General features: G+C 50.5%; 7 protein-coding genes, 1 non-coding gene and 3 pseudogenes across 8 annotated transcripts; 8 read left to right on the forward strand and 3 right to left on the reverse strand.

Annotated features, from left to right (window-relative positions):
- Nucleotides 1-9,735: 9,735 nt before the first annotated feature.
- On the forward strand, nucleotides 9,736-33,365 carry ZNF395 (zinc finger protein 395). Its single transcript, XM_049771118.1, has 10 exons — nucleotides 9,736-9,840; nucleotides 26,714-26,930; nucleotides 28,241-28,401; nucleotides 29,425-29,534; nucleotides 29,647-29,882; nucleotides 29,970-30,070; nucleotides 30,399-30,654; nucleotides 31,728-31,817; nucleotides 32,322-32,425; nucleotides 33,033-33,365. The coding sequence occupies exons 2-10, from the start codon at nucleotides 26,727-26,729 to the stop codon at nucleotides 33,142-33,144; spliced, it is 1,374 nt and encodes a 457-aa protein (XP_049627075.1). The 5' UTR covers nucleotides 9,736-9,840; nucleotides 26,714-26,726; the 3' UTR covers nucleotides 33,145-33,365.
- Nucleotides 13,298-13,396, forward strand: LOC126007375 (uncharacterized; annotated as a pseudogene).
- Nucleotides 33,366-37,525: 4,160 nt separating the features above from the next.
- Nucleotides 37,526-57,276, reverse strand: PNOC (prepronociceptin). The gene is made up of 4 exons (XM_049771153.1): nucleotides 57,206-57,276; nucleotides 47,552-47,696; nucleotides 40,085-40,505; nucleotides 37,526-37,856 (listed from the first exon to the last, which is right to left on the reverse strand). Exons 2-3 carry the CDS (start codon nucleotides 47,678-47,680, stop codon nucleotides 40,131-40,133), a joined length of 504 nt encoding a protein of 167 aa, XP_049627110.1. The 5' UTR covers nucleotides 47,681-47,696; nucleotides 57,206-57,276; the 3' UTR covers nucleotides 37,526-37,856; nucleotides 40,085-40,130.
- A 32,155-nt stretch (nucleotides 57,277-89,431) lies between these two features.
- LOC126008429 (U6 spliceosomal RNA) lies at nucleotides 89,432-89,538 on the forward strand. The gene has a single exon (XR_007495761.1). It is a non-coding gene; the product is annotated as a U6 spliceosomal RNA (small nuclear RNA).
- Nucleotides 89,539-94,524: 4,986 nt separating this feature from the next.
- Nucleotides 94,525-123,001, reverse strand: ELP3 (elongator acetyltransferase complex subunit 3). The gene is made up of 15 exons (XM_049771110.1): nucleotides 122,935-123,001; nucleotides 120,324-120,423; nucleotides 119,514-119,652; nucleotides 119,336-119,406; nucleotides 116,621-116,684; nucleotides 115,738-115,806; nucleotides 113,060-113,214; nucleotides 109,386-109,547; nucleotides 109,150-109,276; nucleotides 108,347-108,540; nucleotides 104,239-104,329; nucleotides 102,211-102,276; nucleotides 101,114-101,341; nucleotides 99,634-99,715; nucleotides 94,525-95,198 (listed from the first exon to the last, which is right to left on the reverse strand). Exons 1-15 carry the CDS (start codon nucleotides 122,951-122,953, stop codon nucleotides 95,122-95,124), a joined length of 1,644 nt encoding a protein of 547 aa, XP_049627067.1. The 5' UTR covers nucleotides 122,954-123,001; the 3' UTR covers nucleotides 94,525-95,121.
- A 19,679-nt stretch (nucleotides 123,002-142,680) lies between these two features.
- Nucleotides 142,681-190,571, forward strand: SCARA5 (scavenger receptor class A member 5). The gene is made up of 8 exons (XM_049771117.1): nucleotides 142,681-142,792; nucleotides 149,326-149,454; nucleotides 166,590-167,264; nucleotides 170,150-170,230; nucleotides 172,291-172,389; nucleotides 175,056-175,115; nucleotides 189,181-189,375; nucleotides 190,103-190,571. The coding sequence occupies exons 1-8, from the start codon at nucleotides 142,681-142,683 to the stop codon at nucleotides 190,237-190,239; spliced, it is 1,488 nt and encodes a 495-aa protein (XP_049627074.1). The 3' UTR covers nucleotides 190,240-190,571.
- LOC126008162 (uncharacterized) lies at nucleotides 187,156-187,363 on the forward strand (annotated as a pseudogene).
- LOC126008180 (uncharacterized) lies at nucleotides 187,438-187,565 on the forward strand (annotated as a pseudogene).
- A 12,905-nt stretch (nucleotides 190,572-203,476) lies between the features above and the next one.
- On the forward strand, nucleotides 203,477-212,268 carry PBK (PDZ binding kinase). The gene is made up of 7 exons (XM_049771136.1): nucleotides 203,477-203,534; nucleotides 205,188-205,281; nucleotides 206,653-206,795; nucleotides 208,245-208,414; nucleotides 209,730-209,859; nucleotides 210,854-211,027; nucleotides 212,069-212,268. The coding sequence occupies exons 1-7, from the start codon at nucleotides 203,477-203,479 to the stop codon at nucleotides 212,266-212,268; spliced, it is 969 nt and encodes a 322-aa protein (XP_049627093.1).
- Nucleotides 212,269-215,138: 2,870 nt separating this feature from the next.
- ESCO2 (establishment of sister chromatid cohesion N-acetyltransferase 2) lies at nucleotides 215,139-228,128 on the reverse strand. Its single transcript, XM_049772630.1, has 10 exons — nucleotides 228,115-228,128; nucleotides 226,694-227,483; nucleotides 225,133-225,226; nucleotides 223,049-223,106; nucleotides 221,439-221,562; nucleotides 220,072-220,203; nucleotides 218,593-218,682; nucleotides 217,019-217,162; nucleotides 216,731-216,897; nucleotides 215,139-215,277 (listed from the first exon to the last, which is right to left on the reverse strand). Exons 1-10 carry the CDS (start codon nucleotides 228,126-228,128, stop codon nucleotides 215,145-215,147), a joined length of 1,746 nt encoding a protein of 581 aa, XP_049628587.1. The 3' UTR covers nucleotides 215,139-215,144.
- Nucleotides 228,129-235,080: 6,952 nt separating this feature from the next.
- On the forward strand, nucleotides 235,081-242,902 carry CCDC25 (coiled-coil domain containing 25). The gene is made up of 9 exons (XM_049771145.1): nucleotides 235,081-235,179; nucleotides 236,869-236,916; nucleotides 239,125-239,164; nucleotides 239,691-239,742; nucleotides 240,994-241,069; nucleotides 241,841-241,944; nucleotides 242,021-242,223; nucleotides 242,496-242,541; nucleotides 242,730-242,902. Exons 1-9 carry the CDS (start codon nucleotides 235,152-235,154, stop codon nucleotides 242,757-242,759), a joined length of 627 nt encoding a protein of 208 aa, XP_049627102.1. The 5' UTR covers nucleotides 235,081-235,151; the 3' UTR covers nucleotides 242,760-242,902.
- Nucleotides 242,903-271,044: the final 28,142 nt, after the last annotated feature.

A 271,044-nucleotide genomic window follows, 5' to 3' on the forward strand; every position in this document is an offset into this window, starting at 1 on the left:
CATGCAAAGCAAATGCCCTCCCTGCTCTGCTATTGCTCCAGCCCTAATTTTCCAATTTTTTTTTTGGGTCACACCCGGCGATGCTCAGGGGTTACTCCTGGCTGTCTGCTCAGAAATAGCTCCTGGCAGGCACGGGGGACCATATGGGACACTGGGATTCGAACCAACCACCTTTGGTCCTGGATTGGCTGCTTGCAAGGCAAATGCCGCTGTGCTATCTCTCCGGGCCCTAATTTTCCAATTTTTATTATCATTAATATAATAGCAGGGTTCGAATAGTGCCAATGTTCTTTGTGCTTTTGCTAGAAAAAGTTCCTTTTCCTTTACCATCCTCAAAATGGAAGAGACCCTCTGCCACTGTTCCTGTCTTTTTTTCTATTGAACATTATTGTTATTGTTGCTATTGTTTTGGGGCCAAACCTGGCAGTGCTCAGGGCTTATTCCTGACCCTGCACTGAGGGATCACTCCTAACTGGGCTCAGGGGACCATAGGAAATGCCGGGGATTGAACACGGGTGGGCAGTATGTAAGGCAAACAGTGGCCATCGTGCTGTAGCTTGGGCTCCTTGTGAAACATTTCATCCTGACAATGATTTTTTTTTTATTTTTATTGTGACCAAAGTGCATTACAAATCTTTCACTGCATCATTTATGGTACATAGTGACAATGAATGAGGGGCATTCCCACCACCAGTGCTGTCCTCCCTCCGCTCCTGTTCCCAGTATGCATCCCATATCTCCCTCCTCTACCCCCCAGTATGCTAGTGCAACTGGTCTCCACTTTACAGCTTGTTGTAGATTGAGCATCCATTCCACCGTCATTGGAGATAAAAAGAATAAGAAAAAGGGGAGAAAAAAATTTGGTGACAACTACTGACAATGATTCTTTACAACGGCACTGCTTTTACAGTTCCACACTCGCAAGTATTGTGACGGCCGTACCTGCTTCCAGAGTGCCAGCATCCCCCATCCCCATCATTCTGAGGTCTCCTCCCTGTGTGCTTCCGAATATTATTTCAAGGTCTTTTTCCACCAGGGACCATCCTTGCTCTGTGTTTTTCTACTTTGCACTGGAGTGAGATCATTTGCAGTTTGTCTTTTTCTTTCTGTCTCACTTAGCACGACGCCTTCCAGTACATCCACGTGGCAGAGACTACGAGATTCATCTGTTCTCAGAGCTGAATCCTGTTCCATTGTGTACATATCATGACTGTTGTTGCTGTTATTTGGAGGACACACCCAGCAGTGCTCTGGGGTTATTCCTGGCAGTGCTCAGAGGATCCTCTGGGATTCTGGGAATCGAACACAAGTTGGCTGCATGCCAGGCAAATGCCTTCCCTGTATGCTATCGCTAAGCCACCTATAACAAGATTTCTTTACCTACTCATGTCTTATTTCCAGATATTGAGTGTTGTAAATAATGCAGCGATGAAGCTAAATGTGTACAGATCCTCATGAATGCTCTGTGTTAGTGCGTGTTTGTGTGCTCTTGGGAAAATGCCCAGCACTGGAATCACGGGATCACACGGAAACTGCTCTGTTTTCTAAGAAGTCTTCAGAACTTTTGAGAACTTTTCCAAAGCAGTGGAGACAGGTGGTGAGGATCCCAGAGCACAGGAGGAGAGAAGAAGGGAGAAGAGGGGAATGAAGGGGAGGGAAGGAGAAGAGAGAAAGAGGAGGGGAGGAAGGAGAGGGGGGAAAGGGAGGGAAGAAGAGAGGAGGGGAGAAGAGCACCAGGGCTGAGGGTGGGTTGGAACCTGGATCAGGATAACTTCCCATCTAATCGGATCCAGCTCGATGTGTAGACTGACAGTTGGTGTGTGCTGGGTAATACTGTGGTCCAGAAACAGAGCTCAGTGCAGTCCCCGCAAATAAAGACTCGATTTTCCTGGAGTTTAGAAGTGTTTCCATGGAGATAGGTGGTCACGGGTGAAAGGTGTTGGGACTGAGGGAGTCCAGGGCCCAGGACAGTTGGGATGTCCTGGCGGCCCTCATCGAGTGCCCGAGCAGAGGGTTGAGTCACAGGTAAAGCTATCACAGGGCATCTGGAGGAAACTGCTCTCACTGAAGGATCCCTTGGCCTTCCTCTGCCTCCTCCTGTTCTGAGGACAGAACAAGCTGGAGGGTCCCCAGTCCTGAAACTGCCCACAGGCCACCTAGCATTTGGGAGACTTGGCATTTGCTGAGCCACTCCACGCTGGCTCCCATGGCCGAAAAGGGTCTTGATAATGAGGCTCACTCAATATCCTCTGAGAGTGCTCCCCCTTGAAGGGGATAAGGACAAAGACAGAAAAGGAAGGTCTGAGCCAGAAAAGGAGGGTGGCTGAGAGTTCTCTGGGGGCACTCAGAAAATGCTGAGATGAATCCTGAGGGGTAGGGGCACCAGTCATGTCAGGGATGACCCTGTGGCCGGGAGGTGCTGGGCAGTAGAGCTCATGCCCTGTACATGCGAGTCCCTGAATTGAATCCCTGTCCTTGCAGAGGGAGAAATAAGGTGAGAGTGAAGGGTGCAGTGGGATGCTCAGTGGAGCTTTCTGTTTGGATATATTTAAAATATTTTTTGTGCCCTCTGCACTCCTATGTTCAGCTCAGCACCTTCTACAATAGCCAGGATTGGGAAACAACCCAGGTGCCCAAGGACAGATGAGGGGGCTAAAGAAACTATGGTATGTCTAGACCAGGAGTCTCAAACTCAATTTACCTGGGGGGCTGCAGGAGGCAAAGTCCGGGTGAGGCAGGGCCGCATAAGGGATTTCACACACACAAAAAAAGTCTTCAAACGTCATTAACAGTTTTAATTATTTCTTCTGAACATGAATAGAACATTGAGTTAAGATCATGAACAGTTCTTCTGAACATGGCATCCTTTGCCTATTCCTTGCTACCAGAGACTTGACAGCGCTTCTTCTCACAAATCTGAAACACATTTGACTTTAGAGAGGAAGCAGTTAAGCCTCAGTATGGCTTGATGATGATCATCATTAAGTCTAGACCTGTACTTTGACTTATTGAAGTTCAATGTGGAGAATAACTTTTCACACAAATATGTGCTCCTTTAAAGGCACATGGTGTGCTTGAACATTCAGGAAAGCTCAGGGAAGCTGGGGGGCAATTCTCTCAAAAATTGCCCATGCATGTCTGCTTTTCCACTAATCTCCCTGAACTTGGCTTTGAGATCAGAGTTGCATTGCAGGTCAGTGAGCTCCATTTGAAGCACAGGAGGGGCATCTTGCACATCAAAGGAAAAGGGGTCCACAAAAATTTGGAAAGTGGCTCTGTGCTTTTTGAAGTCTGCAAATCTGTGATCAAATTCCTTCTCTAGCTTAAAAATAGCATCAACATATTTCTCACCACTGAATGGTATGCCTGCATCCACAAGTTCCTTGCATGCTGGGGAATGGCAAAGGTTTATCTGAGAGAGCTGGGATTTCCATAACACAAGTTTTGTGGAGAATGCTCTCACGTTGTCATAGGCAGCACTGATAAGCTGCCCCGGGCCTTGTTACATCTTGTTTAGTACATTCAGCTTATGTGTGATGTCAACAAGAAAAGCTAAGTCCATGAGCCATTTGTGATCATTCAACTCAGAAAAAAGCATTCCCATCCTTCTCCATGAAGGCTTTCACTTCTTCTCTCAACTCAAAAAATCTTTTCAGGACATTTCCCCTGCTGAGCCAATGTACCTCAGTGAAATAGAGCACATCTCCATATTCTGACTCCATTTTCTCTAAAAAAGCACAGAACCTCCTGTGCTTTAAGCCCCTGGATCTGATTTGGTTGATGCATTTCACAACAGACATCACATTGTCACACGGCAGGCATTTACTGCAAAGGGCCTGCTGATGGATAATGCAGTGAAGAGCAATGGCCTTCTGTACACCCTCCTCTTCAAGTTTTTTTTTTGAACAAGTGCTACCAGTCCATTTTTCCTTCCTTTCATCGATGGAGCTCCATCGGTTATTATTCCAGCAAACCTGCATTCTCAATGGCATCACACAGATGCCGAAATATCTCATTAGCGGTGGTGGTCTGGCCATGCATTGGAATTATTGTGAGCAGCTCCTCTGTCAATTCAAAATTGCAATCAACACCATGGACATAAATTGTGAGCTGTGCAGTGTCTGTTATATCTGTGCCCTTGTCAAGAGCAACTGAGTATGCATTAAAACATTTGGCTTTCTCACACAGTTGATGATAAATGTCACTTGACATGTCAGAAATGCGCTCTGTCACAGTGTTGGCAGAAAGGCTGATTTTGCTAAACTGACCTTTCTTTTCCGGAAAGATAATACTTGCAGCCTGTAACATGCATTTTTTAACAAACTCTCCTTCTGTGAATGGTTTCCCTGCCTTAGCAATCATCTCATTAACCATGTAACTAGCTTTGACTAATGCAACATTCTCTTTGGTTGCTTTCTTGAAGAAATCTTGTTGCCTCATTAGACATGCTTTAAGACTGGCAACCCGCTTGGCTCTCTCATTTCCTTAATATTTTGCACATTCCTCAGCATGTTTAGTTGAATAATGGTGTTTCAAGTTGTATTCCTTGTGCACTGCAACTTTCTCTGAGCAAATAAGACGTGGGGATGCCCCTGTGCTCAACAAAGAAATACTGCGTCTCCCACTTTTTCTGAAATTGTGCTCGTCATCAATCTTTCTCTTCACTGCAGACTTTGATGAAGTCATGATGAAGGTATGACAAAATCTAATTCTGTAATAAACTTCTCTCCCTTCTTTCCCTTAGGCCTCTGATAATGCAAGGGACAGCGGACAGGAGCAGCGAAAATGACATCTGCGCTAGGCGCAAATTATTTGCGATTATTCGCTTACCGAATATTCGCAATAAATCGCATTAGTAAGAAAATAATCGCTAAAAATCGCATTAAACATTTGCATACCCCAAATGGAACTGCTTGGGGTATGCAAATGTTTAATGCGATTTTTTTCTTACTAATGTGATTTTTATTGCGATTATTCGGTAAGTGAATAATCGAGAATACTGCGATATTTGAAGGCTGGCTGCGGGCCACAAAATGTTGTACAGAGGGCCGCAAACGGCCCGCGGGCTGCGAGTTTAAGACCCCTGGTCTAGACAGTGAAATACTACTTAGCTGTTAGGAACAAGGAAGTTGTGCCATTTTCTTCTACCTGGATGGATATAAAGAATATTATTCTGAGCAAAATGTGTCAAAGGGAGCGAGATAAACATAGACTAATCTGACTAATTTGTGGGATATAAGAAAAATAAAAAATAACATGGAAATAATATTTAGAGAGAATAAAGATGAGGGCCAGGAGGACCAGTTCATGATAAGAAACTTGTTACAAAGAGCGGGGAGGACATTGAGGACAGAGAAGGGACCACTAGAACAGTGAGAGTTGGAAATGGTCACTTTGGACAAGAATTGGGTGTTGAAAGGGGATAAAGTCATAGGCATGGTACCTCTTCATTAACAACAGTGCAAACTACCATGTCTAAAAGAAAAAAAAAAGGCGGGGAGACAGAAGTAAAATGCCCACCCCAGAGGCAGTCGGGAGTGGGTGGGTGGGAGGGAAACTGGGAAACTGGAGGCATTGATGGTGAGAAAAGTGCCCTTGTGAAGGGTGATGGACATACTATGACAGAAAAATATGAAAAAATTTATAACCATGGTGCTAAATAATAATAAATTTTTTAAATATTTTTTGGATTTTGGGCCACACCCAGTGGTGCTCAGGGGTTATTCCTAGTTCTGTGCTCAGAAATCGTTCCAGGAAGGTTCAGGGACAATATGGGATACCAGGGATGAAACCTGGGTCTGTTCCACATGTAAGGCAAATGTCCTACCACTATACTATCGCTCTAGCCCCTAAAAAAATTAAAAAAATTTTTTTCTTTTGTTTTTTTGGGTCACACCCAGCAGTGCTTATGAGTTACTCCTGGCTTTGTGCTCAGAATTCGCTCCTGGCAGGCTCTGGGGACCATATGGGATGCCAGGATTCGAACCAGAGTCAGTTCTGTGTTGGCTGCGTGGGAGGCAAACTAAAAAATAAAGTATTTTTGAACTCCAATTTTCCTTCTGTCACTGTTGGAGGTTCCACAATGCATGGTCGTGGGGCTTCCCCTGGGCACAGGCCTGACTTGTTGTTCTCATACATTCTGGTGACCACGTTTGCAGGGTTGGCCGATGTGGACTCATGAGAGTAGGGCCTCGTCTTCCATGACAGTCACACACATTGAGTGCGGGGCACTGGGACAGGACTCTGGGCTTCAGGCTCATAAGGAGCACGTGGCCATCTGTTCACTAACTCCATTCAGGAGTGGACTGGGGAAGTCGGTACTGGGATCAATTCTGTTGCCTCAAACTCAGAGCCTGCATATGTCCATGTGGGGAACTCTGAGGCTGAGTCGTCGGGACCTGCTTGATTTCACTGGACTCATATTGGCTACCCTCTTGGTCAGGCCAATTCCTTAGGTGGAAAAGTGGTCTAAGATGCCTTTGCAGGTTGGTTTTGTTCTATTTGTGTGTGTGAGGCCACACCCAGCAGTACTTAGGGGCTACTCTTGGCTACTCTGTTGTCATTGTCAGTGGTTGCTCTCAGTGGTCTTTGGGTTGGGGAAGGGACCAGCTTCAAAGCAACTTATGCACCCTGCCATTGAGCTTTCCTTGAACCCCGAGTGCTTATTTTCTTCCAGTGCCCAAAACTTCCAGCTCCCCTTCCCCTGAGGGGACACCCAAGGGCCCAGGCTCTATTACTGAGCCACCTTCCCGATCCCACTCCAGGATGACATATTACTAGAAGGGAAGAGGGGTGAAGAAGCAGGGCCAAGATGAGGGGCCTTCCAGAAGGGCAAGCTCTAGTTCTGGTGGGCTGTGGGGAGACACCCAGATCTCTCCAGCAAGGCCTCAGGGTCTGTCTGTGGATCGTACTAGCAGGCATGTGCGCAGAGCTCAGGACTCAGCTTGGACCCTGCTAGGTTTGGGGTGTGCCTGGGACTATTGTTAGGGAGCATGTCTCTGAGTCTGGTCGGAGTGGAAAGCTCTGGAATGTGGGCCGTGCAAGTACATACCTGCAGCACCAAGGCACAGTTGTGCAGGAGCGTGCCAGAATGTCTCTGCAGCAGTCGTGAAGCTGGAGACCCTGTTTTGGGCAGAAGACCCTCGGCACCCCTCCCACTGGTGGCCCCCCTGACATGTGTCAAGGGGTGCAGACTGCTGTTTGATTTTCCTCATTTTCAGGAAGGCTGTTGGGTCAGTTGGTCAGTTGGAACTGAGTATTTTGAGAAAGCAGGACAAAGTCTAAAAGCTCAGCGCTGGCGCCACTGACACACAGGGACAGAGACCGGGGTTTCCACATGGCATTGGGGCTGCTCCTGGGACTTGGAGTTCAAGCTAGTGTCAAAAAAAAAGTCACTATTGCACTTCATAACAGCCATTTCCTGCAGGCTGAGCCTCAAGAGCCAACACCAGTGTGTGTGTGTGTGTGTGTGTGTGTGTGTGTGGGTGTGTGAACACCAGTGTTGTGTGTATGTGTGTGTGTGTCTGAACTCATTCTCCCTCCATAACCTGCATTGCAATTAAAGCCTAATTCTATGGGATGGTAATTGTGTGTTAATTGTCACCACTGGAGCTCTCTGTTCCCCCAGGGCTGGACTGGAAGCCAGGGCAAGAACTGGGCAGAAGGGTTATTGCGGGTGGGAGGGGTGTTTGAGGCCCCTACACCTTGAGGAGGAAAGTGGGGACCAGAACAGCAGCCCCTGTTAATAAACGCCGATGGTCTTTGCCTGGTCAGACAGTCCTCATTAGCCAGGGAGCCCAGGAAGAAAGAGAAGTTGGCATGTTTTTTGTTCCTCTGTGTGTGTGTGTGTGTGTGTGTGTTTCTGGTCGGGTTCACACTGAGAAGCTACTCTGGATCCCAAGTCTGGTTGCTTCTGGCAGTGCTGGGTGATCAGGTGGTGCTGGGATCTGTTCACTCTTTAGCCACCCCTCTCCCCTCCACCCTCACCCCACTCCTGCTTTATGCCCCCCAAGGATCCTCCTGTGTCTTTCCCCTGCTGTTCTTTCAACTATCTGGAATTATTTCCCACGCAAACCATAAATGTTTCTTGGAGGGTCTTTGGTGAATTATTCCGCAGCAGCTGGAGCCTGGAGCAGATTCCTCAACAGTGGTGCGTGCCTGGCCTTGGAGACCAGAACTTTCTTTGGTTTGGGCTTTAGCTTTTAACAACAGCAAAGGGACTCCACCTACTCCAGGTTCCCAGAAGCAAAGCTCCCTTGGAGGAACTGCTCAGAAAGGTCCCCAGACTTTGCTAACTGGGGGTGCAAAACCGCATCCAAACCCCAGCGGAGAATCAGAGCCCTGGAGTACTTTTGCTTCTATTCTATTTATTGTCCTATGAGAGGTGGTTGGGAGAGTGGGCAGGAATGTTTATTGCTTATTTGGTCCGAATGAGGTTTTGGCTCAAGGTGTCCTTTTTCCTCTCAGCCAGGCATTGGGGGTGGGGGACATTCAAGGACCCCTAGGAGATGATAAAACTAGCAGGATGATGATTAAATCAAGAATCCCAACGTAGGGGCCGGAGAGACAGCATAGAGGTAAGGCATTTGCCTTGCATGCAGAAGGATGATTCGAATCCTGACATCCCATATGGTCCCCCGAGCCTGCTAGGAGAGATTTCTGAACGCAGAGCCAGGAGTAACTCCTGAGCTGGGTGTGACCCCCCAAAAAAAAACATAAAACAAACAAACAAAAATTCCAACGCAGGCTGCAGGCTCTGCTTCGCAATCTGCTGGATCTTTCCAGCAAGCCCCGGCTGCGAGGAAAACACCCCCTCAAATACTCTCCTAACTGCAGGGAACTGCAACTTCAACAAGTGGGACCCCACCCCCAAGATGAAATCAGGGGAGGCCCGGAAAGGAAGGGCAAGAATTCTTCTTACCAATTACCTTGGCTTGACTATAAAACAGGTATTCAGGGGTCCCCCCTGCACCTCCCCCCCCCAAGCCTTATCTCTTAAAAAAAAAATCAGACAGCAATACAATGCAACAGTTTCGAGTGCCCTTGTTACAAATGACACCAAAGCCAGAGCCTAAACCAAAGGGACGTGCACTGTTTGCCAAAGGCTAATAGTTAACTTTCTCCCTTCTCTTTCCAGACCGGCCCTAGCGCCTAGGGCCCGGCCTCGCCTTCTAAAACTAACCCCCAAGTAGGAGAAGCGCCTCCAATCGCCTAAAATGGAGCAGGCACCGTGACGCGCGAGGGGACGGGCCGTGCCGTGCCGTGCCGTGCCCGGCCAGGTCTGATCCGCGGCTCTGCAGCGGGGGGCCCGCCCGCTGCGCCCCAACCCACCCACCGGGCCCGGGTCCCGGAGCAGAGCCAGGCCCGGACGCTGCAGCAGCAGGGCGCGAAACTTTGGCCGGGCGCGGTGGCTGGGGCGCACGGGGGGGTTCGGGGGCCAAGAGGGTCTCGGGGGTGGGTGGGTGGGTGGGTCAGCCTCGGGTCAGGTTCAAGTGCGCATGTGCGCTCGGGCCCTTCGGGAGCGCCCACGGAGTCCAGGGGGGCGGCCGGGGGGTGTGTCCCGGGGCGGCGGCTCGTGCGCACCCGCGCGCTCCCTTCCCGGCCGGGGAATCCGGACCGGGTTGTGGCCGCGGCCGCGTACGTGAGCGCCGAGGCCTGGGGAGGGAGGCTGGGCGGGCGGACGGGCGGGCAGGCGCGGGCCGGCCAGGTGGGCGCGAAGCGAGCGGAGCGGAACGGCACGGCGCTGCACGGAACGGGGCGCCGGGCCCGGTGTCTGCAGCCCGGCGCGTCCGAGCGCGCGGTGCCGGGGGTTGCTTGGAGCTGCGCGGGCCTCTGGGCGAGGTGAGCGCGCGGGGCGGGCGCTGCCTCCGGGCCAAGTCGTGGGGGGATCCCCGGGTTGTGGCCCGAGAACTTCGCAGGCCGGCGGCGGCGGCTGCAACGGGGCGCGGTGCCTCCGGAGGGAAAGGGGGTGGCCCGGGCGCACCCGCGCGCCGCCTTGTTGATGGCGCGCTCTGGGCCCCTCGCTCCAACTTGAATTCCAGCTTCTGCAACCGGGCTGGACCTGCCCCTCTTCTCCCTGACCCTTTCCGGCCCGGCTGCCGGCGCCCCGCGGGGTCCTGCCCGCTCCTTCTTTTAGTCCTCCTCCTCCTCCTTCGTCTCGGAGCGCGCTCCCCAATCCGGCACACCCTCCAGCGGGGTTGTCCCCACCCTTTCTGGCCCCCTCTGCCTGCCCACTCACCCCCCATTTCCTTCCGTGCGGTTTCACCCAGCCTCGTCTCACCGGTGGGTCCCCCCCCCCATCCCTGAGCACCCAGTGCAGTGGGGTGCCCGAGTGGGGGGGGGGAGGAGGGCTGGACAGGGAATTTGTCATGTGCAAACAATTTCAAGGCAACAGTCTCTCTCTCTCTCTCTCTCTCTCTCTCTCTCTCTCTCTCTCTCTCTCTCTCTCTCTCTCTCTCTCTCTCTCAGCTAGCTGCTGGGTTTCTTGAGTTTACATAGCACTCGCCATCTAAGCACCCCCACCTGCCTGGAAATATAGGGGCGACCCGGCCTGCTGCTGCTCCACCTCCGCCCTGGCCCGCTTCTTGGTGGCCTTGGAGAATTTCCAGTAGCGGTGGCGTTTGGCGGCAAGGCACTAACTAGTCTCCTTCCACCCAGCCAGCCCAGCCAGAAATGGCATAGCTGGTGGGACTGGCTGGCAAGTGAGTGAGTGATTGGAGACCTTGGGGGTGCGAGTGCCTTGGGGGGCGGGTGCCGGTTTGTGTGGTGTAAGTAAAGCACCGCAAGCCTGAGCCAGGAGGGAAACAAACAGGTACTTTTGTGGGACCTGGCTCGATTCTCTCTGGGGAGATAAGCGTCTTGCCCCCCCAAAAAACATCTGTGGGTGCCGTAAGCCCCTGGCCTGGTGGGAATGGTTGGAGGGAAAGTCCCTTAGACTGGAAATGCTGGAGCATTTGTGGGGGCGTGGCAAAGTTGAGGTGAACTTTGGAGGTTGAACTTCGAGCTGTAAATTCAGACTGAACCTAAGACAGAGACGCTCATTCGAGCCAGGTGGAAGGAGAGGTTGCAGGTGCAAGTGATGGCCAGTACCCCCAGCAGGTGTGAGTGTATGTGTGGAGGGGTGTCGGAAAAGACTATTGGGAGCGTTTTCTTTTTCAAATCCTATTAGGATAGGACCACAGCGATAGCACAGCCAAGAGGGCATTTTCTTGCATGCAGTTGACCCAGGTTCGATCTCCAGCATCCCATAAGATTTCTCCTTCTCCCAAGTTCACCAGGCGTGGTTTCTGAGCACAGAGCCAGGAGTAACCCCTGATCACCGCTGGATGTGGCCCCAAAACAAAATAAACAAAAACCCCAAAGTACTATAAGAGGCAGATCTGTAAGAGGCTAACACCACTCAGAAATGCCCAGTGTTGTTTTTACTGGGACAAACTGGAAATGGGAAAGAGGATGGGCTCCAAACCTGTTCGTTCCGGCTGAGATAACCTGGAGGAGGTGAGGGGATACCCCACAGGTGAAGGAGGAGTGATATGAGCGGAAATAAATTATTGGTGGAAGTTTTTGGAACCGCTGAAGTGGGAAAAGTGGAAGTGGAAAAGTATTTCGGAGAGGCGGGGCTGACACTCCAGCTGCTGAGAAGCTTCTTGGTTTTTGCCAAAACATCCTGAGCCAGGTGACCTGCAGGCAGGTGTAGCTGTGAGGTTGGTGTAGGATGGGCGAGCAAAAGCCGCTGTGGCCAGCAGGGAGGAGATTGCGCACCGATGGGTTATTGCTCTGGACCTTGAGGATTCTTCGGCGTGGGTTGGAGGATATGTCAGTCTGGCTCCGATGCCATCTGGGCAACACCGCTGAGCCTTTGACCCTCAGAGGTGGCTTATGCATCTCTGGGAAACCGAGGCACACAGGAGAATGCAGTCTTAGACTCCAGCCACTAGACAGGTTAGAGGCCAGACAGTTGTGTGGAATTACATATAGTAATATAGTACATATAGTAAAAAGTGAGATCTTCTCACTTTTTCTCATGTCAATTTTCGGGGGGGGGGGGTTTGGGACGGTGGGAGCACCAAGATGGGGAGCAGGGAAGAAATCAGGGTGCAGGGACCCCCACTATGAGCAGGCCTGTGCACTCACCCTCTGATTTCAGGATGCCTGGGCCCTGTAGATTGTTCCAGCCTCCTCAAGTCTGCTTCTCATCGCCAGAGTGACTTAGGGTGGCTTGCTGTGCAAATTCCCCGGGCCACAGTTTGCAATATCTGTAGGCCATCGGATTCTGAAGGTGGTTGCAAAAGGAGGTAGGAAGAACGTGCTTGTTGTCAGTTGCCTTGTTGGTATGATTCCAGGTTGGTAGGGCCCTGAACCTTGCTAGGGAAACTGAGGCTGTGAAAAGCCAGTGCATGGAGCCAGAGTTGAGCTTATTTATTTACTCCCGAACAGTATTTTCTTTATCATGTTTGGGACTGTGACTTGCATTAAGAAATGAAATGATGAGCCCGGAGGGATAGCACAGCGGCGTTTGCCTTGCAAGCAGCCGATCCAGAACTAAAGGTGGTTGGTTCGAATCCCGGTGTCCCATATGGCCCCCCCCCCCCCCCCGTGCCTGCCAGGAGCTATTTCTGAGCAGACAGCCAGGAGTAACCCCTGAGCACTGCCAGGTGTGGCCCAAAAACAAACAAACAAACAAAAAATGAAATTGAGGGGCCGGAGAGAAAGCATGGAGGTAAGGCATTTGCCTTTCATGCAGAAGCTCATTGGTTCGAATCCCGGCGTCCCATATGGTCCCCCATGCTTGCAAGGAGCAATTTCTGAGTATGGACCCAGGAATAACCCCTGAGCACTGCCAGGTGTGACTCAAAAACCACAAAAAAAAAAAAAAAAAAAAAAAAAGAAAAAAGAAAAGAAAAAGAAAAATGAAATCGAGGGGCCGGAGAGATAGAATGGAGGTAAGGTAAAAGCATTTGCCTTGCATGCAGAAGGTCGGTGGTTCGAATCCCAGCATCCCATATGGTCCCCCAAGCCTGCCAGCAGCGATTTCTGAGCATAGAGCCAGGAGTAACCCCTGAGCGCTGCCGGGTGTGACTCAAACACCAAGAAAAAAAAAATGAAATTGGGGCGGGGGGGGGGGGAGATAGCATGGAGATAAGGCATTTGCCTTTCATGCAGAAGGTCATTGGTTCGAATCCCGACATCCCATATGGTCCCCCGAGCCTGCCAGGAGCAATTTCTGAGCATAGAGCCAGGAGTAACCCCTGAGCGGGTGTGACCCAAAAAAACAAACACAAAACAAAGAAATGAAACTGGTGCTTGCTTTGGTACCAAAATTGGAATGATACAGAGAAGATTAGCATGACCCCTGCGCAAGGATGACACACAAATTCGTGAAGTGTTCCATATTTTAAAAAAATAAGGAAAAAAAAGAAATGAAATTGGGGCAGAGCTATAGCTCAGCAGGGAGGGTATTTGCCTTGCACGAGGCTGACTCATTTTCGATCCCCAGCATCCCATAGGGTACCCTGAGCCTACCAGTAGTGGTTCCTGAGTCTAGCCTCATTGCTTCTGTTTCATTCAAAAAATGCTTCTTGGGGGAGTTGGAGTGATAGCACAGCCATATTGATCCCCTGCATCCCATATGGTCTCCCAAGTCTGCCAGGAGCGATTTCTGAGTGCAAAGCCAGAATAACCCCTGAGCGCCGCCAGATGTGGCAGGAGCACAGAAGATTGGGGAGAAACATGTCCGGGGACCAGAGGTTGAGTGACTTGTATGGACACAGCCTCAAGGCCATCAGGGAGTATGGGGAGGGAGGCAGATGGTCCCAGAACTGCTGCTGGATTTGGGGCCCTGGAAGAACCTTGTCAGGTGTGAGCCCTCAAAGTGGTCTGGCCCAGGTATCCTCTTGCCACTGTTCACTCGTTCACTCGCTCTTTGTTCCCTGTGTGGCCCTTAGACTTTTGGGTTTGTGACCTCGGTCACTGGCCATTGCTGAGAGCCATGTGTGGGAATCGGGGCTCGGGACTTACTGTTCATGTGCACAGCCCTGGATGTTCTGGTGGTCTTGTGGTTCCTGGAATCTGAGTTTCACGGACTGCAGTTCCTTCCTCCCTCCCTCCCTTCCTTCCTTCCTTCCTTCCTCCCTCCCTTCCTTCCTTCCTTCCTTCCTTCCTTCCTTCCTTCCTTCCTTCCTTCCTTCCTCCCTCCCTCCCTCCCTTCCTTCCTTCCTCCCTCCCTCCCTCCCTCCCTCCTCCCTCCCTCCCTCCCTTCCTTCCTCCCTCCCTCCCTCCCTCTCTTCCTTCCTCCCTCCCTCCCTCCCTCTCTTCCTTCCTCCCTCCCTCCCTCCCTCTCTTCCTTCCTCCTTCCCTCCCTCCCTCCCTCCCTTCCTTCCTTCCTCCCTTCCTTCCCTCCCTCCCTCCCTCCCTTCCTTCCTCCCTCCTTCCCTCCCTCCCTCCCTCCCTTCCTCCCTCCCTCCCTCCCTCCCTCCCTTCCTTCCTTCCTCTTCTTCCTTCCTTCCTTCCCTCCCTCCTTCCCTTCCTCCCTTCCACCTTCCTTCCTTCCTCTTCTTCCTTCCTTCCTTCCCTCCCTCCTTCCCTTCCTCCCTTCCACCTTCCTTCCTTCCTCTTCTTCCTTCCTTCCTTCCCTCCCTCCTTCCCTTCCTCCCTTCCACCTTCCTTCCTTCCTCCTCTCTTCCTTTCCTCCTTCCCTTCCTCCCTTCCTCTCTTCCCTTCTTTCCACCTTCCTTCCTTCCTTTCCTCCTTCCCTTCCTCCCTTCCACCTTCCTTCCTCCCTCCTTCCCTTCCTTTCCTCCTTCCCTTCCTCCCTTCCTCTCTTCCCTTCTTTCCACCTTCCTTCCTTCCTTTCCTCCTTCCCTTCCTCCCTTCCACCTTCCTTCCTCCCTCCTTCCCTTCCTCCTTCCTTCCCTTCCTCCTTCCTTTTCTTCTTTCTACCTTCCTTCTCTCCTTCCTTCTTTTCTTTCTTCTCTCCTTCCTTTTCCTCCCTTCCTTCCTTCCTTTTCTTCCTCCCTCCCTCCCTCCTTCCTTCCTTTTTTCCCTCCCTTCCTTTTCTTCCTCCCTCCCTCCTTCCTTCCTTTTCTTCTTCCTTCCTTTTCTCCTTCCTTCCTTTTCTCCTTCCTTCCTTTTCTCCTTCCTTCCTTCCTTCCTTCCTTCCTTCCTTCCTTCCTTCCTTCCTTCCTTCCTTTTCTCCCTCCCTTTTCTCCCTCCCTCCCTCTTTCCTTTCCCTCTTCCTCTCCCCCATCCCTCCCCTCCCCTCCCTTCCTTTTGCTTCAGTTTGGGTGATGAAGAACCAGAAAGAGAGTATAGCAGGGAAGGCACTTGGCTTACTTGTGGCCTGACCCCTTTGAATCCCAGGCACTGCATTTGGCCCCTTGAGCATCACTGGGCACAGCCCCAAAAACAAAACAAAAAACCCAAATGATGTGTCTGGAGGGTTGGAGGCTCCTGCTGCTGGACCCCTGTCTCTGCAGCTCTGAGAAGGCAGCAGCCTGAGCCCAAACCAAGGATTTGCCTGGGCCTGAGATGATCATAGGCTGGGTGGGGTGTGTGTATGTGATTAATTTAATCTGACACTTATATCAAGAACTGGCCTGGGTGCTGCTGAGTCAGCCTAAAGTTGGGGTGATTTGCCAGTGAGGGCCCCCATGTATTCTTTTTTGTTTGTTTGTTTTTTGGGCCACACCATTTGATGCTCAGGGGTTATTCCTGGCTAAGCGCTCAGAAATTGCCCCTGGCTTGGGGGGACCATATGGGACGCCGGGGGATCGAACCTCGGTCCTTCCTTGGCTAGCGCTTGCAAGGCAGACACCTTACCTCTAGCGCCACCTCACTGGCCCCCCTCCCCCATGTATTCTTAGCCTTTAACTCTGAACTCCTCCCCAGGCTGGGGGAATGCAGAAGTTTGAGGTGCGGAGGTGGGAGGGATTGCTCCTTTAGAAGAAGAATTCATCAGAAACTCATCTAGGACGAGGGCCCGAATTTCGAAGTGAATTTAGTAAGGGATCAGTGTTGAACTGGATGTCATTTCTCTTTAATTTTTGGTGAGTTTTGGGCCACACCCAGCTGTACTCAGTGGCAACTGTCTCTGTGCTCAGGGATCACTCCTGGCAGGCCCCGAGGACCTGGTGCAGGGCTGGGAAAAGAATTTGGGTTAGCTAGATGCAAGGCAATCACTTTGCCCTCTGTTCTGTCTATCCAGCCCTATAGAGGGGCTTTAAACTATTATGGATACTCGATCCTTCTAAAAGTTAAGTTTCGTCTAGAATATGATTTTAAATCTGAAGAAAACAAGGCAGACAGAACCCAAAAAGAAGTAAAGGAGTTAAGGCACTGGCTTTGCGTGTGGCTAACTGTTGGTTTGAACTCCAGCATCTCGTGTGGTTGCTCCCAAGAGTTCTGCCAAGAGTGATCCCGAGGACCTCCAGGTGTGACCCTTAGTCCACTTTGTCCCCCCAAAAAGACCCCAGTACATGGATGCTAACTGGAAGGAAATAACCCTAATTCCAAGCACTCGGCACTGGTCCACTCTACACGTTTTCTGCAGTGGGCTCTGCCCCCTTCCCTTGTGGGTTGTTGGGCCATGGGGGCATTTAGCTTCTCAGTTGGTCACATCTGATTGTTCAGGTTACACTAGGGACCCTTTGTGGTTGGTGTCGCCGTGGGTTGGGCAGGTGACGGCAACAGGACCATGGATGGTTTGGCAACATCCTCCTGTCTTGTGTGTGGAGCAGGCAGGCTTCTCTCTGTCTCTCTCCTCCCTCTCTCTCCTCACTGTCTCCCCCCCCCCTTTTAGGATGCCACCCTGACATGCCACACTTGGCGAAGGTGCTCTAGACTTGCACTTGGTGTAGTTGCTGATGGCGGACCTCAGGACTCTGTAGCTGGTACCCACTGCTGGGCCACACTCATCCTGCAGGATGAGGAGCACTTAGCAGTGAGCAGAGCTAGAGCTGGGATGGGTGGCAGGTTTTTGTGTGAACGAACTTTTCAGCCCTTTGGGAGAAAACACCCTGAGTCCGACAGCTGAATTCTGGAGGGAGAGAGTTTAATTTTTTTTTTTTTTAGTTTTTGGGCCACACCTGGCAGCGCTCAGGGGGTTCCTCTTGGCTCTACACTCAGAAATCACTCCTGACAGGCTTGGGAAACCATATGGGATGCCGGGATTCGAACCACCGTCCTTCTGCATGCCAGGCAAATGCCTTACCTCCATGTTATCTCTCCGGCCCCATAATTTTCTAAGAACCTGCCAATCTGCCTTCCTGGGTGCCTGTGCTCTGTGAGCACCTCACCCCCTGCTCTGTGTCCACTTCTGCTGGTGTCCAGGATCCACACCGGCACACCGAATGTCCCATTTGAACTGGTGGCATCTGACTCTGCGTCTCTTCCTATCTGAGTGTCCCCACCAGCATCTGCCTTCCTGAATTCACTGCCACTTCATGTGGCATGAGAAAGTTCTGGATGTATTTGGGGTGCTCCTCTTGTGTTGGTCATGCTTGTTTTTGGGGGGTATAGTGCTCTCAAGCAGTGCTCAGGTGGCCCTCAGGACTCCAATTCTCAGCAAACTGGGTTGAACTGTTGGTTCAGCTGAAGGACCCGAAGGTGTGGCCGTATTGTTGGGACCTTGGGGCAGCCCTGACGGGCCTTTGTGGTGCTGGGAATTGGACCCTGGCCTGCTTTCAAAGGGCTGTCCCATCTCTTGGCCCCCAACTGCGCCTCTGACAGATCTTTTCTCTTTGTGACCTGTCTTCTCAGCAGCTGTTCTAGATCCTGCTCAGCGCTCGGCGCTCAAAGATGGGACAGGGCTTAGCTGGTTGGTCTCAGCACCTTTAGGCCTGGGAACACATGGAAGAAGGTTCCACCCTCTGTGGCCCAGCAGAGACCTAGTGGAGAGATGCAGAGGTGGCAGTGGGCAGGTGGGGACCTATCCGGGAGAGCTCTGGCAGGACCCAGAGTGGGGGAGCAGAGGAAGAACCAGGGGGTAGGTGTGACAGTTTGAGATTGTTAGTAGTGAGTCTGCAGTGTAGACCTGGGCAGGGGCAAGGCTGGCAGGTTGGTGTCACCATAGCACGTCAGCCACCTGTCCAAGGCATCTCTTTGAGGGCTCTGCGGGGTGACAGGCTGTTGGGCCTCCTACTGCCTTTATACAAGTCCATTTCCTTCTATGACAAATGCTGTATATCCAAGGGCTGGCAGGGCTTAGCATTTTTGGATTCAGTTACATGTTGGAAAGTGATGTGGGGGCCACATAATCCTGGGAATGAACCACTTTAGAAATTTGTGAATGGCTGAAGCAATAGGGGCCAGGAAGGTTGTGCAGTGGTTAGAGCGTACAGGCTGAGTTCCATCTTCAGCATTGGGAAACAAAAGTCTGGTCAGCACTTGGTGGTTTGTCATAGAAGTTGGCATTTCTGGGCTCCTGGTGGTGAAGAGCCGACTTGCTTGGATCTCAGTGCTGTGTGGATAATGCCCTCCTGCTGCTCCTGCGGAGAAGCCACTTCCAGTACACACAGTGGAGCCTGCAGTTAATTTGCACATGTGTGTCTACATTTTGATTATTTTCTATTTACTGTTGTTTTGTTTTGGGGGCCACACCTGGAGGTACTTGGGGGGGTCACTGGTGGCTCTGGAATTACTCCTGGCAGGCTCGGAGGACCTGATGGGATGCCGGGGATTGAACTTGGGTCGCTCATGTACAAGGCAAACACCTTCCCCACAGTGCTCTCACTCTGCCCCTCCTGTGGCTGTTTTTCTGAGGTTTCAGGGTAAACTGATGTGCCTGAGATCAGTTTTTTTGGCAGGGCTCAACAGGCATGGCGCAGGGTTTCATCCCCAGCACTGTGTGGTCCCAGAAGTCCCAGAGGTGACGTCACCTCTGAGCACTGAGCTGGGAGCAATTTCCCCATTAGTTCTTATTCCTGGTAGTTACATAGCTGTGACTACTCAGGAGCATTTCAGAGTGGGGCTGAGCTTGCAGCCTGGGCCCCCTGGATGTTAGGGATCCGCCTGCTGCGTGGAGAACTGACTCTGAGGCCCTGGGGGTGGGGTTGGGGGTCTGGAGAGGGGCTTTGGTGGGCAAGAGTGTCTTTGTGTCTGCAAGCAAGACCGGGATATTTCCCTGGACAGTCCTCTGCCCCCCCCCCACGCCCCCTCATGTTTTTCTCTCCCCCACACCCTCCTGCCTCTCCATGAACTACATTTCACAACTCACAGTGCTGGCTCGTGGGTTGGAAACTCGAGCTTGGCCTTGGCCACAGGCGCTATGAGGCCTTGGGCTGGAGCCTCACATGGGAAAAAAGTGCAACCAGCAGGGAGGGCATTTGCCTGGCACTTAGCTGAGCCGGGTTCCATCCCTGGCATCCCAGAGACACACAGAGAGAAAAGATAGTTCCATGGTTCTGTATGCTTTTCTTTACTAAGCCTGAAAGGAAGGAGGAAGGAAGGAAAGTTTCACAGTCCTGTGAGCTTTTCATCACACCCACTCCTGTTCTTCTGTGCTGGAGGAACTGACCTGTCTTCAGGTGGGGCAGAGCTGGCCACTGGCTTGGGAGCTGTGGGGCCCGAGGACTGACTCCCGTACTGCCCGCTCAGTGTGGAAGGGGCAAATTGAAGGCGTGTCCAGCTATCACAGGACTGTCTGAGGCATGGTGGGCATGTGACAGCTTCCCGCCTCCTGTGCCTCTTTCTTCCAGGCCCCCTTGGGTACTGCTTACACCTGGGACCCAGCTGTGCCCCCTGGGGGTTCCTCTTGCACCTGGACTGTGTCTCAGCCTAGGGCAGGATCCTGGCCCAGAGCCAGGGCCATCTTCTCAGGGCTGGGCTGTTTCAGGGTAGGACTGAGGGTCTCTTACTCGCAGTTTGGGTTCTAGTATCATGGGTGCATCTCGGTTGTGGGGCGGGAGAGGGCGCCAGAGCCTAGGCTAGCTGCTGGGACTGTCCTGGTTGCCTGTGAGGTGCCAGGGATCCAATTCACAGCCTTGGACTTGCCAGTGGCGCTTTACCCCTGAGCCATTCCTCAGGCTCTCCACCCTCTCCTGCATTATCTTTTGTTTTGTTTTTATAATTGTAAATTTTTGTTTGGTTTTTGGGGTGGCCACATCCAGCATGCTCAGGATTACTCTTGGCTCTGCACTCAGGTGTCAATTCTGGTGGTACTGGGGATCCTATGGGATGCTGGAAATCAAACCCAGGTCAGCTGGATGCAAGGCAAAGCCCTACCTGCTGTGCTAACTTTACTCTGGCTTCCAAATTGTCATTTTTTTTAAGGGCCACACATTTGCTGATCTGCACACCTCTGCTTGGGAAGCTCCAGACCCACTGGGGCCTGTTGCTCCTGTTCTGCATCACCACCTCCATCCTCAGGCTCTCTCTCCTCTGGGGGAGCCTGGGGGCAGGGAGTGTCTGATCCACATTTATCAGATCCTGACCTTGACCCAAGGCCTGAGCTATATCAGGCCTGGGTGTCAGGTGACCTGGTGGGACTAGCCCATCAGAAAGCAACTCTGGGAGTCTCCATCTGCTGATGGGCTCAGACCCTGGAGTGTGGATGAGAGTATGTGAGGGTTCGACTGGAGGCCCCCCCCCCAGTTTCCTCACTGCTATTGCTCTAGCCCCTGATGGTTGGGGTGGGTGTGGGGGGCATTTAGAAGCTGACCCCAAAACAGCCGGGGAAGAGCTTTGACCGGTTCTCCCAGCCCTGGGGACCAGCTGCTCCCCTGCTCCGTTCTTGCAGGAAGCGCTGAGTCAGCAGCCACCATCTCTTGCTACTGGGTCTGTCAAAGTTCTTTCTATAAGTTCTGATCAGGTTTAACCACTATGTCCTCAAAGGGCTAGGCTATGTGCTCTCTCCTGCCTCCCGTTCGTTTTTTATCTGGGAGCCATGTCTGGGGGTGCTGGAAGTGATTCCCAGCTCTGTGCCTGCGGATTGCTCCTAGCCTTGCTTAGAAAGCCCTGCCACATTCCAGATGGGTCCTGAACCCCAACTGCACCCCCTGTTTGGCCCTGGGGGAATCAGGCTAGAAGGGGGGTTAGGGGTGGGCGGGCATGGTGGCTGAGGGCTGACAGGCCTGTGCTAACCAGACTCACTTATTGACTGTTTTTCATAAGCCAGGAGCAGAGGATTGAGGGGAGGTATGGTGAGAAAGGTGGCAGTGTGCAGTGGGGTGTGTCCACATGGATCCCCCAGGCTGTGGAATAGGACATTGGTTCTTGGTGCAGTATTAAAAGGCATATGCTCACGTGGCCTCTACCCGTGTGGTCTTTGCTCACGTGACCTCTACTCATGTGGTCTTCTCACATGGCCTCATATGCTGTAGGAACAGGACGTTGGCTCCTTATGTGGTGTTCAGAGGTGTATGCTCATGTGGTCTCATCCATGCTGCAGGAACAGGATGTTGGTTCAGGGTTGCAAGGCTGTAGGAGCAGATCACGGTCTCTGGGCAGCAGTGTGCAGTCTGCTCACATGATGTGAGCCCAGCTGGTGTAGCCCAGTGCCACCCATTCACAGGGCAGGGCACTGGCTCCTGGCAGTTATGTGGCCATGGTCCTGCGCCCTCATGTGGTTCTGCCCATGCATCAGAGGTAGGACATCTGTTTGGGCCTAGGCCCTTTGTGAGTGGTTCTGTCCACACCAGCCCTGTCCGAGTCCCACACACTGTGATCTCCCACCACCACTGAAAGGCTGATGTGTTGTTGATCCGGTTCATTGGTTATCTGCCCGAGCAAGTTCAGGGTTGCCCCCTGGGCCCTGCCAGTTGCAGTGCCTGTTGATCATGCCCGAGTCACACCTGCTCTTCCAAACTCACTCCATGGGTGGTCTGGAGCAAGCCCAGCCCTCCATATTCCAGCAGACCCCTGAGAGTCCAGGTCCATTTCCCTAGAATAGGAGCCATCAATGCTGATCCTTCTGGGATGCCCCGAGGCTCCCAGTCCCCTTTGGAGCCCCAGAGCTGGAGTCTGCATAAGGAGGTGCGGCCAGGCCACTCGTTTGTCCCCATGTTTTGAGGACCACTTTCAAGTGAGCTGTGAAGATAAGTGTAGTAGAATTTGAATGTGGAGCTGGTGTGAGTGAGAAGTTGACTTTTAAAATAGAGATTCCAGGGGCCGGAGTGATAGCACAGCAGTAGAGCATTTGCCACGCATGCGGTTGACCCAGGACAGACCTGGTACGATCCCCCAGTATCCCATATGGTCCCCGAGCCAGGAGCAATTTCTGAGCACATAGCCAGGAGTAACTCCTGAGCATCACTCGCTGTGCCCCCCCCCCCCCCCCCAAAAAAAAAAAGAGATTCCAGAGGCTGGAGTGAAAGCACTTTCACACCACAGACCTGGGTTCAATTTCCACAATCCTGTAGGGCCCTTGAACACCACCAGAAGGGATTCCTGAGCACAGAGCCAGGGGTAACCCCTGACCACCTCTGGGTATGGCCCAAAAGGCAACAAACTCAAATAGAGATTCCACTGGGGTGGCCCTCGGGATTGACCTCTGAACCTGTGCGTCGGCCCCTTTTTTTTTTGGGTCACACCCGGCGGTGCTCAGGGGTTACTCCTGGCTGTCTGCTCAGAAATAGCTCCTGGCAGGCACGGGGGACCATATGGGACACCGGGATTCGAACCAACCACCTTTTGGTCCTGGATCGGCTGCTTGCAAGGCAAATGCCGCTGTGCTATCTCTCCGGGCCCTTTTTTTGGTTTTTGGGTCACACCTGGCAGCACTTGGGTTACTCCTGGCAGGCTCGGGGGACCATATGGGATGACAGGATTCGAACCACCGTCCTTCTGCATGCAAGGCAAACACCCTACTTTCATGCTATCTCTCTGGCCCCACCTGTGTGTCAGCCCTTTGAGCTGTCGCTACAATCCTGTTTGTCAGATATGGGCCACCCCAGGGGGACCTTGGATAGTTCCTGTGTCCCCTCCTGAACCAGTCAGTCCACCCTGGGAGATGTGTAAATGGGTGCTGGCAGCTGTGTGCCCCGCAGAGGGATTCTCTTTGGAACATTCTGGATCAAACAGTATCAAGCTGTGAGCTGTGGGGGAAGTTGGAGTGGTGAGCCTGGCTTGGCACTGGCCGACAGCCGACAGGCGGCAACTCTCCAGGGCCAGTTCAGCTTGGGGCAGCCATACCCGCCTTTGCCCTCGAGGTCCTGTTCTGTGGGTCAGAACTGTGGGTGAGCTCAGACCCCCATGGCCAGGGAACACGATGGGCCACTTGAAAGGTTTTAGGGCTGATGCGGCTGATGGGGAGGACGCTGGCCTTGCACACAGCTGCCCCTGGTTTCTATCTCTGATTACTGCATAGGGTCCCCTAAGCCCTGCCAGGAGTGATCCCTGAGCACCACGGTGTGTGGGTCTAAAAATAGGGGGAGAATTCAAGCTGAGAGCAAGCCTGGCTCACAGTGGCACCCTGGATAGCCCAGCACCTTCCATACATGTGGCCCCAACAGCTCCATTGATGGAACCCAATTGTAGCTGGGGAGACCCCCCCCCCAGTAGGAAGAGGATAAAAAGTGATTGATGGAGATTACGAGCGACTGCAAATGTGGGCTCGAGAGCCAAGCCCTGCAGCTGCGTGGAACAGGTGCGGGAGTGAAATAGAAAGTGGGGCGCTTGGCTTGGACCTGGGCGCAGCCAACTGTCCACTTTCACCCATTGGCAGGGCATCATGTGACTTAAGGAAGGGGCTGTGCAAGCCTCATGCTGCTCCTCAGCTGCACAGAGGACTGTGCCCACGTCCTGGGCATTTAGGGTCTGTGCTAGAACAGCTCAGCAGCTCCAGGCAGTTGTACTGGACACTAGCAAATACATACACGAGTTCACATGTGTATAAGATACACACATGTACACACAGACATGTACACACAGACACAGCATGAGTATATGGACACATATTCACATACACAGATGCACCATCACAGAAAGATGTACACAAGACACTCACAAATACAAGCATACAGACACACATACACACATGTCACATACATGACACGTGTACATAGACACATGTGCAAAGCCATGTGCTTGGACTCTTGTCCACACAGTCCTGCCAATGCTCTGCAGTGATTTGCATTTCAGAGCCAGAAATGGGGTTTTCGGTCTGTCTGTGTATCTTATCTGTCTATCCCTCATGGGCTGCAGGCTCCCAGGATACTGGCTAAGACGTGCATCCTGGGCTTCACATGCTTGTGGTTTTGCAGGGGTCTCAAACTCGAGGCCCGTGGGCCGTTTGCGGCCCTCCATACAACATTTTGTGGCCCTGCCCTAGAGGAATCTTTTTTTGTTTGGTTTTGTTTTAGTTGTTTGGGTCACACCCCCTAGTGTTCAAGGCTTACTACTGACTTTGCACTCAAGGATCACCCCGACTTTGCCTCCTGTGGCCCCCAGGTAAATTGAGTTTGAGACCCCTGGTTTACGGAGTCCCTGTCCCCTCACTGGCACTAGTGAAGGGAGCAGGGCATAGGGCAGGGAACAACAGGGAGGCCTGGGGGAGGGTCCTTTCAGTCGGGCCAGGCCCCCCCCCTTCTCTTCTCTTGGGGGCCTTTCCAGCCTTTCATCCTTAACCTCTGGGACAGCCCCACATGCTTGTCCTGAGCCCAGTAGGGAAAAATGCCACTTGCTCTCAGTCCCTGGACAGAACTTGACCTTGTGCCTTGCAGGCGAGGGCTCTGTGTGTGTGTGTGTGTGTGTGTGTGTGTCTGTGTCTTTATGTCTGTCAATCCATCTACCCACCCCCCCCTGAGCTGGTCCTGCTTCATTGCTAATTGTCAATTGAGTGAAGGAATTTCTGAGTGTCTGCGTGGAAAGAGCCAATGCTGTGGCCCCGTGCTCAGGCCCTGGTTGGACTCACACACCCCTTTTTGAGGGATTATGAATCACCTAGCAGTCCTCAGAGCTAACTCCTGGCTCTGTGCACAGGGCTTCCTCTGTGCTCTGAGTTCACCTGTGTGGTATAGGGGGATGGAACCGGGCTGGCTGTGTGCAGGGCCAGCACTTTTACACCCCTCCTCACCCCCAGTTCTGTCCCTGTGGCCCTTGAGGTGAGACCTGTGGCATGCATGTGGTCACCCATGGAGGACCCCTGACCTGGCTGATCACCGTATCTAGTTCCCTAAGCACCATCAAGTGTGGCCTTCAACAGGATGAAAATACACACCGAGGTTTTGAATGTTGTGCATCAGATACCCAAATACAGTTTGTGACTTTTGTGTAATATCAAGTTCAGACATAAACTCTCAAGAAAAGGATAAAAAAGTGCTTCAAGAGGGGCCTGAGGTAGCTGAGAGGCCAAGCAGGAAGAGCTCAAGGAGTGGGTGGCCAGATGTATGCAAATCCCACTCAGCAGCCAGCACGAGCAGGAAAAGAAGTTGCCTTTGGCGCAGAAGAGGCTTCTAGAAGCCTGGTCGGGTCAGTCATGGGCCACACGCTGGGCTGGACTGGACTGCAGGCCGGGACACTCCTCTTCCTCCCCTTCCAGGCCTGGAAACTCAGACTTCCTGTTTGGAAAATGGGGCTGCCTCTGGCTTGTTTTTGGTCAGAAACAAGTGGTTTCAGTCCCTGGGTGTGTGCTGCCCTCTGGTGCCTGTCAGTGCTACTGCAGCCATGCTGGGTCCCTTCCCTGCTCTTGTTTCTGCGGGCTCTAAGGGAGGGAGCCCTAAGGCCCCAGGATGCCAGGAGACGCATTCCATTTGGACCACTCACACTTCCTCCTGGTGTTTTTTGGGGGAGCTTCCAATGGCATTCTGAGACAGAAAATCTTGATAAATGAGCTTTGGGCTCCTCGGCTTATAGACTCTATCGAAACCTGTTTCTGCTTTCCAGGGATTTCCTGGAAGAGGTGTCTGTCTTCCTCATTCCAACCTATTGTGCTTATTTCAGTGACTCTTATACACACACACAAACCCAGGAAGGTGCCCGCTTAGCATCGTGTTTGAGGGTAGTTTGGCATGAGGCAGGGCCTGAGGCGCAGGCTGGTTATGGGCCCGGTGTGGTGGGAGCACTCAGCAAAGAAGCTGTGGGGGACCTTCCAAGTCTGTTTGGACCCTTCATTTCAGTATGAGGTATTGGGGTGTCTACCCCAGAGTCTGTGTGTTCGGACATCTGGCAGGAGGGAGACTTGGCTCCCAGGACAAACCCTGGCCCTGTGCCCAGGACAGTGGATTGAGCACTTCAGGGCTGATTACTGTGCACTGGGCTAAGAGTTCACTGGGCAAGAGAGGTGGCCTGTGTGTGTGATGATTCTCAGAGCTCTGCTAGCACTCCTAGCAGGGCTCGGGGCACCCTGTGGGTTGCTCAGGATGGAACCTAGGAGGGCTGCCTGCTGGAAGTGTCCTGCCCCCCATTGTGCTTGCACTACCCCCACACCTTGATTGACAGTGATTTTGTAGGAATCAAATGTGCATTGGATTTATGAACAGGGAAGTGATGGGCACTGTCATTAGCACTGCTATAAATTTACTGTAATTTTATTGCAGTAAATCCTAGGACCTCAGTGAGTGACATGAAGCTTTAAACTAAATAATTATGCTTCTAGGGTCTCTCGGGAAAAGTAGGGTCTGTCTGGGGGAGCAGGGCATTGGGTGGGCTGGGCTTGGACCCTGGGTGGCTCTCTCTGATCCCAGAACTTCCTAAGAGAGAGAAGAGCTGGTTTCCGGGCTGCCTTCATGAGTGGGGGCCCCAGCTCTATGTGATGGCCTTAGTCATGTCTCTGTCCCCACAGGACTGGCAGGAGCATGGCCAGCGTGCTTTCCCGACGCCTGGGCAAACGCTCCCTTTTGGGAGCCCGGGTGCTGGGTCCTGCTGCCTCTCTGGACCCTCAGGCTGAGCCCTCGGAGGGCCTCCCTGCAACTGTCAAGGACTCATCTTGCCATGAACCACCCAGGGAAGTCTCCAGGAGTGTGGGACCTGTCCCCCTGCTCCCCACGGGCATCCAGCAGGTAGGCAGGGTGCGGGGTCACCTGGCCTGTCTGTGAGGCCACAGTATCTGTAGCCGTTGCTGGATTCTGGTTCCCAAAGCTGAGCTGGAGCCTGAGGCTACGGTACTCCCACTGCCCTTGGAGTGCTCCCACTGCCACTTTAGAGTGAGTGTTCATGCCATGCTCTCATCTCTTCTGAGAGTGTTCCTGCCACCCCTGAGAGCCCCCAACCAGCTATGCAGAGTCTGGGGTGCACCTGGAATGCCACCTCTTTGCTCTGTACCTGTTGCCCAGGCTCATGCTCAGTTGATGAGGTTTCCCTCCTTAACTGGGCATAGCACCAGGACCAGCCTGTCCCCTGGGCGCCCTCCCCCCCACTCATCAGCATCCTGGCCGCGCTCATTTCTTGTCTTTCCCTGCAGGGAGGCCCCCACCTGCCCTGCCCAGCCAGGGTTGTGTGGTCAGGAGGGGCCTTGTCACTGCACCCTGCTATGTCAGCACAGGAGGAGTCCCCAAAGGGAGAGGCCAGAGTCGGAGGGTGCCAGGGGGAGAGCCAGGGAGGGTGGTGGATGAGCTTTTGCCCGTATTGAGGGTTTCCAGCTGCCTGGCTCTCCCATCTGGCCTCTGCTGCCCTTTTTGAGGGTTTTATTACTTTTTAAATTTGGTTTTTGGGTCGCATCTGGTGGCACTTGAGTTACTCCTGGCTGTGTGCTCAGAAATTTCTCCTGGCAGGCTCCTGTGGGATGCCAGGGATCTAACCTGAGTTGGCCAGCTGCAAAGCAAACACCCTCCCCACTGTGCTCTCATTCTGGCCCTTGTTTGCTTTTTTCTGGCTAAGCCTCCGAGCTGGTCTTGGGGCCCCTGGGACCTCTCTGGGAGATTGGAGGTGCATCAGTTTGTGGACTGAGAGATCCCGGGGACATGGAGGGCTGGATTCCCATCCATGCTAAGCACATCTATCTGTCCCATATGGTCTGTCTTTAATAATTGATTTTAATCCTGCCTGGGTTCCTGGTTCAGAGCAGAATCCTAGGAGAGGGGCCAGAGAGATAGCACAGCAGGGAGGGCCTTCACCTCATATGTGGCTGATCTGGGTTCGATTCTCAGCATCTCATAGGATCCCCCTGAGCACTGTCAGGAGAAGTTCTGAGCACAGAGCCAGGAGGAAGCCCAAGCATCACTGAGTGTGGCTCTGAGCCAAGAAAAGAAAAGAATCCCTGGAGAGGGCTGGTCTGCCTGTCTGTCTGGTGGGGGACTGGTTGTGGTGGTTCCCCCTCAGGAGGGGAGGGGAAGGGTCAGGCAGGTCCCTGACTCCAAGTCTCTGCCCCCAGGTATGGCCCGAGGGCCCAAGGCCAGTGGAGCAGGTGGCCACAAGGGAGCGGAGATGTGGGGCCGAGGAGATGTGGTCAGCAGAGACACGGGCTCCCCAGGATCTGGGCTCCCAGACCCCTGTCTACAGACCTGTGTCCAGGAACATTGATGTCCCAAAGAGGTACAGGGGCTATACAAGGTGGGGCCTGTGGGAGGGTCTGAGGGGATGTTATTGGACAGACATAAGGCAGCCTCTGTGCTGCCGGAACTCAGTTATCAGGGAGACCCTGAGGTTGGGTTGAGGACTGGTTTTATTTTTGGCTCCTGTAAAATTTTATAGCACCTGAGGTTTGCGTTGGGACTCTTCCTTCTGTGCCCCTGGCTTTCTTGCTCATGGCTTCGGACCAGGTTTTGTTGAAACTCAGAAGCTCTGTTCGGCTGACCGGACTGGGCTGGGCTATTGTTTCTGCAATGCTGGACTCACAAACAGCCCACCCAGGTTCAATCCCTGGCACCACTTAGTCCTTCAACCCTGGCCAGCAGTAAATTGCTGGTGCAGAACCAGGACTGAGTCCTGAGCACCTCTGGGTGGGATCAAAAGAAAAAGATAAGATGCTCTGATTAATGACTGCAGCCAAGCAGACACATTGTGGCTGGTGGGATGGGACTAGCATAAAGCACTCGCCTGGCATGCAGCCAACTCTGAGTGGCTGGGGTTCAGTCCCCAGCATCCCATCTGATCCCCCTAGCCCACTAAGGTACAGAGTCAGGAAGAAGTTCTGAGCATAATCGGGTGGGGACCTAAATAAAAAAACAAAAACAAAAAACTGGTATCGAAGTGATGGCACAGTGGTAGGGCGTTTGTTATGCACATGGCCAACCTGGGACAGACCCAGGTTCAATTCCTAGCATCCCATATGATCCCCTAGGCCTGCAAGGGATGATTCCTGAACGCAGAGCCAGGAGTAACCCCTGAGCACTACTGGGTGTGGCCCAAAACCAAAAGACAAGGTGGTTTCTGTGCTTTGTCCCAGTCTTGGGAAACGGGTAAATTCAGGGTAAGTGCACCGCCTTGGAAAGGGGACCTACTTTTCTCCACCTTAGCTGGAACCGGAAGGCGCAGTGGTATTATTCTGCTATGGTGCCCCTTGACATCTCAGAGCAGGGTGCGGGGAGGTGACGCATTTTCTGGGCTCTGGTGCAGGAAGTCAGATGCAGTGGACATGGATGAGATGATGGCAGCCATGGTGCTTACCTCGCTGTCCTGCAGCCCCGTGGTGCAGAGTCCGCCGGCGCCCGAGGCCAGCTTCTCAGGTGAGGAGGGGCACCCCTATGGGTTGGTGGGTCTTCAGTTTCCCCATCACTGCGGTGGGGAGCCAGAATGCTGGGTAGCGGCTGAAACCCCTGGTTGCTCCCCCTCTCCCAGTGCCCCGCACAACCTGTGACCCCTGGAAGGAGAGCGGGGACTTGTCGGATGGTGGCAGCAGTACTACAAGTGGACACTGGAGCGGGAGTAGTGGCGTCTCGACCCCGTCACCCCCACACCCACAGGCCAGTCCCAAGTACCTGGGCGATGCCTTTGGCTCCCCCCAGACTGATGCCGGCTTTGAGACAGACCCCGACGCCTTCCTGTTAGACGAGCCAGCACCCCGCAAAAGAAAGGTGTGTGTGGGGGCATAGGGTGAGGGGGGTCTCATATTTCCTGGGGTCACCTCCTCCAACAAATGGCCATATCCCTGTTTCTTCCAGAACTCTGTCCGGGTCCTGTACAAGTGCTTGTGGCCTGGCTGTGGGAAGGTTCTGCGTTCCATCGTGGGCATCAAGAGACATGTGAAGGCACTCCATCTGGGGTAGGTGCCAGCTAGGCACCCCACAGGCCCCCACCCCAGGACGTACCCCAGAAGGCCTGCTGGGAGGGAAGGAACATGCTCGTCCTCTGTAGAAGCTCAGAACTGAGTGGCTGCTGTGAGCGCTGACTCTAGAGCCCTGCTTTGGGCCAGCAGGTGGGGCCTAGGATGTCTTGGATCCTCCAGGTGTGCAGATAAGGTGTCAGGACCCTAAACAGCGTCCTGAGGGGGATCCTGACTGTTCTCTTGGCTCCTTTCCTCCTTCTCACCCCTTCATGCCTCAGTTTCCCCTTTGTGTCCCTGAAGCAGGGTCGTGTTTCACCCCTGACAGGGACACCGTGGACTCGGATCAGTTCAAGAGGGAAGAAGATTTTTACTACACGGAAGTGCAGGCGAGGGAAGGGCCTGAGCCCGCACCTGCTCCTGGGGTGGCCAGTCCACCCTTCGCTCTTCTCCCCCCACCGCCGCCCCCCATGCAGCTCTCGGCACCCGAGCACCGGAGCCTGGAGTCCTGCCTTCCCCGAGCCTCTCTCAGCAAGTCGGCCCCCGGCTCCTTCTGGCACATTCAGGCCGACCATGCCTACCAGGTACAGGGCAGGCACCAGGGCTTAGGTTTGAGCATACCCAGACACAGCAGGGGATGGGGGAATAGTCACTGAGTGTTGCCTTGTACTGTCCAGGAGGGTGCGGGGGACAGCTCAGAGGGGGCTCGAGGGCCACGTAGGCCCCCCAAGAATCACCAGGCACAGCCCCTGACCTGATGCCCCTCTCAGTGTCAGGGTGACCCCAGAGGCTCATCCTAGGTCTTTGCACGATTGGCTGAGAGTCAATGGCACCTTCCTTTCCCTGGATTCCTGAACTTTCCTTGGGAAAGTTTGCTCTCCAGAGCAAAGTGTGGAAATCCTGCTGAGCTGGTTCTAGAAAAGAAGTCCTCAAACTTTTTAAACAAGGGCCAGTTCACTGGCCCTCAGACCTTTGAAGGACTGGACAATGGTTAAAAAAAAACACTATGAGAAAATTCCTGTGTAGAGTGCACATATCTTATTTTGAAGTTAAAAAAGAAAAACCCAGAAACTAATACAATATGTATATTTTAAACATTTATTTATTTAGGTTTTTGAGCCACTCCCGGCAGCGCTCAGTGCTCAGAAATCACTCCTGGCAGGCTCAGGGGACCATGTGGAATGCCGAGAATTGATCCCGGGTTCGTCCTGGATCGGCTATGTGCAAGGCAAACACCCTACCACTGTGCTATTGCTTTGGCCCCAAGTACAATATTTAAAATGAAGAACAAGTAAAGTTAAATCAACAAAATTACCAGTGTTTCATTGAGAACAATGGTTCTGCTTTTGGCAGGCCATAGTTTGAAAACCCCTGCCTGAGGCCAAGAGGAGGAGTCGAGAGACAGAAGGAGGGAGTCAGAGAAGGCAATGAACACCCCACACATGTGCACTGTGGGCCTGGCCTGAGATGAGTCATCTGGATAGGCAACAGTGGACGAGATAAATGTCCTTAGCGGGCTGCATGTGGCTCCCAGGCCATAGTTTAAGAACTCCTGTTTTAGAATATTCCAGCTGAATGATGGGTGGTTGTATCCGGTGGAAGTAGCAAGGACTGGTCCCGTGCCCACCCCTCTACTGATGCTCTTGCACCCCTCCAGGCTGTGCCGTCTTTCCAGATCCCTGTGTCGCCCCACATCTACACCAGCATCAGCTGGGCCGCCCCGCCCACGGCTTCCTCCCTCTCTCCGGTGAGTGCTCAAGGCCCTGCCCCTCCACCCCACAGGACCCACCCTGCAGAATATTGAAGGGAGATCCTTAGGGGGATCCGCAAGCCAATGTCATGCCGTGTTTATGCCCCAGGGAGAGGAAAGGTAGGGCGTCTGGGCTGCCCCAATCCCAGAACCAAAGTGATGCATCTAAAACCCAGAGCAGCAGAGGGGACTGTTTTGTGGGGAGGACACCTCCCTGCAATTGGCTGACCCGGATTTCTTCTCTGAACACTGTCGGAAGCAAGCCCTGAGCACCATTTGGGGTGACCCCAGATCAGAAACAGTTACCTGGTGGCAAGTGTCCTCGTGGTGGCATCTGCGATGTTGATGCTATTCAATGTGACCCCCACCCCACCTCTCGTTGTCCTGAGGGTGACCACTCTTTCTACACCCCCGCTTCCATTCCCCATCCTTGTTCTCCTGTCCTGCCCTCATCCTGGGACAGAGTGACCCTCACATTCACAGTCCCCTCCCCCTGTCCAGGTCCGGAGCCGGTCGCTTAGCTTCAGCGAGCCCCAGCCCCCGCCTTCCACCATGAAATCTCACCTGATTGTCACTTCTCCACCCCGAGCCCAGAGCAGCACTAGGTAAGACGACTCTACCGTGGTCTGGTCCCGTGTCTGGTCTGAACCTGTGGTCTATATCTGTGTTCTGATCTTGTGTTCTATACCTGTGGTCTGATCCTGTGGTCTACACCATGGTCTGATCCCTTGGTCTGTACTCGTGGTCTGTACCCTTGGTCTATGCTCATGATTTGATCCTATGGTTTATACCTGTGGTCTGATCTTGTAGTCTGATCCTGGTCTGTTCCCATGGATTGATCTCATGGTTTGATCCTTTGTTTATACTCATGGTCTGATCTTATGGTCTACACCTGTGATCTCATCTTGTAGTCTATACCATGTCTATACCTATACTTATACCTAAGTCTATGTCTATATGTAGTCTATACCTATACCTATGTAGTCTGATCCTGTGGTCTACTTTTTTTGTGTGTGTGCTTGTTATCTAATCTCATGGTCTGAGCCTATGGTCTATACCTGTGGTCTGATCCCATGTTCTGCATGCAAGTTCTACCCTTGTCCTCTCCTGTCCAGCCCACCCAGTCTATGTGGGGGTTGGGCAGGGCCCCCCACTTTCACCCAGCACAAGCCTTCTGGTGACTGACTGTGCCCCCCCCAACTCTTTGCCCAGGAAAGGCCGTGGTGAGGCCAAGAAGTGCCGCAAGGTGTACGGCGTGGAGCAGCGGGCACAGTGGTGCACGGCCTGCCGCTGGAAGAAGGCATGCCAGCGTTTCCTGGACTAGCTGCACTGCACACACCCCGAAGGCTACGGCCGGACCTGGGGCCTCGGGGCTCTCGTAGCTGATGTCTGACTCCCGGATACAGCCCCTGCCACACATGAACTTTGTATTTTTGTTTTTTTAAAGAAAGGAATTATTTTTTCCCTAAAATCAGGAGCGAGCCCCAACTTACAACTTACTGGGGTGTTCTGTCGCAACTCAGAGACCAAAGAATGACCATCCCTGCTCCCCGCCTGCTCCCTGAGTCCACTGGCCCCTGACTCCCGCTGACCTCCGAGTCTGGGCGATCCAGAGACGCCTGGTTTTCTTCCACTCCTCCCAGAGGAAACATGGTGCAAGATGAATTTTTCCCCCCAAGTTTCAGGAACGCAGAGAAAAGGCTGAGGCTGGGCTGAGTGGGAAAAAGGGTGCAGGGCAGAGCATTGGAAGGCACAACCATCTCCCCACCTGATGCTGGGGGAACTGGGGACGGGGACTCCTCACTAAGCAGCTTTCATGGCGGCAGGATGCCCCTTTTTGGCATCAGCTCTTTGGAGCTCTCAGGCTGTACCCTTAATCCAGGACCCCAGCTCCAAGCCCCATGCCAATGCCATGAGGCAGGAGGAATGTGCATCACCTGCCCCCCCCCCCCCCCCATCCTCTCCCGCCAGGACCGTTTCCTCCCTGCCTCTGGCTCCCCTAGTGGCACTCAACAGTGAGGTGCTTTGAACCTGGTGGTCCCACAGGGCCTGGCTCGGGGAGAACAGGAGCATCTGGGGGGCACTTAATGGGTTCCTGGAACATCCTGGGGACATGCGGGACCAGGGGCACTGCCCTGCATTGTGGAAGCCTCAGGAAGGGCCAGGACCAGCACAGCTCCTGTCTCGGGGGGTTTGGGCAGCATCTCTGGGTGCAGCGCCCACTGTGGGTGCCCACCTTCCTCCTCCATCTGCGCTGACACCAAGACTTGCATCCCTGACACAGTTGGGCCCCTCAGTCACCTTCCCTGGAGTGAGGCAACCTCACCCGCTTGGGCTCTCATCAGAGCTTTGCTCTGCACCCAGGGGCCAGGCCAGGGTGCATGCCTGGTCCATGAACCTGGGGTGTGTGTACTCGTGTGTCACTATCGTGTATACCTGATATGCATACCTGGCATGTGCATACCTGGGGTATGTGTACCTAGGCTGTGTGTGTGCCTGACATGCATGTACCTGGCGTGTATACCTGGGGCATGTACCTGGGATGTGTGTACTTGCGGAGTGCCTGACGTGTACTCATGGCATGTATGCCTGACATGTATGCACCTAGCATGTATATACCCAATACATACTGGACATGTGTATGCCTGGCATGTGTGTACATGGGGTGTGTACCTGACATGTGTACATGGGGCTTGTGTACCTGACATGCATGATATGGAGTGTGTGCCTGGCATGCATGTATGTGGGGTATGTGTACTTGGGGCATATGTGTACCTGACATGTGTACTTGGGCTATGTGTACCTGGTATGCTTGAGCTTGTCTGTGTGTAATTTTCTGGCATGCATGTACCTGGGCCTTGTGTATCTGTCTGTTGAGTCACTATTGGCAGCTTCCCAGGATCTGAGCAACTTGATGCTGAGCTGTGGCCCCAAGACCAGCTGAGGTGAGGGTGGGCAGGTGAGGTGGCCAGGTCAGGCCCTGAGGCTGGGCCTATTGTACTTCTATCAAAGGACCCCGGGGGTTCCTGGGGACTGGCCAGACTTGGGCTGCGACTCCACTGAACCCTTCGCGGTCTGGATGTTTCTGTCACCCCTCACTGTGGCTCCATCAGACTGAGGATGGAATGTCCCACTGGGGCCCGGGCTACTCCACAGGCTGTGAGAGGAGAGAGGCGGCTGTGGGTCCTGTCCAGTAGGACCCCTGCCGTACCTGCCACCAAACTGCAACTGGCATGGAAGTACTTGTGGCTGTCCTGTCTCTGGGGAGGAGGAGGCGGCCCACACCAAGGTCAGAGGTTGGGGCTTGTGCCCTCTTGCTCCCCTACGAGCAGATCCTGGCTCAGAGAAGGGCCATTCATGCTAGAACAGTTGCTCCCAGACCCAGACTTTGGGGATCAGCTTCATTCTTGAATTGAGGCCCCGAGCTCTGTGGGTGGGTCAGCAACCTTCCGGGTTGCCCAAGTGACTATGGAGGCAGGTGTGAGGGTCTGAGATAGACCCAGAAAACCCTTTTGGGGGTAGAGATGGCCAGTGTGCAGATACCTAGCTTGTTCCGGGGCTCCTCTGGAGCTGCCTGCTGGAAATCTGGAGCTTGGAGCGGCTGGAAGGACTCGGTCTGTCCCCTTCTGGGTCTCAGGTCCCCCCATCCCCGCCAGACCCAGCACAGAAGACAGGAAACAGCAAGGAGGAAGGTGAAACCATAGTGAATTTGTCTTGTTGGAGCCCTCCTGCCCTGTCTCCCCCCCCCCCCAAGCTGTCTTCCAAGTATTATTTTTACTGTTAAGAAAATTTTTTAAAAAAAGAAATGTGAAATGTAATGTTTTTACAACAACCATATGAAATATATTTTATAAGGAATAAATGGTGCCTTGTCTGTGTGGCTGGCTGTCCTTGGCCCCAGGCTACCCCCAGGGAGGCGCTCGCTACCCCAGTGCTCATGAGTTCGTTGGAAGCCCTATGGATAGTATGAGCTTATTGCTTCATTTTGGGGTTTGTTGGTTTTTGGGTTTTGGCCACACCCAGTGGTGCTCAGGGGTTACTCCTGGCTCTGTTCTTAGAAATCTCTCCTGGCAGGCTCAGGGGACCCTATGAAATGCTGGGGATCAAATCTGGGACACTGAGTGCAAGGCAAAAGCCCTTCCTACTATTCTCTCCCCCCCTTTTGGGGGGGGCCCCTCACTCAGCAGTGCTCAGGGATCACCCCTGAGCAGGACTTGGGGGACTGGAGGTGGATCTGCCAGAAGCCAAATAAGTGCCTGAACCCCTGTACTGTCTCTGACCTGTCTGCTTGTCATGTGGCCCTCAAAGAAGTCTGGCCTAGCCTTGTTCCCCAGTCCTAGGCCTGCAGCCCGAACAAAGCTTTTTTTAAATTTGGGGGTGGGAAGAGGGAGTTGGTAGTGACAGTGGCCTTGGGAACACAGTTATGCAGGGTGAGGCTGAGATGCTGGGACCCCTTCGGGGCCCCACCCCTGCTTCCTACATGTGGGCATCTCTGCCCTGGGCCATAAAGTTCAGCACATTTGGGGTGCTTATGCTCAGCAGTCACTATCACTCCTTAGATCTAGATCTAGTCTGCCTATGACCTGCTTTGCATCTGTGGTAGGTGGGGGTCAGGGGATGGAGTTGGGGGGTAGGATTTGTGAGTTCAGATAGTTCAGTCCTGTTCTTTTTTTTTTTTTTTTTTTTTTTTGTATTTTGGGTCACAGCCCGGCAGCGCTCAGGGGTCACTCTCCTGGCTCTAACGCTCAGAAATTGCTCCTGCGGGGCCGGCAAGGTGGGCGCTAGAGGCAAAGTGTCTGCCTTGCAAACGCTAGCCAAGGGAAGGACCGTGGTATGGTCCCCCCAAGCAGGGGGGCAATTTCTAAAGCGCTTAGCCAGGAATAACCCCTGAGCATCAAATGGGTGTGGCCCGAAAACCAAAAAAAAAAAGAAAAAAGAAAATGAAAGAAATGGCTCCTGGCAGGCTCAGGTGGACCATATGGAACCAGCCTGCATGTAAGGCAAATGTCCTAAACTCCATGGCTATCTGTCCTGCCCCTCTCCTGTATCTCAGCAGCTTCCAGGCTGGAGCAACAGTCCAGCAGGCAGAGCACTGCCTTGCATGCAGCCGACCCACGTTCCATCCCTGTGCACCCCCAGGAGTGATTCCTGGGCACAGAGTCAGGAGTGAGCCCAGAGCGCAGCCGGGTGTGGCACAAAATCAGAAAAGCAACCACAGGGCTGGGGAGATGACTGAACCCATGGGGTATGGGGCCTCTGTCTCACACTTGAGGCCCAGAGTGTGACCCCTGTACCACATAACCCCTGAGCCCCATAGGGCACAGCTCCTAGATATACAACTAAAAAATTCAACCTCCAGATAGGGCAGCGGAAAAGGTGCTGATTGGACCTAGAACTGCATGTCATCACCAGGAGGGCCCCTGAGCCCAGCCAGAGTCAGCTCTGCACAGATCTCGGTGGAACCCTAAATCAGAAGGAAATCAAGAGGGGCTAGAGGTAGACGGAGGTGAGGAGTCAGCCTGGCTCACAACAGGACCAGATTATTCACTGGTACCAGTCCCTGAGCTCTGCTGGGAGTGACTCCTGAGCACTATTGGGAACGACCACTTAGTATCACTTGGAGTGACCTCTGAGCACCCTGGATTTGGCCTGTCTCTCCCCACATCTCAGTAAATTAACAAAGTCCAGCCAACCTACACGGTAACCATTTGCTCAGTGGAAGTTTAATGGGATGACATCAAAAGAACAGAACAATCAGAACTGAACAGAACAGAGTCATTTTACAAACTTCAGGGTGGCAATTGGGCCCCCAAGCGCTTTGTTGGCTGGAGCCTGAAGTAGGAGGGGGCAGTGGACGGGTCACATCATTGAGGAGGTACAAAAATACACTCTGGGGGCATCACATGGTCATCAGGGAACATGCCGTGGGCAGAGGGAGTGGGGGCCCCCAACAGCAGGGACAGGGACCCTCGAAGCGGGTCCAGTCTCTGAGCTCCTGGCAGGCTGAAGACATGCTGTGGGGGGTCATCGGGATACCTGGAGAGACAGAAAGGGTTAGATGAAATAATGGGAGAGCCCATGATTGGCCTGCTTTAGTCTGTCCCTGACATTGCGGGGAGAGGTCCAAAGTGGTCTGGGATCCCCAGCACCAAGTATGGCTCCTGAAAAAATGTGTAACTGTTTTTGTTTGGAGGCCACACCCAGCAATGCTCAGGGATTACTCCTGACTCTGCACTTACAGATCATGTCTGGCAAGGCTCGGGGGGACCCTACAGAGTGCTGGAGATTGAACCCAAGTCACTCGCATGCCAGGCCAACCTTCCTGCACTGTGTTCTCTGGCCCCTGTGAATTTTCTTTCAAAGAACAGTGTTGGGGCCAGAGTGATAGCACAACTGGTAGGGTGTTTGCCTTGCACATGGCTGATTCAGGTTCCATCCCCAACATCCCCATAGGGTCCCCCGAGCTTGCTAGGAGTGATTCCTGGGCACGGAGCCAGGAGTAACCTCTGAACAATGCAGAGTGTAGCCCCCCCTCACGACAAAACCACCTTGCCCAAACCCTAAGCTTATGAATCTCAGGCTTGCTGAGGTCCCTAGAGCAGGCAGATGGGGGGTCAGGGAAAGAGCGGGGGTCCTCCCTAGATGGACAAGACTCCCCAGATGTGGCTGGCTCTGTGAGCACCTGTGGTGGGACCCACTTTCCAGGTCAGTGTTTCTTGTCTCCTTCCTTCTAATATGCAGTGATTCCTATTACTGTGATTTTTGTGGCCTCTCTGGAATCTCCTGGAGGTTCACAGGATCATGGGGTCCCCTGATTAGGCTACTATGGGCTGTGATCAGGTATGGCTGGTGCCCACCAACGCTGGTTTTCTGCTGCATGGAACCATCTTTGGGCCAAGTGCTGCAGAATCAGAAGTGACTGTCAGGGCCCTCTCGGGCCACTGAGAAGAGCTTTATTTGTGGAAATTCAGCCCCTGTCCAGGTATTGATGGTGCTCAGGGTTTTTGCTCAGATGATTGATGGGGGAGGAGACGGCGTCTCAGGGCAGACAAGGAGCTGCCCCTTGCTTTGCATCCCTCGAGATCCAGGTATCTTGACAGGGCAAAGTGACTTAGAGGGGCTGCCAGGAACCTAGGCCAATGGGGGTTTGAGAGTGTTCTTGGCTCAGAGAGCATTGCCCAAGGCACACAATAGCTCCCTCTGGCAGGTATAGGGGCCCTGGGTGAGCATTGAGTTAGGTCCTTCCATTTGGGATAAGAGTCTACACTGAATAAAAGGGAGACTCAACATGAGCAGAATCAGGCAGGGCTGCCTAGGGGTTGGGCCGTCTGCAGTCCCCGAATCACAAACACCGCGGTGAGTGGCAGGTGCTGGGGAGACGTGAATCTGAAAGGAGGGGCTGGCCGGGCCTCACGATGCCACCCTCTGGTATGCATTCGGGGTGCCTAGGAATCCCAGCTGGGAGGCAGGAAGGACAGACAGAAGGAGCCGGAGCAGAGTTCAAGCGGTCAACAGAGAAGGGGGAGGCGATGTCCTGATCCTCAAGGTGGTGAGGGCTAACGGGCCAAGTGCCAGAGTTGTGCCCAGCAGGGACAGCGTCCAGGACACTGGGGTGCCCGAGTCACCCCAGGCCGCAGTGCACAAGTAGGAAACCAGGGAACTGGACAACTGCCAGTGGGCTGGAGCTCCGGATAGGGGTTGGGGACAGTCTACAGGGTTCTCTGGGGGTGAGGGACAGTCTACGGGGTTCTCTGGGGTTGGGACAGTTACGAGGCTCTCTGGCTCCTGTCCCCGAACATTCAGGGAGAGCCATGAGGCCGGATCCGCTCTCCCAGATGTCACAGCCTTGGAACCAGCAGCCGGGCTGGGCTGCTTCAACTGGACTCTTCGAGATAAGGAGTCCAGAAAGAGGGGGCGCTGCTGAGTGGTGGCCATGGCAACGGGGGTGCCCCCTCACCGTCCCCATAGTAACTAAGCCCCAGAGCCAGGGAATTAGTTATCGGAACCTGCCTCAGCGATCCCCATGGAAACCAGGCTCTGCCTGCGGGTGGTCTGGCCCGGTGTGAGCACCCTGGAGGAGGAGGCCCAGGAGGGGACACCTTGGGTGGGGTGTGCGTGGCTGTGCGTGTGCGAGTGGATGACTCTGTGAGTGTGCATAAGCGTGGTAGTGCGAGTGTGAGTGGGGTTGTCTAAGTGTGTGAGGGTGTCGCGTGTGCTTGTGCCGGGATCCCGGGAGGCCTCTGTGCCAGGGCGTCTGCACTCACTGGCGGGCGGTGTGGACGGTCAGCCGGCGGTTGGGGCCACCTAGGGCTAGGGGTGGCCCCTCTGGCGCAGGGTCCGGCGGCGCTGGGAGCGCAGGCTGAGCACCAGGTACTGCCGCATGAACTCGCTGAAGCGCTTCTGGCTCGCCAGTTTCCGCGCCGACTTGCGCGCGCCCGTGAAGCCTCCGAACCGCTTCTGCAGCTGCTTCTGCTCCGCATCTGGGCCGGGCTGGGGGTTCTCGGGGCCCTGGAAGAGGCTCCGGACCCGGGGCATGCGCTTCAGGTGCTGCGTCTCGGCGCTGGGGACCCCGGGCTGTGCCGGGGCGGCGGGGCCCAGTGGCCAGGAGTTCCCCGCCACGGCCGCGGCGCAAGGAGTCCAGACGGGCCCGTTGGGGCTCTTGCCCTGGCACTGGTGGACACACGCCTGCAAGGAAAGGGGTGGGGGCGGACTGCGATCAGCCTAGTGGGCCAAGATCCCACCACTCGGAAAGGTGGGGCTCATGAATCCAATCGGGTCCACTGGGCTCTGGGAACCCAGAAAGTCTGTTCTGCTCTCAGCCAGCCTTGGGTACCCTGTTTGGGGATCAGGGCAAATAGCACGGTGGTTAAGGCATTGATTGACCCGGGTTGGATTCTCAGAATCCCATATGGTCCCCTGAGCACCTCTAGGAGTATAACCCCTGAGTGTGGCCCAAAAATAAACGAACAAAAAGAATTGAGGCCTTGAAGTTTGCATTTTTACACACGCGCGCGCGTGCGCGCGAACCTGAAATTTATTGCTCTGGAAGGTGCTTTGAGGGAGGGGGCTAGCAAGGTCCCAGGCTTAGCCCTTAGCTTGTAAGATGCTGAAGAGAAGCAGCAGAAGTAGTTTGCAGACTGCTCTTTCCAGCTATGATCAGGTGAGGGTCTTATTAGGGGCCACTTTCCTCCCTCAGAGGGCATTGTCAGAGAGGGCTGAGCTGGGCACAGAGCCACAGGGTGGGGTTGCTGGTACTGTCTCGTGATAGTGGCCAGGATGCTGGTTGGTACCTTTTGTGTGTGTGTAAATTTTGGCCCATACCCAGCAGTTCTCAGAGGTTACTCCTGGCTCTGTTGTCAGGAATCACTCTTGGTGAGCTCAGGGGACCCTATGGGATGCTGGAGATTGAACCAGGATCAGCCCTCTCCACTGTCTCTGGCTCCAGTCCCTGATTGGCATATTTTATACACTAGAAGTTTCTGCCCCAACAAAGCATTATCTGATTATGGTAGGAAAATATCCTGCCAGAAATCAGAGGAAGATGGGTGTCTGGGGGGGGCACATGGGACACCCTTAGAAATGTACAAAGGTGGAGAGGAAATGGACCTTGGAGCAAACCTGGTTTAATCTCTTCCAAAGACTCAGAGAGCTCCCTCACTCCCCTGCAGGCTTGTTGTTTATGTATTTCCATATCCATGAGCAGGCAAAGGGCTGCTGGGCCCTTTGGTGGCCAGACCTTCTGTAAGCCCCAGGGTGTTTAAGCGCAGATGGAAATCAAATTGTGTGTCAGTGAGAAGCTACATTACCCTGGTGCTAACAGATGTACAGTCCATGTCGAAACCAGGCATTGGGTTGGATGAATTGAGCGCACCCCAGCTCACTCATCTTCACACTTGATTCAGAAGAGGGTTTGGGGCAAAATGAGGAAATGAGGCGAAATTGAAGGCGAAATGGGGGATAGCATTTGTAGTACCAGATGGGTACTTGAGCTTCAAGTTAGCCCTCTTGGGCGATGGGGGACCATTTTCTTGCCGTGAGCTAAGAGTAGGTTACTGCGCTGCTGTGAAGTCGCCACCCACACTGTGGGAATGACTCTCACAGGCCAGAGTCAGAGACAAAATGCCATATGGGCTCAAGAAGAATCTGAGCAAAGGAGGACTGTTTTCTTGCCTAGGGCAAGAGATTAGGGCAACAGGCTCGTTTGTCTGCTGGAAAGAAAACAAGCTCATTGGAACTGGCAAGTTTCTGGCATGAAAGACCCGAATCACTTCTGACAAGAGACATTTGGGAGCTATTTGCGGGAGGTGGTTCTGCCAGCTTATCCCAGGGCTAAGACCAAACGGCCAGCAGATAAATAGTGCAGAAGAGGAAACAGGAACCCTGCGGTAAATCAACTCTGAAAGTATCCTGGTAATAAAGATAGAACCAGAACCACCAGAGAGTAAGGCCAGATTCTTGGTGGTTGTTGCTATTAGTAGCTTCAGAAAAATGAAAACTTATCAGACCTTTATATTTGGGGGTGGTGTTTTATCTCTTTGGTCCCTAAAACAGCTCAGTAAGTCTAGTTTTTCTTTTTCCTCCTGGAGATCAGAGTATGATAATTAGGAGAGATGTTGCAGTGAATTAAGTGGTGTTGAGTCCTCTGCCCAACAAAAAACTCAGCCACACTCAAGTCATTGTCCTTAAGGGACCAATAGATTTTCGAGGAAGCCATGGGCCCAGAGAGTTCTAGAAATAGCCCAGGAGAGCCTACCTGGGGAAGAGTTTGGAGCCATAACCCTTCCTGAAATATCCATGCCTGGCTATGAATTCAAGGGCTGCAAGGCTTGGTTGGGAGGAGTGATTGCTCACTTCCTGTGCATTTCACTGAACTGTAATATGTTGGCCAACCATGAAAATAATAAATAAAATAACAAGTGGCCAGGCTCTGGGTGGGATGGAGTGTTAATGGTCATTGCCCAAGGCTTCCCCAGCTTATTATGTGACTTGTTTCAAAGCAGCCAGCAGGAGGTTTCTGGTGTTCCTGAGAAGGGAGAAAGGCTCCACATTCACGAAATCCTTTAGTGGGCATGCCTATTATAGGAAAGTCGGGACGAGCCAGGTGCCAGCTCCTAGGGAACCTGAGTACTAGGTACTGCTGCTACATGCTCCGACAGTGCAGAGGTTTCCCAGGACCACCAGAAAAGATGCTCCCCCCTTCAGGAAAGGGCAGGTGAGGGGGTTCAAGCAGCAGAGCATAGAAAAGGTAGGGAGCTTCAAAGACAGGCTGGTGGACATCCACTTGGACATCCAGGGGGATGAGGAGGGAAAAGTAGGAGAGGCATGCACAAGAGGGCCAAGAGGCGGGGCTTCTGGCAATGCCAGGCTGTGGTTGGAGCCCACAGAGAAGCTGGTAGGACCATACCTGAGGGTGCTTCCTGCAACCTGGGAGGACAAAGAGGAGGGACTTCTGACAATGCCAGGCTGTGATTGGAGCTCACTGAGAAGCATGTAGGTGCACACCTGAGGATGCTTCTGCAACCTGGGGATGCTGAGGAACTGGGTTTGATATAGGAAATGCATCTTCTGTTGGCCGAGGAGTGATGCTTTTCCTTTGGGGAAAATCAGAGTCCCCCACACATATAGATTATTTCAAGAGATAAGGGGCTGGAGTGATAGCATAGTGATAGGGTCTTTGCCTTGCAAACGGCCAACCCAGGACAGACCTGGGTTTAATCCCCAGCTTTCCATATGATTTCCTAAGCCTGCCAGGAGCAACTTCTGAGTGCAGAGCCAGGAGTAACCCCTGAGCGCCACTAGGTGTGGCTCAAAAACAAAAAAAAAAAAAAAGAGAGAAAAGAAAAGAAAAAGAAATATGAACAGAACAGAAGAGCAGATCTAGAGGAGAGGGGAAAAAAAATCAAATAAAGCAGAAAGGCCAGTTGACAGCACATGGAGAAAGATGGGGTAGGACATAGATGCAAAGCAAGTGGTCCCTGAGATTGGAGAGAAGTTTTATTTTCTTCATAGGGGCCCCAAGGTCATGGTCCTCCAGAGTGGCCCCCACCTATTGCTTCAGAATTTAGGGTGATGTCAGTTACAAAGGGATGCTCAAAATGCAGGAATCACTTGCTTGATTAAAAAATACTTGAGCCAGAGCAAGAGTAGAGGGTATGAGATTTCCTACCATACAGCCATCCTGAATTCGATCCTCTGGAGGCCAGAGTTCTGTCCCTGGCACTCACATCCCTGAGCACTGAGCCCAGAGTGGCACAAAGATCAATAAAAGCCTAAAATAGACCATGTAGATTATGTGTTTTCTACAAAGGTGTTTATAGGGTGCTTTTGTAAAATATTATAAAACCATAAAGGAGCTGGGTATTTGCCTTGCACTCGGCTGACCTGGATTAAATTCCTGGCATCCCACAGGGTCTCTTGAGCCAGCCAGAAGTGATTTCTGAGAGTAACTCCTGAGCACCATTGGGTGTGCCCCCTCCCAAAACAAACAACAAGAAAACAGGATAAGGACCTTTTCAATAGCCAGAATCTTGGAATCAACTCAAGTGCGTGAGAACAGATGAAGGGATAAAGAAACTGTGGTACATCTATACCATGGAATACTATGTTAGGAAAAATGAAGTTATGAGATTTGCTTATACATGGATGGACACAGAGAATATCATATGATGACTGACATGATTAGAGGGAGAAGGATCAACATAAAATAATCGCACTCATTTGTGGGATATAAGAAAACAAAGATGGGGCCCGGAGAGATAGCACAGCGGTGTTTGCCTTGCAAGCAGCCAATCCAGGACCAAAGGTGGTTGGTTCGAATCCCGGTGTCCCATATGGTCCCCCGTGCCTGCCAGGAGCTGTTTCTGAGCAGACAGCCAGGAGTCACCCCTGAGCAACGCTGGGTGTGACCCAAAAACTAAAAAAAAAAAAAAAAAAGAAAACAAAGATGGGGCCGGGAAGGTGGCGCTAGAGGTAAGGTGTCTGCCTTGCAAGCGCTAACCAAGGAAGGACCACGGGATCGCAGTTCGATCCCCCGACGTCCCATATGGTCCCCCCAAGCCAGGGGCGATTTCTGAGCATCAAACGGGTGTGGCCCAAAAATCAAAAAAAAAAAAAGAAAAGAAAGAAAGAAAGATAGCATGGTAATATATCTAAGGACAAGAGAAATGAAGGCCAGGAAGACTTGTCACATGGTAGGAAGCTTGTCACAAAGAGTGGAGCAGTGCAGTTAGGACAGAGAAGGGTCCACTATGATAGTTGGAACTGACCATTCTGGACAAGAACTGGGTGCTGAAAGGATATGAAGTGATATGCATGTTGGCCCTTGAAGATCTGGGAGAGGGAGGGAGAGAGAGAGGGGGGGAGAGAGAGAGAGGGAGAGAGAGAGAGGGAGAGAGAGAGAGAGAGAGAGAGAGAGAGAGAGAGAGAGAGAGAGAGAGAGAGAGAGAGAGAGAGAGAGGAGGTCTGCTCCAGAGGCAGGGGGAGGGGGAAAATAAACTGGGGACACTGGTGGCAAGGAAATGTGCCCTGGGGAAGAAGGGTGGTTGACATTTTAAGACTGAAATTCAATTCTCAACAACATTGTAACCACGGTGTTTAAAATAAAAGGGAAAAAAACAAAAACGACCTTTTCATACATTTGTCCCCTTTACAGCCACTTGGGGGGCGGGGGGACTTCAGCTCTGGCTCTCTTCAGGCTGTCTCTCTGCTCTATCCTCTTCAAACAGCCTTGTTTCTCCTCTCTGTCCTGGCCACCTGGTCATGACCTATTTCTGATGCCTATGAATTCAGCTAAGCTGGTCGTGCCTGTTGGTGATGGTGAGCAGCTTGGAGGGAATGTGAGCAATGTGCTCCAGCCTCAGTGCTCTGAGTGGGGGGATGAAGGGATGCAGAGGAAGCAGGTGAGGGCTGTGACCTCAGTTTCATGGAGCAAAATCCCCAGGGCCAGCACAGAACAGCCGGTTAACTCATCTCTATGCTGGTCTGCATAAAATCTTACTCTCAGGGGGCCGGAGTGATAGCACAGTGGTAGGACATTTGCCTTGCATGGGGCCAACTGGGGAGGGACCCGGGTTCGGTTCCCAGCATCCCATAGCCTGCCAGGAGCAATTTGGGAGCACAGAGCCAGGAGTAACCCCTGAATGCTGCTAGGTGTACCCCCTTTCTCCCCCCAAAAAAACCTCTCAGATCTGTGTGAAAGCACTTGTAACTCCACCCTGGATTTAGGTGTACCTACCTGAGACCCGCCCTTTTCTGGGAGGGGTCTTGGGAACTGGATATTAGGTATAACCTTACCTGCAAGACCCCTCCCATTCCGGGGAGTGGTCTTGGAAGGTTATATAAAGCCTTTGACCCAGGGGATTAGGGTCTTTGCCCTTTTGGCTTTAGGCTGGCTTTTGCCTCTTTTGGTCTTTGACCAGCATGGAGGTCAAAGGAAGATGGCTGAAAGGAGTTAAGATGCAGGGCCAAGAATAACTAGTGCTTGAAAGGTTATGATGTAGGCCACACACATGTGGGGGATAGGGTATGAATAAAGCTGATGCTTCCTGATGCCTGTCTCTGGATGAGTCTGATTCCACCGTTCACCTAAACCTGGGACCCGCCAGCTGAATGGGGATTGTGGAGCCACGTGGCCTGGGATGGCAGAGAAAGGCCTCCATCCATCTCCATCCAGCACCATCATTAATTATTTGATTCTACAAGCACTAATAAGGAAGGCAAAAGTTTGGACTTTGAGACTTTCCCCAGACCAGTCTACAGGGAAGTCGGGCCCAGAGCTCTGTGTCCACACCCAGCTTTTTTTTTTTTTTTTTTGTGGGGTGCCTCTGACCTCCCTGACCTCCCTTGTCCTGACTTTGCTACTGTTGTCAGCCCCAGGCTTCCATGTCAAGCTCCATTCTCTTCTCTTCCATGTCTTAGGTCTCGGCAGAGACTTCAGTTTCCCTGAGACCCTCTTTAGACAAGGCTGCAGTTCTCCACTCTGTGCCTTTCTCAGTACACAGTTCTCAGTGTCCTGGGAGGCATTAGGGGTCCCAGAAGATTTGTAAACATGGCTTGAGAGATAGTATGGGGGGTAAGGCTTATGCCTTGTAGGCAGCCAACCCAGGTTTGATCTCTTACACCACATAGGATCCCCTGAGACTTGCTAGGAACGATCCCTGTGTGCAGAGCCAGGACTAAGCCCTGAGCATCACAGGCTGTGCCCGACCCCCTCAAAATAAAACAGGGCATCCTTGCAAAGGAGTTTGACTTTAGAGCCAATGGTTGAGTTGTATGAGATCTGAAGAGAGGACCACACATGGAAGAAACCACTTTGTTCACGCAAGGCGATTTCACTGCCTTTCAGACTAGAGAGTCAGTAGGTGTTGGGGTCGCCTGATCTGTCATTTCAAACATTGGAGGGTGACAGATGGAGGAAAGGGGGGAAAGGGATCACTTACGTGCATGGGAGAAATGATTTCCTGTGACGATGAATCACATGGGGGTGGTAATGGGAGAGATGCTGGAGGAAATGAGTGGAAAAAAACGCAGATTGACAGACGAGGTGGAAGGTGATTCGGATTTTCTTTTTTTAGCCTTTCTGCAAATTTGCCAAGTTCTCTAATGTGAGTAGGCCTGAGTGTCAGAGGGACAAAACAGGTTTGAATGGGGGAAAGGACCTGCCCCCACCTGGTGACCTGGCAGCCCCTTCTTGCAGAGTGCCCCCTGGAGGGTGGAGGTGCCTGTGGACCTACCTCCAGGCTGAAACCTTCTGGCGGGGGCTGGAGCCTGTGGTGGCAGCTCAGACAGTCCCTCTGGCAGCTGCCCAACGTGTTGCCTGAGCAGAGGCTGAGCAGCAGAAGGTCACAGAGCAGGATTTTCATTGTGCAGCGCCGGAGCCTGCAAGATAGAGATGGCTCAGGTGGGCTGATTCGAGGCAGAGGACCTTCACACAGGGACCACGCTGGGGAGTGGAAGGGGACCCTCTTTGGAGGGCTGCATCTGGCCAAGAACGAGGTGGCCAGTCTTTATCTGCAGGGGTGATTCTCTGGGTCCTGCTACCCAATGCACTTGCAGCAACACTGTTGACAGCTGTCTGTCCTGTCTATACCCTGTGAGAGCCCTCAGCCTCTCTTCATGGCAAGAGGGGGTGCCTATGTGTCTCAGTATCCCAAAGTGAGGTCCTTGAGGGAAGCTTGCAACCCTGGCCTCTATTAAAATGTGGAGTCAGCGATGCCTCTGCCCCAAAATGGGCCCTTCCAGAAACTTCCTCCAGGCTCCAGGTCTCTATGCTCTGCAGACTTGTTTACCTCCTTCGCCCAACTTCTGGACCTTATGCCCTGATGTTAGGGACAAAACACAGGCCCAGTCTCGTGGGGCCACTTGTTAGAAAACAGAAGCATCCTAAGAGAAACTGCAGCCTGCATTGGTGAGCAGGAATGTCTGTTCTTTCTGCAGGATGGAGTTGGTTTCTGGGCCATTCCCCCCTTTTGCCCTGCCCCACTAGTTCCTCTCCAAATGCAGTCTCCAAGCAAAGCACCGAGCCAGGAGCTAATTCCTTGGTGCTGTACCATGTTGGATACCTGTGGGGCCAAGTCAGAGAATGAAGCAGCAAACAGGATGAGCCGAGAAACTTTTAGGGATTGTGTATGTTCCTAATTGGGAATGTATTGAGTTTTTACACTATTCAAGATCATTCTTCTTTGCATATGCTTGTCCCTCCTGGGGAGAAAGTACTTCTGGATTGGTCCCCTATCACAACCTGTTCTCCACCCTTGAGGTTGGTCCTCCTCTTCCTAATAAAGTCCTCAGGACAGAGAAACTGCTTTCATTTTCGGTCCCACAGTAAGCCTGCCTGCCTGCTGGCATCCTTTGCCTGCTTGCAGATAGCTTGTGGTGAAAGTTTCTGAACGTGCTTTATCTTCCTAACCTGTGTGAATTATTTTCTGTGTTGACGTTTGCTTTCATATCTGCTTTCTCCAATCCTCCAGGGATTGGGGTATGAAACTTCCACTATAGGAGTGCACGTGCCAGCCCATGGAGGGGAGCTCAGGAATCCTATATCTACACTGCATGCCGGCTCTCCTCGGAAAGCGAATGTCAGAAACAAAATCAATTGCTTTGCTGTGTCTCCGCTCAACCGTGACGGGCATGTGTGCGTCTGTGCTAAGGCGGCAGCCTTTCCGGCACTCGGTTAGATGCACAGTCTGACACCACCCAGTGTGGGTCTACGTTTCTAGCATGAGAAGCAGCTAATAGGATGAGGAACAGGACCCCCAAGGCTCCCCTGGGGAGACCACCCAGCTTCTAGGGGACGACATTTGGGCATTTTCCCAAAACAGGATGTGGCTAGCATTGGCTCCCTCATTGTTATATCCAGAGAGGACCTGGAAGAAGAGTTTGCCAAGGGCTAGGGTCCAGGACATGAGAGTCAGGAACACAGCCTGTCGCCTGTGGTAGGTCCTCTACAAAAGGATAGAGCATCTGACAACCAGCCAGCGTTTGCATTTTATCTGCCAAAGTCGGGGTGTCCTGAGCATGTGAATCCTGAGCCTAAATGCCTGAACTCATGAATACAACTCATGCCTGTTTCTTGCCCTTGATGAGCTGCATGGCCTGATGGACACTTCATTCACCTTATCCATCTCCCTAATGAATTGGCCTCACTCCAGCCATGATCAGACCTGCTGACGTCACTTCCTACCTGCAGTAATTGCACTGTCCCCCTCCACCCCGGGGGATGGGGCAGGGACTTGGCATTGCTTCTGCTTTGCCTCCTCATTGCCCGCCCTCGCATCCCTTCCACTCAGCTGACTCCTCCGATGACTCATAGGGTCTCCAGTTCTCTCTGGTCCTTCATGCCTTTGAATGACAAAGTGTTTAACTGTATTTGTCTTGGAGGTTGGGCCACGGCCATCAGGCCTGGAGCTAACTCCTGGCTTTGTGCTCAGGACAACTCACATGGCCCTGGGAATGAGCCCCTCTGCCTAGCCAGTTCAGGGAACTGTGTCCCTCTGTTTCGATGGCATTTTAACCTGCAGGGGAACCCAGTAGGGGGTCAACAGCTAAAAGGGAGGGCAGCCCCTGTGGCCAGGAGCTAAGAGCAAATGTTTTCTCATTTGTCCACACTGTAGACCCCGAGTTTTCCATAACTCAACTTCTGTGTCTCGTTTGCAAAGCTGAGAGTGTGTTGCCTGTGATGGCAATAGGGCTCCTACAGTCCACCCAGGAGTGGAAGAAATAGCACTAAGGGATAAAGCTGCTGCACATGGCTGACCCGGGTTCGATCCTTGGCATCACAGGTGGTTCCCTGACTGACTACCACCAGGAGTGGTTCGTGAGCTTTGATAGGTGTTGTCCAAAAATACAAAACAAAACATACAACCCAAGACACTTCAAGAGGCACTTGGCACCCTTAAACCCTCTGGAAAAGCCCTGAAACTCTCTCTCTCTCTCTCTCTCTCTCTCTCTCTCTCTCTCTCTCTCTCTCTCTCTCTCTCTCTCTTCACACACACACACACACACACACACACACACACACACACACACACCAGTTCAGGGCCCTCACTGGAATAATCTGGGCAGTTTCTTTTTCCTCCCACCTGGCTGGCACCCCACCTCCCTGCTCTGTTCCTGAAGGCTTCTCTGCTTCTCTCCAAAGGGCAAAGCCACATCCACAGTGCCCTCTGCCCAGAACCCAGCACAGGGCCTGAACTTAGATGTGTCCCAGAAAAGTTCACAAGCATAGTGGGAGCTTAGGAGCGCCAGGAAAGCTTCACTCATACAGTGGAAACTTAGGAACATTCCAGAACGGTTCACACACACACAATGGAAACTCAGGAGCATCAGGAAAGGTTCACAAATACAGTGGCACAGGGAGCCAGCAGGTCCCTTTGTATTGCAGGCAGAAGAGGCCTTTGGTTCCTGCAAACACTGCTGGTACCCCCATCCTGGGGACTGGGCTTCTGAAGCCAGAGGCGGCTTCAGACCCTGTGTGTGCAACTAGGGTGCCAGAGAATTGCTGGGTTGGGAGTGGGGGTGAAGCAGATGAACACACACACACAATCACACAGACACACAGACACAGACAGAAACAGGCATACACAGATAGAAACAGACAAACACAGACACACAGACACACACCAACACCCACACCTACACACACACCCTGGGCTGGAGGCAGGATGCTCGCTCTACTAGTGGGCTGACCCTGGGCCCCTGAGGTTTTGCTCGGCAGGGCAGTGAGCCACGTCTGCTAGGGATCAGGGTTCGTTTGGCTGCTCAGTAATTCTGACAGACCCAGTCACAGAGCAAAAGGCATCACAGAGCAAAATGGTTCAGGGACCAGCATCTCCCATCCCGGGACAGCGCACGGCTTACTGTCCATAACCACACGGTGGCGCTGTGCGGGTGCCACAGAGAGAGGCCAGGCAGGGAGGAGGGCTCAGAACCCAGGGGGATCTGCTGGGCTCACCCCTTACCAGATGTTAGGGACATGCCCTCTGCCTTTGCCCTTTGCGTAAGGCTTTTCATTTTTCAGGAATCTCATTAAAACTCCCTTCACTGGGGACTGGAGAGATAGCACAGCGGAAGGGCCTTGCACACAGTCGAAATGGGACAGACCAGGGTTCGATTCTCGGCATCCCATTTGCTTCCCTGAACCTGGCAGGGATGATTTTTGACCACAGAGCCAGGAGTAACCTCTGCGTACCACCGGATGTGGCCCCCAAACAAAACCCCCCCCAAACCAAAACTCCCTTCCCCTTCAAGGAATGTTTGGGGGATCACCTAGTGTTTGTTATCTGACTTTTTATGAGAAAGGGAATTCCGGGGACACTGAGCCCCTCCTCTCCCTGCTGCCAACAGCCCAAGGGGGTCAGCTTTGGAGGGTTCCTACCTGGAGTGCTTTTGCCAGCCTCCTTCTGCTGCTCCTCTAAATCTTGTTTCTGCCATGCAATCTTGCAGGTCTGTGGAGGGGGGACAGTACACCACAATCTCAGATGGGTGGAGACTCTTGGGACCAAATGGTGATAGCCCCAAGTTCATGGACATGCCCACCACAAATGCTTCCAGTTAGTTGGACTTTGGGCTTTTCTTTGTTGGCTTCTTTTGCTTGGAAGTGAAAAATAAAAGGTTTTGTTTTTGTTTGCTTTTAGGACTATTTTAAGATGATCTCAGGTGGGAAAGGGAGTAGGGAAGGGGGTGCCTGCTGGCGGTGCTCAGGGCCCATGTTCAGTGCTGCAGATCAAAGTAGGGTGAGGGCCAAGTGTGGTGTGGGTATGGCAAGTTCCTTAACTCTCTCCCTCTCTTCTCTCTCTCTCTTCTCTCTCTCCCCCTCTCTCCCCTCCCTCCCCCCACCCCAGGGCTTTACAATTCTGAACTTTTTGTTTTTGGGTCAGACCCAGCTTCACTCGGTTACTCCTGTCTCTGCTCAGGAATCACTCCTAACTCCTGGCAGGCTCAGGGACAGGGGTGAGGGGTATGGACCATATGGGAAGCTCCAGTTGGTTGTGTGCAAGGCAAATGCCTTTCCTGCTGTGTTATTGTTATAGCCCTGACATTTTATTTTTATGCCCGACTTTGTCTTCCACTGACCCAGATGCCCGTGGCCCTCAGAAGCTGATGTGGTGGCCCTAACTCCTTTCCTGCTCACTGTCTCTCACGACCGCCTCCTGTTTCTAATCACCGCCTCTTATTTGGGCAATGACATCCCGTGAATTGAATCGTGCCTCTGTTAGCAAGATGAAATACCACTGTGGTTATTTTTTTAGCCTTAATCAATTTGCATGTAATCTTGCTTCCAGGGGCAACAATCTAATTAGGTGCTTATCTGTTTGGAGAATTACATACAAAGCTGGAGCTGAGGGGAAAGTTAATTGAATTTGTCTTCTGACCTAGGAGAAAGCCTGTGCTTTCGGGTTCCTGAGCAGGAAAGAGGTGATGTCCCCCTGCCCAGGGATACATGCCAGTGTCCAGCCAACTCATTTCATTGACCTCATGAGTAACATGCTCTTGACAAGATTTAGACATTCCCAGATCAACCCAGAATCTCAGAATGACTTTATTGATTCACTATTGGTTTTGTTTGGGGACCCAGTAGTACTCAGGGGTTCCTCCTGGCTTTATACTCAGGAATCATTCCTGGAAGTGCTTGAGGCACCCTATGTGATGCCAAGGATTAAACCCGGGTCAGCTGTGTGCAACACAAACACCCTCCTCTCTGGCCCCTAAAGGGCCTATCTTATGGGGACTCAGTTTCCTCTGTCCAAAAAGATAGTGAAAGTGCATCGCTTTGGGGGTGTGGTGGGGACCTCCAAGCAAGCTCAGGGGGTATAGATGGCCACTTCTGGTCAAACTTGCCTAATAAGGCTGGACGACCCAATGCCTGGGTCCAGTCCAATAGTGCTGGGCAGCCAGAATTACTCTAGCGGTAATTGGGTATCTCCAGGACCACAATTTGGCGGTGCTCAAGCCAGCCACATGCGTGATGTTGGAGACTGAACTCGGGGCTTTGCTTGAGATAGAAACAGACAGAAGTGTGGAACTAGAGGTGAGATCTCTGAGCGGCCCATTTGGGGAGCCAGGTGGAGATGAGTGAGTCCCATTCACACTGTCACCCAGAGCAGGAGAACAGAGCTGGGGGACCACCAGACAGGAGCAGGACTAGTAGTAATAGGGACCATTAGGAAATGTCTCTTTGGCACTGACAGTATCAGCCACTGGTTGGACCAGATTGTCCGAGTCAGCCACGGTGTTAGAAACCTTCTTTGTGTGTGTCGGATGGAGATAGTGCCACAGAGCTGTGTCCAGCCTAGAGATACAGGATCTGGTACTTGCCACGTCGGGTCTACATGTAACATGGACTCTCCCTCCTTCTCTCTATGCCTGTGTCTTGACCAGATTTCTCTCACATACTGTGTAAAGCTCATTTGTGCAAGGCTTGTTTCCCGCAAGCTCTCTCCATGCCCTGCCAGTTAATTCCCTAGATTGCTTGAGTGGTCTCACTGCCTGCGTGGGTTATACTCTCCCAGCCAGGAGGAACAAGGAGGAAGGGCCAGAGGGCCAGAGGATGGGGCTCCAGGAGGAAAAGCCTGGACAGAAGAGGACTCAGGTGGGTACAGCAGGGCTGCGGGGGTGAGGGGCTGCAGATAGGCACTGAAGAATGGGGTGAGGGCACAAGGGGAGCAGAGCTGTTTTGGGGGCTGCCCCAAACTTGGGAAGTGGCAGTTTTTCCATTGTCCTCCCCTCAGCACACAGTCAGAAAAACTGTGAGGGAATCGTATAAAACCTGTGAGGAAACCTCTGAGCATTCTTCTCCAAGGGCTCAGAAAATGACAGATTCCTCAAAGCTGTGAATGGGAACCTGTGTGCCTTCCTACATCTTCAGCCAGTCATCTGGGAGGGGGGCTACTAGGAGGAGGGTGGGGAGGGCCAGAACATTTCAGACACAATCAAATCCATTAAGATGCAAATGAGAGGATGTATGAACAAAAAGCTAAACTAAAAACCCACCTCCATCCACTCAGTCTTGCCTAGCACTCAGGCCCCAGTTTCCTCTGGCCCAGCCCTAGGCCGGATAGGGTGGGGAGGAGGCAGGCCTGAGCCCCCAGGGACACAGCTGCATGGGGGGGGGCTCCCCTTTCTTGTCTGTGTGAGTGAGGAGCGAGCTGTCATGGGAAGAGGTGAGGCATGAGAGGGACAGATGGGAGAGCAGAGATGTATGTAAAGTGCTTCCTGGAGACCCCAAATTCCTCAAGGACAAGCTCTACTCCCACAACCCATGCTCACCCCTCAGGCATTCAGGGCCAGCAAGCCTGGGTTTGTGCACAGAAGGTTCCAGGACGAGGCAACTGGCAGCCTATGAGAAGCCGCAAACCACCTCCCTCCAAGGAACTGACCACCCTAAAAAGAAGCGCCCTGGCCCTCATCAATGCACCCCAAATCTCTGAGCTGGTCTGTGCTCTGCAGAAATCTCCCCAGTAGTCGGAGCACAAATAGTAATAGACAGCCCAGGGTTTGCAAAAGCCCATTGGGGTGAAGGCGTTATTTAGTATAAAGCACACCCAGCTTTGATGAATGGGGTGTGCAGAGCCAAGCCTGCCCCTTCCTGGCTCCCTGACCCAGCAGGGGTGAGGGGGAGGCCGGGAAGGAGTTTCCCAGATACTTTCTTGGTTAGGGTTGGGGTGTTTATGAAGCGACCAGGGGAGGCCCCTTAAACCAGGCAGACAGAAGAATCCAAGAATCTCTTCCTCCTGAGACATGAATGGGAAATGACCCAACAATTAAGTTTCTCCCAGAACCCACAAGTGCTTCTTCTCTGTCTCTCACTTCCCATCTGCCCCCACCATCTCCACTCAGACACACCCCCCTTCCAGCACTGCTCCAGTCTCCTGGAATCTCATTCCTTCAGCCCTGGCTATTCTTGGAAATTCCAGCCTGGCCTTATGCACCCCAATTATCCCTACCCACAGTGTCACACACCCCCTTTGCCCATCCAAGTAGGAATTCTATCCTGTCTCGGCTGTATCCTGAATGGCTGTATCCATTAATGGCACTTAAACAGCAATGCTCCGTTTCCTCAACAGCATCAGGCCATGAAGGCTGCTCCCTCTGGTCCCAGAGTGGTAGGGACTGGTGAGGGACAGAGGCGTGACTATCACTGGGAACAGCTCACACTTCCCAGGCCTTCCAGTGTGTGGAGAAGTCATGAAAGAGCCTGGTGACAACAGAACTGGGAGCCTAATCCTGTGTGCCCTAAATCCCTAGCACCCCTCTGCCTCCAGCTGATAAGCAGGGTCTGCAAATGGGCACGCCAGGATACTCCACAGCGCCCTCACCAGGCAGTTCTTGGTAGCACCTGGAGTGACAGAGTTCTGTCCATGGACCTACGCTGAGGCTGGGGGACCATCTTTCTCTCCTAGCAAAGCAGGGAGCTCAGTGGGCGTCAAGGGACATGCATTCTTGGAATGGAAGGTCTCAGCTCACTGGTGTGAGCAATGAGGCAGTTTTCACCGCCACACTTTGTAAGAGGAGTAGGTGCATGTGTGTGTGCGTGTATGTGTATGTGTGTGTGTGTGTGTGTGTGTGTGTGTGTGTGTGTGTGTGTGTGTGTGTGTGTGTGTGGCGCGCGCTCGGCGTGAGCCACCCACAGGCAGTGAGAAAGCGCAACGGTTTCTTTGGGAGCTTTTGAGAAGCCAAGCAGGTGACTTTTCCTCCTCCTCCCGGCAGAAAACTCGGCTCCAGGCTTGCTGGTGAATGCCAGGCGAAGCTCATCTTTTGTTCGTCTGCCGAACAATGTTACTGGTTATAATTGGGGCAATTATGGGCTGCTGTGTGAGGAAGCGAGACTGCAGATGTCTAAAACCCTAGATCAGGGTATTCAAGTCCAAAGCAGCTTGCTTTAAATAGGCTATTTCCAGAGTCATCCTGCCTCACTTGAAATTCCCCCCGAACTTGCCCTCTGTGTTCAGAGTGCGGTATGTGTGTGTGTGTGTGTGTGTGTGTGTGTGTGTGTGTGTGTTTGGGGGGGGGGACAGGATGGCGGAGGATGGAGGGGCTGGGTAATCAAGAAAGACACACAAAGGGAGGCAGAAAAAAAGAGAAGCTGAAAGAGAGTGGAGAGAGAGACAGAGAGACAGAGAGACAGAGAGAGAGACAGAGACAGAGACAGAGAGACAGAGAGGAGAAAGAGAGTTTGCATCACTTCTGAGACATATAGACCAGCAAAGTGCAAGGAACCAGCCGAGTCCCCAGTGGTGCGTGGCTGGAGACCAAGGTCAGCCCTGCAGAAACGGATGTGAAATTCACGCACAGCCTCGTGCCCTGAACCCCAATACCTGTCACGCTTCCCAGATCTGACTCTCCACACACCCCACACACACGTACACATACTTCCCCATCACGAGCCATTTCCATTTGGTGCAAACGGAAGAAGGATGCCCCGAATATAAAACCCCACATTGAGAATATTGTGGCTAGGGAAGAACAGCAAAGCAGCCTCAAAGGGAAACAGCTCCCAAGGGTGCCGGCTGCAGGGATTTCTCTGCACCCCGAGCCTCCACACCTTGCTGCCTGCATCCTCCAGAACCTTACTCCACAACCGTCTCTTCTCAGCACACAGTCACGACCAAGAAGGGGCACATCTGGGCAAGTAAAACTTTTCCTCCTTTCCAAGTTCAGCTTTTCCTGCTTCTCTTGAGGATTTGACAAAACCAGACAACTGGCCTCTTATCGCCTGCATCCCCCTGGTCAGCCCCCAACCCCATTCAAGCATTGAAAAGAAAATGGATTGGGGAAAAAAAGGCCCTCCCGGCCGCTGCCTTTCTGGACAAAGGAGAGGGATGAGAGCGAGCTTCTACCAGGAGGGCTCCAAGCCGATTGTCTAGAACCCGAGTTCGCGTGCACCTTACCTGCCTGAGAGGTGTCTGTGCCGGGCTGCTGAACTGGGTGCCGCTGCCGGCTGAGCCACTGGGCATATATATCCTCCCCACCCCCCCACGCTCAGCCCTCCCCTGCCCTGCCCACCTCAATGACACAGACGCTCGCTGACCCCCTCAGCCAACAGCAGAAACGTCTGTCCCAGTCTGCCTGGCTGGGTGCTCGGACCTGTGTGACATCGCAGCCTCTGGGCCGTGCTCCGCTTCACCATACCTGGGTTCCGGCCGGGGAGCCCACAGCTGCTGCTCTCGGCTTCTGTCGGCTTCCAGAGACTCCGAGCTCTGAGGAGCTATGACGAGCCGGTGGGAAGAAACAGGCTCCTGGGGGCAGTGGCGAGGCAGCCCCTCAATCCTGAACCACCTCTGTGCCTGAGGAGTGAAGGCACAAGAGCAGGCAAGGGAGCCCCCCCCCCCACTTCCCCTTTCTGATGTTTGATAGGCAGCCGCCACCTGCAGACCCCAGGACCGAGTGGTTGTGCCAGCCAGGCCGTGGCAGAAGGGGGGGTCTAGTGCCCACCATGTGGCATTGGGCAAGGTCCAGCCTTGAGGCTTACACAGCAGAGGTTGTAATGAATTGGGGCTCGACTGGCTGAGCTAGTTATGACCCTGCGGGCCCTGGGACCCCTTGTAAAGAGAGGGTGTCAGCCTAGCTGTAAGGAGACAAATGCTTTGTATGGGGCCTTCAGGTAATGAGACTGAGTGGTCTGTTCCCCTCTGCCTTCGTACACAAATAACACCCCACCGCACCCTCCAAAAGGCCATGCCTGGTATGACAATAGTATGTCTAGAAAAATGTGTTTGATTTTTTGTGGGTTTTTTGGGGTGTGCATATCTGGCAGTGCGCAGGTCTTAACCCCATTTCTGTACTCAGGGTTGACTCCTGGCTCTGGCTCTGTGCTCAGGGCTGACTCCTGGCAGAGTTTTGGGAGTCATGGATGATGTTAGGGATGAAATCGGGGTTAGCTGGGTGCAAGACAAATGCCTTAATTTTGGCATAATCTCTCAAACCCTTTAAAAGTTAAGTACTGGGGCTGGAGAGATAGCATGGAGGTAAAGCGTTTGCCTTTCATGCAAGAGGTCATCGGTTCGAATCCCAGCATCCCATATGGTCCCCTGTGCCTGCCAGGAGCAATTTCTGAGCATGGAGCCAGGAGTAACCCCTGAGCACTGCCGGGTGTGACCCAAAAACCACAAAAAAATAAAAAAAATAAAAAAAAAATAAAAGTTAAGTACTGGCACCTTGTGCGGGGAGCGACACTATTGAAAACAACCCCCCATCTGTCTCTCTCCTTCTCTGCAGAAGAGGGTCTGCCTCCCCCTGAGTCCCTTCTTGCCCCCAGGACACTTGAGTTTTAACCCTGCTCTTCTCTGCTTTCCCCAGGGGACCCATAAGCAGCCCTAGGGTATGTGTCTCCCTGGGATTGGGCAGAGGAAAGTGAACCCCAGTTTCACTGCTCAGGGGGCACTAGACCAGTGCTTTTTTTTGGGGGAAATTCTGAAGCTGTATCATGCTCATCATAATGAAAGCCACAGCCTGCATGCTTGAAAACTGTCACGTTCGCAGGCGTGTGAATCTAGCTCAATGAGGAAGACAGAAGTGTCAAGGAAACAAACACGTCTGTCCTCAGCCCCCAGGCCTCTGGATTTTGAGGTGAAGCCTGCTTTGGATTCTAAGCTGCCTGCCCTGGTTCTCACTGGGGTTTCTGTGGCCACAATCATAAACCCAGGCTGGTGCCACCAGGGTGAGCCCGGGGAAACTGCCACTCCCGTGCATGACAGGGGCTCTGCTGTGTCTCCTGCTGTCCCGTGGGGGACCCAGACCTTCACCCTGTGTTCACTACGGTAGACAGCTGCTATGGTAGATATTGGTGGTGCCTTGGTCAATAGTCATGACCTGAGTCTGCTATACTAAACCACATGGGTTCTATGCCAGGTGGCACTGCACGGCAGAAAGCCTCTTTTAGGTTTGGGATCTTCACAAGCTGCCACTAATGAGGTGGGCTTCTGGAAAATTATTTGAAAGGGGCCAGCTCAGCTAGAAAAAATCTGTGGCTCTCCCTGGCCTGCCTTGTGGAACACACCAGAAAGGCTGGCGCTCCAGCAGCAGTCTTGGATCACGAGGGACAATGTTAAAAATGAGAATCTTGGGGCCGTCGCGGTGGCGCTAGAGGTAAGGTGTCTGCCTTACAAGCGCTAGCATAGGACAGACCATGGTTCAATCCCCCAGCATTCCATATGGCCCCCCCAATCCAGGAGCGATTTCTGAGTGCATAGCCAGGAGTAACCCCTGAGCGTCAAACAGGTGTGGCCCCAAAACCAAAAAAATAAAAAATAAAATTAAAAAAAAAAAAGAAAATGAGAATCTTGGGGCTGGAATATTAGCACAGTAAGGAAGGCACTGCCTTGCACACAGCCATCTTGGGTTTGATCCCCAGCATCCTATATGGTCCTCTGAGCACTGTCAGGAATGACCTCTGGATGCAGAGCAAGGTATGACCCTTAAGCATCAGTTTCAAATCTCAGCCTGAGTCCAGCTCCCAGTTCTAGGTAAACTAGCAAGTCATTTATTGGGCTCGTAAAATGCTGCAAATGGGCGAGGTAGGCTGGGACTTGAGGGCAGCTCCATGCTAAGATGGGTCCTCTCTGTGTCTGCACCAGCTGCAGGCTGGCTCTGGGAGACTGGTTAGCTGGGTGTCCCGGCTCTCCCCGTGTTTGTCCCACACCCTTCCAGCAGTTCTCAGAGCTAGACTGCGATGCCAGTATAATCAGGTGCAATTAAGCAGGGGGACCCAGCAGCGGAGGGATGTTGACTTGCAGGGCAAGAGGGGTGGGGAGGGTACTGCTTCTGTTATATCTGTTGGCAAAGGACAGTTACCAGGCCATTGGGCACCAACAGGGTGGTCTTCAAAGTACCAGGACAAAGGGGGTTGTATACTGGAGATGCAGCCACTGTGGATTCCATCACCTTTGCTTTCAGCCGCTCTTCCTGCCACATGCAGTGGGACATGTTCCGACTGGCTCCTACAGGCTCACACACGCCTCTGAGCACTGAGTTGTTTCCAGCAGATTAGGAAGCCAGTTGTTTCCCTCTTCTGGTTGTCAAACAGCACAAGAGAGTTCAAAAGGCATTGAATCTTCCCTCATTTGCCAAATGAAATGAGCTGTGCCCTCTCTCTGACTCAGCAGTGCCCTTTAGCTGGCAGAAGTGACCCCAAACTTGACCCGGAAGTTCTTCATCATTGCCGCCATCTTCCCAGATTCACCGTTCAGGAACTCTCTTAGGGTGAGGAAGCTTGTGCAAGGTCATTGGCTCTCCTGGGCAGCTCTGAGAGTGCCCAGGGAGGTGTTGAAGGCTCTGCTGGTTGTTGGCAGAGAGTCTTGATGGAGAAATCGTGTACCTGGTGGCATGTTTGGTGATCCTGTTCCCCTGCATATGACAGCTCAGCTTTCAAGGGGGCTAGCAGGAAGACAGCAAACAGGGCATCCCCTGCACACTTGAACTACTCTTGCACCGTCTGCTGGGACTTTGTGTGGTCAATTCTGTCCACTCCAGCGCTTAAGCTCCCCCCTGGAAAGCTTCTTCTGTAATGCTCACCTGGGCTCCTAGAGCAGAGCTGAAATCCAACACAAACATGACTTAGCTGGACTTTCCAAGTGAGTGGTCTTGGGATCCGAACCCAGTGAGAGTTGGTGTCGTTTCATTTAGTTTTGGGTTTGGGGGTCACACCTGTTGTTTCTTGGAGAAATCACGTGGTGTCAGGTTCTACTGAGGTTTCTGCATGCAAGGTAAGTATGTCTGTCTGTTTCATCCACTCTCCCTCTCCCTCTTGTTTTAAATGCTGGGCTACAAAGATAAAGCATTAGTACAGCAGGTAGGGCACATGCCTTGTATGTTGCTGACCCTGGTTTGATCCCCAGCATTCCATAGGGTCCTCCAAGGAGTGATTCCTGAGTGCAGAGTTAGGAGTCAGCCTTGGGCACTGCCAAGGTGTGGCCCAAAACCAAAATGAGAAAATAAAATGCTGAGCTAGGCGTCCAATGTCAAGGTTAGGGTTGCAGAGGAGGGCTTTAACCACCTGGACAAGCAGATGAGCGGGGTCTGACCCTCAAGGAAAGGAGATGCCTCTTGCCAATGCATGGCTGCCAGGAGGGTGGCCCAGGCAGTGAGAGCAGAAAGCACATGATATTCTGATTGTGCCAGGAGAGAAAGGGCAGCAGGAAGGGGACTTGGTCCTTGCCACCACCTGGGGTCCCTTGAGCACTGTTCTGATATCTGCCAGATGCCCACAAGGATAGCTCATAGGCCCTGCAACTAAGCCTTGTCCCTGATTCAAGTGTCAGCAGTGGCTACTGGTCAGTCAGTTTTAGCTCTTCGGCCCTCTCTGCCTTCTGGCATTCCCTCGTCTTGGTATTGGCAAGTCAGCTAATGACTTAAATCAACATTTTGGTTTCCTTTGGGGGCCCCGCTCAGCAGTGTTCAAGGCATACTCCTACTCTGAACTCAGGAATTACTCGTGACAGTGCTTGGGGGACCCTATGGGATGCTAGAAATCAAACCCAGGTCATCACTTGCAAGGCAAACTTCCTCCCTGCTGTGATATTGTTCCAAACATTTTGTTTGCTTGTTTTTGGGCTACACCCCACAGCACTCAGGGTTACTCCTGGCTCTGTACTCAGAAATCACTCATGGCAGGTTCAGGGGACCATATAGGATGCTGGAAATTGAATTTGGGTCACTCTACCTGCTGTGCTATCACTCCAGCTCCTGTTCTGACCTTGGTCCAGCATCTGAGCCCTTTCCTTGTCTTCTGTCCTGGAGAAGTAGCGTGCCTTCTTGGCTTCATTTGTTTTTAATACCTTGCTCCAGGCTCATGAAACAGACAAGAACTGTCCAGCTGAGATGGAAGAATGAACTTGGCCTTGAAAGACCTGGGTCTCATTTTAGCCTCTGCACTGCCCTAGGACTCTGTGCAAGTCACTCCTGCTCCCAAGGTTCTTTTTTTTTTTTTTTTTTTTTTGGTTTTTGGGCCACACCCGGTGACGCTCAGGGGTTACTCCTGGCTATGCGCTCAGAAGTCGCTCCTGGCTTGGGGGACCATATGGGACGCCGGGGGATCGAACCGCGGTCCGTCTCCTAGGCTAGCGCAGGTAAGGCAGGCACCTTACCTCGAGCGCCACCGCCCGGCCCCCAAGGTTCTTTGACTGTCATTTTTCTCAAATAGGGCAGAAAGAACAGAGCGATAGCACAGTGAGGAGGTTACTTGCCTTGCACATGGCCGACCCGATTTCAATCCCCAGTATCTGATATGGTCCCTCAAACCTGCCAAGAGTGATTTCTGAGCACAGAGTCAGGAATAACCCATAAACATTATTAGGTATGGCCCAAACTAACAAGCAAAAAATGAGGCATAGGGACTAGTGGAGCAATAGCACAGCAGGAAGTTTGTCTTGCATGCGGGTAACCTGAGTTTGATTCCCAGCATTGAACAACCCAACAATCTTCTTCCCCCCAAAACAAAACAAAACGGGCCCGGAGAGATAGCACAGCAGCGTTTGCCTTGTAAGCAGCCGATCCAGGACCAAAGGTTGTTGGTTTGAATCCCAGTGTCCCATATGGTCCCCCGTGCCTGCCAGGAGCTATTTCTGAGCAGACAGCCAGGAGTGACCCCTGAGTACTGCCGGGTGTGGCCCAAAAACAAAAACAAACAAAACAAAACAAAACAAAACATGCAAACTGAAAGAACATGTGTCCAGGCAGACATGTGCATTGAAGGCAACTGGTATTTTGATTGCAGTGGTGTAGAGGCTGATGGAAAGATCTGGGTTGTATGTTTTTGTTTGGTTGTGGTTTGGGTGCCACTCCTGACAGTACTTTGGGGAACCGAGCAGTGCTCGGGTCCTCCCCAGGTTGATCTCCTACAAGGTAAGTGCTTTAAGCCCTGTGATGGCACTTGGGGCCCCTGGTATTAGAGGAGGGAGGTATGGGTAACATGGTTGGAGAGGGGCAGGGTCCAAGATGGGAGCAGAGGAGACTCAGCAGAGGGAGCTGAACACAGACTCCTGGGTACATAGAGGGTCCCAAAAGTGATTTTAGGGGTTTTGATTTCCCTGATGGTAGAAAGCTTTGGGGAGCTTTTGCTGATCGATTGGACCAAACTAAGTGCTTATTGATGGGCCGGTCATGTGCAGGCCGACAGACATTTATCATCTTCCGGGTGGCTGGTTTTGTACAAATGGCCCCAGCTTCAGAATCCGCTGAAATAGACATACACGGTGACAGGCCACCCAGCCACAAACTCTATTTTCTCAGTAAGTAATATAGTCCTGAAGTCTTTGCATCTCTTGACATTTCTTATTCTAGACCCACTCAGACCCGGAGGGGAGTCCCAAGTGAGCAGGAGCACGTTGGCTCCTCCTCCTTCCCAATCAGTTGACCCCAAAGCTCCTTGAATCTCATTTTTCAAAAACCTAAATCACGGTGGTCACGCAGGGGGATGGGCCATCTTCCTTCCCAAAGCTCAGTTTTGTAGTTCCAGAAGAGGAAAAAACAACACAAAATTTTTCCTTATTTTTTCTTTTCTTTTTTGTTTTTGTTTTTGTTTTGTTTTTGGGCCACACCTGGCAGCACTCAGGGTTTAATCCTAGCTCTGTGCTCAGAAATTATTCCTGGCAGTGCTCGGGCGACTCTATGGGATGCTGGGGATCCAATCTGGGTCAGCCAAGTGAAAGGCAAATGTCCTCCCTGCTGTGCTATCACTGTGGCCTCCTGACCCCTTTCCTTCTTTTTTTTTTTTTTTGAAGAAAGTTACTTGAATTATTTGTGAAATGAAATGCCTTTTCCACACACAGTGTTTGGACATCTATAAAAAGGCAACTGCAAAGACATGGCTGGTGCCCCCATGTCTTACGTCCTTCCCCAGCCTCTTTTGACCCCATAGTGCCTCAGATATGCTCCTTGCACTTTCCTGAGCTCCCATATGAGTTGGCACTGCGAGGCATTATTGGCACAACGTGTCTTTTTGAGCCATGGGAGCTTAACACATTCCAAATGAGGATTTAGAGAACACGTGTCTCGGAGAATAGGTGGTGGGCTTCTCATGGATCTGTCTAACAAAGCAGGGTGCAGAACTTGCCGAGAAGTGCTTCCAGAGGATGCTGTGGTGCAGCCTTTCTCTGTAGCAGGGCCCGCCGAGGAGTCTCCAGGCCGGGGCCCCAGGAACTCAGGCGCCTGATGTAATGACAGAGAAGCTGGAATGAGAATGCGGCTCCCTCCAGAGCATCACATCTGTATTCCAGGCTGCCTCGGCCTCCCGAAGTGGCTGCATCCAGGACCTGAATGTTTTATGGAACCATTAATAGTGAATTTTCTGCTTGAGTTCCCTGCTGCTTAGAGACAAAAGGCCCCAGAAGGCTGTGAGTCAGGGCTCAGGGGGGGCTGCTGTGTTCCTCTCCGCAGAGCAGATCTTGGTGCCTGTGGGTTGTTTCAGCCCAGACCCAGCAGCCTTCCTTCCCAGCAGGCCCACCCATGTTCTCACTGAGCCATTCAACAAACGTGCCCCCAGGGTTTGCTCAGTGCAGGGGTTGGGCTCCTCTACAACAATGATGATGATGATGATGATGATGATGATGATGACACGACTACAATGACAGGAGGTACTCAATGCCATCTGTGACTGCAGCTCACAGGACCTCCCAAAACTGATACATCGCTTCCCAGTGAACATGCAGCAGCAGATGCCCAAATAGGGATAAATTGATTGGAGAGGGGTTCAAGTGGCTGAGTGGGAGTGCCAGAAGGAAAGAGGAGGGGGCAGGGAGAGAGCTTCAAGGGCTAGAGTTGGCTGGAGAGACAGGACAGGACTTCAGGTTTGCATGTAGCCTGTGCTTGTTCAATCTCTGGGACCAGATATGGTGCCCTGCACCCAGAGCCAGGAGTGAGCCCTGAGTACAGAACCAAGAATGACCCCTGAGCACAGAACCAGGAGAAAGCCCTAAGCATAGGGCTAGGAATAAGCCCTGAATGCTGTTAGGTATGGCACAGTCCCTTAGCCCCAAAGAAAAAAAAATAAAGAACTCGAAACCAAAAGATGGTATTGGACCAACTGGACATTTACATGCAAATAAATACATAAATAAATAAAACCCAGCCTAAAGCTTATTGAATCCTTTACAAAAATTAAATCAAATAAAAGCACCCAAGCTTTAAATGTAAAATGCGAAACTAGACAATTCCTGAGAAGAAAAGTTAGATCATTTTGAGTATGGCTGATTGGCCCTTGAATGAAAGAACTGAGAGACTGAAACTATTTGAACCATAAATCCTATGAAAGACGATGTCATATGAATGAAGACCAATCGTTGGCTAAGAGGCACATCTCCAAGGACAGTGACAGCCCAGAAAACCACACAAGGAAACAATCAAAGTGATGGGGCCAGAGACTTGGACATGTTACGAAAGATCCCTCTATCCCCAGGAGAAAATCTACCTCCGGAACACTGATACCATCAACAGTGTATGAAGGTCTCAGAATGCTCACTGAGCTGGTGGGAAGGTAGAATAGCTCAACACCCCCTCCACCTCTGGGAGAGGCACTTAGGCAGGTTCTTACACAACAAAACTTTTTGCCCTCCCAGTTATCCAGATGCTCCTTGCAAGGCGTTGAGTTTACACAAGAGATACTCCCAACAGTTGCTGAACTGGGAAGTGACCAAGTTCCTCGTAGCTGTGCTTTTTCCAAACATGGGAATATTTTATTCAGCACTAAAAAGAAATGAATTACAAACCATGGAAAAAAAGAGAAAGTTTAAGTGTATGGCACAGAGGGAAATAAGGAAATAGACAATGACTTTACCTTCCAAAGGAAGGAAATTCTGCCTCATGATACAACATAGGTGAGCCTTGAGGACAGTTACCATATGAGCCCCTGAGCATTGCCAGAAGTATCCTAGAACACAGAGCAAGGAGTAAGCTTCAAAGTTACGTCTGGGTGAGGCCCAGAGCCAGGGGTTGTATGTAGTGGTGGTGGTGGTTTGTAGTAAGCCCAATTGGAGACATGAACATCCCCTAAGTGGAGTGACACCGTGTCTCCCTTCTAGCACACAGCACTGGCCAGATCCTGTCAGAAATGATGACATAAAGCAGTACCACTATTAACCCAGCTCCAGAAAAGAAACATTATATTCCCTTTTAGTCTAAAAGTACCTTTTCTGGGGCCAGAAGGTAGCTCTGTGGCTTCAAGTTATTGCCCAGCAAGAGCCAGGTGAGATTTTCAATCCTGGTGGGGTTCCCTGCACCAAGGCTCATGGCCCATGTTCCCAGCAAGAGGGAATAGCAGGTCTTGCATCTACCGATTCTTTTTTTTTTTTTGGTTTTTGGTTTTTGGGCCACACCCGGCAGTGCTCAGGGGCTACTCCTGGCTGTCTGCTCAGAAATAGCTCCTGGCAGGCACAGGGGACCATATGGGACACTGGGATTCGAACCAACCACCTTAGGTCCTGGATTGGCTGCTTGCAAGGCAAATGCCGTTGTGCTATCTCTCCGAGCCCGCATCTACCGATTCTTACATGTGAAATAATTGGCTCAGAAGGTGCCACCTGAGGTCGGTGGCTCGAGTTCAAAGTGTAGGATAAAGTTTTCTGTGGTGGTTGGGGCTGGAGTGATAGCACAGTGGTAAGGCGTTTGCCTTGCATGCGGCCAACAGAGGATGGACCCCAGTTCAAATCCCAGCATCCCGTATGGTCCCCTGAGCCAGGAGTAGCCCCTGAGCACCACTGGGTGTGAACCAAAAACCAAAAACAAACAAACAAACAAACAAACAAAAAAAAAAAACAAAAAAAAGTTTTCCATGGTGGGTAGAAGCTACAGGGTCTCCCCTAGTATTTCATCTTCTGGTTCATCTAATAATGAGGAATGTCTTCCTAGGCTCTCTCCTTCCTTTTGCTTTTAGGGAAGAAAATGAGGCATCTGAATTGTCACTGGGGTTCAGAGAAGGCTAAAAGCAGCCTCAGAAGATGGTGCTGCTGCCTTCTCGCACTTTCTCTGCATCCCTTTGGGCGGCAAGAAAACAGAAGCTAAGGGACTTTTCTTGAGTGCATCATCTTTCCAGGCAATTTCATTATTCTTTCTGAAAATGATATTCGTCCTCTTTTTTTTTTTTTTTTTTTTTAAGTGTAGTTGGACAGGTTGGTGAGTAATGACGAGGAACAGAGAGTAACAGTCATTCCCAGGTAATGGGAAAGTAACACGCTTCAAGCTCTGGAACAAAATAGGCTCAGTGAGAGTGACACTATGTCTTAGCTGCTGCCTCAGATCAAAGGGCCCGGTGGGCCCTACGGGGTAATAGCAAGGTGGAGGTGCTTATTTTATTAAAGATATGTAAAGTCAGCTTTTGTTCCTCAGAAGCTGTTAAGGAGGAGGTGACAAGTTGGACTTTACTGACAGAACTTGACACCACAATAGGGCGCAGGTGGTCCAGGGAATAAAGAGCCTCCCACTAAAACAGGAGGCTGAGTTTTTCTTTTTTTTTTTTTTTTTGTGGTTTTTGGGTCACACCCGGCAGTGCTCAGGGGTTACTCCTGGCTCCATGCTCAGAAATTGCTCCTGGCAGGCACGGGGGACCATATGGGACGCTGGGATTCGAACCGATGACCTCTTGCATGAAAGGCAAACGCCTTACCTCCATGCTATCTCTCCAGCCCCTGAGTTTTTCTTTATTCTTTTGACTTTATTTGTTTTGGGGAATTACTTCTGGCTCTGTGCTCAAAAATTACTCCTGGTGGACTTGGGGGAACTATAAAATGTCAGAATCAAACCCTGGGTCAGCCTTGTAGAAGGTAAATGCCCTTCCCACTGTGCTATCACTCCAGCCCCTCTTCCTTTGACTCTAAGGGCCATATCCTGTGGTGCTCAGGGGCTGTGCAGGGCCGAGTGGGGAAGCCAAGGCCTCCCTGTTTCCTGCTCACTGAGCAGCCCTCAAACTTGAGGCTATACGTTTGATCCCTGGTACCTCACACATGCTAACTATACCCACCTCCCCAGCTCTGTTCTCGATATGTGACAGGCTGGTACCACTGGGACCACACAGCTGGGTGTAAGTGAGCCCTGCAGCTATAAGTGTGTGAGGCCTGACCAGCTCCATGGAGGGTATTTGAGGGAGCACTGAGGCCAAGAGAGGGTCGCTTGGTGAGTGCAAGTATTGTGATATATTGCAGACAAATGAAAAGTTTGCATTGTGTCTTCCGTGTCCGTTGAAGCTGTACCCAGGTGAAGAAATCAAGGGTTTTGCTCATCCCTGCTTCTTCGGGAGTTGGCATCGACTCTGTGTGCCCTAACTGATCTCATGGCCACTTTGGGTTGTCAGTCCAGGAGGCAGTGACAGGAACCAGGTTTCCCAGTCTGGAAAGGGACAAGAGCCTGGGACTTTGTACTCTGAGCTGTGCATGGGGAGAAACCACCTAACTGCCCCAGCTTTGAAAATTCAGAGAAGCCAAGCCTCTGCTTTGAAAATTTGCGAAGAACTTCACGAGAAGCCAGACGAGCCTCGGTCCCAAGAGGAGGCAGGACCTGCGCCACTGATTTCAGAGATTAAGATGGATGTGGGGTGTCAGTTACAGTTAGCTGCTAAGGAACGGGCCGCTGGGCTGCCTTCCCCAGAGGCTGCAGTGAGGTCTCACACTGCAGCTGCTCAGATGCTGCCTGCAAGGTGGTTTCTGTTTCTGCTGCTTTGTTCAGAGAGCACTGCCACCTCGCTGAGAAGGAAGTCTCATGCCCCAAGAACAGGGCATTGGAGAGATACAGGTCTGGAAGCAAACGCCAATGCAGGAAATAATCCACACACTCTGAGGGGGGTATGAATGGGTTCAGAAATTCCAACATGCAAGCCTTCCGCCTCTAAGATACAGGGAGCTCAGCGGAGGAAAGCCAGAAATGCAAGAGAGCATTTTCCTAAGACCCAGGGATTTTATTAGGAAGAACCAGACCACACCCTGAGGTGGAGAACAAGTGGTCTAAACACAAACCCAAGGTGCTACATTCAAAGATGTTTCCAACCAATAAGTAACAAGGCATATACTGAGTGGGGTGACACCTGGTTAATCCAACACCTTGTCAATATTCCTATCAGAACTCTCATGAGCACTGACATCAGTGCTGCATGAGCAATTCCACCAGTACTCCCATGAGAATGTCATCAATACGCCCATGAGTACTGACATCAAAACTCCCATGAACACTCCCATGGGAACTATCATGAGTACTCCTGTTCACACTAACCGGTACTTCCATCAGAACTCCCATGAGCACTGACAACAGTACTCCCATGAGCACTCCATTAATACTCTCATAGGAGTTGTCATCAGTACTCCCATTTGACATCAGTACATCCCAACTGACAAAGTACTACCATGAACACTCCTCTTAATACCATGAGCTCTCCTTTCAGTATTCCCAGAGCACCTCCATGAGTACTCCTTTCTGTATTTCCATGAGTACTCTCCTTAGTATCCTCTGAGTACCTACATGCCCAGAGCATTCCCATGAGCACTCCTCTCAGTACTCCTATGAGCACCCCCACCATTCTCCCCCATATCCCCAGCTCTGCCCAATGGGTTCAGAAGCTCCTGGCCCTCTGCCCGCCTGTTCTGCCACAGGCTGCCCTGGAAGAGCACACTGTTGGGTGCCCCATATCTCAGGAGATGTGGCTACAGCTGGCCACAGCCCTTCCTCAAAGGGGTCTGGGTGACACCTCCTGATCCTGGCTTAGGATCTTGGTGGAGAACAGAAACGCGGGCATGGGGCCGGAGAGATAGCATGGAGGTAAGGCGTTCGCCTTTCATGCAGGAGGTCATCGGTTCGAATCCCGGCATCCCATATGGTCCCCCGTGCCTGCCAGGAACAATTTCTGAGCCTGGAGCCAGGAATAATCTCTGAGCACTGCCGGGTGTGACCCACCAAAAAAAAAAAGAAACGCGGGCATTCAGACAGGAAATGGGAGGATCTGCTTGATGCTCTGTTCCCCGGCCTGAGGGCACCATCTTCTTGGGGTCATCATCTGGGCTGTGTGTGTCACAGCTGGGCCTTTACCCCTCAGTGGGTCACAGGCAGCATTTCTGGCCTCATCACAGCTTTTGGAAGTAAACTGGGAGCCCCTGGGATGAAGCTGGAGAGAAAAGGGCCTGGACAGGGAAGTGCCCAGAGGATAGTGCCCTGGGGATGGTCTGGGGCCCCATGAGCAGGAGAGTGGGTCACATGGTGACACAGCCTTGTGGGGGCCGCATCACCCTCCCTGTCCTTCCTGTTCTGGACGCATGAGCCCCTGTTGCCTCCCTGACGCCGGAGTTCATTTTAGAAACTGTCCTACAGCTGTGATTTTCCATTTTTCTTATCTCGGCACCACCGTCCCTGGTAATGAGAGGACAGTGGAGCCATTGTGAGCCTGCCCGGCTATCTGCATGGCTAATCTGGCTCCCTGTTTCCTGCCCCCCTCCCTTTGAGACATGAGCACATCCTGCTCGAGGCGCCCCCGCAGTCACTGTAGTACTGTTATGGTTGCTGTCCTGCTGTCTCCTGAGAGGTCCGGGTCTCTAGGGGAAGTCTGGACCTGTCAAAAATGACACAAAGAGCTGATGACCCCTAATGACTCTTCAGGGGTGTCAGGGACCAAAGATGAGCACTGGAGAAGGGAGTCATTTTTCTGCAGTCAGAACTACTGGGGGAGCTTGGCTGGAGATTGTTTTTAGTTATTGTCAAAAATACTTGTTTGGGCCTGGAGAGATAGCACAGCGGCGTTTGCCTTGCAAGCAGCCGATCCAGGATTCATAAGTGATTGGTTCGAATCCCGGTGTCCCATATGGTCCCCTGTGCTTGCCAGGAGCTATTTCTGAGCAGACAGCCAGGAGTAATCCCTGAGCATCGCCGGGTGTGGCCCAAAAACCAAAACCAAAAACAAACAAACAAACAAAAACAACAAAAAATACTTGTTTGAGGGGCCGGAGAGATAGCATGGAGGTAAGGTGTTTGCCTTTCATGCAGGAGGTCATCGGTTCGAATTCCGGCGTCCCATATGGTCCCCCATGCCTGCCAGGAGCAATTTCTGAGCCTGGAGCCAGGAATAACCCTTGAGCACTGCTGGGTGTGACCCAAAAACCACAAAAAAAAAAAAAAAAGAAAGAAAGAAAAAAAAAAAAGAAAAAAAACTTGTTTGAGGAGATGGAGCCATAGCACAGCAGGGAGTGCATTTGTCATGCATGCAGCCGACCCTGGTGCAATTTCCAGCATCCTATAGGGTGCACATAAGCTTGCCAAGAGCAATTTCTGAGCACAAAGCCAGGAGTAACTCCTGAGAGTCACAGAGTGTGATCCCCAAACAAACAAAAATAGCTATTTGGACTTTGGCTCCTTGGAAACAGTGGCTTGACCCAGTGAGAGACAAGGGTGTGTTCCATGGTGCCTGGTAAAATGCCCAGCAAAATGGGATACCAAGAGCAGAGGAAGCTACCTGAGGCTAGGTCTCGGGATCAGAGGGGATCTTGTACTGGCAGGTAAGTTGGTGGCTGAACTCATAGCAGTTAGTGATGCCTCTCTGGTGCTCAGTTACTCACAGACCTTCCTTCAGATGATATAAGCAACTATGTGCTCTGATTTGGGGGTGTCTCTCCATCGTCAGGTCTCCCAGTGTTTAAAAGGACAGCCTGGACCCTCCACAGGGCCTGCCTGAAGAACCCCTAATACCTCAGTGATGATGAAAAAGAGATTGTGAGGAAGGGGGAGTAAAGGGAAACCTTGATATGGTGGTAAAGGGACATAAGACTGAGGGGTGCAGGGTATATACTGTGGTGTGCCCTCAAGTTAGTTATCACAACAGAAATTCAGTTAAATACAGAATTGGAAAAGAAATTTTGCTCATGGGACCAGAGCAATAGCACATTGGGGAGGGTTTGATTCTTGGCATCCCATAGAGTCCCCTGAACACTGTGAGGAATAAATCCTGATTGTAGAGCCAGAGAACCTGAGTATTCCCAGGTGTGGCCCCAAATGCAAAATAAAACAAAACAAAAAAACAAGAACAAAAGAAATGTGCCTGGGCCGGAGCAATAGCACGGTGGTAAGGTGTTTGCCTTGCACACAGCCAACTTAGGATAGACCCCGGTTTGATTCCTGGTATCCCATATGGTCCCCATGACTGCCAGGAGTAATTTCTGAGCACAGAGCCAGGAGTAACCCCTAAATGCCACCCAACCCCCCCAAAAAAGTATCTGAATGGCCTTTCAGGGTAACACCCACTGTAAGATGACATCCAGCTATTAACCCAATACAAAGGTGTTCCCCATCTTCCTCTTTCCTTTAAACCTCTCCCTTTGACATATAAAAGCCCACATGGGGGCTGGAGAGATAGCATGGAGGTAGGGCGTTTGCCTTTCATGCAGAAGGTCATCAGTTCGAATCCCGGCGTCCCATATGGTCTCCCGTGCCTGCCAAGAGCAATTTCTGAGCATGGAGCCAGGAGTTTCCCCTGAGCACTGCCGGGTGTGACCCAAAAACCACAAAAAAAAAAAAAAATAAAATAAAATAAAATAAAAAAAAGAAATAAAAAATAAAAGCCCACATGTGGGGCCAGGGAGGTGGCGCTAGAGGTAAGATGCCTGTCTTGCAAGCACTAGCCAAGGAAGGACCACGGTTCGATCCTCCGGCATTCCATATGGTCCCCCCCAAGCCAGGGGCAATTTCTGAGCGCTTAGCCAGGAGTAACCCCTGAGCATCAAACGGGTGTGGCCAGAAAAACCAAAAAAAAAAAAAAAAAAAGCCCACATGTATCACTTGACCTTCCCCCTCCTGGTAAATTGGGATTGGTTTAATAAAGAGCAGTTTGGGTTTGGTGCTTAGAGAAACAACAAGGTGAGAAGCAAACTGACTTCATGACTCTTCTGACTAGCTTGGTTTATTAATTCTTCACCACTACCCTGTTTCTTCAGAACCTTCTGCCTGAGGGTGGAAATATGTGTGTGGGTGATTTAACAATGTGTGGATTTATTTTACAACCCACCCTTCTCCCTCTTTGCTTCTCACACCTATTCACTGCCCTCTATCTGGGGCTGGCCAGAGTGGAGGCCGAACACACCCCCAGGCCTGCCTGCCCTTTCCTGTGGAGACCCCAGTGAAAACACTGAGTGTTCCCCTCACTCCCTCTGTCTTGTGATTAGCTCTGGTGTCCCCCTCAGTGGGAGCACATCCCCCATCCATCAGCCTCTTTCATATCTGTGAGCTACAGACCTGCAGGGCCCCAGATCTCAACACTTGTGTTTCAGGAGCCTGAGTGACAGCACAGTGAAAAGGGTGTTTGCCTTGCGCACTGCCAACCCAGATTTGATCTCCGGCACCCCATAAGGTTCCTGAGCCTACCAGGAGTAATTCCTGAGGTCAAAGCCAGGAGTAACCTCTAAGCATGTGGCCCCAAAACAAAACAAAAAAATGGCCAGAGAAGTGGCGCAGGCCATAGGGCATTTGCCTTGCATGTGCTAACCTAGGACAGACTGCTGTTCGATCTCCCAGCATCCCATATGGTCCCACAAGCCAGATGCGATTTGTCAACACATAGCAAGGAGTAACCCCAGAGCGTCATCGGGTGTGGCCCAAAAACCAAACCAAACCAAACCAAACAAACAAACAGACAAAAAACAGCTTTTCACCCATCTCCTGATCTGGACTCAGGTTCATGTAAGGAGCAAAGATAGGGATTCATAGGCACAGCATTCAAACCCCGATGGAGACAGTTCCCCTCCCATCAGAAGGAAACTTGGGGAGCACCTAGAAACAGACCTTTGTGACCCACGTAGTGTCACCAACTTCATTTCCAAGACTTTTTAGAGGGGCATGTTTCAGAGGCATGTTTCTTTTCAAACCCAGTGCCCGAGGGCCTGAAGATTATGAATTTTAATACCTAGTCTGAGATGCAGAATTTCTCACTGGGTGAATATCCCCATGGCAAAAGATTGTTGTGTATTTGTGGAATCGCTTTTTGGGAGAAAAATCGATGATGCCTTGTGGGGCATATTTCAGAAGGACCCTGGAGGGCTGTGCTGGAGCATGACAAGCTACTTGCCAAATTTTGTGTGTATATGTATGTGTATGTGTGCATGTATGTGTATCACTCAGAAATTACCTAAAATGTGGCGCATTATGTAGTCTGGCTAAGTCCAAAGTCAAAATTATGGCATCATGTACTTTTCTTGGGGGATACTGAAGGGTCAGATCACATCTGGCGGTGCTCAGGGGTTACTCTTGGCTAGTGCTCAGGGATCATTCCTGGTGGGCTTGCATCATGCATCTGGGTGCTGGGGATCAAACCCAGGTCATGCAGCTACAGGGCAAATGGCCAGTGTAAGAATTCAAACCTTTGGGGCCGGAGAGATAGCATGGAGGTAAGGCGTTTGCCTTTCATGCAGAAGGTCATCGGTTTGAATCCCGGTGTCCCATATGGTCCCCCGTGCCTGCCAGGAGCAATTTCTGAGCATGGAGCCAGGAGTAATCCCTGAGCACTGCCAGGTGTGACCCAAAAACCACACACACACACACAAAAAAAAGAATTCAAACCTTTGTGCTTCCTTCAGTACTAGGTCACCCTCATGTACTGATTTCACTAAACTTGCAAGTCTCATGAGTGAATCACATCCATCAGGGCTCAGAGGTGATGCTGAAAGCCTGCAGAGAGCACAACTTTGCACTGTGACTAAGTTTGGGCCCTGGCATCCTCTCTCATTGGTCATTTCTTCTGTGCTGTGTCTGCCAGACTCAGGCCCACAGAGATGTTCTTCCATTTCCTTCTCACAGTTTGAAGCTTTGCATTTCATGCTTAGTTCCTCATTTACATTTAGTTCATTGAGGGTCAGCAGTGCAGCAAGGACCAGAGATGGTTCAGTGAAAAGGGTGCTTGCTGGGGCCGGAGAGATAGCGTTTGCCTTGCAAGCAGCCAATCCAGGACCTAAGGTGGTTGGTTCGAGTCCCATATGGTCCCCTGTGCCTGCCAGAAGCTATTTCTGAGCAAATAGCAGGGAATAATCCCTGAGCACCGCTGGGTGTGGCCCAAAAACCAAAAACAAACAAAAAAAAAAAGGTGCTTGCCTTGCCTGTAGTCAACCCCAGGTGGATCCTAAGATTTCATAATGCCCCCAGAGTTCTGCCAGGAGTGATTTCTGAGCAGAGTCAGAAATGAGGCCTGAGCACAGAGCCAGGAGTGAGTCCTGAACACAGAACCAGGAGTGAGAGCCTTGAGCCCTAAGGCTCAAATGGTCCCAAAGAAGACTAAGAACAAATGAATATAAACAAACATAAAAAAATAAATAAATAAAGACAAAACCCAGCACATTCCTCCTCTCATTGGGACCCCTGCTTCCTCTGAGAGTGGGGCTCAGTCCCCAGCCCACCTTTCCCAGGGTCCCTCCAGGGCAGTGCTTCTCAATTATTTTCTGTCATGCCCCCCTAGGAAGAAGAAAACATTTTGCCCCCCCCCCCCGCGCGACTGTAAATAGCATCTTTATTTAAAAAACTTTAACCTGCAAAACAAAAATATATAAAATAATTTGAGCTGATTTTTTAATAAAAGTGATGTCTGGGGCCCGGAGAAATAGCACAGCGGCATTTGCCTTGCAAGCAGCTGATCCAGGACCTAGGGTGGTTGGTTCGAATCCCGGTGTCCCATATGGTCCCCGTGCCTACCAGGAGCTATTTCTGAGCAGACAGCCAGGAGTAACCCCTGAGCACCACTGGGTGTGGCCCAAAATCCAAAAAAAAAAAAGAAGCGATGTCTGGATTAATGGCTACAATCAGCTCGTTTTGCAATGCATGGCTTTTCGAAGCGGGGTTTGAAGCAGGACACAGCAACTTTCAGCTCCAGAGACATACAGAGACATAAACACCGGGCTTAGCTTGTTATGACAGTGTTTGCTGAGGTCAAACGCGCCCCCCTTTATGAAGACTCGTGCCCCCCTGGGGGGCGTGCCCCACAATTTGAGAAGCACTGCTCCAGGGGAATAGACCAGCTTTGTCTATTGCAACATGCCTCCTCTTTCTCCTGCTCTTGGTCCCTGTCCCAGTCAGTGTGAAACACTGAGCATGGAGCGCTTCCTCATTCTGGTGTTTGGGGCTCCCAACCTCCAAGGATGAGCATTTGGGGTCCCACTCCAAGCCTTACAAACATGGCTGTGAGGGACCAGAGAGATAGCATGGAGGCAAGGCGTTTGCTTTGGATGCAGTAGGATGGCGGTTCGAATCCCAGCATCCCATGTGGTCCCCTAAGCCTGCCAGGAGCAATTTCTGAGCATTGAGTCAGGAGTAACCCTTGAGCAGCACCGGGTATGATCCAAAATAAAAAACCCAAAAAAAACAAAAACAAACATGGCTGCGAAATAACTGGCTGAGTTTCATCCCGTTCATGTGACGATGTCTGGGGACAATCCCTGGAAACAGAGTGGACCCAGGGGTGCTGCTGCGTCACCAGGTGCATTTAGGAGTGTGGGGGCGAGTCACCCTCTCTCGGTCTCATGGCATGAGTCATGGAGCTCTCTGAGGAATGGATTCAGCCAAAGTGCCGAAGAGCTGGGGCTTGTGTGAGTGTCCGTACGCCTGTGGGCCTGCTCTGTGCTAGATGGAGGGGAGATCCGGGATGGGGGGGCACCCACCCATCCGGATACACACAGCAGTGCCCACAGTGAGGAAATGAGGGAATTCTACTCATGGTTTGGGTCTGGGGTGGTGCTCAGGGATCACTCTGGGGAGCTGGGGATGGAACATGGTCAGCGTCATACAAGGTGAGCACTTTACACTGTAATCTCTGTCTCTTTCCCTCTCTCTGTCTCTCTTTCCCTCTATTCCTTCTCCCCATCTCTCTATCCCATCTCTCTCCCTCTCTCTTTCTCTGTCTCTGTCTTTCATTCCTTCCCTCTCTCCCTCTTTCTGTCTCTCCCTCTCTCTGTCTCTGTCTTTCACTTTCTGTCTCTTTGTCTTTCACTTTCTCTTTTCTGTATCCCTTCTCTGAGCTAGGAAGGATCTGGGGGGCAGGGATGGGTCTCTTCTGTGGGGGGATGTAGGAGCAGATACGGGGACTGCCACAAGGGGTGTGGGCTGCTGAGATCACTCCCCAGCACCCTGGGAGTCTGTTGGGTTCCCCTATAGCGCTGGCAGCTGAAGCTGGACAAGACCCGGGACTGCCTGTTGTCCCCACCCTCCGCTGTCCCAGAACAGATCAGATTACCTTCACCCCCTTCCAAGTCACTAGTTCCTGGGTGAGCAAGGCTGGAAGAGGAGAAGAATGTCTGCCCCCCCCCCCCCCCCCCGTGTTAGCTCGAAGATGTTGGCAAGACCAAGTGAGTCCACGGGGCCCAGGGTGCTGAACTCTGAAAATTCTCCTGGGGACAGTGGGTATCCAACTCCAGCAGGCCCATCAGGGTGGGTTCAATCCTCGGCACCCCACAGGGTCTCCTAAGCACTACCAGGAGTGATTTCTGAGCGCAGAGCCAGGAGGAACCCCTGAGCATTGCTGAGTATGGCCCCAAAACACAAACATAAAAATTAAAAAAATAAATATCAGAGGCCACTTGAGTCAGCCAGAACATTTTCTGCCTTGCTGTGGGTAAGAAGCCTTGGGTTAGTTGTGGGAGGACACAGTATAGGGATTCTGGCTCTTGTCTTGAATGCGGCCCACCCAGGTTCAGGCCCTAGCACCACCTGGTCACCCAAGCACCACCAGGATTGACTCCACGAATTGGCTATTACAAAAAAAGCCAAAAATCTCCTCTTAAGAGTTTCATACCCTTGAATCAAGTCCAAGGTCCATTACTGGCTTCAGTGGGATTTCCAACACAGCAACCAACAAATGTCATTTATTCCACTGTCATGCCAAGTAACTTCTATGGTCTGCCCCCCCCACAATGAGTTTTAATGATTTCTTGAGAATATTTGTAGAAAATGACACCCTCATATTCTCTTCCTCAACAGGACCAATCCACAACCTCTGCTTAACTTAATTTCACTTGGAGTGAGAATCCATCTCATCTCTCACTTCTGATTCCAGTTGTTTCTAAAAGTTCTGTCCTAATCAGTGATATGGCTTTAGATCCACATCTACCATTCTGGCCTCCCTTCTTTGATCCCCTCGAAGCAGGCAGATGGGCTGTTCCTACCCCCAAGACAATGAATTCTTGGGGCATAATAAAAGTTCTTGGGACTTGGGCCCAGGGAGATAGCACAGCGGTGTTTGCCTTGCAAGCAGCCGATCCAGGACCAAAGGTGGTTGGTTCGAATCCCGGTGTCCCATATGGTCCCCCGTGCCTGCCAGGAGCTATTTCTGAGCAGACAGCCAGGAGTAACCCCTGAGCACTGCCAGGTGTGGCCCAAAAACCAAAAAAAAAAAAAAAAAAAAAAAAAGTTCTTGGGACTTAATAAATACAAGAGATGGGATTTAACCAAGTTGCCCTCTAACTAGCCTCAAGTTGCTCACAGCTTTCTTGCCAGGGCCCTCTGTGGACAAGGTAGCTCAGGCCTGATAAGCCGGTTACCTGGCACCATTGCAGGCCCAGAGAAGGCCTGATTACCTCTGCTCCCCCACCCCAGAGGTTCCAGCAGGATCAAAGGGAGATCAGGACTATCAACTGCCTTAATCCTTCCCCCTAGCAACCAATGGCCTCTTACCTGAGAGAAAGTCTCCCAGGGCCGGAGAGATAGCATGGAGGTAAGGTGTTTGCCTTTCATGCAGAAGGACCATGGTTCAAATTCGATGGTTCAAATTCGATGGTTCGTATCCTGGCATCCCATATGGTCCCCTGTACCTGCTAGGGGCGATTTCTGAGCATAGATCCAGGAGTAACCCATGAGAGCTGCCGGGTGTGACCCAAAAACAAGAGAGAGAGAGAGAGAGAGAGAGAGAGAGAGAGAGAGAGAGAGAGAGAGAGAGAGAGGAAGAGAGGAAGAGGAAGAGAGGAAGAGAGGAAGAGGAAGAGAGGAAGAGAGGAAGAGAGAGAGAGAGAAGAGTCCCACATGGAGCATGTTGGAGAAACCCTATAAAAGTCAATGTAGAACAAAGCAGGTGCCTATATGAGTCCCTGGTACCTGAGCACATGTCCTCGACATCTTCCTTCCTAAAATATGTTCCTTCTTTTCTACTTTAGCCCTGGGGGTTGGATTACTGGTTGTTGAATTAGTGGTCCTACCTACCTAGTATTCATACTCCATACTAGGGTGTGATCTGGTGATGGAATTACTGGATTCCATTTGGTAGTCTTTCTCCACCCTAGGATGCGGTCTGGTTCTTGCTAATAAATGCATGGGTTTCAGGGAGGCAGGAGCTTATTCTTCAGTCTTCCACTAACTAAGCTGCTTTCCTTCTTAGGAGCAAGCAAAGGCTTGCGTGGTGGGATTCCTGGCTTGAGTGTTGGAATTCCCAAACTTTCTTGCCCCCTCTCACTGTGCGGTGGTGTTTGTTTCCAGACCCCTGTCTCTCCAGGTCCTAGTTTTGAAGCCTGGGGCTATGCTTTTAGGGTGTGTGTTGGGACTCTGCCCATCTTTGGAGAAGCCTGTCTTGAGTGTACAATTCTCTCTCTCTCCCCCGCTTGCCTTTCTCAGAATTTCTAAATAAATAAAACCCATTTTAACTTCACTGTTCAGTCTCCTCCTGAAATTCTTTTCTGAGAGTAGGTATTGATTAAAGATCTGAGTGAGGAGATCAATTTCCTTCTTTCCTTTCCTGCAGAGAGCAAGACCAAAGTCCTGGACCTTACTGGCTGTTCTGATGGCAGAGGTGGAAAGAGAGAGAAGCACAGATTCCCCTTCTCCCCATACTTCACCTACATTACCAGGGGGCCCCATGGGCATTACCTTCTCCATCCCCCCAAAAGTATTAAACAGCGTAAGCTTCATGGCTTGTGGGCCCGAGAGGGCACATTTGTTTGTTGCACATGGGAGGGATGGTTTCCATAGTCCACAAAACTCTACCGGGAGTGACTTTTGAACACTGAGCCAGGACACACTACAAAAAGCTGCCCCTACATGCTTGGGCCATGTAGATTGTCCAATAACCTCCATGCACAACTTTAAACATAAACAACGCTGATTGCATTTAAAATATTGGGGCTTGGCAGAGAGATCTCAGTGCTCAGAGAACATGATATTTAACTGTGGGGTTCCCTGAGACTCTTCTTTTTTCTTTTTAGGGGGGTCATACCTGGCAGCACTTAGGGGTCACTCCTGGCTCTACGCTCAGAAATAGCTCCTGGCAGGCTTGGGGGACCATATGGGATGCCGGGATTTGAACCACCGTCCTTCTACATGCAAGGCAAATACCCTATCCATGCTATCTCTCTGGTCCCTCCCTGAGACTTTTCTGAAGTGAACCCCAAGCATGGAGAAGTCCCCAAGCACTGCTAGGCATGACCTCAAAAACTAGTTTCAGAGATAAAAATGTGTTTTAAATCTGGAGAGTGTTGATGTTAACAAGGGCTGACTTTTAAGAACCTTCAATTCTCCACGTTCCAAATGCCAGTTGGGTGCCAGCCAGGGCAAGGTGCTGAATACGAGGGCAGTGTTGGTGCCCAAAGATGAGCCAGTGCTGCTTCTCTGGTACAGATCCATGAGGATCCATTTGCCATGGGGCACCCCTGCTCTGATCCACACCCAGAAGAGCCTGGAAGGACTCAGGAGGCCGTAGTAGTAGGTCTAGTGGGTCTAGTGGGCCTTTCTGTTTGCGCCCATAAGGAAGGTGGATTTCTGGGGCCATTGAACAATTTTATTTGTTTTCTCTGAGAAGGGGCCAGTACTAGGTCCACTACATCTGGACCTGTCCACATGTATGTTTGAGAGGGGGACGAGCAACCCACAATCCATGGCTATGAACAGAGAGTTTTGGAGACTCTGCTCTGTTCCCATGTGACATGAGGTCGAGGGATGACCCAGCTCAGACCTCTTCTCGACAGGGAGACAAGTCATCCAGTGTAGTATCAAATAATTAACGATAGGGCTGGATGGAAGTGGATGGCGATGGATTTCTCTCTGCCATCCCAGGCCACGTGGCTCCGCAACCCCATCCAGCCGGCGGGTCCCAGGCCCAGGTGAAAGGCGAAATCACTCACTCACAGGCAGGCATCAGGAACCATTAGCTTTATTCATGCCCTGACCACCACAGGTGTGTTGCCTATCTCATAACCTTTCAAGCATTCGGCCATTCTTAGCCCTGCATCTTATAATTCAGCCATCTTCCTCTGGCCTCCCTCCTGGTCCAAGACCAAAAGAGGCAAAGCCCAAAAGCCAGAGCGCAGCAGGGCCGACACTAATCCCCTGGCTCCAGGGTTATCTACCTATTCCAAGAACCCTCCCAGGAATGGGCCGGGTCTTGCAGGTAAGGTCACACCTATTATCCGGTTCCCAAGACCCCTCCCAGAAATAGGTGGGTCTCAGATAGGTACACCTACAATCCAGGCCTCACACCCCACACTGTCTAGGCCTGTTCAAACTAGACAAGGAATGGGGCCATGGGACTGATAGAGCGTCTCAGCACATTCTTGGTGGCCACGGGAAAAGTGTCCCCCACATTTCCCCAAGTCTTTATACTGCTGCTCTGTGAACTCATGACAGATCCTGTGCTCAGGGATGGGGGCCCTGAGTGGAGATAGGGAAGGGAGTGTACCCCATTCTTGACAGCTGGCAGGGTTGGTGCCATGTGGGGTGAGTGGGAAAGGGTTGAAACAGGCAGGAGACCCCAGCTCTGAGACAGTGTGAGTTAATTGAGCAGGCACAATGATTTGGTTGATTGTCATTCGAGTCAGCTCATCTGTCTGCCAAGAGCCCTCAAAGCCAGGCATTGGGGCGCGAATGATTAGCCCCATTCATTATGCGTAGACACTTCAAAACCTGGAGATTACCGAGTTGCTGGGGCAGAACCGGGGAAAAGATAAAGTTATAATTGAAAGCTACTTCCGTGAGGTATTTGAAATGAACCACACTCTCACTCCAGGGCAGATTAAGAATCCGCCAATAATTGTTTCTGACCAGAGCTAAATTTAGAAGCAGAGATGGATGGGCCTGTCTGCCTGCTTCGGGGAATGAAGAGTTGCCTGTTATTTAATAAACGCGCTCCCGGCAGCCCGTTCCTCTCCTCCTTATCAGAACTCTGGAGAGACAGCCCAGTCTTCGTTAGATGCAGTCAATGAGATATCAGACAACCAATTAAATCGAAATAGCATAAAAATGATGATTCTTCACATCAAAGTAGGCCCCTCTCCCACTGTTGCATAGAACATACTTTATTTTGGGGGTAGGTGTTTGGACCATACCTGGTAATGCTCATGGGTTACTTCTGAATCTGCGCCCAGGAATTACTCCTGGCGATGCTCAGGAGACCATATTGGATGTTGAGAATCGAACTCAGGCCTGCCGCATGCAAGGCAAATACCTTCCCCCAGTACTATTGCTTGACTCCCTTCCCTAATCCCTGCATAGGACATTCTTTTTTTTTTTGGTTTTTGGTTTTTGGGTCACACCCGGCGGTGCTCAGGGGTTACTTCTGGCTGTCTGCTCAGAAATAGCTCCTGGCAGGCACGGGGGACCATATGGGATACCGGGATTCCAACCAACCACCTTAGGTCCTGGATCGGCTGCTTGCAAGGCAAACGCCGCTGTGCTATCTCTCCGGGCCCATTCTTTTTTTTTTTTTTTTTAATGTCTTTTTTTATTGGTTTGGGGGTCACACCTAGCAGCGCTCAGGGATTACTCCTGGCTCTGTAGCCAAAAATTACTTCTGGAAGGCTCTGGGGACCATATGTGATGTGGGGTTTGAACTTCGGTTTAGCTGTGTGCAAGGGAAACGCCCTCCGTGATGTGCTATCTTCACTTTGGCCCCTACCTAGGATTTTTTTTTTTTCTTTTGGTTTTATGTTTTGGGGCCACACCTGCAATGCTCAGGGCTAACTCCTGGCTCTGCACTCAAGGGTGCCCCCTGGCTAACTCAGGGGACCATATGGGGTGCTGGGAATTGAACCTGGGTCTGATATGAGTCCTGCAAGCATCTTAACCCCTGTCCTGTCTCTTCCTGGGATCAGCCTTCTCTGTTGATTCATTTTCAAGCCTCAATAATTGCTCATAGGGGGGACATCTGCCCAGGCATTTAAAGACCCGATGCTGATGATGATAATGATGGATGTTTATTCATAAGCTTCCTCTGCCCCCCTTGCCCGCACTCCCTCAGAGAGGAACCTGAGCTTTAGGGTATCTGCGTACCCCTGGGAGGTTTCTGTGCCTGAGCTGATAAGAGCAGCCTGCTTGGGGAAGGTCCCCAGGGGGCCCCAACAATGGGACAAGAGACACAATACTGCAGTGTGGGGGCGGGCAGGTGGGCAAGGACAGGCATCCTCTCCTTGGCTTGCCCTCATTCTCACCTCCTCCTAACAACCGGCACTTTCCAGCACAGCTGACACTTTCTCTTCAGCAGAAACTATCTAGCTTCTGGCTGGAGTAATAGTACAGCAGGGAGGTTCTTGGCTTGCATACGGCTGACTCGGATTCGATCCCCGGCATCCCATAGGGTACCCCCTGAGCATGGCCATGTCCCCTTGAAGAAGCCCCTTGTGGTGGTTGCTCCAGTGATTCAGGAAACCTTGAAAAGTTCCAAATTCAGGGCCCACACCTTTGGTTAGGGTTGAGCTTTAATGGAGGCAGCGTGGAGGGATCCCAGGGCCCCCCAGGAGCTGTGAGTGCAGCTGGCAGCCCCCACCATCTTCAAGAAGAGGGCAGCAGCCAGTTCTGCTTTCCAGGAAGGAGAGAATCATTTCATGGAAGATTCAAGAGTGCAAAAGAGTCCTTTCAAACCTTACCAAATGCAGGGGATTAGGAAAAGGGGGACCACAGGTTCTCTAGCCCCTGAAGCCTAAGGTCCTCAATGATTTTAGCCCTGAACAGCTCTGTTCAGGGGCTGTCAGCTCAGCCACCTTCTGGAGGAGGGAATTTCTTCAAGAGAACAAGGAGACCTGTGTTTGTGTTCATGTGTATGCATGTGCTCTCATACCTAAGGTAGTCCACGAGCTCTAGCAGGCAGTGGGTGCTGAGTTCTATCAGACAATCTCGCCCCCTTTACTGCTGGACACAGCCCATGTGTGTGTGGGGTTCTTGCCTTCTAGGGAACCTTTGAGACCCTTAATCAGCCGCACTCCCTTACAGGTGTTTCTCGTTCTTCAAAGAGGAAAAAGTGAAGTTTGTCAGGCTTGTCTTTCCCTTCTCTTTCCTTGGTTTTGGGTTTCTGAGCGAATACTAAACTCAAACGGAAACCAAACCAAAAAAATACAAGTCGGGAACTATTTCTTTTCTCTCCTTTGAAGGTTTTGGGGAAAAGCAAACTGTATTCATTATTGAGATGATGGATGGGTGAGATGATGGATGGATTTTCCCAAGAAAGCCTTAGGCCCGAGCTGAACTGCTCTGCAGAGAGGATTCGGCTCATCAGCTGGCAGGGACTGAGGCAGGTTTCCTGCAGCTTTGTAGCTGCGACTTTAGTTTACTAACAGCCACACCTGGTGGTACTGGGGGCGGGGACCACATTCCATGCCAGGATCTCAGTCATCACTTTGGTCACAGCCTCAGGTGACAGTCTTGGCCTCTGCACTCTACTTTGTATAGGAATTCATTCAGCCCAACCCATTTTTTTCATATAATAAATTTTTGTTTTGTTTTTGGACCACACTCAGTGGCTCAGGGCTTACTCCTTGCTCTGTGCTCAGAAATTACTCCTGGTGGTGTTTGGGGAACCACATGGGATGCTAGGGTTGAAACCTGGGTCAGTTACATGCAAGGTAAATGCCCTCTCTGCTGAACTATCTCTCAGCATCAGATCATAATTTTTTTTAGATCAGAATAATTTAAAACTTTATTTAGACACAGTGATTTACAGAATTGTCCATCATGCAGTTGTTTCAGGCAAAGTTCCAGCACCAATCCTACACAGGTGTGACCTTCACTAATATCCTCACTTTCCTCCCCACCCCATAAACCCACCCAAAATAATCAATGGAGTTATAAAAAGAATAACTCAGGTGCTAGAGTGACAGCACAGTGGTAGGGAGTTTGCCTTGAATGCTGTCGACCTAGATTCAATCCCCAGCATCCCATATGATCCCCAAGCCTGCCAGGAATGATTTCTTTTTGTTTTGTTTTTGAGTCACACCTGGCAGTGCTTAGGGGTTACTCCTTTTTTTACATTCAGAAATCACTCCTGGCAGGCTCAGGGGACCATATGGAATGCCGGGATTGAACCACTGTCCTTCTGCATGCAAAGCAAACGCCTTACGTCTATGCTATCTCTCCGGCCCCACCAGTAATGATTTCTGAGCGCAGAGCCAGGAGTAACCCCTGAGCACCGTTGGGTGTGAACCCAAAACAAAACAAAACTAACAAATTGAAAAGAATAGTTCCGTGTAAGTTTGTGAAACAGTTCAGTTCACACCAACGTTTATTAAAGTTGTTGTCTGCTCATTGCTAGTGGAGTTGGTGTAACTGTGAGTCTCATCGCCTTAGTGTCTCTTCAGGGCTGAGTCAGGAAGCAGTTACTTTGGGCCCCATGCATAGTAACGGCTGCTGGGTCTTCATCAGGGTGGGGACCTTGTCTGACCCCTTCCAAAGGGTACTCCAGAGTTTTCAACCTGAAGGGTGTCCTGGTGAGTTTCTGAGGCTTGGTTTGCCTCAGATGCTTAATCTTCCAAGATAAGTCTTGAAATGGTGACACTGGGCATTCTGCAGGGAGGTGTCTCAAATAAAAAATTGGCCCATCACAGGCTCTCCATATATTTTTGGTTTTTGGGCCACACCCGGTGACGCTCAAGGGTTATTCCTGGCTACGCACTCAGAAATTGCTCCTGGCTTGGGGAACCATATGGGGGATTGAACAGCGCCCTAGGTCAGCTGCATGCAAGGCAAACGCCCCACTGCTGTGCAACTGCTCTGGCCCCAGGTTCTCTATATTTTAGATATTTTTTTTACAGCTACACTGGGAGTCATGTTTCTTTTGTTAAAATTCTAATATCATCGCCTACCTTTCTCAGGAGTTTCCTTGTGGATGTTCTACAGAAAACCAGGGTGCAAAGCAGGGAAAAAAAAAAAAAAAGAACACAGGGAGATAAGATTCCAGTCCCAGAGGACAGCTTGGGGGCAGTTCTAGGCAATGAAAAGGAGAAATGTCTTTTTTGGATGGGGGAAGGTCCCCAGAACAAAGAGTGATGACTAAAAGAATGGGGGGGTGGGGGGGTGGAAACACTAAAGGTAATTCATCAAGTGAAAGGAAATGAGAAATTACCAGGGATGAAACCACACGTGGATCCCACCCCAATCAAATGTGACATAATCTTAAAGAGCTAATGGGGTGTGAAAATGGGTCTGGCTTTTCCTTGATGCGGAGCTATTGTGCTCCAGGCTGGTCTGTGGAGACGGCAGCAGGAACCTTGAGTCACACAGCCCCCTGGGAAGGGTTTGGTATAGTCACCGGGCAAGACCAAAATCAAAAAGGACAAACCAAGTTTCCATGGGGTTGGGAAATGACACAAGGAGGAACTGAAGGTCACCAAGCCTTGCTGTTGGGGGAATCTGTGAAACCACACGATGGTCACGACATAAGTAGCACTGGGGGCCCTTGGTCTCAGGGAGCCTATTTCCCGGGGCCTTCCATGGCAGTCAGCATGCAGGCGGCCATTTCTAATTAACATGATTAATTGAATTAATGAACACTTCTAGTTAATTAAGGCTAGAATCAATCCCTTTTGCAACATAGCTCCTCTAGAAAGGGGGACTGCATCTCCTCTTCTTCTCTCTCTCTCTTCTCTCTCTCTCTCTTTCTCTCTCTCTCTCTCTCTCTCTTTCTCTCTCTCTCTCTCTCTTTCTCTCTCTCAGGTCCACCTCAGGCCCTGCCTGGGACCCCTCCCCCAAAACAACCCTTGGGTAGTTTTTCTTTCAAAGGATGTTGGCATGCTGCCTGAGGGGAAGTGGGTGTCCCAGCAAGAATCTCCCCCAGATTGGCCAAACATCCAGTGTCCTCTATCCCAACTTGGAAAGGTGTCATGTGCTCACCATAGAGTTGGGGAAGTTAAGTGAACCTCAAATTCTTGGAGCTTAGCAAAAGGCTGGACGTTTTGGGTAACTGTCCTTGTGAGAATAAGCAGTTGCCAAACCCTCCATCGGGAGAAAGCACTGGAAGAAGGCAACCAGGACATAGATGTATGTGTGTGTGGGGAGAACAAGGTTCCCATCTGTCAAACAGGGGGAAACTAAAAGGGGATGCCTTAGTGAAGGAGTTTTGGGTATCCCTTGTTAGTGCTGTGCTACTGTGGCCTCATTGACTCAAACACCCTTCCTGGTGCACCCTTCCCCACCTCCGCCGAACTATTTGTTTTTTAGAATTCCATTTATTATTTCATCATCACAAGCAATATAAATTATGTTGTGCCTGCTAGGGTGGTAGGTTTATGGCAATGGCCTTAGAGTCGCCATCACTGCTTGAGGTACCCCTTACAAATACTCATTGTTAGTCTTAGAGGGAAAGTTCTCTCTACAAAGTTGTGCTATTCCTCATCTATAAGGCAGTATCCTTCATACCTGAGCAGTTAAGCGTCCACTCCTAAATGAGGTTCTGCACCCCAACGAGTCACAGCACACATCATGGCCCTGACCAGCTTACCCCACCATTGCCCCTGTGGAGTGCTCATCACAGAAAGCAACAGCAATAAAAAGCACCATTGGGAAAATAACAACAGATTCTTTTTTGTTTTGTTTTGGGGTCACACCCCGCAGTGCTCTGGGGTTACTACTGGCTCTGTGCTGTCCTGAATAGGCCGTGTGCAAGGCAAACGCCCAACTGTTGTGTTTTCTCTCCAGCCCCCACTGGTGCAACAAATACCTGCGAGGCAGGCAGGCCTGCTCACTGCTCCTTACTAGAAACATAGGGGGAAGGTTTTCCTCCTGCACTGTGGCTGCATGTTCGTTGGTGCATTTGGGAATGTTGGAGTCAGGCAGGGCCCCCACAGTTTACCTTGAGGCTGTGCCTTAAGCAAATATCTTATCTGGGGTTGGAGTTCTTGCAGCAGGCAAATATTGGTAGCTTTGTCCCAGTTCTTTTAAGATCCTCTTCCCCCTTTAAGGTTTCCTGAGAAGGGCATGTATGCCCAAGTCTGTCTAGGATCAGCCTTCAGTGAACAGGCCTCAAGCAGGAGTGTCAGAAGGATTCAGAACACAAGACAGATATAAGACAGAAAAGCAGGAGGCTCTCAGTCCATGAGAGCCCTGACTGTCCTTCACGCACAGTATTTACCAGTAACACAGGGAGAAGAGCAAATGTTAGCAGACAATTGCCTGTCTCTGCTCATCAAACCTAGTCAGGCCTTTTTTTTTTTTGGGGGGGGGGGAGGTTTGGGTCACACCCGGCAGTGCTCAGGGATTACTCTGGGGTTGGCTGTGTGCAAGGCAAACACCCTACTGCTGTGCTATCGCTCCTGCTGGGGATTCTCAAAGTGGCCTCGAGTAGCTAATGCAAAGTCTCTGGATTGTCTTCCTTGAGAGATGGAAAAACAGGACTCCACCTGGGTGTTCCCCAAGGGTGCTGACTTTCTATTTTTTGTTGTTTTTGGCCACACCCGGCGGTGCTCAGAGTTACTCCTGGCTGTCTGCTCAGAAATAGCTCCTGGCAGGCACCGGGGACACCGGGATTCGAACCAACCACCTTTGGTCCTGGATCGGCTGCTTGCAAGGCAAACGCTGCTGTGCTATCTCTCTGGGCCCGGGTACTGACTTTCTAATAATTAGTAATTAAGGGTTCCTAAATCACCTTTTCAGTCCCTCTCCTCAGACATTCATCTTTCTAGCCAAGCATATTGATTTCCTGGATGTTTCTATAACCAAAATGAATCCACTATATAAAGTTGAGCCAATATCAAGAGGCTCAACCCCCTAATAAGTTTGCTACTAACCATCACTCAATAATCCAAGTGACTTAGTAATTTTCTCCACCTCCTCCTGGCTCTGCACACGAGGCAGCTCGTACCTCTAAATGGTGCACAGGGGAATTTTTGCTGACCTTTTGGGTGTATGTGCAAAGATATTGCTGACACACCCGAACAGGCCTTTCTGTAGAAGCATCTGCTAACATGGATGATGCACTAGGTTCCATGTACTTCAGTCAAAAAGCACAAGTAGTGCTCGCTTCGGCAGCACATATACTAAAATTGGAACGATACAGAGAAGATTAGCATGGCCCCTTCGCAAGGATGACACGCAAATTCGTGAAGCGTTCCATATTAAAAAAAAAAAAAAAAAAAAAAAAAGGGGCCGGGCGGTGGCGCTAAAGGTAAGGTGCCTGCCTTGCCTGAGCTAGCCTTGGACGGACCGAGATTCGATCCCCTGGTGTCCCATATGGTCCCCCAAGCCAGGAGCAACTTCTGAGCACATAGCCAGGAGTAACCCCTGAGCGTTACCGGGTGTGGCCCAAAAAACAAAACAAAACAAAAAAAGCACAAGTAAAGAGGGTCCCCCTACTTTTACTTTTTTTTTTTTTTTTTTGGTTTTTGGGTCACACCCGGTGTTGCTCAGGGGTTACTCCTGGCTGTCTGCTCAGAAATAGCTCCTGGCAGGCACGGGGGACCATATGGGACACTGGGATTCGAACCAACCACCTTGGTCCTGGATCGGCTGCTTGCTATCTCTCCGGGCCCTACTTTTACTTCTGAGTAAATCCTCTCCTGAATCTCTTCTTTCTCCTGGTCCTGAAGGGGGATCAGCGAGCTGGGGCCCCTGTGAACCACTTCACCATCCTAGCTCCAGCATTTTCCTGCAATCCCATCTCCTCCCTTCTGCTTTCTGCTTCTGTTTCCCAATGCTGCTCACAGCCTGGCCAATCCACTTGTTAACTCAACCAAAGAATTGCCAATAAAAATAGCCCTCCTGGGACTTAGCAGTGGGAAGAAAAAGAAAAACACAAGGAGAAAAACCAATTTTTCAAGCAGAATTACTGTGTCACTCTTGGTTTGGTTTAAGAATCTAGTTGGAGACAAGCTTGGGCCCGGCATGTGCGTAGATGCATATACAGGAGCAATGAAGTTAATGGGTGCCCCACAGTTGATCTTGGGTTTTGGGGGCCAGACCTGGGGATGCTCAGGTCTGATTACTGGTTCTGTGCATGGACTCACTTCTGGTGGGGCTCAAGGGACCCTATCCTGTGCTGGGAATTGAACCTGGGTCAACCAAATGCCAGGCAAATGCCCTGCCCACTGTACTGTTTATTCTCCAGTCCCATTTATTTTCTCCCTATAATATTTTTTTAACCAGACTTTTTTTGTTGTTGTTGTGTTTATTTTGGGGCCACACCCAGAAATTACTACTGGCAGGCTGAGAGACCCTATTGGATGCCAGGGGATCGAATCCGTTTGGCTGTATGCAAGGCAAAAGTCCTCCCCCTATGCAATTGTTCCTAAACTTTTTTGGGAGGTTTTAGGGTTAGGAGTTAGGGTTTGTTACAACAAAACTGAACAGGAGGTACTAAGTGCCCCACCTTCAGCCTTTGTTCCCAGGGGTCTTGCCAGGGAATATCAAGACTATGGCCCCACCACACAATTTCCCTACCTGGGGTTCATTCTGGCACATTCCGTGGGTTTGGATTGGTGGTACCCGTTTTCCATCTGAACCACCTCCTTCCTGATTCCATCAGCCCCTGTCCATCTCTCTCCTCTCCTATCCGCCCGTGCCCACGGACACTGAGCAAACCTCCCTGTACCGCCTTGTCAGAGCTGTGTCTCCTGCCACAAGCCCTTGAAGAACCTCTTCCTGTTTCTTTCCAGTGCTGATGCCGATGACTCGGACGGGGCTGTGTATCTCATCCTGCTCACTTCCATCTGGGCAAGGAATACAGCATCTGTACCAAGGAACTGCCTTTTTAGGGGGACATCACAGACTCCCCAGCATTTAGGTCAATGCCAAGGAACATCGTTGCTGAACCACAAAAAGAAGTTGCTTTTAGATGGGTAAGAAACGGCCAAATTGCCCTCTACTGACACTGGCAAGTTCTCCCCTCTGGCACCCAGCTTCGAGTTCCCAGGGTCCACGTTCACACGGTCAACGCAGTGACCAGTCACTGATTGTTGGTATTGACAGTCTCCTTCACCTGCAATTCCCAAATGATGTGGGAAAATCTTTAACAAAATGGATTCTTTTGGGGATATATCTGGCAGTGCACAGGGGTTCCTCCTGGCTCTGTGCTCAGGGGTCACTCCTGGCAGTGCTCAGGGGCAAAGCAGGGGGCCTGTACTATTGCTGAGGACTGAACCCAGGTTAGCCACATGCAAGGCTAGGGTCTTCCCTGCTGAACTATGTCTCTGGGATATCATTTTCATGCTTATTTTTCTTCTTTGATGTACTGTCTGCTCACATCTTTTATCTTACTCCTAATTGTGTGTATGTGTTTTATGGAACTTTCAGGATTTTTTTTTCTATTTTGCGTAACAGTCCATGATGATGATAATGATGACGACAATGAGAAGAAGACAATGATGTTGAGGACAAAAATGATGACAATTGTCACATTCTGTGATTTGTCTTCTCTCCTCTCCTTGCCCCAAGCAGAAACATTTCATTTGAATGCATTATCACTTCACGGGTTGTGCTTTTTGGTGTCAGATCTAAAAAAACATCCCGTCATGTGTCCCAAGTGCCCAGAAAACCTTCTAAATTAGCTTTCTCGTGGGGGTTCCTATAAGTACTTGAGTACCACTAGGGCCATTCTTCTGGTAGTGCTTGTAAGATCATGTGGTGTGGGAAATTTAACACGGAGTCTAGTGAATCCAAATGGACCTAACAGATCTAGCCTGGATCCAACATGGGGTCTCAGGAGTCTAACCCAAATTCAGTGTGGAATCTAACAGAGCCGACAGATTGAACATGAAATCTAATGAATCTAACTGAGTCTAGCTTGGGAGCTAACAAATACCACTTGGAGCTGTCTCCCTGAGTCCTTCATGATCATTCCTAGAGTCCTGAAGTTTTATTTTTCATTTATTTTTTTTACAACTAGGTCTGTGATCCCTCTAAAATTCAGGGAAAGGGGCTGGAGTAATAGCCCAGTGGTATGGCGTTTGCCTAGCATGCTGCTGACCTAGGATGGATCTGGATTTGAACCCTGGTATCCCATATTGTCCCCCAACCTGCTGGGAGTGATTCCTAAACACAGAACTAGGAGTAACCCCTGAGCGCCGCTGAGTGTGGCCCAAAAACAAAACAAACAAAATTCAGGGTAAGGTTTATCTAGTTTCCCCCCCCCCCCCCCATGGCCTGAGGTTTTGTAAAGCAGGTTTTAGAGGGCAAAACATGAATCTTTTTTTTGGGGGGGGGGGTCATACCCGGTGGTGCTCAGAGGTCACTCCTGGCTTTAGGCTCAGAAATCACCCCTGGCAGGTTCGAGGGACCATATGGGATGCTGGGATTCGAACTGCCATCCATCCTGTGTTGGTGCTGGGATTCGAACTGCCATTCATCCTGTGTTGGTTGCGTGCAAGGCAATCGCTGTGCTATTGCTCCAGGCCCCAAAACATGAATCTTTTTTTTTTTTTTTTTTTTTTTTTTTGGTTTTTGGGCCACACCCGGCGGTGCTCAGGGGTTACTCCTGGCTGTCTGCTCAGAAATAGCTCCTGGCAGGCACGGGGGACCATATGGGACACCGGGATTCGAACCAACCACCTTTGGTCCAGGATCGGCTGTTTGCAAGGCAAACGCCGCTGTGCTATCTCTCCGGGCCCAACATGAATCTTTTTAAAAGGCCTTTCCTTCCTGCCTTTCCACAGTTAAGCAGCTGGAGGTCCTTCTGAAACGGGTTCAAACATCAGAAAGGTTTTTCAGAGACTGTCTGAGTCGTGAACTTCTGGCTTATCATTCAGAAACAGCGAGGGCCCCACCAAACTCCATCTGCTCCTGCACTGATCTTTTCTGTCTTTTCTTTGGCCTGGGCTGGTAGACGGGGAAACGAGGGCTCTTACTAGGGCCAACAGTCCTGGCTAAGTGATGCTGTGGGGCAAGATTACTTATTGACTCCAGGCTGGTCTGCGGGGCACAGTGGGATCTTAATTGAGTTTGGATGCAGCTTTCTGCTTTCAGCACCCTAACTGCTGGGAAGGTTCGAGGGCCCTTCTGACTCATCCTCGAGGCAGGGAGGGGTCAGGGCCTGAATGGGCAACTCAGCAGAGATACAAACTGAATCTACTGCAGTGTGGGAGGCCCTAGAGGCCCCATCAGGGCTGGGCTGTCCGGTGTAGGGGTACATCTGGTCACCCAGCCTGCCTGGGTCTAGACACTCCCCAATTTGCTCTAAACTTCCTAGGAAGCACCCCTTAAGGATCAGTTATTAATAGCTACTCTGTTTACTTCTTTGATTTCAGGGCCACACCTAGGGTGCTTGAGGACCATGTAGATGCGGGACTGAGCCCAGACCCTTGGCAAGCAGCTCTGGCACCGGCCCCACATGACCTGCAGTGCTGGGCCTCTAGGAAGCAGCTCAGGGTGGGCTCTCGGACACTCTGGGCCTCTGGCCTATGGTTCCCCAGACATTTTCCATGCCATGGCCAGGTTGGGGTACAACTCTCATCCCCATGAAGCCACCTCAATAGTGGCAGCCCTGAGCTGGCCCCCAAACAGGGACAACTCCCCTACCCCGTTCGAATACAATTTAAGAGGCACTCGGCTGTATTTGCCTTTTTCCTGTGGGGAGGCACGGAAATGAATTGCCTTTTTTTTTTTTTCCTGTATAGGGGTAGACTAGTAAGTTTGGGGACCTTCATGCTGGACAGATAAGAGGTGGCTGAGCTGGTGCTGGGTAACCTTCTCATTCCGAGAGCCCCCCCACCCCCAAAGTCTGTCCTCTGCTCCACACAGGACACAGGGAAATGTCTTTTTAGGAAAGATGAAAAGGCTGGTCTACGGGTTCTGCATGGGGCTGTGCTGGGATCCTTTCAGGTAAAGAGGCTGGATGAGCCGCAGGCCCCAGGGGATCCCTGAGAGTGCTGGAGGGGTGTGTGTGTGAGTGTAATTAGTTTAATGGCTTCATTTTCTCAGAAAAAAGCCTGGCCGAGAAGCAGTGCCTGGCCGAGAACGACAGGATGCCACACGACACAGGGGTGGGCAGTGGGCCAGGCAGCAGGCCAAGGCCATTTGCCTGCAACACTGTGGTGGTGACAGCCGGTGGCACCCCCAGGAAAGTGGGGGTACCATAACTCACCAGAAAATGTCACAGAGTTAACGGGGAGAAATCTGGTCCTGGAAAGGCTTTATTATTCAAACTCAGCCCCATCCATCCCAAGCCTGGGTGGGTTTGGTTTCCTCCCCACCTCTGCACAGGCCTGAGTTGGGGTGCCTGGGTCACTTGTGAGGGGCCCCTATCTCCTGAGCTCATCCCCTCTCTGTTTTCACTGGATTTTCCCCTTTCCACTGGAACAAACCAAAAATCACCTCCTAGGACCCAGATGCTGGGCAGTGTCTGCAGTCCTGACTCGGGGTGACCCCACACCCATTGCACAAGGTAGAGGCACCGAAACCGAAACCCAAATGGTCCCCTCAGTGCCTATTCCAATTCTGTTGCTTGGAATTTTCCCCTTAGGGAAGCAGAAGAGCCTGGGAACCCCAGAACTCACTTCCTCCCAGGGCTCCTGAGCACATTCAGGGTTCGGGGCCTCCGTGAGCATCCAGCCGAACCCTACAGGCCCCACCTGGCCTCCTCTGCAGGTGACACTGAGCAGGGTCAGGGTGCAGAACTGATGAGTGAGGGGGCACATGGGGGACATGGGGGACATCGGTGGCTGCCAGGATGAGAGGAGGTTCAGTGCCTGGATGACCCCGCTGCCCCCGACTGTCACTTCAGCATCTTCACCATGTAGGGCCCCTGCAGCCGGTAACCCAGTTTCCTGTAGTAATTCCGGGTGCCGACCCCTGGAAGAAACAGGGACATACAGTGAGCAGGGTTCAGGGACCCGGGAAGGTCCCTTGTGCTTTGGTCGGTCACCCTTCACAGAAACTCCGGAAAAGCCAGCTGGGCCTCCCTAATAGGCAAACAGAAAGAACAGCAGGAGCTTATTATTAGACCAGTTTCAAGGGTTTTTTTGTTTTGTTTTGTTTTGTTTTGTGTTTAGGCCACACCTAGCTCAGGGGTTACTCTTGGCTCTGCGCCCAGGGTTCACTCCTGGCAGGCTCAGGGGAACTGTATGAATAACGGAGGATTGAAGCTGGGTTGGCCGCATGCAAGGCAAATGCCCTTCCTGCTGTGCTATCGCTCTGGCCCCATCAGTTTCCATTTTATATTTGGTTTTCATTTATCCTATTTTTTAATTTCTCTTTTGGGCCACTGGTTAGTTAGTAGTATGTTACATGAACAATGAGCTGGTGACCCCTCCAGTTTTCTTGTGCTTTTTTTTGGTCTGTTTGTTTTGTTTTAGGGCTGCACTTGGCAGTGCTTGGTCTCTCTCCAGTCACAGTGAAGCATTTTTAAGGAAGAAAGCCTGGGGCCGGCACAATAGCAGGCAGGCAATTGCCTTGCATTCGGCCAACCCAGGTTCAATCCGTAGAACCACATAGGGTCCCCTGAGCACTGCCAGGAGTAATTCCATAACCCCGGATCACCGCCAGGTGGGTAACCCAATCTCCCCTCAAAAAAGGGAAGCAAAGCTAAGGGCATTTCATATTATCAAAGGAAAAGTGCTTGTTATTGACACATTATCACTGAAATTCTTCTGGTACAAAGAAACTTGTCTAAACTATCTGGATATTCATCATCAGAAAAGCGGGTCAATGCAGACTTATCTACATCACGAACAGTTGTGAAAATTAATGATACTCCTGGGTGAAAAACTCCCCACAAAGGATTGAGAGGCAAAGAATTTGGTAAATATGACAGCTGAAAACATTAAGTAGTAACTGTATGAAACAATAAAGAACCTCTTGAGGGCTTTAGAAAAATACCGCTCACGCAAACTCCAGCCATGGGTCACTGAAATAGCCTATAAACGTGAAAGAAAAGGCGCTCAGTCGTGCTTGTTCTAGGGGTGGGGGCTGCGACATGAATGACAACAAATGCCAGTGATCACCCCCCACATCCACCCCACCCCCACACACGCGCAAATCAGACTCACCCTTTCACCGCCCCCACATAGGAGAGCAGCAAATTGCAGGCACTTTAGAAACCACTTTACAGAATTACAGGCGGCTTGTGCACGTGCGCCCATCAGCGACAGAGACCTCACGGGGATGCAGGCTAAGGGGCCCTACGGTACGACATGCATAAAACACTCAGCTCTTGAGCCAGAAAAACACAGCCAGCAGGAGTAAAGCGGATCTGAAGATCTTTGCACAATCCTGTGTATCCGTGAAAGGGGTCAGACCACAGAGAATGTGGCCCAAAGGTCACTAGAGCAATGAAAAAAGCCAATGATAATGGTCCTATGTACCCCAAAGTTAAAAACAACTCACACAAGGCCGAGCAATAGCACAGTGGGTAGGGTGTTTGCCTTGCATGCAGCCAACCGGGATCGACCTGGGTTCGATCCTCGGTATCCCGTATGGTTCCCTGAGCTTGCCAGAAGCGATTTCTGAGCAGAGCCAGGAATAACACCTGAGTACCACCAGGTGTGGCCCCAAAAACAAACCAAACCAAAACAACAACTCCTGGGACTCCCTAGAGAAATATGATCAGTGGACTATAAAAATCATGGCAGAGATGATGATGATAATGAGGATGAGGTTGAGGTGAGAATGGTGGGTGGAAGGGCTGGACAGGCAGGGCAGCTGGACCAGGTCATAGCTATTATCTTTGAAAACAAAAGAGCAATTTACCTCACTGCAGCAGAAAAGAGACCCACCAATCAATCGATTGTCTTCAGAAACCAAAGGGGGCCCGGGGCCACCTACAGCCACTGGGGAATGTTACTTATTCCAGGGCAGAGTGAGGGGAAGGACCCAGAGAGGCCATGACAGTTATATCCACCCCCTCTATAAGGAAAGGCACTGGGACTGAAATGAGGAAACTGAAACCAGGTCCTGCTTTCCCAGGCAGCATGGGAGGGTCCCGAGCGCCCAATGGGCAGATCCTACTCCCCTCCAGCTTTCCCCTGGGTCACAATACGGAGGACAAAACCCTCCACCCCATGCCCTCGTCCGCCCTCTCCCCCCCCCCCCCCCCCGGAAAGAGAGATATGGAGGTTAGAACACCTAACAGCTCTTTTCTGCCCAGAATTCTGGTGGCCGGGTACTAAAGTCCAGTGAGAACAGACTGCGGGGCACATGGGCCCCTTGCTTGGACACGGCTTGTAGGTGGGGAACTCCCCTGTTCTTCCTCTACCCCCCAATCTCTGCAGCAACTTCAATCATCCGCCACTGCGGCCAGCCCCATTGCTCAGACACCTCCTGGTCCCTGTGGATTCCCAACGGCCATATTAATTTTCTACTTAAAAGGACACAAATAGGGGCCGGGCGGTGGCGCTGGAGGTAAGGTGCCTGCCTTGCCTGCGCTAGCCTAGGACGGACCGCGGTTCGATCCCCCGGCATCCCATATGGTCCCCCCAAGAAGCCAGGAGCAACTTCTGAGCGCATAGCCAGGAGTAACCCCTGAGCGGCACAGGGTGTGGCCCAAAAAAAAAAAAAAAAAAAAAGGACACAAATAGCAGATGCCGAGGATGGGGGGCAGCTGGGGGAGGGCTGAGGAGGGGAGTGGGCACGCATCTCAGTGTTTCATTAGTCTGGCACCCTGCATCCGTGACGTCAGTGCCGGTCTGGCCTGAATACTACCCAAAGCGCTCAGAGGGAGGAAAGCGCTGGGCGCGGGCGCGCGTGTGGCATTAGGTGCCTTTTCATAGAGTGGGGGGGTCGGCTGCTCAGCATGGGCAGAGTGACACGGGACCTCTAGTTTCCATGGTGATGGCAGTGATGGCATTCGAAAGGGCCCCACAGGGTGACTCGCGCGCACAGAGTGCCACTGAAGCCGTGAGATGGGTGCACCGGCCATGAAAGAAATGCTAATTGCCCGCGGATAAGCATCAGGCCTTCTAAGGAAACCGGGTTTGTGCAGCTGTAGCCAGACTCACGAGTAAGTTGGTAGATGATACCAACGCATTTGGGCTTAATAAGGACTAATTAATTGCTTAGAAATTAGCAGCGATTAAACTGTTATTTCCTGCCCACACAGTGTTTTACCAACAACAGCTCATTCTAGCTCCGCTGATGTGTGCGGAGAGAATGTTGTAGTCAGTGCGGACGGACAAGGGACTTTTCTCACTTGGACACACAACTCCGAGTGTATATGCAGGACATGTGAGGTAGCCCCTGGACGGCATGTGGGGCAGCCTGGGAGGGTGCAGTGGGCCGGGACACCGTCCAGTGAGGCCCATCCATGCATGTGGCACTCGGCCCTTCTGCCATTTCCCAGCCCCTCAGGACTCTGAGCCCATGCTCCACTCTGCACACCCAGGACTGCAGAGGGCGCCAGGGCACTTCTATTCTATGCCTGGAGTCTGAACAGCAAGTTCAGGGACAACTCGGAGTCAGAAACTGAACTTCCTGAGAGGACTGTGATGCCTTGGACCCCACAGCCTGTGTGAACACGGCTCCTGGGGCTCACTGGGGCCTGAGGCAGCGTTTCCTCCACATGGATGACGCAGAGGCCCAATCCCCTAGAGCCTCCAGCGGCTCAGAAAGACGTGTTTGCTCCCTCCGGTAAAATAGGCAGAAGGAATAGAGAAACAATTCACATTTTTGCAGGGAAAAGTAGGAGCCCCAGGTCTCTGTGAAGACCAATTACAGGCCCCACATACTCAGGCATGGGGAATCTGGGGCCCTAGGCACATAGTATCTTCGCTGCAGCAATGAGAGAGGACCTGCCTACCCACCATCTGTCTATCTGTCCCTCCGTATGTTTGTCCCACCACCATCTGTTTGCCTGTCCCACTGTCTGTCCATCTGTTCCCACCCATCTGGCTGTCCCACTGTCCACTTGTCTGTCCTACTGCTCATCTGTCTATCTGCCCCACCATCCATCTGTCTGTTTGTCCATCTCATCCGTGCCTGCGAGTACCTCCTGACACCAGTGTGTGAGGGAGGCCTTAGTCCAGTGCCCGCTTCCTCATCTCAGGGTGGGGGCGTGGGGGTCTCCCTCACGGGTCCCTGAGCCAACTTGTGGGAGCAGCCTGGACCACAGTTGTGCAGAACACTTACGTGACCCTGGTTCAGGACACGGGGTCCCATCTCTCTGGGGTCACTGCCAAGCACCTGGGAGGTACTGTGTGTGCAGGGCCAGGCAGGAAGGGGCAGGGGCACTTCCGCAAGCACCTCTATGAAGGGCCCCGTGGCCCCTCAGGTGACAGGACAGTGGCTCCCTAACCTGATATGACGGCGATCTTGCCAGAGCCATGCTCGTCCCGTGCGATCCGCTCTGCCTCCTCCATCAGCAGCATGCCGAAGCCCTGCAGGGGTCAGGGAATTGAGGGGAAGACAGCAGGAGTACACATGAGCAGCAGTCAGGGAGCACTGCCCGAGCCACCTGGGAGCACCAACCCAATCCAACTGGGGGTATAACCACCCGAGTACCGAACTGACAATCACATCTAATACCTCCCTTCTCTAAGTGAGAAAACAAAGCACCCCAACCACACCTGAACTGCTCTCACTCCCCAATAGTCCCAGTGACTCAGGGGCTGGGTGACAGTCCCCAACCCTCTCCCTAATCCCCCAGGAAAAGCCCTAAGAAGGCCCAGAAATCCAAGTTCCTGACCTTGTATGCTCATTCTCTTCTCAATGTCTGAGTCTCCGTAACCCTAATATGCCAACTTTAGAGTGTGCCCCTCTCCCCCCATAATCTACCTCTAGCATTTGACTCATTTTCTGGAAACTAAAAAGAAGCGAGTTGTGTATTTAACTTGGGGTCTAATTTTGTGGGTGCTGGCATGGGCCGGCATATCCTTGTCAGGGCTCAGAGGAGTTTGATGGTTCCTAAATATCTCTCCCCACTGTAGTGACAAGTCACTCAACACCCGCAGAGGCCTCTCTCTATGGCTACCAGAAAAAGCCATTCCAGGGCCTGGAGAAGGCTTGGAGACCAGTGCAACTGCCTGTGTGTGTGTGTGCATAAGGCACATGTATATGTGTGTTTGTCTGTATAATAAGTGTGCATGTATGCGTGTGCATGCCTCTCTGTGTGAGGTGCAACTCAGTCTGAGCACCATCTCCCATAGTGTGGTGCCACCTGGATAGCCCCAGCACACCCAAGTCCAGGCTCCAAGCAGTACTTCATGGCTGGGCCCATCATGGAGCCCTCATGCCCCAGGTTTGGGGTGGTGTGGTGTCCAAAAATCACGGAGGGGCCCTCCCCATTACAACACAAGCTGCTCAACAGACTCAGTTTCTCTCTTTCCTTCCTCTTGAGCAGTGGTCCTCAAACTATGGCCCACGGGCCACATACTGTATTTGTTCCCGTTTTGTTTCTTCACTTCAAAATAAGATATGCGGTGTGCATAGGAATTTGTTCATAGTTTTTTTTTTTTTTTTTTTTTTTTTTTACTATAGCCTGGCCCTCCAACAGTCTGAGGGACAGTGAACTAGCCCCCTGTTTAAAAAGTTTGAGGACCACTGCTCTTGAACATATCCAGAGGGTGAGATCCAGAAAGTAAGCATCTCAGAAGCACTGGCTCTGGCCCTTCCCTTTCTCTGTCCCTCCTTCCCAGTGCATTCTGGCTCCTCCTGGGGCAGTTTGTTGTTTCTGCCACAGGGTGAAGGCCGGAGCCCTGAGCACTGCTAGGAGAGCCCAACCCTGGAGCAGGGAGCACCCCCAGCCACCAGGAGCATACATGTGGGCCAGAACAGACCTGGTGCTGGAACTTGGCGGGGTCGCGGCTGCTGACGGGCACAACGCTGCCATACACATGCAGCTCCCGCACAATGGACACACCGCCCACCAGCTCGAAGCGGAAGGTCTCGTCCGAGCAGCGCCGAAGCCGCAGCAGGCCCACGAGGATGTCCTGCTCAGGGTCCTCGTAGGACAGGAAGGTCTCCCAGCCGCCACTGGCCACGTAGTCCCGGCGGACCAGCTCCACCTGCAGCGCCGCACAGGGTGCGGGTGGGTCAGGGCTGAGGCTTCCCCGGTATCCACGCAGCACCCTCTGAGGCCCTCAGAGCAGTTGGTGGCAGGGCTGAGCCTTCAGGGTGCAGAAGGCCCCATCTTTTTGACTTGTCAACTCATTTTGTTCAGGGACGAGCCCCTTCACCCCCCCCCCCTTTCGCCCAGGGCACACCCTACACAGACACAACAGAGCATGCATCCAGGCCTGCCGGCAAGTACAGAACCGGCCAGCATTTCTCATCCAAGGAATATTTGCTGCCTCCCGGTGCTGGGGTCTGTGTCTGCTCTTCCCCCTAAAAGGCCTCAGACGCAAAGGCCAACACGGGCACCATCTATTCTAATCTCCCGGGAGAATGGCCAGACAAAGCAGCTACCCCCACCAGAAAAGGCCCCTGAGTTAGAGCCTGCAGATAGGGAGAACTGGACCCCAAGGTAGCCCAGACACCTTTGGCACAGGCTGCCACCAGAGGCAAGCACACCACACCCAGCTCCAACTGGACGGTGCCCAGTGGAGAGGGACATAGGCCATCCAACACTCTGATTCAGGGTCCCCAGTGGTCAGTTCCCAGCCTCAATGTAGGACTCAGTGGGCGCCAACCGTTGGCACAGAGGGTGATGAAGGCTCCAGAGCATGTAGGATGCGGTGCCAAGTTTTGATGATCTGGATCAAGGCTCAGTCCCAGCTTTCCCAGGCCACCCGCTGGGAAACCCAGCCATGCCTTGCCTCGCCCTTTTTGGGCTCCCAGCTGACTCACTAGCTTTCAGGGTCTGGATGTTCCTGGGAAAAAAGGGGTGATTCAGGACCCCACTGAGCCCAAGAGCAGGGTCGTGTTGGCCACTGACCTGGTAGGGCCGGACTTTGTGGTGAATTTCCTGGATTCCAACCTCTCTGGTTCTCACGTCTCGACACTGCAGTGAGAGAGAGAGAGAGAGAGAGAGAGAGAGAGAGAGAGAGAGAGAGAGAGAGAGAGAGAGAGAGAGGAGAGAGAGAGAGAGAGAGAGAGAGAGAGAGAGAGAGAGAGAGAGAGAGAGAGAGAGAAGGAGGGAGGGAGGGTGGGAGGGACAGGAAAGAAAAGAGAGAGAAGAAAGAAGGGAGGGGGAGAGAGAGGAGTCAGAAGTTAAGTGTCAGCATAATTCACCTTGAGCTGAAGGGACGGAATTTTAAGGGACAAAGCTGTCTGACGTCAGAAGGCAGAATAGAAGCACGTTAGACTAACAGCATTTCTCAGAGAGAAATGCTCAAAATCATTCCGAAGGGAGGGCGCTGAGGCAGAACAGTTGGATGAAGCTTTCCCGGGGGACATAACGCTGCCCGAAAGGGTGTCTCCAGACTGGGTCCACAGGAAAGGTCAGAAGCAAATTTCTAATTTCTAAAACCTGGCACCATTTTATCAGTCAACTTTTTTTGTTTGTTTGTTTTGGGCCATACCTGGTGGCATTCAAAGGCAACTTCTAGCTCTGTGCTCAGGAATCACTCCTGGCAGGCGTGGATGCTAAGGGATGCTGGGGATGGAACCTGGGTCGGCAATGTGCATGGCAAATGCCCTTCCTGCTGTGCTATGGCTCTGGCCCCCAAATCAACATTTTTTAGAGTCTGCTGCAGGTTAGGACCCACAGAACCTCCTGATCACCACTCAGGGGTGAAGACAAAATAAAATCCTAAAGAAACTGAGCCATTATAACTCCCACCGGACGTGAGGGTCAACACAAAGTAGATTTCAGATCCTGAGATTAGACCAATTCTATGCAGTGCATGGAGGAAAAGGAGCTGAATTCTGCCAGAAATGGGCTCCCAGGTCTCCTCAGAGACCTGAAAGCCTTGGCAAAGGCAAAGACAAAAAGCAGCCACCAAAAAACCCAAAAATAAACATATGGGATACAGCAAGTCAAAAAGCTCTTTTGCATGACAAAAGAAACCCCAGGCTAAATTGGAGAGAAAACATCTGCACAACATACATCAGAGCCCCAAGATCCGGGAACTGCTCCCAAAGCTTAGCAAGAAGAAAACTGAGAAGAAACTGGGAGAGGTGAGGAACAGACAGGGTGAGGCAGGGTGCAGGAAAGGATGAGGGAGGTGGGCTTGAAGGGGTAGCTTGGGCAGGTGAGGTGGAGGGGTCAGGACCCTGGAGATTTTCACTCAATAAACATGCCACCTAAGATGCCAGGACAACATTTTTGATTTTTCAGTTGGTCACACCCAGTGGTGCTTGTTACGCTTGGCTCAGTCAGTGCTCAGGGATCACTCTTGGTAGGCTCGCGATACCCAATGTGGTGCTGGGGATCAAACTGGGGTTTGCATGTGAGTGCCCTCATGGTCCGATTCTTTTTCTGGTTCTAGTATCTCTCTCTCTGGTTCTAGTATCTCTCTCTCTCTCTCTCTCTCTCTCTCTCTCTCTCTCTCTCTCTCTCTCTCTCTCTCTCTCTTTTCTCCTCTCTCTCAGATAATTGAAGGGCCAGAGAGATTGATCCTCAGCATCCCCACGAACCTGCCAGTACTGATTTTTGAGCTCAGAGTCAGGAGCAAATCCCTTAGCAATGCCGGGTGTGGACCCCAAAATAAAACAAAATAAATGAGTTGAGGGGCTGAAGAGATTAGATTAGATTAGGAGTGAGGCCACCTACCTACCTTGTGTATGGCCCACCCTGGTTTGATCCCTGGCACCTGGGCACTGGCAGGTGTGACCCCCGCCCCAAAAGAGAGAGCTGGGTGCAATGCTGGTGCATAAGCTGGGGGCACGAGGCAGATAGGCAGGGGCAGGCTCCGGCTTCAATAGTGTCTCCTGCTGTCCCCACATGAAACAGGTGGCCTCGAGCCCAGGGTCATGCGTGATTCCCATGCTCCCTTCCCAGGGGGCTCAGTGCTTCCCCTACCTCAATCCCGAGATCCTTCATCCGTGCAAATGCCAACTCCCTCACGTTCCCGTGCTCCACTCCCGAGGTGACCAAGGGCATTGGGATGTCCCTGTAAGACAATCAAACATCACTGCTGGCAGATTGGGGCAGCTAGCATAGGGCAAAGGAAGCAGCAGGCAGACAGGCAGAGCAGAGGGACAGTTGGTCAGGCCAACAGTCAGATTAGCGCTGTGCCTGGAAGATGGCTCTGAAATTGAGCTCCCTGTCCCAAATAATCCTGATGTAGTTTTTCTGTCTTCTGTTTCTCTCCTTTCTCTCGGCTACCAGTATACAAAGTGTAAACCCATCAGAAATGGGCCTGGGCTCGAGAAAGTTTCACAAAATAAGCCTAGACTCAATTCGCAGTGGGCCCAAGGTCAGAGGCATATTCTCATCTTAATTGGTTGATTTATTTGGCTGTTTTGGCCACCCCCGACAGTGCTCAGAAATCACTCCTGATGGTGCTTGGGTGAACCATTTGGGATGCTGAGAATTGAACCCGGGTCAACTGTGTGTAAGTCAAATGCCCTCTCCGCTGGACCATCACTCCAGTCCCACTTCAGGTCTTTTTAAATGGCCAGATTGTTTCCTAAATAACTTAAATATATCGTCTATACTTTCACACCACAAAGAGTGGCTTGAAATGCTGTATGAGAACACAACTAGGCTGTTGAGACGACATTATTGCCTTCTATGCAGCTGGCCTGGGTTCGATCCCTAGCACCCCATATTGCTCTCTGTCAATGTCACTGGAATCATCTGGTGAGTGACTTGAGGTTTATCACTTTGGTCCCCGATTCTATTTCCTTGGACCAGATTGACAGCGACCACAGGTCATTCTGGTCCCCAATTCTATTTCCTTGGATTAGATTGACAGCGACCACAGGAAGATATCTTCCTTCTTGGGTAAGGACATGGCTGCACAGTGAGAGGCTGAGGCAGTGTTTGCATCCCAGTCTTGCATTGTGCCCCTTCTGAGAGGGGTCTCCAGCCCCACCCAGTGCCCTGTGGGGGTCCCCAGAACTGTGCCCCAGTTTCTCTTAATACTTCCTGGCCTTTGAGACTGAATGCAGGTAGGATAGACCCCCCTCCAGCTTGCTCTCCATGGAAACACCCACTTTTCTAAGAGACCCTACCCCAGAAAGAGACTATTGCTTTCCTATCTCAACAGGTAACTTCTTGTGCTTAGAAGTATTAATATGTGTGTGTGTGTCTTGATAGCACTGTGGTAGGGCATTTGCCTTGCATGCAGCTGACCCAAGACAAACCAGGGTTCGATCCCCGGCATCTCATATGGTCCCCCAAGCCAGGAGATATTTCTGAGCATGTAGCCAGGAGTAACCCCTGAGCATCACTGGGTGTGGCCCAAAAATCAAAAATAAAAAGAAGTATTAATACTTAAAGGGACTGGAGTGATAGCACAGTGAGGAGAACATTTGCCTTGCATGTGGCTGACCTGGGTTCAATTCCCAGCATCTTATTGGGCCCATTAAGCATGCCAAGAGTGATTCCTGGGTGCACAGTCATGAGGAGTCCCTTAGCACCAACTGGTGTGGCCCCAAAGGCAAAAAAAAAAAGAAAAGTTTTATTAGTAATTTGCCCATAAAAAGCTTTCCCGGTGATGCCAAAGCTTCTCTCATGCTGCTGACGTGTCTTGGACCCGGAGCAGCTGTGCCGGCCGACAGCTGCTGCACTGTGGGCTCCTTTCTTAATAGTCTCTGGCTCGCTCGGCAGAATCGGCTGTTTAAGTGCTGTGCGACACCCAAGGGTGGCAGTACCAGGACCAACTACAGGCAGTCACCACATAAAACAGCCGGGGAGATGGAACAGAAGTGGCTGCCACAGAATCACGAGTGTAAACAGGTTAAGACAAGAACAAAGGGGAGAAACGGTCAATTAAAAACACTGAGTAATCGCTCAGTCACACAGAACATTCAAGAAAGTGAGAAGCACTGTGGCCCGCTTGCATTCTTCAGCTTCCCATCTGTTCTCCATCCTTTGTGATGCCTGAAAATTGTTTCCTAATAGAACTAACTGGTGAGAACCAGCAGCTGTAGGTTGTGTGCAAGCTGGTGAATGTGTGCAGACATGACCTGACTTCCCAAAGCTCCCACACTAGTGCTCACTCGCCTGTCCTGAGTCCAAGCAAAACAGACTGTGTGGGTAAAAACAAATCTGCCAGAGCCCAGCACGGTTTTTTCTCCTCTCTGCCTACGTTTTTTTTTCTAGTGATACAAAATTGACTTGCTTCCCTTGAGTTCATAGGTTCTTACATGGCTCAAAGCTGAAAACAAGAGACTGGAATGACAGCACAGTGGGGAGGGCATTTGAGGGCCTTGTCTGCAACAGACCTGAGTTCGATCGCCAGCATCTCATAGGATCTCCGAGTCTACCAGGAGCACAGAGCCAGAAGTAACCTCTGAGTACTGCCAGGTGGAATCCCCCCCAAAAAAAAAACAAAACAAAAAAAACCAACCCAAACAAACAAAAAAACTGCGTGGAAGCCCTTGATCTCCAAGTCTCTGAGTGGCCAACACTCCATTATGACCACCTAGACATGCCTCCCAGCCTTCCCTGGACCACCTTGTTTATAATGTCCCCATTGGTGCAATCCAAGATACTTCCTTAAAGCAGATCAGGATGGGACAGTGGCCCTGAGGGAACTTGGTGTTAGGTGGAATATTAAACGTTGGGCCAGGCCTTAATCCCAAGGAAGTCAGATGCAACCCTCTAAACCAGGGGTCTCAAACTCGCGGGCCGCAAACGGCCCTCCGTACAACATTCTGTGGCCCTGCCCTAGAGGAATCTTTTTTTGTTTTGTTTTGTTTTAGTTGTTTGGGTCACACCCCCCAATGTTCAAGGCTTACTACTGACTTTGCACTCAAGGATCACCCCGACTTTGCCTCCTGCGGTTCGCAGGTAAATTGAGTTTGAGACCCCTGCCTAAACCAAATGCAGCATGGCAGAGAAAGCAGGGGACTAAGGCCGGGAGGATAGATTCTGCATGCTCCAGTTTGGGGTTCAATCCCTGGGCACAGCCCGGGTCCCAGACCAAAAGCAGATGGGAAGGAAAAATAAAAGGCAAATTTGAAATGGAACCTTGAGTGACAGCACCAGAGAGAAATGCGTGAACACTTAAGAATGAAATGTCGGTGCCGGAGAGATAGCATGGAGGTAAGGCATTTGCCTTTCATGCAGGAGGTCATCGGTTCAAATCCCAGCATCCCATATGGTCCCCCGTGCCTGCCAGGAACACACACACACACACACACACACACACACACACACACACACACACACACACACACACACACACACACACACACAAAGAATGAAATGTCATGAGACTTGCTCTTCCTCCTAAAGCTCAAGAGCCAGGTCTGTACCATTGAGGGCACCTGTGTCCCTGGGGAAGAAGGGAGAAGGGAGCTGAGGCATCATATACCCCACCCAAGTTTTCAAGGCTGTGGCTGAGGCATAAACCCAGCTCCGACTCAGCAGCCGTTACCTGCAAGGCCAGTCAGACTCGAATCCACTGCGATTCAGGACCAGATCGACAGGGGAAGGCCGAAGGGTTACAGCACTGGCCTTGCACATGGGCCCCACCCAGGCTCCATCCTCAGCAAGCATTGGAGTCACTGAGTCCCACCAGGAGGGCTCCCTGAGCGCAACGTCAGGTGTCAGCCCAAGTGTGGCCAGGTGTGGCCCAGGTAAGGTGCTGCTGTTTCTCTATATTTGTGGCTGAGGCTGATGATGCTGATGTGGATGTGGATGCAGATGCTGTTGGTGTCTCCAGAGCACAGGCGGCACTTTCTCCCCACACCCCCCCGCTAATGATGGAAGGAGACCTGGAGTCCAAACACTGGGGCAGGCGTGGAGAAAGGTGCCCCTGCATGGCCTCCCCATCCCATCCCAGCCCTGACTCCTGACTCCTGGCTGGAGCATGCACTCACGAGCACACATGAGCACCCTCAAGTATGCAGTGGCAGGATCTGCCAGCTCATTACGTACATCCCACCCCTGCCCTTGACAGCAGCCCCAGGATCCTGGGTGTGAAGCCGGCCAGGGCCAAGCAAGAGTGCGTCACCTCTGCACGCGGTACACGCGTGTCCATGGGGGCACGAGTGCCAGGATGCGAGCCACCAGCTCCACCAGGTCGCTGGGCGAGTAGCTCTGGTACCGGCCTGACTTCCACAGTTCGTACAGCCCTGTGCCTCGGATCACCAGTGTGGGGTAGAGCTTCAGCCCATCAGGACGAAAAGCGGGGTTCTCGAAGAATTCCTGGAGGTGCAGGAGAGGGGAAAGCCTGAGTTTACACACTCGGCCAGCTGCCCTTCATCTCTAGCACATGGGCACTGCCCAGGGGCTGCAAAACTCTGGGCATGCAGCTGACTCAGGTTCGATTCCCAGCATTCCGTATGGTTTCCTGAGCACTACTTACAGTGCTCACTGCCTGAGCAGCACCAGGAGTGATTTCTAAAGACAGAGCTAAGAGTGAGCCCTGAGCACTGCCAGGTAAAATGAGCAGGGAGAAGCTCCAGGAATCATGATCCATTACACAGGGGTGCTTGTGAGGGTAGACACGGGTCCCTCTTGGGAAAAGGAGGGCAGAACAGTATCTCAGATGAGTCACTGAACAAGTGGGGGAAGTTGGGGGAGCTGGGCAATGTTTGTGAGTGAGTGAGTGAGTGAGTGAGTGAGTGAGTGTGTGTGTGTGTGTGTGTGTGTGTGTGTGTGTGTGTGTGTGTGTGTGTGTGTGTGTGTGCGCACGCGCATTGGGGAGGGGTATTTGTGTTTGTCTCCTGCCAGACTCCACAGGGGTGCAGACAACAGTCCTAGGTAGCAGAGCAGGATGAGGGCCAGAGAGCGGGGCTGGCCAGCCACACCTACCGTAAACTGTTCCATGTCCCTCTCCAGCCCCACATTGGGCAAATCTGGCATCATGTGGGCTACCACTTTAAAGCCCGCGTCTTTGGCCAGGTGGAAAGACTCGCACACAGCCTTCACGGTGTGACCCCTGGGGGGAACAGAGAGGATAAACAGCCTGTCCTGGGCGCTGCCCGAGACAGGTATAGGAAGGGGGTGCCCGCGGACAGGGCAGAAAGAGGGGGGGCCCAGGGGCTCACCGATTGGTGTCTCTGGCCACGTCCTCGTAGACACTCTGCACCCCGATCTCCAGCCTGGTGCAGCCATAGGTGAGCATGTCGCTGAGATGCCGCTTCATGCAGTAGTCAGGCCGTGTCTCGATGGTGATGCCCACACACTTCGTGCGGCTCCTCTCCGAGTATCTGCAGGCAAACCCAGAGCAGAGCTGGGCAGCCGCAGAGGGGGCATGTTCTCGCCCTGAGCTACCTCTTCTGGGGATGAGGGACTCCCTGCACTGCCCAGAAAGCCGGTCTGACATGCCTGTAGGATCCAGAGGTGTCCAGGAGAGGCTCTGGCCCTCCTTGGCCCTTGCCCAGCCCCGCAAGGGGCCCCAAGTCTATTGAGACAGATCCCAGCAGTGATTAAAGCTTTCTCTGGGCTCTGTCCTGCAAGAGGACCCCAGTGTGGTGCTGGGCAGATGAGTGGTCATCTCCCCCAAAAAGCTATGTTTTGGGTCAGAGCGATAGCATAGCCAGTCCTGCTCATGGCTGACCCAGGTTCAATCCCAGGCATCTTAAAAAGTCTCCAGAGCCTACCAGGAAGAATTTCTGAGCACAGAATCAGGAGTAACTCCTGAGAACCATCAGGTTTGGCTCCCAAACCCACACATACCCCAAATGGATAAATCAGTTTACATTTTCAAGAGAATCTGGAGAAAGCAGAGGCAGGAAGGAAAGAGCAGGGTGCACTTGGCATGAGCCAGAGGGCCACAAGACCCTGGGATCAGCTGCTACCCAGCAGGGCCCTCAGGAGACAGTGACAGACACAAACCCAGAAGGGACCAGAGATACTGGTGGCAGACATTGAGCTGGGTATCCCTGAGGTGGTGAGCAGTGCACCCTGGAGGCCAGCTCAGGAAGCTACGCTTAGTCCACAAGAGAAACCACCTTCTCCCAGGCACTTTTCTTCTCTGAATCTGGGGGTACTTGGGTGGAATCTTAAGCAAGAGCTGGGAGAAGCCCTTGTGACCCTGACCAGCTAGTCCAGGAGGGTCAATATTGCCTGGCCCCTGTCATGCAGCCAGAGACCCCCACACCATAGGAGCTGGTTAGGAGACCTTAGTATGTGTCCTGGTCCCCTGAGGGCTCTGCAGCAGCAAACTTGGGAGCATGGGTGTTACCACCCGCATAAGGAAGCACGCACCAGACGTGGCTTTTGCCTTCCTGGTGCAGTGCCTAATTTTCCTTCCAAGAATTATCTGCCAAAAGGCCCGTTCAGAGAAGTCAATCATTGATCCTTTGCGTGGATTATTGGCTATAATTCTGACATGACTGTGACATTACATTTTCTCTTTATTTGAATTTTGTCTCTTTTCTACTACAGAAATTCGGCTTTAGCTTTTCTACACTCAAAAAGGAATTTCAGTACCAAAGCAAGATGCTAGAAGTTCCCTGCTGGCTTAGCATATTTGCAACGTAAAGTCCAGCCAGCTCTCTCTTTCTGTCAGCCTTCTCACTTCTGAAGGCCAGGTCAAAACATAACATCTTCAAGACAATGGTCTTCTCTCCCTGCCTTTGAGCATCAAAGCAGAATGATTTCTGTCTTGGAAACTCTCCCTGTCACTTTGAATACCTGCTTGCAAACAGGTTTGGTCAGTGTAGATTTAGATTATTTCACTAGGTATAATTATTGTATCCCTTTCTTTAGTGTTATTCTCTTTCTATTACCAGGTCATAGGAAGTGGGTCTTAGCCCCTAGCTAGAATACTATTTCCCTCAGGTTAAAAATATTTGTTATCAGGAGTACACCAGGATTCCTGCTATCCTTTAATTTACATCAGTAATGACACCTAGGGCCAGGAACTTCTTTGATATGTAAGAATTCAGGTCTTCCTTTTATCCTCTAACTCCTAACTGAAACCTATTCTATTCTAAGGTTACAAACCACCTAAAGCTATGTGTATTTGTTCTAAAATCAAACAATGTACATTACATTCCTTTCATGTTAGGACTGCCTCTTTATCCCTTTATATACTCCCCTGCCTGAAGATTAAATTTGTCGCATTCTTGCCAGAAAGGTGTTGATCCCACACATACTGCGTGTGGTATCATTATTTCATATTTCATATTTGTCCGCCTTGTGTACCCGCTTATTCCCAGTGAGGATTATCTGACCCACTAAGGTTTTGCTTAGGGACACAAAAACGTCCACAGCACATGGGGGCATCTCTGCTGCAGTGACAGAGAAGCGTGGAAGTCCAGCCATGATGGACATAGTGGCAGGGACAGGAGACAAGGCCAGACACACAATTCCAGCTTTGTTCACGGCGGGTGGCTGCTGCACCAGGAACAATGGCACAGAAGCCAGCAGGAAAGGTCGGGAGTCTTGCAGGGGGGACCCAGACTGGCTCAGCCTCATAGGGTGCCTCCCTGTACCCCATGCTGGGCCTGGTGCTGGGAAGGTGAGCAGGGCTCATCACCCTGTGCCCATCTTGCCCAGATTTTATGCCAATCACCCCTGTGCCTGCCTCACCCAGCCCCATGTCTCAGTGCTGACCAGCCTGGCACTGAGTGTCCCATTCCCTCCTCTGTGCGTACACAGACACCACTGCCCTACTCTACAGGAACCCAGGAAGGGCCTGAGGCTCTTTGGGGGTGGCTGCGAGCTGCCCACATGGTCATAGGAGGCTGGGGGGACCTCACCGCCAACCACATCTACCTGCCTACCTACCTACCTACCCTTGGCATTTCCAATTGTCCCTCTCAGCGGTGTTCTGTGCCCTCTGCCTGTCTCCCAGTCAGGAAACACCAGTGATCACCCCTATGGCCTCACCAGGAATCATCTTAGTCCCTCTCCTGACCCAGCCCCAATCCGAGCTCCTGACTTTTGCCCCCCACAATCCACAGCTCAGACACTCCAAACCATCCCCGTTATCGCTATACCAGTCGGGCTGGGGCAGTCCTGGAGCTGGTGTCCAGCTCTTGGGCATGCAGCCTTTGATCCACTGGTAGCAGTGGCCTGAACCGGCTAGAACCAGCCAGAACCTCCCTGCACCTCCAGACACTCTCCCTGCACGCTCATGAGGGAACCAATCAGGCCACAGTGCAAAAGAGCCACACAACCTGGTTCACACCAGCAACCCCGGGCAGAGCCTGCTGCAATATCTCTGTTCTTTCTGAGCTAGGTCTGATGCTCACTACGATCCTCAGGTCTCAACTACAGACATCGTGAGCCCTGCCAGGAGAGATTCCTGACTGCAGAACCAGGAATTACCCCCAGGCACAGAGCCGGGAGTGAGCTCCAAGCACAAGCCAGGAGTGAGTCCTGAACACAGAGCCAGGTGTGACCCCAGAGCATCACCAGGTGTGACCCAAAAACACAAACAAACAAAAAAACCATCCCCAAACTCAACTGAAAAAGAGGGTCAGAGTAGACTGCATAAAACTGACCAATGTTGAATCCCTGATACCCCCTATGATCCTAAGCCCACAGGACTGAGCTCTGAGCCCAGAGTCAAGAGTAAAACCTGAGCAACGCCAGGTGTGACCTCCCTCCTAACCAAAAGCCTAAAAAAAAAAAAAAGATTTCATTAAAATGTAATCCTTTTCCAGCAAACAGAAATGACAGTAAGAACTAGGAATGAAAACGGGACAAGAAAGTCCTGACAAGTCACTGCCAGAGAGATAAACCAAAAACAAGAAAGAGGCCTCCTTACTTGACAGCCTCATGGACGTTGTTGGATGTGTGTCCGGACAAAGCATCATGTAAGTTCCGGATGAAATGATCTCTGTATTCTTCAGGGAGAGCCATAAACGTTCCACCCATCACAATAAACTCCACTTTGTCCACGCTGTGGCCGAGCTGCGTCAGCTGAAAGACAGACAGTTGTCAGCACCATCCGTGCCCGCCCCCAGGGTGCTGCAGAATTGAATGTTTTCATCAGCATCATTGAAAAATAAGAAGTGGGCCGGAGAGATAGCATGGAGGTAAGGCGTTTGCCTTTCATGCAGGAGGTCATCGGTTCGAATCCTGGCACCCCATATGGTCCCCTGTGCCTGCCAGGAGTAATTTCTGAGCCTGGAGCCAAGAATAACCCCTGAGCACTGCTGGGTGTGATCCACAAAAAAAAAAAAAAAAAAAAAGAAGCAATTAGAAACAGTTAGTCCCATGGACTTAAAGTGAAAACAGAAAAAAGAAACCCAAAAAGTAAGAACTCAAAGGAGAAATGAAAACAATACACAATATCTCCAGAATTAAGTAAACATAACTCAAAAAAGCAGCAGAGGCTGTCGAATACGACAATGTCCAAATAAGGACTCAGGAATAGTGCATTTTAATCAACCAACTGAACTCTAGAGTAAGACTTGGAGATGAAAATGTCTCCACAAAACAACTGGAACCAAGACAAATGGAGACAAAGATCCATCCAATTCAGATTGGAAACTTCAACATTTTTGATCAAGGGTGAAGCTTAGTGAAACTCTTTTTTTTTTTTTTTTTTGGTTTTTGGGCCACACCCGGTAACGCTCAGGGGTTACTCCTGGCTATGCGCTCAGAAGTTGCTCCGGCTTGGGGGACCATATGGGACACCGGGGGATCAAACCGAAGTCCGACCAAGGCTAGCGCAGGCAAGGCAGGCACCTTACCTTTAGCGCCACCGCCCGGCCCCTTAGTGAAACTCTTAAGTGTGCTAAAGCAAAATGAGGAATGCTTCCTTCCAGGGGATAGAGCAGTACGAGGCTTCCACATTGTCGAGTACTACCCCATATCCCAGAGTTGAAAAGAGCTTCTGGGGCTGTAGTGATAGCACAGCGGGGAGGGCATCTGCCTTGCACACAGCTGACCCAAGTTCGATCCCTGGCATCCTACAGGGTCCCCCGTGCACCATCACAGGTGATTCCTGAGACAGAGCCAGAAGTAACCTCTAAATAGCTCCAGATATGGCCCAAAACCAAAATGAAAATACTTTCAGTTTTCAGAAAACAGTCTGCTGAAGTTTCTGATCTCAAATGGATGTCCTACGTAAAGGGCACCTGTGCTCAGTATGAACAAAAAGCCTCTTTTATTTTATTTTTATTTATATTTATTTATTTATTTTTGGGCCACACCTGATGATCAGGGGTTACTCCTAGCTATGTACTCAGAAATCGTTCCTGATTCGGCATCCCAATGGGATGCTGGGAGATCAAACTGCAGCTCGTTCTAGGACAGTCACGTGCAAGGCAAACGGCCTACCACTGCACTACCATTCCGGCCTCAAAAAGCGTCTTTTAAATAACCTGAGACTGACAAATGCTAATGTACATGTGTTTACGTAAGAGTACGCATGCACACCTATGCAGACACACACCTACACACACACACACACACACACACACACACGCACACACACGCACACATGCACGCACGCACACGTGCACCTAAATGTCACCATGCCCATCAACTCTGCCAGAATTCTCCCCAAAAGCTGTTTAGAAGGAATGGAAACTAGGCTGGCCTGGTACTAGACTGAACACAGGTCTGTCTACATTGTGACTTAGTGCTCCCAGTGTGCAGGTAAGGAAAGGATCCCTGCTGGTCTGCATCTTTCTCAACTTAGGGCTTTGGGGTAACATCTGACCATGTTGGAGGGACCATGTAGTACTGGGAATGGAGCCTCTCTGCCCTGCCAGTTCCAAGTCTAACAAAAATGGGCCCTTTTGGGCCAATAGAAACATCTCAGCTTACTGGAACAGTTTAAAGGAGTTAAAACATGAACAAGTGAATAGGAATGAGCTTTCACAGCTCAAGAGGGAAAGGAAGCAAAGCAGGAGATGAGAATCTGTCCGACCTGTGGGGTCCCCCATTGTGGGCTTGACCCCAGAGAGGCAGCTGGGACACACCAACACAAAGGGACCCAAGAGGCCAAACCCACAGCACCATATAATAAAATTGACGAAAAGGAAAGTCCATCCTAAGGTTATTCTTGGACAGCAAAAGTCACCGCAGCGGCACTGATGTGGATCAGCATTTCCTGTATGCCGTGGGTGAGTTCTGAGAAATGTCTAGAACTCGATTCCCAGAGTCTCCCTGTTCCACCCACCTCTTGTCTCAGCCACCCTCTCCTGGGCACTGTCAAAGGACAGACCAAGAGCAGACAGAAGTGGAGACTCACCCACCCACCTCCTATCTATCAAGCCCCAAACTACTACTATCCAAAGATGGGGAAGTTTCCAAGGTACAGAAACCCTTCAAGAAAACCGAGCAAGCTGGAAATAAAAGTGAATCTTGTCCCACAGATGCTGCCCGCCCTCCGCCAGGAACAGAGGAAGAGCTGGCCAAAGAGAAGGCTCCTCTTCCTCTGACACTTCTGGGGGATGCAACCCCCTTGCACTGGGCCTTCCGGATTTGTACCTGTTCTAGGCGGTGTCTGGTCTGCAGGAAAGGGTCGTATCGGGCACGGATTGCTCGCATGGAAGTAGGCTACGAGGAGAAGAGAAAATACCCAATATTCCCACTGCATTAAGGATACAGGTTGTTTCGAAAAGGCTGCAGTAAAAATAACCCCAGGGGCCAGAGTGATAGCACAGCAGGAAGGGCATTTGCCTTGCATGCAACTGACCCAACTTCAAACTCTTGCATCCCATAGGGTCCCCTGAGCCAGCCAGGAGTGATTTCTGAGCATAGATCATGCCAAGGTGTGGCCAAAAAATAAAACAAACGAACGAACAAAATGTTCTCAAAGGCAGCATCTCCCACCTGGGGGGCATCTGGCTGCCTTTCCCCAGAACATTCCATTCCAAGGAGACATAGGTGAAAACTAACAGTGTCAGTTTGGGGTGAGTGGTGGGGTACACAACTAGAAGAACAGGGTGAGGGTATTGCAGGGAGGGGGACAGGGCAAAAGTGAGGCGGCCAGACGCAAGGTTCTGAGGGGCCCGTGTGGGAGCAAGAAGGAGCATGTGTGGGTATGGGTCTGTGTCCACCGTTCAGTGGGTGCCTCTGCAGGGCACCCTGCAGAGCTCATGCTGAGCATAAGCTGTGGGATCCTGGCACAGAAAGTGGGGGGGGGGGGCAGGAGACAAAGAAGGAGCCTTTCACTGAGGGACCTCATCAGCAAAAAGACCCACTAGAACCAGGGAGAGGCAGGAGAGCTCTAGGGAGGATGACGAGGGGGCTTGTAGGACCAGAGTAAGGCTGACTCTCACCATACCCCTTTGGGCCTCACAGGCTGCTGTTGGGCACCTGTTGGGGCCTGATGCCCAGTCGCTGCCCTGCACCCCTGATGTGCCCGTACCTCGTAGCCAGTGTATGACTGGGTGGAATACTCGAAGTCAGAATCGGGTCCGCCGGGGCAGTACCTGGCAACAGGAATAGGAACTGGCGTCACACATAGAAGTCCAGGCTTAGCCTTGGACATGAGGCCGGGGATGTCCCAGGAAACCCTGAGCCTGAACAAGCTTCATTTTGGACCTGGACAGAAGCCGCCAAAGGAACAGCAGAGAAGAATAGAGATGGGGCAGTTCTGTAATGTGGCAGCCACTGCCTTGTTAGAGGTGATGTGGTTTGGAAGGGGTGGGGGAAGGTTGCCCGGCAGTGCTCAGGAAGCCTGGGGGCCCCTCCCAGATGCTTCAACCAATGAGGCAGTTCAATGCAGGGCCCAGAGATGAGGGGAGATTTTCCCAGGGTGCCCCCCAACAGAGCTGGGGTCGAGGGCTCCTGGACTGCACCTGTCACAGTTCAGGAGTCTAGAGGGTAGTGGCAGGGGATCAGACTGGGGCCAACTGCACACAAGGCAAACACCTTTACCCTTGGCCACCCCTGTGGTGTACCCTAAGACCCACCCATTTCTGGGAGGGGTCTTAACCGGATAATAGGTGTGACCCTACCTGCAAGACCTCCCATTCCTGGGAGGGGTTTGGAAAAAGGTAGATAAGGCTGGGACCAAGGGAATTCGGGCTTTTGGCTCTTTGCCTTTTTTGCCGTTTCTCTCTTGGCCCGGCTTGGCTTCCTGGCTTTTGGATCTTTGGGCCGCATGGAGCCCAAAGGGAAGATGGCTAACAGGAGATAAGATGCAGGGCTAGCAAAATATAGCTGAATGCTTAAAAGGTTGACATAGGCCACACACCTGTGGTGGCTAGGGCATAAATAAAGATGATTCTTCCTGAAGCCTGCGTGTGAGTGATTTCACCTGGGCCTGGAACTCGCCGGCTGCATGGAGGTTGCAGAGCCATGTGGGCTGGATGGTATCCTCCACCATCCAGCCTCATCGTTAATTATTTCATGCTACACACCCCTACAGCCCTCAGAAGTTTTAGGGGTAAATGACAGGTGTCTGGGTTTCCTGGAGTTTGGATTGTCCCTACTTCTCTCATTAAATAGGATGAAGAAAGGATTGAAGGATAATAAGAGGGAGGGCACTGCTTTGCACACGGTCGACCCGGGTTCAAAGGTTCAATCCCATAGCATCCCCAGAGCACTGCCAGGAGAGATTCTGGAGCAAGAGCCAGGAATAACTCCTGAGTACCGCTGGGTATGCACCCCCCTCCACCAAATTAAGTTAAAAAAATCAAATAAATAGGATCAAGATCTTAATCCTGGAGTCTTCTTGTCTGTCCCAAAAAGCCAAATTTAAGACCCTAGTGATTTATTCTGATAAGCCTTATTCTGATAAGATAACTTTCCTATAGGTATTAGGGGAGGGGGACCAAACTCAGGGTCTCCCATGCTCAGCCATTCAATTAGCACCCCAGCCCTCAAAGGAACCCCCTTTAAGGGTTATTTCTGATGACAACCTTCTGCTACTGTTCTGATCCAAATTCATTTCAAAATTTGGATACTGGGACTTATAGCAAATCTCATCATTTCCACTTTTCATTTAGTAAATTAATAGCATGCTGAGCATTAAGTTATATAAACCATTTTCACTATATAGGGGAACTATTTAAGTGTTTTTTATAGGTGAACACATCTGGCAGAGCTCAGGGATTTCCCCTGGCTCTGTACTCAGGAATCACTCCTAATGCTTGGGGACCATATGAAATGCCAGAGATTAAACCTTAGGTTGGCTACAGCAGCGCAAGTGCCCTCCTCATTATGCTCTGGTTCCGGCCCACAACCTCCCATTTTCTGAACATCCCAGAGCGTGAACATCAGTGCCCATCTATCTAGCCGATTTTCTGAAAGAAAAGAGTTCCAGTTCAAAGGGCTCCAGATGTGAACCATCACATGGTTCTGGCCCACAACCTCCCATTTTCTGAACGTCCCAGAGTGTGGACAGCAGTGCCCATCCATCTAGCCCATTTTCTGAAAGTAAAGAGTCCCAGTTCAAAGGGCTCCAGATGTGAACCATCACATGCCATTTTTTTTCAGCACCAAAACATCTTATCCCTTGGTCCCCACTTTATAGAAGTTGCTTGGGAATGGGCCAAAGCCTTTAGGGAAGACCAGTGTGCATGCTCCAGCAAACTTACAGCTGAGTGAGACCCCAACGCACATGCACACACATAGGTAATCACATTAAGCAAATACCCCATTTTTGTTTTTTGTTGTTGTTGTTTTTCCGTTTTTGGGCCACACCAGGCAGCGCTCGGGGGACCATATGGGATGCCGGGATTCGAACCACTGACCTTCTGCATGAAAGGCAAACGTCTTACCTCCATGCTATCTCTCCGGCCCCAGCAAACACCCTATTTTAACATCTAGAGCACACCCTGATTTCCCTAATCCCCTTACCCTGTCTTCCCCAACACAGAAGCACACAATCCCCTTGCATTCTACTGATTGGCTGACAGAGTCCACACCTTCCTCTTCCTAATATAAATATCCATTTCCCACCTATAATAAACGCAGTTACTCTCCTGAAGTAGTTAGTGGAAGCTTCTTTGTGAGTGTTCTACTCACCTGAGATCCGACCCCACCAGTGACTTCTACATCCTCATTTACACACACACACACACACACACACACACACACACACACACACACACACACACACTGGTGTGGTACTTACACGCATATATTTCCCGTGAAGCTGATGTGTGGACATCGGTGGGGTTTGCACATCACGGCCACAACAGCAATCTGGGAGGGATGGATAAGAGTCAGGGCACAAATTGCTGGGATACTCAATCTCTCAAACTCTCTCTCTTCCCACCCCCCGGGTGCTGGCCATGGGCCCCGGCACTCACCCCGCTGGCTGTTCTGATGGGCTTTGCCTTGAGCTTGGGGACTAAGACCTTCCGGTACTGCGGCGGGACAGCAGCAATGATGTCCACCAGGCGCGGCTGTGCTGAGAGCCCATACTTGGCAGCCGTCCTGGTCTTCACCCTGAGGGGAAAAGAGAGGTGTAACCATGTGGGCAGTACCTCCACAGCACAGGGAGGCCTGCACTAAGCGCCTGGGCTCAACCATGGTACCTCACAGCATGCCTGAGCCCTGCCAGGAGTAAGCCCTGAACACTGCTGTGAGTATCCCCCAAACAGACACAAAATATGACATGGACTCTGATCATGCCGGCCCTGTCTGCAGATGGAAAACATGCCTGACTGCCAGGGTGCAGAGAAAGAACTTGGCATGATTGAGGCATGGGTCACATGCCAGTGCTGCCCGTAAACCAACCGAAACTCCGGAGTCCAGGGTTAAGGCAGAAGTATGGCACACAGCTGGCCCTGTCCAATGCTAGTACCACCACTCCAGCTCCTCAGCCATTGCTCACTCAAGGCAGACCCCCAAAAAATGCTCAGGGAAGATGGAGCTGACCCAATGGCTCCTGAGACTTGAGCAGGGCAGCAGAACTTGCCAGTCAGTGACTAGAGCACAGGGGTTGTCCGAGGAACATTCCAAACCCACTAGGTCAGAATCTAGTCATGAACAAGGAACGGTGAGAGTGAAAAAACACATTTGTTCCCCACTTCACACCAATGGAGGCAAGAAAATGCTTGTTTGATCATCTCCTAAGAAACCTCCCACTGAGAAGCCCAGGCCCCAAATCCACTTACTTGTTGAGATCAATGTCCTTGCCCTGCTCCTGGGCCTCAATCAGTTGCTGGATGACGTCGCCGATGGTCCGCATCATCAACTCCGCAGGGCTGACATCACCTGACAGGGATATGGAATATGTGAAAATTGCACCTTTCAGTAAAGACTCACAGAGGAGCTGCTTTTCTTCCAAAATCACCCCAACTGGACTAGAGCAAAAGTGCAAGTTCCTAAAACTTTTTTTTTTTTTTGGTTTTTGGGCCACACCCGGCGGTGCTCAGGGGTTACTCCTGGCTGTCTGCTCAGAAATAGCTCCTGGCAGGCACGGGGGACCATATGGGACACCGGGATTTGAACCAACCACCTTTGGTCCTGGATCGGCTGCTTGCAAGGCAAACGCCGCTGTGCTATCTCTCTGGGCCTGCAAGTTCCTAAAACTTGCCACTGTTAAAGAGCTGAAAATTTGGGCACCTTTTGTTATTGCTAATTTCAATAGACCCAGCTTCACTGAAACATGGGATGCATTCATGTGAGACTCGGATCACAAGAAAGATCGATAAAGGAAGGAGAAAGGTATGCTGGGAAAGGACCAGAGCCATTCAAATAGCTTCTCTTTATGTCCAGGGTTGCAATGACTGATATTTGCAGAACACTTTGAAGTTTGAGGACCTTTTTTTTTTTTCTGTGTGTGTGTCTTTTGGGCCACACCCGGCGGCGCTCAGGGGTTACAACTGGCTGTCTGCTCAGAAATAGCTCCTGGCAGGCATGGGGGACCATATGGGACACCGGGATTCGAATCAACCACCTTAGGTCCTGGGTCGGTTGCTTGCAAGGCAAACACCGCTGTTCTACCTCTCCGATAAGTTTGAGGACTTCTGAATGCTCAGTTACATCTGATTCTCAGAACAGAAATGACAGCTGTCAAGAGGCCAGAGAACTAGTACAGAGGAATGGGACTAGCCTGGCTCATAATGGAGCCAAGTTCTATCCCCAACCTCCCATATAGTCCCCAGTACCACCAAGAGTGATCCCAGGAGGTGAGGAGAGCTACAGCACATAGGCACTTGTCTTGCACACAGAAGACCTGGGTTTTAGTCCCTACATTCTATATGGTGCCCCGTGCACTGCCAGGAATAATTACTGAAAAGCCCTAAGCATCACCAGGTGAGACCCCAAATCCCAAAATAAATAAACTCCCAAGCCATTTCAAGTATGAACAAGAACAAAGACAAATGGCACCTGGTGAACAGAGAAGAGATAAAGCGTGACTTTGGGGCCTTTGGAGTCTGGAGCCTGGGAAAGCAGAGGCCACAAAAAGAAACCTGGGGACACTGATTGGACCAGAAGCAGCAGATGTACAGAGGCATGACAGTTAAGAAAGGAATTTGCAAAAAAAAAAAAAAAAAAGAGGAGTTTGCATTTTTCCGTTTTGGGGATGGGAAGGTTTCCTATGCAGTACGTATGGAGCCTGGGATAGGGGTAGTGGTGGAAGTATGTCAGTGATAATGACATGTCAGCTGAAGATGCTAGCCCAAAGGTCCCTGTAGTCATTAGCATCTGAGGCATTGCTGGGGGGGGGAGGGGGTAGGCATTAGGGTCACACTCAGTTGGGGACAGGGCATGTGGTTTGGTGACTGAACTGGGGAGTCTTGGGCATGCAAGATACAAGTTCTAGTCCTTTGGGCTATTTCTCAGACCTGAGATTTACTTCTTTTTTTTTTTTTTTTTTGGTTTTTGGATCACACCTGGCAGTGCTCAGGGGTTACTTCTGGCTCTTTGCTCAGAAATCGCCCCTGGCAGGCACAGGGGACCATATGGGATGCTGGGATTCGAACCACCAACCTCCTGCATAAAAGGCAAACGCCTTACCTCCATGCTATCTCTCTGGCCCCGAAATTTACATTTCTTATGGTCATTTTTTCAGGGGAGGAGACCCAGGAGACCCTAGAGTCAGCTCGACTTAACTAGTTCTGCTCTCAATCCCTAATTGCAGGCTGGAAACATAATTCTTTGGTTTTCAGTTTTCCTGTAAAATAGAGATGATGGACTTCAAAATTATTAGGAAAGATTCAAGAAATAGGAACAATTTCTGTCAAGCCCTTGTGGGCCTTCTCAGACTGCTCAACTGAGGGGGTGGGCAAAGAGAAAAGTAGATGCTATGAGAAGATCTAGTCCTCAGGCTCGCAGGACTGGTTCAGATCAATTGAGCTACTGATGACGGAGGACTGAGAAGACCAAGTATCCGGAGATCGGGTCACAAGAAGTAAGCTAATGCAATGCAAAGAATGGCAGAACTCGTCTGCTAAATGTCACCACGACCATCATCATCATCATTATCATCTTGGCTTTACTTTTTTATTTTTCTTTAAAACCCGGGAATTAGAGCAATTAAATTAAAATGCGTCCTAAATTTGCTAACATTTCGGTAGCCGAGAACGCGTGAGAACAAGTGCTCCCCAGAGCTCCCCGAGCCCAGCAAGGGATGCCCAGGGGTGGGGTGGGGGGTGGGGAGGCAGGAGCGCGCGGGGCAAACGCAGCAGGACATTCACGCGGGCAGCAGCGGAGCGGCTCGCCTCTGACCGACCAGCCCTGATACCCTCCGTTCCGCTTTGCTCTCCCTTCTTTCCGCACCTTTTCGTTTCTGCTTCATTTTTGCCTCCAGCGCCAGCGCAGCCACCAGCTCGGATCACGGGGCCAGTCCACGGCCGTAAAGCGCGCGGCTCGGCGTAAAAAAAGACGCTCCGGTTGTCGCGACGCGGCTCCCAGAAGCCCCCGCGCGCCGCCGCCGCTTCTCATTGGCTGCGGCGTCTCCCGGGGCAACGGGAGATGCTGTGCTTGACTGAGGATGCTACCTGAGTGCCAGAGGGCGGCTGCAGAACCAAGCACAGAACCAACTGAGCTCGGGGAAACTCGGACTTGCGGTGCAGACTCGGAACGCGTTTTGTCTTTAATGCGTAAAAGGTCTTTTTGTTCCTGAGAAGCGTCTTCCCCCCGTTGTTTTAAAACTGCTACTGTCTCTTACTGTCCCTACTGTCCCTTTTGCAGTTGCATTTGAAGACACTGGTCCTGGTCATCACCCAGACGTGCGGATGAAAGGTTGAGAAACAGCACAGTCCTGCAAAATAGCAATTAGCATTGAACAGGAATATTCCTGGCTGGGTAGCAAGACTTAGCCCGCCAGAAATTAGACCGCCAAAGTAGAAGAAAGCTTGATGTAAGTCACAAGCTTGCCAGGATGTGCTAAGCGCTGCATTTGCTTCTGCACATCTGTTTTGCTTCAGATAAGGTAGGAATGTGGACTTGTCTTCCTCCAGTCTGTGTAAGGAAGATTTTATAATGTGTTGTGCGAAGGAAGCTCAAGGCTCTCAGTCACTTCGTGGAATGCAACCAGATTTTCCTGCTGACTGTATGGCTGTTAAGCCCAAGCCTCTGGATTAATTCCAAACTCGGATGCACGTTAAAAATCTCCTAATGAGGACCAGAGAGATACACTGTGGGGTACACTTGCAGGCAGAGACTTGGGGATCCCCAATGCCCCACCAGAAGTGACAGTTCAGCATAGAACCACAAAGAACAGAAAAATTGAAGTAAAAGATGGGAAAAATAGGGGAAAGGGGACTTTTTGTTTTTTGGGACACACCAGGCAGCTCTCAGGGGTTATTCCTGGCTCTATGCTCAGAAATCGCTCCTGGCAGGCTCGGGGACCATATGGGATGCCGGAATTTGAACTACCGTCCTTCTGCATGCAAGGCAAACGCTCTACCAGCATGGAGGTAGAGTCTACCTCCATGCTATCTCTCCAGACCAGGACATTTTTTTTAAATATAATCAAGAACAGCAAGTTTGTCATCCCAGTGGGACTGATCCAGCAAAGAGTGAAAATTTGAATGTTCAGAGAAGGGAAGATACCTAGAGAGTAGTAGTAGTAGAGGGGGCACGTCTGGGACAGCAGAGAGGAGTTTCGTATTTGAAGGACATGTGGCACCTCCCCTTAACAGGCTGGCAGGTGGTATGTTGCCACTTGGATGCAGGAGTGCATCATTGTCCTCTTTCACTGTGCCCATGTCCTATGGGCTCTGTGGTGGTCAGTCTAGTTGTTTTCCCCAACTTTGGACAAGTCTAACAATGAGGTGTTGAGGACCATCATGAAGAAACCAGGCTGCTTTTAAAATGTGCCAGAAGTAAGAACTGGGGGTATACCTCAGTGAAAGCAAGCTTGAGGCTCATGGTTTAATCTCCAGGACCACCACCTTCACCTCCAAAACATGTAAAATTTATTTTAGGTATTAAGGAATTTAGCACTTCTTAGTAAGAATGCACTCATTCAGAATATGAATCTGAATTCAGATATGATTCAAAAGGGCATATACCCACTTGAATGTACATATGCTCACTGAGAATTATTCACAGTAGTCAAGTACTGGAAATGTCCCCAAATACCCAACAACAAGTGAGCAGGAAAGGAAACTGGTCTGCATATTCTGTGAAATATGGAATGACTATGAGAAAAGAGGAAAATGTGCAAGTGAGTAGAACCTGAGGGTGTCAAGCTACATAAAGGGAATTGGAAAGAAAAGAACAGGGCCCGGAGAGATAGCACAGCGGTGTTTGCTTTGCAAGCAGCCGATCCAGGACCTAAGGTGGTTGGTTCGAGTCCCGGTATTCCATATAGTCCCCCGTGCCTGCCAGGAGCTATTTCTGAGCAGACAGCCAGGAGTAACCCCTGAGCACCTCCGGGTGTGGCCCAAAAAAACAAACCAAAAAAAAAAAAAAAAAAAAAAGAACAAATGCTGATCAGTCTCACTTACATGCCAAGCCTGAATAAATAAGAGAACAGACAATGCCCAATGGAGGCAAACCCAGATATATTCCTAAGAGAACTGAGAGTTAAAGATGCAAAGTAGGGAGGGCAGAGGGGAGGAGAAAGGGGAATTTGGAGCATTAACAGAGGTTCAGGGGCATAAAACCACATGGTAAATGTGAAAATAAAACATCAAAATTAAATAAATATGAGATACAGTTTATTTGGTTTTTTAGCTTACACATAACATGGGAAAATGGTAAACTATTTTTTTTTAAAGATCTCATTTATCCTTCCCTGAGAAATCTGCCAGAGCAACACCCAGCATAAATCTGTCAAACCAATAATAACTGAAGTGGTCAGTTCCATTTTTCATAAACGATTTAATGTCTTTTTCTGCTCGGTTAGTAACTCTTCTGTGTGATTCATTTGAGAAACCAAATTACCCTAATGTTTTGGAAATTAAAGTCCCATTTGTCTACTGGTAGAGGGGCTGAAAGACAGTTTAGGTAAAGCAAAATAATCTCCAGTAGAGGGAGCCCAAGCCCCAATAGACGGAGGTGAAAGTACAAAGTATGATTTTTGTTTGTTTGTTTCCTTTGTCAAAGAGAACATCCAATGGAATCATGACATTTAACTCTAATTTCTTCTCTCTGAACACTCCATTGGTTATTTCTATGGCTTGCTTATAGATCCAAACACACCATCTTGACAGAAGTTGAAGCAGGGCCCGGAGAGATAGCACAGCAGTGTTTGCCTTGCAAGCAGCCGATCCAGGACCAAAGGTGGTTGGTTCGAATCCCAGTGTCCCATATGGTCCCCCGTGCCTGTCAGGAGCTATTTCTGAGCAGACAGCCAGGAGTAACCCCTGAGCACCGCCAGGTGTGACCCCAAAACAAAAAAACAAAAAACAAAAACAGAAAAAAGAAAGGGCCATGTTGGATAAGCTGCTTTTCTGGTCATCCTTTGCTGCCACTTATTTATTTATTTATTTATTTATTTATTTATTTATTTATTTATGTAGCTTTTTGGATCATATTTGGAGGCACTCAGGGCTTACTCCTGACTCTGCTCTCAGAAATTACTCCTGGCAGGCTCAGGGGACCCTAGGGAATGCCGGAGATTGAACCCGGGTCAGCTGCATGCAAGGCAAACCACTGATTTTTTTAGAAATAGATTTGAGATTTTCAGGAAAATGAAGAGGACGATACAGAGATAGAACCAGGGTACTCACCATCCTCCTCAGTTTTCACTTTCATTTTACATGGGTCAGATACCTGAGTTTGAGGGTCTGAAGTCATAGCACAGTGGGAAGGGTGTTTGCCTTGCATGCAGTTGACCCGGGTTCCATCCTTGGCATCCTATAGAGCTTCCTGAGCAACACCAGAAGTAACTCCTGAGCACTGCCAGGCATGGCTCCAAAACAAAATAAAGATTGCTCAAGTGGTTCGAGCATGTGTTGAGCATGTCCGAGGCCCTGAGTTCTATCCCCAGCACTGCCCAGCATAGTCCTACCAGCCTTGGCATTGTCACTTGTGGCCCCTTTGAAGCTGTCACAGCCAGAGGAAGGACTAGGGAAGGAGCAGGGCCTTGTTCAAAGTCACAAACAGTCATAAACAGGTAGCCCCTTTTTGGCAGCCCCCAGAGTTGGCTAAAAATGCTGAGTCTCACTGCAAAGGTGCTACCCCTGGACTCAGCTCATATTCGTGTAAATCAGCCTTAACAGCAAAACTAGGCTTCAAAACACTGAGCGGAAGCACCTCTGAGATAAACTCCAGGCCTGGTTCCACTGCTCCTGCCTAAAAACAGATTTCCTGCTTAGCCCCAAAATCTAGTGAGTGTCTCTTCTCCCCCACAAAGCAAGCCCAGGGTCCTGGCATGGATGAACCTCCACCTTCTTGCTAAGCCCAATGTTGCTGGCACTGGCTCATGCCTTCCTGATGGGGGTTGCACAAAAGCCCCCTCTTCTCACTACCTTCTTTTCTAGAAACATCTGGTCTAATTGCAGGTGGAGGCTCGAGTGATCTCAGGGGTCCCCAGGACATGGAGGAGGGATGTGATTTGCACTGGGCACACTAGAATTAAATCCCCCTCCCAAGGGGACACTAGTGTTTATTGAGTGCTAGGTTTAATTTTTGTAGCTTCGACCATGACTGAAAGCCAATGTGCTAATGTTGATCTTGGGGTTGGAGGGTGGGCTACATACTGCAGTGATCCAGGATGACTCCTGGTTCAGGGGATTGTATGGGCTCCCAGACTGAAACTGGGATCAGTCATGTGCAAAACACAGCTCCTTCACCATATGCCTTGCCCCTGCCCTATCTCTCCAGCCCTCTGCCCTCTTTGCTGTATTTAAAGCAACAATTAGGGGCCTCGAACTGTGAGAGGTCAGAGGTAAGGTAGGATGAGTGGGCCCTTTGCTGACAGGAATAGACATGCAAGATGAAGTCCAAGTGTTTTTATACATTCTTTTGTTTTCGTTTTTAGGTCATACCCAGTGGCGCTCAGAGGTTACTCCTGGCTCTGCACTCAGAAATCACTCCTAGCAGGCTTGCGAGAGACCATATGGGATGCCAGGAATATAACCCAGGTCCATCCTGGGTCTGCCATGTGCAAGGCAAATGCCCTACTGCTGTGCTATCTTTCTGTCCCCCTTATTTTCTTTTCTTTCTTTTTTTTTTGGGGGGAGGTCAGAGGTCTTTCCTGGTGGTGTTCAGGGGTCCATAAGGAGTGCTGGGGATCGAACCTGGGTTGGCTACATGTAAGGCAGATGCCCTTCCCGCTGGGCTACTGCTCCACATTTCTTTAGTATTCAGACTTTCCAGCAGCTCACACCCTGACCTGTGTGTGCCTTATGTGCATTTTCAGGCTGGTCCTCTGCACAAAGGTAACTGTGTGGAGGAAGTGGAGTTGAAGGAGGTTGAGAGGTCTGGAGTCTGGACCCCCCCACCCCACACACCAACTTGCGCTGTTCCTTCAGGGACAAAAATTAGTCCCAGCACTGTAACATTGTGAGAAGGACAAGGGGCGACGGTGCTTCTTGGATCTGTGCTCTGCTCTTGTTTCAAAGGGTTGGGACTGTGGTCAACAGGAGAGCACTGACTTGTGGTGTGGCCTTGGGTTCAAGTCCCAGAACCTCTGTTCCCTGAATACCTTGCTAAGGGCAACTTCATAGCTCTTCAAATGGAGTCATCCCACCCACACTGAGCTGATATGTGGTCATAATGAATGTCGAGTGGAAGCACAGTCAACCTCAGAGAACACAGTGATTTACAGTGAACACACAAGGAACACACACAGTGAACACACAGTAAACACACAGTGAAAACACACAGTAAACACACGCAGTGAACAGCATTTCCCATCATTCTTACTGTGGTAACTGTCAGTCACATTGGCACACACTGACTCTTTCTCTAGGAAAAAGATCCCAGCACACCTGAGGGCTACCCGATTCCAGGTACCTCTATGTCATTGGAGATGTGGAACACCCAGGCAGGCTTCTGGGAGGCAGCAGTCCTTTCTCCAGAAGACCTGGGGGCAGGAAATGGGCCTACAGCCCTTGAGTGCTGGGAAAGGTGAGGAGAGCTGAGCCCACTCAGAGGGATAAACCAGGACCATACAGAAAGAACTGTCCAGGGGGCCCTCATCTGGGTGGCCCCAGGCTGACTCGGCCATGACCTAGCAGAGAACCTTGGAGGGCAGTTCTGGGCTCGAGATCAACTGAACCCCAAACCACAGGACTGGCTCTCTAGAGTTTCTTTTGGGGCTGTTGGGATCAGGTTTCAGCAGTGACACCTCACAGAAACTGTGGTTTTCTGGGGGAGGGATTGTCTCCCGCCCACCCCAGAGGTTCTATCCAAGGATAATTCCGCATCACATGCGGGAAGAGCAAGGGAAGGTTCCAGAATGCACAGGAATAACAGGGCTGAGGTTCAGGCTCCAGCCAGGATGGGATATAAAAATACTCCCCCCTCTAGGGGCTGAAGCCAAGGCAGGAGGGGGCTCCCTGCCAGGCCATTTTTTCTTGTCTTCAGAAATGGAAGAAAAAAATCTGAAGCGTCTTTTCTGTAGAATAAACTTGCAAAATGTTCTGGTTTATTAGCAGACAAAGTTGCAAGGAACGTGGTGAGCCCTGGGGCACAGTCCCTGCTCTTTGTGCCCGGTTTTGTGCCTAAGATTTTTTGCCAACCTTCTCTTGGTTTGGGTTTGGGGGCCACACCTCGCAGTGCCTGGGGCTCACTCCTGGCTCTGTGCTCAGGGTTCACTCCTGGCAGTGTTTGCAGGACCATTAATGCTACCCAGGATCAAACACCTTAACATCTGACCTCTCTCCCCGGCATCCTTCTTTTCTTTTTTAATATTTGGGCCACATCCGGCAATGCTCAGGGATTTCTCCTGGCTCTTTGCTCAGAAATTGCTCCTGGCAGGTTTGGGGGATGATATGAGATGCCGAAGATCAAACCTGGTCAGCAGTGTGCAAAGCCAATGCCCTCCCTGCTATGCTATTACTCCATCCCTTCTCTGGGGTAAACTCTAAATTCCCAAGGGCACTCCTACCCACCCCACCCCCAGATCTTCATGCTGTCCCCTCCTTCCTCTTGGCCAGCCAGCAAGGACTTTCTCCACCTCTCCTGGGAGATGCTGGTTTCACCCCCAGCCTGGCATGGGCAGGACTTTCAGTTCCACTGCTCCCAAGGCCTGATTCTGACCCTATGTGATGTGTATCCTGGGACTCATGCTTCTCTCTCTCTGATCTGAGAGATGGGCTGAATGTGTCTGGCTCCTGGAAGGAAGTTGCCGAAGATCAGATGCCTCTCCTGGCACAGTCACTTGGGTCACTCTCCTCCCTGTGTCCCCTGCCCCTGGCGCTACATCTGTCACCCTCACACCTTGCTCTCTCCCCAAAGTCAGCCGGGCCACCTCCTCAGCTCTGATGCTGCATGTGGAGGCTGTGAAACAGGCACTGCAGGAGAAGAGGCTGGAAAGGGCACGAAGCCACTGCACTCCTGACACCAGAGGTGACGCCTGTGCAAGGCAGCCCAGGCTGGGTGGGACAGGAGGCTTTCTCCCTCTCCCCACAGTCCACCTGTGCCTCCCTGGGACTCAGATCTGGACATGGCAGAGGGATCTACATGCCCTATGTGATAATTAAGTGGGGGTCTCTGCAGAGGTGCCCGGGGGGGAGGAGGGGCTGCAGAGATGGAGCAGTCTGGGTCCCCTGGAAGCTTCCAGAAGCATCTGGAGGACGAGCAGGGAGAGGGTTGGAGGGCTGAGCTCCTGCTTTAAGAAGCAGCTCTGGGGCCCAGAGAGATAGCACAGCGGTGTTTGCCTTGCAAGCAGCCGATCCAGGACCAAAGGTGGTTGGTTCGAATCCCGGTGTCCCATGTGGTCCCCCGTGCCTGCAGGAGCTATTTCTGAGCAGACAGCCAGGAGTAACCCCTGAGCATTGCCGGGTGTGGCCCAAAAAACAAAAAAACAAAAAAACAAAAAAAAAGAAGCAGCTCTGAAGTGGGGCAAGATTTCTGCTCTTGGATCCATTGAGCCATGTACAGAGGATGGAGCATCTTTGTTTCTTTCATTCTCCTAGTGGAGAACCCAGGTTATATCCCTGGCCCTGCACAACCCCCTAAACTTGCCTGGGTGTGAGCTCTGAGCTCTGTGCCAGGAGTAGCCACTGAGCACTATGCCAGGAGCAGCTTCTGGGCACTCTCAGGTGTGGCTTTACCCACTTGTCCCAAAGGAGGAAGAAAACAGGCTCCAAGAATTGGAAGTGGACATAGAGCCCCCTCTCCCTGGACCTTTGCCATTCTGTTCTTAGGGGCCACCTGGCTACTCTGGCTGTGACCTCACAGTTCCAACCTTCATCTCAGCTCACGGGACTTAAGTCTAGGGTCAATGCTTGGGGGACACCAGGGCTCTGACCCCTCCCAAGGGCTCCTCCTCCTGAGCTCCCCAAGTCCATTATCTCCTCCTGCCATCAGGGGGATCCAGACTTAAGCATATGAGTTAGGCACCCTGCCTGAATCACCTGGGGCTGGACCCCAGGGGCTGAGGTCAGCTCAGCAGCTCCAAAGAATCCTTTGAGGGGTGAGGCCCGAGACCCATTTTGGGATCTAGAGACCAGCAGAACAGAGTCATGCCTGGCAGCCTGCTGTGTAGACAGAGACACAGCCAGAGGCCATGGGGTATATGGAACTGCGTCTGTCCCCGGGGTCCCCATGGTCTCTGTGGTGGTAGGTCTGCAGGTGGGGCCATCCTGGGGGACCTGAGACCCACATCCTGCGTGGGAAGAGGGGGGGTCTACGATTGTCTCTGCACTTGGGTACAGAGAACCTGACCTTTAGCTATGAAGGTGGATGAGGCTGGGGGACCCTCAGCTCTCAGAGTGTTGGGGTCACTAGGGCAGTCCCTTAAGCTCCAGGCATGCTGGTTCCAGCTAGTGGGGCTCCCCCCTCTCCTGTGGTTTTCCTTGCTGCTGCACCTGCCCCTACCCTGAACCACACTCACAGCCTAGTCGGCAGCTGACGTTGGGGTGGGGTCTTTGGTCATGACCTCCCACCTGGGCTCAGGCCATATCTCTCCCTGGCTACCTAATAAAGCACAGCCTAATAAAGCTTGGCCTGTCCCGGGCTCATTCTTAGTTCTGGGGTCCACTGATTTGGGCCTTTACTTTTCGTGTGTCAGTGCTGGTTTTGCTCCCAAGCACTTTTCCACTCTCCGACAGTGATGCTCTAACCCTGGAGGGGGTGGGATGATGCCTCATTGTTAAACATCCAGCTGCTGTGGGCACATGTGGGCACATGTGTAGCCATGGGAAAATGGCATCCATGCACACACATCCATGGACATGTGTACACGAATAACATGCATAATGCAGGTGCCCACATGTGCATGGAAGTAGGTCTTGTGTATATGTTAGCTGGGAGCACTGAAGTCTTAGGAGCTGGGAGTACCAGGAGTCTTAGGAACTAGGAGCACCAGAAGTCTTTGGAGCTGGAAGCACCAGGAATCTTAGGAGCTGGAACACCTGGGCAGGGGGATGATTGTGCTAAAACCAGGGTGACTATGTGAAAATCTCCACATTATAATTCAGCTTTCAGGTCATCTCTCTGACCCCGCGGGGCTGTTTTTGCCACAGGGGAACAACTCTGGGGATAGCCTGGTTGGGTCGTGTGGGTCCTGCTGCTGCCTCTTCTCCCCCTTGTGCTTCCCTGACCACCACCCTGCATTTTGCCTTTCTTTCTTTTCCCTCTTTTTCCCTCTTTCTGGCATACTCAGCAGCCCAAATATCTTGATTATTATGACTTATTATGTTGAGTGAATATAATATTTCCTGTCCTGAACACTCAAAGCATGCCCGGAATGTTCTTCCTCACTTCCCACTGAAGCTGGCCAAGTGGCCAAGGCCATGGTGAGTTGGTTTTATTTAACAAAGCTGAGACATTTTCTTCTAGTTTTTTTGTGGAACCCAGAAGCCATGTCACCATGCCCACTCTGCCACCAGTGACCTCTCAGACACAGGCCAGCCAGGCTCTGAAGGACTCAATGGTAGTGTGATGTTTCCATTTCCAGCTGGACACTGAAGTTAAAACGTGTTTCAGCAGAGGCCTGGGACATCCATGGACCCTTCATTAGGAGAGTGAAAGAAACAAAGATGCTCCATCCTCTGTACATGGCACAATGGGTCCAAAGGCAGAAATATTGCCCCACTTTAGAGCTGCTTCTAGGGGCAAGACTTGGGCCTGTCTGCCACTGTGCTCAGCCTTATTTGCCCCCACACCTCTCTGTTCTGACTGAATCCTTCCATCAGCCACTCAAAATCATTCTCCCCTCTTGGGTGTGACTCGTGATGTGACTTGATAATAATAGAAGCTGTACCCTTCCCCCCATCTCTCCTCCACATCATGCAGACCTGGGTCCTACCTAACAGGAAACACAAAGACCCTTCGGGAAATGCTGGTAGGAGCCCCAGAAAACAAGTTGAGACAAGATCCCTCCCTCACACCCTACAGCCACATTAACACAAGCAGGGTAGGAGACCTGCATCTATAAACATCTACTAAAAACACACAGAAAGTAAAGTGCCTTTATAATCTACCAGTTTTTCTGGGAATTTATGTTGGGGCCACACCTGGCGGCACTCAGGGCCTCCTCCGGGTTCTGCACTCAAAAACGGCTCCTGACAGGCGCAAGGGAACCCTAGGGGACGCCGGGGATCGAACCCGGGTCCGTCCCGGTCGGCCGCCTGAGAAGCAAACACCCGCCCCCACCGCTGTGCTAGCGCTTCGGTCCTCTTCTGGGGATTTAAAATAAAAAAAAACAACAAACAAGCTAAAGCAATACATGCAAGTATTGCAGCGCCAATCATCAACCCAAAGCGAATCATCAAACCCAACCAAGGCAACCGTGGCTTACAGCAGAGGCGACTGACTGACAGGCTGGGCAAGAATGTTTGAGATCATGTTTCTGTGAAGGGGTTAGAACCAAGATCTAGAGACAAGAACTCATGATCAGGAAACAGCTCATTTGAAAACCAAAGGGGTTCTACACAGGAATTTCTTCGGAGAAAACATAAAAGTGAAACAGGAAATCCTTCCACATCACAAACCATCTGAAAACAGGTCATAATGAGGTATTACCTCACACCTACTATGGCCAAGACCTAAAAGAAAAAAATATATATGTATATGTATACCTTCTCACTGACTTCATTATGGGTTATATAAATATCCAGGAAATAAATACACTTAGTTAGAGAGATGATAGTCTGAGAAAAGGAGCTGATAAGGTGATTTAGGGACCCTTAGTTACTAATTACTGTAAAGCTGACATCCTTGGGGAATAAAGTCCTATTGGTGGAGTTCAATGATCACTCTTTTACCTTCTCTCTCTCTCCTCTCTCTCCCCCCCCCTCTCTCTCCCCCTCTCTCTCTCCTCTCCAATCCAGAGACTTTTGCATTAGCTGCCTCAGGACCTTTTAATATGCCAAACTCTGGCTGCGGTCAATGAGCCAAGACAGGCAACTGTCTGTTAACATCCACCAGTCTTGTTTCTCCTGTGTTATTGGTTCTAAACAGCAAATAATGTACGTGAAGGTCAGTCAGGGCTCTCAGTCCATGAGGCTGGTTGTCCCCTGACTCCCTGTTTTTCTCTTTAGTCTGTTCTTATTTATTTTTGTTTTTTTGGGCCACACCCGGTGACACTCAGGAGTTACTCCTGGCTATGCACTCAGAAATAGCTCCTGGCTTAGGGGACCTTATGGGACACTGGGGATCGAACTAAGGTCTGTCCACATGCAAGGCAAACGCCGTAACACTGCACTATTGCTCTGGTCCAATGTCTTATTTTCTTAATCCTCGTGATTGCCCCTATTTCTGACCTGTTTACCCAGGACTGGTTCCCCAGCACTTCACATAATATGATGTCCTTCAGTTCCAGCTGAGATGCAGAAAACAACATAATTTTATCATTCCTCATGGCTACGTAGTATTCCATTGTGTAGATATACCACACCTTCATTAAATACCAAATATCCGGCCCAAAACCTAGAGGGAAAGAAAGTTTAAGGTATGTGTTGGAGTGATAGTACAGCAGGTAGGGTAGTTGCCTTGCATGTGACAATCCAGGTTCGATCCCCTCACCCCATATGGTCCTTGAGTCCTACAAGAAGTAATCCCTGAGCAAAGAGCCATTAGTAAACTGGAGAAATAGCACTGGGGTTAAGGTGCTTCTCTGGTACACGGTTGACCCAAGTTCCATCTATGGCACCAGATAGGGTCCCCTGAGCACCATCAGGAGCACTGAGCCAGGAGTATAAACCTGAGCAGTAATAGGTGTGGTGTAAGAATGGACATAAATATGAGCTCCAAGGAACGGTGCTTTAGCAGTGGGATTGCCTTGCGTGCTGGGTCCCAGCACCACCCCATCTGGGTACGAGTGAAATCTCCAGCCCCACCTCTATGTCCCTGGAGGTACTGCCAGAAAAAAAAAAAAATCAAAGGGAAAGGGAAAATCTACTTCACAAGAAACAAAAGAAGTGTGTACATAGCTCGGAAACACATGCTAACTAGATGGATTGTGATTCCTTCTCAATAAATGAACATGCCACGTTGTTATGCTAGATAACCAAAATGAACAGAATGTTCTCTGCCCACAATCAAAATAAAGCAATACATTTTATTGTCACCAGGAGATGAAGGTTATTTTTAAAAAAATATTTTTATTTCACAAAATCAATCTCAACAGGAGGGCCAGAGAGATAGTCCAGTGGGCAGAATGCTTGTCTTTCGTGCCATAGATCTGCATTTGGTCCCTAGCACCCCATTGGTTCCTCTGAGCCTCAACAGGAGTGATTCCTGGACCCAGAGGCAGAAATAAACACTGAGCATCACTGGGTGGGGCCCCCAAACCAACCCACATATCAAAACAAGAATGAACAGAAAGTAGTAAAGAAAAATAATGATTAAGAATATCTTTTGTGTAGAGTAAGACCACAGATGAAAAAAAGCAGGTTACCTAGAGGAGCCAGGTTCACAGACAAAAAGCAGAGTCAATAAGTGGGAGGAGGTGCTGTCCTGGAGACTGGGGAGGGAGTTAATGTTTAATAATCATTGATTCAGTTTTGCAAGAGGAAAATGTTCTGCGGATGTTAGTGGTGATGGTTGCATAATCATGGGAGTGTATCTGACATTGTGAACTGTACTTTCTGGGTTGTTTTGGGTTTTGTTTTGTGGCCACACCCTGCTGTGCTTTGGGGCACATCCTTGGTTCTGTGTTTTTGAGACCCTGTGATACCGGGGAGGGGGGAAGCCTGGGCAGCCTGCAAGTGGTGCTTTGCACAGTCTCTTGACCTCCTTTCCTGGCCCCCAGATCTTTCCAGATAGGACAGTGAGCAGGGCACTTGCTGTGCATATAGCTGACCTGAGTTTGGTCTCCAGCATTCCATAGGGTCCTCTGTGGACCATCAGGAGGAATCCCTGAGCATAATCAGGAGTTAGCCCTCAGCATCACCAGCTATGACCCCCAAACAAAGCAAAAACAAAAACTTTAAGAGTCTGGGCAAGAAAAATAAAGTCAAACCAGAATGAAGTTTTGTAGTTCATGCAAGAAAAGCCCCTCTGCCCACCAGGGGAGATGAGCTGTGGGGCCAATGGCAGTTCGGAAGTTGAAGGTTCTGCACTCAGTGGAGAAATTCATGGGCAGGACCGTCGTGTTTGTCTCTTCAGTCATTTGTGCCACTGAGATGCACAGGGTGCCATGCAGAAGGAGGAGGAGGAGGAGGAGGAGGAGGAGGAGAAAAAGGAGGAGGAAGAAGAGGAAGAGGAAGAAGAAAAGAAGAGGAGAAGAAAGAAGATGAAGAAGAGAAGAGGAGGAGGAGAAGAAAGAAGATGAAGAAGAGAAGAAGAAGAGGAGGGGAGGAGAAGGAAGAGGAGGAAGGTGGAAAAGAAGAGAGGAAGAGAGTGAACATTGGCCTCAAATGCAACCACCCTGGATCTTTCTGGGCACTATGTGGTCTCCCAAGCACCACCTGGACTAAGCCTAACCCAAGACCTAGGAGTAGTCTCTTAGCACTGAGGGGTGGGCCCCTAAATATAACATTCCTAGGAATGTTGGTGAATTGATGGGGACTGGGAGGGAACTACAAATGCCTCTCCAGGAGTCTGTCCCAGAGCTGGGATTCAGTTCCACTTCGTTAAGTTGAGAAGACCAGTAAAGCTTCCCCTCCCAGGCTTGATCAGGTTAAATTAGATAATATACAAGAAGTGCCCAGTACTGCCAGAGAGATGCAGGGCCATCGATGGGTCGTTGTAAGGAGGACTCGGTCTGGTGCTTTTCCTCCACCCCTTCTCTCTGTTCTTGTGAGCAAATCAATCACAGATTCACAAGGTCCCACTCTGCCTCCATCTAGCACCATGTGGGGGACAGGCAAGTGTCCCTGGATTCCACCTTTGCTGACTCAGCTGCACTCTCTGAGCTACAGGCCAGACTCTCTCTGAGCTACAGGCCAGACTCGGGCACCAGCTGGGCCTGCACCCCAACATGCGCTGCGTGTGAATTTCTAGCCCAGAGGAACTGAGTTCCTGTGTTCATGCATCTGAGCTCCAAGCGAGGCCTTTGGGCGCAGGGGGTTAACCCCAGGCACCACCCCCAGGCATCACCCCATGTGAAGATTCAGCAGGCATTGGGAGATTGGGAGCTCCTTGCAGAACGCACTTGGTCACAAATGGCTCATAGTCCCCAGGCAAAAGTTTACCTCCTCCAGGATCGTGTGTACACACTGGCACTCACATGTACGCACATACCCTCACATGTATGCACATCTCACATACAGGCACATAGAATCAAGTGTATGCACATACCGTTACATGCCTGCACATACAACCACACATGTGATTACACTTGATACATGCGCACACAATTGCATGTAGGCGCACGCTCACATCCACATACAAGCAACACATGCAATTACATATACACAACACCCCACAGGCATGCACATAAACTCACTCAATGCATGCAGATACTCAGATGTACGCCCATATGCACATATGCATAGTACTCATGTGTGTACACATATGCTCGCATGCATGCACCTACATGCACACACAGTCACGTGTCCACATCCGGCGGCGAACACCAGACACTCTTTGTTCCTGTGTTCCGCTCCCCAGTGCAGGGTCTGGGGCTGGAGGAGCCCTTTGGTGGCTGTGCCCTGTTGAGCTTGATGCTGCAAAGAGCCTGAGAAGAGCATCTGCATCTTTGGGAGTGGATATGGCATCTGGAAAAGAAATTAAGACTCCGTGGAGAGATTGAGCGGGGAGGGGACCCCCTTCTCTCAAGGAGCCCGAAAATATGAGGCTCCCTGCTGCTGACATCGTCTCCCCCCCAAGCCTTGGAGCGAGCCCCCCAAGGCTGGGTGGGAACTTCTGCTTCCAAGGACACCAAGGGGAGGAGAGGGCGTTATCGTAATACCTACAATGACCACCAGGGGGAGCTGCGTGCAGCCCCAGGGGAGTCCCTTGCAATCGCCCCAGAACTTTATAAAAGACGCGGCCGGCCCGCCTTGGTCCCCACCTCGCTGCACTCCCTGCACGAAGCATCACTGCGCGGTGCACGGAAAGGGGAACCTCTAGGCCTCAGCCATCGCCTCCTCGCCAGGCCCCAGACCGAGGCGGGCCTCCTGCTGCAGAAGGGAGTCCCGAGACACGTCCCTGGACACCCCTGCAGCCACCTTCTATGATTCCCTCTGGAACCAGCTGGCCTTGGGGAAGCATTCCCGGGGGCTGCCTGTGCCTCTGTGAGGTGCCACCCGCCGTCTCTTGGGCCACCATGGTGAATGCCCGACATTGAGGGGACAGACAGACCTCAGCGGAGAGGCCAGGTGAGTCCAAAGTAGAGAGGGCACAGCACTAGGCATGGGGGGCTTGTGCTACCCATGATAGCCACCCATAATAGCTGGATCGTCCCAGCTGTCAGGGATGTTTGGGGACACAGGTACTGGGTGCCACCTGCTTCAGGTGGCACTCTCTGGATGCGAGTGCAGGGCATCCAGCCTCGTAAGGAACCCCTTGAGGAAGCATCAACACGTCTGAACGCTGGGTGTTGCTTTGGAGAGACCAAGTTCCTTTTGAACTCGGGGCTTCTCTGGAGAGAGAAAGGCCATTCTCAGGGGACTTTTTTTTTTTTTCCTGGTTTTTACCAGTTTAAAGCAAAGCAAAACAATGCAGAGTTTGCATCTCGAACCCAGAGCTGTGGTCTCCAGGGTTGCGAGAGGGATGCATGATATCCTGTCAGCAGGAGAGAAGCATCATTCCTCAGCTGCCCAGAGTCTTCGGGTCTGGAGCTAGCTCTGGTTGGCTTTCAGGATATACACATGCTTTTAATTTATATTTACAAGTAATTGTTTTAATAATTTTATTTATTTACCTATTTATTTGGGTTTTGGGGCCATATTCAGCAGCGCTCAGGGGTCACTTCTGGCTCTGTGCTCAGAAATCGCTCCTGGCAGGCTCGGGGGCCTATATGGGATGCTGGGAATTGAACCCAAGTCTGTCCCAGATCAGCCATGTGGAAGGCAAATGCCTTACCACTGTGCTGTTGCTCCAGCTCCTTAAATAATTTTTTTAATAAAAATAGCTTTAATGAAAAAAAAAAGTTTTTATGGGGCCGGAGAGATAGCACAGCGGTAGAGCATTTGCCTTGCATGCAGAAGGACAGTGATTCAAATCCTGTCATCCCTCAAGCCTGCTGGGGGCGATTTCTGAGCATAGAGCCAGTAGCCCCTGAGCTACCTGCTAGGTGTGACCCAAAAACCAAAAAAAAAAAAAAAAAAAAAGTTTTTATTTTATTTATACTCTGGTGACACTCAGGGGTTCCCCCCTACTCTGCACTCAGGAATCAGCTCCTGGCAGGTTCAGGGGACCCTATGGAATGTTGGGGGATAGGACCTAGTCTGTAGCATGCAAGTTAAATGCCCTCCCTGCTGTGCTATTGCTCCGGCTTCTCAGGATAGTTTTTGCAAAGGAAACTCCAAGCTGTAAGAGACCCCAGACTGGCTGCATGAGAAAAAGCCCCTTTTCTACTGCCTGGCTTCTTGGTGGAGCTAGGGGATACTGGGAGGGACTGTGGGTTCTTCCCAGACCTCACCACTCACTCTGTGCAGCCTTGTTTGAAAACCCAAGGTGCTATGTGGTGATCAATGTTTCTCCCCAGCTCAGAGATGATGACCTGGAGGTGAGGATCCCTGAGCTGGGAGGAGGACCCCACTTCTCTGCCTAGGACAGGGCTGTGGCCAGTTGAGCTCACCAGCGTCAGAGGCAGCCAGACTCCCGCCCAGGGACATACCCCACTCTTGAACCCAGAGCAGAATCTGGGGTCCCAGAATGATGTCACTCCATACCGCAGATCTTAGAGCCTCCTGGTCTCAGTGGTCCTTGACACTCCCCAGCCTGAACACCAGCAGAGACTAGTGGAACAACCTCGGGACTCAGTCTGCACAGCGCAGGGTGGGGTGCAGGTGAAGGATGTGGGGATGATGCCGCTGATGCAGATTGTCACCTCTTATCTGAGGGTATCACTTGGCTTCTTCTGAGATGGAATGTGGACGCTTCCTGTGGTTCTCCCCACACTCCAAGAGGACCCAGATCCCTGGCCCCCCATAAACACATGGGGTCCCTCTGTCTCCTTCTCCCTGCTGCCAGTAGGGACTCAGATAAGTACAAAGAGGTCGACCACAAAGCCTTTAAGACCAGCATTCCCAGGGCCCAGCTCCCTGCCGCATCCCCTTCCCCTCCAGAAGAAAATAACGGCCCCAATAAATCCGAGGTGGACAGAGGCTTCTTGGGTTTCATGCTCAAGGCAGATCACATGATTCAGGGGGCGTCTCCCCGAAGCCCTAAACTCACATCTGGCCTCAGCTGGACTCCCCACTGCTGGTGGGGAGGTGCAAGTTGCATGGACCAGATAGCAGGTGGGGAAGGCAGTAGGCATGGGGGGTTGCTGGTCACCCCAAGCATGACCCAAACACCCCTGCTCCAGCACCCGAAGCTCGGGGTCCTCTGGATGTTCCTACCTGCAGCGCTGGCACGAGCCCCACCGACCTGCTTCCCACGCTGCTGCAGAGCCTTGCCAGGCCAGAGGGAGGGGTAGGGGCTCGGAGCAGAAATGAGAAGCGGCCCCTGCAGCTGAACCATGTGGGGACTCCACCCAGGGCTCTTATGGGTGGAGGACTTAGGTGGAGCCCAGAAAACTGGACGCCAGTGCAGGGATGCCAGGAAGGGCGGGGTGAGCTCAGAGCTGGGGGAGCTGGAATGAGGAGAGGAGGGGGCCTGCAACCCCTCACTCTGGCTGCAGGAAAGGCAGTAGACACAGGGAGTAGGTTCACTTTGCGTGCGCATGAGTGTGTACATGTGTGTGCACATGTAGGCATGTACACATGTGTCTTGTCTGTGTTTGTATGGACATGTATACATTGCCAGGTGTGTGGTGGTGTATTTTCGAGCACGTGTGCGAACATGCTGATGCATGCTGATGTGAGTTGTGTGTATTCACATGTCCATCTGTGCATGTGTGTATTGCTAGGGTGTGGTATTTGTGTTTTGTGAGCACATGTGTGGACACACAATGCATGTGAGGACAAGTGTGCATGTGGATGCATGTCATGCATATTTATGTGTGCATGCATGGATATGTATGTGTGGTATATATGGGCACACAAATACATGTGGCTCTGTGTTGTTGTTCACATGTGCATAGATATATAATTGTGTGCTCCAAATACGTATGGATGTATGTTGTGTGTATTTGCATGTGCATGTTCCAGGAACTCCTGCACACATGGGATGTGGTTTCTCACATAAAAATGCAACAGTAGAAGCTTCTAGCCCTGCACCCAGTGGCCCAGACAGTTAGTTATAAGGCAGCCACTGGCCTGGCCTGTCCTCGTCCGAGTGGGGGACACTGAGTCTTGCTGGGCCTGGCAGAGGGTGCATCCAGCACTGGCTGAGCCTGTTGGTGGAAGCAGAGCCTCCTTCAGGCCAGGCTGCTGCTTCCACGCCAGCTGTGGGACCAGCCAGTGTCCTGCCCTCTGGCTGTGTCCCCCTTGGAACCCTGCTGGCCACCCCAGGGCTTTCAACTTCCCAAGATTTTTGTTGTTGTTTTGCTTTGGTTTAGGGGCTACACTGGGCTACTCCGGAGACCCTGTGATCGTGGGGACCCAATTCGTACCCTGCAGGCACTCAGCCCTTTGAGCTCCTATCCTCCTAAACCCAAGGGTCTACTTAAAAGTGACCTGGGGTGGAGAGGTTATTCTTGGGAATAGATGCCTGGTTTGAATGCAGCTGGCCCTCATTACACCCACGGGGCCATGTAGGGTTCCCTGAACACATTCAGGTGTGAGCCCTGAGTGCAGATCCAGGAATGAGCCCTGAGCACAGAATGAGGCTTGATCTCTGAGAGAGCGTGCCGAATCCTAACCACTAGACCACCAGGGAGGTTGAGGAGTGATCTCTGAGCACTGAGCAGGGAGTGATCACTGAGGATCACTGAGTGCAGAGCCAGGAGTGAGCCCTGAGCAAAGAACCAGGAATGAGCTCTAAGTGGAGAAGCAGGAATGACCCCTGAGTAGCACCAGGAGAGATCCCAAAGCAGAGTCAGGAATGATCCCAGAGCATAGACCCAGGAGTGATCCCTGAGCACAGAGCCAGGAGTAAGCCCTAAGTACAGAATCAGAAGTGATTCCTGAGCATAGACCCAAGAGTAATCCCTAAACTCAGAGCCAGGAGTGATCATTGAGCACAGACCCAGGAATGATTCCTGAGCACATACCTAGAAGAGAACCTAAGCTCAGAGCCAGGAGTGATCCTTGAACACCCCCCACCTGTGGCTCCAAATCTTTTTTAAAAACAAACTAAAAAACTGGGTCACGGCCCATGCTGTACTGCCCAAGAATTCAGCACCCACTAGTAACTGGGGATGTTGGAATGGTTGAGCCCTGAGATCTGGGTGTCTAGGTGAGGGTTGGCCCCGGCCCCTGTGACCCAGTTAGCTCTCCTTGGTCTCCCCGCAGCGGCCGCATGGAGAACAAGGCCATGTACCTGCACTCGGTGAGCGACCGTGACACCAACTCCCTCCTTGACGAGCCCTTTGACGGCAGGTGCCTGTCCAAGCTGAACCTGTGTGATGATGGTGAGTGGGGTAGGGCCTGGCTCCCCCAGTTCTGCTCTGTCCTCTCAACACCCGTCAACTCCGCAGACAAGTAGGTGGGGACTGAACTTGGTCTGGGGTTCAGAGGGAGGGCTGAGTACCATCCCACCCCTACCATGCCTGGGTATCCCCTACTTTGAGGCTGGAATCTGCAGAGGCATGGGAAACCCACACCCTAGAGAGGGGCCCCTCATCCCTGATCTGAAGGTGGTGCAGTGGAACATGAGGTGCTGGTGTTCGCAGCACTATGGGTACCTAGAACCCCTTGCTGGAGTCCATAGGTCCTTCCTAGGTATCCTGGCACTACTCTCCAGCTTACCCAGTTCTGTTCTGAGTGGGGGTTGGCCTCAGATTCCAGAGGTGGGGCGCCCATCTCTGTGACATCTCTGGTTGGCCATGAGAACACAGTGCTGAGCCCTGAATCAGATGGAAGGAATTAGTCTGAGAGGTGCCAGCGGGGCTTGAGGCTGGGCCTCCTGCAGCTTCCTGGGCTCAGAGACCTGAACTCCAGGGGAGCATCTCAACAGACAGGTGAGCTTCCCAGCCCGGTATCTTCAAAGACATGGCAGTTGTAGTGTGGTGCAGCCACTTCAACAGATGCCCTCATCATGGGGGTGTCCTTGGTATCTTCCTGCATCTTGGCTATGGGGGTGAAAGCTGCAGACTTGATATAAAACCCTCACCCGGACAGACTAGGGCTGGCCCCTCCCTGCGCCAGACAAACCCAAAGTGGGGCACAAGGACAAGCCCCAGAGTTTGGGACATGCTAATCTACAGCCCAGGCACTCGTGGGAACCCTTAGTTACTGGGGTGTGGGATGTACACTTCCCCTCTTTTGGTGACGGTCCCCAGTGAGAAAGTTGGGTTTTGTCACCAAGGATTGTGATCTGATTTCTTGGTGAACTTATGAACTTATGGGGCTGGAATGCGGTCTGGCCTGGGTTTGATCTCCAGCACTGCTAATGTTCCTGTTAATGCTCCACGAAGAGTGAGAGAGCTTTGAGCATACAGCCAGGGGTAAGCCCTGAGCATTGCCAGGCAGCATGGCTCAAAAACTTTTTAAATAAAATAAATTAAAAAAGCAAACAAACGAACAAATAAAAACGGCCTCGACCTAAGGACAAAACTGGTGGTGGGAATCACCCTGATTCAGTGTCACTGTGTACCTAAAATATTACTGTGAAAGATTTGTAATCCACTTTTGTCAAAATAAAAATTATTTAATTAAAATAAAACGACCTAAGAATATTATAACAATGACTACGGTAATAAATACAAGGGAAGCATTTCTTTCTTTCTTTTTTTTTTTTTTTTTTTGGTTTTCTGGGCCACACTCGTTTGATGCTCAGGCGTTACTCCTGGCTAAGCACTCAGAAATTGCCCCTGGCTTGGGGGGACCATATGGGACGCATATGAACCATGGTCCTTCCTTGGCTAGCACTTGCAAGGCAGACACCTTACCTCTAGCGCCACCTCACCGGCCCTGGGAAGCATTTCTTAAAGAATACTGTTAAGCGGCTGGAGAGATAGCATGGAGGTAGGCGTTTGCTTTGCATGCAAAGCAAGGATGCAAAAAAGGATGGTGATTCGAATCCTGACATCCTATATGGTATCCCAAGCTTGCCAGGAGCGATTTCTGAGCGTAGAGCCATCTGAGTGTAGAGCCAAGAGGAACCTCTGAGCACTGCTGGGTGTGACCCAAAAACAAACAAAAACAAAACAAAAGAAATACTGTTTAATAAAAGTTTGTTTTTTACCTGTTTGAAAAATAACTAATAAGGGGCCAGAGAGATAGCACAGATGTAGGGCATCTGCCTTGCATGCAGCAGACCCAGGAGGGACCCGGGTTCAATTCCCGGCATCCCGGCATCCCATATGGTCTCCTGTGCCTGCCAGGAGTGGTTTCTGAGTGTAGAGCCAGGAGTAACTTCTGAGCGCCACTGCGTGTGGCCCAAAACCAAAAAAAAAAAAAAAAAGTAAATAAATAAATAATGCAGGCATTTGCCTTGCATATGGTCGACCCAGGTTCAATCCCTAGCATACCATAGGGTCCCCTGAGCACTGCCAGGAATGACTCCGAGCACAGGGTCAGGAGTCACCTCTAAACACCATGGGGTGTGGCCCCAAACAATAAACAAAAACAAAACAAATAAAAACCCTTAGGAATGTCCCTGGGGCTAAGGTTAGCACAGCAGTGAGGGCACTTGTCTTGTATGAGGCTTTGGCAGATACAATCCTAGTTTATGTATCTGGCACCCTGTTTGGTCCCCACCACCATGAGCATCCTCAGGATATGCTCCTGAGCCTGGAGCCACTGTGAGGAGGTTCAAAAGATCCTCTAAAAAAATTCACATGGGGGGGCTAGAGTGATAGCACAGTGGCAGGATATTTGCCTTGCACGAAGCTGATCTGGGACAGACCCGGGTTCTGTTCCTGGCACCCATATGATCTCCTGAGCCTGTCAGGAGCGATTTCTGAGTGTAGAACCAGGAGTAACCACTGAGCACCCCCAGGTGTGACCCAAAATGCAAATAAATAAATAAGTAAAATTAAAATTTATTAAAATAATAAAAAATTCACATAGGAGCAAAATGGACTCCCAATGTGTGGGAAGGGAATGGAAAATCCAGGACAGCAATGATTTGGGGAAGACTTCAGGAAAAATATCTCTGTGCGGGCTTCATGAAAAATCGGGACAACTCTTTTGATGAGAATGGAAATTGAATTTATATTTCCCGACCACTGGTCCTGAACTGTACCAAGGTTTCCTGGAAATATTACACAATCCTCCTCCTTAGCTGGTTTAATGACAACATTTTTTAATAAAACAGAGCAAATGCGTGGGAGAATGTTTCTGAATGGTCAGGAACCCTGGGGCACCATGACCAATGTGGTCACCCAACCTCAGAGGTGACCAGTTTTTCCTAAGGGAAGTCCCTTCACCTGCCCCCCCCCAAAACTCAGAGTGACCAAAAAGTCTCCAACATGGCTCTATCTTTCATTCATTTCAGTGGTCCTCAAACTTTTTAAACAGGAGGCCAGTTCACTGTCCCTCAGACTGTTGGAGGGCCAGACTATAATAAAAACAAAAACTATGAACAAATTCCTATGCACACTGCATATATCTTATTTTGAAGTGAAGAAACAAAATGGGAACAAATACAGTAAGTGGCCCGCAGGGCTGTAGTTTGAGGACCACTGATTCATTTCCTAACCCAAATTATTCCCAGCACTGTTATTCCTGAGGATATCCCTGGGTGTCTGACCAGTGCAAGGCAGTGGATCCCACAGTGATCTGTCCTATCTGGGAAGGGTCACACCTAATAGGCTCCCTAAATTCACAAGGGCCAGATGGGCTCTGGGAATTCTTTCTTTTTTTTTTTTTTTAATTTTGTATGTGTGTGTGTGTGTGTGTGTGTGTGTGTTTCTTTTTCTTTTTTTAATATTTTTATTTAAATACCTTGGTTACAAATATGTTTGTGGTTGGGTTTCAGTCATATAAGATGACACCCCCCATCATCAGTGCAACATTCCCACCACCAATGTCCCAAATATCCCTCCTCCCCTCCCTGCCCCCACCTGTACTCTAGACAGGCTTTCTCTTTCCCTCATACATTCTCATTGTTAGGATAGTTCGGAATGTAGTTATTTCTCTAACTAAACTCATCACTCTTTGTGGTGAGGTTCATGAGGTGGGCTGTGTGGTTCTGTTTTGGCCAGAAGTGATTCTTGGAAAACTGCACAGGATGGAGTTTCCATGTTTCCCTGCAAATCTGTATACCAGGAGTGCAGACTTTTCCTCTGGGCTCTTTTTGGCCTTCCTTCCTTCCTTCTTTCCTTTTTTTCTTTTCTCATTTTAGGCCATAACCTGACATCACTCAGGGGTAACTACTGGCTCTGAGCTTAGGAATTACTCCTGACAGGCTCTGGGGGTCCATATGGGATGTTGGGGATAGAACCAGGGACGGTCGTGTGCAAGGCAAATGTCCAACCTCCCTCCCTTCTGCCAAGGGTCTGAGAAAGCCCACCGCCTCAAATAAACACCACAAATCTTCAGAGAATGCACAGCAAAGGTTTATTGATTATAGCTAGCTAGGGCTTCTGAGTCTGACACAGGGACAGAGAACAGAGAGCTCCAAGGAAAGAAAAGAGGTACTTTTTATATTAAAAAAGGGAAGTGGGGAGTGGTACAGCATCTGTTGTCAAGATACACAAGTTATATGTTTAGAAACAGGTGAATTTTTAGGTTGTCACAGGTTGGAACACTCGTCCTGTGAGGTTGGGCCAACTATCATGTGTTCCTGTGGTCGGCCATCCTGTCCAAAAGTTGGGAAAATTCCAGGGTGGAGGTAGAGAAGGTGAGAAGCAGAAGTTTCAGGCTTAATAAGCATCCATAACATCTATATTTGATTACTTATTGGATTTTTACATTTAGCTATTATCTTTTATTCTACACTTAGCATCTAGCACTTATTTCACTTATTTATACCTTAACATTTCCCTTTTTTTGAATTCATACTGAGGAATCTTCCTCAGGAACAGTGTTTTTTGTTTGTTTGTTTGTTTTTGGGTCACACCCGGTGATGCTCAGGAGTTACTCCTGGCTATGCACTAAGAAATAACCCCTGGCTTGGGGGACCATATGGGACTCCGGGAGATCTAACCATAGTCTGTCTTAGTTCAACCGCATGCAAGGCCCTACTGCTGTGCCACCACTTCGGCCCCCTCAGGAACAGTATTATATGCATATTGCTGGCACAAAACTAAAAGCTGCACAGTATTAATGTGACCCTTAACATCTTGGTCCTTGCATTTCCCTTTCTTCCTCCCTTCATTCCTTCTTTCCCTTTCTTCCCTCCCTTCCTTCTTTTCTTCCTTTCCCTCCTTCCTTTTTTCTTTATCCTCCCCTTCCTTCTCCCTCCCTCCCTTCTTTTCCTTCTTTCCTTCCTACCTTCCTTCCCTCCTTCCCTTCCCCTTCCTCCCCTCCTTCCCTCTCCCTTCCTTCCTTCTTTCCTCCCTCTCCCTTCCTTCATTCTTTCCTCCCTCCCCCTTCCTTTCTTCCCTCCTTTTCTTTCCTCTTTCCTTCTTTCTCCTTTCCCTCCTTCATTCCTTCCTTCCCTCTTTCCTTCACTCCCTCCTTCCCTTCCTTCCTCCCTTCTTTTCCTGCTTTCCTTCTTCCGTTCTTTCCTTCCTTCCCTTCCTTCCTACCTTTCTTCCCTCCCCTTTCCTTTCCACCTTTCCCCTTCTTTCCTTCCCTCCTTCCTTCCCTTCCTTCCTTCCTTCCTTCCCACCTTCTCCCTTCTTTCCTTCCTGCCTGCCTTCCCTCCTTCCTTCCCTTCCTTCCCACCTTCTCCCTTCTTTCTTTCCTTCCTTCCTTCCTGCCTTCCTTCTTTTTTTCTTTCCTTCTTCCTTCCCACCTTCTCCCTTCTTTCCTTCCTTCCTTCCTTCTTTCTTCCCTCCCTCCTTTCCTTCTTCCTTTCCTCTTTCCTTCTTCCTCCTTTCCCTCCTTCTTTCCTTCCTTCTTTCCTAACTCCCTCCTTTCTTCCTTCACTCCTTCCTTTCTTCCCTCCTTTCCTTCTTCCTTCCCTTCTTTCCTTCCCTCCTTTCCTTCCCTTCTTCCTTCCTCCTTCTTTCCCTCCTTCATTCTCTCCTTTCTTCTTCCTTCACTCCCTCCTTCATTCTCTCTTTTCTTTCTTCCTTCACTCCCTCCTTCCTTCCCTTCTCTCATACTTCTTCCCTCCTTTCTTCCTTCCTTTTCTCTTTCTTTGTCCTTTTCGTTGACCCACACGCCTTGATCACAGGAGAGCCATTTTTTCCGTATCAATTCTAATGGTCTCGAAGCAAAGAGAAAAGGGTCCGTGTGTGTGTGTGTGAGTGTGTGTGTGTGTGTGTGTGTGTGTGTGTGTGTGTGTGTGTGTGTGTGTATGGAAACACTCTGCAGGGTTCCTACACTCGCCTGGCCCCTTTCTCAAATTTCCACTCATTCCTGACCGGTGGGAAGTGACCTGCCCAGGGATTTAAGTGGTTTTCTTTCCCGATGCCTTTTTTTTTTTTTTTTTTTTTTGGTTTTTGGATCACACCTAGCAGCGCTCAGGGATTACTTCTGGCTCTATGCTCAGAAATCGCTCCTGTCAGGCTCGGGGGACCATATGGGATGCCGGGATTTGAACCACCATCCTTCTGCATGTAAGCCAAGAGCCTTACCTCCATGCTATCTCTCTGGCCCCTACCCAATGCCTTTTAAAAGCTCCAACTTGGCCCATCTTTCCTCTGAAGCTGGAAGGGGCGGCAGATGTGAGTCTATGTGGGTCAAGCCTGGCCTGCTTATCCTTTAGCCTGTGAGTTCAGAGGCCGGTGGACAGAGCTAGAAGCTGAAAAGTGTGTGTATGTGGCCATGGAGGGGTCTCTGAGCATCCCCGGTGGGCTCAAAGGTGCATGCGAGCGGGCAGCGAGGACCCCATCCCAAGCCACTGGAGTTTTCATGCCTCTCCTTCCCTCGTGCCCTGTTCCAGGAGGCTCGTGCCCCAAACGGCAGCCCGGTGGCTGCTGCACCCAGCTAGGCTCCCCGTCGGCCCTGAAACATGCTGTGCTAGGCCTCTACCTGCTCGTCTTCCTCCTCCTCGTGGGCATCTTCATCCTGGCAGGTAAGCATGCATCTCTGCTCTGTGAGAGTCTCTGGGCTCTGTGTGCCTTTTCCCACCGTGCCTCGTTGTCATGGAAAACGGGGGTGGGTGGGTGGAGGGACACGGGGTGGGGACTTGCAGGGTGCTGGGAGCTCGAGGTTCAGGCACCCTAGTCTGCCCGGTTGAGAGAGAAGAGAAGTGGCGAGGTGCTCTGGATGCTCCGTTCAGGGTCACTTTGTAGTTTGCTACCTGACCAGCCATGGTTGGGGTTCACTTGGTTGTCCTTTTCCACAACCACCTTATTGGGGCTTTATTCCATCCAGCCAGACTTTCTTTCTCCAGTTTCTGCTGGCAAGACAAGCTGGATCGAGGTACAGTTGAGGTTGGGGGAGTTCCTTCTGCCAGGGAGGAGCTCAGTTCATGGGCTTTGCAAGTTGAACTTTGTGGAACAAGGATCTGATAGTTTCAGTGCTCCCCTCTTACAAGATATGGGTGGTCCTGAGTGTGGGTCACTGGATGCTTTTTCATTGTAGAGGTGATGGGGGGGTAAGTAGTTACCAAAGTGACATTATTTGAAGTTAGTTTTGCCCTCCAGGGTCAAGAGCGATAGCATAGCAGTAGGGTGTTTGCCTTCCATGTGGACGACCCGGAAAGGACCTGGGTTTGATCTCCGGCATTCCATATGGTCCCCCTGATCCTACCAGGAGTGATTTTTGTTTTTGTTTTTTGGATCATACCCAGTCCTCCTGGGGTAATATGGGATACCAGGATTTGAACCACAGTCCTTCTGCATACAAGGCAAACACCCTGCCTCCATGCTATCTCTCCGCCCCGGGAGTGATTTCTGAGCACAGAGCCAGGAGTAACCTCTGAACAGCTCCGGGTGTGACCCAACACCCCCCACCAAATTTTTGCCCTCCAATTCTCCCTGTTTTCACAAACCTGGTGGTGATGTGGAGAGGGTCCTTGCTTGGATTGGGGAACCAGCTAAATGGGGGTGTGTGTCTTAGTCCAGGATCACTTCAGGGAGCTCACAGAGCCCTGAGTCTGGGCAACATGTGGCCTCCTGGACACTGGATACACTCCACGCCTATAACCAGAGGAGACAGTGGAGGTCACCTGGAGGGAGGGCAGGCTGGCTGGGCCATCTGAGGTAAAGCACCCTGGGCTGGGAGTGATGAAGCAGCTGTAAGGAACTCCCTGGTCCCTGGAGTGGGACCCTCAGGTCTGCCTTGCCTTATGGCTCTATTAGGGTGGGGACACCCAACAACTATTGGATACACACATAAGTGTCAAGGACCCTGGGATGGGTCCCTCCCGCAGGATGAGATGGACATGATTCGGACAGCATCCTGAGCTGGGAGAGTTTGGGACCTGGCTGTGGCTGCTTCCCGCAGAACAAATTTCTAGAATGTTTGGAAAGTCTTCCAGCCTCCAGCAGGCTGGGTCTCAGGCAGGCGAGGGGCTGGAGGAGAGCAGATGGGGACAGAGGGGCTGCAAAGTGCAGGATCCTGGTGGCTAGCAGGACACCTAGATGGCTTGTCTCCCCTGTGGAGAAGGGCAGCTGTGTGGGTGGCTGGTTTCCCTAGGCAGCACGAGCACTGTAAAAGCCAAGGAGGCAAGTGGAGTCTGGCTCCCAGTCGTGCTGGCTTGAACCTCACAGAAGCACTTTGCTCCTGGCTCAGGGGCTGAGGGCACCAACAGAAGAGTCAGAACCAGGGAACAGTGAGTCCCGAGCTCCTGAAAACCGTTATTGTCTAGTGTGAGACCCACAGGTGACACTTGGGGTGTGTGAGAAGTTTTAGCTGGTTGTTTAGCATTAGAAGGAGGGTTCAGCCTCTCCTCTTGCCCGTGTCTGATGTCACCGGACCTGTCCTGCTGATGTCCCTTCTAGGTGACAATGTTCCGGGCCTTGCTGTCTGCTTGCCTTCAGTGTGTAGTCTTGCCACTGTGCTCCTCTCTGTCCAATGCTAACATGCCTGGTCTGGGGTCTGCAGCTGGAGCCCTGTCCCACAGTCCTCCTGTGCCCTGTGTCCTACAGCTGAGACATCTGCCTTGTACCCTGTCCCTGAGCCTCTCTGGGCTGCCACTCCAGTGGGCACCCCAAGTGGAGTGAAAGTGAGTCTGAATTCTCCCTTTAGGTCAGTGCCCATGGCTGGCACTAAACCATATGGGGCACAGACGATAGATATGGGTCGGCTGCATTTAAGGCAGGTGCCGTCCCTGCTATACTGTCAGTCAGGCCCACATCCCACCTTTCTGTCCAATCAATGAAGAGGGTATACAACCTATACAATTATCCAGGGGATTATGGGAATTCATTTATTTTTTTGGACCACATCTAGCAGTGCTCAGGGCTTACTCTTGACTCTGCATTTAGGAATCACCTCTGGTAGTGCTCAGGGAACCCTAGAGGATTCTGGGGATCAAACCCATATTGGTCACATGCAAGGCAAACACTCCCTGCTGTGCTATCACTCCAGCCCCAAATTACACTCATTTAATAACCTTCCACACGTGTCATAGATGGTTAATACTGGGCCTAAATATCACCATCTCACTACTCTCACCTTTACTCCCCTCTCTAACCTCCCAGAAAACCTCAGTCTTGACAGATACATGGAATTGGACAAGAATATTGCTGAGGAGCTGGAGCAATAACACAGCCGATAGGGTATTTCTTGCCTTGCACGCAGCCAACCCAGGTTCGATCCCTGCATCTCATAGGGCAGGGGGTCTCAAACTCTCGGCCCGTGAGCCATTCGAGGCCATCCGTACAACATTTTGTGGCCTGTAGCCGGCCTTCAAATATTGCAGTATTCGTGATTATTTGCTTACCGAATAACCACAATAAAAATCTCATTAGTAAGAAAAATATCACATTAAACATTCCCATACCCCAAGCAGTTCTGTTTGGAGTATGCAAATGTTTAATGCGATTTTTTGCGACTTTTTTCTTACTAATGCGATTTTTTATTGCGAATATTCGGTAAGCGAATAATTGTGAATACTTTGCGCCTAGTACAGACTTTTTTTGTGTGTGTGTGAAATCCCTTATGCGGCCCTGCCTCACCCCGACTTTGCCTCCTGAGGCCCCCAGGTAAATTGAGTTTGAAACCCCGTCATAGGGTCTCCCAAGCTGCCAGGAATGTTTCTTGAGCAAGAGTGAGGAGTAATCTCTGAACACAATCAGATGTGTACACCCCCCCAGGAATATTTCTGGGGTATCTGGCCAGGGGTTGTGACCCATTTTCATGGGGACATCTGGCTAATTGCCCTAAGTCAGAAGGAAGCTGCCTGCAAAGACCCAGAGCTACATACAAGGAGGCATGTGTGTGTGTGTGTGGGGGGAGGTTGGGGGCTGCCAAGACCCTGGGCCAAGTCTTCTGAGAGGGCACTTGTACCGGCTCATCGCTGCCCCCTGCTGGCCTTTCCTTTCTTCTCTCGCACTCATCTCCATCTCACTGTGCTGCCAAGCATTGCCATCTGCCAAGTCTGCCGCTGGGGCTACATCTGGATCTGCCTCGCACATCTGTCCCCGGTACTGCTTCCCAGCCCTCAGCCTGCCCTCCTCCCAGAGCCTGGCGCCACGTGGCTAGGGTTCCCAGCTTGCATGGTGAGGGGAGGCAGGGTCACCCCAAATACATGTGCCACCAGCCTCCCTCGGAATTTCACTCCAGAACTTGCCCTGCTATTGGGACCCTTCCAAGCTCTCCCAGTTTCCCCAGAGGGTGCCCCTTCCCCCAGTGTCAGGTTGTTCTAAAGGAAAAAGTTGACAGCCAGAGAGATAACACAGGGGTTGCAAGGTCTCAAACTCAATTTACCTGCGGGCCGCAGGAGGCAAAGTCGGGGTGATCCTTGAGTGCAAAGTCAGTAGTAAGCCTTGAACATTGGGGGTGTGACCCAAACAACTAAAACAAAACAAAACAAAACAAAAAAAGATTCCTCTAGGGCAGGGCCACAAAATGTTGTACGGAGGGCTGTTCGTGGCCCGAGGGCCGCGAGTTTGAGACCCCTGGAAGGCTTTTGGCTAGCAATCCCCAGCATTTGCAAGCCCTGCCATGAGTGAACATTGAGCACAGACCCAGAGTGACTGATCCCTGAGACCCAGCAGTGATCCCTGAGCATAAACCCAGGATTGATCCCTGAGAAGAGAGCTAAGAGTGAGCACTAAACACAGAACCAGGAATAATCCCCGAGCATAGACTCAGGAGTGATCCCAGAGCACAGACCCAGGAGTGATCCTGAGCACAGAACCAGGAGTAATCCCTGATCATAGACTCAAGAGTGATTCCTGAGCACAGACCTAGAGAAAGCTCTGAAGATACTGCAGGGTATAGCTAAAATAATAATAATAATAATAATAATAATAATAATAATAATAATAATAATAATAAAAGAATAAGAAAAAGGATGACAAGAAGTTTAACTTCTCCATCAGGGATCCTTCTGCCCAGGGAGGGAAATCTCTGCTGCCTGTGACTTGGTTGGATACTTCCAACCAAAAATGGGGGTCAGGGCAAGGGCTGAAGGGCCAGAGGCAGGCCGAACATTATCTACAAATATGCTTATATATTCTCTGGGTCTTCCATTAAATTATTCTAATAATTATGCAGTACAGGACAAAGCTCAAGTGAGGTTCAAGGGCCAGTTGTCAGAGCAGTAGTGCTAGAGGTAAGGCTTCTGCCTTGCAAGCGCTAGCCTAGGATGGACCGAGGTTCAATTCCCCAGCGTTCCATATGCCCCCCCCAAGCCAGGAGCGATTTCTGAATGCATAACCAGAAGTAACCCCGAATGTCAAACGGGTGTGGCCCCAAAAAATAAAAAACAAAACAAAGAGCCAGTTGTAGCCCCTGCCTGTTTTTGTCAATAAAATTGTATTGATACAGTCACACCCATCCATCCCTGTAACCATCCCTGGCTGTTTTCATGCCTCCTGAAAGTCCTTGACATTTGGTTTCATCATGGCTGGTCCTTTACTGCAAACATGGGGGTTGAAACCCCTTTCTAGACATTATCTAGCTCACTGGCTCAGTGAGGAAATAATCAGGAGGATTGAAGCGCCTTCCTGCCACGAACTGTTTATAGCCCTCCAAAGAGGGAATGAGGACTCAGAAATGTGGCCTGGCCTGGCCCAGGGCCCCCCAGCTAGGGAGTGGAGCAGGAATTCAGGGCTTCTTTCCTCCCACATCTCTTGCTCAGAGAGCCCCTTCTTCCCCTGAAGCCAGGCTGTCAGGATCCTGACCTTGGTCAATCCTGGCCATCAACTGTGTGACCCTGGGGCCTCCCAGGACAGAATGGACAGTTTCTTGCTTCCCACCACCTAGCTGAGGATTAAATGAACCACCCACCAATATCGCTCTAAGAATCCATAAGGCTTGGGGGTGCGCCTGGTTTTTACACAGCTCGTGATCGCCTGGTCCAACTCCACCAGCTGTAATCAAGAAACTGGGGTGTCCCCAGACCCTGCTCAGCCACACTTTATTATTTCAGCAAAAAATATGCAGGTGGCCTCCTTGGCATTTGAAGGCCCCCCACTTTGGCTCTTCCTGGCTCTTTTGTTCCCTGCCTGTGCCATTTCTTTCTGCTGCACATCTTAGCACCAGGGGACAAGGACACCTAAGATCATACACCAGCTCAGGCTTTTATGGGGTGGGTAAATTATTTAAACCTCTCAGAACCTCATTTTTGTTTGTGTGTGTGGGGTGGGAGGGAACCATGCCTGGTGATACTCAGGGTTACTCCTGACTCTGTGCTCGGGTATTATTCCTGGAAGTGCTCAGGGACCCTATGGGATGCCAAGGATCAAATCTGGGCTGGCCACAAGTGTCCTCCCTGCTGTACTATTGCTCCAACTTACACTTGGAGCAAAAGCAATAGTGCAGCAGATGAGGTACTTGCCTTGTTCATAACTGACCTGGCTTCAATTCCCAGCACCCCATAGGGTCCTTTGAACCCCAGCAGGAGTGAGCCCTAAGCACAAATCTAGGAGTAAACCCTGAGCACCACCGGGTATGATACACCCCATAAGAAACTTTACAAAATGTAAAAGCAGACACATTTTAGGGACAGAGAAGGTAGTTCAAATGGTTTGCATACAAGTAGGCCTGGGTTTGACCCCCAGCTCTGGAAAGGTCCCCCACACACAACACCAGGAGTGGCTGGGAGGAGCCACTGAGCACAGCCCACTGTGGCCAAAGCAGGCCTCAAACTGGGATAACCACTGATGAGTCATGTGATACTTAAACAGCAATATCTGGTTTATATGGGGGCTCCAGAACCGGTTCCCTGGAAACTTCCAGGCAAGGTTCAGAAACAGATTGTCAGGAGTGTGGGACCCATTTAGGTAGAAGAGGGCCAGGGAGACAGCACAGTGGGGAGTGCACTCACCTTGCACATGGCGCAACCTGGTTCAATCCCCAGCACCTTGTGATGATCCCCTGAGCACGACCAGGAGAATTTCCTGAGCGCAGAGCCAGGAGTAAAACCTGGGTCCATGGCCCCCAAAACCAAACTTCAGACCAAAAGGCCAAAAGACAAGAGGGCCCAGTTCATGGTGTTTCTGGCCGCCTGTTGAACTTCCTCAGGCTGCGCCTTGAATTCTGCACCTGGGACATTTTAGGAGCCCAGGCCTGGCTCCCACCTCCTGGTGCAGCCCACCCTGACTATCAGCAGCATGACCACATGTCTGGAATGTTCGGTGGGTGGGTCCGAGGAGGAGCCCCGCCCCCTACAGAATGTCTCACATTTAGCCACTGACTTGTGAAGGCCATTCTCGCTCAGACCGGGGTCCACCCCTCTGCTGATCATCCCTTGGGTTCCTGCCCTTTGACTCTGGTTCTGCGCCCATCCTTTCTGGAACAATCCTGCTGGACATAGGAGAGAGTCCAGGCGGCTGGGCTTGGTTTGGAGCCACACCCAGAGGTGCTTGGGGATCATTCCTGATTCTGTGCTCAGGGCTTACTCCTGGCTCTGTGCTCAGGAAACACTCCTGGGAGACTCAGGGGACTCTAAGGGATGCGGAGGACAGAATCTAAGTCAGCCATGGGCAAGGAACTATACTATCTCGAGGGACCCTGCAGGTGTATTTGACAAGCAGCTTCCCTGTCCCTGGAACCCCAAATGTGGAAACCCCAGACTGTCCTGAGGGCCCTGCCTCGCCCTGGCTTTGCTGCTCAGTGCAGCTCAAGCTATCTTGGGGGTCCTCCACAGTCCTGTTCTCCATTTGGCGCCTGCGTGAAGGGGACTCCAGACACTTCTCCAGGGGGCACGGGGGTGTTAGTCTGACTTCGGCCAGGCTGTGAGCTTGTTTCTTCCTGCTGCCTTCCTGATGAGTGGAGATAGGGGCTGGCCCTGATCCATAGCAGAAAGAATATCTTCAGCAGATCAGAGCTGGGAGAAAATGCTGCCCCCTTTCTGGGGAGATGGGGAAGGTGTGTCCCTTAACACAAACAAGTGGGCTCTGTGAAAGCAGAGCCTGCCTTAGGCTCCCCAATCCCCTTTGAGCCACAGAGGTGGTTCTGAGGCGGAAGAGCATGTTCGGAGCTCAACTGTTGCTTCTCCATTACACAGAGGAGGCCAAAGAACACCCCCTAGGGGCAGGCTAACGGGAGAGGGGGTGGCTCCCAAGCTCTCTCACATCCTGGCTCTGAGGGTTCAGTCCCTGGCCTGGCCTGTCCCTGTGCTGCTGCTGCTGCTGCTGCTCAGGCCATGTGTTGGTGGTGGGAAACCCACAGAACCCCAGGCCTGAACCCTCCACCCCATTCCCCTTAGGGGCACCATACATCACCCCAGGTCTGTTACATACCAGGGCCCCGGCAACGGACAGCGAAGATATTTAGTAGAATGTCCTGGGGAATAAGACTGGCTGAGTGCATGTGTTTCTGAATGTGTTCATCTATGTGTGTGTGACTGTGTGTGAATACTTACCTGTGTGCCTATGCAAGTGCATATGTGCATGCCTATGTGCATGTGAGGTTAGGCATGCACTTCCCAAGCCTGGGTAAACACTGAGGCCAGAGGAGTTTGGGGGAGGTTGACAACACTGGGTGCTTCGCACTGCACACTCTTCTCTCTGATCCTCTGGGTTTCTGGTGTCTTAATAACCCTTTTATAAAAAGCCACAGGAGGTGGGGCCGGAGAGATAGCATGGAGGTAAGGCATTTGCCTTGAATGCAGAAGGGTGGTGGTTGGAATCCCGGCATCCCATATGGTCCCCCGAGCCTACCAGGGGCAATTTCTGAGCATAGAGCCAGGAGTAACCCCTGAGCACTGCCGTGTGTGACCCAAAAACTAATAATAATAATAATAATAATAATAAATAAAAAGGCCACAGGACCCAGGATGCGCCCTCAGTGTAGGTTGTATACTCTGATGGATCTAGGTGTCCCTCCCAGTCCCTCCAAAGGGGCATGTGTGCCCTTGATTTAAGACATTTGGACCCAGACTTTGCTATATCCCTGAGGGACCAGGGCAGGACCCTATGAGAGCAACCAGTGAAAGCTGAGTGGGGTGTCCATCAAGCCAGAGGCTCAGGGCCAATCAGGGTTCCCCAATTTCTGACCCTCCAGGAAAACACCATCTGCCTGTGTCCCCACCTTGAATGTTTCGGTGTCCTTGAACCCAGCACCCTCTTCCTAGTGTCTTCTCTTCCTTCTTCCCTCCTCCTTCCCCTTTTCCTTCCCTTCCTCTCTTCCTCCCCCCCCCCTTTTTTTTTTTAGCATTTTTCGTTTTGAGGGCCACACCCAGCAGCGCTCAGGGATTACTCCTGGCTCTATGCTCAGAAATAGCTCCTGGCAGGCTCGGGGGACCATATGGGATGCCAAGATTCAAACCACCATCCTTCTGCATGCAAGGCAAACGCCCTTACCTCCTCTTCCTCTTCCTCTTCCTCTTCCTCCTCTTCCTCCTCCTCCTCCTCCTCCTCCTCCTCCTCCTCCTCCTCCTCCTCCTCCTCCTCCTCCTTCTTCTTCTTCTTCTTCTTCTTCTTCTTCTTCTTCTTCTTCTTCTTCTTCTTCTTCTTCTTCTTCTTCTTCTTCTTCTCCTCTCCCTTCCCCCACACTCTGTCCTCTTTTCCTTCTCCTTCCACATTAGTAACCCGTAGATGGGCTGTTGTTACCCAGCACCCCACTTTCCTGGTTCTTGGAACTCCTTGCTCTGCCTCTGCAGATGGGCCTCCCCACTCTCCTGCTTGGCTGGAACATGCCCATCAGAGACGGGGCACTAGGAGATGAAGTTTCCAGGGTACCAGGACAAAACCTTGAGAACTTTCAAGGATCCTTGAAGCCTTGGGTCAGATTCCCTTACAGACTGTGCTCAGCAGTGCCTCCTTGCCTCTCGCCTGATGTGGCAGATGCACCAGCCTGTCCCATCCACAGCTGTTCCATCACTTCTGTGAGGACTGAAGCTTTCAGAAGTGGCCTCACTGTGCTGCTCTGGAAGCCTGTCCCCTCCTCCCTGACATAGGGACAGCCCAGGTCTTTATTGAGCACCTACTGCATTCTCATTACCTGCAGAGGCATTGAGGTGAGCAGTGAACCAGGCTTCCAAGTTCTCACCTCCCAGAATCTCAGTCCTTTGAGGGCCTGTTTGCCTCATTTCTCTGGCATTGCTAAAGATGGATTCAGCCCAGATAACATGTTTTTAGTCTTTCTGGACTCCAGAGCTCTACATTCAACTCAGGAAGTGCAGAGGCAGCATCCAGAGAGATAGTGGGGAGCAGGAATGAAGCGTGGGGTCCTCTGGGGACTGAGCAGGGAGATGCAGATTATGAAATGCGGCTTGAGGATCTGAGAATGAGCAGACGCTGTGGCCCAGCCAACCTTACCCTGCCAAAGCTACATAGTGAATTGTGGGGTGATGGGTCCAGAAAAGGGATGCTTCTAGCTGCCGAAACACAGGACAGCCCCACTAGGCTCTGTGTGTCAGTTTTTCTTTCTATTCTTTTGTGTTGGTTTGGGGCCACGTCCATCAGTACTTAGAAATCAGTCCTGGCAGTGCTCCTGCGCCTGTACTGTCTCCCGCCCATCTTGCTGAATTTGAAAACATTGAAACTGCCCAAGAGATGGGGAATGTTGTAGCATGAGAATCCTCCACGGGGCCTGGAAGGTGACATTCAGTCACATGCTTGACTGCCAGTCTCCAGGGAGAGCCCCCACCCCCCATGGGACTTGGCAGCTGTGGCCACTTTCCGAGCTATAAATATGCCCGAAGTGAACACGGTTACTTGGGTGGGGAAGAGCCAGAGTCCATCACCAGAGCCCATCTCAGCCCATCACCCACTTTCTTCATGTCCAGCTGCTCCCCAAAGCTATCAGTGTTTAGGGGCAGGAGATTTAGGCACAGCGGGGAGGGCATTTGCTTCGCACGTGGTTGACCTGGGTTCGGTCCCTGGCATCCCATAGAGTCCCCAAACACCACTAGGAGTAATTTATGAGCACAGAGCTAGGAGTAACCCCTAAGGACTGCTGGGTGTAGTCCTCCCAAAAATGTTATTAATGTATAAAATGTTGTAAATATGCAGGCTGAACATGACAGCACAGCAGGGAGATTGCTTGCTTTGCACAAGGCTGACTGGGTTCAATCTCCGGCATCCCATAGGGCCCTTTGAGCACTGCCAGGAGTGATTCCTGAGCACATCAGAGCCAGGAAAAACCCTGAGCACCAGCAGCATCTGTGGCCCAAAGACCAAAATGAAATAAAAGAAAATAAGATGTAAGCACACACCACATGCAATGACTTTTTTATTACGATTTGTTAAAAGTTGTCATGAGAATTTTTTCCTTTTGTAACAAAGATTCTTGAGCCCACATGACACTGCACGGTGATTGATGATCACCAGGGCATGGTTTCAAGGGACTCTTTTGCAATACTAAGACAGCCAGCTTCATCATGGAGGTGCTTGGGGACCAAGTAACCTTCCAAAATAACTCTTCTTCTTGGTGTAAATGGTTTAATGGAAACACTCTGCTGGCTCGAGTGGAAATGCATTCTTTCTTTTCTTTTTTTCCTTTTTGGCCACATCCAGCAATTCACAGGGCTCTGCACTTAGGGACCACTCCTGGCAGTGTTCAGGGGACCCTATGGATGTCAGGGATCAAACACAGGTTGGCTGCAAGGTAAACAAACACTTTACCCACTTTAGTATCATTCAGATCCCAAAAATCCTTTTTTTGGTTAGATGACTGGCTAGATAGATGGGCATATAAATAGACTGGTACAAGGAAGGAAGGAAGGAAGGAAGGAAGGAAGGAAGGAAGGAAGGAAGGAAGGAAGGAAGGAAGGAAGGAAGGAAGGAAGGAAGGAAGGAAGGAAGGAAGGGAGGGAGGGAGGGAGGGAGGGAGGGAGGGAGGGAGGGAGGGAGGGAGGGAGGGAAGTAATAGGAAGGAGGGAGGGAGGGAAGGAAGGAATGGGAAGGAAAGGGAAGGATGCATGAGATGCTGGTGATTTCTGGGGCGAAGTTCAACTCAGAGCCTCGGTTTCTGCATTTTGGGAAGAAATGTGGGAAGTGTGGCAGGCAGGCAGGTGCCAACAGTAGTGAGAGCATTGAAAGCACTGGGAGCACTGGGAGGCCTGAGAGCATGGAGACCATTGGGAGCACTGAGCTTTGGGGCACTTTGGACTCAGATTCCAGGTGTGCTTATTAGTGGGAATGAATCTAGTCTCCCCGCTCATGGGCTCCAGATTGGAGTTTTGTGTGACAGTGGCTGGAGGCTACTTAGGGAGCCGTAGGAGCTGTGAACTAGAGAGTTAATGGGGTGTTCTGCTCAGACCAGCTGTTATGGAGGATGCAGATGGCATGTCTTCCCCCTTGTGTTCTCTCTCCCTTTTCCCTGCCATAGACCCCCTATTGGCCAGTTTGGAGAGACTCTGGAAAACCAACTTGCTCACTGTGCTCCCAACTCTGGACACTGGGTGTGCTGGCTCCCCAGGTGTGCCCAGAGGCTCCTGTGACACAGGCAGGATTAGGGAAGCATATGTGCTTCTTGAAGGAGCCGGGCTGGCTCGTGGTGTAGATGTGTCTCTTAGAGGAGATAGAGGGGCACAGCTCTGGAGAGGTCAAAGGCTCTTGGGACCCCGATAAGGATCAGCCAGGCTGGTCGGACACTGTCTCCCTAGCCAGACAGACTTAGAGCATTCACTCTCCAAGGCACACATGCTTTGAAATGTGTCTTGTAGGGCCCGGAGAGATAGCACAGCGGCGTTTGCCTTGCAAGAAGCCAATCCAGGACCTAAGGTGGTTGGTTCGAATCCCAGTGTCCCATATGGTCCCCTGTGCCTGCCAGGAGCTATTTCTGAGCAGACAGCCAGGAGTAAACCCTGAGCACCGCTGGGTGTGGCCCAAACACCAAAAAAAAAAATGTGTCTTGTAACACTGGAAGGTTTTTCAGGGGATTCTTGTTGGGGAAATTCAGGGGAGCTATGAGCTAGATCTTGAAGCTGGGGGCAGACTTGAAAGTGGGTTACCCCTGGTGGTCTCACCCTCACTCTGTCTCCTTGGAGTCCCCAACTCCATCTATGGGAGCCCACCTGGAGATCAGAGTAGGATGCCCAGAAGGACCCAGCTGCTCTCTCACCCCTGTTGCAACTTTTCACTTGAGAGGCACATACGTGGCCTGCAAGTCCCCCCCCCAAAAGTTTCCATCTCATGGTAGGTGCTAGAAATGAGCAGACCTAACAGTGTGCTGAAGAAACCAGGCACGTGGCTGGGCCAGGTTAGCACCTTAGAGTCTAGTCTTGGGGCCACTCCCCTTAGTGATTTTTGCTACCTGGTGACAGGGATGACCCCATGTGGAATGCAGGGTATGATCCACCAGGCTCCCACAGGCTCTTAGGGAAGTTGCTCGTGTGAAGGCTCTTGGAGCGGTCCCAGCCCACGCAACACTCTTGGGAAACACCAGTTTTGACCTGAACTCTGATTTCTTTCCTCCTCCTTGCGAAAGTCTGAAAGTTGAAGAATAATTAAATCCCATTAAAAAGCCAGCCCGCCAGGCTGAGAGATAAATGAGCTGTTTGCATAAACATGAATTAAAAGAGTCGCACTGTGTGTGTGAGGGAGGGAATGGTTCTGTGCTGGGGACAGCAAAGACATCTGGAAGGAATTAACTGGGGGCAGAGGGTGGGTGAGTAGTGTGAGCAGAGAACATGCCGTGATTGTTGCAGGGAGAGGGTTCTTTCTGGGAGGGGGGTGCTTAGTGACCCCAGAAAAGGAGGGGCTGCCTGTCGCCTCCACAGCAGAAAGAACCACAGCCCCACCAAGAAGTTGTGTGAGGCCCTGTTTGTAGACAGGGAATGTCTGCGTTGTCTGCTCTCCGTTAGTGTTTTGAGGGGGAGTGAGCCCAATAGGTTGGAACTCAGGGCTGACACACATACACATACACAGGGCTCTGGGGCCAGACCCCAACAGTGGGTCTCCCGAGCCCTGCTGAGTGCAGAGCAAGTGGTGCCCACTTCTGCTGGGAAGTGTCCCACGTGAAAAATAAGGTCACTTCTAGGGGCCGAAGAGATAGCATGAAGGTAAGGCGTTTATCTTGCATGCAGAAGGACAGTGGTTTGAGTCCCAGCATCCCATATGGTCCCCTGAGCCTACCAGGAGTGATTTCTGAGCGTAGAGCCAGGAGTATCCCCTGAGCACTGCTGGGTGTGACCCCCCCCAAAAAAAAAGAATAAATGTCACCTTACCAAAGCTGTAAGGTATTACTCCTGGCTCTGCGCTCAGAAATTGCTGCTGGCAGACCTGAGATGGACCAGGGTTCGATCCCCAGTATCCCATATGGTCCCCTGAGCCTTCCAGGAGCAATCTCTGAGTGCAGAGCCAGGAGTAAGTTACCCTTGAGTGCTGCTGGTGTGGCCCAAAAACAAACGAACAAAATCCCCCACACTCTCTCTTACTTGGAGAGACCCCTCTGCACTTATTTACCTTTTTTTGTGTGGTGGGGGGAGACAAGATTCAACTGCAGGACAGAGATGGGTCCATATAAGACCTGCCTTGATAGTCTTCACCACCATCAGAATCACAATCTAGGACAGTAATGGCTAACCTTTTTGAGCCCGACGCACAAAATCAAAGAATTTCCTCAAAGAGCCAGCACGTCCTCCCAATGGCCGGTCCGGCCCTGTTGCCAGGTGAGCTGCAAAGCAGATACCTGCACACTCGCTTCCCAATGCACCGCATATCTTAATTGCGGACCTTCCCTCATGCTAGCTGCAAGGCCTTCGCGTGCCACAGCTGGCACGCATGCCATAGATTCACCATCGCTGATCTAGGAAGACGGAAGGATGGGAAAGGATTGATGAACTAATAACAGGCTTTTACTGTGAACTTATTTTTAGTTCTGGGGATCACTCTCAGCAGTACTCAGAGCTTACTCTGAGGCTCTGCACTCAGGAATCACTCTTGGCGATGCTGGGGGGGGGGGACTTGAGGGGATGCCGAGGGTCAAACTTGGGTCACAAGGCAAGAGCCCTCCCCTCTCTACTATCATCACTCCAGCCCCAATAATAACCAGCTTTTATAAACCAGTAATAACAAAACAGAATCGAATGGCAAGACTGGGTGTGCAAAAGGAAGGGAACAAGAGAAAGGGATGGGGGCCACAGCTTACTCAGTATTGGGGTTCAAGCCTCACTATGGTTTGGGACTCTCCAGATCCAACCCTATACCACAAGAAAAGGAGAGGGAAAAAGGGGGACATGAAGTGGCCTTTTCTGCGGGCCTGAGGAGGAATGTTTTTGCCCTTTATTTGGGTGTTTATGTTAATATTATTGTGCAACGAACCACCATAAAAGACCCAAATGAACTCTGCAGGGGTTCGGGAAGAGGTTGAAGGGGGGCTGGCGCCTCATGACCCAGTCTGTGGGCCTGGCGGTGATGCTCAGGCCCCCCTCCGGAGAAGTGGGGGAGGGAGGGTGGGTCCTTCCAGGCCTGGGCAGCTCTGACGCCTGGAGCCTTCTCCCTGTGGCTCCAGCCCCTGTCAGGAAGCCCGAGCCTAGTCTCCAGGACAGCTGATGGGCACAAACAGCAGGACTTGCCTCTCTGCTACTGCCCAGTTCTAATGTTTGCAATATGCACCATATGCATGCATACACAGGCATGTATGTACACTACATGTGAACACGCATGCACACATATGCTGCTTTCAGACTCCAGTCCAGTCTCCTCTCCAGGCTCCTGAGCCAGCACTCTTGGCGTTTCCCTGGCCAGGGTGGATGGAGCCTGGCAAACATCACACCCTCTGGCCTCAGTCCGGGTTCTCTTTTGACCTCAGGAGCCCTGTCTGGCAGCATTGGGCTGAGGGCACAGCAGTGCTGGGGGGGATGTATACCACCGAGAATCAAATACAGAACCCCAGAGTACTACTGGGGGTTACCCTGGAGTTACTCCCAAGGCCCCTGAACACCCCAGTACAGTGGCCTGAGCAGCTCCATGTCACTGGGTGGAGCACTGAACTCTCTGGGCCTGAGGGTCAAATATCTCTGGGAGATTTGGCCCCAACACTGCTTAGGGGCCAACTCTAAAAGAGGGGGGGGCTGGGGCTGGAGCAATAGCACGGCTGCAGGGCATTTGTCAGCCCCAGGACAGACCTGGGTTTGGTTCCCAGCATCCGATATGGTTGTTCAAGCCTGCCAGGAATGATTTCTGAGTGCAGAGCCAGGAGTAACCCCTGAGCACCAACAGGTGTGACCCCCAAACCAAAACAAACAATCAAATTAATAAAGTGGGGGGCGTAGTGGTAGAAGTAATATCCACCTGTTGAAGAGTAGGACAGTATATACCAAACCCTGGGCCACTCCAGATATGGAGATGACGTCTCATGTGATGATGTTTCATGTGACGATGTTTCTTTTGTTTTGTTCTTGTTTGTTTGGGGCCCACACCCAGTGATGCTCAGGGGTCATTCCTGGCTCTGCTCCCAGGAATTACTCCTGGTGGTTCTCAGGGAAAACTGAGATGCTGAGGATTGAATCTAGGCCGGCCACATGGAAGGCAAATGGTTCACTATACTGACATTCTGGCCTCCTCATGTGGCTATGTCTCATGTGGTAGTGGCATTTATTGTGATGACGTTTCACATAGAGATGATTTCTCAGGAAACAACGTTTCATGTGGCCCTACCTCTTGTGTTCCTTAGAATACTCTTAGGATCTTTAAAAATGTCTCAGGTTGGGGCCATAGAGGTGGCGCTAGAGGTAAGCCGTCTGCTTTGCAAGCGCTAGCCTAGGACAGACCGCTGTTCAATCTTCCGGCTTCCCATATGGGCCCCCCAAGCCAGGGGACAATTTCTGAGTGCATAACCAGGAGTAACCCCTGAGCGTCAAACAGGTGTGCCCCCCCCAACAAAACAAAACAAAACAAAACAAAAAAATGTCTCAGGTCTATGGAGCCAGAGAGGCAGTACAGTGGGTAGAACCTTGCATGAGCTGACCCAGGTTCAATTCCTGGCACCCTCTATGGTCCAGCGAGCCTGCTAGGAGTGATCCCAGAGCACAGAGCCAAGAGTAAGCCCCAAGTACAGCAGAGTGTGACCTCTGCCCCTGCTTCCCAAATTCCCCAGCTCAGGGTCTGGGGAAATAGGCCAGAAATTAAGACTGCTGCACACGGGCTGATCCCACTTAGATCCCCAGCACTACCTAAGGTCTCCCAAAACCCTGCTAGGAGTAAGCCCTGAGCACCACTGGTTGTGATGCAAATTTCCCCATCGCCTCCCAAAAAGAGTAAATAAATCCCCATGCTTTGGCCCACTGTGATTTCCTCAAGCAGACACCAGGCCAGGCAGTTTTAATGGGCACAGTCGAGGAACCAGTGGTCTCACCTAGCTCTGGTCCCATCTTAACCGCCTCTGTTTTTGTTCTTTGGGTCACACCCAGCAGTGCTCAGGAGTTACTCCTGCCTCTGTGCTTAGGGGTTATTCCTAGCGGTGCTGGGAGGGACACCCTATGGGATGCCAGGAATCGAACCCGGGTTGGCCACGCGCGCACAAGGCAAAAGCCCTCTCCACTGTGCTCTTCATCTATCCATGGGCCTCTCCATCGTGCCCTTTTTTTTTTTTTTTTTTTTTTTTTATTGAACACCTACCGGACCCTACCCGTGTCAGAAACCGAGTCCTCACCAGGCACTCTTCTCTTGTACCCCCTCTGCGCCCTATCTACCCCGCCAGTGCCCAAGGCCCGGAGCTCTCCCGAGGACCTGAAGGCGCTGACGGTGCAGGTGAACCGGCTGAACGCGAGCTTGCGGGAGCTGCAGCAGCGGCTGCTGGCGGCGCCGTTGCCGGCCGAGCTGGAGGAGCAACTGTGGACGACGCAGGAGGCTCTGCAGAACCAGACGGACTCGCTGCAGGCGCTGGCCGGGACGGTGCGGCGGCTGGAGGAGGCGCTGGGCACGCTGCGGGCGCAGGGCGCGCGGGCCGAGCAGGCGCTGGGGATGCTGCAGGAGCGCACGGGCCAGCAGAGCGACGCGGCGCAGCTGGAGCGCTACCAGCTGCAGGCGGACAGCAACCGGAGCCAGTTGCTCCTGAGGCGCCACGCCGGCCTCTTGGACACCCTGGCGCGCCGCGTCGGGGGCCTGGGCGACGAGCTGGCCGACATGGGCGGCGCCCTGCGCGGCCTCAACCACAGCCTGGCCTACGACGTGGCGCTGCAGGCTACGCGGCTGCAGGACCTGCGCGTGCTGGTGGTCAACGCCAGCCTGGACACGCGACGCCTGCGCCTCGGCCACCTGGGCCTGGAGCGGCAGCTGCAGCAGGAGCTGGCACTGCTGAATACGGTGACCGAGGACCTGCGCCTCAAGGACTGGGAGCACTCCCTGGCGCTGCGGAACCTGACGCTCGCCAAAGGTACCGCAGTGTGCGCGCCCCGGGAAGCCCCTCTCCAAGTGCCCCCTCATCTCCAAAACCGCTTTCAAAGGCCTTTAAGGCTCACACGTGGCTTGCACCCACGTCCAGGGTGAGTGTCGTGTCATCTGGGTAAGGCCCCCAGCTGCTGGCAGCATGCTGCGGAGTGCCCCAAACTTGTGCCCCAAGGGATGACCAGTCCCGGGGCCGGCTGCGTGGGTGCGAGTTTGCGGTTCTACCTGATGTGCAGCGGCTCAAAGAGGCCCTTCAATATCGAAGGAAGTTGAGAGAGTTACAAATCCACCTTGAGCCTTCTGGGCCATTAGAAAGCTGGTTAAGGGGTGCCAAGTGATAACATGTAAGGGAGGGCATTTGCCTTGCACATGACCAACCTGGGTTCGATCCTCAACATTCCATAAGATTCCCTCTGAGTACTGCCAGGAATAATTCCTGAGTGCAACGCCAGGAGAAAGCCCTGAGCACCACCTGGCAAGGTTGGCATCAACAGGCACAGACTGGCAACACCTTCTGGTACAGGTTAGCGCTGACCAGCACAGGTTGACAGAGATTAGCACACACTGACATGGGTTTTTATGGATTGGCACCATGTAGCAAAGGTTGGCACCCAGGAACTTAAAATGAGGGGGCACTTAGAGGTTGAGAGTTAGGACACGATCAGGGCCTGTGCCTAGAATGTGCCAACCCAGGACAAGTTCCCAGCATCCCACAGTCCCACAGGCACTGCTAGTCTGGCACCGGAGTCCGGCACTGCAGGGCCGAGCAGTTTCACTCTTTGCACTGAACTGCTGGTCTAATGGGCAGAGACTTGCCAGTAGGACCCCTGCACCTCCTGAGCACACACACCAACTATAAGAAGCACAAAGATGGGGTTGGAGTGACAACACAACAGGGAGGGCATTTGCTTTGCACATGGCTGACCTGAGTTCAATCTGTGGCATTGCATGGGGTCCCCCGAGCCTGCCAGGAGTAATTTCTGAGTGCAGAACCAGGAGTAATCCTGAGCGTCGCTGGGTGTGGCCAACAAAACAAAACAAAAACAAAATAAAATAAACATTAAAAGGGCACTTAGAGGCCAGAGTCACCCACTTATGCCTCCAACTCGAAGGCCAGCCACTGCCTTCTCCACCCCACTGCCCACAACTCACCCGCATGTGGCCCTACCTGGAACGGGACCCACAAAGAGAGGCAGCATCCTGAGATTCGGCTTCTGCCCAGGCCATATTTCTTGGGATTGATTCAATCTCAGGAACCAACAGCAGCATTAAAGGTACAGATTAAGAGCCACCATCTGTGGAACTGGTAGGGGTGGAGCCTCGCTTTCCTGCCTGGTTGCCCCAACCTGCTTCCCAGAGCAACCAATTTGGGTCCTTCTAGGATCTTCAATTCCCATAGGCTCCTTCCTGCCCTTCCCAGTGCACTGTTCTTAGCCCAGCCCTAACAGCTCAGGCCGTTTCCCTGCTAAGACCTCTGATGCTTTCTTGGTTCTTCATTGATGCTTTGAAGCCTCTTTTCTTTTACCCCTCCTCCCCCAGCAGGGCTGCAGATCCGATTCCCCAAGGGCCTGCTGATCTTTTGGCAATGCTTCCTTCACAGACCAGGATCCTCCCCTGCATCCCTCTCTGAGTCCCAGGGGTGCAAGGAGAGCCATGTGCAGCCAGCACTCAGCTGTGGAGACAGCTCTGGCTTTGGAGAACAGGCACATGTGCAGAGCAGCTTGGCCGCGTTTCTGTGCATCGGTGCTTTTTCCTTTCCTTTTTTATGGGGGTGCTCCACTGCACGTCTGTTCAAGCAGCCCTTCTACCTGCTTTTGTCCTGCTCTGAATGCGCAGATACACAATTGTACACATGTGTGTGCACATATCTGCATGCTCACACATTCATAATGTGCATAATGGCCAATACATGCTTACATGCATGCAGGACACATGGGCTCATGCACACATGCAGAAATATGCTTCTGACCTGCTTTTCCGGGGCACAGAACCCACCGAGATGTACCCGTGTGGATCTTCCTAAACTAAGGAATGAGAGATTCTTCCTGTTACTCCTCAGCCCCCGTGGTATCTAGTCCTCCTCCCACCGCATCTGTCTCCACCTAGACTGTGGTGGCCATGCTCCTGGGCCTTTGCTTTGCTACCACACAGCATCAGCAGAAACCAGGCCTCTTGGAACAGGTTTGTGGGTTTGAAAGAGGCAGAAACTTAAGGGATGCTCAGTAGGCAGGGAAGGTTGTAAGAGGGGGGAGGAACAGCAGGAAGGATAGCCAGAAATAGGAGGCACAGTAAGAGTGGTAAGCAATCAGAGAGCGGAGGCTCAGTAGAGGGGAAGGTAGTCAGAGGTGGAAACCAACTGGAGGGATAGCCAGAGAGAGGAGGCACAGCCATAGAGGAAGGAAATCTGAGAAGGGAGGGAGGCTCAGCGAAGGAGAAAGTAGTCAGAGAGGGGAGGTAGGGGAGTATGAGAAAGGCTCAGCAGTTTTCTCCATCTTTCTCTGGTGCTGCTGCTAGGAGTTTGCTAGGGATCAAGGTCTCTGATGGCCTCTCCAGGCCAATTCCTGAACCTCTTCTGCCATTGGTCCTCACAGCTGTCAGTCATCATTCTTGCCCTTCAGCCTGCGAACGGGAGAGTTCCCTACCTCCAGGCCAGTACCCTGAGAAGGGAGAATTCTCTGGGCTTGACCAGACACAGGCCCCCTACCTGAGACACGCCCCACCACACTCTAGGAAGTTCTCCCTGATTGCACCAAGGCTGAGCTGGGTGGTGCCCTATAGTGGTTCCTTGGTGCTGCCCCTTCCTCCATCCCGTGGGTGGAGCCTTTTTTTATGTCCCCACCCTCCTGACATTGGTGCCATTTATGACCCTTCTAGGACCACCTGGCCCCAAAGGCGACCCGGGAAATGAAGGCAAGGAGGGCGAGCCCGGCCTGCCAGGTCTACCCGGGCTTCAAGGTAAGGCAGGCCAGGGAGGTGGCATGGGGGACCCCAGGGGCCACACAGACTCTCCTGGCTTGGACAAGGGCTCTGGGGAGTACAGCCCCCCTTCTGATAGGGTCTGAGACAGGGGACGCAGTGGACACTTGTGCACATCAAGACCGGGAAAAAGGTGCCAAAGAGTATAGAATTAAACCGCAGGTTCTAAGCCAGGACACTGGAGAGATGCAGGTCTGGAAGCAAATGTCAATCTAGGAAATAATACATATATACATACACACACACACACACACACACACACACACACACACATATTCAGGAATTCCAACATGTAAGCCTTCAGCCCCTAAGCAGCACATACACACACACACACACACACACACACACACACACACACACATTCAGGAATTCCAACATGTAAGCCTTCAGCCCCTAAGCAGCAAGCTCCATGGGAAGTCCAGAAACACAAGAGAGCATTTTCCTGAAAATCCAAGTATTTATTAGGAAGGAACAGACCACACCTGGAGATGGGGTTAGGTGATCTAAACACCAATTCAAGGTCATACATTCAAAGATGCTTCCAACTAATGAGTAAAAGGGGTATACTGAGTGGGATGGGATCCGATTAATCCCACAAAAGGGCCCTTCCCAAGGCAGGTAGGACCCAGAGCCTAAGGGGCCAAATGTGGGGGAAGTGAGCAGATTAAATACCTCTTGAGTCCCGAATCCCCATCAGATACTGTACCTCTCTGCTCCAGTTTCCAGATTCCCCTAATAAACACCCCCCCCCACACACACACACTTTGCCTCACAAATACCCAGCACAGTTCACTCCTCTCAGCAGCAGCATCTCCAAAGGTCCCTTTCGATTCTATGCCTCAGTTTTTGCCTCTAACCTGTCTGAGACTCTGAGGGCGGCATTTTTTTTTTCTGGAAGAAAGTAGAAGCTTTTAGAACACTACTCTTCCCCACCGCCTCCCTCTGGTCCACAACTTTGAAAAGAAAGTCTTGGAAAGAAGTCACTGAGCTGTGTCAGGTGTGACCCAGCCATCACCCTGGCCCATCCAAAATCTCCAAGAAGGCCCACAGGAGGGAGGAGCAGATGTCCTTGAGGAGCAACTACCAGGAGTTTTGGCATGTGGAAAGTATTTTCACCCCAAATGTTGTCTTACCTTGTCCCTTGCACAGCGTGACATACAGGCACAGTCCAGAGGCTGAGGCTTGAAGGAAAGTGGGTTTTTTCAGATATGACCTAGGGGTCTTGAACCTTCAGTCCTTCCTGTTTTCTTTCTGTGATTTTTTTAAATTTAGTTCATTGGGGCTGGAGCAATAGCACAGTGGGGAGGGTGTTTGCTGCTAACCCAGGTTCAATTTCTGGCATTCCATAAGGTCTCTCTGAGCCCACCAGAAGTGACTCCTCTGAGTGCAGAGCCAAGAGGAAGCCCTGAGCGCTTCTGGGTGTGGCCCCAAATCAAAAACAGCAAAAACAAATTTTATTCTAGAAAAAGCATCATGGTTTACAGAGCTCTTCATAGTTGAGGTTCAGACACAGAATATTCCAGCACTGATCCTGCCGAGGTCAACCTGGAGGGCCACCAGTGTCTCCTGAGCTCTCTTCCGTACCACTCCCTTGACCACTTTGTCTTGACCAGCATCCTTTTTTTTTTTTTTTTTGGTTTTTGGGTCACACCTGGCAGTACTCAAGGGTTACTCCTGGCTGTCTGCTCAGAAATAGCTCCTGGCAGGCACGGGGGACCATATGGGACATCGGGATTCGAACCAACCACCTTTGGTCCTGAATCGGCTGCTTGCAAGGCAAACACCACTGTGCTATCTCTCCGGGTCCCAGACCAGCATCTTTTAGGTTTGAAATTCAGGGTCTCCTGATTTCAGGGCTGTTTGTGATCTGGAGATTTCTGGTCTGTCCTAACATGTCACCACGATGAACCTGAACATCCCTCTCCTTTGTCCCCATTGCTTCTCCTTTGTATCTCCTCTCCTTTTCTCCCTAGACCCTGGGATTCAACCCTTCCAGTTCTGAGGCCAAGCTCTCCCTCATGAGTCTCTTGTCTCCCCAGGTCTGCCCGGAGAGAGAGGAGCCCCAGGACCTCGGGGTCTGAAGGGGGATGATGGGAAGCTGGGAGCCCCTGGACCAATGGGCATCCGTGGGTTCAAAGGTAAAGTTCCCCCCACACACACACACACCATCCTTCCTGTGCCCCACATTCCAGCCCAACCCTGATGTCGGCTTCTTAGGCCCGGCTCGCTCCCTCTCTCATTCTCTTCTAGCAGAAGCTTTATGTTTATGCTGTCCGGTCCTGCATGGTGTCCAAACCTCTGGGGTCACAGAATAAGGACACACCCCCTCAGTCTCCCTGTCTCCACTTTCTCAGTGATCAACATATTGACCTGTGAGTGCCACTCACACTTGAATGATGTTCAATACAAATGGTAGTACGGGCAATTAATAGCGTGTTAGGTGAAAGCAGAGAAAAAGCCTCACTCATGACCCCAGCCCAGTGGAGGATGGTCTACCTTGGATCACTAGGAATTTTCATTGTGTTTGCTGCCTATGATTGGGCCAGCAACATCTTCCTCCCTTATAGGATACACATTTACATTTGTTTAGGGGCTACACCTGGCAGTGCTCAGGGATTACCCCTGGCAGTGCTCAGGGGACCACTTGGAATGCTGGGGGTTGAATCTGAGTCAGTTACTTATAAGGCAAATGTCCTACCCACTGTGCTATGTCTCTGGCCCCGGGCCCACATTTTTAAGTTGTTTAGTTGGCTTTTTGTTTGTTTTTGGGTTTTTTAGGGGGAGGAGGTCACACTTGGCAGCACTCAGGAGTGTGCTCTATGCTCAGAAATCGCTCCTGGCAGGCTTGGGGGATCATATGGGATGCCGGGATTCGAACCACCGTCCTGCTTGCAAGACAAACGCCGCACCTCCATGCTATCTCTTTAGCCCTTAGTTGGCTTTTTTTTTTATAAGACAGATGACCATGTTGGAGCGAGATAGCACAGCAGCAGTAGGGCATTTTCCCTTGCATAGAGCTGACCCGGGATGAGCCCGGGTTCTGTTCCTGACATCCCATATGGTCCCCGAAGCCTGCCAGTAGTAATTTCTGAGTGCAGAGCCAGGAGTAACCCCTGAGTGCTGCCGGGTGTGGCTCAACCCCCTTAAAAAAAATGACAGCTGACCAAAGAAGTACATGCTGCTTAAAAACAAGCAGAGTGGGTGCCAGAGCAATTGTACAAAGGGGAGGACACTTGCCTTGCACATGAGTAGCATGAGTCCAATTCCTACTACCCCATAAAGTTCCAAGGGCCCACCAGGAGTGGTCCCTGAGCACAGAGCCAGAAGTCAGCCCTGAGCACCACCAGGTGTGGCCCAAAAACAAATCAAATAATAATAATAATAATAATAATAATAATAATAATAATAATAATAATAACCAAGGAGAAGTCATGGTACAGCTTGCCTTGTACTTGGCCCTTTGCCTTGCACAAAGCCAAATAGGGTTTGATTCCTGGCATCCCAGAGGCTCCCTTAAGCACTGCCAGGAGTGATTCCTGAGTAGAGTCAGGATTGTAACCCCCGAGTATTGCTAGGTGTAGCCAAACAAAACAAAACAAAACAAAAAAGCTGGACAGTCTGGATGTCCCTCCTACTGTGTGAAATAAACAAATCGATGCCTGCTGTCTGTCTCTCTGACTCTGTAAAACAATGGCCCTCAGTATTGGGAGCACATTCTGACTCTGTGAGAAGCACACCCTGATTCTATGGGAACACATCCTGACTCGCAGCCTGCCAGTCTTTACATACCGTTATGGTAAAGCTGACCTCACGTAAGGGCCAAAGCGATAGCACAGCAACTAGGACATTTGCATTACACACAGTCAGCCATTTTCTTTTTTTTTTTTTTTTTTTTTTAGGTCACACCCAGCGGTGCTCAGGGGTTACTCCTGGCTGTCTGCTCAGAAATAGCTCCTGGCAGGCACAGGGGATCATATGGGACACCAGGATTCAAACCAACCACCTTTGGTCCTGGATCAAGGCGTTTGCAAGGCAAACGCCACTGTGCTATCTCTCTGGGCCCTTCAGTCAGCCATTTTCAATCCCAGCATCCCATATGGTCCTGATACCCTGATACCACCAGAAGTGATTGATTCCTCAGAGCAGAACCAGGAGGAAGCCCTGAGCACTGCTGGGTGTGCACTCCCCTCCACCCCCACCCCCAAAAGCCTTGATTGCCTAAAGCCACATACCCCAGAATCTGCTGGTTTGCTCTCTTGTCCCAGGCTGTCAGCCATGGGTCCATCAGCTGTGGGTTCTGTTACACAGACACCTCTCGGACATGCCGGAAAGGAGAATTCCTGATACTTTATTCCTGCTGAGTGATGTGGAGGGTGAGAATGCTGACAGGGAAGAGATAGTCTGAGAGAAAATTCCACAAGTCCCTTGACACACCCTCAAGCTCTGCAGTTCTCTGCTGGTAGATGTGTCTGCATTTACAGCAGCAGATAAGGATATATAGATACACATAAATACACATATCCCTCTGTTTCTCTCCTTTGTCTCTGTCTCTCTCCTTTCTTCTGTCTCTTCTCTATCTTCTCTCTCTCCTCTGTCCTTTTTGTTTGTCTGTCTCTCTTTACTGAGCCCCATGCCTGCCTCCTCTACACCCCTCCCTGCTCCCAGAGTCCCCTTGTTGTCACTGACCAGGCTGGGCCCTTTGCTGCAGGTATCCATCCTCCACTCTTCAGTGTCCCATAATTGCCTCCCACAGCATCTCCCTAGCCACATCTCCATCTCTCATGACACTTCTCTTCCCTTTCAGGGGACCGAGGCCCTAAAGGAGAGAAGGGAGAGCGGGGAGATGGAACCGCTACTGCTGATGGTAAGAGCATTGAATGGGCATGACACTCCTTGATGGCGCAGCCTGGCCTTTGGGAGCAGAGTGCCAGGGATGCCTCTGGGCCCCCTGATTGTAATGCCTCCCGGGTTCTGGTGAGAAACGTGGGGTGGATGCCCCAGAGCTCTGTCAGAACATCCTCGTGCCAGCTCCCACATCACCTCCTCAGTCACCTGTGGAGACCTGGCTGGTCCCTGCACCCCTCCAAGGTTGGCAGGCTGAGGGTTCGAACCCCTGATTTCCCTCTGGGGACACTTGCCACAGGGTATAGCTAGAAATCTCAGAGGTGGGGGCCAGAGAGATAGCATGGAGGTAAGGCATTTGCCTTTCATGCAGAAGGACGGTGGTTCGAATCCCGGCATCCCATATGGTCCCCAGTGCCTGCCAGCGGCGATTTCTGAGCATACCGCCAGGAGTATCCCCTGAGCGCTGCCAGGTGTGGACCCCCCCCCCCAAATCTCAGAGGTGGAGCTTGTCTGAAGTCTGAGGTCTTTCTGACTGGAAAATTCCCCAAGCCCCCAACATGCTTATAGGGAAGCCACCTGATAAAAAATACCTCGGTAGGGTGTATCTACCACCCCCAAAGAACTCGTGTAGGAACTTGGAGAGTGATGGGAGAGTTAGTCTCTGTGTTAGGTTGGTGACTGGAGTTTCTCAGTCAGAGTCAATGACTGGGGTCTCTCAGGCAAGTTCACTGACTGGAATCCCCCAGTCAAGTTCCATCCATTTTCCTTCAAGCCATGTTGGCTGACCTGGAAGTGCTTCTGTCTAAGGAATCTCCTGGGAGATCACCCTCACCTGGCCTTTTCAGGCAAGTCACCAAGCTAGGTATCCATTTGTGGACACATGGCAACAGGGCCTAGTGCACACTACTTCAGGATGGCTCTTGAGAAACAGTTTCCCCAAACTGTTCAGCCAGAAGTGACTATAACACATCTGCCCCCATCAGGGGAGGGACCTTCCCTCAAACCCCCTGAATCATGACTTCTGATCCTCCCTTTTCCAGAGCAAGAATGTAGGCCCCCACTGGGAGAGTGGGGGTAACATCCAGAGCCCTCCGTTCGTGTGGCTCTCATCTGTGAACCGTTATCCAGGTCCCTTTCCAAGGCAGCTGTGGGCATCCTGGGGTGAGTCCCTGCCAGATGTGACCCGTGGCAGGGAGTCTGGTATTGAGGGAGCTGGGCACCCTTTTTGTCCCCTGCCCTCGAGTTTGCTGATGGCCAAGAGTGCCCTGAACACTGAGCTCTGGGAATCCAGTCACTCGAGTTGAAATGGTTGGTCAGGGGGTCTTGGAAAATTATTTTCAGCTGCCCTGGGAGGAGGGAGCCCTGCCTGCTGCCCCGTGAGCCAAGGGGATGTGGAGTTAAGGGAAAGGGTTAGGAAGGCAGGGCAGGGCACTAAGACTGGGCTGACTGACCACAAGGCTGATGTCACATCGGGCATAGGGATAGGCTACACCCTCACCAGAGCCGGAGCCCAGATAGACCAGTCTTGCACAATATAGCCTCCCTCCCCCCTCCCTTTTGCCCTGAACCATACCCAGAACATGCGGCAGGGAGGTGGGCCCTGGAGGGGGGTGGGCGCCCCTAGTGATGGTAGCCTAGTTGGGGTGGGAGCAGGGAGGCTGTCTAGCCAGCCTCCATTTCTGGGTTTCTCCAGGAAGGCTGGGACTTGGACTTCTCGGATTCTTGAATGATGTGTCCCATCCCAGCAGAAGTGGAGGGGTGCATGAGTGATTCTCAGAGGTGGGGATTAAGAATTTTAGGGCCTGAGGTCTAGGGGTGACCTAGCACACATTTGCATGTCTCCTACTGGGGTACAGTTGCTGGGATGGGTCTGTCTCTGGCACTCCCTACCACTGGCCATGTCCTTTTCCATTCGTGTTGACTTCTGACCACTCCCCACCTCTGGCCACACCTGATATCTGGCCATGTCCTTTTTTTTCCATTGGCTTCTGACCATGCCCCATTTTGGTCACTCCTTGTGACAGGTCATGCCCCCTCCCATTCACTTGGCTTCTGGCCACACCCTCTGTTACAGTCAGACCCCTCCTATGGTCAGTTTCCCAGGAACCCCAAGTCTCAGGCGGTTAAACTTTGGATCCCTGAGAACTGAGCTCTTAGCAGAGTCAGATATCACTTTTCAGAAGGGTGGGGAAATTGTAAGGGCCAGGGCGATGGTCACTGGTTTCTGGGGGGCTCTTAGTCATGGCTGGACTGGGCAGCCTCCCAGAGACAGGCCATGACTCAGGACAGGAAGTAGTAGGTTCTTGACCCCAGAACTCTGCTATCCCCCATAAACCAGCACTGAGCCAGGAATGGAGATTGGGTCTCAAGGCTCTTGCCTTGACTATGTGAGGTATGAAGCCCTTAGTTTCATCCCAGGGTGTGCCTGCAAAAAACAATTTATTTTTGTTTGTTTATCATGGGGGGGGTGGTCTGGTAGTGCTCAGGAGTTACTCATGGCTCTGTACTCAGAAATCACTTCTGGCAGGCTTGGGGGACCATATGAGATGCTGAGGATCAAACTCAGTTGGATCTGTTTTGGGTCAACCGTGCAAGACAAATGCCCTATCGCTGTGCTATAACTCTGGCCCTGGGGAAGGCCTTAATCAGCTGTCAGGTGACCCTGTTTACACCCAAGATCCAGTACCCTTTGCTAGGTCCTAAAGATGCTAGGTGGGCATCTCTAGTGACTAAACCCTAAAGTTTTTCTAGAATTAAACTAGAATCCTGCTGGGTTCCAATCAGAGGCAAGGTTTTCCTCTGAAGAGGAAAGATAGAGAAGATTTCTAGGATGTGTGGGTCCTTTTCCCCCCTCCCCTTCCTTTTCCTTTTGTTATTGTCTTTATTCACATATGGGGTGGTGCTGGGGATACAACTCGAAGACTCATAATGCAAGCCACTGATTTATCTACTCCATCCTTGGGCCCTTGGGTTCATATTAAGTCACTAATACAAGGTTATTTTTTTTGTTGTTGTTGTTTGGTTTGTTTTGGTTTTGGCCATACCTGGCTTTGTTCTGGGCCTGACCTCAATAGTGCAGAGGAAGATGAGAGTTGGTGACTTTGGTGTGTGATGCAGGGATCTTACCCAGATCTCTAGCATGCAAAACAGACAATGCCCAGCTCTTTGATCTACTTGCCAGCCCTGTAATACAGTGACTTTCAGAATAAGAGCTTAGAATGCAGGTTTCTGGGCTGGAGAGAGTACAACAGGTAGAGTGCTTGCCTTGCATGCAGCTAACCCAAGTTCAGTTCCAGGCACCCCATTAAATCCCTAAGCACTGCCAGGAATAATCCTTGAGCACTGCCCAAACAAACAAACAAACAGACAAAGAATAAAATGCAGGTCTCTGATTCCTGCTCAATGAGATGGGTCGATTTTGAGGGCCCCTAGCCTGCCCCAGGCAAGAACATTCTCAATAATTTTGTTGGATGTTTGGCTCTGGAGAAAGAAAAGAGAGAGCAAAGAAAAAGATGGTTACATATTCACATCTCGAGAACAGAAAGAGATTTGTTTTACCCTCCCCATATGGTCCATTTGCAGGAAAAATAAATAGTGTTTTTGCAGCTAGGGGGGTGGTTAAAGGGTTCGGTTTTGTTTAAATCCCACAGCGTGAATTTAAAGCAGGAGAGAAGCCCAAATTGTTTAAAGAACCTTCCTCTGTTTGGTTTCACATGGGAAAGAAAACATGGGGCAGAGCAGCCCAATCCGGGGTAAAGCCACCTCGGTTTTTCCTTGTGAGCAGCATTGGCCCAGAAATCTTGCCAACTCTGTGTGCATTTCCAGTACTTTTGGAAGTAAATTAGGGTCAAGGGGTGGCACCCCACTGTGCTGCGTGTTTAGAATCAGTGATCAGGGAGATGGCTTCCAAGTGGCTTCCCTGGCTGCTGAGTGTTCCGAGTTGGTTCAGAATAAGGGCCTAGGCCGAGCAATATCACGGCAGGAAGTGCCTTTGCTTTGCACGAGGTTGATCTGGGTTCAATCCCCAGCACCCCAAAGGGTTCCCGGAAACTCTGAGGAATGATTCCTGAGTGCAGAGCCAGGAGTAACTCCTGAGCGCCACCTGGTGTGGCCCCAAAACAAACAAAAAAAGAATAAGGGCCTTTGGAGCCCCTCAATTAATTCCTTTCCTCGCATCCCTGGGCAGCTGCTGGTGGTGGGGCCACTTGGAAGGGCACAGATGTGCCTCTAGTGGTAGCTCATATACTCCAGCTCCTTTGAGAAGGGAACCCCACTATTCCCCTGTCATTTGTCCTCTGCCCTACCCCATCTCTTTGCCCCTGTTCTTGTGTTGTTGCTGTTGTTTTGGGGCACAGGGCTGAACAGTACCAAGAACAGGCAATGAGGGAGGCCCAGACCTAAGCTGGACCTGGCAGGAGGGTCCTGGCTGCACCCCTGGTGGTCCCAAGTGTTGCTACATGTGGGGGATGTCTTCTCTGAGCCCAGTCCCCATCCCGGTTTTTTTTTTTTTTTTTTTTTTTGGTTTTTGGGCCACACCCGACAATGCTCAGGGGTTACTCCTGGCTGTCTGCTCAGAAATAGCTCCTGGCAGGCACGGGGGACCATATGGGACACCGGGATTCGAACCAACCACCTTTGGTCCTGGATCGGCTGCTTGCAAGGCAAACGCCACTGTGCTATCTCTCCGGGCCCCCCCATCCCGTTTTTAAGCCCATTTTTTCAGGGCCCTCTTTTCCAAACAGAGGATAAGCAGATGTGAGTTGGTGTGTGTGCGTGTGCGTGTGCGTGTGCGTGTGTGTGTGTGTGTGTGTGTGTGTGTGTGTGTTGCAGTGTAGACCAGCTTTCTAGAGGGGACCCCAAGGTTCAAGACCCCTCTGGCCCCATGTCCCCTGCAGTGTTCAGTACTGAGGCTGGGGTCTGGCCTTCCAGATGTTTGGGTTCACCCAGAGCCTATCTTAAGTCCTTCCAAAAACAAATCCAAGAACTTCTAAAATCCCCTGAGAGCCTGGCCCAGATTATACACAGCTGCTCCAGGCCAGGCCAGGCCCAGCCTCTCCCACAGAGGAAGGGCTTACAGCAGAAATAAAGGGTCTGGCTCCTTTAAGGAGCAGGTGGGCAGCTCCCAGCCCCCCCCCCCTCATCACTTAAAGAGCTGAGCACCCACTTTGCAGGCAGTGGGAGCCCTGATTTGATCACTGGTTCCAAAGGGGCCCACCCCCCAGCACTGCCAAGTGTGGTCACAGGTGGTAAATTGTGGGGGGTGGGGCTGCAGATTAAATAGCCCCTGTCAGCAACGGGACAAAGAGGAGCCTAGAGGCTTTCCCAGGAAGAGATGCCAGGTTGGATCCCTTGGATGCTAATGGCTGGGTTCCAAATACATTCCAAATACACATTCCTGGGTTCCAAACATATTCTAGACACATACATGTTCCTGGGTTCCAGGTACATTCTAGATGCATGTTCCTGGGTTCCAAAAACATGATTTTAGGAACAGTGCTGCCTGATGCCTCTGAGAGCAGCCAAAAGTCCATCCCTGTAGATGCTGGAGAGAGAGTATAATGCTGGCCTTGCACATTGGCCAGCTGGATTCACTTTCTGACACAATTTATGGTTCCTTAGCCCTCCAGGAGTAACCTCTGAGCACCAGCAGGTGTGACTCACCAAAAACCTCAGTGTATGGGGCCGGAGAAATAGCATGGAGGTGTGGCGTTTGTCTTGCATGCAGAAGGACGGTGATTCGAATCCCGGCGTCCCATTTGGTCCTCCGAGCCTGCCGGGGACAATTTCTGAGCCTAGAACCAGGAGTAGCCCCTGAGCACTGCCGGGTGTGACCCAAAAACAAAACAAAACAACAAAGGGGCCGGGAAGGTGGAGCTAGAGGTAAGGTGTCTGCCTTGCAAGTGCTAGTTAGGACGGACCGCAGTTCGATCCCCCGGTGTCCCATATGGTCCCCCCAAGCCAGGGGCGATTTCTGAGCACATAGCCAGGAGTAACCCCTGAGCGCCAAATGGGTGTGGCCCAAAAACCAAAAAAAAGGAAGAAAAAAGCCCCAGTACCTTTTTTTTTTTTCCCCGTTTTTTAGGCCTGGCTCTGTGCTCAGAAATCACTTCCTGGCAGGCTCAGGGGATTATATGGGATACCAGGGACCAGACCTGGGTCAGCTACATACAAGGCAAATGTCCTCCCACTGTGATATCACTCTGGCCCCTCAGTGTAGCTTTTTTTTTTTTTTTTAATAGGAGCCACACCTGCTTGTGTTCAGGGACTGGGATGCAGTGGGCATGGCTGTGACCAGGAACAAACTCAGGGTGCCAGCTTCAGTACTTCAGTACCTGAACTGTCTCCCCACTCCCCCAAAATTGCTATGGCTATTTCCAGGTATTTTGGGCTCCCTGCTGCATACACAGTGCCCCCACCCCATGCTCAAATACATGTTCTCTGCGGACATCAGGGTTATACCTCTGGGAATGCAGAAGGAGACAGTCTCAGGGAAGACGGTGCTTTATTTGCACGGTCAAGGCCCCCAGTTTTATCTCCATCACCTCATAGTCCCCTGAGCGCTGCTGAGAGCACAGAGCTAAGAGTGGGCGAATCCCACCCTATTTCACATGCATACTGGTGCTTTCTGTGCTTCCTGCTTGTGCCCTGTCAGAAGGCGCTTCTGGTCACACAAATCACAGGCAATGGGGAGCAAGAAGGGCACCTTCCAGGCAGACTCAGCTGTGCCGGGGGTGGGTGGGCAGAGCAAAGCGCTGGTCTTAGATGTGGCTTTTGCAGGAAGGAAACAGACAGTTGAGATCCTTAGAGAAGCCAGGAGGAGCTCTGCTGTTTATTTCGGAAAGCCCATTAGACAGACTCGGGGATCCTTCTCCTCTACCCGTGGCCACTGTCTCCCCCTACCTCTGAGGAATCCAGCCTGCCAACAATGCCCAAAGTGATTCCTAGCCAGCCCCCACTTGGAGATTTGGAGATTCTTCCCCCACCACCTGCTACATCCATGCGGGATTCCATCTTCTGGAGACTGATCTTTTGCTGTGGAACTGCAGAGAGAGGGAGAGTGGGAGGGACGAGGCAGTTCCTGGATCTCGAGGTCTCCTCCTTGCTCAGATACTGAATCAGGCTGGTCATCCTGGTGCCTTGACCCCTACACCACACCATGATCCCGAGGGCTAAGAACTGTCCATCCCTGCCATGAGCTCAGGCATAGTGCAAGATAACTTAAGGGGGTGTCTACTGCTTGTTTAATAGATGTACTCACTTCTCGTGGAAGTTGAAGGACTTGGTTCCAGTAGACCACTTTATCATGTGCTCTTGAGAAAGTCCCTGTTCCGTGCCTCAGTTTCCTCAGCTGGAATATGGCTGTGTCCCCAACCCCTTTTGGGAGAAGGCAGCCTGTAGAATTAATTAAATTAATAATAGTCCACTTCATTTTTCAAGCCTACCCTCCGAAGGGCCTGACCAGAAATACCCTCATTTCCTTCATGGGATGGTGCCTATCCTTCTCACCAGAGCCATGGTCCCTGTAGAGGTCAGGGCCAAAAGAGGGTCCCATAGGAGCCTCTATCCTCAGCTGTGGCCCTGCCAGCCTGGAGTTCTTCATTCAGCACAGAGGAAAGTTTTCTGTCTTCCATGGGCAGCTGGTCCCAATTATCTGGCTCCTCTCCTCTTGCAGCTGCAGAAAATCAGTCTGTTTTCCCACCGTCTTCCCTCTGTCCCCACATTTTCCTGCCTTTCTCCCTGGTGTTTGGCTTGGGCAGGGCCAGGAAGGCTGGAAAAATAAACCAGTCTGTGAGGGGCTGCGGGGTCTTCAGGCTGAGGCTAGCGCCCAGGCTCATCCTTAGAAGCCAAGACACCCGGGTTGGTGGGGTGACCAGATGTGCTCGGCTATCTGCAGACCTGAGAACTGGGAGAGAGACGTGCATGCACTGGGAGGCAAGCCTGACGCCTGGGACCTCATTATGGCTGGAGCCTGACCTCAGTACCCTTCATCTGCCATCTGCCTGTGCCCACTGTGCATCTCAGGAAGGAGAGCTGCTTGGGGGAGCGTCTGCTGGGAAAGGGGTGGAGCATCTGGAGAAGGGAGAAGCCTCTCAGATAACGGGCGTGACATTCAGGGAGGACCCTCCTGGCTGGCCTCCAGGGAGGGAGGTGCTTCCTATGAAGATGCAGGGCCTCTGGGAAAGGAAGTAGCCTCCGGGTGGGGCATGGCCCAGGAAAGGGCGGAGCCTCAGAGAAGAGAGGCTCCTCCCACGGAGCATGGAGGGGTGGAACCTCTAGAAAGGGAGGAGCCTCCCATGTATGGGTTATAAGGGGGGGGTTCACCTCTGACCTGGGACCTCAGTGACCCCACAAAGTGTCTCCATCATAGCAGAGTTAGGGGAGGCTCTGAGGTCTCCATGTGGACAAGCGTGGATGGTGCTTCCCAGGATATCCAGCCTAAAAGCTGTTTGAGTGGCTGCCACCAGCTTTTGAGCAGTCCTCTGGGTCCAGGGGGTAGAGCCTGGTAGGAAGATCTTTCACCGCTTGGCTTGACGCCCCCAGAGACTGGAGGAACACCCCCTTTGCCCCCCCCCCCCGAGCTGACCACAAACCCACAACAGGGTCAGTGGAGGACAGACACTCATCGGGAGGAGCAGAGATGGACTAGGAGGGATGGGCGAGGATGGCCGGGGTCAGGAGTGACACTGGGTGGAGAGAGCTTGCTGGCCTGTTAGATGTAGAGGGCAGGGCTCAAAAACAACAGCTCAGGGGTGCAGGCTGAGTGCCTGGAAGTCTGGGGCAGAGGCAGCCTGGGACTTGTGTTTACAAGGCAACACTGGATTATTGGCTGGTTTGGGGGCCACACCCCACACACAGTACCCCAGGCAATTGGATTTGTTCAGGAGAGCAGAACGTGAGTTCCCTGTACTAGCTCAGACAGCTTGGGTGTCTGCCCTCCACCCAGGCATATCCGGGGAGTCACCTCCAGGCCTTCCAAAGCCCCTGATCCCCACCAGAGCCTTCTCTAAGAGGCTTGGCAGGGGGGGGGTGGGGGGAGTGGTGTCAACCTAGGCATTACACAGACCCTTCAGAGATGAGCCACATGAGAGCTAGGGTCAGTCAGAAATGAACCTGGTTTGGAGCCCAGAACTGAATCCAAATCTCAAAACCAGTGTGCAAACACCCAGCCATGCCCCCCCCTCATTTTGGGGCTACACCCAGCAATATTTAGGACTTAACTCCTGGCTCTGCACTCAGGAATCCTGGCAGTGACCATGGACCTGATGGGATGTCAGGGATCAAACCTAGGTCAGCAGCATGTAAGGCAAGTGTTCTGCCCACTGTACTATCTCTCCGGCCCCAAGGCTCTCTTCGGGGCAGGGGCCCACCACAGACCTTCAGCTCCAGTAGCACTGAAGCCTACAGCCCTGGCTCTCCTCTTGAGTTTCTTCTGCTTAGCCCTAAGTCTGGGCTCCTGATGCTCCCCATCTTCAGGCTTCTCATTCTAGGTCTCCTCCATGCCGAGGGAAGTGCTTGAGCCCCCAGATCACAGCCTCTGTCTGACCCACCAATGCTAGTCCTCTCATTTGGGGAGCTGGGTGAAGGCTGGATGCCCTTTGGGTGGTCAGGCCAGAGTAGACCCATTTGACCCTTTCATATTTTGTTTGTTTTGAAGTGGGGGGGGGAGCATATCCAGGAGTGCCCAGGCTCTAAGCTCAGAGGTCACTCCTGTTGGGGATTGGGGGACCAGATGTGGTGCCAGGGATGGAGCCTGGATCAGGCTGCAGTCACTGAGGCCATTGACATGGCAAGCACCTAAACCCTGCACTACCTATTGGTCCCACACGACCTCTTGGTCCGCACTACCTTTCCGGCCTTATTAGACCCTTTTGAAAAGGGACGCCAGGCAGTGAGGATCGAGCTCAAAGCTATTGGTGGGAGTTGAATGGGGGAGCAGGACAAAGGGAGGAGATGAGGGGTTGACATTTACAGGGGAAAGTGGGGTCTGGCACACATCACCCATCTGCTCCTGGTTCCTCTGACTCTGGTCCTGCCCTTCCTCTCACTGGGCTGTAACAAACAGCCCATTCTCTGGGAATGTTTCCTCAGGCCTTTGAGGGGGATGGGGAGAGCTGCAATAAAGGTATCACAGGGTGGCTGGACCAGCCCTTCCGTAGGATTGGAGTTTGGTCAAGAGTAGAACTACTGGGCCGGAGAGATAGCATGGAGGTAAGGCGTTTGCCTCTCATGCAGAAGGTCATCGGTTTGAACCCCGGCGTCCCATATGGTCCCCCGTGCTTGCTAGGAGCAACTTCTGAGCATGGAGCCAGGAGTAACCCCTGAGCAACTGCCGGGTGAGACCAAAAAAAAAAAAAAAAGAGTAGAACTAGGAGGCTGGAGAGACTGCTCTGTAGGCTTAGCACTTGCTGTGAGTGCAGGCATGGCCTCAGAGCACTGGATCAGAGTCCCTCTGAGCACAGCTAACTGTAACCCCCAAGAGCAAAAGGAAGAATTGGTGCTGCAGTGAGAAAAAAGAAGGACTCATGTTGTGGTCTCTGGGACTTGATCCGTGCCCACCAGTCCTCCTTTGAGTTTGTTTGCCTGCCCCCTGCTCACAGCAGCCCTAAGGAACCCCTGGGAACCTACATTATTTAGAGACATCAATGACAGGTGTTGGAGGGCAGCAAGAGGCCATCTAGAAGAATCTAGAGAACCAAGGAGATGTGGGCTCATGAGGCAGGTACAGAGCAGGTCAGCGCCTCCACCCGCATAATGAGCCTTGGGTACCAAATCTCAGTTCTGCACTTCCTCTCAGTCCCGTACTACCCCTCCAGCCCTGTTAAACTTTTCTTCTTCTTCTTCTTCTTCTTCTTCTTCTTCTTCTTCTTCTTCTTCTTCTTCTTCTTCTTCTTCTTCTTCTTCTTCTTCTTCTTCTTCTTCTTCTTCTTCTTCTTCTTCTTCTTCTTCTTCTTCTTCTTCTTCTTCTTCTTCTTCTTCTTCTTCTTCTTCTTCTTCTTCTTCTTCTTCTTCTTCTTCTTCTTCTTCTTCTTCTTCTTTTTGGTTTTTGGGCTACATCCAGTGGCACTCAAGGGTTACTCCTGGCTCTCTGCTTAGAATCACTCCTGGCAGGCATGGGGGACCATATGGATGCCGGGATTTGAACCACTGTTGATTCTAGGTCGACCACTTGCAAGGCAAACGCCCTACCCTGTGCCATCTCTCCAGCCTCTGTTAGATCTTTTTGAAAGTGATGAGAGGCTGTGAGGATCAAGCTCCACGCAGCCATGGAACAAAGTTGGCGGGGGGAGTGTGGGCAAGTGGTCTCCCATAGCTAGAGCTGGTCCTGGACGTTTGCCTGAACCCATGGACTGAGAGAGCTAGAGTAAGAGGGGGATGACATTAATGGGGGTGACCATCGGGGAGGAGGTAATCTTACTCCCTGTGGATACAGGACAGGTAGAGGAAAAGGTCAGGAGTAGCCTTAAAGAAGCCAGTAGGAAATGGCTCCAATTCTAGAACATTCTGGAACCATCTGTAAGGAGGGTGAGAGGGAGGGAGAGAAAAAGAGAAAGGAAGGGTGGGGCTCCCAGAGGCTAGGAGAGATGAATCGAGAACTGGAGCCTGAGGATATTCTGGGCAAACACTGGCAGGAGCCCTGGCATGTGGGCACCATCTGTTTCCCCCACCCCACAGGGTGGACAAACCCAGAAGGTCCTTCACTCAGACTTGATGACAGGCTGTGCTAATGTGGCTCATCCCCTGTGACAGTGTCCCACCTACTGGTGGGCTTTGATAATGGGGATATGGCCTTGGGGTACATGGGAACCCTGAATTTGCTGTAATCTCAAACTGCTCTCAATTAAGCCTCCCATGAGAGAGAGAGAGAGAGAGAGAGAGAGAGAGAGAGAGAGAGAGAGAGAGAGAGAGAGAGAGAGAGAGCACGAAGGGCGCTAAAGCTGACAGCTGACATGGGTTCAATCTCTGAGCACAGAGACAGGAGACAACCCTGCATCTGCTAGGATGCAAAACCAAGAAATTAAAACTAAACTAAAAAAAAAAAAAACTAAACTAAAAAAAATATTACTTCTCGGCCTTTTGGCTAAGATCAAGTGTAGTATCTGTTCTTATCATCTTATCAGTTTAATATCTGATATGTCCTCTATCCGAGGACAATTTTTATTTTTATTTTTTTTGGTTTTTGGTTTTTGGGCCACAACCGGCGATGCTCAGGGGTTACTCCTGGCTGTCTGCTCAGAAATAGCTCCTGGCAGGCACGGGGGACCATATGGGACACTGGGATTCGAACCAACCACTTTTGGTCCTGGATCGGCTGCTTGCAAGGCAAGCGCCGCCGCCGTGCTATCTCTCCGAGCCCCGAGGACAATATATTAAATGGATTTTTGGAGCTAGGAGTCAGAAGAGGAGCTTGCTCCATCCGCTCCTCGAATCAACCTGGTATTGCAGTACCTCCGGGAACTGTGCACCTACCCTCATTTCTCCTTGTATATAAGAAAAGAACTTACCCCTGCCTCACTTTTCTCTAATGTTTTTAAATTTGTGCTATATTTTAGGATCTGTAGTGTTTGCACTATTGGGCATGTTGTGGTTCAAGAGCCGTATTTTTGTTAGTTTTGAGCTCCAAGTGAAAAGAGTGCTAGGGTAAATGAGCAAGAACTTTACAGCTTATTTTTCCATACTTTGCTGGCTTTCAGAAGGATCCCTTAATTTCTCTGCTTCTCTTAGTTACCCAAGATGAGCAGGAACCTCCTGCGGTCCCCATCGCATTTGCATTTTTTTTTTCTTTTTGTGCTTGGGGGACCATATGGGTCGCCGGGGATTGAACCGAGGTTCGTCCTGGATCACCCGTGTGCAAGGCAAACGACCTACCCCTGTGTTATCGCTCCAGCCCCTTACACTCAGAAGCATTCAACCGACCTCTCCAAGTGGTCAATTTAGATCCTGCCACTGAACACTTCAATTACTCAGTGATGGTCATGACAAAAAAAAAAAAAAAAAAAAAAAAGGATCATCGCTATAGCACAGTGGGGAGGGCATTTGCCTTGCCCACAGTCAACCTGAGTTTGATCCCTGGAACCCCATATGGTCCGAAAGCCTGCCAAAGGCAATTTCTGAGCACAGTCAGAAGTAACCCTCAGCACTGTCCGGTGTGGTTCAAAAACCAAAAACCAAAATAAATAAATAAATAAATAAATAAAAACAACTGCCCTTTCTTTGAGTGGGAGTTACACCCAGTGGTGCTCAGAATTTACCCCTAGCTCTTGGAACCCTTTGGGATGCCAAAGATTGAACCCCGATCCTTCACGTGTAAAGCCCGAATCCTCCCTGTAAAATAAATCCCCACATTATGAGATCTCCCCATGCACTGTATTTTTTACCCTCTATGCAGATGGGTCTGAAGAAGCAGGGTAACTGTGAAGGATTAATAAGCCAAATCAGTCAGGAGAGAGTCATGGAGTCAGTCTGGCCTCATAGTATCTCTGAGCGCCAAACAAAATTAATTCTTTATTAAATCAATTCTCATTTCACGAGGGAAGGGAGGGAAAAAGAGAAAGAGAAAGAAGTATCTACCCAGATGGGCTTTTACATATCAAAAGGCAAGATTTAGAAGATAGAGGAAGATGGGGGAATGCCTTCATTTTGGGTTAATATGGGGATGTCATCTTATACCTCACTCAAGATGCTCCCTACCTCTCTGACCCACCTATACATAAACCTATTCTTACGGTGGGGCCAGAGTGACAGCACAGCTGTAGGGCATTTGTCTTGCAAGCTGCCAACCTGGAATGGACCTGGGTTCAATTTTCGCCATCCCATATGGTCCTCGGAGTGTGCCAGAAGTGATTTCTGAACGCAGAGCCAGGAGTAACTCCTGAGCGCTGCCAAATTAGGCCTCAAACCCAAAACCCAAAACAGAAATAAAAACAAAAACAAAAACAAAAAACCCCAACCACACCTATTCCTAAACTGCAGTGTCGAGAATCAGGGAGGGTGCCTGTGGCTGTACCAAGGTCCCCTCTGTCCCTGGGAGGGTGGGGAGAGGGGACAGGGGTGACAGGCCCTGCAATGACTGCTTTGTCCAGCAGGGGCCGTGGAGGCGCTGCGGATACGCTTGGTGAATGGCTCTGGCCCCCACGAGGGTCGCGTCGAGGTCTTCCACAACCAGCGCTGGGGTACCGTGTGTGACGATGGCTGGGACCGCAAGGACGGTGACGTGGTCTGTCGCATGCTGGGCTTCCCGGGCGTACAGGAGGTCTACCGCACAGCACGCTTCGGCCAAGGTCAGGCTGCACTGCTTCCTGGAGCCGTGGACCTCCAAAACCTGCCCTGGGGTCTGGGCCCGAGTGCTTTCCTTCTATTCTAGGCCAGCTGTCCCTTCACACAGTGCTCCCAGGCGGGGTCAGAGAGACAGTGAGTGCCAAGGGCAGGTGCCTGCAGTGGGAGAGGGCCTGGGATGTGGCCAGTCCATTGCTGGGGGGAAGGAAGTGCCTACAGGTGACGCCAGCTGCCTCTCTCCCTAGTCCTCTATGACACTCCCTGTTCCAGGCAAGTCCCGTTTCTCTGCCTGGCAGGGAGCCTGCTGATGCCTCCCCAGTGCCAGCTAGCATCCCCCAAGGGCATCTTTGCCCAGAGAATCAAGGCCGTCACAGTTGGGTGCACAGAGCTGGTCTCCCTAGGCCAGCACCCAGCAGTGCTCAAGGACTGTCCCCAGCTAGGGTCCAGGATGGGCGTGGGGTTCCCAGTTTGGGGCCAGTTAGATTTGGGATTCCCCCAGTTAGAGGCTGGGATGGATTTGGGGCTCCCCCAGTTAGGGGCTGGGATGGATTTGGGGCTCCCCCAGTTAGGGGCTGGGATGAATCCAGGGTTCCCCCAGCTAGGAGCTGGGATAGATAAGGGCTGCCACATATAGAACTGGCGAGTGCCCTGAGCCAGGATTGCAGCCCCCAGTATTCAGGGCAGGGCACCCCAGGCTCTATTGTCCCCCATATTTCTGTGCTGTCATTGCAGGCAGTGGCCGGATCTGGATGGATGATGTGGCTTGCAAGGGCATCGAGGACACACTCTTCCGCTGCAGCTTCTCCAAATGGGGGGTGACCAACTGTGGCCATGCTGAGGATGCAGGGGTGACATGCCTGAGAGTCTGAGGGTGGGCGACGCCTGTCCACGTCCCCCACTCCAGGACCCCCTCCTGCCACTGAGACCCCACCTGGGACCTGCTGCCTTGTCGTCCTGGTTGGCATCTATAAGGGCGAGTCTGGATCCCCTCCTGGCCCATTCCCAGGTCACACGTCCTACCCCACAGGGGCTCTGTTTCAGACCCCTCCTGCCCCCGTGCCCACAGGGGACTCTGGCTGAGACTAATAAGGCACAGCCCAGCTGGCTTCCTTGCCCCCTTGGTTCATTTATTTTGTTTCTAGTCACACCTGGCAGTGCTTAGGGGTTACTCCTGGCTCTGCATTCACAAATTACTCCTAACAAGCTCGGGGGGGGGGGGGGGGAACGACGACCCTATAGAATGCTGGAAATCGACTCTGGGTAGGTCCCTCACAAGGTAAAATCCCTCCTTGTTGTGCTATTGCAATGTCTTCTCCCTGAGCCCCCTTTGCCGTCTACCCACTGGGGGCTGGAGAAGAGGAGTTGGTGGGGTTCAGGACCTTGATCTAAGGGGCTGCCCTATGTGTGTCATTCCATTTGGAGGCATGTCTCAGTCCCCCCTCCCCAGCTTTGCTGTTCTGTGAGTTTGGCCCAGGGAGGGTTCTCTGCACCCTGCATAGTTCTGACCTGGCCACTCACTGCAGCCAGGCACTTGGTCCACAATGCCGGGTATGAGAGCAGCATTAACCCTAGCTGCTGGTGTAGAGTCCACTACAGAAAGAGAGGGGTACTCAGCACAGGACAGGGGGTGTGTGGTCATCAGACCTCTCCGGACCTCTCTGGGTGCTGTCCTCAGATTCTCTGTGTCAGGGAGTCCCCACACCCCTCTCCTTAGTCTGCTTTGGACAGGAGGTTATCCTGGCCAGGCTCATGTTCTAGTACTCTGGATGGGGAAGCACAAATGCACTTCACAGTGAAGGGTTCAGGGCAGTCTCTCAGATATCTGAGCCCCTGTGAGGGTAGGTGAGCTTTTCTGGGGGCTGACAGAGTAACAGTGGCCCCACTGTGCTCAGTACTGCCCTAGTTGGCCCCCGAACTATCCTCGGGACAGGAGCCTGGCCCTGAGCTGGTGATTACTAGAATCTTCCAACACAGTCCCCACCACTTAGCTCAGGCATTTGCAAGTTTGCCTTCTGCAGAGAGATTAGGCGGAGAGATGTCAGAGTAAACTTCCTTCCCAGTTGGGCCTACGACCCCAGCCCAGCATGAGATTGATGTATGTGGGGGAGAATTTCTCCCTTGGGTGAGAAGGGGGTCATCTCTGTCACAGCAAATAAAAATGAAGGGGGGGCATGTGTCTGAACCTCGAAATAAGCATCTGCTGATTTCCACGCCTGCTCGAGGACGTGTGGGCCCATATTCCATGAGCCCTCTGAAAGCAAAGAATTTCAATAAAGAGGAAAAACATGTCACTGATATGTGGATCCATCAGCTTATTTCTCACAAAGGGCCATCCATTTAGTGTGGGGGATAGGAAAGATCATGCAGTTGCTGATATGGTGGTGGCATTAGAACAGGGACATGACTCCACTGCCCCCCACTCCAGAGTCCTCAACCTTGGAAATCCTGGCACCTAAATAAAATTATTCAACAACAGTCTGGCAGCTGTGTGAGGGAACGAGGGGTCAAGACGGGGCCCAAATGGGGCCAGACATCCAGGCTGGTCTCAAGACTTGTTCAATCTTAGAGGATGCAACATTGCTCTTGGTTAAGGGATTCAATGGGCATCTGTCTGTCTCCTCCCAGAGAGGCTCAGAGCACTTCACCCTCTAGACTTCACCAGTTGATCTAGCATGGGCCAGGTCAGTCTGGCCCTGGTCCCACAGCACATCCAGGATGCCAAGCCCCGTTTCTCACACCACCAGCCATCCCTCGCTGGCAAGGGCAGAAGAAGCGACCAAAAAGAAACTTGTAGCCTTAGTCAAAGATGATCAAAGGTGACTTGGATCCCACTAGCCAAGCACTCCCAGCTTCTGAGTCCAAATATCAGGAGAGCCCCTGGCAAGCCACTCTGGGACTTTTGTAGAGTGCCCCCCCTTTTGCTTCCTCTACCTGCAAACTTTCCTGTCTCAACTCAGGAAGGGACATGCACTCGCTTGTTCCTTCAGGGAGCAAAGATCCTGCAGAGGCAAGAGAGCCACCTAGAGCCGCTGTGGTTTCTGGCTTCGACCACCACTGACCAGAGGCACTGAGGCCTCTGAAAATGATGGGAAGTAGGCTAGAGGCAGGTTCTTCCTTTTTATTTTATTTTATTTTATTTTATTTTATTTTATTTTTGGTTTTTGGGTTACACCCGGCAGAGCTCAGGGGTTACTCCTGGCTCTATGCTCCAAAATTGCTCCTGGCAGGCTCAGGGGACCATACGGGATGCCGGGATTTGAACCACCGTCCTTCTGCATGCAAGGCAAACTCCTTACCTTTATGCGATCTCTCTGGCCCCAGGTTCTTTCTTTTTATAAAGAAATAATTAAATCACTGTGATATCCACAGCAACAGTTGTTCCTGATTGACTTTCAGTCCTACAATGTCCAATACCCTTCACCAGGGCATAATACCTGCCACCAAAGTCCCCAGTTTCCCTCCTCCCTCTCCCCTGCCTGCAACTGGGGCAGACATCTCTCTCTCTCTCTCTCTCTCTCTCTCTCTCTCTCTCTCTCTCTCTCTCTCTCTCTCTCTCTCTCTCTCTCTCTCTCTCTCTCTCCTCTCTCTCTCTCTCTCCTCTCTCTCTCTCTCTCTCTCTCTCCTCTCTCTCCTTCTCTCTCTCCCCCCTCCTCATTCCTTTTAGACACTAGTTTGCACTGTTGTTTATAAAGGAGCATTATGCCTATCACTTTTTCTCCACTCAGCACCCACTTCCAGTCCAGAGTGACCATTGCCAACTTTCTCTGTCCTACTGGTCCCTTTTCTGCCCTCACTGCCCTTGCCACTCTCTGTGACAAGCTTCCTCCCATGGACTGGTCCTCCTGGTCCTCTGCGGGGTCCTGAAGCCCCCCGGAGGGGCCCGGCCAGCGGGGATCGGCTGGGGAGGCTCTGGGACAACCGCACCTTTATTTTGTAGAGCAGAAGTTCAACCACACCTGTAAAAAATCTGAGAGAGGTTAATAGTAACGACCTAAGGCAATGTCTCACTGCTCAAAGGCCACTTTATTTGACTACAGCTCCTTCTTATATAGTGAAGGAGAAGGGGGCAGTACAAAGGTGATGTCAATCACACTTTTGGCGCGAAGGTCCATACAAGGCAAGAATACATATCAGGCTACAAGGAACAAAGTCATTTCTCTAAATAAGGAAATGGGCAGTGGGCTAGGGGGCTGGATGACCTTCAAGTCATGATGAACGTGCTGTTTCCATGGAAACTTCTAGTGACCTTCTAGCTGCATTCCTAGCTGCTTAATTATCAGGAGGTGGTGGAAGATGTGCCTGCCTCAGTGATCTTTAACAGACAATGTAACATATACTTATTGATAACAGTTTCGCTGACTTCGGAATGTAGAGTGGCCTTGTTTCTGATAACGGTACTGGGCAGTGTTGCTCTCCTCCGGGCTAAAGTTAATTATATCCTGCAGCTGCACATTCCTTTCTCTTTAGCTCAAAAACTTATAGCAAGACTGCATGTAGCCTTTAGGTGAAAGGCTGGACTATGGCAGAAAGAACAGCAAAATGGCCTCAAACAAGTCACAGTCCCCAACAGTCCTCTATACTGTCTGTGGATATTAACACAAAGGCAGTGCAAAAGGGCAAGCAGTGGAAGCTGGGGCAGAGGCTGGCTTTGGGTCCCATGGGATGGATGAGGCAGGATGATGGACTCAGGACCTCTCAGTTTCCTTCAGATTTTGCTCGTGTTGGTGTTGGTGGCATGTCTTGGGTTTGGGTTGTTGAGAATTTGGGGATGCATGGGGTGCCAGGGCTCAAACTCGTGGCCAGGTATGATGACTTTTGTCCCTTGAACCCTGCCCCAGCCCCTCTGCTCTCTCCTTTTTGGACATGTGTAAATACACTTCAGATTCCTCAAATGAGATGAGTTTGAAATGCCTTAAAGTTGAAGCCAGAGTGACAGCACAGCTGAGAGGACAATTGCCTTGCACACAGCCAATCCTGATTCAATCCCCAGCTTCCCATATGGTCCTCTGAGCCTGCCAAGAGTGATCTCTCTCTCTCTCTCTCTCTCTCTCTCTCTCTCTCTCTCTCTCTCTCACACACACACACACACACACACACACACACTACAAAAGAAAGAGAAAAAAAAGGGACATCAGGGTTTTTCTCTTTTGTTTTGTTTTGTTTTGGGGTCACATCTGGCGGCACTCAAGGTTTACTAGTAGCTCTGTGCTAAGAAACCACTCCTGGCAGGCTTGGGGGACCATATGGGATGCTGGGGATTGAACCCAGGTTCGTCTCCAGTCATCTGCATGTAAGGCAAACACCCTACTATCACTATAGCTCAGACCCTGAAACATTGTTTTTTTTGGGGGGGGGCACAACCAGTGATGGCTCAGGGGTTACTCCTGCTATGCTTGGGGGACCATATGGGATGCTGGGGGATCGAACCACAGTCCGTCCTAGGTTAGCATGTGCAGAGCAAATGCCCTACCGCTTGCGCCACCACTCTAGCCCCAACATCAGGTTTTTGAACTTGTAAGAAGCCCTGTTCTGGGGAGCTGGAGTGATAGGAAAGCCGGTAAGGCATTTATTTGCTTTGCATGTGGCCAACCTGGGTTTGATCCAGCAAACCTAGCATCAAGGGTCTCTTGAACACTGCCAGGAATGATGCCTGAGTGCAGAACTAGGCGTAACCCCTGAGCATCACTGGGTGTGTGACCCAAAGCAAAACAAAACAAAGCAACCCCTGGCAAGCAAACTAATCAACCCACCTGTTCAACGATTGGAATTGATTAAAGATGGAAAGGAGATGAAACAATATTGCGGCATCCCCATTTTCTTTTTCCTCCCCTGACTCTTCCTATCATGTTCAGCAGTAGTCCTAAAGCCAGAAAAAGAAAATTTTTATTCTATTCCCGCATCCATCCAAAATAGGCTCTTGAAAATGCAAAGCGGGAGCAGAAGTTGGACTTGAGGCCACTCAAAAGTGACTGCTCGGTGGGCCCAAGAACCCCACATAAATAGGACTGTGAATGCCTTGGCTTGGACTGCAAAGCCTGGTCCCAAAAGTGCTGGAAGAAAGAGCCCATGTTATTTGGAAGCAGTTTCCTGGTTTCCTGTGACAGTGGCCGGGCCGCCAGCTTTTGAGAGTAATGAGAGCATTTCACAGGCAAGAATAATAAGCTTGTAAAGTCCAGATGGTTTTTCTGATAATCTCAGGACACACTTTGCTAGCTCCAGGGTGGGGAACATGATGGCTGTAAGTTGAAGCCATTTCCCCTGGGCCTCGGTTCCTGCCAAGACTCCCTGCCAGCTTGGACACCTGTGTCAACCCGAATACACCCCTGCCTTTGTTTCCCCCAGCCAAGGCTCATCTCACAGCACTCAGCCTCTGGCTTTCAGCAGGATTCTACTTGCCAGTAAGAAGTGAATGAAGGACCAGAGTAATAGTACAGAGCAGAGGGCTTGCCTTGCATGTGGTTGACCTGGGTTTGATCCCCAGTGTCTTACCTGGAGTAATTCCTGAAGGCAGAGCCAGGAGTAACTCTTGAGCACCACTGAGTCTGACCCAAAGACATAAAACAAAACAAAACAAAACAAAAAAATGAAGCATGGGGTCAGAGTGATGGTACAGCAGTAGGGCACTTGCCTTGCATGCAGCTGACCTAGGATAGACCATGGTTTGATCCTCTGGAATTCCATATGGTCCCCCAGTCCAGGAGCAATTTCTGAGTGCATAGCCAGGAGTAACCCCTGAGCATCACTGGGTGTGGCCCAAAAATAAAAAAGAATTAAGCAAATGGAGAGAAAACATAAATATTACAGATATTCGAAGGTGAGGGTGAGGTGCATGTGATGAGGATGTAGGGGAGACAGTGCAAAGGCTGGGTTGATCCTCCCCTGTGTGGTGGGAGGTCTGGGATCTCTGCCCAGCACTACAGGATCCCCAGAGCACTGAGCCCGGAGTAAAATCTGAACATCACATGGTCCAGCTCCCCAAGACAAAACAAATAGAACGAAAAACAACGAGGCAAGAAGTGATGAGATCGTGTGGGCAGGAGAGGCCAGAAATCCTCACTCCAACATTTATGAGCTCTGGGACTTGAAGCAAATCACTTAACTTCTTTATATGCTAATTTTCTTGTATTAAAAAGAAAAATGAAGCTTCCAGAGCAGGAGCCATAGCACAGTGGGAGGGCATTTACCTTGCATGCGCTGACCAGGGTTCTATCCCGGCATCCCATAGGGTACCCTGAGCACTGCTGGGTGTAGCCCTAAAACAAACAAACAAACATGATAAAAGAAGAAGTTTCAGGGCTGAAGAGATTTTACAGCAGGTAAGGCCCTTCCTTGCCTTACGTGGCCTCTCTGGGTTTTGTGTGTGTGTGTGTGTGTGTGTGTGTGTGTGTGTTTTGGGTCACACCCGGCAGTACTCAGGGGTTATTCCTGGCTCCAGGCTCAGAAATTGCTCCTGGCAGGCACGGGGGACCATATGGGGCGTCAGGATTCGAACTGATGACCTCCTGCATGAAAGGCAAACGCCTTACCTCCATGCTATCTCTCCGGCCCCGCCTCTCGGGGGTTTGATCTCTGTTCTTATGAGCTCTGCTAGTGTAAGCTAACAACCCTCCACAAAGGTGTTTCCCCAACTTCCTCTTTCCCTAAACTTTTCCTTTGATATGTAAAAGTCCACCTGGATTAGAGGACCTTCCTCTATCCTCCTGAATTTGGTTCTGGAGAATAAAGAGAGCAACCTGCCTTTTGGCAGGGCAGAGAAAGCACATGGCAGAGAAAGAAGCCATGAAGCAAAAAGCAGGCTGACTCCAATGACTCCTGATTGATTGCTTGATGTATTATTTCTCTGCTGATACCCTGGGTTAGAAACATGGCATGTGGGGCAGTCTCACCATTCATAGATTTTTATTTTACATGCTAGTATGATCTTTGAACACAGACCCAGGAGAAATACCCGAGCACTGCCAAATGTGCACCCCCCAAAGAAATAAACATTTAAAATGGAGTTTCTGGGGCTGGAGTGATAGCACAGTGGTAAGGCGTTTGCCTTGCATGCTACCAACTCCAGACTCCGGTTCGATTCCTGGCATCCTATATGGTCCCCCAAGCCTACCAGGAGCAACTTCTGAGTGCAAAGCCAGGAGTAACCCCTGAGTGCCGCCAGGTGTGACCCCAAAACCCAATATAAATAAACTGGAGTTTCATAGTAACTTGCATACTTTTAAGACTTTTTAGATTTTTTGGACTTTTTGGATTTGTTTATTTGTTTTTGTTTGTTTGTTTTTTGGGGGGAACCATACCTGGCTATGCTCAGGGTTTACTCCTGACTCTGTGCTCAGAAATTACTCCTGGTGGGGCCAGAGAGATAGCATGGAGGTAAGGCATATGCCTTGTATGCAGGACTGTGGTTCGAATCCCAGCATCCCATATGGTACCCAGAGCCTGTCAGGAGTGATTTCTGAGTGTAGAGCCAGGAGTAACCCCTGAGCGCTGCCAACTATGACCCCCCCAAAAATTTACTCCTGGCAGGCTCAGGGGACTGACTATATGGGCTGCAAGGGATCAAACTCAGGTTGGCTTTCCAAAAGACAAATGTCTTACCTGTTGCAATGTTATTTCTCCACCCTGGATTTGGATTTCCTTTGCTGCTTCAAGCTCTCACCCCTTCCTTTCCCAAACTCCAACCCCACCCAGCTGAGCTAAACTCCAGAGCAAGGAAACTCCCTGCCTTAACTCAGCTCTGTCAAGTTAGGACCACTGAAGTTTAACCCTTTGGCAGGAAATCTGTGAACTCTGAGTTAGATTGCTGAACAAAGGGAAAGAAACGGAAGAAGACAGTTGCCAACCAGCAGTATTTCTAGCTGCCTTGTCTCCTCAGTCATACTCTGGGATTCCAGAACTTTCTGGAACTTTATGGCTCCTTCTTCAGGTCAAGGTTTTCTTTTTTATTATTTTTTATTTTGGGTCACACTTGGCAACACTCAAGGGTTACTCCTGGCAGGTTTGGGGGACACTATGCAATGCCGGGGATCAAACCCGGGTCGACAGCATGCAAGGCAAATGCCCTCCCCGCCGTGCTATTGCTCTGGCCCCAGATCAAGGTTTTCAAATCCAAGCAAACAAATCTGAAACACAAATTCCCTCTATGAAGTATTGGTCTTGCTAAATGAAGATGCCAAAGACAGCTGAGTACAGGCTTGGCTTGCAAGACCACTGGATTTGATGCTTGACATTACATGATCCTCCAAGCATCATGGGGAGAGAAGATCCCATCCCCGGCAGAGTGAGGAGAACCCTCCCAAATAAATCGAAAGGACCATTATCCATTGGTGAAGCACTGTTTGTAACTGCAGAAGAATTGCAGACTTTGCAACCAAGATTTGCTGGTACTTGTTGCCTGTAGGGATTTGGGAGGAAGGACATTGGGATGTGGAAGATTCTGGCAGTGAGTAGTGTAGCAGCTCTTCAATACTGGGGTGTGGGGGAAGGCACAGTGGAAGTTCTTTGGTGGTGAAGATGTAGGTACTTTGTTCATCAAACCATGTTACCTAAACTACAATAAAAATATTTTTTCAGGCCCGGAGAGATAGCACAGCGGCGTTTGCCTTGCAAGCAGCCGATCCAGGACCAAAGGTGGTTGGTTCGAATCCCGGTGTCCCATATGGTCCCTCGTGCCTGCCAGGAGCTATTTCTGAGCAGACAGCCAGGAGTAACCCCTGAGCACCGCTGGGTGTGGCCCAAAAACAAACAAAAAAAATATTTTTTTAAAATGGGGACATTTGGAGAGATAATACAGTGGGGAGGGTACTTGCTTTGCACATAGTTAACCCAGATTCAATCCCCAGTATCCCATATGGTCCCCCAAAAACCAAGAGTAACTCCTGAGCATTCCGGGGTGTGACCCCTCACCAAACAAACAAACAAACAACAACAAAAATTAGGGGCCACCGGAGAGTAGTATAGGGGATAAAGCATTTGCTTTGCACACCATTAACTTGAGCCTGCTCCTCAGCATCCTATAAGGTTCCCAAACCTGCCAGGAGTGATCCCTGAGCACAAAGGCAGGAGTCAGCAGCATCCATGGGTGTGTGGCCCTTTCAGACCAAAAATAAAATAAAATAAAGATAAAAAGACTCGAGGCTGGAGAGAAAGTAAGTGGGGAGGGCACTTACCTTGCACGCAGCTGACCCGGGTTCAATTCTTGGATTCCCAAAGGGTTCTCAGGGCACTGCCAGGAGTGATCCCTGAACATCAGGGATGTGGCACAAAAGCAAAATAATAATGATGATAGCAGGATTCAAAGCGATAGCCTTGCATGCAGCCGACAGCTTTCTATCCCCAGACTCCCCTAGGGTCCCTTGAACCTGCCAGGAGGGATTTCTGAGCTCAGAGCCGGGCGTAATCCTTTAGTGTCACCAGGTGGCCCCATTCAAAAAATAATGATGATAGCAATAATAGTAATAACAGCAACCTCAACCACAACCACAACAACAACAACGATGATGATGATCCCTGAGCCTCGTCAGGATATTACTCCATATCCATATGGGATAATAAAAGAGATGACGATAGCAATCACACTATGATTATACATTACATAATATTAATATAATATATTATACAATATTATTATTTATTAAATATATTATTGTATATTGCTATTATTATCATCATATATTCTAAAACTACAATAGTATCTATAATTAGAATATACAACGTAGTTATATGAAAATAAAAATATAGTCATTTAATATGCAATCATAACATATTATACATATGTATAATGTAGTCTAATATAACGTATTATGAGTACATATTATTACATATACTATATTATTGCTATAATAATTATTAACAACAACAACAACAACAATAATGACAACACGACTCGTTCTTCGTCCTGGGAAGGCTCAGCCTCCTTCCCGTCGCTGGTCCTACGCAGGCTGGTCTCGCAGAAGGCCCAGACGCGGAAGGCGGAGCGCGAAGCGGCCGCGACGGTCCCTCGCGCGCCGCCGTAGCGGGTGCGCGCGCGTTTTTGAACTCGGGGCGGGCGGAGCGGCCGTGGCTGCTGGGCGCGCGGTGTGTGCGGGCCGTGGAGATCTGCTCTGCTCGGTGAGCCGGGCTGGGGCCGGGCCTGCGGTGTCCGGGGAGAGAAGAAAGAGCTCAGGGCCCGGGATATGGGGGCCGGGGCACCCTGAGATGAGAGTTTTGGGGTGCCCTGGACCGACGCTCGTGACCCCAAACCCGAACCCCTTTCGGCCTTCCCTAATGCTTGTTTCCATTTCTCTTTATGGCTATTTATTATTATTGTTTTTCCTTTGCTGATCTTTTTAAACAGTTTATTTTATTTATTGATCGGGTTTTGGGGCCACACCCGGCGGTGGCTCAGGGATGACTCCTGGCTCTGCGCTCAGAAATATCTCCTGTCAAGATCGGGGGACCATATGGGATGCCAGGAATCGAACCTGGGGGGCCTGCGAGGTGGCGCTAGAGGTAAGGTGCCTGCCTTGCAAGTGCTAGCCAAGGAAGGACCGCGGTTTGATCCCCCGGGTTCCCATATGGTCCCCCCCAAGCCAGGGGCGATTTCTGAGCGCTTAGCCAGGAATAACCCCTGAGCATTACCGGGTGTGGCCCAAAAACAAAAAAACAAGCAAACAAACAAACAAACAAACAAAAAGAATCGAACCTGGGTCTGTCCCTGGTCGGCCACATCCAAGGCAAATACATGTCTTACCACTGTGCTATCTCTCAGGCCCCTGATTTATTTTTTTAATTGTTGTTTTCCCCTCTTGCTGCCCAGTTTCTCCTTTGCTTCTGCAAGACTGAGCGGCTTGAACCTGCATCTCTGATCTCCTGCACTTGCTTTTTCAGGTCTTCTTGGGTGTGTTTTGGGTGCGGAGGGGGACTCACCCCACAGTGCTCAGGGCTCGCTCCTGACAGGGTTCTGAGGCCTTCTGCATTGGCTTTTTGTTGTTGTTGTTTTGGTTTGGTTTTTGGGCCATACCCGGTGATGCTCAGGGGCTACTTCTGGCTATACAATCAGAGATCTCTTCTGGCTTGGGGGACCACATGGGATGCCGGGGCTAGAACCCAGGTCTGTCCTGGGTCAGCCGCGTGCAAGGCAAATGCCCTACCACTGAGCTATTGTTCCGGCCCCTGCATTGGCTTTGATCTAAGCTGGGTTCTTGCTGCCTGATGTAAGGCAAGAAAGAGCCTTGGGGATTTTAATTAATTAATTAATTAATTTTCATTTTGATTTTGGAGCCACACTCAGCGACACTAAGGGGTCACTCCTGCTTCTGTACTCAGGGAGCACTCTTGGTTGGTGACAGTGGACCCTATAGGATGGCTGGGATTGAAACCAAGATCGACTGTGTGCAAGGCAGGCACCTTTCCCCACTTATTCTGGCTCAGGTCCCTCCTGTGATTTTTTTTTTAACCGAAGCTGAGTTTGCATAATATTGCTATTAATACTGCTATTATTTCTGCAAGCTTGTGGTAGCCCTATCTCCCTCCTTTCTTCCCATCTCTCTCTCCCACTGAGCCTCCCTACCTCTCTGTGACCAGGGGTGGTTTGCACTGAGGATTGATGGGCTAATCCTTGTTTAGTATTTTGGTTTTTGGTTTAGTATTTGGGTTTTTAATCCCACCTGGGAGGGAGATTCACAGTATTTGGGCTTGTCTGTCTTTCTGGCTCACTCACTGCCTTTTTGCCTTTCTAACAGTTCCACCCAAGTTCAGCCAATGGCAAGATTTCAGCTCTTTTTTTTTTTTTTTAAGGGAGCTGCACCTGCAGTACTCAGAGTTTTCTCCTGGCTCTGTGCTTAGGGATCATTTCTGGTGGGTCTCCAGAACCATGTGGGGTGCCAGGGATCCAACCCAGGTTGGAGGTGTGCAAAGCAAATCTTTTTATTTTTTTCCGGGCCACACCCGTTTGATGCTCAGGGGTTACTCCTGGCTAAGTGCTCAGAAATTGCCCCCTGGCTTGGGGGGGGACCATATGGGGATCGAACCACGGTTCTTTCCTTGGCTAGCACTTGCAAGGCAGACACCTTACCTCTAGCGCCACCTCGCCAGCCCCAAAGGCAAATCTTTAGCCCTGGTATTATCTTCTACCCCTTTTGTGTCTGTTTTGCTTTAAACCTTGTGTTCTCCAGAGCAGGAAGAGGCTGTGGGATCTGGACTAATCTGGTCATAGATTTCCCGGACCCCACATTTATCTACTACTCTACACCCTGCTTTTCACCTCTGAACTGCTGTTTTATTCTGTTTGTCCTGAAGACACTCTGGCTCATCTTTTGGCTTTGCTGAGTTTCTCTACTGTTACCTGCACATTTGTAACTTCACCTTCAATGCGGGGCCACTGGCACACATTCTCTGCCTGTCTAGTAAGACTGGTTCTTTCCTGCTGGTCTACTGGGTAAGTGATCTCTCCTTCTCCCTCTTCCTCACCCTCACCCTCCTCCTCTCATTCTTCCTCCCCCTCTCCCTCTGCCTCTCCCTTCCCTCTCTCCCTCGCCCTTTCCTTCCTCTCCTCCTTCCCCATCCCCCCTCTTCCTCCTCCTGTCCCATCCCTCTCCCCCTCCCACTCATCCCTTCTCCCTCACACACCTTGGCTTCTGTTTTCTCATTATACATAAAATTGTGTGAATGGACATTTTTAGTTCTTATTTATTTATTTACTTAGGTTTTTGTACCACATGCCGCAGTGCTCAGGGGTTACTCCTGGCTCTGCACTCAGAAATTGCTCCTGGCCAGCTCTAGGGACTATATGGGATTCTGGGGATCGAATCTGGGTCTGTCCTGGATTGGCCTTGTGCAAGGCAAATGCACTATCGCCGTGCTATCACTCCGGCCCCAATATTTCGTCAATTATTTTTTGCATTTTCAATCTTATATTTTATGTCTATGAGAAAAGGATAATGTTACAGGGTTGTTGCTTTTTTTTTTAACCCCATGAATTAGTTGTGTTCTTTTTTTTCTGTTTTATTTTTAGTTACATTCTTTTTTTTTTAATTTTTTAATATATTTTATTTTATTTAAGTTATATTCTTGATAACTACTGTGTAACTGTCCATCTATTTATATCATAGGATTTAGAGGGATATTACAATGGAAGACATCAATAATTTCAAGACCCCAAACAAAGTGTCTGAAACAAAGAAAAATGGTAAGAGCAGACTTTATGTAAAGGCTACAAAATGATGTGGGGGCCTTTAGGTGATCTGAACCATGGTAGAGGTTCTCAGGTACTTGGAAAGTGGAAGCATAGTAACTGCCCGCCAAAAGCATAGTCATTATTAGAACTGTCGCCTCAGCTACTAGATTTTCTTTCAACACTGGTTTCCATAGTTGTTCAAAATACACTTGTTTCTCTCCTTGCATGTTCCAAGTCCAGTCCTACCACTGTGGAACTTTCTTCCACCATTGACCCTGAAGACCCATCCAACCCCCTTGGCAGGCACAAAATAAACTACTTTATATTGCTTAATAATTACAGCTAAGTGGAATTGAAATTATTGGAAAAAAAAACTACAGTGAAAGAAAACTTGTGAAAATTATTATATCTCACAATATAATAATAAAGGAGCCATTAAGTTGCTGAAGGTTTACTAAGATGTTTCTTGCTTCAACTACAAAATTTAAAAAATCCATCTGACGGGGCCGGGTAGGTGGCGCTGGAGGTAAGGTGTCTGTCTGCCTTGCAAGCGCTAGCCAAGGAAGGACCGCGGTTCGATCCCCTGGCGTCCCATATGGTCCCCCCCAAGCCAGGGGCGATTTCTGAGCACATAGCCAGGAGTAACCCCTGAGCGTCAAACGGGTGTGGCCCAAAAACCAAAAAAAAAAAAAAAAATCCATCTGGGGGGCCGGAGAGATAGCATGGAGGTAAGGTGTTTGCCTTTCATGCAGGAGGTCATTGGTTCAAATCCCGGCATCCCATATGGTCCCCCGTGCCTGCCAGGAGCAATTTCTGAGCCTGGAGCCAGGAATAACTCCTGAGCACTTCCGGGTGTGACCCAAACCTCCCCCCCCCCCCAAATTCATCTGGGGCCGGGAAGTTGGCGCTAGAGGTAAGGTGTCTGCCTTGCAAGTGCTAGTGTAGGATGGACCGTTGTTCGACCCCCTGGTGTTCCTTATGGTCCCCCCAAGCCAAGAGCGATTTCTGAGTGCATAGCCAGGAGTAACCCCTGAGCGTCAAACGGGTGTGGCCCAAAAAAACAAAAACAAAAAAAAATTATCCATCTATTAGAAATCTTGGGGCTATAGGCCTGAGTGATAGCACAGCAGTAGGGCATTTGCCTTGTACGCAGCCGACTTGGGACAGACCCGGGTTCAATTCCGGCATCCCATATGGTCCCCCGAGCCTGCCAGGAGTGATTTCTGAACTCAGAGCCAGGAGTAACCCCTGAGCGCTGCCAGATGTGGCCCAAACCTCAACCCACAAAAGAGTAATCCCTGAGTGCCGCTGGGTGTCATTCCAAATCCCCACCCCCCCAAATTTTTTTAAATATTTAATAAATTAAAAATGTTTTAATATTTAGTAGTCAGAGCTCTTCTATCCATGACAAGCAAGTTTGGGTTCAATATTATAATATTGAGCTTAAACAAATCATATTTGATAGTCTAATTCTAGCTGATTTGAGTTTTTTCCCCTAGTACCTTTGCCTGGATCATTTAATATTTACTTTCCCTTCCCACCCTCAGAGGGCTCTTGGCCAAGACTGCTCCTGATAATACCATCAGCCTTTGTTTCCTGAGCCTCTTAGATGGCCCCTGAGCATCTGATCCAACTCTAACTCCCATGTCTTTCTCTTGACTCTAGCATTGGGTTCTACTCCCTGCGTAAATATTCCCGCCTCCCCGTTCATGCAGAAACTTGGTTTCGGTACTGGAGTAAGTGTCTACCTAATGAAGAGGTAAGTAGAGGATTTCAGTATTACCTTCTGTAGCCACATCCCCCCACCCCCAATTTGGAACCAAAGTTCCAAGTGTATTGGAACTGTACTGGGAAACAGGAAAAAATGGAATCTAAAAATTCAGACTTTTGTGTATGGGACTGGAGAGATAGTATAGCAGGGGGGGCTCTTGCCTTGAACACTGACAACCCAGGTTCCATCCCTGGCATCCCTTAGGTCCCCTAAGTACCACTAGGAGTAACCTCTGAGCATCGCTGGGTGTGGCCCCAAAACATACGTAGAGTATGTTCTGGATCCTTCCTGACTCCTCAAGGAGCTTGAGGGACCATGTGTGGTGCCAGGGACTGACTGAGCCCAGCTCTGCCACATGCGAGCGAGAACTTGCCCACTGTGCTATCTCTTGAAAGCCTTCTTTCCAGCACAAGATAGAAAGATAGTTCCTGCTCTGTTCTGTCTACACAATAAATGGAGCAGAGATGTGAGTTTGAGATATTCTCTAGAGCAAAACACAAAATTTCACTTTTCAGAACGTGGAAGCCCTGAAGTCACTTGACTTCTGTTAAGGTCATTCATTTTTTTCTCAGGACCTTTTTAGTTCTATTTTCTTTTTTTTTTTTTTTTTTTGGTTTTTGGGTCACACCTGGCAGTGCTCAGGGGTTATTCCTGGCTCCAGGCTCAGAAATTGCTCCTGGCAGGCACAGGGGACCATATGGGGCGCCGGGATTCGAACTGATGACCTCCTGCATGAAAGGCAAACGCCTTACCTCCATGCTATCTCTCCAGCCCCTTAGTTCTATTTTCATTTTAATTAAAAAAAAAAATTTTTTTTTGCTTTTGGGCCACACCCTGTGGCGCTCAGGGGTTACTCCTGGCTATGCGCTCAGAAATTGCTCCTGGCAGGGCCCGGAGAGATAACACAGCGGTGTTTGCCTTGCAAGCAGCCGATCCAGGTCCTAAGGTGGTTGGTTCGAATCCCTGTGTCCCATATGGTCCCCCGTGCCTGCCAGGAGCTATTTCTGAGCAGACAGCCAGGAATAACCCCTGAGCATCGCCGGGTGTGGCCCAAAAACCAAAAACCAAAAAAAAAAAAAGGTTTAAAGAAATTGCTCCTGGCTTGGAGGACCACATGTTACAGGGGATTGAACCTCGGTCCATCCTAGATTAGCACTTGCAAGGTAGACACCTTACCGCTGTGCCACCAGTCCGACCCCTTAATTTTTAGTTTATGTGGCACACCTAGCATTGCACAGAGCTCAGAAATGGTTGCAGTTGGTAATGCTCAGGGAATCCCCTGGGGTGCCGAGGATCAAACTCGAGTTTGCCTTGCGTTGGGCTGTTATCCTGAAGTTCCTTTTTCCCCATTATTTTAAGATCTCCAAGAGGTTTGTCTCATTCTCCCTGGGCTATAAAGAAACTTAATCCTCAATGTGACGGTCAGTATGAAAATGTGTATCAGAAAAGACTCACCGATGAAGCCAAGATTTTAAGAAATCTTCATCATCCAAACATTGTAGGTGAGTTCAAATTGAGAGTGTCTCCACACCACCCCAAATCTGTCTTCTTTAACCAGACAAACAGGAATTGCCCCCCACTACTCTCTTTGTACCCAAAGCAGCTCTCAACCCCACATATTGTCTTGAGACCTCCTGGGCAGTGGGATTGCCTGGTTTCAATTTACTTTGCATTATAATATAATAATATAATTCTCTTTAGCCAGAGGCAGTTTATATTAGTCCCTTAACTGGTCTCACTATTAAAATTAAGAGAGTACTATGTGCTGAAGTTTATAAGAAAAAATCAACACGAACATTTTCAAAATAGAAATCATTATGCCAATTTCTCAGTGATTAAATATGTATTGAGGTAAGGGCCGGAGCGATAGCACAGTGGGAAGGCCATTTGCCTTGCTTGTGGCCAACAGGTGGCACCTCATAGGGTCCCCTGAGCACTGCTAAGAGTGATTTCTGAGTTTAGAGCCAGAGAAAGTCCTGAGCACTGCTGGGTATAATCCAAAAACATAAAAAAGAAAAAAATATGGATTGAAAAAGTCACGGGGCCAGCGCGGTGGCGCTAGAGATAAGGTGTCTGCCTTGCCAGCGCTAGCCTAGGATGGACCGTGGTTCGATCCCCTGGTGTCCCATATGGTCCCCCAAGCCAGGAACAACTTCTGAGTGCATAGCCAGGAATAACCCCTGAGCGTTACCAGGTGTGGCCCAAAAACCAAAAAAAAAAAAAAAAAAAAAAGTTGCGGAAATTTAGACAGTCCCAATGTGCTGATCTTTCCAGGTTTATGAAGTGTCCTTTCCTTTTTATTTTTATTTTTTATTTTTGAGCCACACCCAGTGGCACTCGGGTTACTCCTGACTCTGCGCTTAGAAATTGCTCCAGGGCCCGGAGAGATAGCGCAGTGGCGTTTGCCTTGCAAGCAACCGATCCAGGACCAAAGGTGGTTGGTTTGAATCCCGATGTCCCATATGGTCCCCCGTGCCTGCCAGGAGCTATTTCTGAGCAGACAGCCAGGAGTAACCCCTGAGCAACACCGGGTGTGGCCCAAAAACCACACCAAAATAAAAAAAAAAAAATATATATATATATATATATATATATATATAGAAATTGCTCCAGGCAAGCTCAGAGACCATATGGAATGTCAGGAATCGAACCCAGGTCTCTCCCGGTCGTCCATGTGCAAGGCAAGAGCCTTTCCCACTGTGCTATCTCTCCAGCCCCTTCTTTCCTTCTTTTCATTTTTAATCCATTTCCATTTTTCAGACTGTCACATTTTGAATAGTGGGCTTGGGTTTTAGAACCTTCCAATCTGTGGTATCGTCAGCACTGAACTGGGCCTGCGGGCCTGGTCCTGCAAAAGCCAGCTGTTGAGCCTAGTCGGGGCTTTGTCTTGCAGTCCTCAGTGGTAGCACCTGTAGACACCAGGCCTCCCTCAATACCCTTCTGTCTCTCAGGCTATCGGGCCTTCACGAAGGCCAGTGACGGGAGCCTGTGTCTAGCCATGGAGTTCGGTGGTGAGAAATCCCTGCATGACCTCATAGAGGAGCGACACATGGGCGATGGGGGGCCCTTCCCTGCAGCCAACATCCTCAAGGTGGCCGTGAACATGGCCCGGGGACTCAAGGTAAGAGTGGCACCCACTTCTGCTGGCTTGGTCTGGTCCCCCTGGGTGGGGATTGCTGTGAGGTTCCAGTCACTGGTCTCACCCTACCCAAGGCACTATTTTTATTTTGTTTTTTTCTGGATTTTGATCAATGAAATTATTATTAATCCACATGGCCTGAAAAACCCAGGATAGAAGCTAGAGCCATAGTACAGTGGGGAGTGCTGGGAAGGGCATTTGCATTGCATGCAGCCGACCAGGGTTAGATCCCAGGCATCCCATAGGGTCCCTTGAGCACTGCTAGGGGTGGTTTCTGAGCTCAGTGCCAGGAGTAAGTCCTGAGCACTGCTGGATGTGGACCCAAAACCAAACCAAACCAAACAAGACCCAAGGTATAGGCTGGAAATTATAGTTCAAGGGTAGGGTGTTTGCTTTGCATGTGTCTGACTGGGTTTGATCCCCAGCATCCCAGAGTCCCTTGAAACCCACCAGGAGGGGTTCCTGAACACAGAGCCAGGAGTAAGGCCTGAGCACCACTTGGCTGAACCCAAAAACCATAATAAAACCCAAAAAACCCAAGGCAGGTAGATAATTCTGCTTATTAAGATCACATGTAGGGCTGGAGCGATGGCGCAGAGGTAGGACATTTGCCTGGCACACTGCAAAACTAGAACGGACTGCTGTTCGATCACCCCAGCATCCCATTTAGTCCCCTAAGCCAGGAGCGATTTCTGAGCACATAGCCTGGAGTAACCCCTGAGCGTTACTGGGTGTGGCCCAAGAATCCCCCCCAAAAAATATCACATGTAGATTTAGTTTCAAAAATGAATAGTTAGAGGGAGCATGGCCCCACTCCCTGCTGGTCAGACAGATCTCTTAAGACTGGGGAGATGGTCCGTTTGGGGTACATATACAGTGTTTATTATGACATGATCTAGGAAATAAATTCTAGATCCTAGCAGCCAGAATGCTAGTGCAGCAGGAAGGACACTTGCCTTCCACGCAACTGATGTGTATGTGATCTTCGGTATTCCATATGGTCCCCTGAGCACTGCCAGGTGTGATTCTTGAGCTCAGAACTAGGACTAAGCCCTGAGCACTGCCAATATGGACATTCCCCACCCCCTCAAGATTAAAAAACAAAACAAAACACTAAGGAATCTTTTATTTTATGTAGTTTTCTCATCATCCCAAGATTCAAGTAACTTGAAATAATAGGCATAAGCTTGTAGTTTAGAAAAGGAATTAGAAAGTTCTTTTTGTTTGAAAGTTACTCTTATCTTCTGGATTGATATTTTTGCTCAGATGTGTAAACTCCCCTCCCCCACCATTTTAGTATCTGCACCAAGAGAAGAAGCTGCTTCATGGAGACATAAAGTCGTCGAATGTAGTGATTAAAGGAGACTTTGAAACAATCAAAATCTGTGATGTCGGCGTTTCTCTGCCACTGGATGAAAATATGACAGGTGAGTGGCAGTCTAGTTCTTTAAACTGTTCATACAATTTCTTAAAATCAAGTTTTAGGGCCAGGGTGATAGCACAGCTATAGGGCATTTACCTTGCACTCGGCTGACCTGGGAGGGACCTGTATTTGATCCCCATTATCTCATATGGTCCCCCAGGAGTGATTTCTAAGCATAGAGCCAGGAGTAATCCTTGAGGCCACTGGGTAGCCCAATAACCAAAAATAAATCAGTAAATAAAAATAAAAGCAAAACACTGAGATATAGGTTCATGAATGAGTTTTAGTCCTATCTTTTTGGAGCACCCCTTAATTTATCTGTCTGTTTCCCCCCAACAGAGTCCTCAGTTTCCCTTTCTTGCCTCTATAATGGACACTTTTTTCCTTTTCCCCTTTAACCACTGTGGTTTGTAATACTGATACCGAAAGGCTCTCCTGCTTTTCACTTTTGCTCACTTCCAGCACCCAATTCTTGTCCACTCTGATTGTCATGACAGTGATCCTTCTCTGGCCTACCCGCCCTCCCCCTTAGTGACAAGCTAAGGACCAGGCCTCCAGGCCTTCATTTCCCTTATCTTTAGGCATGATTTGCCATGAGATGGCCGGAGTGAGTCCAGCCTCCATCTGAGTTCTGGCTGGCACTGCCAGAGCACGGTTTTGCAGGAGCTTAGGGAGCCCATTTGTGGCTCAGGACTTGGAGCTGGACTCCTCCAGGCCTGGTGCCATGGGGTGTGAGGAAGGATGACACTGAGGAAGGGTGCCCAGCTGACCAGTGTCTTTCCACGCAGGTGAGGCCCTTAGGACTCCGCGGCCTATTCCTTTCCATGCCATCTTTCAGGGTACTCGCTCTGTTTCTCCTCCCATGCCAATAGCCAGCTTCTTGCATCCCAGGTCTTGTTTGCTGGTAGTGCTCATGAATCTGTGTCTGCTCCTGGCTTGATCTCCTCTGGGGATCTCCTCCTGGCCCTAGTGACTGTCCCATGTTTGCCTTGTTGTAGTGACCGACCCTGAAGCCTGTTACATTGGCACAGAACCCTGGAAGCCCAAGGAGGCCTTGGAGGAGGGCGGAGTCATCACCGACAAGGCTGACATCTTCGCCTTTGGCCTCACACTCTGGGAGATGATGACTCTGGCCATCCCGCACGTGAACCTTCCCGAGGGAGATGACGAAGGTATAGTGGCCCCTTCTACTCTCCCTGGCACCTCCTGCCAGCCAGGCCCTGGTTCATGGCAGCACAAGGATTCTATTCAACTCATTTTAATTTTGGAGTCGAGGGGCAGGAGCCATAGCACAGTGGGGAGGGAGTTTGTCTTGCACATGCATGGATGACCCGGATTAAGTCTCCAGCATCCTATATGGTCCCCTGTTCTTCACTAGGAGTGATTCCTGAGTGCAGAGCCAGGAGTGATACGTGAATGCAGAGTCAGAAGTGACCCCTGAGCATTGCCAAGAGTGGCTCACAAACCAACCAAAAGCAATGTTTGAAGTTCTTAGATTCACTGACATTAGATTAAGATTGTTAATGTATTGCTGGCACCAGCTTGAGTCTAACAACTGTGCAAGCCAGAGACACAGATGCTGAAAAGATCCAGAGGAGCAGTTACTTTAAAAATTCCCCAGGGGAGGGCCCGGAGAGATAGCACAGCGGTGTTTGCCTTGCAAACAGCTGATCCAGGACCAAAGGTGGTTGGTTCGAATCCCATGTCCCATATGGTCCCCCTTGCCTGCCAGGAGCTATTTCTGAGCAGACAGCCAGGAGTAACCCCTGAGCAAAGCCAGGTGTGGCCCAAAAACCAAAAAAAAAAAAAAAAAAAAAAAAAAAAATTCCCCGGGGGAGGGGGGGGAATTCCCCAGGGGGAGGGTTGGGGTGGGGGGCTGGGCAAAAAAAAAAAAATTCCCCAGGGGAGTGTAAGTATTATAACTGTCCCAACGCCCTGAATGCCAACATTGGTGGGAGCTCATCGCCTTAACTATTGTCGAGGTTTCCAAACTCCCATAATGTGAGAACAGGTGGGCAAATGGTAATGGTTGTAGTGGAGGAAGAGATTCTGAAAAATTTGTGCCCAGCTAGTCTACACTCATGGGCCTGGAGCAGTTCTGGGCCCAAGCACCCTTCCTGCTTGAGGGTGGTCCAAGCACTCTTCCTGTGCCCCAATTGACCTTCTGGAGGGTGGGGGGAGCCCCAGTCATTGACTCTTTCGTTCCTTGGCAGATGCCAGTTTCAATGAGAGTGACTTTGATGATGAGGCTTATTATGCCGCCCTGGGTACCCGGCCCCCTGTCAACATGGATGAGCTTGATGGATCATACCAGCAAGTGCTCGAGCTCTTCTCTGTGTGCACCAATGAAGAACCCCGGGACAGGCCTTCTGCAGCCCAAGTCGTGGATGCTCTGGACACAGCCAGGCCCTGAGGCTCACCTACCTCCTGGGTGTACTGAGCTGGGGACCCCATTAGGGCTGCTGTGCTGGCAGGTGAATATCTCAGATAAAAGGTTTTCCTGCTTCGGCTTGTTAAAAAGTAGCGGGTTTCTTGTAGTTTTAACTCCTTTGCTAATCTGAAGACAATTCTGTGCCGGTGGATGCCATTTGTTTGGTCCCATCACTTAGTAATGAGCTTGAAGGTTGTCTGGTAATGGCTTTGTTGAAGGCAGCACTTTGGGTAGGGCAGAAGCAGTCTGCATTGGCCCATCTGGAAACATGGAAGCCTTTCATATAGATTAATAAAGGTTTTATTTAGATGAGGAAATATGAGACTAGGACTCCTCAGAAATTTCATTCAAGCTTGTAGTACCATCTCCTGATATCTATGCTTTAACTTATTTTATTTTTTAAAATTGTTATTGTCTTAGGGCTACAGCCAGTGAGGCTCAGGGGTTGGTTTTCTGGTAGTGCTTAGGGGACTTTATGTGATACTGGACTTTGAACCTGAATTGGCCATATGGAAGACAAAGCCCCTTCCTACTATACTGTTTCTTCAGCTTCCTATTAAAAGTTGTTTGCTGTACTGAGATTATATTTTTACTAACCTGTATGTTATATGTTAAACCTCCCAAAATTCTGGTAAGAAAATAAACTTAGTGGTATATACTTGGTTAAGGTGTCTTGAGTTCTTGTTTTGGGGCCATACCTACTGCTATTCAGGCCAAGAACAGCCTTCAGCTGAGAAAATAACACCGGGTAGGGTGAGAGCTGGCGCATAAGTATATGTCTAAAACCGAATTGAATAATCATGGTGTTTAAATAAAAATAACGGACATAGTTTTAAAAGAATTTTACTTCATAAAAGCACTGAACAAATAACGTTAATACCTATCTTAAATAAAACATTTTAGATATTCTTTAAAAGCAGCAGCACAGAAAAGCGCATAAGACATCTGCACAATTAAAACTCATCTGAATATTCGTACATTCTTTTTACTTGAGCCACACGTGGTGGCATTCAGGGGTTACTCCTGGCTGGTTGGGAGTCAAACCTGAGTACCTCCTGGGTCAGTTGGTGAAAGGCAAACGCCCTACCACTGTGCTATAGCTCCAGCCCCTCATAAATTATTCTTGGAACTGGATTTTGAAACACAGGTAGACCTGAGGCAGATGAAATCTTCAAGGTTCGACAAGAAACGGCTTCCCGAGCATGAGTCCTGCAGCTGCCAGAGCAGATAGGTGGGTCCAAGCAAAACAATCTTAACAGTGAACTTGTTCTCAGAGTAACTAAGAATCACGAGAGAAGAATGTGTGCGCGTGTGGGCGTCTTCACACGCGCCAGCTCCAGCCCTGCAGGCCAGATGTATGTGCTAACTTTAGTTCTGTGACCACAATGCCGTCAGCACTTGGCCAGAGCCAGCAAGTTTTGGTATTTGCCCAGTGATGCCCAGGGGATCATGTGGAGCTGGGGTGGGCCCCTGAGTCATTATTTCCCTGGCACACCAAATCTAATTGTCATGAAATCTGGTGACAGGAACACTTTGATTGGCTTTGATCAAGATTTCAACATTAAGGTCATTTTTTATTTTGCCCTCTCTTCCTGTTATAAATTCTAAGTTTCTAAATATGACCAAACTGAGTTGTGAGAGCAAAATTACTTATAAGGGGAGACTTTTACAAATAATCTAAAATTATTTTCTTTGGGAGGCACACAGCAGGCAGTGCTCAGGGACCAGTGCTCAAGGCCTGGGATGGAATCCAGGCCTCCTACTTGTAAGAAACCCTGGCCCCATAAACGATCTTTGAAAGTTAGATGTGTCAATTATTTGCCTGGGTTTAATTCTTTTGCTTCTGATAGTGCATAAACTTAATCTAAATTGTGTATCTCCAAAATAACATTGCTTGCTTGGAGGGGAAAAGACAGGCAGAGAACACAGATATAAATGCAAAGAAATCTCCAGTTACCTCAAATGGACTTGCTTTGCTTTGCCAGTGTCCTAAAATAATTGGCAAATCATTTTTCTGGTTGTTTTAATAATTAAGGTTTCAGAGTGATGGTAGTCTATGCACATTACTCAAAGATTTGTTCATTATAGGGCCAGAGCAATAGCACAATAGCACAGCAGGGAGGGCATTTGCCTTGCATGCTGCTGACTTGAATTTGATCCCTGACATCCAGTACTGTACCGAGCCCACCAGGAGTGGTTTCTGAGCATTGGGACAGAAGAAACCCAAGCACTGTGGGTGTGATTCAAATCCCACCTCCCTCACAAAATGTCTATTCTTTGAAATCCCCAAATAATATCCAACAATATCCCGTATTATCAATATATAAGGAACAAAACTGAAGTGTGTGTGTGTGTGTGTGTGTGTATTGGCCTAGTCTCTTTATATGGTTTTTTTTGTTTGTTTTTGTTTTTGTGTCACACCCGGCGGTGCTCAGGGGTTACTCCTGACAGGCACGGGGGACCATGTGGGACACCGGGATTCGAACCAATCACCTTTGGTCCTGAATCGGCTGCTTGCAAGGCAAACGCCGCTGTGCTATCTATCTGGGCCCTAGTCTCTTTATATGTATGTGTACGTACACACACACACACACACCCTCCTTTTCAGTTTTTGGGCAACATCCAGCTGTACTCAGGTATCACTCATGGTGGGGTTCAGGATCATTTGTGATGCCAGGGATCAGACCCAGGTTCTGGAATAATTCCTATTCTAGAAGGGTGTGTTTGAACTCAACTGCCCAGCAACTTTCATAGTGGAAATTGGCTTGGGAATTGAACCCAGGACTGCCCACATGAAAGCAAAGTGTTCTGCCTCTGAACAACATCCCCGCCCCCCCCCACTTCTGTGGAAATGGGCTTTAATTATTAAAATTGTACACAAGGAAATTTGGGGTATTGCAGTACTTGGTTGCGAATAATTTGCCATCTGGTGTTGGGTCAGAAAATGCTATTTCATTCGTGCTGAGGAAAGAGCCAAACATGAAACAATTCCTGTAAAAGAAAAGGCAAGACAAGTTAAAGATGGACCCAAGCTAGCCTTCAGAATGGGTTTCTGCACAATTATCTCACTGTGTGCTGTACCACGTATGACAGTGCTGGCTTGTCCAGACAATGTTGTGGGGGGACCGTCAATCCCAGCCCCCTACATCAGACCCTGTGCCCCTGTTTTCTGAGAGCTCTCCAGTGCTTCCCTACTTTTTTCTCTTTGGTGGTGCTGAGGATTGAACCTGTTTCCTGCTTAGAGGGAAAGTCTTTACTTCTTTTTTTTTTTTTTTTGGTTTTTGGGCCACACCCTGTGACGCTCAGGGTTTACTCCTGGCTATGCGCTCAGAAGTTGCTCCTGGCTTCTTGGGGGACCATATGGGACGCCGGGGGATCGAACCACGGTCCGTCCTAGGCTAGCGCAGGCAAGGCAGGCACCTTACCTCCAGCGCCACCGCCCGGCCCCAAGTCTTTACTTCTGAATCAGCACAGTTTAAACAGTTTGATTATGAAACTTCACAATCTCTCTTTTTTTTTTCAGGCACACCCATTTGATGCTCAGGGGTTACTCCTGGCTAAGCACTCAGAAATTGCCCCTGGCTTGGGGGGACCATATGGGACGCCGGGGGATCGAACTGCGGTCCTTCCTTGGCTAGCGCTTGCAAGGCAGACACCTTACCTCTAGTACCACCTTGCCGGCCCCTAACTTCACAATCTCTTTAATTAAAAAAAAAAAAAATCCCTGACTAATGATATCTAAATGGTATCATTTTAGTGAAAACATTTGCCTTGGCCTTAATCTTTGATAGTTACTGTATTTTTGTTATGTCTATAGTAATCTCTCTATATACTATAATAATCATTGTCTTCAGGTGATGATGGGCCAGGAGAAAGCGCAGAGCAATGCCATGTGTTCCCCCCATTTTATTCCTTTTTTTGGGGGGGAGGGGTCACACCTGGCAGCACTCAGGGTCACTCCTGACTCCATGCTCAGAAATCGCTCCTGGCAGGCTTAGGGGACGATTTGGACACCAGGATTCGAACCACTGTCCTTCTGCATCTAAGGCAAACGCCCTACCACTGTGCTATCTCTCTGAACCCACCCCCAATTTTATTCTATTCACCCTTTGTTTTTGAGGTCACACCTGGTGGCACTCAGGGGTGACTTCTGGCTCTGCACTCAGATAATGTTCCTGGCAGGTTCAGGGGACCATGTGGGATGCCAGGATTCAAACCATCATTCGTCCTGGGTGGGCTGCATGCAAGGCAAATGCTCTACTGCTGTGTTATCTCTCTGGCCCCTCACCCTTTTTTTGGATGTGGGGGGCTGGCACTAAGGCTACATCCAGTTGGTGCTCAAGGGTCTAATGGGATGATGGAGATTGAATAGGGTCAACGGAGTGCAAGGCAGATACTTGCCCCGCTGTACTATCTGCCCTAGACCCTCTGTTTCCCTCCTCACCTGAGAGTATCTACCAGTCGCCTGGCAATGCGCTTTCTTCTCTGCAGTCTGAAGACCCAGATTCTACTTATGCCACAGATGGCTGGTTCGGGGACATCAGAGCACTGCCACGCCCTCTGACAGTCTTGAGAGCTTGGGCCAGTGGCTTCGGACAGGACACGAAAGGCCTGTAGTGACATACAGAAGCAGCTACCACTCCAGTCCTTTGGTTTCATTCTTTCGGACACTGTTTTGGAAACAAGGCCCTTTGCACCCTTGACCCTAAGCCCACCCGAGTAGCAGCCATACCTGGGTGATGCGCTCGGCAATCAGGCACCCAACCACTTTCTTCTCGTCTGAGATGTACAGGAAGGTCTTGGTTTTGTCTCCGTGTCTGGGAACCACTTGCTGGAAGCCTAATTCATTATCCACAAGTTCTTGAACATCCGCAACCTGGTGAAGACAAAGGTGACCGAGTTGTTTACGAGTGAGCCCTGAGCACTACCTAGAGTGAACATCAAGAAATCAAACCCGAAAGGAGTCCGGGGAGAGGATCTTGCCTCACACATAGCAGACCCTGCTCTGTCCCAGTACTGCAAGAGCCCAAAAGAAGGATCTGAGGATAACTGGGTGTGGCCCTAAACTGAGAAATAGGTCAGCAAGTCCACAGCACAGTAAGAAGTTGTGGATGGGCAGGTAGGCATGTCAGCCATTTTCACAGCCCAAACTAATTTACTACTGGTGCATGTAGTGATACGTTTAAGGATTCTAGGAACACTTCTCGGGGGAGAAGACACCCCCAAGCAGGGTGGGGGTCTGAGGACCACTCCTGGTCATACTCAGCCAAGCGGTTCAGTGCGAGGGCCTGAGGATGCAGGGCCAGGGAGCACAGTGCCAACCAGGCAGGGTTCAGGGACTGGGTGGAGCTTGTGGTAAAGAAGATCTAAGAGGGCGAAGGGTCTCTGGCCCCTCAGAACTAGTTTTTTTTTTTGTTTTATTTTGGGGCCATGTGCAGCAGTGCTGAGGGGTTACTCATGGCTCTGCTCTCAAGGATCACTCCTGGCGGTGCTTGGGGGGGACTATGAAATGTTGGGGATTAAGCCTGGGTTGGCCACATGCAAAGCTAGTGCCCTCTTGTGGGGTCTCAGCTTGCAGTTTTGCACACACACACACACAAAAAAAAAATCAGACAGGCACAGGAGAAAATGAATTTTTGGCCAGCCAAGCTTTTTTTCCCCTGCTGCTCCCCCTGCCACTTTTATTAGCCAGAGTTTAATATAAATCGCTTGAGGGTCAGGGTTGATGTAATTAAGGGTACTTGTGCTAATTAACTCAGAAAAGGTGAAAGGAAAAAGTAGTGATTTTAAAGGTCTATGACAATAATCCCTGATGTCCTGTCGCTCCACCCCCCAGAATTAGTTTTAAGAGGAAACAGATGGGGTTTCCAAAGGACTGGTGGGAGGAGGGAGACGCACCCACACACTGGGAGGGGGACATTACAGCCCAAGGGTGAGCCAGTAACTGTGTGCTTGGGTCCCACCTGGGAGGCCAGAAATGGAACCCAGGGTGCCTGTAGCAGAGCCCGTGCTCCGGCCCACTGAGTCCCCTCAGGTTCCAGTAGGTATACTTCACAAGAACCAACCATTGGGGTCACTAACTGAGCTGCCTCCAGCTGAGAAGACACACCCCAGCCCCTGCTGGCCTCCATCCTCATCCTCTGGCAGTCCTCCTGTGCCTCGCAAGTGCTCCAGGTACAGCTGATCTGATCTACCAGGACACCTTGTCTTTTGGAGGCGAGTGGGGTACTTGGGGACCAAAGAGTCTCCTGACCTGAAACTTCTTTTTGGCGCACACATACACAGGCTGCGGGCACGAGTACTCACCTTTCTGAGGGCGTAGCTGGGGTCCCATGGGAGGACCAGCACGATTTTCCCATCCCAAAACTCAGCCACGACTCGCTCCCGCTTCCATCCCTGCCGGGAAAAGCAAGTCAGGGGCAGACAGCCAGACACCTCCTTGTCTGCTGTCGATGGGCTGATCCCGAGTGCCAAGGAAAGGGAAGCTGCCACCTCAGACAGGCTCCTGCAAGCAGCTGCACCCTTATAGGCAATGGAGCAGAACAAGACCCTTCACGGCCAAGAAGGAACTAGCACAAGGCAGGGCCCAGCTGGGGGTGGGGTAGGGAGGCTTCAGTAGAACCCGTTGGGCTGGAGGGAGAAATAGGGACATGGTTTTCTGCAGGCTGGATCCTCCAAAGGGGCATAAGGTGGCCTCCAAACTCATCTCCAGCGGGGAAGAGAGCGCCTTTTTCATTTTGTGTGCCGTACCAGTGGTGCTCAGGGTTTCCTCCTGGCTGTGCTCAGGAATCACTCCTGACAGGCTTGGGGAGAGGGGAGACCCTATGGGATGCTGGGGATTGAACCTGGGTTGGCTGCCTGCAAGGCAAATACTCTCCTTGCTGTTCTATTATTTTGGCCCTTCCTAAGGGGTCTTTTTTGGGTGCGAGCTTCTTTCTTTTCTTCTTTGTTTAAACCACATCCACCAGCACTCAGAAAAACCACGCTCAGTACAGGGTCATGCCAGGGTGCAAGATCATACCTTCTCTCCGGCCCTCCCGGAGACCAGATGGTGGCAGGAGCCGAACCAGCCTTATCCACACGTAGAGTACACACTGGAGTTTTCCATCTGCCCACAGCTCGCTTATTAATGGGCACTATTTGGTAGGCTCATGGCCACATTCTTTGATTTCGGTGGGGCAGTCGGCTGGACAGTGCCCAGGAGACGCTATGGCCCTGGGGGTGGGACAGGGACCTCCCACATACAGAACATCTCCTGGGGCCCTTGAATGGGGAACCCCAAAGACAAAGAGAGGTACTGGTCCTGGTGTTGTGGTGCTCTGTGGTCAGTGCTCATTACGCCACACTCTTGTTTCTGGGCCAGCACCATGTTACAGCAGAAACAGAATGGTAGGGAGGGCACAGATAATAGGGGTGTCACCTGGTCCCCAAGTCCCACCAGGAAGTGAGCCCTGAGCACAGCCAGAGATGGCATCAAAAGAAGTTTTTTTTTTGGTTTGTTGGGCCACACCTGGTAAGGCTCAGGGGTTACTCCTAGCTATGTGCTCAGAAATCACTCCTGGCTTGGAGGACTATATGGGACGCCCAGGATCGAACTGAGGTCCATCCTAGAAGTATTTTTTTTTTTTTATCTACAAACTTTACACTTAACTTTTTGGCCTCATCATTTTAAATTTGGTTTTGAGAAGGGCCACACCCAGCAGTGGTGTTTGACCTGGTGTTTGACGCTATGCCGGCACTTCCTGTCTGCTGAGGGGCACAGAAGGAAGATGCACCCCAACTCACCGTGAACTTGACCCCCTCCAGGAACCTGTGGTGGTACTGGCCATGCTGCAACTCATCCTCAGGGTTGGCGGCCATATAAATCATGCCACAAGCCTGACACACCGTCGTCCCAAAGTGCTTCTGGCCCGCATCCTGTGGCCGGGGACAGAGAAAAACTCAACACAGCACCTTGAGAGGCAGGAGCAATGGCACAGCAAGGAGGGCATTTGCCTTGCATGAGGCAGACCCGGGTTCCACCCATGGAATCCAATAGAGTTCCCGAGCCTGCCAGGAGCAATTTCTGAGTGAAGAGTCAGGAATACCCCTGATAGCCACTGGGAGGAGCCCAGAAACAAAGAAAAAGAAAAAATAAATAAATAAATAAAAACAACCTATAGCACTGTGCATCTCTATCAGGCTCCCAGAAGTATATTCTGCCATTCCCCCTGTTTCTTGGTTATGCCAAGAAGTGACAACTAATTCTAAATGTGATGATGACCTCCTCCTTCTCCATCCCCAGAACAAAGTCAGAGACCTAAACTCCATGCTATGAAGCGATGCAAGGATGGAGCTGTTTTTCTTTTTCTTTTTTTTGGTGTTTTTGGTTTTTTTGTGCCACACCTGGCAGTGCTCAGGGGTCACTACTGGCTGTCTGCTCAGAAATAGCTCCTGGCAGGCATGGGGGACCATATAGGACACCGGGATTCGAACCAACCACCTTTGGTCCTGGATCGGCTGCTTGCAAGGCAAACGCCGCTATGCTATCTCTCCGGGCCCTGGAGCTGTTTTTCTCTTTTTGAAAAGAGGTATTTTCAAAAGGAAAGAAAAGAGGTATTTTCAAAACCACAATTCATTTTTTCTGGGAGTGGTGGTACAGAGACAGAGAGCACACATTTGCCCCAAATATAGGGCACAACAGCACTTATCTATGAAGCTGTTAAATGAAAGACTTAAGGAATAAGCCTTCAAAAAAAAAACAAAGGAAATCCTGTGTTCCTTGTATGGCAGGTGGTTAGGAAGATGGAAATTCTCTGGCTCAAGGCACAGGTTAAAACATATATCAAAGGTTCCGGAAAAGCAGAGAAGTTGAGGAACATTCAATATGGCTTCTAACTCCTATCTCATAATTTCGCTGCTGATGTGAGGTCTCCCAGCAGTCGAATATACAGACAGGGAAGCATTTTCAGGACAGGGTCAGCTCAACGATACTTGGGGCCACACATTCAAGAAATAGCCAGCACCTACTAATTCCTGGCACTACCAGGTCAAAGTCTGGTGAGGTCTGCAATCAGCCTTTAAAGAATCAACTATCTCAACCCCAGGCCCACGCAAAGACAACAGTGCATTGCCCTGCAAAAGGAGCTCTGCTCTGTTTGCGGGAAACTCACAATGATGAGCTGGTCCTTCACTTCTTTATTGGAATCTCTGGCATTAGTGCTTTTCTGCGAGCTGACCTGCTTCGGGATATTGGTGGATAAAGGCCCCACGGAAAACTGTTCTTCCACCTGAGGTCTGTAAAGAGAAAGTGGTGTTACTTGATCATTTTAAAAATGTCTGAGAACTTACGATTATGGACATTTATAGAGCACTTGGCAGTTTTTACTGCTTTCTAGAAAAAAAGTAAACGGATAGGGCCCAGAGACAATACAGGAGGGAAGGCAGTCAGTCGCGGTGCAATGCAGATGGCCCACTTTCCACCCTTTTTACTCTGTATGATCCCCAGAACACAGGCAGTGATCACTCCTGAGCAAAGAGGCAGGAATAGCTCCCAAGTATAGATGGGTACAGCCTCCCCCAAAGCCCACTCAGAAGGGGCCAATGGTATGGGCAGAAATCAAAGTAAGTCCCAAATCCCAGCTCCTGATGAGGTCAAGGGCCTGACCTACGACATCAAACGTGCACACTCAGAACTCTGCATTAACTGGTATTTCTTTTTTTGGCCACATCCAGCAGTGCTCAAGGATTACTCCTGGCTCTGTGCTCAGAAATCGCTCCTGACAGGCTTAGGGATGCAGAGAACTGAACCCTGTCCATCCAGGGTAGGCCGTGTGCAAAGCAATTGCCCTACCACTGTGCTATCTCTCCAGCCCCCTGGTGTCAGTATTAAATAATGACTTTTTGGTTTGATCAAATCTCGCAGGTAGCTGTGAAGATCAGAGCAAGTAAGCATTTCCTAAGAATGAATCTTATGAATCTACAGACACCAGCAAATTCTGAGCTGATTTTTTTCACTGGTAGAAAGAATGGCTTTGCTTATCCTTACAGCCAAAGTGGCAGCTCACTATTCATTGTTCCAAGTCCTTTGCAAAAGTGAGCAAATAGGGCCAGAGTGAGAGCACAGTGGTAGAGCGCTTGCTTTGCATGCAGCTGACCCAGGACGGACCTCAGTTCAATTCACAGCATCCCAGATGGTCCCCACAAATCAGGAGTGATCTCTGAGCACATAGCCAGGAATAACCCCTGAGCGTCACTGGGTGTGGCCCCCACAAAAGAACCATGAGCAAATATTTTAGTTGGGTTGTTCCAGTTAAGCCAACTTTTCCCCATTAAAAGAACTTTGTAAACCAATTATAGAGGCCCACACCGGTACAAATCCAATGTTCTAGTTAACTAAGCAGCCACTTTTCCCACAGCCTTCACAATGGGACTAGGGACTGCCCTTGGCACTTTTGAGTCTATAGCTGTCCTAATTCCTCTTCTCCAATCATAACCTCCTAAAGAGCTAGAGCATACTAAATCCTTATAATTTATACCTTTATACTATCCATCTTCAAAAATAAAGTTTCATAACAGTATCTACCTCCTAGGTAGTTAGAAGTGGCTAGTGACCTAATGTCAGCAACCATGACTCTAAGTTCCTAAGAAGTTTCTATGAGAATGTCTGTTTTTTTCTTGTATTCTCAAAGTTCCCTTCATGGGAAAAAAAAGGGATCCAGTTAAATCATATAAGGAAAACAGAGCCCTGGGGAGCTGTCCTTAAGTTACTCGTAAACTATACCTTCTTGAATGAGCCGAAGACTTGCTGAAGATCGGGTAGACGGTGGACTTTGGAGAAACTGGGAAGAGGAAAAAACAAAAAAAATAGAAATTTAGATTGCTCAATAAACAAAAACTGTAGGCCACAGGATTCTTCTCAAATCTCAATTATTCTTTGGTTTGTTTTGGGTCATCCTTGGTTGCATCCAGGAGCTATTTCTTTTCTTTTTTTTGGAGGGGGGGTGTCCACACCCGGCAGAGCTCAGGGGTTACTCCTGGCAGGCTCAGGGGACCATATGGGATGCCGAGATTCGAACCAATGACCTTTTGCATGCAAGGCAAATGCTTTACCTCCATGCTAACTCTCCGGCGCCTGCAGGAGCTATTTCTACTGCTGGCTTAGTGCTCTGTCCAGGGGCCACTCCTTCCTGCTGGCCTAGTGCTCTGCATCACACCCAACAGCCTTGGTGTTCTCTCCAGCCCATCACAATAATCAAGATGGTACCATGGCAGAGACAGCCAAGTGACTCCAAGTGAAGAGCAAAGGTGCCTCTGTGTAGAATAAAGGAGTCTCTTCGACAGACAGCAATGGGCAGTTGGACACACAGACAGAAGGACATGCGTCTCAACAAGCACAAGCCCCTGGGGCCGGGCGGTGGCGCTAAAGGTAAGGTGCCTGCCTTGCCTGCGCTAGCCTTGGACGGACCGCGGTTCGATCCCCCGGTGTCCCATATGGTCCCCCAAGCCAGGAGCAACTTCTGAGCACATAGCCAGGAGTAACCCCTGAGCGTTACCGGGTGTGGCCCAAAAACCAAAAAAAAAAAAAAAAAAAAAAAAAACAAGCACAAGCCCCAGTGGACCATATGCAAAACTACAAGACAAAGTTCCTGTGAACTGAGATTTGATAAGTTCTGAACGTGACAATACAAGGATAAAACATGAATCCAAGGGCTGAAGAGATAGTACAGCAGTAGGGCGTTTGCCTTGCAAGCAACCGACCTAGGACCAAGGGTGGTTGGAATCCCGTCATCCCATATGGTCCCCCAAGCCTGCCAGGAGCGACTTCTAAGCAGAGAGCCAGGAGTAATCCTTGAGCGCTGCCGGGTATGGCCCACAAACAAACATGTTTGGTGATGGGGGGTGTCTTATATGACTGAAACAGAACCACAATCATGTTTGTAACCAAGGTGTTTAAAAATATTTAAAAAACAAACAAACAAAAACTATGAACCCAAAACTTACACCTTACCAACTTCACACTTGAAACTTAGTATAAAGAGAAATGAAAGGGTAAGTCATGGACAGAGAATTTGATAACTGCAATTATATTTATCACGCCCTCTCTTTGGGACAGATAAAAACTCTGCTTGCTTAGAAATATTTAACTGTGGAGCCGAAGAGATAGCATGGAAGTAGGGCTTTTTCCTTTCATGTAGAAGGACGGTGGTTCGAATCCCGGCATCCCATATGGTCCTCTGAGCCTGCCAGGAGCAATTTCTGAGTGAAGAGCCAGAAGGAAACCCTAAGCACTGCCGGGTGTGACCAAACAAACAACAAACAAACAAACAAAAAGAGAAATATTTAACTGTGATTTGGGGAGCATCTACGGTACTGGGGATAGAACCCAGATTCGTGTGGAAAGCAAGCACCCTTTCCACTGCGCTGTCTCATTCTCTCTTGAATGCATCTTTTTTCTTTCTCTCTACCTTTCCTCTCCCTGCATCTTTCTGAACAAATTTCCTTCAATAAACAACAAGTTTGCTTTTCTAGAGAAATAAATCTAGTGTAGGGCCAGAGAGATCATACAGGGGTTAAGGTGCTGGTCTTACACACAGTCACCCAGGGTTCCATTCCTGGCACCACACAGAGGATTCCTGAGAGCAGAGCCAGCAAGGTGTGGCCCCAAAACCTAAAAGAAAATCCTACAAACCTCACACTGCACTGCTTGTCAAGAGAAAAGAATCACCAAGACAAATATAAATTCAAAAACAGGTTTGTAATATGGAAACAATCCTCCCAATTACTACTGCATTAAGTTTCCTATAACAAGGGGACCAAAGTATTCATACAAGTAAATAGGCACATTTAAAGATACTTTTTTCTTACCTGGTTTATCCTGACTGACAGACTCTTCTGAAGAAAAATGCTTATTTTCATCAGGTTTACATGTGTTTGAAGAAACTGCTACATCTGATGAATCCTGAACATAATAGGTAAAAAATCAAACACATAATCCTAAATCACTTTTGATTTCGTGAACAAATCCCAATCGGTCTGTCTCTAAAACAAAATACTCATTGTGAAGGGCCTTTCCTAGCATCATTTGACTTGTTTTGGTTTGTGGGTCTGGGCTGAGCGGTATTTAAAAAAGGTTCAATCTTGATGATGGTTAGGGAACTGTGAGGTACCAGGATTGAAATCAACCTCATTCTCAGTCCTTTGAGAGATTCCCCATGAAAACACCTATATAAAATAAACCAAACTCAACTACCTGTCAACAGCAATCACCTCTAAGTAGGGGCATAATTTTATATCCTTTGAATTCTTCAACACTGCTTCACCTGATTGAAACAAACAAAAATTCATACTCTACCTTGACAAACTACTTTTTAAAATTTTTTTTCTAAAAATACTATAAAAATCATTTAATTTTCCTGGCTTTACACTCAGAAATCACTCCTGGCAGGCTCGGGGATCACATGGGATGCCCGGATCAAACCACTGACCTTCTGCATGCAAGGCAAATGCCCTACCTCTATTATTATCTCTCTGGCCCCAGCCCCAACCCCCCCCCCCCCCCCACACACACACACACACACACACGAGGCTAGAGTCATGACACAGTAAGCAGGGCATTTGCCTTGTACACAGCCAACTCAGGTTCAATCCCCAGCATCCATATGGTACCTGGAATCTGCCAGGAATAATCTAAATGCTGCCAGGTAACAAAAAAAAAAACACAAACCAATCAATCTAAAACAGAGGGCTAGAATTCCCTACATGTTTGTAATAATTAATCTTTACCTTTTTGTTTCATAAAAGCAGCCCTCAGGTGGTATAGAAAATAATTTTGTTCAGTTGTGTTGAGTATATTAAGATATTGAAGGACTGAAAAGATAGCACAGAAGTAAGGCTGTCCCCAGTTTGAATCCTGGTATCCCATATGGTCCCCCAAGCCTGCCAGGAGCTACTTCTGCTGAGCGCAGAGCCAGGAGTAACCCGAGTGCCGCTGGGTTTGACACCCCATCTCCCAAAAAAAGGTATGGAAATTTGTGGCCCAAGGCCAGAGTGATAGCACTACATTAGGGCATTTGCCTTTCACATCCCTGGATCCCATATGGTCCCCCATCCTGCCAGGAGCAACTTCTGAGCACAGAGCCAGTAGTAACCCCTAAGCACTGCCAGGTGTGGCCCAAAAACCAAAAAAAAAAAAAAAGGGAGAAATTTGGGGCCCAGAATGATAGTATAGTGGGGAAAGTGCAGCCAAGCCTGGTTATATCCCAGGCACCAACAACTATGAACCCCTGAGCTCTGCTAGGAGCAATCCCTGAGCACAGACCTTGAGTTAAACTCTAAGCACCAATGGTTAAGCCACCCCCATCCCCCAAATTGAAATTTTGTTATGTAGGCCTTTAGTTCTTTAAGTAGTATATCTAATTTTTGTTACCTTTCTTACTTTATTGTCATACTTGGCACCCAGCAGCTCAATGTTAAGTTCCTTCTCTAGTAACAAGCCTCCAACTTTCCTTGCCTTGCCAGTCTCGACATCAGAAGCTCCAATCCTGTTTGACTTACTCTTTTGGTCGAGTTCCGGTCCTGGTTTATTTTCCAAGGACAAAGTTCTGAGAGAGGATTTTTTTCTATTAACAAAAAATGCAGCCCCACCCTGGAGTGTGGCTTGGGGTTTGACCTTCTGACTCAGAACCCGAGGGGGATCCAAACTGCTGCTATTATTCTCTTTCTCCACCACAGGCTTATAAGCCACTCGATTTGGCTTGGAACTTTTTGAATTCTTCGAGAGAGGCTTCCTGCATTTATAATGTGGCTGATACTTAGCAGTTAAACTCTTCTGGGGATTTCTGTTCCTATTCTTGGAGCAGGCGGCTTTTCTCCGCACTTCCTCTGCCAAACTGGGTAAGGATTTCTCTTTATTTGTAGTTGTGAGAGAAGGCAGGTGACTCTCCTTTACCAGCTTCCTTTCAAGTGGGTTGAGGTACCACTTGTCTTTGTTGTAAAAAGACAAGGCAGACACAGCCGACTTGAAGGGTGAATGCTGGTCCGCAGAGGTTGATCCATTTTCTTGCATGGTTTTGCGAGGACTTGAAGTGAAATGTCCATGTCCAGAGCAGTGCACCTTTTCTTTGTGCTTCTCACTGCTTTGCTTTTGATTAGATGACAGAAATGAGCTTTCAGTTAGGTCCAAAGTTAACTTCTTTGATGGAATAGCTGGGAATTGGCTGGGAAAGGAGACAAAGTTCATTTATAAGGCTCATTGTTTTCTTTCCATTTTTCTGCCAACCTGCTGCACAGTACAAGTAACTCTACCTCTCCTTCCTATTAAAAACAATAAATCCCCTATCAACCCATATAATATCTATTCAGTTTAATGGGATTCTCAAATTTGGCCTTATCATTCAGATATTTTTCAGAAGACCACCAAGTCACATCCATGCCTGTATGTGTTTACATAACTATTTCTAAATCTAAACCACACACAAATGACAGCCCACTTCCTTTGGCAATTGGCAAGAAACCCCGTATGGAGCTGGTTTCTCTCCAATGGCACTTCGGAGGTCAAACCACAGGGTTGCTCTAAGAGTCGCTCACAAAAACGTGTAAAATTCATAGATATTCTCATGGCTGGAGCATCAGTTCAGTGGGAATGGTACTTGCCTTGCCCACAGCTATCCCAGATTTGATGCCCAGCACCCCATATGTGACCCCTGTACCTGCCAGGAGTGATTTGTGAATCCAGGAGTAAGCCCTGAACAGTCTATGGAGTCCCCACTGTACCATTTCTCTGGCCCCCAGGAGGTGGTTTATTAAGTGTTTACACCTTTAGACACCTCTACACCTCTGTGTACTCACTCGTCACAGCTCATGGCCCGGGCCTTCCTTTTCCTGGGGGTCAACGTTGACATCTTAACAGAATTCCTATAAGAACAGGACAGCAACGGTGAACCCCGCAAATAGTACAAAAAAAAAAAAGCAAAAAAAAAAAAGCATCACATTAAATTCAAGCTTAAAAAACCCTGAAAAGGTTTTTTCATGTCCAAAATAAAAAGTTAAAAAAGTTTAAGGGTGGGCCGGGTAGGTGGCGCTGGAGGTAAGGTGTCTGCCTTGCAAGCGCTAGCCAAGGAAGGACCGCGGTTCGATCCCCGGGCGTCCCATATGGTCCCCCCCAAGCCAGGGGCGATTTCTGAGCACATAGCCAGGAGTAACCCCTGAGCGTCAAATGGGTGTGGCCCAAAAAACCAAAAAAAAAAAAAAAGTTTAATAGTTATAAAGCCACTTTAATAAAACCTTAAGGGCCCGGAGAGATAGCACAGTGGTGTTTGCCTTGCAAGCAGCCAATCCAGGACCAAAGGTGGATGGTTCGAATCCCGGTGTCCCATATGGACCCCCATGCCTGCCAGGAGCTATTTCTGAGCAGACAGCCAGGAGTAACCCCTGAGCACCGCCGGGTGTGGCCCAAAAACCAAAAATAAATAAATAAATAGATAAATAAATAAAACCTTAAACCACGAAACACACTATGGCGCTCAGGGGTTATTCCTGGCTCTGGGCTCAGAAATGCCTCCTGGCAGGCTCAGGGGGTCCCTATGGGATCTAGAGATCAAACCCAGGTAGGCCGCATGCAAGACAAGCCCTCCCCGCTGTAATACCGCTGACCCCCAAATCATTAAGTATCTTTATTTAAAAAGGGGTGGGTAAAGCGATGGTACAGTGGGTAAGGTGCTTGCTATGCTGGCAGCAGACTCGAGTTAGGCTCCTGGCACCATATCTAGTCCCTGACTCCATCCCCAGGAGTGATCCCTGGCAGACCAGATGTAACCCCAAAGAAAAAATAATTTAAAAAAAATCAGGAGGAGCCAGAGAGAGATCATGGAGGTAAGGTGTTTGCCTTGCATGCAGGACGGTGGTTCGAATCCCGGCATCCCATATGGTCTCCGAGCCTGCCAAGAGCGATTTCTGAGCGTAGAGCCAGAAAAATTAAGTAATTTTTATAGTATTTTTAGAGCCAAGAGTGAGCCCTGAGCGCTGCCGGGTGTGACCCCAAAACAAAACAAATCAGGAAAAGAGGGGCAAGTTAGTGCAGCGGATTGAGCGCAGCATGCAGCTGATCCAGGCACTTGCTTTGCCTTGCACACAGCAGGCCCGGGATGGATCCCGAGCACCCCCAAACGGTGCTCCAAGACCCTCAGCAGTGACGCTTGAGCACCGTCGGGGGTGGCGCCAGAAGCAAACGCGCCAACCTGCACAAGCCCCCAAAAGGCTCAAGGTCCAAGCTGCAAAAGTTTCTTCCTGGGAGGAACAACCGTGCACCCGAGTCCAGGGCTCCCCGCGCCGGCCGGGGTGCAGGAACGACCAGGGCGCAGGTCTCGAGGACCCCTGGGCCCAGCCGCACCTCCGAGGCTGCAGCGGGACGCGGGGCTACGAAGCGCCCGTCATCTCAGGATCCTGCAACCCGTCCGCCAGACCAGCGAGAAGTTCTAAGTTTGGACAGTTACCGCCAAGCTGCTCCGAGTCTCGGGGTTCACTCGCTGCAACTGCCGACCCGCGCCTCTCCGCCCGCGAGCGCGCCTCTCAGCCCAGCTCGGCGTTCCGCGCCGGGTTCAAATTGTCCCGCGCCGGGCCCGGTCGGCGCCACTCCAACCTGATTGGCCGCCTGGACAGGCTTCAAGATCTCCGCTCACTGATTGGCTGTTTGTAGCGTCGGCCCCGCCCTCCGGAAGGCCGTCCCGGAGATTCTCCCGCCCTCGAAAATCCAAAGCCCTCCCCTAGTCGCAGAAACCACGCCTCCCACGAGGCTTTGGCGCTCCCTCCCGGGCCTCATTGAGGTGCATCTTGGGAATTGTAGTTTAGGGCCAGCTTGAGGTCGCAGGAGCCTGGTTCTTTTTTTTGTTTTTTGTTTTTTGTTTTTTGGGACACACCCGGCGATGCTCAGGGGTTACTCCTGGCTGTCTGCTCAGAAATAGCTCCTGGCAGCCACGAGGGACCATATGGGACACCGGGATTCGAACCAACCACCTTTGGTCCTGGATCGGCTGCTTGCAAGGCAAACGCCGCTGTGCTATCTCTCCGGGCCCATGAAACTTGCTTTGTTTTTTTGGGTCACACCCGGCAGCACTCAGGGGTTACTCCTGGCTCTATGCTCAGAAATCACTCCTGGCAGGCTCAGGGGACTCATATGGGATGCCGGGATTCGAACCACCGACCTTCTGCATGAAAGGCAAACTCCTTATCTCCATGCTATCTCTCCTGTCGAACCTGGTTAAAGTCTCCGTTGCTACAAGTTTAAGCTTAAAAAAATGGCTGTTATACATTGAGTTTCTTCATTCTATAATTTCCAATAACAAATAATTATGATACGAATACGGGCAATGTTAGACAATTACAACATAACTTATTGTATTATTTTTTTTCCTTTATGCCTCAGCTGACTCTGAAGATTTATGTATTATCAGTTCCAAGTTAGAGAATAAACAATTTATAGGAAAAAGATAAGGTCATGCTGGGTTACTAGATGGACCCTAGAACACCCGTTGTGTGTTAGCTATTGTCATCTTTGTTACCATCTGGAACATGTCCTGGTATATTGAGAGGGATTGCAGTGCTCCCAAGAGGTGTTTTGGAAGTTTGGACTCCCCTCTAGCTCTATTCCTGGTATTTCTTGGTTGAGGTCAGTCCCCGCAGGGTGCTAATGGTTACATCTTAGCTGGGGGAGGGTAGGTGAGCATTTTGTATTGGGTTTAAAGTAAGTGAGATGCTGAGACACAGGATTTGGGGGAGAGCTGGGTATTTGAGAGGATCTTTTGCATATCCTGTTTGCATGTCTTGGCAGTCCATGCCAGGAATTTTCTTTGGGCCATTCTCTTTCTAATTCACTCTTTCTACTTTCCCTCCTGGTCCTCTATAGCTATATTAGACCCTGTGGTGCTTGGAATCTAAGAATAAAAATAATGCCATAAAAATAATGCGTAAGTTTAGTTCTAAATAAATTGAGTTAAGAGGCATACCAATTTCACAAAGTGAAATAGGTCAGAACAAATCAAGAGCCCCAATCTCCCCATTAAACCACAGTAAATTCTGAGGCTCAGAGACTGAAATTTACCCAATTTAGTAAATTCTAAAACTACTAGAATTAGTCCTTCTAGTAAAGAAAGCCTAGTTGCAAACCTTGAAAAAAAACCCAAGTGGCACAAGGCTTTAGGACAGGATTGGTAACAATCCAGGTGAATTGAAGTAAATGCTTCCTACTTTAAGCCAGCAAAATAGCATTAGCAGCTCTCGTGAATTTGGGGTGGAGCTAGAAAGAGAATGAAATGGTATAACCCAAGGGCAAAGGGCAAAGATCTTGCATCCAGACCTCTGTTTTGCTGTTTAATATTTCTGAAAATAAGCTCCATAGACAGCCCTTGCTGGGTCCTGTGCTTGAGACCGGGTAGGAACCCCTAGATTATGTCTTCAACCAAGGCTAGAGGCAGAGTCCCTTACAACTCTAGACACTGGAAGTAATTTTTTTTTTTTTTTTTTTGGCCACACTGGGTGGCTCTCAGGGATTACTCCTGACAATATGGGATGTTGGAGATCAAACCCGGTTTGGAATGCACGTGCAAGGCAAACACCCTACCGACTGTTGTCACTCCAGCCACTGAAAGTAATTCTTATGAAGACTGGGCTTTTTTCTGATTACTAACAGCTAAAATAACTTTGCCACTGTAATTAGATTCTCCACCATTAGAACACTGTGTCCTGCTTTTCTAATCTATAATCACAAAGTTGTAGGTCGAACTGTCACCCCAGGAATCCCTCTTCTATGTGGTTTGTATGGGTTTCTGATTATTTTCCACAAGATCTCTTGCAACTGACCACCCCTTGGGTTTGGGTTTCGAGATGGGGAAGTTGCCCAAGGTGAAGCAACCAACCTTATGATTATGGTCAAGATTGGCCACATTGGGGGCTGGAGTGGTAGCACAGCTGTAGGGTGTTTACTTTGCATATGGATGACCCAGGACGGATGCAGGTTCAATCCCCAGCATCCCATATGGTCCCCGAGCCAGGAGCGATTTCTGAGCGCAGTCAGGAGTAACCCCTGAGCACCCGTGGGTGTGGCCCCCAAAACAAAGCAAAACAAACAAACAAACAAACAAAAAAGAATGACCACATGTACAAGAAGGGGAAATGTTAATATCTAAAGTTTGATTTAGAATTAACTGTAACCTAGTTTTGCTGTTTATCTAAGTACAGCCATGACAAACTCAAGTTTTTTTGTTTTTGTTTTGGCCACACCCGGCATTGCTCAGGGTTTACTCCTGGCTCTGTGCTCCAAGCAGGCTCGGGGGACCATTGTTTTGTTGGGGAATGTGCCAGGGCATGCCTAAGCTTTTAGGGGGGCTCAGCCCACCAGATGTATTCTCAGATTTTCCTGGTGGGTAGAACTAATTTAACCCCCATGGGGTTCCTCAAAAGGCCCGCTGTGGACGCCTTTTTCCCCTCCGTGAATGGTTGAGGAATTTCTAAAGAGACGCCTGGCATTACATTTTCAGCCAGTATTTAACTATCTCTCCTTTGTATATATCAGGCAAAATAATAGCCTCTATCAAATAATTTGGCTCAGAAATTCCAGTGTCACACCCATAGCTTAGGTATTGTTATTGTTGTACTAGTGATTGCAATTATTCTTCGCCTGTGGCTAATTTTACCCCTATAAATTTCCCTGCTCAAAAAATTAAACTTGGGGCCGGCGAGGTGGCACTAGAGGTAAGGTGTCTGCCTTGCAAGCTCTAGCCAAGGTCAGGACCGCGGTTCGATCCCCCGGCGTCCCATATGGTCCCCCCAAGCCAGGGGCAATCTCTGAGCGCTTAGCCAGGAGTAACCCCTGAGCATCAAATGGTGCGGCCCGAAAAACCAAAAAAAAAAAAAAAAAAAAATTAAACTTGTCGCACTCCTGCCAGAAACGTGTTGACCCCACATTCTCTGTGTGGTTTCATTTATTTCATATTTCATATTTCGGTCTCTCGTGCTCCCGCTTTCCTATCGTGTAGTGCTATGACCCACGAGAATTGCTGAGACGCAAGACGTCTACAGCAGGAGTGAACCCGGGTGAGCTTCGTGCAAGGCAAACACCCTACCACTGTGCTATCCTGAAACTAGAACAGGCAGTTTTCGGAACTTTGAGGGCAAGTACCAAAACAGATAAGCAACACCCGGGGGCCTGCAGGTGGACAAAGTCATGGGCACCCAGTGGGTACCCGAGCCCCTCCTCTACTACTTCAGCTGATGTGGACCCCAACGCCCTAAAAACCACAATATTCTACATATTGAGTCAATCAATTTAAAGGTTAATTGTGATGGTTTGAAGCCTCCGCAACCCTAATAAAGGAGCCTGAGAGCTCATTAAAGGGTCATTGCCTTAGATGGGCCACCACAGTATGCTGGTAAATAAATTCCCATGCTTCATTGCAGTGCTGTTTGTCTTCTTGGTGGTCTTTGTGGGATGGATTTCGAATCAGAGGTTATAAGTCAACACCACCTGCTCTGGCAAGAAGTACTCCATTTGGGCCAGAGAGATAGCACAGCGGTAGGGAATTTGCCTTGCATGCAGCTGATCCAGGACAGAGGGTGGTTCGAATCCCGGCATCCCACATGGTCCCCTGAGCCTGCCAGGAGTGAGTTCTGAGCGCAGAGCCAAAAGTAACCTTGAGCATCTCCGGGTGTGACCCAAAAACCAAAACCAAAACCAACAACAACAAAAAGAAGCGCTCCATTCTTTAAAAAGGCTGGAAAAACAGGGGCCGGCGAGGTGGCGCTAGAGGTAAGGTGTCTGCCCAAGCGCTAGCTAAGGAAAGGACCACGGTTCGACCCATATGGTCCCCCCAAGCCAGGGGCAATTTCTGAGTGGGTAACCAGGAGTAACCCCTGAGCATCAAACGGGTGTGGCCCGAAAAACCAAAAAAAAAAAAAAAAAAAAGGCTGGAAAAACTATGACGGAGACTGCATAATTTGAGTCTGGGACCCCGCAGTCGCGGGCTAATAAAACTTGAAAATTCTTAGACTTTTCTAGAACTCTTGGATTCTGTGCGATCCCATAACAAGAATAGGCCCAGAGGGGCTGAAGCCACATCACATCAAGGAGGGTGTTTGCCTTGCACGGCAGCCGGCATCCCATAGGGTTTCTGGAGCCTGCCAGGAGTAATTTCTGAGCACAGAACTAGGAGTAACAACCCCTGAGTGGCACCAAACAAAGAAGGCAGTAATGGAGGGGAGGAGGGGGCTTGCTATAAGCCTTGACCAAGATCATGACCTTGAAGTAAGGGAAAGAATTTCTGCTCTCCGGGAGCACAGCAGGGGGCACTAGACCGCGGGGGGGAAAATGTCAACAATAAAACTTGACAATCGCCTTTAATAAAAAGAATATATAGGGGGACAGAGAGATAGCATGGAGGTAGGGCATTTGCCTTGCATGCAGAAGGACGGTGGTTCGAATCCCGACATCCCATGGGGTCCCCGGAGACTGCCAGGAGCGATTTCTGAGTGTAGAGCCAGGAGTAGCCCCTGAGCGCTGCCGGATGTGACCCAAAACAAAAACAAACAGATAACATAATAAACTTGAGCTCAGGGAGCGGGAGTTTTTCCGGAACGATTCGGTCCGAGGGCGCATCCTCGTTGCCTCCAACCCCAGTCAAAGACACCCGGACCCTCCCCCTAAATCTCTCGGAGTCAAGCCGCGTCTATTGCCAGGAACAAAGATGGCGCCGACGGCCCGGTCTTGGGATGCAGGCCGACGCCCGCCGGAAGTACGCAAACTGCTTCCGGGTCAGCCGGCCTCGGCGCTTCCGGCCTCCGGGACTCCGCCAGTTGTTCGCTAGCTGCTGCTAGGCTGCGCGGCCGCCGGCCTCGCCATGGTCTTCTACTTCACCAGCTGCACTGGTGAGCAGGCGCCGCTCGCTGCCCTGCCGGCTTCAGGCTCGGCCCTGGAAGCTGGGGTCGGCACCCCGAGGCCACCCGGGCCTGTAGGCGTCGTCGCGCCAGAGCGCCTCGGCGGAGGATGCTGGCCCTGGTGCTCCCGCGTGTCTGCCCATTGGACCTCCGTGCTGGGTCTTGGGGTCCGGTGATGCTCGGGGCTGCCTCGGTGCTCTGCGCCCAGGAGTCACTCGTGGGGGTGCTCGGGGGAGCCTCTGGGGTGCCGAGGATCGAACCATTTGGCCCCCTGCAAGACCTGCGTTCTCCCCGCTGTGCTCTCGCCCCGGCCCCTCCTGCTGCCTTGCTCCCCCTTTGCTCCCCGGAACTGGGGAGAGCGACTGGCTCTTTGGCAACCGTGCCCCGAGGCCCCTTCCCCCTCCCCCGCCTTCATCCTGGGTGCGAGCCTGGGCCTTCTGGGAGCATCCCCGCAGAGCATGGTGGTGGTTCTGGTTTGTGGGGGCCCGGCCGGCGCACTCCCGTTGCCAGGGGCATTTGTCGGGGTGGGGGCGGAAGCGCCCGGACTTGTTGGGATGTCCATGGCACATTCCCTGAGCATGGGGTTCAGCCTCTCCTCGCCAGGCTGCCTGCCTGGGTACCCTCTCCATCCCAGGCACACGCACCTTCTGCTCAGGTACTCCTACCCCAGCATCCCCACTCACATCTGCACCCTTGAATTCAGATTTCACCCTTATGACCCTGGCTTTCCCTCTCCCCAGCCCTCCCTAGCGAGCTGCTGCGCTACCTCTCCTTGACCAATTTCCACCCAGCTGCCTATTATGCACGAATGGTTGGCAGCTGTTGGTGGTCTCCTTTTTTTTGCTTGCTGGGAGAAAGTGGGGAAAATGTGAACCAGAACCCAATATGCTGACACATCCATTTCTTTTTTTCTGGGGCCTATAACTGGCGGTGCTCAGGGCTTACTCCAGACTCTTACTGTATGCTCAGAAATCATTCCTGGTGGCTGGAAGATCTTTTGGGATGCCAGGGATCTGATCTAGGTCAGGGTTGGCCTTGTGCAAGGCAGCACCTTCCACCTTGCACTCTCTTCAGGCCCTCTCTCTTTTTCCTATTTTGTCTTTCGTGGTTCTCATGATGGAATATTCACATTTTGGTTCATTTCCAGTGTCAAAGTCAAAGCCTGTCATTTCGGAAGCCATGAAACTTCTGTGTCTGGCTCTTGACAGCTTCATGTGCTTAAATTAACTTTTAGTTCCTGACCTAAGATAGCTCGTTCTAGAACTTGGTAAACTTGGTAATCCTAGTACCTTCCAGTCGAGTTCACAGACTCCAGGGGCTGTGCTCATAGTATTTGACAGTTAGTAGCCATCGTTTGGACATGTTCATGGGGAAGTGGGGACTCCTGTTGGTAGTGCTCTGCAGACACACATTCTCCCACCCCTGCTCAGCCATCTTGTGGGGCCTTGCCGGAAGGGCAAGGATAGAATTGGGCCTGTTCTTAGCCAGCAATCATTTCACCCTTTCCCAACCTCCCACAGGCTCTTTGCTCCTCCTGCCTTGTTTTTAGCCTTTACTAAACCCTCTGTTGGAATAAGCAACAAAAACCGGGCTGGTGTGTCCCCTGTGCCACCATGTCCCATCCCCATCTTAGTGATATGGAGAAGCTTGCTAACTATTGTTTTCATTTCTGTCTCTCAGTGAATTCGTTGGCTTACACGATTTACATGGGCAAGGACAAATACGAAAGTAAGTGTTTGGAGGCATTTTTAAGGTTGAGGTTTTCGGCAGGTGAGTGTTCTGTTGTCTCCTCCCCTGGTAAAATGAGCTTCCAAACAAATAGCCATCAGCTGACCCACTGTGAGGGGGTCAGGATCCAGTCGACTTTTAGAAGGTGGAGCAAGTTTGATTAATGCTCCTAAAGGCAGGTCATGTTTCCCTAGTGGGTGGTCTTGCCCATAGGGTAGCTAGAACAATTCAGGGAGGGGCTCTAGACACCTCATAGAGGGACACAGACACATTCTGTTTGTTGTTGTTTTCTTTGTTTTTTGGGGGCCACACCCGGTGACGATCAGGGGTTCTGGCTATGCGCTCAAAAATTACTCCTGGCTTGGAGGACCATATGGGACGCTGGGGACCGAACCCAGTTGCATGCAAGACAAATGCCCTACCACTGTGCTACTGCTCCAGCCCGTTTTTTGTTTGTTTTGTTTTTATTTTGGTAGTTTTGGAGTCATATCTGGTGGTGCTCAGGGTTTACTCCTGACTCTGAGCTCAGGAATCATTCCTGGTGGTGTTTGGGGAACTTTGAAGATACGGGGATTGAACTCAGGCTGACCACATGCACTGCAAAAGTGCAAAAACTCAAGCCCTTAGTTTTGGGTCCATGCCTTGTTGTGCTCAGTATTTACTCCTTACTCTGCATTTGGGTCACTCCCAGCAGTGCTTGGGGGATCCTGTGGAATGCTGGGAATTGAACCCAGGTCAGCTTTGTACAAGGCAAGAGCTCTCTCTGATGCACTATCATTCCAACCAAAGTAGAAGATTCTTTCCCGTGGGACCTTAGGCATCAGGGAGCTAAATCTGATTCAAGATGAGATGTGGAAGAGATGCTGCGGGTGGCTAAGCTAGTATAGGTTCAGGCAAGGTCACTTGGTTGTCTGGAAAGCAGATCTGCAGAGCGACCTAGAGCCTTGCCACAGTGCTAGGTGCGGGTGCCTGGAGCAAAGTCAGCAAAAGCTCCAGGAGCCCAGAGGAAGAAGTGTCCAGAGCCTCCGCTGGAGTCTGACTGGGACTCTGCAGTGACTCTTGTTGAGGGCTGGTTCTGGGGGATGTCACGCTAGGGAGCAGGAGTGACAGTCTGGGAGTGGAGTCTAGGCTGCCAAGATCCCACCTCCTCGCCACATGTAGTCTGGGGACCTTCTGCTGGGGGGACAAGGAGGTGCCTGCAGTGGGGTCGGGGTTGGACGGATCCCGGGGACACACCCTCATCCCTGTGCCCTCTCTGGCTCTGTGGGTCTCTTCTTATTAGCAGTGGCCACCTGGCAGCCAACCTCAGGCACGAGCTTAGTTTTGCTGTGAACCTAAGAAGGTTCTACAAAAGCAAGTGAGAGCGAGAGCACAGTAAGGAGAGTGTTTGCTCTGCATGCGACCCACCCAGGTTCGATCCCCCGCATCTCATAGGGTCTCCTGAACACAAAGCTAGGAATAGCTGCTGGGTGTGACCCCAAAACAAGCAAAAAACTCCACACAACAGGTACTGAGCAAAGCATTGGGTGTGTGTGCGCAGAACTCAGAACATTGAAGGGGCAAAGGGAGTTGGGGACTCCTTGCGTTCCTCCCATCTTGCTGCATCTTTTACTGCCAGACCTGGAGTTGACTTGGGCAGATTTGAACCTGATGAGACCAGCAAGGCTCTGGACTGGAGGTTCCCATCCCGTTCCAGTAGCCAAGTCACTGGATCCAACCCCGTGGCCCACGTACCCCCACCCTCACCCCAAGGCCACAGATATGAATCTGGAACCTCAGTCCCTTGAGCTCCTGTTTGTGCTGTTCCTCTCATCGGCCAGCAGATGGCAGCAGATACCCGTGTCCCAGGCCAGAGGCCCAGCTGCTTCCTAGTTGTAGTTCTGGGGTTTCTAGGAGATCAGAACCCGGGTTGGCTGCTTGTTGTGCCCCCTCACTGTTCTGTCTCTCCATCCCCTCTCAGAGTTATTCTTTGTGGAGAGGGTTGTTGATTATTTGCGATTGTCCATATGTAGCTTGACAGTGCTCTGCTGACTAGCACACTCTCTCTCTCTCTCTCTCTCTCTCTCTCTCTCTCTCTCTCTCTCTCTCTCTCTCTCTGTCTCTCTCTGTCTCTCTGTGTCTCTCTCCCTCCCTCTCCCCCACTCCTCTCTCTCCCCCCTACCCCTCTCCTTTCTTTCTCCCTCCACCCTCTCTGTCCCTCTATTCCAGATGAGGATCTGATAAAATATGGCTGGCCAGAGGACATATGGTGAGTCCCCATTCACTTCTGCTTCCTATGCCTTGTCCTCGCCCTTCTTGGATGTGGACATGGTCAGGAACCTCCATCAGCTCTTGGACACTGATAGGGCCCAGAGTGTCCCTTGAGTTGCTGAGAGGGAAGGGCCAAGCCAAAGGCGAAGGTCAGACGGAATCTCATAGTGGGGGCTGCAGATGGAAGAAGAGCCACCATGAGAGGTGCCTTCATAGCCTATAGTGATAATGGGATGTGAAATGGGTTCCTCAGATCTCTGGCTGGGAGAACCGAGACTTTTTGTCTCCACAGTGACCGCCTTAAGCTGGCTTACGGACCAGAAAGCTCAGCTGGGCTCTTTCCTTAGACAAGTCCCCGTCCAGAGTGGAGCTCTCATCCCTGTGTGATTTCTAATAGCACTGATCCTGCATCCCTCCTGTAGTGTGTGTGGGTACACCCCCATCCCCCTTTGCTGGCCTTGGGCCCAAATGCTGGACACATGGTTCTTTTCCCTTTGTTAAAAAAGTGCCTTTTCACTCCGTAGGTTTCATGTGGACAAACTGTCTTCAGCTCACGTATACCTTCGCCTGCATAAGGTAACTGGGCCTCTGCTGGGCACGCCTTTGCCCTCAGAGATCAGACAGTATTGGTATAATGGGAGCCCCACAGCCTTCTGGACCTTATGATTGAGATGCTTCAATGTCCCAGCCACTCTTGCATCCCTGAGTTGTGCCACGGGGCCCCTTAATTCCTGTGGCATTTTGAGCATGCCATTTCCTTTCATTTCTTCCATGCCTGTGAGTAATAGGGACATCTCTCCTCGTTACATAGTTTACCTTTATGGTTTTAGGGGTTATAGTTTTCCTTTATGGTTTCAGCTCTGTGCTCTGGAATTATTCCTGGCAGGCTCAGGGGACCCTGTGGGATGCTGAGATTGAACCCAGATCAACTGTGTGCAAGGCAAACACTGTCCCTGCTGTATTATTGATCTTCCATCTAAACCTCTTTGTGTGTGTGTGTGTGTGTGTGTGTGTGTGTGTGTGTGTGTGTGTGTATGTGTGTGTGTGTGCGTGCGCGCGCGAGCCACATCCAGCAGTGCTCAGGGCTTATGCTTAGCTTTGTACTCAGAATCACTGTTGGTGGTGCTTGGGGGGGCCCCTATGGGATCGAACCTCGGTCAGCCATGTATAAGGCAGACTCCCTCCCAGCTGTGCTATCACTTCAGCCCCAGGGATAGTTTTTCAGCAGCATTTTTGTTGGGGCTATAAGAAAGTTCTAATGGGCACTGGGATGGCTGCCCCCCAGCAGGTGTGTCCCACACCCCAGCTATAGTGTGTTGGCAGCATGAGGCTTTCCAGTGCAGTCCTTTGGGCTCCAGGGTCCCTTGTGATGGGTGTGATACTATCAGCTCTGATACCTCCACCCCCTTCCTATAGGCACTGTTTCTCCCCAGACAGTGGACATCAGTGAGGGCCTCAGATCAGCCTACAGCGGGACTGATGTTCTTATGACCTGCACAGTCACCAGAATTCCTGCCTTTCGTGCCTTTCATTGACTTTTTCTTGTTCTGCGACATAACAGGAGGGCTCAGTTTAGGGTAAAATCGGACCTTGGAGGGGCCAGAGCAATGGACCATCAGGGAGGGCGTTTGCCTTGCATGCAGCTGACCCAGGTTCCCTCCCTGACATCCTGGCCAGAAGTGATTCCTGAACACAGAGCCAGGAGTCAGCCCTGAGCACCGCTGGTTATGGCCCCAGCCAACAACAAAATTGTACCTACAAAGGTGGTGGGTGTTCCTGTGCTGGTGCATCCAAACCAGTGGCCCATGGGGTGTGTCTACCCTGCAGGGGGAGAAGATGGAGGACATCCCGAGGGAGGTGCTCACGGACTGCGCACAGCTGGTCAAGGCCAACAGCATCCAAGGTTAGGCCCTGCCCTCTGGTGTCTGAGACCAAGGTGCTGCCTTTGACGTGGGAGCGTCCAAAGGGTTCTTTTCCCTGTCCAGCCTCCCACAGAGCTGCCGATGAGCCCCCCAGCATGGTCCTGGCCCCAGAGAAGAAAGCAGGGCCTGCCTAGAAGGATCTAGAAGGCCCTTCCCAAAAGGGCCTTGGGAACCATCGGTGTTGACAAACATCCTCCCAGCTTTCCTATTATTACCTCTATGTCCATATTGAGGCTTTACGACTTTATCTAGAACTCTAAATCACTCTTTTTGTTCGGTTTTGCTCTGGGTAGGAGTGGGGTGGGGGTAACCAGAGTCCCTGCCCCACTTCCTTCTATCACAGCTTTCCTGAGCTGTGGTAGTTGAGTGGTGCTGTGGCTGGAAAGAAGGAGCCGGGAAAGGCTGAATTAGTGCTGGGGTCCCCCAGCCATCACCACCACCACCCTACCCCCACCCCCTGGTCTCTTGGTGTATGCAGGAAACTGGGACAGCTGATCTCTGCTTCAGTTTCCCGTGTGGGTCAGGCCCCCCCACTCTTTGGCCTGTTCTCTTTCCCCCAAGTGGAGAGGAAACCTGCCATTGGATAGTGTCAGTCTGTGGGCTCCCTGCCTTCTGTCAGGGTGCTTCTGTTCCTACTGGAACAGGGCCACCCTGGGGAGGTTATGGGCCCCTCTGTGACTCTTGACTTCTGCGCCTCGGGTTGTGGGGTCTGTGGGCATTGTGTGGTGAGGTGAAGGGGCTCTCTCTTTCAGGCTGCAAGATGAACAATGTCAGCGTCGTGTACACACCATGGCTTAACCTGAAGAAAACAGCTGACATGGATGTGGGCCAGATAGGCTTCCACCGTCAGAAGGACGTGAGTGACCAGCTATGACAGGGGACCTCGGCCTGGCTGTCTCAGGTTCTCATGTTGCACAACCCCCCCACACTAGGTGAAGATGGTCACTGTGGAAAAGAAGGTGAACGAGATCCTGAACCGGCTGGAGAAGACCAAGGCAGAGCGTTTCCCTGACCTGGCGGCCGAGAAGGAGAGTCGGGACCGGGAGGAAAGGAGCGAGAAGAAAGCACAGGCTCAGGAGATGAGGCGGAGGGAGAAGGAGGAGATGAAGAAGAAGAAAGAGATGGACGAGCTCAGGTCTGGGGGCAAAGGGAAGGGAGAGACAGGGAGAGAGATGGACGGACAGACAGACATGGGATCCACAGCCCCCTGAGTCTCAGGCGCAGAAGTCACTGGTCATGGGGGTGTCTGGGGGTAGGGAAGCCGAGTCCTCGTCCCCTTCCCTCTCTTGGGTGCCAGGCCCAGAAGCGGCTGTATCCTCTAACCTCCCAGACTCGGGCCCTCTCTCTGCAGTGCTCACTTACCCAGTCCAGGCCTGAGAGTGACCCTGGCCTGTACTTTTCTTCCAGGAGTTACTCCTCGCTCATGAAAGCCGAGAACATGTCTTCTAATCAGGTAGGTGAGCAGCGCCCAAGCCCCACTCCTCTGGGGACAGCCCCCAAACAGCCCTAAACCAAGTCACCTTTCAAACATCGTGTTCTGTACACTCCTGGTGTACGGGGGGGGGGGGGAGGCTCAGACTCACCCCCCAATATCCCATCGGGGCCAGTTCTTTGACATTGTGCCTTCTCTCTTTTCTGCAGGACGGGAATGATTCTGATGAATTCATGTGAATGGAAAGCAGGACTTTGTATGGGGGGATCAGGGATGGCCAAAGCTCTTAACTTCATCCTACAAACTTGATCAATTTGGGGAGCTCAAGGGGGGAAAAAATCCCTTTTTGATTTCTTTTTTCTTTTCTTCTTTTTTTTATTTTTTCTGACACAAGTGGTTGGGACCTGGCTCTGTGTCTCTGTCAGAGTGAGTTGGGCTTGAGGATGGGCTGTGATGCCAGCAAAGGGAAGCAGGTTGGTGGGGACTTGCCCCAGGACCCATAGATCCCGCTGTAATCTCAGGACATGCAAGGAGATCAGCCTTGGGAGGGTCTCTGGGGCTTGTGGACTTTGCCACCATCGCCAGACATCCTGCTCTTAGCCAGGAAGCTTGGTCTCACAACATATTCCATGGCTGTATCCCAGGCCCCATCTAGAATTCCTGGAACAGAATCCTGAACCCAGGCTTCAAAGAGGCCAGAAATCTTTCCAGAAGGTGCTGCAATTCTGAAGTCCCCGGAACTCTGGGCATGTGGACTGAGCTTGTCACTTGGCAAGCATCAGGCCTGGAGCAGCAGCTGGGGTATGTTGGCAGTGGCCTGCAGGGCTGGCCTCAGGCTTTCCTGGAACCCCAAGAACAGGTGCCATGTATGGCGTGCATGGCACCAAGGGGAAGGACTGAGCATGCTTCAAGACAGTGAACCCTTGGAGGGCTGCAAGTCCCTCCCTTCCCCAGAATCAGTGTCCTCGCCGCTATCAATCAATGCCTCAAAGTGATGAGAATTTGCCTCCAATTCGGCTTTCCCAGCTGTGGGCTCTGCAGCTCCTGTGAACTGGATATGATTTTTCTGTTTGACCCACTGCTTCCTCGACCATTCACGTCCCACGCTGGTCCTGAACTAGTCCCTGCACTGGATACACACGCACAGTGGTGGCAAAGGGGAGGAAAGGCCCCGGCCCTGCACGTCTGTCGTGGAAGTGCAGAACCTGCTCCAGGAGAGTGTGTCTGTCCCCAAATTGCCCAGCATCATCCCATGATCAGCTGCTTGATCATCCGCAAGTTCAAACTCAGCAACTCTCTGGCACCCCCCCCCCCCAGCTGCTGTGTTTTGAACTGTGGGTACCAGCGAGAGTTTAAGGTTTCCCCTTAAGCCCCAAGTGGGTGTATGGCCTAGAACTGGAACCTTCCTTCCCTGAGTTGTAGCTTACTGATGGCATTTGGAAAGAGGGTGTGGGAGAAGAATCCAGGAGAGAGTGAGAGGATGTATGCGTGGGTGTGTTCTGTGGTTTAAAATATATATAATAAATCATTTTTTTCTTGGAAAAGGCATCACTGTGATTTCAAACCCCTGCCCTGATTTTGAGGGCAATGGGTAAGAAAAGCCTTGTTTCTTCCAGCTCCCTCTGCCTCCCTTTTTAGTGTGTGTCGCTCCACTTTTTCCTTGGAGATCATCTTCCCTGATAGACAACAGGACCAAGTTTACAGGCCCACATGACTTAGTGTGGACAAGTTGCCCATTGAGTGGGCCTTTTTGTTCAGAGGTGTTGGAAGTAAGTAGTTGTGGCCTCCACCTCTCCAAGGTCCCCCATCAAAGGCCTTGATTTGGGGGCCCTGAAGAGCCCTACAGCTCAACATGGGCTTGGCATGAGGGGGCTCGGGTCTAAAACCCACACAACACGGTCTCACAACCATTACCAGAAATGACCCAAAGGAGGGACCAAAAAAAAAAAAATACCCCAAGTAGGACTGGAGCGATAGCACAGCGGGGAGGGCACTTGCAGTCACCCCGAGTTTGACCCCCTGCATCCCATATGGTTCCCTGAGCCTACCAGGAGTGATTCCTGAGCACCCAGCCAGGAGTAAGCTGAGCACAACTGGGTGTGTCCCAGGAACAAAATAAATTTTAAAAAGGGCGGGTGTGGAATTAGATTTTCAGCTCAGGGGCATTGAGCCTGGGGCCACACACTTAGGAATAAGTGCTTGAACCTTGCACCCACCTGGTATTGATGTTGATGAGGGCAGCAAATGACTGACACTTGTCCCACCTGCCCACAGAGAAGCCCCCTCCTTCAAGGAATCCCCATGTACTAGCAGATCTGTCACCCAGCACTGTGCTAGGGGCAGTGGGTTGGTGTGGGAGAAGTTGGAAGTGCCCTGGATCTTCCCTGTGCAAAAAGAACTTGGTTCTTCAGTTCCCAGAGCCCTGTTGCCCCTGCAGTGTCCCAACAAGGATGGCCTTGCCTGGGGAGGGTCCTTTGTCTGACAGCCCCAGAGCCCAAGGCCAAGATTCATGCCACACACACACACATATACCTGCATCTTGAAGCAGCTCCGGGAGTAGCCCCTGAGCATTGTTGGGTGTCCCCCAATCCCAAAAAAATAAGTTTCAAAATGGAGTATTGAATGTGTCCAGTCACTGTCCCCATGAACCACATTTCATAGGACAACTGTTGTCACCAATTCCTGGGTTCCCATTAGAATGAAGCTGAAAGAAAAAATAATCTCTCCTGAGGCCTGAGAGATAGCACAGCAGGTAGGGTGTTTGCCTTGCATGCAGCTGATTCGAACAGTTTGAATCCCAACGTTCCATATGGTCCCCGCGCCTGCCAGGAGCGACTTCTGAGTGCAGAGCCAGGAGTAACCCCTGAGCTCCACCGAGTGTGACCCAAAATATAAAAAAGAAAAGAAAAAAATCAGGCATGAACTGCAGCGGGGGCTGAGGAATTAGACTTGGTTGCTTGCGCTGGGCACCCCCATATTCTGGCTTCCCAGAATTCTCTGCCACTAGTCAAGAGGGATGTGAATGAGGACTGCTGTGAGGAAAGATATGGCTTTACTGCACCCCTACACTTGACCGCAAATATATTTCTAATTAATTGATATATGATTCATTTCCCCATCACTGGAACCTTTAACCCTTGGAAAACTGGTTTAGGACTAGTTCAGAGGTTGTGAATTCCAGGATTCAAGGGCCCAGGCAGGTCATGGAAAAGGGGACCCCTCCCCAGTGCAAGAACTTCGGAGACAAGGGTTGGCACAGCGGGGAGGGCGCTTGCGAGCTGCCAACCTAAGTTTGATCCCCGGCACCCCAAAGGGTCCTCTGAGCCTGCCAGGATAAATTTATAAGTGAAAAGCCAGGAATAAGCCCTGAGCACCTCCGGGTGTGACCCCAAAATAAAAACTAACAACAAAAAACTGGGGAGGCCATTCCTGCTGAAAATTGCTCCGTAGCAAACGATTCTGGGGCCTAAACCATAATAAAACAGGGCTGCCTTGCATGCGACCAACTAGGTTCCATCCTCAGCACCTCATATGGTGCCCTGAACCCAGGAGTGATTTCTGAATACTGCCCCAAAATTAAAATAATTAAAATTATAAAAGAAAAGAAACGGTCTTGATAGGAACTGCTTACTGCCAGCTTCCCTTGCCCCCTGCCTGGTCCTGGAGCCACAAGACCGGGAATAGCCAGCGAGGGGGCAGGAGAAAACAGCTGAGCAGCTGGGCCTAGTGATGCCTGTTCTAGTCTGCCTGCGGAAATCTGGGTCTTTTGCTTGGGAGGCAGAACTCAGGGTTTCGGGTGCCCCAAACCCCTCCAGCATCTTGAAGCACCTCTGCAAAGTACTTCGCTCTTTGCATACGAATCTCCAGAATCTTTTGGTTCTGAGCGGTGAGGCCGATGCCCTGCTACTGTAAGCCTGGTTCCAAACTGCTCACCCAGGCCACGGGCAGTCACGCAGAAGGACTCACCTTCCTAACCTGGCACTGGGGAAGTGGGTAGAGATCTCAGGACTCATCACGTTCTAGGGCTCCCCTCCATGACACCCCAGACAAAACTTTACCTCTTACAGGGAGAAGAGCCAGAAGAGCTTTTCAAGGCATTTGGAGGCTAGAAAGTGAATCTGGGGTGGGCCAGAGTGATAGCACTGCTGGGAGAGTGTTTGCCTGGCACCAGGTTGAACCAGTTCATCTGAAGCATCTCAGATCTTGAGTACTTCCATGAGTGATCCCTGAGTACAGAGTCAGGAGTAACACTGCTGAGTGTGACCCACCCTCCCCATAAAACAACAACAACACTCCTTCCCCCCCCCAAAAAAAAAAAGCCCAGTAAAGTACTACTTATAAACTCTTCTTCTATACAATCCCAAACCCTGTAAATCAGGGAAAATGAAACAGGATGTTTTCTGGCTAATATCTTTAGCCCAACTCTAGGAAGCATCTCTTTTTTTTTTTTTTTTTTTTTTTTTGCTTTTTGGGCCACACCCGGCAGTGCTCAGGGGTTACTTCTGGCTGTCTGCTCAGAAATAGCTCCTGGCAGGCACGGGGGACCATATGGGACACCGGGATTCGAATCAACCACCTTTGGTCCTGGATCGGCTGCTTGCAAGGCAAACGGCGCTGTGCTATCTCTCCGGGCCCTAGGAAGCATCTCTTTTGAGATTAATCAGTTACTTGGCGATCTTGAGTGTGATCCAGTCAGTAACCCTAATTTTACTTTCATCCAAAAATAAGAAAAAATTTGAAAGCAACAGAAACGAGAATGCCCACCCCCCGCTCTCCACCCCTCACCCCCGTGAGTATATTGCTGGTAAATCCCCGTTCAGTGGCTAGTGTTTGGCAATGGCTGATAACAAGCTAAAATCATAGCACCTTCCTTTGAAGTTCTGCCACCTTCTCGAACTTTCATCCCTGGTGCTGGGCACCCAGAGTTTCTCTGCAGGGGGTGGCCAGCCTGACCTGGAGGCAGTGGTGAGAAGTCCCAGCCCTGTACCCCCCACGATGCCCAGTCACCTCCAGTTCTCTGCTCCCAGCACCCTGAGGCCACTTTCTCATCCACACCTCCTCTCCTGCCTCTGATTTCCTGGAGACTTGGTTCTTCGGCCATGGGCCAGCCGATGACCCACAGCACCCGAGTTTCCCAGAATTCCCCACCTTGGGGCACTTTCTCACCCCCACACCTCGCCTGGAGATGGCAGGGCCTCGGGTTATCATTCTTGCTAACTGGACCGGTTAAGCGTCAGAACCGCACTATTTCCTTTTGGCACCAGCTGCCCTCAGCTCAGCTCACACTGCTTTTCGGAATGTCTATGCTCTCACAACCTTGCCCTGTGCCCACTAATCCTAAAGGCCACTATTGCTGAAAATGACTTCATTCTACCTCTTTCCGCAAACCCAGCTATTAAGAGCTTTGTCTGAGCTCTGAAACTGCCCTTTTGTCTCAGTGGATTAGTGGGTCCTGGGGTCTTCCCTGAACTTCCTGGCCCAGACAAGATTGACGCCATGGATATTGGAGACTGGTCCTGAGGTCACTGGGTGTCAGTTTAGGAACCTTACAGAAGCCAGGGAGAGCAGAAAACACAATTCTCTTTTGTTTTATTTTTTCCCTCAAGGTCCAAGCTGGAAAGTTAGTACAAGGACAGAAGCCAAAGGGCCTTGGAGTCCTCCACAGAAAATGCTCTGGACAGTTCAGTTATCAGGGACCCAGACACTTCTCTAAACCTCATTTGGACAGTTGCTAGACTAGGGTAGTTCAGGAAAAAAGCCATTGGTATATCTTACCCTTTTTTTTTGTTTGTTTGTTTGTTTTTGGTTTTTGGGCCACACCCGGCAGTGCTCAGGGGTTACTCCTGGCTGTCTGCTCAGAAATAGCTCCTGGCAGGCACGGGGGACCATATGGGACACCGGGATTCGAACCAACCACCTTTGGTCCTGGATTGGCTGCTTGCAAGGCAAGTGCCTCTGTGCTATCTCTCCAGGCCCATCTTACCCAGTTTTAAGCAAAGTGCTTTGATACTCAGGCAAGCAAGCAGAAGAGAAGAGTTGTTCAGATATCACACCTGGTGAGGCTCAGGGAACCATATATGGTGCCAGGTATTGAATCGGTTTGTCCATGTACAAAGCAACATGCTTGTACTGTACTACTTACTGTACTATGGCTCCAGCCCCCAAATTTTTATTTGAGTTTTGGTTTGTTTGTTTTTGGGCCACACCTGGAGTTACTCTTGGCTCTGCACTGAGAAATCACTACTGGCAGGCTCAGGGGGACCCTATGGGATGCTGGGGATTAAACCCAGTTCCATCCTAGGTCATCCATGTGCAAGACAAATGCTCTACCACTGTGCTATTGCTCTGACCCCACAAACTTTTCTTGTTTTCTTCCTTTGAGCCACACCTGACAGTGCTGGAGTGCTAGCGTTCTAGGTGGTGCTCATTTGATGCCCATAAACAAATAGCCACTGAGGTTTGCCTGGTCTCGAAAGGTCCTTGCAATCGATGAATGAATGAAGTGATAGAACACCATAGAAAGTATCCAGGACAGAGGCTGGAGTGTTAACACAGAAGGGAGGGTATTTGCCTTGCATGAGGCTGACCTGGGCTTCATTTCTGGCAACGCAAAGTGTCGTCGTTGTTTCCCCCCATCCCCCAAAGCCCCCATGGAAGTAGGGGCTGATCTTTCACCACCTCTGCTGGCAGGGTCCTTCTCTGAAGCAAGGCTATAGCTGGCCTGTCTCCCTGAGCCCCTGGACACCTCTATTTATTTATTTTTGTTTTTTTTTTTGGGGGGGGCCACACCCAGTCATGCTCAGGGGTTACTCCTGGCTCTGCACTCAGAAATCATTCTTGGCAGGTTCGGGGGACCATATGGGGTGTTGGGAATTGAACCCAGGTCTGTCCCAGGTTGGTCACATGCAAAGCAAACACCCTACAACTGTGCTATCACCTGGTCCTATTTATTTATTTTAAATAAAGTGCTTAATTCTTCAGATAGGGTGTCTTATATTTATGCATAGGAAAATAAAGGATTTTTTTTTTTGGTTGGTTTAGCGGTCACACCCAGTGGCTCTGTGCTCAGGAATAACTTCTTTCTTTTTTTTTTTTTTTTTTTCGGTTTTTGGGCCACATCCGGCATTGCTCAGGGGTTACTCCTGGCTGTCTGCTCAGAAATAGCTCCTGGCAGGCATGGGGGACCATATGGGACACCGGGATTTGAACCAACCACCTTTGGTCCTGGATCGGCTGCTTGCAAGGCAAATACTACTGTGCTATCTCTCCGGGCCCAGGAATCACTTCTGGTGATGCTTAGGGGAACTCCATGGGATGTTGGGATCAAACCTGGATCAGTTGCATGCCCCCCCCCCTTGTGCTCTCGCTTTGGCCCTAATACAAGGTATATCCACTCCCTTACTCCCCTTGTAGGTTGAGTTCCCAAATCTTCAGCATCATTCAGTGTTTCTGCATCTTGACTGGGGTATCAACAACATTGGGATGATGAAAGGTCAGAGGGTCATTAGCTGCCAAGTCAGCCAAGCTTCTAGATGGAGAGTACCTTTCATGGGGGACACTAAGAAGGCAGCGGTTTGAAGGTGAAAGAATCAGTCTGGACCTGGCCACAGCTGGTTTTCAGAGCTAATTTTCTTTCCCTGCTTGCTGTTTGCCAGAGAGGACCCATTCTCTGCAGCAGCCTCTTTTTTTATTTTTTTTTCAATATGAAACCTATTTATTCCCTTCCCCCCCATTTTTTTTTATAATTTTTTTATTTTGAATTATGAGAACAAAAGATGCAAAGAAAGAGGATAAGGTAAAGTTACAGTGGAAGGACAATCACCCATAACATAATTATCAGAAGAAGTCCCCTTGCTGATATCTTAACTTTGAACTTTCAGCCAAAGAAAGTTAAGATAAATAGAACAGAATCCATGTGCAATTACTTTGTCCCTCAAGTTCCCAGATTGTAGCACATTATAATATTTCTTAACAGCACACAAGGCAATCTAAAGCCATCAAACTTACATAACTCCTTAAACATTAGAGGCATAGTATTTTTACATTTCCATGTACATGCATATTAGCTTAAGTTAACCTCAAATTTTAAGTGGGTGCGTTTTAAGGATTAGAGTCAAAGGAGCACAGTAAAAACGGTGTTAGAGTGGCAATTGTTGTTTGCATAGGTCCACCAAAATATGAGAGGCATGGAAAGGAATAACCTTGGCCTAAATACAAAGAGATCCTACCCCTGAAGTTTCCTGGCATAAGACCAGCTCTAGGCCTCAGGCAAGTTATCGTTCGATCCAAGACATTGTCCGTAGCGCCAACACACTTATCACACAGTCTCTGTTGTTGGTATCATGTTTCTGTATTAAAGATTCTGGAATCTGCATGTCCTACATTGAAGTCATGATGTGGAGTGCCTTCTCGTTTCACCTCACCATGAAAGGGCAATGCAGGAAGCCCTGTCCTGTAAGCAGGTTGTTGTTGTTAAGTCTTCTCAGTGTTAAGGGAAGTCTCTTTTGAGCAGGACGATGTCTGAGCAGTGGGCAGCAGCCTCTTAGAGTCAGACTCCCTCTAAATCAGGGGCTGTGCGACCTCCACTTGCATGATCCTCATCTCCTGCATCCCTCCGATGCCCTCAAAGTGGTCCTGCACTGCAGCTGCTCCAGAAGTTCCTCATTCAAGCTTTGGTCTGGCAGGACATTTTCTGATTCTTCAGGACTGGTCCGATGTCCACTATGTCCATGGCCCCCACAGGGAGGAGGCTGAGAAACATCCTGGACAAAGGATGGTTTCCAGGGACTCCATGGGCTTCTGCTTCTGATTTCTGGAACATGTGTCTCTTTCTTTTTTATTTTGTTTTGGTTTGCTTTTAGGCCACACCTGGCAGCGCTGTGTGTGATTGTATGTGTGTGCATTACTCCTGGCTCTGTACTTAGGAATTACTCCTGGCAGACTCAAAGGACCCTATGGGATGCAGGGATTGAACCCGGATCCACTGCATGCAAGGCAAATGCCCTCCCCATTGTGCTCTTGCTCCAGCCCCAGAATGTATTTCTCTTACCCCTTATTTGCCACAGGGACTGGTCCCCTTCCTCCTGCAGATGGTGCTCAGCCCTGTAGCACCCCACTTTTCTAGGGTCTTCATAAACCCCCACTCCATTCGCCTGGGGAAGAGCCAGAGCCCCTCCCCATAGACAAAGGCTCAGATGTAGATGGAGTAATTCAGTGTTCAGGAAGCATCCATGGGGAAGAAATAAAGTTTCTCTGTGTGCTATGTGCCCTCCACACATCTCGATTAATCCTGAATGGAAGGGAGAGGCTGAAGCAATTGCACAGTGAGGAGGGCATTTGCTTTGCATGTGGTCAATCCAGGGTCTATCTTCGGCATCCCATAGGGTCCTCCCTGAGCACCACCAGGAGTGATTCCTGATTGTAAAGCCAGGAGGAACCCTTGAGCACCTCTAGGTGTGGCCCTGAACCAAACAAACAAACAAACAAAAATAGGAAACTGAAATTCTTGGTGCAGGTCCTAGGAATTAGACATCAATTTCTGCATTCAGAAATCACTGCAGGCAGGCTCTGAAGACCCTATTCCTTCAGCCCTAGACGTCGATTCTATTTCCATGTTGCCAATGTCTCCACAGTCTTCTAGTCAAGGACACAGGGCTCCCTGTCACTCCCAGCTGTCACATATCTTCATCTCCTTCCATCTGGCACAGGCAGGGACACCCATGTTCTGAGGCCAGTCCTTGTAGAACATTGGGTCATTTGAACATGGTTGAGGGGTATTTCCTTGTGACTCAACCCAGATGATGCATTTTGGGGATAGGGTTTTTGGTTGCACTCCATAAATCACCCATGAGGCTGGTTTGTTCCGTTCCTGGTGGGGTCTGTTCCCATCACCTCATTAAGATCACATGCCTTTTGCCATGAAGAGGAAGGTACAAAAACAAACCAGAGGAAAAACACATATTAGGCTCTGGGGGCTAGTTAGTGGTTTAGGGGGCGCCATGGGGATTAGGTGGGAGGTAAAACAAGGCAAAATGTGTAATGGCCCCAGACATCACTTGGAGACTCGACTGATGGGTGTCATGATGTGGCCTGTGACTCATGGAGATTCAGAGCATGCCCATAAACTCGATACTGAGCTCACATATGGTCACGACAGTGCATGAGGCTGCAATTATTCTTTCTTATCTCGGTCTCTATAATGGTTGTTTGTCTGAATTTGCTGCTTTTTTTGACTCTCTCTGTCTTCCATGTTTCTCCTTCCTCTTGCTTTGATGCATAGGCCTTTGTTTCACTGGCAGGAATGCTCTTGGTTTCTTCCTATGAATATGTTTGCCCTGAACTTGTTTTGACCAACACAAATTTCCTCTTTTCCATGGTTTAAAGTCCACTTGTACTTGGACGTTTGGACTGTTTCTTGTTTTTTTTTTGTTTTGGTTTTTGGTTTGGGGCCACACCCAATGGCACCCAGGGTTTATTCCTGGCTCTGTGCTCAGGAATCTCTCCTGTTGGTTCTCAGGTGATTCCATGACGCCAGAAATCGAACCCGGGTTGGCCGTGTGCAAGGCAAATGCTCTCCCCATGTGCTATTGCTGTGGCACCCTAATAAGTCTTCCAAAGTGACTCAACCCCCAATATACCTAATGATTTCGGTCATGTTGTATACCCTGGGTTCCCTGGAGACCTAGACCTTTTCCCCACTCCCTGTAAGAGGAATCGAGACAAAGTTTGAGGAGGGAGGGGGTAAGGCCCTGCCTGCAGAGTTACTGACTCCGGTTTCAGGATGCTAGGTATGGCAGCTGGGAGATACCCACAGAGGACTGCAGAGAGAGAGAGAGAGAGAGAGAGAGAGAGAGAGAGAGAGAGAGAGAGAGAGAGAGAGAGAGAGAGAGACAGAGAGAGAGACAGAGAGACAGAGAGAGACAGAGAGACAGAGAGAGAGAGACAGAGAGACAGAGAGAGAGACAGAGAGAGAGAGAGACAGAGACAGAGACAGAGAGACAGAGAGAGAGAGCAGACATAGACACAGAGACATGGAGAGACAGAGAGGTAGAGAGAGACAGAGACACAGAAACACAGAGCTCCCCATGACTGTCCCTTCAGGGCCTTCTCTTCGCTGCAGCCCCTGAAGTCCCCCGCAACCTCTCTGTCTGTCTCTGCTTTTCCGTGCCCACATGCTAGGGAGTTTGCTGAGCCCAGTGCTGGGCAGAGCTGTAGCCACCTCTGCCACCTGGGCCTGGGTTAATGGGGGGCTCAATGGCCCCAGCTTAGGCCCCAGGATGGGACATGGAACACCCAGTGGGTGCCTGGGAAGCTCTGGGGGACCAAGGGAGGTGAAGTGTCGAGGTTCCCTTGACTCTGTACCCCTGTACCCCAGTGTTCTCTGTGGAGCACAGCTAAATTACCCCAGGAGAGGAAGAAAGAGGAGAAGAGAGGAGGGGAGAGGCAGGGAGGGGAGAGGAAAGGAGAGGAGAGGAGAGGAGAGAAAGGGAGAGAAGGGGGAGATAAGGGGAGAACAGAGCCTTGATTCTTAGGCATCCTTGCTCCTGTACCTCAGTTTCCTCAGGCTGTCCCACCTCTAGCATTCTCTTTGGGGGCTGGGCCAGCCCCATATGCCCTGCACCCCTGCCCCACACCCCTGCTAAGGGCTGGGAAACATGTTGGAAGCGGGATAGAAGTGTGTTGGAAGCACTGCTGTTTCCATCCACCTGCACTAACAAACCCATCACCACTCCCCTGCCTGTCCCCCTGTTCGCTCCCTCTCTCGGCCCAGCAGGTGTGGCCCCTTCCTGTGCTGAGTCCTCACAGAGGCCCACAGAGGAGCCCCCGAAGCCACAGACCTCGCCTTGCCCCATGGCCCCGGCCAAGTTTCCAGGCTGTGCTGCGGATTAGCTGCCTTTCATGTGGCTGCCAGCTGGCGGGCAGTGCCTTACAAACACCCTCTGTATGGAAGGGGGAGGGTGGATCCCATTCCCTCTGCTGCCTCCCCTGCACCCTACACATTCTTCCCCATTCCCCAGCCTTCACCCCTGAGTTCTGACCAGCAGGTCCTTGGAGAGCCCATTTCTCACAGGACTTATTTTTTTGCCAGCCGTGCCCAGCCCAACTCCTGCAAAACCCAAGGCTGCTTATGTTGACATAACGGGCCTTCCCCAAAGGTCACTGGGTGCCTGGAGCCAGGAAGGGAAGGCCTGGGGAGGGGGGACATTCTGGGCCCCCCAGACCTCAGCAGGCCTGGCCTGGGCAGGATGATTTCAGTGGCTTAAACAGTGCACGAGCAAGGCTGGGATTCTGTGGGGCCCCAGGCCTCTCTGACTTGGCCTGACCCACACTTCTAGCACAGATAGGGGCTGAGCCTGGGCCCCAAGTTTCCATACTGTCCTGCAGTTAGGACTGGACACCAGGGTGACTTGGGCACAATGCCACAGTGTCAAAGCAGATGAGGTGTGTGTGTGAGAGAGAGAGATGAAAGAGAGAGAGAGAGAGAGAAGAGAGAGAGAGAGAGAGAGAGAGAGAGAGAGAGAGAGAGAGAGAGAGAGAGAGAGAGAGAGAGAGAGAGAGAGAGAGAGAGATGCTTCACCCCAAAGCCATGTACAGGTTATGGGGAACTAGGGAGAGGAGTTTGTGGGAGGAAGGGAGCACTCCCAGTGATGCTCAGGGGACCATGGTGTGCCAGATCTTAACCAAGCCTCCTGCATTCACCACTGGGGACATTTTAGTTATTTAATATTTTTGTTTTGGAGCCACTCCTGGCAGTGCTCAGGGCTTATTCCTGGTTTTGTGTTCCTGTTGGGATGCAGGGATCAAACCCAGGTCAGATTTGTACAAGGCAAGTTCCCTCCCTGCTGTCCTATCTCTCCAACCCCTTGGCCTTGTTTTCTCTCACTTTTGAAGAAAACTTGCTCTGGTAGTCTCTTCATTTAAAATCCAGATAATTTGTTGTTTTTGTGTTTGTTTTGTTTGGGGGCCACACCAGTGGCGCTCAGGGGTTACACCTGGCTTTGCACTCAGAAATCACTCCTGGCAGGCTCGGGGACCATATGGAATATTGAGATTGAACCCAGGTTGGCCGTGTGCAAGACAAATGACCTACCTGCTGTGCTATTGCTCCAGCCCAGAATTTGAAGCATTTTATTTTGTTTGTTTGTTTCCTTTGACCCACACTCAGCAGTGCTCAGGATGTACTCCTGGCTCTATGCTCAGGGATCTCTCCTGGAGAACGCAGGAGTCCATATGTTTTGCCAGGGATGGAAACTAGGTTGGTCGTGTGCAAGGCAAGTGCCCTATCTCCTGTGCTATGGCTCAGGCCCTAGAACGGGGGTGGCGAACACACGGCTCTCGAGCTGCATGCGGCTCCCAACCAAACTGAATGGGGCTCTTTGCCTCTTATCATTATTTTGTATACTGTGGCTCTTTGTCAAGTTTGGGTTTTGTCCTGCTGCTTCTGTGGCACATGTTGGGTCACATCTTGCCTAACGTTAGTTCTTAGTGTGGAGGACGCAGCACACCCTCACCATCACTGCAGGATTTTGACCCTCACTCAAAATGGCAAAATGCAATATGTGTTCCATAGATTATTGTTAAAACTAGATGCTTTTGTGCGAGTGATTGTCTGTTTTGGCAGGTCACTGCGTGGTGTGGCTCTCTGACTCTCACAGTTTAAAATTTTGGCTCTTTGTGTGGAACTTGTTCACCACCCCTACTCTAGAATATAAAATGTTATTTCATTGTTTCATCTTCTACTGATGCTGACTTGAAGTCTGGCTATTTTATATCATTCTTCCTCTGTATATAATGTATCTTTTATCCTGTGACTGTTTTTTGGGTTTTCTCTCTAACCTTGGATGTTAGTGGGTTGATGAGTAAGTTTATGGTTTCTTTATGTCCATCCTCAGTTCATTCTTCTGAATTTCAAATCTCACGGATACTGTAGTTAGAGATATTTTCCTATAAATCCCTGGAATTCCGTGCATTTTGTGCTATATTTTTCCCCTTTGTATTCTTCAGTATGCATATATTTGAATATATCAGTATATTCAAATATACTCAAATCTACATATATGAATATATATCCCACTTTAAGTTTACTTATGTAAACTTCCTTTGCCATATGCTATTAATTTCATTTAACAAGTGCTTTTTTTATTCTGTTATGGTGATTTTCAGGTTTAAAATTAAAAACAGAAGGTTCGAGGCAATAATATGGTGGGGAAGGAACTTGCTTTGCTTACAGCCAAACCAATTTGATCCTCAGCATCCCATAGGGTTTCCAGAGCCTACCTAGATTGAACCTGAGTGCAGAGTCAGGAAGAACCCCCGAGCAACACGGTTTTGGCCCCAAACCCAAAATTAATACATTTAGGGCGTTTGCCTTGCATGTAGCCGATACAGAGTGGATGGTGGTTCGAATCCTGGCATCCCATATGGTCCCCCATGCCTGCCAGGAGAACCCCTGAGCACCACCAGGTGTAACCCAAAAACAAAAAAAATTATTTTCATAATGTATTTTCATATTTTATAGTTTTTCTTTAGCAACTGTATTTATTTTTTTGTCACTTATTATGTCCACAATTTACTCTCATTCTGTGAACATAATTATTTTCAAATCTAAGTCTTTGTTTGCTAACCTTTGAGTTACCTCTGCAACCTCTGTTTTTCTTGACAACAAATCCCATTTGGGAAAATATTGTTCTGGGGGAGGACAGTGGCACCTAGTAATTTCTGTTTCTCAATGCAAGAAAGGTGTAGTTTGTTGTTTTCCCTAGAAGAGTGTTGAGGCTATATTTTAATTTTGTTGTGCCTTCTTGTGGTCAGAGTACTGGCAGCTCCCCACCTCCTGCCCCCTTGAACTTGTCTTGGCCTGTTTTTCTGCTTTAGCTATGGAAAGTCGACCGGAACCCCAGGTCGTTTTCCCAGCCTCAAGTTCACAGGACTCAAACTTGGTTTCATAGACTTATTTTACAGGACTTGATTTTCACTGTTTGTTGTTTTTTTGACTTGAGGCTATGTACTGAGCTTTATTCTAGAGCCTAATCCTTTCAGCTTAAACATAGTTTTTCTGATGTCTTTGCCAGATGTTTAACCAAGTCTTACTCTGAAATGTCTCTGGTATACCCAGTGCTTTTTATTTTATTTTGTTTTATTTTATTTATTTATTTAGTTTTATTTGGGGGTGCTATACCTGGTGATGCTCAGGGGTTATTTCTGGCTCTACACTCCTGGTGGTGCTTGGTGTCGGGGATTAAACCTGGCAGTGCTTTTTTATTTCTTTTATCTCTGCTCCACTTTCTCTTCTATTTTTTTCCTGTGTTTTGGACCACAGCCAGCAGTATTCCAGGCTTATTCCTGGCACTTAGGAATTCCTGCTCTGAGGAATCCCTCTGGAAGTGCTCAGGGGACCCTAGGGTTGTTGGGGATCGAATCAGCAGCTATGTGCATGGCAAATGCCATCCCCACTGTGCTATCACTTTAACCCATCCCTTCCCTTTTTCTGCTTCTCTTTTCTTGTTATATTTAGTTGCGCCCATGGCTGACTTGTTTTCCATTGAAAACAGAGGTTACCCACATAGGTGCTTCATTCCTTTGACCCAGGGTCATTTCCCAGCAGCAGCTACTCCTGCTTCTCTTCATGAGGGTGGAGGTGGCAGTTTCTATGGAACCAAGTTGGCCCAATGCTATCAAGACCATCCAGTGTGGAGAGAAAGATCTACATTTACAAAGCTCTGACTCAGAGTCGAAGCACAAAATCATAACCCTGACCTGTAAATGTTCTGATCCTTAGGCACCACAAGCTAACATAGCGGGGAGGGTGCTCAAGGGTTACTCCTGTCTCTATGCTCAGAAATCACTCCAGGGGGCCGGGCGGTGGCGCTAAAGGTAAGGTGCCTGCCTTGCCTGCGCTAGCCTTGGACGGACCGCGGTTCGATCCCCCGGTGTCCCATATGGTAACCCAAGCCAGGAGCGACTTCTGAGCACATAGCCAGGAGTAACCCCTGAGCGTCACCGGGTATGGCCCAAAAACCAAAAAAAAAAAAAAAAAAAAAGAAATCACTCCAGGCTTAGGGCATCATATGTGATGCCAGGAATCAAACCACGGTCCGCCCCATGCAAGGCAAATGCCCTACCCACTGTGCTATTGCTCCGGTCCCAGACAGAAAGAATTCTGGTATTTATTTTTGAAAAAAAATAAAACTGGGTCTTGGGCTGGAGTGATAGCACAGTAGGGACCGTGTTTGCCTTGTATATAGCTGACCTGGGTTCAATCCCTGGCATCCCATAGGGTCCCCTGAGCCTTCCAGGAGTGATTCCTGAGCACAAAATAACCTTGACCACCGACATGTGTGGCCCAAAAAAAACAAACTCTCCTTTTCTTTCTAATGCTCCCTTTCACCTTGGACCTGTTGCATCACGCTTGTTTCAACAGGACCATGACATTCCAATGGACTTCCTGGTGACAATAGAGGCTGGGGCAGCACCTCAGGCTTTGACTAAGGGAGGAGGCAGCTGCAGGCACCCAGTTCCTGGCCTTGGCTGGGGTCAGTGTTCTGGGAAGAGCCGGGGCCCAGCAGACCAGCCTCCCTCTGCAGGTTTCCCGTAAGCTTGGGACTCAATGGCCCTTTGTGGCCTGCAGGCCCATCCTCCTGGCCTGAGCTCATCTCTCAGGCCTCAGCTCATTTCCTTATGAACCTGTGAGTCACTTGGCTGCCCTTTGAGGGCCTTAGTTCCCCCACCCCCTGCTGAGCACTCTCTCTCCCTCCCCCCTCCCCTCCCCTCCCCTCCTTCCCTCCCTCCCTCCCCCCCCTCACCAGTTTCATCCAGGCTCTACTGGATATAGGCCCATTTCCCCCGGTGCCTTTAGCCCTTCACTCCACCACAGGGAACGAGGCGCCTTTGGATCCTGCTCTTTGGTGCGGTGGAGCCGGGATTCAACAGAGCTACTTCGAACCTGGCTTATGAACTTCAGTTCTTGGCCAAGTGTTTGCCTGCTTTGAGCCTCTTTTTTGTTTGCCTTTTGGGGGTTGGGCAATACCTGGCAGTACTCAGGGGTTACTCCTTGCTCTGGGCTCAGAAATTACTCCTGGCAGGCTTGGGGACCTTATGGGAACTCAGGGATTCAACCCAGGTAGGCCACGTGCAAGGCAAATACTTCCCTGCTGTGCTATCACTCTGGCCCCAGAAATGAACAGTTGAACAGTTTGAAGAAAGGCAAGGAGGAGGGGGAAAGACCCCTACAGAGACAATGGTACATGGATCAAAAAGGGGAACTGAGTCAGGCACATTCAAAGCTAGTCCCCTCAGGACCAGACCCTCAGGACGCTGACTTCTGATGGGGGCTGATGGGGTGGTCTATGAGTACTCCCCCCACCCCGTGGAGGTGGTTCTTCAGGACAAAAGCCACAGCTAACACAGTCACAAAATTCCAAAAGGTACAAAACACATACAAGGCAAACTTAGGGCTCCCTTCCAGCTCTGGGGTTATGCCTGGCGCCGCCCTTCCCATCAGCAAAATCTATTTGCTCTTGTGAATTTTCCCAAAGATATGCCTGGTGCTTCTCAATAGTTATGTATAAATTTTAGGGGTGTTTGGATCATGCCCAGTGGCACTCAGGGGGTTGTTCCTGGCTCTGTGCTCAGGTGTAAGCCTTGGCAGTGCTCCGAAAACAACCGTATGTGGTGCCTTTTATGGGATGCTGGGGATCGAACCTGGATTCATCTGGGTCAGTTTTGTGCAAAGCAAACTCCCTACCACTGTGCTATCACTCCAACCCCTACACATTTTTTTTAACTGTTAAAATATATTGTCTGGACAAAAATGTTTTCTTTTATTAAAAAAAAACTTTATTGATGATTGATTGTTGTTTGTGCCACACCCAGTGGTGCTCAGGGGTTACTTCTGCCTCTACACTCATAAATCCCACCTGGCAGGCTGGAGGACAATATGAGATGCCAGAAATCGAACTGGGTCCCTCCTGGGTCGGCTGAATGCAAGGTGCTATCTCTCGACCCCCCAAAAAATTTATTTTCTCTTCTTTTCTTTCTTTCTTTCTTTTTTTTTTTTTTTGGTTTTTTGGGCCACACCCGTTTTACGCTCAGGGGTTACTCCTGGCTATGTGCTCAGAAATCGCCCCTGGCTTGGGGGGACCATATGGGACGCCGGGGGATCGAACCGAGGTCCGTTCCTTGGCTAGCGCTTGTAAGGCAGACACCTTACCTCTAGCGCCACCTTCCCGGCCCCCTTTCTTTCTTTCTTTCTTTCTTTCTTTCTTTCTTTCTTTCTTTCTTTCTTTCTTTCTTTCTTTCTTTCTTTCTTTCTTTCTTTCTTTCTTTCTTTCTTTCTTTCTTTCTTTCTTTCTTTCTTTCTTTCTTTCTTTCTTTCTTTCTTTCTTTCTTTCTTTCTTTCTTTCTTTCTTTCTTTCTTTTTCTTTCTTTCTTTCTCTCTCTCTCCCTTCCTTCCTTCCTTCCTTCCTTCCTTCCCTTCCTTCCTTCCTTCCTTCCTTCCTTCCTTCCTTCCTTCCTTCCTTCCTTCCTTCCTTCCTTCCTTCCTTCCTTCCTTCCTTCCTTCCTTCCTTCCTTCCTTCCTTCCTTCCTTCTTCTTTCTTTCTTTCTTTCTTTCTTTCTTTCTTTCTTTCTTTCTTTCTTTCTTTCTTTCTTTCTTTCTTTCTTTCTTTTTTTTGTGGTTTTTGGGTCACACCCGGCAGTGCTCAGGGATTATTCCTGGCTCCAGGCTCAGAAATTGTTCCTGGCAGGCACGGGGGACCATATGGGACGCTGGGATTCGAACCGATGACCTCCTGCATGAAAGGCAAACGCCTTACCTCCATGCTATCTCTCCGGCCCCTCTTTCTTTCTTTCTTTCTTTCTTTCTTTCTTTCTTTCTTTCTTTCTTTCTTTCTTTCTTTCTTTCTTTCTTTCTTTCTTTCTTTCTTTCTTTCTTTCTTTCTTTCTTTCTTTCTTTCTTTCTTTCTTTCTTTCTTTCTTTCTTTCTTTCTTTCTTTCTTTTTTTGTCACACCTGAGAGAGCTTAGGGTTACTCCTGGCTCTACACTCAGAAATTGCTCCAGGCAGGCTCGGGGGACCATATGAGATGCCAGGATTCGAACCACTGTCCTTCTGTATGCAAGGCAAATGCCCTACCTCCATGCTATCTCTCCAGCCCTCCCAAAAGATTTTCTTTAGGGTGATGTGAAAAGTTGCCTCTTTTTGGCTTCTGGACCCCCCAGACAACACCTTCCCCACCTATCAACATGGCATTGGCCTCACATGAGGCCTTGTAAAAAATTAAGAGATATACAGTGCATGCAGTGTATGCGAGTGCTATTTATAGAACAATCTGAGCCGAGGTGGGCCCTGGGACCCCTTTTTGGAGCCTTTAGCTGCCCCAATGAATTGTAATCCCCATCAGCCAGAATCCAGGAGAACTCCCAGGTTTATTTTGCTATTAACTCGACAATAAACCTCCTCAGACACACATCATTGCAGCATGTGAGTAAGTGTGTGCGTGTGTGTGCACATGACAATGTGTAGTTGGGATATGTGAGAGTGGGGGGGACAATGTCTGTGTGTGATTTGTCTCTGTGTGTGTGTGTGTGTGATTAGCATGTGTTGAATAAGTGTAGTTTGTGTCAGCCTGTGTGGCCTGTGCTGTGTCTGTCTGTGTGTACTTTTGTTTCCTCTTGGAGGAACATGATCAAAGAGAGACTAATCTTTTTTCTTTCATCTTGTGCCCCCCTTTCTCTCCTTTGGTCATCGTTTAACCATCTGTCCAGAACGTTCCCTCCAGGAGACAGACATGATGACCATTTAAGAGAGAGTACAGAGGGTCTTGGGTCACCTCCTTTGGTTCCACATCATTGGTTATAATGCTGACGAGAAATTATTAAAAAACAAAAACAAAAACACACTTCTTGTCCAAATAATTGTTTTGGTGTTATGGGAATGGGTACCAGGAAGCACAGTTGTTAAACCATACGTTACTTCTACTTTTCATGGCTTTCGAGAAGTTTCTTTTCATCAAGGTTGGAGATATGCTCAAGAGAAGGCCTATGTACAGTAGCAGAGCCTGGCATTCCTCCAGCCAGGGAAGCAGACAAGAAAACTGGCTCATATACATAATGGGCTGAGCCCAGAGAAGGAAGAAACAAAATCTTGTCCTTGATCCTATGGGACTAGGATGGAGGAATCATGTCCAGGGAAGAGAGGACAGGTGCCAAATAATCTCCTCACCTGTCACAAAGAAAGGGGATGACCCAAGGCCAGTGACTACAATCCCTTGGGCTTTGAGTACAGAATTGAGTTTATCCAGGGTCTGGACCCTCAGAGGAGGGATAGGGTGTGGCCAGTTAGTAGGACAGGACAATAGTGGAGGGTGTGAAGCACTTGGCAGATGTGAGATAACCTTGTGTACCCAAACACAATCCTGGTATTGTGACAGTGTAACAGTGTCCTCTCCAGGACAATAAGAAAGAATATGTTGGCCAATGTGGAGTGAAGCCAGGCTGACCACAGGGCTAGACCAGCAGAAGAAATGAGAAACAGGAGCTCATGGCTCCATCCTGACTGCTCCCTTGCTCCCTCGTTCTCTCTCTTTATGGCACATTCTATGTCAGTCGTCTATGACTGTGCTCAGTCTCTGTCTCTGTGCAAGAGAGACAACTCCTGTCTCTGTGTTCAGAGATCTTCTGGCAGTGCTCAGGAAACCCAGCTCAGTGACATGCAGGTTAAGTAAACTGCCATCTGGAGAGTTTTATTCGATTGTGGGGAAGTAGGAACAAGGCAAGTTTGGGGTGGGCAGTGAAGGACTCTATTCTGGTCCCTAATGCTGCCTGTCATCACCTCATTCTTCGTGGGGGGCTTTTTTTCTTTTTTAGAAAAAAAGCAGCCCTGGGACATGTGGGCTTCTAATTTAATGACCTCAGAAGAAGAAAAGGCATCTTGGCTAATAGTTGTGGTCTGGGGTTGGGATTGGGCCTGGGAGTTTGCATGAAAGTTCCGCACCCCAGACAGACCCTTCCTTCCTGAACTCAGAACAGTTGATCAGATCCGAGTCTTCCCTGAAACTCAGAGTCACCTGCCCTGGAACTCAAGGTGGGGACAATTGCAGAGGAACAGCAGGGAGTGACTCAAGGTGATATTGTGGGGGAAAACAAGGGTGCAGAAAAGGCAGGAAGCCTGGCTCCCTCACACCTGACAGTTAGTCATCTGCTCTCCAAACCTCAGAACTGCATTTCCTTGGGAGGCAGAATTATGGCAGATGTATGGGGTCATATTCCAGGTGTAAGGCTATGGGACTCAGGGACAGCTCAGGGACAGACTGGCCAAGGAGAAGGACCTGTTGGTTTTGGTTTTGTTAAATGACTATTTGTGTCAGTGCTTGCCATCATTTGTCTTTGTATTTAAAGTTTTTGTTTGTTTGTTTGTTTGTTTGTTTTGGTTTTTGGGGGCCACACCCGGTGGTGCTCAGGGGTCACTTCTGGCTATCTGCTCAGAAATAGCTCCTGGCAGGCACGGGGGACCATATGGGACACCGGGATTCGAACCAACCACTTTTGGTCCTGGATCGGCTGCTTGCGAGGCAAACACTGCTGTGCTATCTCTCCGGGCCCTGTTTGTTTCTTTTTGATTTTTGGGGTTTTTTTTTGGCCACATTGGGGGTGCTCAGGACTTACTCCTCACTCTGTACTCAGAAATTACTCCTGGCAGGTTCCAGGGACCCTGTGGGATGCTGGAGATTGACCCCAGTAACGTGCAAAGCAAATGCCCTCCCAATGGTGCTATTGCTCTGGCCCCAACCCTTTAAAGTTTTTATCAGGAAGATTTTCCAGCACACACAAAAGTACAGTCGAGACCAGGTCACTATTTGCTGATCTCTGTTCTTTCTTTTTGTTTTGTTTTAGGGTCACTCCCGGTGTTGCTCAGGGCTTATTCATGTCTCTGAGCTCAGGGATCACTCCTGACAGTATCACATAGTTGGCATAGGATTGTAATGCACTTCTTTCCAGATAAGTGGGAGCAAAATTATATTTAAAAAAAAAAGGACGGGAAGAAAATAAAGGAGAAATACAGCAACAAGCAATTTATTAGGGGTGAGGGGTTAGGCTACAACTGACAGCATTGAGGAGTTACTCCTGGCAGGCTCAAGGACTTTATGGGATGCCAGGGATCGAACCCAGGTCAGCCAGGTCAGTCAAGACAAATGCCTTCCCCATTGTGCTATTGCTCGGGCCCCATCAAGAGAATTTGTGAAAATAATTATATCTCCAATGAGGTCATGAAGTCATTGTCAGAGGGTTTCGCAAGAAGTTCTTGTTGCTGGCTGACCATTCTTTGGCTTCATTTGTTTCTGAACATTTGGTGACTTCCTCTACACATTGGCATCTAAATTAGTGTGTTCCTGTGGGAATGACAGAATAAACCAAAATGGAAAGGCTTTAAAAGCAAAGTGATCACAAATTACTGCCACAATAAATAATTTCTTTAAATCATTGACTGGAGGGGAGAGAGAGAGAGAGAGAGAGAGAGAGAGAGAGAGAGAGAGAGAGAGAGAGAGAGAGAGAGAGAGAGAGAGAGAGAGAGAGAGAGAGAGAGAGAGAGAGAGAGAGAGAGAGAGAGAGAGAGAGAGAGAGAGACTAAAAGGAGTAGGGCACTTGTTTTGCATGTGTCTGTCCTCATGACCAGGCTCAGCACCATCTATAGTTCCCCCAATTACAGCCTGGAATGATCCATGAGCAATAAGTTAGGAGTAAGCCATGAATACCGCTGAGTGGCCCCCAACAACAGCACAGCAAAAAGATAACTTTGTCATAAATCTATGCATAAATGTCTGTGATTTTTCTCCAAAAATATGTAAGTTGGTATGTTTGCATAAAAATCTAAATTTTACGAGTGTATTTTTGTTGTTGTTGGGCCACACCTGGTGGTGCTCAGGGGTTATGCCTGGCTCTGCACTTCAGAAATCACTCCTGGCAGGCTCGGGGGACCATATGATGATGCCGAGGATCGAACCCGGGTCAGTTGTGTGAAAGGCAAACACGGTCCTTGCTGTCTTATTGCTCCAGTGCCTTGAAGATTAATCTTTGAGTTTCTTTTCATCTATAAAATTTCTCTGTACTTTGTGTTTCCTAGGTCTTTTGCTTGTCGGGAAAATGGAATTCTTCCAGGCGCTTTAAGTGGGACACAGAGCCCTGGCAACAGTCAGAGCGAGGTTCTCTCCTGTCCCCATGGCTGGCACTATCCTCCAGGCTGTTGGCAGGGTTAAAACAGCTGGTGCTGGGCGGGATTTCAATTTTATTTGCCCTGAGGGGAGGTGTTGGCTGCAGACTTTTATGTTTTATGTTGAAACATTCTCTTTTATTCCTATTTTGATAGATTAAAAAAAAAAGAAACTATGAATGGAGGTTTAATTTACAAGTTGGGTTTCTCCACACACACCTTTATTTTTGTTTCTGGTGTGGGGAACTGAGTTTTCTAGTCTTCAAGAATTGGTTGAGGAAAGTCTGCTCTCCTCTCTCTCTCTTCCTCTCTTCCTCTCTCCTTTCTCTCTCTCTCTCTCTCTCTCTCTCTCTCTCTCTCTCTCTCTCTCTCTCAGCTATGCTCAGAGTTTGCTTAAGCTTCCAGTTGCTTCTCCTTTTCATGTTTTGATAGAATCTGGCTGATGGTCTTTCTGGGTTAGAATTAGCTGGTCTGGTTTTATTTTTTTTTATTTTTTTATTTTTTGGTTTTTGGGTCACACCCGGCAGTGCTCAGGGGTTATTCCTGGCTCCAGGCTCAGAAATTGCTCCTGGCAGGCACAGGGGACCATATGGGGCGCCGGGATTCGAACCGATGACCTCCTGCATGAAAGGCAAACGCCTTACCTCCATGCTATCTCTCCGGCCCCCATGGTTTTATGTCTTTAATGGATTTAAAACCTTAAAACCTTCAGCTTCCACTTTCTGTTCCCACCTCCCTTTTGCCCATCTCATCTCAGCTTTGTTTCATTTACATTTTTATTTTTTATTTTTTGGTTTTGGGGCCACAGCCGGTGGTGCTCAGGGGTTACTCCTGGCTATCTGCTCAGAAATAGCTCCTGGCAGGCACCGGGGGCCATATGGGACACCGGGATTTGAACCAACCACCTTAGGTCCTGAATCAGCTGCTTGCAAGGCAAACACCACTGTGCTATTTCTCTGGCCCCCATTTCCATTTTTAAATGGCATCCAAGGTTCCTGATATTCCTCATGAATGACATCTTTATCATTGCTAGTAATTTTTATTTGAGTCCTTTCTTCATTTTCTTGATTATTTAGTCCACAGTGAATTGACTTTATTAGTCTTTTTTTTTTTTTTTTTTGTGATTTTTGGGTCATACCTGGCAGTGCCCAGGGGTACTCCTGGCTCCATGCTCAGAAATTGTTCCTGGCAGGCACGGGGGACCATATGGGACGCCGGGATTCGAACTGATGACCTTCTGCATGAACGGCAAACACGTTACCTCCATGCTATCTCTCCGGCCCCTTCTTTATTAGTCTTCTAAGAAAAAAAACATTTTTTTAAACTTTATTTATTGATTGATCGATTGGTTGGTTTTTGGGCCACACCCAGCAGCACTCAGTGGCCACTCCTGGCTTTGCACTCAGAAATCACCCCTGGCAGGCTGGATTCCATATGGGATGCTGGGAATTGAACCGGGTCCCTCCCAGGTCAGCCACATGCAAGGCCCTACCACTGTGCTATCTCTCCGGTCCGAAAAAAGACTTTTGGAGTGCATGATGTGACTTTGAGATAAAGTACCTGGCTTGTTTGTATAAATCTCTTGGGTCTACTCCTGGCGCACACACACACACACACACCCTGTGCCCCTGAGCACTGTTGAAGGCAAATCCTGAACACTGAGCTGGGAGTTGCCCCTGAGCACACAGAAAAAACAAACCAACTTTTTGGGTTGTATTTTATATTTGGAGGTAGGACCACTCTTAGTGGTGCCTAGGGCTGATTCCTGGCTCTGTGCTTAGGGCTGACTCCTGACAGGACTTGGAGAATATATGTGGTACCAGGGATTGAATTTAGGTTAATCCCATGCAGGGTAAATACCTAAACTCCTGTATTACCTTTCAGGCCCAAGGACAAACTTTTGACTATGTAGAACCTCTCTAATACAAAACCTTTCCCCCCATTTTATTCATTTATACTTATTATGATCTTGTGTGTGTGTGTGTGTGTTGCCAAGGATTGATTCCAGGTCAGTGCATACAATTCACGTGCTTTCCCATAACCACAACCTAACTCCTTCTAACAGCATAAGTTGGAAACTTATTCATTTCAGTCTTTCATTTTTTCTAATACAAGCATTTCACGTTCTCCTTTTTTGTTTTCCTGAACCACACATGGACGCTCTCAGAGATTACTCCTGGCTCTGTGCTCAGAAATCGGTCTTAGCAGGCTCAGGGGGCCCTATGGGATGCTGGGGATTAAACCTGGGTCCATCTAGGTGCATCTGGGTGTCCTATCACTAAGCCCCAGGGCTCTCCATTTTCTAAGTATTGTCTCAGCTACCTCTTTTAATGTTGGAAGTTTGTTCTCTATATAAAATCATTAAAAAAATAGATTTCATGATGTGGTCAACAGGCTTTGGGACTGAATTTCATTTCTGATTTTCTACAATTGGGTGTCGATGTACTTGGTGTGAGATGCACTGACAGTGAGCTGCTTGGTGGTGTCACCCTGTGTTTACACATACACGTCTTTCATCTAGCTAGATGCCAAAAGAGCAAAAACTTACCTTATGTGTCACCTGCAGTCCACCCATCCCTGGCTTCCTCTAGTTCCCCTGGCTCTGCCTAACGCTAAAATCAATTCAGTCATTAGTGTTTTGGAGGGTTTTGCCTCTTCTGCTATTTAATACCAGTGAGATCATGTTATTCACTCACTTCATCAACCATTTCTTCAATATGGTATTTTTAATTGTGTGTTTATGATGTGGTTTGTATTTCTCTCTCCCTCTTGTTATTTATCCCTCTCTCCTCCTCCTCCTTTTCCTCCTTGTTTTGAGTCATTTTGGTGTCTTGCATGAAAACACCATTATTAATTTATCCATTCTCCTATTGGATTGTTGGGCTGTTTCCAGTTGGGGGGGCAGTGATGAAAGTTACTCTGAGTGTTCTTGTACATGTGTGTGTGTGGAACATGTTTTTTCTTTCTTCGGAGTAAATACCAGAGAGTTGAAACACCAAATCCTAGGGTGTGTGTTTATCTTTGTGAAAGTTTTCAGTAGGGAAGGGCTTTTTAATGAGTGATGCAACTTATGGGGTTTTTTTGTTTGTTTTCTTTTTGGGGGGCCACACCTGTTTGATGCTCAGGGGTTACTCCTGGCTAAGCGCTCAGAAATTGCCCCTGGCTTGGGGAGACCATATGGGACACCGGGGGATCAAAATTTGGTCCTTCCTTGGCTAGCGCTTGCAAGGCAGACACCTTACCTCTAGCGCCACCTCGCCGGCCCCGTGATGCAACTTTTAAAATAAACTCAGGACCATGAATATTTCCCATGCTTGTGATTTTTATCTCTCAAGAAAACAGTCCTGTTTGTCAAGATTGCACTGGTGAAGCAGTCTGACTCGGAAGCCTTAATGTCTCCTGGGCCCAAAGTGGTGCCACTTTCCTGGTTCTGAACGTGATTTTTTTCTCTCTTTGCAAATAAAGTGCTTCTCAACGTGGACACCCAGGGGGTCAGGGAGCAGAGACAGAGGTTCCTGGGGAGAAGATACAGTGGCTGAGAGCTCCCCAGTTCCCTTCTCTGGAGCGCCAGTCTTAGATACTGTATTCTTCACTGTTTCCCACTGTGCTCTCCTCCTGAATTTCCCTGCCAGAGCTTGGGGGAAGCTCAGAGCAGGAAACAGAGTTCCTCATGGGTGTATGTGAAATGGGGGGTGCTCTTCTCCCTCTCTACCCATCTATCCTTCCATCCATGTATTCATGCATGCATCCATCTACCTTTCATCAATCTATCTGCCATCTATACATCAACCTTCCATCCATTCATCTACCTTCCATCCATCCAGTCACCTTCCATCTATCCATCTACTCCTCTATCCATCTAACTACCCACTTTTTATTATCTTTTCATTTATCTTCATATCTACTTATCTTCTATCAACCCACCTACTCACTGTCCATCCATCATTCCATCCATACACCCACTCACTCATCCACCCTTCATCTATCTACCACCCATCACTCTCTATTTATCCATTTATTTCTTTTTTTTTTTCTTTTTAAATTGGTTTTTGGGCCACACCCGGTGACGCTCAGGGGTTACTCCTGGCTATGCGCTCAGAAGTCGCTCCTGGCTTGGGGGACCATATGGGACGCCGGGGGATCGAACTGCGGTCCGTCTCCTAGGCTAGCGCAGGTAAGGCTTACCTTACCTCCAGCACCACCGCCCGGCCCCAGTATCCATTTATTTCTATCCACCTCCTATGTACTCATCTTTCCATTCATCCATGTCCTGCTCCCCACTCCCCCTCTCTCTCTTGGTTCTGTTTCTCTGGGGTTCCATGACCAATAACTAACCCCTGACCCTCCTTTTCCTCCCTCTACCACCCTCAGAAGCAAAATTGGCCGGGGGCAGGTGCCGATTAATTTCCACTAGCAAAGGACCAAATTGTGCTGCCTACCCTGAGGATTGGAGCTCTGGCCTTGAATTTACATGTTGATACTGAATCCCAACATGTGGGGCAGGGAATTAGGAGGTGGGACCTTTGGAAGCTGATTGGGCTAAATGCTGGGGCCATCCTGAGGGGGTGGTGCCCCTAAATGCACCCTGGAGAGCTCCTTGTCCAATGAGTACCACCATGTAGAGCAGCCAGCTGGGACCCAGGAAGGGAATTTCAGGACATGGGCCCACTTGCACCTTTCAGGTCTCCTTTCTGTCCCCACCTCTTTGTCTTAGGGGAGAGAGGGGGGAGAGGAGAGGAAAGAGAGGGAGAAAGGGAGGGAGGGAGGGAGGGAGAGGAGAGGGAGAGGGAGAGGGAGAAGGAGAGAGAGAGAGAGAGAGAGAGAGAGAGAGAGAGAGAGAGAGAGAGAGAGAGAGAGAGAGAGAGAGAGAGGAGAGAGAGAGAGAGACAATGTGTTAATGTGCATGTCTATTGCAACCCTGATTTCATTCTGATACTGCACAGGGTCCCCTGAGTACTGAGCCCTGAGCACCACTGGGCATGGCTCAAAGGTCCTTCCTGCAAATAGGAGCAGCAGGGGGCCAGTCTGACTCATGATCTTGTTTCAACATGAGAGTCCTGGGACCTGGGAGCAAGGGAAGAACAGAAAGCTTCTGCGTTCTCCCCTGTGATCCCATGAGCACTGCTGCACCCTCAAGTGGGACAGACTATGTTGGGGCCTCTTGCCCCTGGAATCCTCGATGGGCCCAGTCAAAAAGAACCAGCAGACACACCCTTCCTAAAAATAGCCCTTTATTGGGGCCAATGGAGTCTCAGCAGCACGCAGAGAAGAGCTCTAGGCTGGGGGCGGGGGGGTGAGGGGGGAGGGCGTACAAGCCAGC

The sequence above is a fragment of the Suncus etruscus genome, chromosome 4 (genome assembly GCF_024139225.1).
Source record: "Suncus etruscus isolate mSunEtr1 chromosome 4, mSunEtr1.pri.cur, whole genome shotgun sequence".
Classification (NCBI taxonomy): Eukaryota; Metazoa; Chordata; class Mammalia; order Eulipotyphla; family Soricidae; genus Suncus; species Suncus etruscus.

Bases quoted from the DNA above. Each gene is read 5' to 3' on its own strand.
- ESCO2 (XM_049772630.1), bottom strand. The intron at 221,563-223,048 runs GTATAGTTTACG...TTCTCTTTACAG, and splicing joins TCTTCGGCTCATTCAAGAAG to ACCTCAGGTGGAAGAACAGT. The intron at 215,278-216,730 runs GTGAGGAGGGAA...TTTCTTTTACAG, and splicing joins CGACTGGTAGATACTCTCAG to GAATTGTTTCATGTTTGGCT.
- ZNF395 (XM_049771118.1), top strand. From the start codon at position 26,727: ATGGCCAGCGTGCTTTCCCGACGCCTGGGCAAACGCTCCCTTTTGGGA. The intron at 28,402-29,424 runs GTACAGGGGCTA...GCTCTGGTGCAG, and splicing joins AACATTGATGTCCCAAAGAG to GAAGTCAGATGCAGTGGACA. The intron at 31,818-32,321 runs GTGAGTGCTCAA...CCCCCTGTCCAG, and splicing joins CGGCTTCCTCCCTCTCTCCG to GTCCGGAGCCGGTCGCTTAG.
- CCDC25 (XM_049771145.1), top strand. From the start codon at position 235,152: ATGGTCTTCTACTTCACCAGCTGCACTG. The intron at 235,180-236,868 runs GTGAGCAGGCGC...TCTGTCTCTCAG, and splicing joins CTACTTCACCAGCTGCACTG to TGAATTCGTTGGCTTACACG. The intron at 242,224-242,495 runs GTCTGGGGGCAA...CTTTTCTTCCAG, and splicing joins AAAGAGATGGACGAGCTCAG to GAGTTACTCCTCGCTCATGA.
- PBK (XM_049771136.1), top strand. From the start codon at position 203,477: ATGGAAGACATCAATAATTTCAAGACCCCAAACAAAGTGTCTGAAACA. The intron at 205,282-206,652 runs GTAAGTAGAGGA...CATTATTTTAAG, and splicing joins AGTGTCTACCTAATGAAGAG to ATCTCCAAGAGGTTTGTCTC. The intron at 206,796-208,244 runs GTGAGTTCAAAT...TCTGTCTCTCAG, and splicing joins TCATCATCCAAACATTGTAG to GCTATCGGGCCTTCACGAAG.
- PNOC (XM_049771153.1), bottom strand. From the start codon at position 47,680: ATGAAAATCCTGCTCTGTGACCTTCTGCTGCTCAGCCTCTGCTCAGGC. The intron at 40,506-47,551 runs GTAGGTCCACAG...CTTTCCTTGCAG, and splicing joins CAGAAGGTTTCAGCCTGGAG to GCGTGTGTCCACCAGTGCCA.
- ELP3 (XM_049771110.1), bottom strand. The intron at 102,277-104,238 runs GTAGGGGAAGCA...CTCTCACTGCAG, and splicing joins TGAAGGATCTCGGGATTGAG to TGTCGAGACGTGAGAACCAG. The intron at 101,342-102,210 runs GTCAGTGGCCAA...GCGGCGCTGCAG, and splicing joins ACAAAGTCCGGCCCTACCAG to GTGGAGCTGGTCCGCCGGGA.
- SCARA5 (XM_049771117.1), top strand. From the start codon at position 142,681: ATGGAGAACAAGGCCATGTACCTGCACTCGGTGAGCGACCGTGACACC. The intron at 142,793-149,325 runs GTGAGTGGGGTA...CTGTTCCAGGAG, and splicing joins GCTGAACCTGTGTGATGATG to GCTCGTGCCCCAAACGGCAG. The intron at 189,376-190,102 runs GTCAGGCTGCAC...CTGTCATTGCAG, and splicing joins CACAGCACGCTTCGGCCAAG to GCAGTGGCCGGATCTGGATG.